The following is a 281,164-nucleotide window of genomic DNA, read 5'->3' on the forward strand; positions in this document are numbered from 1 at the left end:
TCATAGAATCATGAAATCAGGGAGTATCCTGAGTTGGAAGGGGCTCAAAAGGATCATTGAGTCCAGAACCTGGCCCTGCAAGGAACAGCACCAAAAATCACACCATGTGCATGAAAGCATTGTCCAAACACTCCTTGAGCTCAAGGACTTTGTTGCTGTAGTATTTTTTTAATTACTTTTAAACTCACAAGGTATTTTTAGCTCTGCTAAATGAAAAATAAGGGCAAATGTCTGAATAAAAAATATGGAGAACAGCAATGACTTTCAGGAACACAGCCTGTTGTTCCTTGACCTATAATTTTGTTTTGAAGAGCAAAAGAAGGATTTTGTGAGGCTGATGCTTTCCAGGGACCCTCCTGAGGCTCTGAATGCGTTGGTCCCTTTTCTTCTGGAGCTTCTTTAGTGGAGAGGAGGGGTCCAGCTTTTGCTGACAGTGATTTACCAGACAGCACCTGAGATGTCTGAGCAAACCATCCACCTGCCAGTGATCCAGTGCATATGTCACATTCCAGGCCATTTGTTTTTCCTCCTTTGCTGCTGTGTCCAAGCTCTGTTATGTCCATGGGTCCAAGCTCTGTTATGTCCATGGGTACCTGTCAATGCTGCTTCTAATCCATTCAATGCCGCTGTTTCTAAGTGAACCTGCCCCTGCAGAAACTGTTTATCCAGCAAGAAGCTTTATCACAAACAGCTGGACAGCACATCTGTCCCTTGCAGTGCTGGTGAGTGCTTGGAGAGGAGCAGACCACAGACCCACACCTCCACATCTTCTCTTCCTCCTCCCAGACTGGCAAGTTTTGTCTTTTTACTGAAATTTCTTGACCAAAGGACCTACCTTTAATTTTCTATGTGTGTGTCTTGAACTTTCTCATGTCAAATCAATACCTTTCCTTGCAACTTGGTATGACAAAATGCCTTGTCCCTGAGAGGATTCCTGTATATTTTACACAACAGCTCCCTGCTGTACACCTTCCCTCAATAAAAAGGCATTCTTGGTGTGTTTCACCTGCCTATATATTCATTTGCATGACATTTGTAGGAATTTTGTCATCTTCACAGCTCTGTCATAGATGGGCACACCTGGCAAGTTCTTGTCTTAAGTTGGGGCAGTCTAACACACAGGCACATTAAAGTGTGGAAAATGGGACAAAATAACCTCAAAACATCCTGCTGCCTTTTTTTTGTGTGTGTGTGCGGGGGGGGGGGGGGGGTGTGTTTTGTGGGGTTTTTTTTTTGTTGGTTTTTGGGGTTTTTTTAGAGTTTAGACAACATTAGTTCTTTTAGAACTGATGTTAAAGACCTGAGCTAGTTTTCTGTAATTGAGGTTTTTTTCCTTAAGAACAGGCTGAGGACATAGAAAGCTCTGAAGGAAAATGAGCGTGGTCTCTTTAGCTCCTTTTCCTAATCCTCAAATAAATTTCCCTTCTTTTTTCCTCCTTTTAGTGGAACTGCAGATTTCATGGAAAGATATTTTGCAGAGAATGTGCATGGATATGGATCAGTTACCTTCTATGTTTGACTTGGTGACCTTGGAAGTCGTAGTGATTCTATGATTCTATCTGACTTGCAAATTATTATTGCACCTCACAGAACACACTGAACTGAACAGATACTGAGTATTCCACTATATTTAAAATGGAGAGAGAGGAAATTGAGGAAGATGAAGGCTAGAAAGAAAGACAAAACTTGCTTATCTGCTCTCATCTACAACTGACTCTATAGAATTGGAAGTAAGGCACAGATGGCTACTATTTCATTTACATCCCCTTGCAGACTGGAATGTGTTTTATGGTTTGTTTAGTTGTTCCTTTATAAACAGTGTATCTGCTCCTTTTTTTTTTCCTTTTTTTATCTGACTTGTAGCCTCCAATAACATGTGAACACCCCATTTCAAACATGTGTGTACACGTGGTTCTGTGGAAAGCAGCTACTGTAGTGCCTTTGTGTCTGTCTGCAATTACAACCACTCCTCGTGCCATTGTGATGTTATGAGTGGTCTCCAAGGGTCTTGTTTTCTAACTGTGAGCAGAGGACAGAAAACTAGGCCAAAATTGTTGAGTGCTTACTGAGAACAATGCATGATGGTTTTCAACTCTTCGTAAGTATGCAGCTGATATTCTCAGCAGTTTCACTGATGACAAACAGAAGGGTGGATTTTTTGCTCTTTTGTAGTTGCCACTTTCTGAAATTCTTGATTCCTATTCACAGAACCAAGGAATGCTTTGGGTTGGAAAGGATCTTAAAGCTCATCCAGTTCCACCCCCGGCCTTGGCCAGGAACACCTTCCATTAGACGAAGTCACTCCAAGCCTTGTCCAGCCTGGCCTTGGACGCTTCCAGAGTTCTGACTTTCGAGCTCAGTTCATGCAATGTGTTAGTATTCCTTCACCCCTCTGAGGCTCAGGGCTGTAATGCTGCTCTTTGCCTTGCTGACCTCTCTCACCCCCTGAAGTGCCCCAGTCCCTTCAGACAGGGCTACCTCCAGCCCTGTCAATTTTAGCTGGTTCTTCCCCGTGTCTGTGTAGTGGGTCCAAAAGATCGTCTCTCCTGGTTGGTTCATTCATCAGGAAACTGCCTTCAAACCATTCCAGAAACCTCTTGTGGTGCTTATGCCCATCCTGCAGCTCTAAGGATTTCTCCAAAAGCCTGAAGTACACTTCATCCACCTCCTCTTCTTCATCAGGTAGTCTCCAGCAGAATCCTACTACAACATCCCTGCTGGACCGTCTTTCCAAAACAGACTTGGCTGACTCCAAGGCATCTTGGGCAGATCTTGCCCAGGAGAAGACATCTATTAAAGGAATATATATATATCTATATATATGTATATATAAATAAAAGGAAAGAAACTTATTTTTCTGGATTAATCCAGTTCATGTATTTGAGCAACAGCCCCCACTGAGCCTGACATTCTCAAGCTGTGGTAAAACAAGGCACAAAGGAGAATATTTCTGAAGAAAAAAGCCGATATTCATTTTATACCATATTTTAGCCGCATTTCCTGGGATTTAGGCCATTAAAGCCAACTGCCCCAGGATGTTTAGAGAGTGCTCATGAACACACCAGTACAATCTGAGGCTTTGCATAATTTTTCCTATTTTAATATCCCAATGTAAACTTTTCAGTCCCCTGTGCTCTTGCAGCTCTTATTTACTTTGCACCCAGTTTTTATATACAGCTTTGTGTGCTTGCAAATTGTTGCTTGGCGTAAGGAAGGACTGTTTAGAGTTTATAGAATTTTATTTAAACAACCCCAAGGTTTTCCCAACCTACAGCACATTTGAAGCTCTGCCAGGCACAGGTTGATATCTGTAGTCTTGTGTTTTTTTCTAGACTAGACTAAGCTAGAGCTCAAGATCCTTAGGGGGATGAAGATCTCCCAGGGTGTCTGCACTGTGTAGATATAGTGGTGAGAAAGCCTGATTTTCTATGAGTTCTAATAATCTTCCTGAAATGGTTGTTTACATGCCACTAGTGTGGAGGCCCTTGCTCCAGTATTTATCTCCTGTCTGCTTAAGATTTCCCTTCTCAGAATGCATTGGAGGACACCAGCTTGAAGAAGCAGCAGGGGTGCTCCTTTGCCAAGGCGCACAATTTCTTTCGCTCTTTGGAGTAATTAAGGCCATAATTATGAACTTATAAAATATTGTACCTACAATTTCTCAGTCCAAGCTTATTGTCTAGAGCCAGCTTTTTCATGGTGGCTCAGCATCTTCTGGAGCTGATCCCTTCTGGAAGGAAGGAAGGAAGGAAGGAAGGAAGGAAGGAAGGAAGGAAGGAAGGAAGGAAGGAAGGAAGGAAGGAAGGAAGGAAGGAAGGAAGGAAGGAAGGAAGGAAGGAAGGAAGGAAGGAAGGAAGGAAGGAAGGAAGGAAGGAAGGAAGGAAGGAAGGAAGGAAGGAAGGAAGGAAGGAAGGAAGGAAGGAAGGAAGGAAGGAAGGAAGGAAGGAAGGAAGGAAGGAAGGAAGGAAGGAAGGAAGGAAGGAAGGAAGGAAGGAAGGAGAAGGAAGGAAGGAAGGAAGGAAGGAAGGAAGGAAGGAAGGAAGGAAGGAAGGAAGGAAGGAAGGAAGGAAGGAAGGAAGGAAGGAAGGAAGGAAGGAAGGAAGGAAGGAAGGAAGGAAGGAAGGAAGGAAGGAAGGAAGGAAGGAAGGAAGGAAGGAAGGAAGGAAGGAAGGAAGGAAGGAAGGAAGGAAGGAAGGAAGGAAGGAAGGAAGGAAGGAAGGAAGGAAGGAAGGAAGGAAGGAAGGAAGGAAGGAAGGAAGGAAGGAAGGAAGGAAGGAAGGAAGGAAGGAAGGAAGGAAGGAAGGAAGGAAGGAAGGAAGGAAGGAAGGAAGGAAGGAAGGAAGGAAGGAAGGAAGGAAGGAAGGAAGGAAGGAAGGAAGGAAGGAAGGAAGGAAGGAAGGAAGGAAGGAAGGAAGGAAGGAAGGAAGGAAGGAAGGAAGGAAGGAAGGAAGGAAGGAAGGAAGGAAGGAAGGAAGGAAGGAAGGAAGGAAGGAAGGAAGGAAGGAAGGAAGGAAGGAAGGAAGGAAGGAAGGAAGGAAGGAAGGAAGGAAGGAAGGAAGGAAGGAAGGAAGGAAGGAAGGAAGGAAGGAAGGAAGGAAGGAAGGAAGGAAGGAAGGAAGGAAGGAAGGAAGGAAGGAAGGAAGGAAGGAAGGAAGGAAGGAAGGAAGGAAGGAAGGAAGGAAGGAAGGAAGGAAGGAAGGAAGGAAGGAAGGAAGGAAGGAAGGAAGGAAGGAAGTCCCAGAGCATTTCTGGCTCTGGTCACTATCATGGAGGGGGTGGCAGTGCCATTTCAGGCATTTCAATGCCAGGGAAAGAGAGGGTGCCCATGGTTCTCCCAGAAGTGCTAGGCAGCAGCAACAAAAGATCATTATGTGAACACAACAAGAAAATTATTTAGGTTTAGGTTGGATATCAGGAAAAGGTTCTGCCCTCAGAGGGTGATGGGGCACTGTCCAGGCTCCCCATGGAAGTGGTGCCAAGGCTGCCAGAGCTCCAGGAGTGTTTAGACGACGCTCTCAGGGATGCACAGGATGGGACTGTTGGAGTGTCCTGGGCAGGGCTGGGAGCTGAACTGAGAGGGGCCCTTCCTGCTCAGGGGATTCTTCACCTCTATGAAAAATGGGTGGACAGAGAGCAGAGAGAGTGGTGAAAGGACGAACTGAAACCCTTTCTCCCAGAATATTTCCCCTTTTACCAGTTTCCCAATCTGTGCTTTTTGATGCTTTCCCCTCTTGCAGCACATTTTTTCCAGGCAGCCAGTCTGGATGGTTGTGTCCCAAAACTTGTTGACTCACTGAGAACAACCTTTGCATAGTGAAGCAACTGCATTCCTGCTCCTTGGCAGGGCAGGACCTTGGAGTGATGGCTGATGCCTCCGTGGCCTGGAGCACATGCTGGATAATCCCAAGATATCTCTGTGGAGATTTCAGGCCATCTGTAGTTTTGCAGCCCTGGGTGGGGAGGGAAAAGAGTTAAAACACACAGTGTGTGTCTTTGGGGCTTCATGGTGCAATACAGCAAGAGCAGAAGTATCCAGCTGCATTTGTTTTGTTTTCTTGTCACCAGAGAAACGAGAAGGGAAAATTGCAGTGGTGTTTCCATGAAATTAAGGGAAAAAATCCCACATCGTTTATAGAGGAAACCTCATCCCCCTCCCTAGCTTTCTACTGGTGATGTTTCAAAAAAAATTACATTTTTAAAACTTAGTCACATCCCATCCCACCCCACTCCACCCACAGTCCTTAACGCCATGTACAGACTAGGAAAGAAATTTAATTTTTCTTCCCATCTAAACATTTGCTGGAACCTGGAGGTGCAGACTACAGCCCCCTGCCCCCCCCCCCCCCCCACCCCCCCCGCTCCCCCTCCACCACTTTTGCCATGAAATGACTACTCTGGCTAAGGTTACAACTAAAACAGAGATTTTCTCTTTTAGGTTTCAGCTAACTGCATGAATAATATTCCCTCAAGACTTACTCATTATATTGAACCATAAATCTATGTGGGACACTTTTGCAATGACTAATGGGTATAAATAGAAAGGAAAGGAATTAATTATTGCCTTATCCTGGGAAAAGAGGGGGCTGAAATGGAGCAGATAGGGCTAAAAAGGCTTTTTTGCCTGAATCTGGAGGTTGTATCAGTGTGGGCTGCTGCGCTGGAAGGGGGCTGGCCCTGGTTTCAGTGATTTCCCTCAGGAGGCTGGGTGGCCTGGCAAGGCCTCTTGGGGTCTGTAATTGAGCTGATTTATTTGAAATACTAATTGTGTCTTCAATCCCTGCTTTGTCTCTGCGACCACCATATTCTGGATATTCTGCCCTCAGGTCTTAAACAAAAAAGTGTTTCCAACATTAGCCTTTGTATGAGCTGAATCCTTGAGGCAGATTATGTCTAATTCCCATTTCAATGGGACTTGTAAAGAGGAATTAGAAAGGAAATGTGAAAAAAAAATCTATCACTTAAACCAATGAGAGAGGTTTTGTTTGCTTTAGGGACCTGCTATTTAGGTCCTAAAAGAAAATCTGTGACTTCAAGCTTGAAACTTGCTACTAAAGATGTTCATCAAGAGAAAGCATTAAACTGGTTTTGAAAACCCAGAATCCTCTGGGAGGCTGAAGAATGAGCTCCTGCAGTGGTAGGGAGCTGTGACTGGCTACTCACTTCCATTCCTCCAAACTCTCTGGAAGACCAGTGCAACCCTGGAACAGCGGATTCCATTGTTACCCCTTTCATGACCTCAGTATGGGACCTAAGTTTTCAAGGTTAAATTTGCAATCATAATAATTTGCAAAATAACTTGAAATCCCAAAATTTTGCAGCTAATTTAAGTCTTGCTAACAGTATATGTCACAGGCATACATACAGAGGTGTACACATACAGAACTGTAGTGAAACCCCTGAAATCTGTGTCCACCTCAACCATCCACTCAGGAAGCAAAATGCCAACTTGTCTCCAGCTCTCCTTGGCCTGGCTTTATGTGCTGAGCCCTTCAGGACTTGCTTCTCTCCCCCGAGGTGGAGGCTGTGGGAGCTGCCCCACTCTGCAGACATCCCTGTTTGGGGAGGGTGGTGGGCAGCCTCCCAGCTGCTGTTCCTGGGCTTGCTGAGCTTTTCCACTGCTCCGTGGCTGCTGCTCCTCACGTATTTGATGTTGATCCAGGGAACCCTGTGCAGCTCTTCTGCTCAGCTCCCGGGTCACGTACAGCAGGGTGTTGCTTGTGCTTTTGGCACAATGTTTAACGCCTCCCCTTCCCTTACACACATGCTGGAATTCTTGCTCTAACACAAAACAAGGCTCTCTTCCCATTTGTGGCTTTCTTTATGCTAAAGAAATTTAGAATTCTGTAATGAATTGTCCTCCTGGCCAAATACAATATGGCAATAAAAAATTCCCCTCTATACCATCATGTGAACTGGGAAGGAAAACAGTATTTGCACCAAGTGTCTTGAAAGTTTGAACAGGAGTTTCAGGCATGTAAGAAATGTAATATAATTAGATACATAATCAGTGTTAAGACAAAGATTCCTATCTGAGCTGGTTTCAAAGGTGTTATTACAAAGTAACAGCAAAAAACCAACAAACAAACAAACAAAACCACCAACAAAAACCCCAAAGCAAAACAAAACAAAAAAGGTTCATTATTAAATAGGTATTCCCCTAAGACAAAGCAAGTACTCTGCAGAATGAGTTAGGAGAGCTATATTCCATCCTTCCTTGGATTCCTTTCTGATGGTACCTTAAATCAAGCCAAGAGATCAGGGTCACAAGGAAGTTAAAATATTTTTGTTGGAAATGCAACATCACCTTTTACCAGGATAACTGAAATTCTGTGCACTTAATTGGAGCATTAATGTGAGCTCAATCTCCAACATCAAATGAAATAATTTTGATCACACACACCATAAATAACATCTTATGTTTATACTTGTTTTACTTAAGGCTGCCAGTGGAACTGGAATGCTTATCTGCAGTCCAAAGAGGCTTGAGATTTTCCAGCTTCAGTGTGTGATAAACAGAATGAAGAGTGAAGAGGGGAAAGTGCAGGCATGTGCTCACTGGCTTCTACATACACTTCCTTTGCACACAATTTTTTTACAAACAGTCCTTCTTTTACCTACTGTTCTTTTATTTGCAGCTCTTCTTTTTATCTAGAGTTCTTCTACCTACACTTCTTCACCCTCCCTTCTGTCCCTTCTCCATCCAGGCTCTGGCAGCCTCTATCTACAAATATGAAAATGCAAAGAGACACACAGAAATGAGGAAGAAATAATTCATTACTCATTTTAAAAATAATTGCCTTCTTGGGCATAGAAGCCAGAGTTTCATTTTACATTGAGATTTCCCTTGCATCACTGTAAGGAATCCCAAAAGGGTTGGCATTACCCACCTGAGTGCCTCTTCAGACAGCAGCAAAACTACTGTCAATGAATTAAAAATGTGCTCTGCCATGAAGTCATGAAGTAAATAGTTTGCGCCTCTCCTAGACCTGTGGTAGTGGTTGTGGCAGGTTCACCTGCTCACGGGAGAAGCTTCAAGGTTTAACAGCTGAACTTGTGTGAGGTCAGGCCAATGTGAGTATCCCCTAGAGCAGCCCAGATCTGCCTTTGCACACCTCACTGTGACATGTCTGCTCAGCACATCTCCGTCAGACACTGAGAGAGAAAAGGTGAGTCTGTGACTGAGATACTGTCCAGTAGACCCCACCCTTGGGGAGGCACGAGGACAAGCACAGTGAGGCAGGATGCTGAAGCAGGGATGTGGGAAGGATGGACTTGCAGGAGCCATTGGAAGCCCTGTGGGGAAATCAGTCTCTCACATCCCTTCTGGGGAATCCAGATAATTGAAGGCTGTAGGAGTGCTTGATAGAAAACTCCAGACCAGGATGATTAAGCTCTCCAGGCCTCTCATCAAGAACACATGGATCCCATTGAGAGACCACAGTGGACAGACACCTCCTTGGAGGAGGACCGAGGGCTGGCAGCAAGACACAGCAGCTGGGTTTGGCAAAGCCTCTGTCCTGATTTGCCTCTGGGAGCAAACAGCAAGCTTGCCTTCAGTCCAGGGTTTTGCTCTTGAAACCTTTGGGAAGAGGTGTGGGAGCACAGGACATGCTAAGTGATCTTTGTCCCTCAGCAGCTTTGGGAGTAGATGCTGCAGCCACCAAGAAAATCCATGGCTGGAGCACACCAGAAGTTCCAGCAAAGATTATAGCCTGGGTTTGCTGCCTTGGAGCTGCTGACACCCATGAGCAGCAAACCCAGCCACAGTTTCATCAGCATTGTGTGACTTAAGGGTCCTTTGCTAAAACTGGAAGCTGTTTTCGTGCAGCTAAAAGTCCGCCTTTCAGGAGAACATGTATTTAAGAGCTGCCATCTGGGTATGTGTTTGTTTCATTCCTACATGACAAAGTCATTTATCATCATCACATCCTTAACAGATACAGGCCACAGGTGCTACCTTTCCTCAGGGACAGTTTGAGTGGGACTCAAACTCCCTCACCCTACATGATAACACCCTCACCCTTAAAAGCACCAAAAATTAAGAAGGCGTTACAAGTTTAAATACACATAGGAGACAATCTGCACTCTGTGTGCCTCTGGAGGCCCTATAATAACCTCCATGCTTTCCCTGTGCAGAACAGACATCCCAAAACATGTCCACCACCTGAATATTCACCTACTGCAGTCTCCATGCCCTGTCACTCCATGGGCCTGCCCCTTAGAACAGCAGAATTGACCCACTGCTCCACATATCCCTCCACTTGTCCCTAAAAAAGATTTTTTGCCCTGAACAGGACACTCTGTGTCCTAGCAGCTTGTTTTCACAAGCCGTCGGCTGTATCCCATCCACTCCTTTGTGCCAGCCCCATTGTAGCTCCCCATTTCCCATTTGCTAAGTGCTGGGGTTCCCCTCTGGATGGTGGTGTGGTCACTATTCTGTCTCTGGGGGCAGTTTCAGTGCTGCCTTCCAACCTCACTATTACTCCATCAGCAGCTCCTTGAACTCCCTAAATCTCCAGTTGGACTTTCCGTCCCTGTCAGATGAAGGTCCTAGATCCAAGCCATCAGGAAAGCACTTGGCACAGGACCCATGTCAGAGCAGCTTCTGATATGTGGGGAGTGCTCTGGGATTTCACTCCTTTCTGAGATTCTCTCCTGTTCTTCTCCCTGTTTGGATGGAGAAAGGACTGGGTCGGACTCAAGATCTTGGGAAAGGGATAACTTGGTGACTAGGGATGAGAGTGAGGGATTCTACACTGTGACAGGATGGTTTTAAATAGCTCTGATTTTCTTTTATTGATTCCTTGTCATAATAAGAGCTGTAGACAGGACTTCCCTCAGCAGGTTCCAGCAATAACACTGCGTTTGTTCTTCCCACGGTGACTCCTGTGTTGGGGAGGTATTTTCATGGACAGGACTGCTGGGGTACATTTCTTGAGCTCTTATTGTAGCATCAGCCTCATTACATGGTTGAGACAATAGATAGATGGCAAAACATCGCATACAGCCAGCAGCAGCCAAAGATTTCTTAATAACAGGACATTTCAAAAACTTTCTAGCCAATAGCATATTGCTAAAGCTTACAGACAGTTGTTCTAGCCAATTACTAAAAGTATACATATACCTGTTTCACAAAATGCTTGCTTGTATGCTTTCTATTAATGATACACAATACACCATTATGAAGCTTAAAACCTTGTACTATTTTGCTAAGCATATTTTCCTGCAGTCTTAAGGTCTGTCTTGGCCAAGCCTAAAACTGAAGCTGCTGTTTCATGTCCTTGCTTCCTATACTATTGTGATTTTTTCTACCTTCAGACTTTGCAACCGCAGCTATTTCTAATTTTCTCTGCTCTTTCTGTTTCTGAGGCCTGCATTTCCAGCTTTCTGAAAATAATCCTACCTTTACAATTTCCCACATTTCCCCCTCTCGGTACAACCGAAAAGAAACTCTCTTATCTTTGTCGCTTATTAACTACCTTGCATTACGTAGCTCTACTATAATTTCTTTTTGCTTGTTTGAATCACGTCTCTTGCTTGCTTTAAGCATTGCTTTTTTTTCACCACAGCAATTTTAATGCTGTAAAATATCTGGTCTGTTCAAAGGATATAAGTGAAATCCATAGTAGTTACTATTTACTGTTCTAATAAGTCTCGTCCGTTCCAAGGTCTTAATTCAAAGCCTTCATCTATGTCTATATTTGCATCCGCTATCTCTGTAAGATCTTGAGAACTTTCTGTGATTCCATTTCCAGCATCTCTCTCTTGTATGATAGTTTTGTCCATCATTTGTCACACGCACCGAAGTATACAAGGTGGTATTACTAGAATCACTACTAAAACAACCAACACACATAAACCTGTTTTGCAAAGTCCTCTCAACCAAGGTTGTAAAGCTCCATCCTTTGAACAAATCATCTAGCCATGATCCACCGTCTTCTTTGATTTGAGCTGTTAAATCTTTCAGCTTTTGTATACTTCTGTGGATGGATTCACAATGGTCAGACAAATTCATGCAACACAATCCTTCAAATTTATCACAACTATGTCCATGTCCCAGTAAAAGAAAATCAATTGCTGCTCTATTTTGAAGGGTAGCATGTCTAACACTGCTGACCTCTGTCAGCATATCACTGATCACAATGGACATGGCATTGGTTTGTTTACTTAGCCAACATCTAACTTGATCTAACTGTTTCAATGTCATCATGGTAGAAGCAAGTTGGGGTAGAAGTAAACCTGCTGAAACTCTTTTTGCAGCTTTCCAGGGCTTAAAATCACTGTTACAATTTCCTTCATATTGATGGGCAAATCTTTTTCCTTTATGTTTTTTCTTAATGACTGTCTTAGCACTAGGTGCTAGCACTGTAAGTTGTCCAATACTGCATGGACCACCTTCAAGGCTTGATGGAATGCCTTGTCAAGCTCTATCTCCACATATGAACCAATATCCTTTTGGTAATCATCGTGGATATTGATCAACCTCGGAAAGTCCGCTCCAGCTATTTGAGTAATTACACCAAACACTTGAGTTTCTATAAGCAGGGTAATTGGGAGTGACATTGTATTTTGGAGGATCATTCTCTCACCAATTGCTATCTGAAAACATAAGACAGAAATTCATTGTTAAGAAGCCAAGAATCTCCAATTCTTGGGGCTCAGAAGGTGCTTTAGGAAGTTCTTTGGTCCAAATGTCCCAGTCAGCCACAGGATTGCTCCTGTTGCAACCTCACCTGATTTACTATTAAGTTGCTTTTTGGTCAAGTGATCATAATATATAGGTATTGGCCAATCTTTTACTGGCACACTGATGAGACAGGTTGAAAAAGGCTTTTCTGGCTTTGAATTGGACAGACATATGGTGTCTGAGCCTGCTGCCTTGGCTAAGGTCACACAAACATTTGGTTTTGGCTGTTCCACAGGCAAATCTGCACTGCAAGAAGCAAGCAAAGCTAGCCACCACTCATTTTCGCTCCATATATTTCATCAGCTATTTTTTGACAAAAGACTTCCCCATATATTTCAACTCACAAATTCTACTTTTGTTCCTTCCCAAAGTTGCCTAGGGAGTAAATGACTGTTTTAAAAATGGGGTAATTTCACCTTTAAAAATCCGATGAGGGGATTCACTTTCTGATTCTATAACATAACACAATGGAAACCACACTTTTGCCAAAAGTGCTTTATGAAACCAACAATTCACACTTTTATCATTGACATAAAATCAAGGTTTGCAGGTTCCACAGGTACATCAGGCATGACCCGTAGTCCCTCTGTTCAGCTCATGTCTCTGTATTGTTTCTCTGCTTTCGGACTCATCGGCGTGTTCTTGTGTCTGATATGGTTTGATGTTCTTCACTGGAAGCCACTTAGGTCCTGCACCTGTGAGAGACACATGCATACCCTTTGCCCCATGTCAGTAGCTGGAAAGGACCTTCAATTTGTCCTCTCTCAATGTTTCTAATTGAAACAGGGGGATTTTCTTTCAATTTCGCCTATGTTATTTGAAAAATGCCTAAAAATTGGTGGATTGGATTCTGTAAAAGAGCTGTTCAAAAAGCTAAAAACATGTAAAGCTTTGCTCAATCTCATCTGTGGTGTCACCTCTACTCCCCTCTTCTGTTGATTTAGAATGTGTTTTATCATGTGATGTGTCTTTTCAATAATTGTTTGACTTGTGGGGGAGTGAGGAATACCAAAGGTGTGATGAACACTCCAATCTATTAAAAATGTGGCTACTTTTTGGGGTATATATATGTGGGGCTATTGTCTGTTTTTACTTCTTGGGGCATATCCAGTGAAGCAAATGTTTGTAAAAAATGTTGATAGGTATGATTACTCATTTCTCTTGTGTGGACAGAAGCAAAGACTGTATCTGAGAATGTGTCCACTGACATACGGATGTTTTTAATTCCTGAAGGAAGGGTACTTAGTGATTTCAGTTTGTTATAATTGTAGGTTTTGTAAACCTTGTGGGTTGACCACTCCTGTAGAAACAGGGGTATGTACAAGTTGACAATTAGGGTAAGTACTAATGATAGTTTTAGTTTGACTTTTGGAAATGTGAAACATCTGTACAAGTGCTTGTGCATTTTGGTGAAAAAAGATATAACTCAGTTTTGTTTGTTTAAAAATGTATGGTAACGTGTTTGAAACAGCTATTGTCAGTTTATCTGTTCTTGTATTTCCTTCTGCTATAATCCTGGAAGTGAGGAATGAGCCTTAATGTGAGAAACAATATATTGGTGAGTTTGGTGTTGTAAAATTGTATAAAGACATGAAAGTCAATGATATAGGGTATTATTACTATCATCTTTAAAACTGATCCTTCTATTCTTTTAACTATATTAGTAACATGAGCAGAATCTGTAATCAAATTAAAAGGTTGTGGAAAGAGTTGAAAAGCCCTAACCACAGTAGCTAACTTGCCAATCTGAGAAGAGCCTTCTATTGTTTGAATGTCTGATTCCCATGCTTTAGTTGTTTGATTTAACCATTTTATTACTGATTTATGTGTCTTCCCTGACCCATTAGTGAAGAGAGTTATAGCATGCAAAGGTTCTTCACTTAGCATGGGTTTTTCTTTAAAACTCAATTTTACTTGTAGAAATTTGTGGGCTGGATAATGAATAGAACAAACACCTGAAAAATGTAACAATGTATTTTGTAAATCATCTGAATTTTGTAATGCCCAACCAAGATAGTCTTTTTTCAGGGGTGAATAGATAACTGTAAAGTCTTGACCTGTTAAAGTTAGCAGTCTTGTTCTGGGTTTAATTACAATTTGTGTTGTCATCTCCATAGTTGTGAAAATTGTCTTTGGGGACTTGTAAGAAAGAAAAACCTATTCCATTATTAACAAAGGATCTCTTTTAGAAGGGTCTCATTGAAAAATGAAACCATAAAGTTGTAATTTTTTTTTTCCTAAAACTGCAAGGAAGAAAAGTTTTTCTGGAGCAGCAACAAGGAGCTTCTCTCCTTTGGAAAGCTTACCCTTCCCCTCCCTCGCTATTGTTTCATGTCCTTGCTTACTATAATACTGTTACTTTTTCTACCTTCAGACTTTGCAGCTGCAGCTAGTTCTAATTTTTTCTGCTCTTTCTGTTTCTAAGGCCTACATTTCCAGCTTTCTGAAAATCATCTTACTGTTACTATTTCTCACAACTTCCTGTTCAGAAGAGCTGAATGCTTTGATTGTGGAGGAATCAGCTCTGGCAGAGATTAGGCCTTTTTGGCTGCAAAAATTAATGCTCTATTTGCAGAAGATTTCTCCAGAATTCCTGTGTTTCTGCAGAATATCCCAAACCCAGCCAAAGGTTTGAAAGGAAACAATTCAGACATGGTGATGTTAACTGTAACCCGAGGAGGCTGTCAGGTCAGTTCTCTCATCTTAGCACTCTTTCTGTTAAGAAGGAAGGGCTGGGAGGGGAGTCCCCCCCACCTGCAGCCATCTCTTTCACACACTAAATTTCCACAAAAATAGATGGAGCAGGAGCAAAAAGTACAGGATTTTCAGTGTCTAGGTGGAATCTGTCCTTAAATGAAAAATAAGTTATTTTTCCAATCTGGTGCCGTGGGTGAGGAAAATTATTTGGGGTTTTTTTTCTGAGTTGTTATGAGGCATCCATCTTGTCCATGTGGGCAGGATGTGGGGAGCTGGCACCAAGACAATTCAGAAGATGAGGTGCAGCATCCCAGTGCTGTTCCCCCAGAGGCTTCAGCTCTAGACATGGCAATAAGCTCACAGCAGGCACATCCCTTTTCCAGCTCAGGTCATGACTCTGCTTCATCTGTCCTAAAGCTCTTCATAAGCCAGGAATGCTTTTTTCCATGGGCTTGCCAGAGCAGAGTGCAGCGTAAACCTGCACATCTGTAATGCCTGGGGGGAACCTGGATCCCACATGTTGAGTCCCTGTGACCACATCCTCCCTTCCCAGAAGCCAGCAAGGAGCACTCAGGAGCTATTCAGGATGGGCACAGCCCTGAGGGTCTCCAGCATCTGCTCTCACGGCCACCCCTTCTCCTGGGCCCCTGCCAGGACCAGACATGACGCCCAGATGCACACAAGGACAACCAGGTCACATGGTTGCAGCTTTCTCCTTCCCAGCTTATCTGAGCCCTGGGCAAGGAAAATATTGACAACCACAATGACATCTCTTCTCTTGCCACCAGACAGGTACAGCACCCGCTTCTGGCCAAAATGATCCCTTAAGGAATCCCTGGAGCATCCTAGGTGGCGTGTTTCTGTGAGAGAGGCTTCAAATTTAAGGTATGAATATACACAGCTGCTTTCTCCTGATGTAAATGCATGGCTTCTCCCTTTGGAGGCCTTCCAGTTGTGTTGCCATTAGAGGCAAAGGGGAATAAAAAATCCCAGCCATAAATGGAAACGTTTGTAAGGGACAGGGTCAGACCAGCTGCCAGTTACTGCAGGATGACTAAGCAGCAAAGTCGGCACAAGATCCTGTGCTTTCTGTAACTGCTGCTCTTTCACACAGACAAAAACCATGCAGATGCTCCTTGCCACTCCTCCACTATTCCCAGATAGAGCTTGATGACCAGAAACACAAAGACACTGAGCAAGGGGGCCATTAGCTCCTGAAGCCTGCCTCTGAGCGCTCTGAAGCAGAGGTGGTCCAAAATCCAACAGGATTACCTTGAGATAAGAAGTCAGGAACCATTTCTAAGTTTACAAAGATTAACCCACACTTTCCAAGTCCTTTCTGAGTCAAGGTGATGCACTCAAGAGGGGAGAAGATCCCTCTATAATTTTCCTTTGCCTTGTGTAATGCTTTGGGACTGCAGAGTGAAACAATCTGAAACCCTTACTAAGCCAGGACTCTGCAGGGAGAACTTTGTGTTGCCTCTGGTGACAAGGGGGACAAGCAGAGTCACAGCTAAATGGTTGAGGCTGGCAGGCACCATTCAATCCAAAGCCCTGGCTTGAGCAGGGTCAGCCAGAGCAGGATGTCCAGAACAGTGTCCAGGGTTTCGAGTGTCTCTACAGATGGAGAGCATGCAGCATCTCTGGGCAACCAGATCCAGTGTCTGACCACCCTTACTGTAAAAAAAAAACAGTGTTTACTTGTGTTCAGGTTGAATTTCCTGTGTTTCAGTTTGTGCCTGTTACCTCTGGTGCTGTTAAAATCGCTTGATTATTAAATTTCTCTTAAGGTATCAGTAAAAGGTATTAGCCTCTGATTCATTGAATAATTAACATTTAAGACTACATTTCAAACATTATAATATAACTCAAGGGTCTTTTTGGAGGGTTTTGATGTAAATTTCCTGGGAAAAAATGCGCACTGCCGTAAATCTATTTTTACTCATGCAGCACAGGTGTCCTATCTAGTGTTGAACAAGCAGTCATTAACTTTAATGCAACAAAAACAGTGTTTGGGGGTCAACTGAGCACTTCAGTTTCAATTTCACAACTGCACAGTGAACACATGTTTCTAATCTGGCTGTCAAAGTCATGGGACTGAAAACAAGCTGGAGACAAAATGGTCACAGGCTTGATTCAATTATGCAAGCTTATGAAAAATAGCATAAAAATCTTAGAATCAGAGAATCTCAGAATGCTTTGTGTTGGGAGGGACTTTAAAGCTCATCTCATTCCCACCTCCTGCCACAGGGAGGGGCAACTTCCACTATCCCAGGTTGCTCCAAGGCCCATCCAGCCTGGCCCTGAACACTTCCAGGGATCCAGAGGCAGCCACAGATTCCTGGGACAGCCTGTGCCCGGGCCTCTCCACCTTCTGAGTAAAGAACTTCTTCCTAATATTTTTTCCTAATACATAACACTCTGCAAGAGTTGAAGGGGGGTGTGAACTTTTGGGATCCTAAGGAACCATTCACTTCAGAAACAGCCACCAGGGCCTCCTTTACAACTGGTGACTTGTATGGACCAGTTTGTCACCCTCTGACCTGTCTGATACAGCTCTGGACAGTTTTACTCTCAACATGTTTATTTCTTGGCCCTGCTTTCACAGAATCTGTTGCATACAGGAATCAAAGGAGATAGGTTCTGTTCCCATGTCTCCCACAGTCTCAGTCTTGGGCAAGCTGCTAATTTCTTTGGTTTGCAGCACCCCACTAACAAAATATCTCCCAAAATATTTTTCCAGCTCTTGTCTTTACTTATTAATCCACCAGACATCACAAAAAGTATTACTCAAATGTCTTTGTCAACTACCTTGTTTAAAGTATGTGAGACAGGTCCTGGGATGTGGCAATGGCTGGATTATGCCATGGCTGACTCACCATTGAGTCATGGAGCATCTCCATCAGAGTGATTTTTGGCCACATCTTGCCACATCAATAAGGGCCTTCCCAGGCCCTGCAAAAAAGCCATACAGTGTAAAACCAAGGAACCCTGAATTCACAGGAAACCCCAAATCTCCTTGTGACTATGAGGAGTGGAACTACTCAATTTGTGTTTAATAGAATCACAGAGTCACAGAACCACAGAATATCCTGAATGGAAGGGACCCACAAGGATCATTGAGTTCAACCTCTGGCCCTGCACAGACACCCCAACAATCCCACCATGTGCCTGGGAGCATTGTCCAAACACTCCTTGGGGTCTGTGATCATCAGCCTTGGGGCTGTGATCATTTCCCAGGGAGCCTGGTCAGTGCCCCAGCACCCTCTGGGAGAAGAACCTTTTCCTGATATCCAACCTAAAACTTTGCAGACACAGCTTTAGCTGTTCCCTCAGTCCTGTCACTGACCACAGAGATGGGTGCTGCCCCTCCACTGCCCCTGATGAGGATGCTGCAGATCCCAGCAAGGTGACCCCTCGGTCTCCTCTTCTCCAGCTGAACAAACCAAGTGACCTCAGGTTCTCCTCAGTCAGCTTCCCCTTTCCCAAGTTGGAGTGCCTTTGAACATTCCCCAGCAGCTGTGAGGCCCCGGGCTGCTGCAGAGGGAGCCCTGTGCAAGGCCAGCCTGTTCCTGGTACTTCCAGCAGCACCCTGCGGCGCCTCAAGGCACATCCCAGGCTGCTGTGAGGACGGCTGGTTTCAGGCACAGTAATCTGCCACATGTTCTCATTTCCCCTGCATGCCAGACCCCTTTTGACACACTTTTCAAAAGAGCTGAGGAGCTCCAGATGGGGCTCATCCAGCTGCCCTCAGCTGTGTCCTGTTCAGTACGTGCCCAATGCTTCTGGCTCTTGCAGCCAGGAAAAACTGCAGTGTGCAGCTCATGGCCCAGGATTTAACTGGGATAGGCTTGCTTCAGTAAAGCAGCATGCTGGGTTTACAAGCTGCCTTGAAAAGTCTCAGGGATTTCAAGCCCCATGGAAAACACCATGTACAACTGTGTTCAGCTCCCATGTTAACCAAAACATGAGACTGTGTGCAGGGATAACTTTACTACTGGTGGTGCTATCAGAAATACAGAGAAGTATTCCTATTTATGCATAAGTAAGCAAGAGTCAGGTGAAAGAGCAGACATGTTGTGGCTCCTGAGGGTTTGGATTCTTTGGGAGCAAGAGAGGGATTTGCAGGGATTTCAGAAGTTATAGACAAGCACTTCCATGTTTATGAAGGTTCTAACTGCTTTCTAAAGCCAAGCCAGGAATTAAACAACAACCAGGCTCTGACACATACGCCTTCCCCCCTGCTTTGGGGACTGAAAACTGTGGGGGCATAGGCTATTCCAGCTGATTCCTGCCCTGCTTGCTTTCTCTTAAGCCATGAAAAACGCTAGTTGAGGGGAATGGGATTTGGTTGTGAGGACAGACGAAAAGAAAGACAGAGAAAAGCAGAAGAGGGCAACCTTAGAATTCCCCTTCTGGTAAGCAGCAGCACCTGAGGTTTAATGTGCCAGTAGGAGTTAATCCCCCCACTCCTAAGTCAAGAAAAGCTGGTTTCTGGAAAGCAGGAAGGATGACAACGAGCATCACCCCTCATGCAAAGGGCAAGGAGAGATTAGCAATTAAACTACCCATTTCTAGTGATTTTTGGCATGGCAGACAGCAGGGAGCATCCTCAATGAAAGGAAAAAATGAAACATATGCAGGGATGATCCTGAGAAAGGTCCAGCTCCAAGGTTTGGATTGGAAGGGACCTTAAAGCTTATCTTGTTCCAACCCCTTGTGACATAAGCGGGGATACCTTCCACCAGACCAGGTTTCTCCAAGCCCCATCCAACCTCTTCCAGGAAGGGCACATGTGAGGGATGTGGGCACCATGAGGTCTGGCAGGCTGTCTCTCCTCCTCAGCTTGATTCTGCAGAAGGATGCCATTTATTTCCTCTTGTCAAGCCTCTCCCAGGGTCGCCTCTGTGACTGGGAGCTCTCTCTGAGTCTCATATTTTCTAGGATAAAGGATCAAATTTCAGCTTCAAAAATTATTTGTTGCCAGCTGGCAGAAGCTTAAGGATAATTCCAGCTGAGTTCTACCAATCCACATATAAAACAGAGGTTGCCTTCCTCAAAGGTGCCTGTGCACAGACAATTTGTGACTTAATCCCTTCCCAGTCTCCAGGACAACTGTGCAAAACAAATTGTCTTGAGGTTTTTCTTGCCAGAAGTCTAGTTTGGGTTTTTAATCTGCTCCATGGAATGGCTTTGCCATGTGCCAGCACCAACTTTATGATGGGTAGAGGTCTCAATATCAAGGTACAAGCCTTTGGACTTTCTGCCATAGCCTGACCTTGTTGTGCTTCTGCAGGCTTCTGACACCTAAAACAAGAACAGAGTGTCTGGTCATGAGAGAAAAAAAAAAAGCACAAGTAAGGGACCTCAGGTGATAAATACCTTCAGAAGGGAAGGAGGAACCGTGACCTCTGTGTGGGGTAAAACATACCATAAAGGTAGAAAATGGGCTTAATGACCTCCTTATGCCTTATTCTTGCTGACTAAAGAAACCTGAGTTTGATGAGGCAGCACCTTTTATGTGGCCACTGGATTATGGAAAAAATCAAGTTCTTAGAGGATGAAGTTTGTGGCTGTATTAAGATTGCAATAGCTTTGTGCAGTCAAGTCAGAATATGTTGTAACAATAGATGGCCCTCAAAGTTTCTTGCATGGTTTTTCCCTCTAGGAAATTCATGTCCAGAAACAGTTTATCTCCCAAGATCTTTAGAGGCATCCAGAACAAAGAAGAAGAGTTATTTACACCCCATCCCTGGAAGTGTTGGACAGGGCTCGGAGCAACCTGGTCTAGTAGGAGGTGTCCTTGCCCACAGCAGGGCTTTGGAACAAAATAATTTCCAGAGTCCCATCCAACCAAAACTGTCTTATGATTCTATGATTCTATAAAGTGCCATAACCAAAAGTGAAGAAAAAAGAAAAAAATTTCTCTAGATGTACGTGGTAAAGGGTAGGAAGGGTCTGCTTTGCCTCTAGCTTCTGCTACTTCTTTCAGTTTTTCCTTTTAAAAATATTGCCATCAAGAAGAGGCACCCCAGCTGCATTCTTGTTTAGTTCAGAGCTTGGATGTTAAATGCCAACATTTTCACAGGGATGATAAAGCTGAGAAGTGTTTCCTGCTGGTGTCTGCGGAGATGGATGGGACCAGGAGCACTGCTCTGCAGAGGCCATGAGCAGGTGGAAGGGCTGAGCAATACTTTGGGGGGAATAAATTATTCCATGCATTCCCAGCTCTCAGTGGGAGGGCTGTGCCACTGCCACAGCGTGCTCCTGGGAGCACCTCTGTAGTTTCCATGCACGATAGGGATGCCCACACCTGTAAGAAACCAAAAGAAACAAGAAAAATAAGGAAACAGAAATTAAACAGGGCCCCTTACTGAGTTCAGAAGTACATCTCACCTTTCTCGTGAGGCCCACCTGGCTGCAGTCCCCCTCCTACCAGATATCCTCCAGAATCTCTGCTAATGCAATATACATTTTCTGTGTAAAAGCATAGGAAACAGACACTATGGATCCAGCCTGAATTCCCTAGAAAAAATGAGGAGAAATTTTGAGAGGCAAGACCCTGGTAGACCATCTATGTTTGCCTGTGGGTATACCTAGGGACAACCAGGGAAGGCACTGTTAAGCGTAGTTATAAAAAATAATTTTTTGTCAATTTAAAGTCTTCTCAGACTAGCCAGATCATAACAACTTATTTAGTCCCATTATTACATTGGTCTCTAAAATCGAAGTGACCTAATTATGGATGGGAATTAGCAAAAACTGAAATTGTTACATGCCAGTCTCTCAAAGCTGCACCATGCTTTGGTGATACTGTTTCATCCTGTGCAACATTATGGGAGGCCATCAGCTTCCCTAAATCCTTTACCTGGAGAGGGAGGGTGATGATGACAGTAGTGTGTGCTGGGGGCAGGGAGAGAATGGTCTTCCTCTATGGCCTTGAACTTGGTGAGAATGAATTCTGTGTGTCAACATCAGATTTCAGTATTTCTTAATAGGTTACAGTCTTTACTGTTTGTCCACGATTCTTTCTTATAAAATGCTACTTATTTTAAGGGGAAAACCCATGCAATTGGACTAAATAATGCATATCTTAAACTAATGCTTTGGAATATGAGCTAAAGCAAGCCCCAAACCACAGAGGAGCAGGAGGCATTTGAACACTCAGTTATTTGGCTGTCACAGCTAGGAGAGGCAAGGCAACAGACCTCTGCTCCTTGGGAAAGTCGTAGGCACAGGAAAGGCTCTTAAATATACAGTTCAAAATCATCCCAGAGCAGCTGAGTGTGTGTTTTAGGAGTCCTACCACACTGGTAAAGTGGTCTCAGCAATCCAGTCCTTCCCCAGCCATCACCTTCCCATGAAGTGCCATGAGTCAGCATTGCCTCAAATGAGGAGCATTTAGTCAGAGGAAAACAGAGAAATGTGGCCTAAATTCTGTTGTTGTTACATAAACCCCCTCACAGAACATCTGGAGAACATCTGAAGCTTAATAAAGCAGGCCTGCAGACAGAGGCATTTTGACCTTCCCTGTAATGGAAGCACAAAAATTGAGACTGAAAAGAGGGGAGTGAATATCACCAGAAATGGAAGACAAATTAAGTCCAGCATTTCGGGGCCAGTTTTGTCCCAGACACCTGACAGGGCTTCCACAGTCCTACCTGAGCAGTGCACAACAGTGGGGAGAGACAAGGCAACACTGCTACACACAAGGTGCTGGGCCCTTATGAAAAATTCCTGCTGGTCCCTGTCTCCTGGGAAAGCCAACTTGCCACCCGGTTCTGGTTAAAATTGTGATTCTTCTGGGCAAATTAGGATTTAAAGGGAACATTTAGATTTTTCTCTGGATGACATGGAGAAATGATGGGGAAAACTGACAAACACTCAAGAACTGAGGCTCAGAACCTGGCATTTTTCGCTGGTTTGGGATCTTCTTTTCCTTTCTGCAGAGGTAAAATGCTAGGGCAGGGTTAGGAGTGGAGGGGGAAATGAACAGAAAAAGGAAATATCCCTCCTGCCACCAACCATTTTTAGCAAAAAGCTGTAAATCAGCCCAAAGACGGGGAGATCTTTCCCCAGGTTCCTTGTTCATCCCTGCATTGCATATGGCCCAGGTGGGATGTGAGTGGGAACATACAGCAGGGGGTGGGCAGAAGTCTCGTTTTCCCACCCCTTCCTGCTTTCAGCAGCCCATCCTGTGGGCTGGGCATCCCTAGCCACAAATGTGTAGCCTACGGGCTTGTCCCTATCATGTTCCTCCATGCCTGACTCATGCCAAGGACTGTGGCAAGCCATTAATAGGTACTTCTTGAGCTGTAACAAAACCTGCCTTTCTTAGGGCAAATGTGAAGGCATTTTTTCCTGACTTTCCATGGAGAGGAGAGCAGGACATCTGACAAAAACAGCTGCCACCCACAGAGCCACCCCAGAGCTGCTCCTCAGACTTTCCAGCTGTGAGTGAGGTGTCACTAGCGCTCCAGGAGGCAGCATGACTAAGAGGAGGACATGAGACAATGTCCTATTGAATGTCCCCACTGCCTGGGGAACAAATCACTTTGCAGGAATCCACAGTGAAAAGCTGTGACAAGCCCCAGGGCACAGAGGTGTGGGGTCCCAAGGAGCTTTTAGAGGTCTCTTAGGATGTAAAATCAAGATCTGGGAGGGAGGAAGTCAAGTCAGAAAAACACCCAAAGAGATTGTGGAAAACAATTTATTTGACAAATTTCCAAAGTGGACAATTTTAGTAAAACACAGGCATAAAATAAAACTAACTGGTACAATGGGGTTTTGGATACAAAGTAAAGAGTTTGGGGTCCCGATACCTGGCAGTCACTGTTGGTTTCTCTGAAGTGCATGAATTCATAGCAAGAGCACCAGTGGAAGCGCTGAAACAATATCTCACCCAGCCAAACCACATTTTCAGTGTGGTCCCGGAAACAACTGTGTAAACACCAAGGGTCCACATCACCCACATAAGTGATAGCACCTTTGTCAATATATCTTAGAGTGTGAGTCAAAGACCCTGGGAGATGATGGCAGCCTTTCACTTGACTTCTCTGGGCTGAGGATGAGGCCTTAATTCAATACATAGTGCAGTTAGTGGGTTGTCCTAGGGCCCAGGTGCCTAACTCCTAGGTGGTCTTATAGAAACAGTACTCCAAGAGAGCTTCCTGGGAATAAGTCAGCTTTACTCTTTTAAAATAAAAAAAAAAAAAAAAAAAAAATTAAAAAATTAAAAAAAATAATCCCACTAACTGGGCTCAGAGAGATTTTCCAGAATGGAGCTTGACCAATAAACAAGTTATCAGGTTATTCATGAGGTTCCTGATTTCACTGTAGGACCATGAGATCATTAAGTGAAGGAGTGCAGTTATGTTGCTTCTTTTAAGGGTTTCCCCCCTCCTCAAAGGCTGCTGCCCATCTTTCTTTTTGTTGGTGTGTAGCCTCCCTGCCCTGAATGGGAGCATCAGTTCTGAGGGATGCTCCACCACCCACCTCTATCCCAGCCCTGGGAAGTGAGTGTCCTATGCCCTGGCTCTGGAGGCCAGACATGCTTGAACACAGCTTGGGTAGTGCAGTCCAGCCCTCCCTCCTCCCCAGGCATGGGAGATATGAACCAAACTTGCCAGCTGTGACAACGATCCCCTCTCAAAGCTTGCTGAAGTGTGAATATTTCACTCAAAGCACAGCATTAGGTTAGGATCATGATGAGCTGGGCAAGTGCTCAACTGATATGTGAAAGAGAGAAGGAAATGGAAAGGAAAAAAAAAAAGGTAGCTAAAAAGAGAATAATCAGCCTTAAGAGACCAGGCTAGATCTTAGTGGTACAAAAGCTCTCATCCTGATTCTTGGCAAAAACACAGTGGGATGAGGTTGGTATTTGTGTTCTGATGGCTTATTGCTAGGTGTGCTTGTGTTTTCCTGCTGTGGGGAGGGAAGGCAGTCATGAGCAGCAAGGGAATTTGAGGCTAACAGAGTACAGACACAGATAATGAAGCAGAGAGAGAAGGGAAGGGACTATGTACAGCCAGGCTGTGGCACTATGGTTATCTGCATAGATGTAATTTCCTCAGGTTGGTCAAGAATAAGGTTAAATTTTTTTTTTGCTTTGTTGGTTTTCCTTTTTAGGTGAGACAGAAGCAGCTATGGCCTTGGCAGAAACCCCCCCAGATGCTCAGTCAACAGCTATCTTCCTGGACACAGTTTGGTAGAAGACACCACGCAGCAGAGAGGTGTAATCAGGCACACGGAAAAGGTGCTGCTCCCCATAAACCACATCGTAATCTGCGCTCTTCCCTGTGACCAGGACACGAATGTTGGGCTCATTGGCTTGGCTTCCCACTGCCAGCACATAGATCTCAATGTCAGCCTTCTGTGCATCCTGCACAGCCCTCTCAATGGCCCTGGCGGTGATCCCTTGGGAGTGTCCGTCAGAAAACACCAGCACCCTCTTCTTGGCCACAGCGCGGGCAGAGCGCCGGTACATCTCTGTGATGAACTGCAGAGCAGAATTCACATCCGTGGCATCATTCATGAACTCCATGTTGTCAATGGCCTTGGCAATAACTGTGTAGTTGTACTGGAACTGAGTTTCAACTTTCTGCTGGTTCCGGCCACTGTACTGCACCACTGAAATGCGCACAGAGTCGTCGGTGGGCTTGCTGGCCTCCAGAAACCGCCCTGCCAGCTGCTTCACAAACTTCTTGGTGATCTCGAAGTTCTTGCTCCCCACGCTGGTGGAGCTGTCCACCAGCAGCGTGATGTCGGCTGGCCCAGTGAAGGTGACTGCAAGGGGAAAGGTCCAGGGCTTGTTACACTTTGGCTGTTCCATGGAAAGCCAATGAAGTCACTGGCTTGTCTCACAGGCTTCCTGTCTTGTCAGACTTGGGAAATCTCCATTCGTGCTAGCTTGCTTTCCTCTGCCCCAGTGCTATCCTATGCTTGTCCTTTCACCCATTCATTCCTTCTTTTATTTGGCTTAGGATAGGCTGTAGATGTTTATTTGCCTGAGATAATCTAGTGACTCTTGTTTAAACACAGTGGCTCTCCTTGTGTGTCTGGGGAACCACTTCATCCTCCTCACTTCCCTTCTTTCCATGGAAATTCTGAGGACTGATTACGCTCCTTTAAATGGAGGTGGACTCCATTAAAACCCTCTCTGTTCTCGCTTTTCAAGCACCTTTCTCCAATATCCCTGCCACAGAACTAATTTTGCTCATGCTTCCACTACTAGACAGTAGGAGCAGATAGTGAAGTCAGTTGCTAAAACCTGGAAGGTTGCGATCTTTCACAGCCTCCTCTCTAGGTTTGAGATGCCAGAGAAACAACCATCTATGCTTTTCCCCAGTTGCTTTGGGCTGGTATGTGTGTGTGAGAGACCCTGAGAGTGTCTGACAGATCTTGCTCAGATCTTGCTCTCCAGACCAGGAGCATCCCCATTGCAAGAGGTGGCCGAGCTGTGCATCCCCACAAACAAAAGCTCCCACTTCCCCCATCACACCACCCACAGCCCCTCAGCGTGGCATGAGGAGTCAATACTCACTTGGGCAGGTGTAGTCAGGACATTTTTTCTCTGTTAAGAATATAAGAGAGATTAATGTCACCAGCTGGCCCAGAAAAACCACTTGTCCCCAGGTCCACAGAAGGGACAGAAGTTCCCTTCAAGAAGGTGAACACCCACCTTTGCCACTTGTGCAAAGGCTATAAACATGCATGAAAAGTGGTGTGGACAGACGTGTCCTGCAGCAGGTGAGGATGGGGACCTGACCACAAAGTATTCTGAGATACAAGATACCCTTGTCCCGGCTTAAGAGCATGACTGAGGGGACACAAGGGAGGGCATCCTGCATCCCTCACCACCTTTCCCATTGACTCCAGCCCCTGCCTTTCATCCACCTTGGCAGATGTATGAGGTGATGTTCTGCAAGAAGGTGTCATCCAGGAGTTCAGCATAGTTGTCCCTTTGAATGGACAGTCCTGGCCTGGTTGGTCTGCTTAAACAAGCAATGTCATTCAGGTGATCTGGATTTGGAGGGTTCCGGAAAATGTCACCAATCCCAAGGGAAACCACCTGTGGGGAAGTTCGAGTCCATCACTGGATGCATTCATCATCTAATGCATTCATAACTGTGTATGCCTGCCACTTTGTGAAAGTGCTTCTAGTGACACCTGTGCCCCTGCCCCAGACTTGCGTAGCAAGGACGTGGAGATGTGCAGAGAGCCTGCACGGTGCCGCACAGCTGCCGCACGGCAGGTGCCCCGTGCCCTTACCGGGGTGACGTCGCACAGGGAGTTGAGTGGGGTGGGGTCCCGCAGCGTGTCGGAGCGCCCGTCTGTGATGACGATGGCCACGCGCTTGTCGGACGTGAACCTCCGCAGCAGGTTGTCCTTGGTGAACTGCAGGGCCTCCCCAGTGTAGGTGCCCCCAGCAATCCACTGCAGGTTCTTGACTGCCCTGCAAGCACAGGCACCAGTGAGCCTGCCGGCCCTGCCCATGGGTACTGGAGGAGTAAGAACATGGCTTGTGGCCAGGCAGACATCCCTGCATGAGGATTTGGGTGGAAAACTGGCAAGCTCCTTATTTTAGCCTTAGCACCACTTATGATGCCACCAGCCACCTTACCTTCCACTAAAGGATATCTAGATCATTTGAGCTGCAGGAGCTGCAATGGGGTGAGTGGGGGGAGTGAGTAGGTTCCCCTGGGCCAGACCCCACAGACTCACTGCTTGAGCGCTCCGATGTTGTCTATGTTGGCATCCCCCATGGCCACCAGCTCCTGCGTGTTGTCATGGCTGTACTGCACAACGCCCACACGGGACTCCCCAGCTTCAAACTGTGGGACAGAACAGAAACCAATTAGGGGGACACACCTCAGGGGAACGCAGAATCTCAGAATCCTGCTGATGGTTTCTCCTGCCTTCATGGCAGGCTCTGATGTTTCTCTTCTGCCTTATTCTGGGCAGGCAGAGCCCCACCAGGAGTGGATGCACATTGGGACCAATATGGTGAGAGTAAATGAAAAGGAGACCCAAACCTAGATCTCACAGCTCACTGGTCTCAACAGCAGCCACTGGACTCTCAGGCCCATGGTAGAATTCTTGGGATTGTCCTGTGTGAAGAGTCAGGAGCTGGATTTGATCCTTGGGTCCCTTCTAACTCAGGGGATTCTATGGTTCCATGAGAAGATATGTTTTCAAGACTCCTGTTTTTTTTCCAACACAGTGGTTTTGCTACCCAGCTCTATCTTTTCTGCTTATTACTGGCTCTTTGCCATCCAAAAAGCCCCATGTATGCCCACCACACTAGTATTCAACAGCAGATTATGTGCTTTAGATGTGGCTGGTTATACCTTCAGGAAAGTCTGGATTCCCAACAGCCCTTCAAACCACAGAGTTAAATAAAACATACAGCAGGTTACCAGAGAGGAGGCAGGAAGAAGAGCAAGAATTTGTGTCCCTTCTCAGACTGAGAGACTCACTATGGGGACAGTATTGCTGGGTTTGGGCTTCAAGGTCCATTTTTAGTAGACTGCTTAACTGGGTGACCTAAATCCAAGCTTGGGAGCTGGACATCAGAAACTTCCAACACACTCCAGACACCTGAAATGCTCGTCAGAACAAGGGAGAGACTGAGACACTGATTGTTCAGGCTGATTGAATGCTCAATGCACCATCTGCTCTGGGACATGGAGGAAACAGAGTCTGTTTGCCCAAATAGAGTGAAATGTCTATTTTGGGACAACGATCTGCTGTCTAATCTCCATCAATTTATGAATTTGGGAAGACCCACCCCCAGATTGAAGCCAAGCCTGGTGGAGGCTTTTTGGAGTGGCGGCACTTCCCCATTTTCCTGCTTGCAGTAAAAAATAAGTGAGTGCACACAAGGATTTCACAGCACTCAGTGGAAATGTCACCTTGACCCGCTCATCCTTGCTCAGGCGGTCGATGACTTTGATGATAAAGTCCTTGGCAATCTGGAAGTTCTGCAGGCCAATGCTCTCTGAGCTGTCCAACACAAACAGGAGGTCGACGGGACCACAGGTGCACTCTGGAGCAAGGCACAGGAGCGGAAGGACATGTTTTTCAGGGAAACATTTCTAAAGGAAGTAGCTGATGCCTGCTGCAGGCCTGCCCAGCTGGGTGCCTATGCCCCAAAGCACGGCGTAAAACAATGCAGGAAAATAGCTGCATAGGAGACTTGAGAGCCAGTTTACAATTTTTTCCATGTGCATTTGCTCCCTAATAAGACATGCAGCATTTTCAGGCTGTGAGTACCCTCAAACCACCCAGTAATTTTTCCATAACCCATTCCCTCATAAGCCTTCTCATTTCTTCCATTCACCCAGCCCAGCAGGACAGAGGTGGCACTGGTGAGCTGGAGGAGGCTGACTCAGTTTGGTCCCCTCTTTCTCATTATTGAAGAATATAATGTGCCCTTGGATTCCCCTTCAAGCTTTTGGACTGCAAACCCAACCCATCAGGGCAGCATCACGGAATAAAGCCCAGCACATTCCTCTGCTGACCAGCACAAGATTTGGAAGGAAGAGGACAGAACTAGATTCACAGTGTGCCCAGAAGAGACATCCCAACTGTAAAACGGGCAGAGAAAATCCACCCTGCTGGTACACAGGGCACCTTGACAGCTGTTTTCCAGTTGCAGAACCCAGCCACCTCAGCCTCTAATCTGTGTGGCACTCAGAGATTGCTTCCTGCCCTCCCTTGCCCAGCTCATACCTGGTTCTTCCTCAAAGGCTCTCACTACATCTCCATGTAGTGAGAGCAGGGAGGGGAGGGGTGCAAGGAAGGAGAAGGACTAGGAAATGCTTGCAGAGCAACTTTGCCAAGTAACACTCACCACAGCAAGCTAGAGGAAAAGGGAGAGAAAGAGACAACATTAAAATTCTTGACAAAAGGATTTTTCACGCCCTAATGCAGACTGCAGGTTTGCGTCTCTGCAAACACACAGACACCTGGCCTGGACAATCCAAGCTCATGGAGGTTTCTCTCCCACTTGAAATACCCAGATTCTTTCCCATTTCAGATCATGATGCCCTGACCTGGAGCACCACACACACACACAGCTCTGTGTCTGCACATGCTGATGCATTCTTATTTAAACAAAAATAAAAGCTAAGTAAATCACCAGAATATAGAGCTTAAAGTCAGTTTTCCATGTACCCTGTGTCCTTCCAGTGCTTCATTACTGGCCATGGGCCAGAAGTCCTCTGCAGGAAATTTGTGCTGCTTCTCTCCATGGCAGGACACCCCAAACCAGACTCCCCCTTCCCAGGGGGGAATATTAGACCATGATATTCAGAACAAAAAAGCACTGCAAAATGGGCCACTCAAGGACTTGTACACAACTTTGCTCATGTTTTCACTGTACAGATCCACAGACAAACCAGTCTATGCCACATACAAGTGAGACACAGTTGTATGAGCTACTCTAGAGATGGAGTTGGAGGTCTGTGGATCAAGGACACTTAATTGTGGCACATGAAAGCAGAGAGATGCCCATGGATGGCATTCCACTGCCTGAGGACAGGGAAAAGCAGCAAAGCAGCTGCCTCTTGCTTATCAAGGCACTGAGCAGCGTGGGAGGAGAGGTACAGGGATACTCACAGCACATCTTCATGATGATGTCCAAGATTTCACATTCCTGAAAACAGAGGAAAAGAAATATTTGATTAACAGCTAAAACAGTGCATAGAGCAGGCCAGCAGGCAGCACCCCAATCCTGTCCCACTCACATCTGGTCCTGGAGGCCCCACGGGTCCTGGTGGTCCCTGTCAGACAGAAGCACAGAGGAGTTACAGGAGCAGTCAGTCCTATCTGTGGTGTACTCTAATGGCACCTTGACAAGCAATGCAGAGTTGTGAAAAGCCTCTTGACTTCCCAGTTGCTGGCCCCTGCACTGCGCTTGGAGAAGGAATATCTGCTTGTTTGCATGATTCCCTGCTGCTGCACGGAGGTGGAAGGAGGAGATCCACTTCCACATGTGCCACGTACACCCAGGTGGGAAGGCAACGAGCACACACAGTGTGTGCATGGCTTGGTGTTGCCCCCAGAGCACCCAGAGCATGAAGGGATGGAGGGATGGATGGAGGGATGATGGGATGCATGCCACTGGGACCAACCCTGACAGGATCCCTACTTACCGGGGGACCTTCACGTCCCCTGTGGCCCTTTGCTCCTTTGATGCCACTGGGCCCAGGGGTCAGGTTCTGGAATGAAAACAAAACCAAAACTCATAAATCTGTGTGTGTCAGGGGGCAGCACTAGTGCTGGCCGGGGGTCTCTGCACAAATCACCAGCAGGACGGGACTGCTGGGGAACGCGTCTCGAGCTGTTTATCTTCCAGCATCAGTCTCACTACATGGTTATGGCAATGGGAAGATGCCAGCAGCTCATGTCCCCGACAAAGAACTGCATGTTACAACTTCCTTTAAAAGTTTTTTGACCAATCACACAAAGCAAAAGCGTATTGACAGTACTTCTATCCAACCACTGTAAGCACACATACCTTTAGTTAAAACAATGCTCGCATATTTAGAATACAACACCTACTTGTAAACCTTAAAATACAATGCACAGAGCTCCATTATTAAGCTTAGAACTTCCTAATATCTCACTAGATAGACTTTTTTGTAGCTTAATGAGTTATTCTATCCAAGCGTTAATACAGAGATCGTTGTTCTATTCATCCTTACTTTCTACTTCTTATATAACTTTTCTACTGATGAATCTTATGGCTACTGCTTAGCTCTAATCACAGTTCTGCTGTCTCTGACGCCTTCCTTTCGCAGCTTTACCAAAACCCTCTGATTTTAAGGATTCCCACACAGCACCTTTCCCTCCAGATGTCTGATGGGCCCTGCTTCACCATTGAAGTGTTATCTGAGGTTGCTGTACCCAATTAAATGAAGACTTGGAAGGGACACTGGGGAAATCTCCCTCCATGGGCCAGTGATAAAGCTCAGATCACCAGTGCCATCATCATCAGTGCCACCTGGAAGCATACAAAGCCTTGCAGAGGTGATGCCCACCTCACCTTAACAAATGTGGAAGTTCGCCAGCTGTCAGACACAAAACGAATACCTGGAGGGAGCTCCCATTGCTATCCATCAGTCATTGCTCAGAGGCAAAGGCTGAAGATTTACAAAATCTGATGAGCTGTGGCCCATCATTGCCCAAGGCTCCTGCACTGTGCTCATAGGAAGAGAGGATTCACATGATTACTCACATCGTTGCCAGGGTCGCCAGCTTCCCCTTCGTCACCTTTAGGTCCGACATAGCCTTTTGTTCCCTGAAAAACAGGATGGATGAGATGCTGTGTGACCAGCTGTTGCTATCATGGTAAAGTTGGTGCTGGCATGTGGTGACCTCATGAAAGCTGGCTTGGGACAGGGGTGGAGAGCAGCACAATGGCTCCCAGCACCAGATTTCAGTGCTCTTGATGACGAGAACTTCTTTGGTGGCTTTCACTGCCACTGTTTAGGTTGGAAAAAACCTCTAAGATCAAATCCAAACATTAACCCAATACTAAATCAATCCCTCAGCACAGCATTATCCAGTTCCCCTGGGTGACATTCCCAACCCCAAACTCTGGCTCTTGGACTGCTTCAGAGAGCACCCAGCACAAGCTGCTGCCCCTGGGTGTTACAGCCAGCGCAGGACACCTCCACTGGAAGCATCCACTGCAGGGAGAGGTGGGCAGAGAAAAAAGGGGGTTCTGGAGATGCAGGTTGCTTCAGGGAGCCCATTCCAACATGCAGCTGATGGAGAAGTTCCAAGTGCCAAACCACCACCAAGGGTAAATCCTATGTGGCCGAGGAAGCAGCACACTTACGTTAGTGCCAGGGTTGCCTCTGTCTCCTGGCTGCCCCTGGGGATGGAGAAAAGGGAGTGTGTTAGGTTGGACAAGTAGACATAGTGGTATTACGGTTTCAAGGTTGCACAAAAAACTTACTGGGGCACCTGTGAATCCAATTGTGCCATTCCCAGGAGGACCATCCTCCCCCTGGAAAGGAAGGCAGACACAGATGAGATAAAGAAATGCAGACCCCCTCAGATAGCATGGCAGCAGGATGCTGGTCTCCTTGGACAGTGTATCTCCCCAGCAGTACCACTCACCCTTTCTCCCATCAGCCCAGGGTCCCCAGGCAGCCCAGGTGCTCCAGGAAATCCCTTTGGACCCTGAAAGAGGCAGAAGAAGGAGTCAAGAATTGCACATCATCTGAGCTGGGAAAACAATGACTTCTGAGGCAACCAGCTACGAACACAAGCCCACCGTGGAAGTGTTCTGCTTATGCAAGAGCAATGTGAGGGTTGATGCCAGAAAGAAGTTCTTTATTCAGAGGATAGGGAGGCCCTGGAGGTGTTCCAGGCCAGGTTAGATGGGGCTTGGAGTAACCTGAGATAGTGGAAGGTGTCCCTGCCCATGGCAGGGAGGGGGGAACAGGATGAGCTTTAAGATCAGTCCCAACCCAAACTAGGATTCAAACTAGGATCAAATGTTCTAGGATTTCTATGTAAGCCAACAGTTGTGCTTGGCTTCCATTTGCTCCCCACCCTGGGGATCAAACCTGCTGCTGGCAGATTCAGGTGGCTGCCCCCAGACAGCATCTTCCCCAGCTCTCGTGATGGGAAGCTCTGAGGTTGGTGGTGTAGCAATAACCTCTCCAAGAAATGACTTGAGGGAGGAGGGGCAAAAGGCAGCTGTGGCCTGAAGGATCCATGGAAATGCCTGGATGGGTCTGCCAGGAAGCCAGTACTGGAGCCTGTGCCAATAGGTTCAACAGCATTCCAGTATCCATGGGATTTGGGGAAAGCCCTGATGGGCAGCACCTGCTGCACATCCCTGCATTCCCTCCCTGCAGAAAAAGTGATGATGAAGCAGCACTGACCTCACTGCCGGGGGGGCCATCATCTCCCCTGTAGCCTTTGGGTCCTGAAGGTCCAGGCTCACCCTAGGGAAACAGAGAAAGTTCTCTCAAAGGGGCTTTCTCTTGCTGCTACTGCTGCCCTGAAGGGCTGGTTCCTTTGTTTTGTGATTTGATGGGTAGAGGTGCCCATTGGCAAGTTAGGTCCACCTTGGAAAGCCTCAGAATGGACCTAGAGATGAGGGTGAGTACTGATGGAGAGGTGCTTCAGGAGCCATGCCTGGCTTCTCCTTTTCCTCCTTCCTCCTTTAACACCATTTTCTCTGTGAAACCCTGTGGGAGGTAGATGCCTGCTGAGCATGAACCAAACCCAAAAATTTTCTGGGCTGAGGTGTGACAGGTATGAGCCACACATCACGTGCTTTTAGTGGCAGCCGAGGCCCCCAAAGCCATCCCTCTCCTTCAGAGCTCACCCCAGTAAGAGAGGACCTGGTGGGAAGAGGACCAGGGAGGATGGGTGGATGCTTCCCAGCATCCAAGCACAGCTGTGTGGTGCAGTAGCACCTCATCAGCCGTGACACAGTTGCCCCTGGAGGACAGTCCTTGGTGCAAGCATGTCACCCTGAAGGTGACACAAACCTCCATGTGCCTTCTGGCCTGGACAAATCTGGGTCCCAGCCAGGATGGCTCTGGGGAGTTTCTGTTCTCGGGAGGCTGCAGAACCCTGGCAGCGAGTGCTGGAACAGACCAAAGCTGTCACGCTGCCACATCCCATCTGGGCAGCGGCTGCTTGCTTCACCAGCTGCAGGGCTGGCCAGAGACACCACGAGACAGGAGAGGAGGCAGGAGGAGGGCTCTTTTCTCTGAGAGCTCTGCAGATGCCCAAGGGAGCCCCTCCATCTTCTACTCAGTACTCACAGCCCTTTGCAGGGTTTGCTTTCCAGGAGGTGAGATATGATGGTGGACAATGAGTGGATAGTGATGCTCTGCCATCACATCAAATATTCAAGTAGCATTTTGTGTGGAGCTGAGGGTGCAGCCAGTCCCCAGGCAATGGAGAGGACAGAGGGATGCAGAGACCTGGTGCTGAATATCTATACATGTCATACACACCCTTCTTCCAAGGAAAGGTGTCCTTGTGGGTGCAGAAAACTTAAAATAGCACAGTGCAGAGCGCTGAACTGCTTCAAGGCATGTGACCTTATTTCTGCACAAAAATCCAGAAGAGAGAAACCTTGGAAGGAATGACAGGAAGTCGTGATCCTTCACACCAGCCAAGGCTGGAGCCGCGGCACCCTTGGCTCACACTGGCCACTCTCATCCTCACTGCAGCCACATAGCGCAAATCCCTCATGGCCTTGAAGGAGTTTATGATGGATGATGCAGGATTTTGGGTGAGTATATCTTGTCCACTACTTCTCTGGGTGCAACAAGCACGCGACAGAAGGGATGGGCACCATGGCCAGGAATAAAGAAGGGCCACCAGACCTGTCCCATGAGGCTCAGGGAAAGAGCGTGCTGGCCTTTAGCTTCTCTCAGATAGAAACAGGATGAAAGGGAGTCATAGGTTAGCGGGAGCATTTTCCCCTTGCCAAGAGAAACACACTCCAAGGTCCAGAGCTCGCAGATAACATAAAAATACTTGTGTTTGCCAAGGTCCCACTCTTACCCAAACCTAATTACACATTTATTTTTAATTTGGCCAAACACAAGCATTTTTCCTCAGCTCATGGAAAAATCATCCTCACTTTGCAACTGCTGTTCAAATCTCCCTGGAGCGGTGGGAGCAGTGGGGCAGCCTCTGGCCTGGGGAGGCACTGGAGTTGCTTTTGTAATGCTTCCCTCTCTGACAGGGGCTTGACTCGAGTTCAGTGGTGGGGGGGGGGAAACTGGTGGCCCACAGGAGAAGCCATTCTTTCTCATCTTCCTCCCCAACAAGAAAGGCTGGCTGGAAGTAGGATCTGTCCCAGCCTGGCTCCCCACCACACTTGCATCAAATTTTTGTCTTCTACATGGTCTTTCTCCTGCCTTGAACCTGGAACGTGCCTCTACCACACAGAGTTAGAGGCAGCTGGGGCTCCAGCCCCAGCCTCTTTTGCTGGCACCAGCCTGCAGCACCGATCAGTGGATCGTTGCATGCGTACATCTGAAGAGTTGCTTTCCCACCAGGGCCACCTCCCTAAAAGACACCTGAGCAAGCTGGATTCTGCCAAACTCTCTCCGCACAGTGCAGGTCTGACATGGTGGTCACCCATACTGGGGACAATATGAATGCAACAGCCCCCCTTTCATGTTCTGCACTCCAGATCTTCTCCAAGGGCTCTGCAACATCTGGCCAAGGGGAAAGGAGTTTAAAAGCTGTCTCACATCTGTCTGCATGCTGGCCTCCATGCTTCACCTCTTGTGGGAGTCCTTCTCTGCCAGTGTGGGAGTGTTTATCTTGACACATTCCTCTACCTTGGGATCCATTAAAACTCCGATGGTGTGGGTAGAAGGGGAGTTGTCCTACAGAGCCCAGTTCAAGGGTGATGTTAAAGTGTGCTTGCTCAGGTGCAAAGATGCTGTTGGCCATTGCCATCAGTGCCATGGCCATGAAGGAATGACCCAGCAACACCTCCACACCTCAAGTTATCAGTTGGGAAGAAGGAGCCTTCAACCATGCAGGGGACAGATGCCTTCCTCAGGCTGGAGGTGGTCAACCCTGCTCTCCAGGAAGCCTGTGGAGTCTGAGATCTGTTCTTTGAGGCACACAAGGCACAGGCAGACCCCAGAGCAGGGGGGGTCACACCTTCCAGTCAGCAGACTTGAGGAGCACTGGCTCTGGGAGAGGCTGTCTCTGCAGGATGCCAAGGGTGTCAGGGATACCGCTGGGGCCACGCCAGGATATCCTCACTGACACAAGATGTGTCACTGACACCCCTGAGTGAAGTGAGCAGTTTCTGGCCCTGGGCCTGAACATTCTGTGTATGGCTGCATCTTGCACTTGCCAGTTTCCAGTTCTGTCAGATGTGTTGACATCTGTTTCCATGGGATTGGGAAATAGTGTGCAGGTTGCTCTGCCCACAGCCCAGCAGCTAAGTCTCCATTTTTCTGGTCCTGTTCATATCCCAAATTCTCATAGAAATCCTTGCCCTTCTTCACCAGCTTTGCTTCCTGGTCTGGAAGATGCTGAGAAGTTGCCCCAAGATGCTGTGGCATCAGTTAAACTTCCCATCCCACTCTCCCTGATGTCCCAAACATTCCATCTAAGATCCAGAAGGTTAAAGCAAGCTCTTACCTGGTCGCCAGGTGGACCGAGGGGTCCTTCCCGCCCTTGGTCACCAGGTGGTCCTGGCTCTCCCTGAAAACACACACAGAGGAGCAGGTGTGGGTGCAAAGGGACCTGTGTGCAGTGGGGAGCAGGGGTGCAGCACCCACAGTGGGATGGAAATGCAGCCATCCAAACAGGCAAGGATTTGAGGCAGATTCAGGAATTGAGTAGGGAGCTGTCAGAGATGGAGGAAGATAAAGACAGGCTAGTGTGGCCACATTGAATGCAAGAAGATAGCCCTAAGAGGAAGGCCATGTGAAGCTTGCACCTAGGGGACATTTTCCTGCCCATTTTGTGCCACAAAAGCAAAAGGGTGGAGGGATTCATCTTTTGCAGATACACGGAGCTGGCCCTGGACCCAAACTAGCCACACTCTGCACTCATGGCTGCTCTTCTAGAGCAGCTCCTGCCCTGGGCAGTCTGCGTGGGGAGGAGCACAGCTTCCAGGATCTTGCATCCTTCCTCCAGCCTGCCATCCCTATGGAGCTAAGGGGATTTCCATGGGAATGAGGCACAGATAAAGAGAGACACCCTCACCTCTCACTCCCCTCTCCTTTGCTAGCACTCAGAGGCCTGAGCCAAGGCTCTTTGCAGAGAACTGACAGGACAGTAGGGCACAGAAAACCTGAGTCTCAGTGGTTTTGCAGCCCATTAGTTCCAGTAGAAGGAAATATCCCATGGACATGTCTCAGTTCTCTTTCACTGAACAGCCTTCCACAAATCCAGCAGAGCTGCATCCCAACAGGGCAGTGTGACTGCCAAGGCCAGGCTGGCTCTGCAGCACCTTCCTCATCCAGACACATAGCCAGGAACGAACAGGTCAGGGAGGCAGAGGAGAGGGGAATTTGGGAGAAGCGGTTGAGAGGTTGGTGACCTAAAGCTGTTGTTTGCAGCTTAGAAGTGTCCAGATGCATAAGCCAAACAGCAAATATAAAACCCAACTTCCAAATGGCCCTGAGACATTTCTGGCAAGGTTGCACAGCCTCGTGCTTGGACTCAAAGTTGGAAGGAAGCAGCCCATCGTCTGCTGAACAATTTAACTGCAGGACACTGGCGTGCCTTCGTCTCCCGCACATCTGCCCTGCACACCCTGTGCAGTGACACTGACGCTCCCTGAGCAGCACACAGGGAGGGGGAGGCTGCCAGAGGCCCCTCTGAGCCAGAGCTGCCCCCTCCCAAGGCAGACCTTTGCCCCCTCCCAAGGCAGACCTTTGCCCCCATCCAAGCTGGTCCTGGCTGTCCTGGCTGCAGGGACAGGAAATGAGTGGTGCCACGGTGGACAGGATTATGGGATGCTGCTGTGGAATGCCCTGGCTCCCACCACCCCCACCCCGCACAGAGCGCCCCTTGCCCCTCCCTGTGAAGTGTGGCACGGCTGCTGCTGGCCACATGTTTGTCCTGGCCTGCTGAGGGTTCCTGCCTGTCCCTCCCACGCTCACGCTTGATGACTCACCCCAGCAGGCTGGAAACATACTTTCCTAGTGATTCCCACTCAAAAGGGGAGGGAAGAGTGTTTTTCCTTCCATCCATACCCACTCATGCTGCCCTGCTGCTGATTGTACCTATGCCCTCCTGCCTGAGCCACTGGTAGCTCATGCAGCCCCTGAGCACGCAGAGGAGGACACCTTGACCCTTTCCTCTTCATTAACTAGTTTTCCAGTTGTGAGGAAGGAATTGACAGCTGTTCACTTGCTCTTGGCTTGCTGGGCATGCTCTCCTCTGGATTTTTTGGCTGTTTGGTGATCACCTGCCAGCATAAAGGGGCGACAACAGATCCCTCCCAAACTTGCATGTCAAGGCACTGAGCTTGCCTACTGGCCCAGATGCTGGTGGAGTTAGCTACTGGACACCTATTCCCAGCCCCTGGCTTCCAAGCATCCCCTGTCTTGCAAGCAAATGTGGAAGGCTGCCCTGCGGGTGCAGTTACCGGCTGTCCTCTTGGCCCACGGTCACCCGGTGAGCCTGGGGGTCCTCTCTCCCCATTGCTGCCCTGTAAAGAGAGGGTGGCATCACAAAATCAGGGCCTGTTCCTGGCAGGCCAAACCCCTCCTTCACTGCCCACCTCTGAGCAGGCTCAGCCCCAGGCCCCCTCCTCCTCTTCCGGAGGGTCCCAGCCCCTGCCCGGGGGTGGATGAGAGGCGCTCCCACTTACCCGCTCTCCAGGAGGACCATCCTCACCTAGAGCGCCCTGTGGAGAAACAAGAGGGGTGCTCAGGGCGTGGGGATGGCCAGCAAGCACACACATGGGCATCACAGGTAGAGAACTCACCTCATCACCAGTCTCTCCAGCTGGTCCAGGCTCACCTGGGTTCCCAGGAGCTCCCTGCAAGGCACAGGGATACACACAAAAGGTCAGACAGCTCTGGATCAAAGCCCTGCACACTTGAAGAGCTTTGGACAAGCTCTGCTTCAAAGCCCAGGCTGTAGCAGGGGTCCTCTCACAGAGAGCAAGAGGATGTTCACACAGAGGTGCTTCTTCACCCACCTTCTCTCCAGGGTTGCCAGGAATCCCCTGTCGGCCAGGCTTTCCATCATTCCCAGGCTCCCCCTTCACAAGAACACAAGACACCATCAAGACTGCATCCAGCAGTGGATTTCAGCTCCCACTGCACGGAGGCTGTCAGGAACCACAGTGCACCCCAAGCCTCTTTCAGGGTTTTGGTGTCTCCCCATCCCAACAGATCCCTCCCTACTCCACTCCCAGTGAAAGCCACCTTTTCACAGCACTCCCCTGATATCTCAGGGATGCTTTGTGCCAGGCTTGTGGGCACCCTCGAACTGTGGGCACACTGTGGGTGATGGCAGCCTCCTCTAGTGAAGAGGCCAGGTTGGACAGGGCTTGGAGCAACCTGGTCTAGTGGAAGGTTCCACCTGCCACCTGCCATGGCAGGGGGTGGAATGAGGTGGACTTGAAGGTCCCTTCCCATCCAAACCATTCTGATTCTGTGATAGCCTTGCCCAATCAGTGCAAGCAATTTCCACCTCTTCCTCCTGCATCCCTCCTCTGCGTGAGGCTGGGCAGAGCAACTCACCTTTGCTCCCTTGGGTCCAAAAGCACCAGCATCTCCCTTCGGTCCAGGTGGGCCTTGAGCTCCCTGTTGAAATTAAAGGCAGTGTCACTGAAACCTGAACTGGTGACACCATCTGCATGAAACTGGGCATGGACTGAGTATCCCAGCAGCCTGGCAGGCAGCTGCCGGTTGGGATGGACAGGAGGGATATGGCCAGAAGGGACTCCTGCACCATGGAGCTGTGCCAGCAATGCTGCACCCACATTGCTGAAACACTTCTGAAGCTCAGAGGAAAATTACAGAAAAGGTGGTTTTGGGCTGCTGTAGCTGGACTACAGTGACACTGGTGCCACCACAGATGTGTCATCCCGGGAGCATGGAAAAGGCAGGGAAACTGGGAAAATGCAATGTCAGGCGGCCCCAGGGCAACTGAGGACAGCTTCCAGGCAAGGATGAGGCAGAGTGCCACAGGGTCAGCCCCGAGGTGCCATGCCTGGGATGGAAGCATCACACATTTCCAAGCAATTCCCTATTTCCACACACCATCATGGCAGAGCTGTTCACTTGCATGCAAGGGGCACCCACAGGGTACCTACGTCGAATCCGGGAGAGCCTTTGCAGCCAGGTAATCCAGGGTATCCTGCTTCACCCTGTCAGGCAGCCAAAACGGGGGTCCCCAATAAGTGACACTCGCAGGAAGACCCCATCCATCATCCCAGACCCCTGGAAGGGACATCCCAGCCCCATTCCTGCCTGGGAGATGGATGGCCCTGCAGGGAGGGAACTCCACTGCTCCACAGGCTTCATCCCCAGACCCCACAATGGTTTTGGAGGGGCAAAAGCCAGGGTGTTCAGGCCAAGCAAAGTCCCCTGGAGCAGAGATTTACCTTCTTGCCATCAATGCCATCGATTCCACGCCTGCCTTTCTCACCCTGAAACAAAGTACCAGGACTGTGAAGTGATTCCCAAATTCCCAGTGCTTCCCAAACGTCAAACAGAGGAAAATGGTGCAAAAGCAGAGTCTGACCTTGGCTCCTTTGGCTCCTCTTGAGCCCTGCAGAGGGAAGGACAGAGGTGTCAGACGTCCATGCAGAGCAGATCCATCCCCCCACCACAGTGCAGTCCCCACACCAGCTCAGTCTGAGGACTCAGGCATTTACCACTCCTCTGCACGCCGCTGGATCCCACTGGATCCCACTGGATCCCTGCTCTTGGCTCAGGCAGTGCCAGCAGGAGGGGTGGATGTGGGGGCACATAGCAGACCCCAACACCACACAGATGCAGGGCCAGCCCAGGATAACCCCTCATGGGGACACGGGGATCTCTCCCAAACATCCCTGCTGTCCTCACCTTTTCTCCTCGGCTTCCTTTGTCACCCTAGAGAGGAAGGGAGAAAGGGAAATGGGAGAATGAGAACGCTGGCAGTACAAAGCCCATGGTCCATCTCTGAACCACCTCTGTGAGCCTGCAGCCCCACATACCTTCATTCCTTGGTAGCCAACAGGTCCCATGTCTCCTGGTCTGCCCTAGGGTACAGAAACACCGTGTTATAGATGCAGATACAGTCACCACCATTGGACAACATCCCCCCAGACTCTTGATATGGGACTCAGCTGCCCTTCTCTCACACAGGAGCCTCTCCCATAACTCTGCTCCTTGTTTTCCTAGTCTGAGAGCACGGGATCATTGTGGAGGGCCAAGAGGACTTGTCTTCATCTCCACCATCTCCAGCTCTTCAAGGAGGTGAGGGAAACTGGGTGCTTGGGGACATGTCATTTGGGAGGAAAGGGAAGGGCAGAAAACCCTTGAAAAGAAAAAATGCATGGCATGGGGTTTTCAGTTTTGGAGCACACAAGATGGGTAACTGCATGCTTAGGCGTGTGGGAGAAATGTGCCTCCCAAAAATAAGTGTGCCTAGTAAAATAAAAGAGGGAGGAGGAGGGAAATAGTTTCCTCATGCTCTCAGGTTATTTACCAAAGATTTCCCTGTAACACTGCTGTGCTTGTTGTGTCAGAGGACACAGGAGGGAGCCCAGAGTCCGCCCCTGGGCTGGCACACATGAGTCAGAGACATGTCCTGCAGGAGGGACGGCTATTTTGGGTGAGGAACAAGGAAGCCTTGTAGCAAAAGGAGGAGCCTCCCCACTGCACGGCAGGCATGACTGCACACCCCATAGAAACGGGATGATGCCGGTGAGGATGCATCCGAGAGGTCTGGCCAGAAGCAGCCAAAAAATCAGCCCCTGTGCAGAGTCACCAGGGCTGATCCTTCACTTACTGGGTCTCCAGCCTCTCCTTTCTGGCCAGGAAGACCTGGCTTGCCTCGTTCTCCCTGCAATACAGGAGAGAAACACAGTTAGTTCATCATCCCCAGGAACAGAAGGATGACCTGTTGAGAGAAGAGCAGGGAGGATGGGAGCAGAAATGCTCCACAGATAGAGGGAGCAGATGGTGCTGGCCATATGGGAGCATGGTGTGGGTCCATGCCCCACAGGTGATGTTGGGAGCCTTTTCCAACCTTCTTGGTTCTATGATAATGATTCCAGGTCTCTGAGCATCCCTAGTGAGCCTATCCCACTGTCCCAGTCCCACAGTGCAACCACAACCAGTCCCTCACCTCATGGCCAGGGTCACCAGGAGGTCCAGGGGGCCCTCGGGGAGGCTGCAGGAGAGATATGTGGGTTAGACCAGCCTGAGGCACAGCCTGGGGCCACAGGGATAAGAGGGAAGGGGACAGGGCTCTCAAAAGCCTGACTCACCTGGCACTCGAAGGAGCAGCACTGCACAGAGGGAAGGAGGAAACAGCATTAGAGGAGGCGGCAGTAGCAGGGCCAGCCTGCACCCTGCTTGGGGGGAGGCTTCCCGGGCTTACAGGGGTTGCCTGCAGGGCAGGGCTGTGCCACCAAGCCCCCCTAGCCATGGGTCACCCACAGGGGACAGGCTCAGTCACAGGGCGACACTCACCGATTGCTCTGTGTTAAGTTTCTGCAAGACAAGAAAGCAAAGAGAAGGGATTTAAGAGGGACAGGAGGGCCTGGGGAGGGGGCGGGCTGGGGAGGGGGTGGGCAGTGCTCACAATCATGTCAATGATGGTGTTGATGGTGTCCTCCACATCGATCTCCCGGGTGGGCTTCAGGCTGGTGGCAGTGAAATTGCGGCGGTAGGCATGGTCTGTGGCAATGATGTTCAGCCGCTGGTCCTGGGGGTGGGGAGGGCACAGTGAGACCTGTGGGCATCTGTGCCAACTCTGATTGCCCCTCCTTTGTACCCTGGGGGTCTCATGGTTCCACTGGGGACACCCTGCCAGGAGCATCCCTGCTGTGTGGTCCCTACCAAGTGGTTGGGGGAGATGGCAACCGAGAAAACTTTGATCCCCAGGAGTTTTGCTTCATTGGCAGCATCATCCAGGCCTCCACAGGGCTCCTTGTAGCCTTCCAAGGGATGTCCATCAGTCACCACAATCAGGTATTTATTCTCCTTGTGATGGGAACCACTGGAAGGGTTTAAACACAGGATTTAATGCTGAAAGAATTTAGCTGGAGAGGAGTGGTTGGACACCTGGGGACACTCACTCCAGACAGTGCCCCAACCTGTGGTCAGGGCGTGGCTCATCCCAGCAAAGCTGGAGCAATTTGCCACCCCTTTCCCCACGCTGTGATCTCTTTTCCCAGCCTGGGGACAGCTCTGCACAATGCACAGGGATGTCCCAACCCAGAAGCTCCCACACCACCCCCACGCCCCGCTGTGGCCGCTGCAGCCTCGCCGCCTGACCCGATGAGCAGCTCCTCAATGCCGCGCTTGATGGCGCAGTCGGTGTAGGTGCCCTTCCCGATGTAGTTAACAGATGACACGCGGTTCTTCAGCTCACTCTGCCCACTGGGCATCGGCGTGAGGCTCTTGATGAGCACCACCTCATCGCTGTAGTGCAGCGCTCCCGCGTTCCACACCAGGTTGCGGTCGCAGCGGTAGTACCTGCACGGACACACCAGGCCACAGGGCTCACTTCACTCACACCAGCATAGAAAATGCAAATCCTCTGCACAACAGGGATTTGCCAGGGTTCCCTGCTCTCCTGCAAAGCTGGGATATGCTTCTCATGCAAAGCACACCATGGGACCCCAGGATAGCTTGTCCTGTGGGTGGAAGGGCAAATCGATGCCGTGGGTGGGCATCTGCAGGGATCAAACAGCTTGGCAAGAGAGGCTTCTGGAAGAGGTGCCAGGGGCTGGAGCTGGGCAGGAGGGGCTGAGCCAGATAGCCAGGTGTGTGTGTGTGCGAGGCAGGTAACCTCTGAAACATCCCGCAAAGAGGTTTTCCACTGCCAGATGTGTTAAAATCAGAGAGGGATGCCTCCCTTGGAAGGATGCTCTGACTTGGGGAAGGATAAGTGTGTGTGTCTGTGTGTGTGTGTGTGTGTGTGTGTGTGTGTGTGTGTGTGTGTGTGTGTGTGTGTTGCAGCCCTGTTCTGTGCACTGACATATCCAGCACCTGTGACTCCCTGGGAAAGAAGCACCACCTGTGCTTTGGCCACTGCCCCAAAAAAGATCTTTTCAGGTTATGGAGACCAATCCCAAAGGGATGTGGTTTCTTTTCCAGTAAGTGGGGGCCAGTCCCAAAGGAGTGGTGTTGCATATCTTCTCTCTGCCCATCAGCAGCTTTCCCAAAGCCACCTGAGCCTTGTCCTGTTCCCTCTATCCCACTGCAGAACTGAGCCAGCAGGCCAGAGCACAGGTGAGAGTGATGCTGCACTCATGGAGGCCTGGCAGGTTGCTCCCAAGCACAAGGCTCCTGATCACTCAAAGCCTTGTAGACAACTCTTCTGCCTGGGCAATGGACAGGTGAGCTCCCCCACCCCTAACCCTCCTGAGGTAGAGCATTGCCCTTCCAGCTGGTGCAGCACTGGGACATCCTCCCCACAGTGCCCCTCTGGGCACCAGCACACATCTGCTGCCCTGAGGAGCTCAGCAAGACCCACGTGCCTCCAGTGCCTCTGGTGCCCCTGTGCATCCATGGATCTCCTGCCTGCAGTCAAGCCCAGCACCACCCCTTCTGGGATCTGGGAGCTTTGGTGCTCCTGGGCATCCCTGGGCATTCCCTTGGGAAAGACAGGGTCCAACCTTGGTTGGTGGCTGCAGAGGTGGGTGAGGAGAAGACAGATAAAGAGCTGGGGAACAGGGTGGGTAAGGGGCACCCAAAGTGGGGACGTGCCAGTGGCAAGGGAAGGTTTGCCCTGCAGCTCACCCTGTGAGTGCTGATTTTAACCCCAGAGGTGCCCCACTGCCACCCCTGCACCCAGGACGTTCTGGGCCTGAGTACAGCGACCAGCATCGCTTTGGCACTGCACAATAACCACACAGCCACCCAGAGGTGGTGGGGTTGGGCTGCCATGCCTGCCACTCCAGCAATTCCTGCCTTTCCTGAGGGTGGGTGCTAGCAGCCCTGTTAAAGCCATGCTGCTGCTGTCAGCACAGATAGAGAAAAAACCAAGCAGCTGAGCACTGGGAGAGGGGGGAGAGGCTCCCATCCCCCTCCTCAGCATTCCTGCTTTTCTTCTTTTCTTCTGTGGACAGACACACAGGGCGATCTCAGCATCCCACCCAGCAGCAGGCTCCATCCCCAAAGCAGTCTGGATAAACCCCTGGGGGATGTACCTCTGGGTGAGTTTATCAATGAACCGGTTGGTGAAATCTTTCACTTGGGTAACCAGGTCCCCAAAGGGCTTCACCCTCAGGGCAACACTTTCTGAGGTGTCCAGGATGAAGAACAGGTCCACAGGGCAGTCTGGGAAGAAGTGGAGAGGCAGGAATTGGCCGGCAGTTCTGCTGCATTGCCTCCCCCTCCCAGGCTTCTCACACTGCCCACCCCATTTCTCTCTTAGCAGGCTCCTGGGATCTCGGCTAAGGGGAATGCTTTCACATCCTTACCCCCTTAGCATCAACAGTAAGCAAGATCACTTTTTCAGAAAACATAATTTTGTGTAATTTAACACTTTCCTATACTTTCTTGCCTGTTTCCATTCAAAGATATCTTTGCAAGACGTATACTACTTATTATACCAAATAACATGCAGCTGCAGGAACCACTCAAAGAAATGAAACCTGTTTAGCAATCAATGCAATAAGAAAGTTAAAATTTTCTGACACATCCTGCCAAAAATACAATTTTAAGAAAGAGCAATAACATAAACTTCCCTTAAGAGCCAGCATCCAGCCCAGAATAGTTTAGAAAGCTGGATTGGTATCAGCTGTTATCCCCCTCTCCTGCATCCCACTGCTACGGGTAACTCCAGACCAGACAGAACCAAGGAAAAAGAGCCAAAAAACATGAAAGGGGGTACTTCTTGCAGATCCTCTCTAATCCTACACTGCTCTTCTCAGCAAGCCCAAACGTCCCGACAAATCTGTGGTGTGTCTGCAGCAGAGGCATCCATCCGGAGGGAAACAGCAGTCAGGCTTCTCTGCTGATCCCGGGAAGGAAAACCACCCTGGAAAGCATTCCAGGCTTACCTTCTGTGCTGGAGACTTGGGTGATGATTTCTGGGCGCTGAGCACATGAGCCCCCCCACAGGAGGCCGGCCGGGAGCAGCAGAGTGAGCAGAAAATCTCGCAGCCTCATGTTTCTCGGTTCAGATTACCATCGAGCTGGATCCAAGGAAATAAGCAGGGCAGGAAAACCCAGCAGCTGAGCGAGGCCACAGTCTGGAGGCAGGAGTCGCTGAAGATATTTTTTTTTTTACCGCTTTCCTCTTGGTTTCTGTGGGAGGAAGAGAAGGCAGGAGGGTAAGGGTGAGGAGGAGACTTCTCCACCCTAAGGACGGAGGGAGGGATCAGGCGGTGTCAGCTGTGAGTCAAACTAAGGAAGCATTTCTCCTTACCCTTTTTATGGATGTCACTATACCTGTGAGGGCAGCCCAGCCACTGGTGCCTGGGACTCCCACAAGCCTTGCAGGGAGCCCTGGAGCAGGCAGTGCCCACCAGCATGGGGCTCAGCATGCTTGCTGGAGCAGGGGGCTTGGGACACCTGCCAGCAGTTTCCTCTCAGCTCCTGGGACAAGAAAGCTGCGCCAGGCATTCCCGTCACATCCCAACCTGCAGGACATCTGCTCTGGGTTTGGCCAGGGCAGTCCCCAGCATGCGGCACAGCTGAAGCTGGGGGCATATAGGCACCATGGAGGCAAAACATTTTTTGAGAAGCATTTTCTTCAAAGGCTTTTGGAGAGACTCTCTTCTCAGTTTCGGAGAAGCACCTTCTTTACTTTCTTGACTTTCAGGGCTTTCTGCTCAAGCCAGTCAGGAACAAGAGAGGCTTGTTACTGAGGAGAAATCCACAGGGTCACCCAAGTTTGCAAAAAACCCTTCTCCTCAGGGCCATGCTCAAGGCAGGGAGTTGGGAACAGGGTCAGAGCTGTCAAGGCTAGGTGGTAGAAACAGGAGCACAAGTCCTTAGAGATATATGGAGATGAGCATCTTGACACTTGGTAAGATGGCAGGAGAGCCTGAGGACCTCTACACCAAGGCACCCCAAGGTGGGATTGACCATCTGCTCTTTATGGCCAGAGCTGGAGATAGTCCTGGAGAAGTCCCAGGTCCTGCCAAACCCCACATTAATTGCTATGGAGGGATAGGGGGGAGAGGTGAAATATTTGAGGGCTGACCCTGGTACAGCCGCAGTTGTAACTTGCTCCCAAAAGCACAGGAGGGCACCAAAATCTTTAAATTAAACATTTTAAAGCATTAAATAAAATAAAAATAAAGCATTAAATAAAACGTTGTTGGCTCCAAAGAGCAAAGAGTCAACAGCAGAAACCCAGCTGGCACAAAGTTTGCACCCAGGCTGGGTGCATGGAGGCAGCAGGAGACCTGCAGGGCACACGGGGGGACCACGCAGGGCTGCTGCCACCTCTGTCACCTCTGACAGCATCTCTGTGGGCATGGTCAGGCAGAAACATTGCAGGTTTGGCTGTTGGAGGTGCCCCAAGTTGAGACAACTCAGAAGAACCCAGAAGCTCCACTGATTACGAGTCAAAGCAGTGGAGGACCCTGTCCACTCTACACAGGCAGATACATCAAATAATGACACTTTGGATAAACAGCATCCAAAAGCAGCAGAAAATAATCTGCAGAATGTGCTGAACTGAAACCTCACGAACCCAGAAAACTTCAGGCACACTTTTTTCACTCCAACATGAATTTACAGAATCACAGAATAAGCTGAGTTGGAAGGCACTGTCAAGGATCATCGAGTCCAGCCAACCACCCAGGCACTGAGGTGTGTGGGCTTTGCTGGGCTGCACACCAGGAGATGAGGGCACTGCAAGGCAAATTTTCACAACATCTCAAACCTACTGAAGATGCTTTCCCAGAGAGCAAGCATGCCCAGGGACAAGTCCTGCTGCCTGACACTTCATGGGGATCAGACCTGATCTGGCTTTCCAACATACCTCCTCAGGCTTCCACAAGGGAACTTTCCTGGGATTTTGAAAACCAGCCAGCAACTCCCAGAAAAGGGTTCTGGGAAGGGATCTGTCTTCATGCATCAGCTCAGCCAGAGCCATTTCCTCTTAGTGTTCTCCCTTCCTCTCTCCCCTTCCCTCACAGGGGATTATCCCAAGAAGAAGAGCTGATCTCCCCCTCCCTGCAGGCAGGGAAAAGCAGCCCCTGTTGGGAGCAGCTCTGCAGAGCTGGAGAAAGCTGGAGGCCAGCTGGCTGTGTCAGCAAAGACTTAATGATCATGGTATGGCCTGTGCGAGGCGCCTGCTGGTCGCGCGAGGCCCCAAGCAGCTGCAGCCTGTCAGAGCCCCTGTGCCCTGGGGAGCTCTTCCCACCCCACTGGGGACCCCAGTGCCTGCCTGGAACCCAGGCCTGGCCCCCCAGGGCTGTCATCAGGCATGATGTCCCAGGAGCATCTCACCACATCGCTGCACTGGAGCAGTGTCCAGCTCCCAAAGCATTTTAAATCATTGTCTTTTCCAGGTCTGTGGTGCTGAACCATGGACAACAGCCAGCAGTGTCCTCAGGACATTGAATAGCTATTTCTTTGGAAGAGTGTGAGCTAGTTTTGCAGGATCCGCTCCCAAGTCAGTGGAACTAGCGGCGTGCCACCGTGTCTCAAAATCCAACAAAACAGGCCTGTGAAGGATGTCCCCTCCCCTTCCTCTTCAGATGAGGACAGAGCAATTGAGCTCTATTGCTCTGTCCCCCCTGACAAGAGCAGGGAACTTCCTCCATCTATCATCCTCCCTTTGGAGTGCCATGAAGATGGGCAAGTGAAGCCCCTCCAGGGTGTCTAAGTGCCCCAAGGAATGGGTGTCCTCCTTCCCCTGTCTCAGACCACAGCACTGCACTAAATTTTCAGTCCAATTCCAGATCAGACTGGGTGCTGGGAAAAAAAGTACACTTGAGACAGAATTTTTGCTTTTTCTACTCCCAGAGATTGAGAAAAGAGTGAATTTGCCCTGTTTTTGTGATATTAACTCTTCCATATAACCTTTTCTTCCCTTTAATCAAATCCACTTGGAAATGGAAAATAGTGCTTCCACAGGAAACATGGAAAAGAGCTGAAATTAATTCCCATGGGAGAAGCCAGGATTGAACCCATCAGTACATACAGAACCAAAGGGTGCTTTGGAAAGTAGAGAAGGACCAAGTGTCAGGTTGCACCTGAGGCTACTTTGTCCCCTGAGATGGTTCTGGGAGATGCCCCAGATAGGGAACACCAAAATTTCCCTGGCTGTAACCACACAAAACACACCAGTGCCCTGCCAACTGCCTGAGACGTCTTTTTCACCTTCCCCCCACTCCTGGGGACGTGGGCACTCAGTGATGGAAATGTCTGGGATGATGGATATTTCCATGTGTCTGGTTACCAGGGTTCCCCAGACTGGCTGTAGGACCCCAAGCTGTCTGTCCCAGCCTCCATCCCAGTGTCCTCCCCATCTCTGTGCCCAGTCCTGCACCACAGAAGCAACCGTGCTGTGAGCCCTGTGCTGCACCAACCACAAACCCCACCGGAAAGAGCGTGGCTTGTGGTGCTTCTGCTCATGATAATTCAGCTTTCCACAGTGGATCTCTGCAGGAGGAGGCAACGGAGAAACCCCTCTGAGCAGGAAAATATCACCTCTTCCAGAGGTGCCTTGGGAGAATCTCACCATGGCAGAGAAGGCCTAGGCAGCACCAGAGCGGGGTCTGGCATCCACCCACCTGCAAAAACACCCCGTGGAAGAGACAACCCATCTTCCAAAACCCTTGACAGTCCTACGAAGCGGCCCTTGGCACCCTTTCCTTGCTAAGGGCTGGAAGCCACCCCAGGAGACACAGTCTAGCTGGGACATTGGTGCCTTTGCGAAGCGCTGACCCAGCACGAACTTGCCTGCTGTGCTGCTTGCCAGCTGCGTCCGAGCTGCCGGGGGGAGCCCTCCCTCCCTTCCCGTGCTGCTTGGGGACACACTCTTCCCTTCCCAAGCCACCTCAGGGGGTCACCACCACTCCAGCAGGGAATTCCAGCTCCCGTCCATCCAGCACACAGAGGGTGTGAGTGTCCCCCTCCAGCCCACTCTACAGACCCCTTCCGCGCTGGCACAGACGGGACACAGCGCGGCTCCAGCAGCAAATCCACGTCCCCACACCCAGGATGGTGTGTGCTGGGTTAATGTTTTCCCCATTACTTCATTCTGGCCTCTGTTCTTATGGAAAAAACCAAACCATCTGGTAATAATATTTCCCTAATAGCTGTCTGGGTCTGTAGGAATGCTTGGCTCAGCTTCTTAGGGAAGATGAGAGGGTCGAATGAGAGGGATGCTGTGGATACAGCGTGGGAGCTGGAGGAGAGGAGATAATGCTTTCAGGATCCTTTTCCTGGGCCACCCCAGTGCTTGCAGGGATTCTCGACTCACAGGGGAGCCACAAGATGCCAGGATGACACACATTTTGGGTACCCCACAGTTTAAGAGCCACACTCTCTTCCTCTGTCCCACAGAGGAGGCGTGAAGGTGGGCAGTAAGATTCACTTCCAGGACTTTCCCCCCACCTCTATTTTACGCTCAGAAAATAGAAACAGCATGGGGTTTGGGGAGTTGGGAGCATCATTGTTTGGGTACAACACTGGCTCAAACCAGAAAGATCAGCAGCACCTGCATTGTCTTCCTGTTCTTGGAGAAAAGGCAGCACCCTGGGACATGCCACCTTCAGCCCTGGGGACATCACTGGAGGGGCAGGGGACAGAGGAACCCCCTCTTGTGGAGTACATCCAGGAAAAAGGGATGGAAAACCACACACTAACCCCATCAGCAGCTGAGCCGGGAATATTTTCCACTCTTGTGCGATGAAAGGCGTGGCTTGGGTGATTCCCAGGAAGCAGAGCACGCCTGCCAGGCTGGGCACACGTTCCCCGGGGAAGGCAGGCCCCAGGCGCTCACGGAAAAGCGGAGCAGCCGCCAGACACAGCCCTGCCTGGGCTGGGGGCACTGCAAGCACTGGTTCCGGCCAGCCCCATGCTCCCAGAGCCCGGCCTGCATCTCTGGACTGCAGAGGGACGAGCTACACAGGCTGAAAACCTGCTTCTCCTCTGCCTCGGGTTGCAGCCCCCCTCTGCATCCGTGTGGATGCAGGCATCAAACCAAAGCATCAATCCCAAAGCCTTGGGAAGGACAGAAAAAGCATCTTCCTTGTTGGCTGCCTTCTGCATATCTCAGCTGGCTTCCTGGCACAGCGCAGCACAGAGCCAGCCTGATTCTTTCCATAGTTTTCCACAAGGATTGTCCACCCCAGCCCAGGAGCTTGCACATATCTAGCAAGCTCCCAGAAGTTCCCAGCAGCCCCTTCCCAGGCTGTTTCTGCTCCCATTTTTATCAAGCATGCGTGTTCATACTCGTTATTTTTACCACCCCAGCAGCTGTCCAGGCTCTGGGTGTGTCTGTGCCCTTCTAGAGCAGCGCTGTGATGCAGCAAGGCGTGCAGCCCGGCTCCCTCCACACCAGAGTCAGATCCAGCTGCAGCCTTTTCCTAGAAGGATGAAACAAGTCAACCATCCTTCCTGGCAAGAATGCCTTCCCAGCCCACTCTAAGCAGTGTCGAGCATCTTCCTTGGATCTTTCACAGACAATGAGGAGCAAATGCAAACCATCCAGCCATGGAGAAGGGGGAATGACTTTACACTGAAAGTAGGTTTTTGTTGGATATATGGAAAGAAATGCTTCCCTTTGAGGGTGGTGAGGCCCTGGCACATGGTGCCCAGAGCAGCTGTGGCTGCCCCTGGATCCCTGGCAGTGCCCAAGGCCAGGCAGGACGGGGCTTGGAGCAACCTGGGATGGTGGAAGGTGTCCCTGCCCATGGCAGAGGGTGGAATGAGATAGTCTGTAAGGTCCCTTCTAACCCAAACCACCCCATGGTTCTAGGGTTGCTCCCCTCAAGCCTATTTCCTCTGCTCCATGCAGCAGATTCCAGCACAAGCTGCAGCCAGCGGAATCCCAGCAGGGTGTAAAGATAAGCATCTCCCCCCCACAAGTTTATTGTTTTTTAAAGGCACAGCCAAAGGTAAACAGGCTGTTTTAATCTCCAAACACTCACCCTCTCAGCAGGAAGCCACGGAGCTGCAGCCAGCACAAAGGGCTGGATGCAATGGACAGGGCTGTGGGGCCTCTGCACCCTTAAATGCCTTCAGTGGGGCACAGCAGCTTTCTCTTGCAGCTGATGAGTCCAGCAGAGGTTAAGCCAGTGCATTCAGGTGGTTCCCATCCCTCTGCATCCCACCTCTCCAGCCTGGGCAGGGATTCAAGCCACGTGCTGGGGTGGATGGATGCAATAACCTTTGGGGTTGTTTGCGCATGCAGCCCCACCAACTCCTTCCCCAGGGCTGCTCCCACCTGGGGCTGGCTCTGACTCTGGGAAAGTCTCCCAGCTCAGCAAAGGCCACGGAAGGCACTTAATGGATGGCCCAGGGCTTGCAGGGAGGGGGGAAAGGAGCCCTGAACCACATTTCCCAGAGCACTGCTCTGTCGGTGACGCCCCGCTGCGGGGTGGTCTGCATGGCCCTGCTGCTCTGGGAAGGGGATGGGAACAGAAACAGGGGCTTTCCTCCAAGTGAAAGCATACAATCAATTCCTGGGCAGGAGAAACCCAGAAAATCTGGTTTTTAGTCAAAAGTGGGTGCCAGGCCTGGAGCTGCATGTTGTGGTTGGCTTGTCAGGGAGCAGGGCTGGGCACCCCAGCCAAGGGCATGTCAGAGGTGGCACAAACAAGGGGAGGATGACTTCCAGATTCCACAGAGATTTGGAGCTGCTGCTCCCTGGGTTTTAGCAAGGATGCAGAGAAGGGTGAACTGCCCTGCCTGCCTGCCACAACCCCTTTGCAGGGCCAAATGGGAGAAGGGGTGATATGCACTTGGAAAATATAATTCCAGGTGGAGAAAAAAGATTAATATAGCTTTTTTGCCTTTGTTTCCACATAAGACAGAGGTCTGGGCAGGCAGTGCTGGCCTCTCCTGGATGTGTGTCAAGCCCAGGGCTGGATGGGTTGGAGATGGAGACCCTCACTGCACCAGGGCAACATGCAGAGCTGGGGCAGCACTCTGGCTTCCCTTCTCGAGTAGAAAGGAAGCATCCCAGAGGAAAACCATGCCCCAATGTGTCCAAAAATAGCACCAGGGCTACTCCAAGGTCCAGCAGGGCTGGCACATGGTGGGTTGGTGGGGTGTGTTTGAGAGCTGCCATTGTGTGGGGCTGGATGGGGAGCCTGTACACCATCTGGATCGCTAGCAGCCCCTGGATTGCCGGGCTGCTCCCAGGGCCCGGCAGTGACTCACGCCTGCCATAAACACATCCCCTGATGGATAATGAATCCCAGTCGTCACTGCCTTTCAGGAACACTCTGGATTCTCTGTGCAGTGCTCCCCCATTCCCCCTCCCTCCTGGCAGCCCTGCTCCCATGTGGGATCATTTCCTGATGCTGAGTGGAGCCAGGGCTCTGAGGCCCATTTCCCAAACCACGTTTTGCTTCAGGGGCTGAGTTTCCCCATTAACCATTCTGGGGGCACCGAGGCTTTTGTGCTGCGGGGACACCCCAGCACCCCACATCCCTCCTTGTGGGTGCCCCACTGCCCAAACCCCGGCTTGCTCCCCAGCCTCATTCCACTCACCACGGAGGGCATTTCAAGCAACAAAAGCTTTATTGCAATGACAGGGATAAGCCACGAAATACATCGCAAAGCATCGGGGCGTGAGGGGCGATGAGGAAGCGCAGATGAGGGCGGTGGGGAGCAGTGGCTCGCACTGGGAACCGCTGCACGCTGGCTGCACGCTGCTGTCCTCCTGAGACCTGCTGCCCCAGCCCGCGAGCCCGCTGCTGCCCCATGCCCCGGCCGAGGGAGCAGGGTCTGGACAGCCACGGGTGGGGGCTCGGGCAGTGGCCCCAAGGGTGCCACGAAGGAGCGGGAGAAGCTCACAGGACGCTGGCAGCATCTTCAGAGGGGGCTCAAGCATCAGCCATTGGCACCAGGTCAGGCGGTGAAGGTGTTCCTCCCGTGGGGGTCAGGGTCTGCAGAGCTGGGGGCAAGCAAGGGAGATGGTCAGGGCTCGGCCAAGGCTCCCACACCGGCACCTCCTGGCCTCTCAGGCTGCTTCAACACCCTGAGCAACCATGACAAATTAAGAAGAATGATAGTGAATTTATCTTGTGGTGGAAAAGTAGATTTTGGGGTTTCTAGAATGGGGATTCAGGGGGCAAGATGGAGGGATCTGGGCGTGTCCAGCCTTTCTCCTTATTCTTCTTGGCCTCCATCTTCTGCTGTGATGTTGGTACTTTCAGATTGGTTTAGAGTAGAAGCTCACTGTCTAACACAGGTGATAGGTATTGGAAAGTAATTGTAAATGTTGTATATGTAGTTTTTAGTATAAAGACATAACTCCACCCTGGGGGCAGGCAGAGTGCCTGGACTGTCTTGCTGAACTGACCTCAGCTGGACAGGAGAAAAAAATTTATAGATAAGGAGCAATAAACAACCTTGAGACCGAGAACTGAAGAGCTCTGACTCCTTCTTCAAGCACCAGGCTGGGAAAAGAGACTTTCTGACATTTCTCGGGGTCACTCTGACCAATGAGAGGCCCCCACAACCTCAAGCAGAGGTTTTGCTGCATTAGCACAGCTGAGGGCCTCTGGCAGATCAGTGTGATGCTGAAATCACCCACACCCCAAAAAGCCAAGCTGGAGGAGCCATGCCCACACAGAGCTCTGCTACACCACAACAAATCTCCCTTTTCTTCCATGGGAGCTCACATCCAGCATGAGCTGGGCTGCCAGGTAAGCCCAGGTGGTTGCACGGCATGCTGCATTTGCCTCATGGGTTCTCACTGAGGGCTGAGAGTGGCCTTTTGGGAGCTTCAGAGAAGGCATCTGAACACACTGAGGCTGTTGCTTGGGCTGAGGATCTGCCCTTTCTCTGCCCTACAAACCCATGCCTGCAGGGATGGTGACTGTGGAGAGCTGGTTCTGTTGGACCCCATCAGCAAGGCTTGGGGGTGATGAGCAAGGGCACAGCTGTGCTGGGGATGATGGGCAGCTGAGAGAGGAGCACTGGGGAGGGGCACACATTCCCTACAACCTCTGCCTGGTGCTGCACTGCACCGCCCTGCCTCTGAAAATCACACTTCAGCCCAAAATATGTTGAGGGGAGATCTACTTGCAACAAGAATAAATTTTACTCTGCAACTGAAAAATTGTTATAAGCATAGAAATGGCAGTTTCTCTGGGTTTGCATTTTTAACTGGCTTTTTACTGACAGCTCCTTTGCAGTGCTCCTGTAAGTGATTTGGGAGCATGGCTGCGTGCTGCACGGGGCAGCATCCCTTGAGAAAACCACATCACCAGCTGCAGCAACAGTGTCAGGTTATATCACTGCAATGTCCTCCCACCAAAAAACCCTCCACACCACTAGCTGACTGGTTTTGGGTGAGCACATTATGGCCTGCTCCTCTTTGCACTGGGAAATCCTGTTGGATATCGGTTGTGGTTTGATCCCAAGCTGTGCACGCAGCCCTCAGTTCCGGGGCAATGCTGCCCCATCCCTTGGGGCTCTGTGGGCCTGGCCATGCTGCCAGCTGGCTGCTGGCCCATCACCACTGTGCCCACAGAGCATCTCACACCCTACACGTGCCCACGCTCCCATGGGGCATCCTGTGCTACCCAGTTCCATTGGACACAAGAAAACCCAGAGAAGCTCCAGAGACAAATGCCACTCATCCCATTTGATCCAGACACAAATCCTCTCAGACACAGGCTTTCTCCAGGGACAAACAGTGACACTGCCTGCAGACAACCAGGACACGGCACTCCTAGTGTGCCTCAAATATTCCAGTCCTCATGCACATCCCAGCCTATCCTTTTGGGATCAAAGCAATTCTTTGATCCCAAACAGCACGTGTGTCCTAAATCAGCCACAGTTCTGCTGCTCAGCACAGGGCTCACACACAAAGCCTCCTCCCACTGCTCCGTCCTCATCCCCATCTCCTGGCTGATCTTCTTCCTGTTGTGCAGAGTGGACTTGATCATCATTTCTGGGAAGAGACATCACTGTGGTTAAACTGCCTAAACACAAGTGTGGGAATCCAGAGCCAGCCTGGCTTTGAACCTGGCAGTATTTGATCTCTGGGATGCTTTTGGAGCAATCTGGAGTGTCATCTTCCTCTTTGCAGGACAAGGGCGCTGGGGCAGTCGGAGGACGGCTGCACATCTGGGTGGAGGGAGTTGCACATCTGGTACATTCAGTACTTCCTAAAAGTCACTGCCACGTTACCCTTTGGACAGGGGCCTGGGGCTCGCTGCATAGCACAGCAGATCAGGATCTGCAGCTGCATTCCTTCTGAAGGGAAAGCAAAAATATCCCTCTCAGCAGAGTCCCAGCTCCCTGTAACATCCAGCATGGGAGCAGGGGGACAGCATGGAGACCACGACCTTTCTGCAAGCCATTCCGGCAGCTGCAGGGGCTCCTGCTGCCAGCCAAGGCACAGAGCAGCCGGCTTGGGAATGCCTCCCTGGGGCCCTCAGACCCGTGTGGCGTCCCCGGCAAGACCTTGTCCTTGTGTCAGCCAGAGGGGCTCGGGCCACCCATGGCCAGGGAGGCGCTCGACACACGTCCCTGCCCGTGCGGGCTGGCTCCAGGCAGGGCCCAGCACTGGCGGGGCCGTTCCTGCCGAGGGGCACGGCGCGGGATGTCGCTGCCGTCACCAGTGTCACGGAACACACACACACCAAACCCGCTCCCTGCCCGCAGCGCTGGGTGTCTGTCTGTCCCCGGCACGCAGCGGAGCGGCGGCTGGAAGCACGGACACCGCAGCGCCGCCCGCACCCCGGCGCGGCTGCGGATGATGCGTGAAGAGCTGGGCAATGGGGACATCTAGTGACCAGCCGGAGGCGGGGGCTGCAGCCAGGCAGGGCTGGGGGAGATGCCTTCCATCCCTGTGGCCAGGGAGCAAATGGGATTAAGCATTCATTCATCCCTGCCGCACCACACAGAGATCCCCAGAAACTCTACCTCTGCCCGTACAGGAGGCTGGAAATTACCCTTGGTAATGGTAATTAATATAATTAATATAATTAAAAGTGACTAGCATGGATACAGTAACAAATGCTGGAATAACAGTTCAAAGAGAGTATGAAATTTAAAGAGTCTCCCCAGTGAAAGTCACTTTCCCTTAGGGGAAACAGTCTATTTTTTTTCAGCCTTATTCTGTACTAGAGGGAAAAAATGCACAGAACAATACTCCAAACAATTTTGGGAGCACAATAAGGATATGCAGGGGTAGTGGGGACCTTCAGCTGAGGCTAAAGGGCTGAGCACAGACCTCAACAGCCCCCTCTCTGATGGAGACCCCCACACTCCAGAGACAGGAGGAGGCACTGGACCAATACTTTCCAGTCAAAGTCAAAATATCACCCTAAATAACTTATTTCTAAAGAGTTTGACTGAGTTGGTTGCTTCCAGAAATGTTAAATCATTCTGGCTGGATAACACTGCATTGTTTTGGGAGAGAAAAGCAATGTACTAAAGCTATTCAGTTGATTAACTGGGACATTCACCTTGTACTGAATATTCACTGCAATATTCGAGTTTTTTTCCCAGTGGACGCATCATCACAGTATTTTAAGTTAATATAAAATGGAAACCCAAGACCTGTCACAAATCAAAGCAAAACACTGAGGCTCTTTCCAAAGAAAACAGCAAATCTCCTTTTGAGTTATCCCAAGGAAATCAAAGCTGAGTTTGATAGATTCTTTGTAATTTTGTTGTTATCCTTGTTGATATCAACATGCTCCCAGGAGATGCTGCAATGGTTTCAACACCTCTTTCTCCAAAGTTAGCACAAGCCCAGATGATGAAGGTTAAGCTGATTCCCACATAACACTGCAGTTTCATCTTTTTTTTTTCCTTTTTAAATTTGCAAAATAAGCTTGGCAATGTGACCCCCAAAGAAAAGTTGTGAAGTCAAGGAGAGTGCCAGGAGGAGGGATGCTTCAGGTTGTCTTGTGCAGTATCAGGAGCTGGACTCGATGATCTTTGTGGATCCCTTCCAGCTGAGGATATTCCTGGATTCTGTGACTGTGCAGTGCTCCTGTGAGGTGACCCAGTGACTGCTGCTGCTCAGACTGTCTCTTATCCCCCTGTGGCCACATCCAGCATTCCCTGGAGCACTCCCATGAGCACAGATCCTCGTGGCAGCACAAGCCTTGACACAGTGCCTCGGACACCTGCCTGGCGCCAGAGCAACACTCACATCCAGCCTCTTCTGCCTCAGCCCCGATTCCTGGGGTGGCCTTCCTGCAGCCTGGCTGGGTGATGGATGCCTGGCAGTGGGCTGGGATGGGGACGGTACCCAGAAGGGGTGTTGTCCATGGGTTCGCTGGTGTGGGGATGGGTGCAGAGGTATTGCTGCAGTCTGCTCCCCCTCTCCAGCAGCCTCTGAGCTCAGCTGCATCTGGCAGACCCAACCTGGCATTTGCTATTTTTGGCAGCAATCTCTCTGTGGAGGTGGGGAACGGCACAGGAAGCACACACACAGAGAGCAGGGGAATTCAGGGCAGCCATGATCTGCAGGCACTGTGCAAAGCCATTTCTGTGTCCAGGATGCTGTCACACTCCCCGGCCTTCCCCAGGTGTCTGAACCCACAGCCTTGTTGGCCTGGGATGGATTTCTCAGTCTTGGTCAACGTGATTCTGCTGCTGCTGTGCCTCTGTCTTCTCCTCATGAAGAAGCTCTCCTTGTGCTCCAGCTTGTCCTGCAGCTCCACAGAGGAGCTAAGAGTGGCAGGATGGGCTGGCTTCCTCCATACACCATCCCCCTCTGAGGAGACAGCACCCCACGGGCAGGCTGCCATGGAGTGTGGTGGAAGTGGGATGGATGGGAAGCTTTTGCCCTGGCTCATCCCCCAGGCCACCGGGGTGGTTGTTTTCACTGGGTCTCACACACAGATATTTCATTCTTCCAACAGATAAAACACTTGTTCTAAAGCAGAATGAGGAGAAAATGGGGAGTGCCCCTAGTCAACAGCTGACTCACCACCTTGGCAGGTGGGTCTGTGCTTTGCTGGTCAGTTGGTGACTTGGAGGAGGCCCTGTTTGGTGCCTGCCTCCCTCCCTCCATCCTCAGCATCAGCACAAACACATGGGGGAGGCGACAGCAAAGGGTGCCAGCTCCACCTGAGCTCCTCAGCACTCCCCACAGCACCTGTGCTCCTCTGGACGGGGAACCAGGGGATGCTCTTGAGCTTGTGTGGCTGCTGGGCCACCCAAAATACACAGCTGAACCCAAAGTGCCAGGGAGAGCAGCGCAAGCAGTTGGAGACAGGCAGCAAAGCACCTCATGGAGGATCTGGGAGCACCTGGGAGCACCTTTCAGCCACAGAAGCTTGGAATGCTGCAGACAGCTGAGCATGAACAGGTTTCAGGATACCTGGGCAGAGCAAACCCTGATGCTCAGCGGCACCACCTTCACCTTTCTAGGCTCCTGGGCTGGCTCTCATCCTCACCAGCTCCCTGCTGGAGCCCACAACCCCCTGCCCATCCTTGGCCCCACGGATGCAGTGGATCACCCGGGATCCCTGACACAGCCTGAGTGCTGAGCAGGCAGTGCTGGAGACAGGAGGAGAAGTGGCCCAGCATCCTGGCAGGAGAAGGGTGGGAAACTGCCAGTGGTGCCTGCTCAGTGGTACTGAGGGCTGAAGACAGGGAAAGGCCCAGGAAGTCTTGGGGCTCACCTCAAAAACAATGCATTTTCCATGTGGTACAGTGCAAAAATGTACTGTGTGGCTGCCTCAGCTGTCTTGGGACACAGTGTATCATGGTCCCCTCATGTGCAATCTGGGAAAAGGGACAGTCAGGAATTAAGAAATGAAAAATGTACCTTTCCCTGCTGGAGAGGCAGGAGACCGAAGAAAAGCTGGGAAGCAGAAGGCAGGGCTGGGCAGAGAGGGTCTTGGGGAAGGGTGTGGGAGACACACATGGCAGATCCGTCCAGACAAGGGGGCAGTGAAAGATGATGGCTGTCACACCATAACTTATGAATTAATCTCAGGGAAAACCAAAGGATTATGCAAGCCAAATACTCTCCCTTTGGAAAAAAAAAAGAAAAAACAGAAAGCATGGAATCACTCAGGAAGTGCCTTGGTCATTTCTCTAAAAAAATGAAAACAAAAAAAAATTATGATGCTGATGAGAAATAATAATAGTAATAATAGTAATAATAATGATAATAATAAAAAAATTGAGAACTCTTGCATACAACCCCCACCTTCCCTCCAAGTAGCTAAAAAGGTGTGGAAGGATGCAGAGGGAAGGATGGGGCTGGCATTGTTGGGGCGACCCAGGAGAAGAACAATCGGAGCCCATCAGTACCAGAGCTGCACAGACATTTATTGAACACAAACAACGACAAACACAGCTGGCTCACAGAGCTTCCTGAGGTTTTGTTTGTGGGGGATTGCCAAAAGAGTGCTTTCAAAGGCCCCTGGGGGTGTGAGTCCCATACAGCTGAGTTCTTCCCACTTCCAGGTGCTTGTTAGTTAAAAAAGAAAAGAGCATTTGTGTGTATCTGTGTGTGTGTGATTCTCTTAGCCTAGCAGGAAAATGGGCTTGTCTGGACCATGCCATGTTCCAAGAGAGAAGCCTGCAGGCTGAACCCGTACTTGGCTTCTGCTTCCCAAATAACACAGGGTGAAAAGTATGCCCTTACCCTAAGGGCAGGGGCGTGAGGCGGCAAAGGTGAGCCAGGACAAGCAAGGGGGAGCACCAAAGGAAGGAGGGTGAGAAAAATTAATTCGCCTGAAACATGCACAGCTCTGGGTGGCATCATTATGTCCATACGCTACAGAAAGTACCGCCAACATCAACTCAATGTACAGGTAGCTATGCTAGACTGACACTAGAGACCCCGCCAGCTCCTGAAGTGTCGCCAAGTGAGAGAAAATAAACAACGGCCCCCCCCCCCCCCCCGCCCCGCTGTCCCCAAGAAGCAGATGAAGTAGATGAAGAATTAACACCCTAACGCTGAAAACAAGGACCATAACCAAAGAGTTTGGGAGCAGCTTCGGGAGCACAGATTAAAGAGCTTGTAAAGAAACGTTCCAGTGTGTGCATACGCGCCCGTGTGTTTATATATATATATATATACGTTAGTAAAGAAAAGAGTATCTGTGGAGGCAAAGGGAAGACGGTAAATGTACAGGCAGTACAGGCTGGGTGGAGTGCCGGTGGCTGGAGAGGGTCGGGTGGTGCGGAGTGGAGGATGGTGGGTGGAAATTAGAGTGCGCCCATTCCAGTGACCTCAGACGTCAGCCTAGAATAGACAGGGGCAGAGAGAGGGGTGGGGGGGAGACAAAAAACAAGCGCTTAATCACCAGAGCAGAAAAGAAAACGAAGACCCTGCGGGGCAGCGCTCCTCCTCTTGCCCAGATCCCGCGTAGATGGAGTGGGCAGAGCATCACTGGGTGGCCTGGCGGTCCCCCGAGGAGGGCATGGGGGGCTGGAGCACAGAGCCAGCACGATGGCTGGCTAGCTTTCCCTCTCCTCACTGCAGCCAGGCCGTGGCAGGGGTGTCACCCACCAGAGGTACTGGCAGGAGTCATCCCAGAGCACAGCTTCTTTTCCAGCAGCATCCCTTCACGGGGGACAGGCAGCTGTGCCAGCTCCCCAGGCTGCTTTGTTTTGCTCTGGTTGAGAGAGGCTGAGCCCTGTTGTGCTGCCCCACCAGGTCACCTCTGCATAGGGGCAGCTCAGCCAGCCCTTCCCAGCAACTAAGAGCCACTTCTTTTTCTTTTCTTTCTCTTTCCTGTCTCAGGGAGGGTGGGGGGAGACTGGCAAGGATCTGCAGGGAAGCCACTCAGCCATGCCCACGGGTGGGGGGCTGGCCCTGTCCCTCACCCAAGCAGGGCGAGGGGTGCCACGGGCATGGGCAGCGGGGTAGCAGGGCAGGATGGGATCGCGGGGGTCTGCTACGGGTCGGGGCTCAAGTGGGTTGGGTGCAAGGAGGAGAAAGCACATACAGACCTCACCGGTGCTCCCAGCCCACACCCCAACAAGTGTCCATCACCGCCAGCAGCCCCCCGTCCTCGGGGCCCTGCCAGCAGCCTCCGTCCTGCGCGCATCCAGGGCTGGCAGTGGGCTGGCACGGCATCAATCCTGCCCAGGCGGATGGGCCCATTTGAGTGGCTCTGCCAGGTGGGTGCAAAGATACCAGAAAGGTCCTCTATCCCCTTAAACTCACTTCCCACAAGTCCACAGACACAGGCAAACAGGTCTGAGTGAGCACCCTGGACACAGCTCCCTGCCTGCATGGAACAGGTCCCCAGCTCATCTCTGCAGCTACGCCTCACCATGGCACAGGCTGCATCTCTCCCCAGACAGCAGCAGTGCTGGGAACCCTTGGCCCTGTGAAGTCCTGCAGTACCAAGCTTTTCATGATGAAAAGGAAGCAGTCAGGCCATTCCCATGTCTTGCGTTTACTGGACTGATTGTTGTCACTGAATGGAGGAAAGCCTTTTGGAGGCCTGGAAGCACGTGGAAGAGGCAGTAAGCGATGCTGGGATCCCAGCAAGCAGGTCCCAAGTGATGCCTCCCTGCCAGTGGCTCAGCTCCATTCCTGTCCCCGTCCCCTGCCTCATTCACAGGAAAGACAGCGGCAACTTTGCCCACCCACGAGCAAAATCCTTGAGCGAGGGTGGATGGAAGGCAGGTGCCCGGCACGACCTGTGGCCGCTCCGCCAGCAGCATGGTGGCTCCTGGTCCCCAGCCAAAGTGCCAGCTGAGGCCAGATGTCCTGCTGGCAATGTCTGGTCCCTGCTCAGAGGTCTTAGCAAGACACCATCCATCCCAGCCGGCCTCAGAAAGCCCCTGCTGGCCCATGGCACCGGGATGGAGCGTGGGTGCTCCCAGCGAGCCGGCAGGACGGGATGGGCCATGGTGGGAGGCGGTGGAGGTCGGCAGGGGGTCTCACCTGGCGTTGATGAGGTACTGCGCAAGGCTGATGTTTGCAGGGGTTCCTGTGATGGTAATTTGGCGCTCCGATGACCCTTCCGTGGCGTTGGCAATTTTGATCTGCGCTCCCGACATCTGCCGAATTTCATTGATTTTGGTCCCTTGGCGTCCGATTATGCAGCCTATTAGCTAGGAAAGAAAGCACGGAGGGAATGTCTGAGAAGCAGCAGTTCTGGCAGTCACCAGCAGGACATGAGCACGCCTGGGACAAGAGTGACCTTAATGCTCATGAAAACAGGAGAGGGACAGCCCAGGGTGATTCCTACCAGCATGTGAGCACAGTCCTCCAAGGACACATCCAGAGTCCTGCCCTGCTCTGCTCCTTGTGGGGAAGAATCTCCATTATCTGCACATGATGCCCAGCACCTCAGAGGGCTTCAAGGAGGGCTCATTTCAGTAATAATAATTTTCATGGTTTAATGAATGGTCAATGTTTTGCAAGTACTTATCCCCTTCCCAGTCAAAGCAAACCCAAAGGTGGTTTGGACACATTACTAGAAGGAAACAAGCCTGCTGCATTCACCGGGGACAGGCCAACCCCAGGAGTCCCCTCATCAGCTGGTGCAGTGACCCCATCCCACATTTCTTCTATCCCACTGAGACACCCTCAGTGTCTCTGCTACCCCCTCCAGCTCTTTTGGTGCAATCCAGTGGCTCATCAGCAGGCACAAGTGACACCCACAGAAAAGGTGGACTCTGCGTAAAAACACGTCTTTCATACTCTTCTGAAAAAATGAGAGCCAGATGGAGACTTGAATTTCCTTAACTGTTCATCCCTTGAATTTCCTCCGTGATCCTCAGTGTTTTGAATTTCTTCAATGGTCTTTGCTCATTTGTGCATCTTCCTCAAATCATCTCCAAAGCTTGGTAACACATATGGGGATATCCAGCTTGACCAATACAGGCATGAAGTGCTCTGCATGCCCTTTCAGGCCGTTTAAGCTCTTTTCCAAGGGCATTTTATACACGGGATGTTCATCTTGGCAGCTGCTGGATTTCTGTACAGTATAAGTAAAGATGATTACTCCTCCAAATACTCCCTGATCCTGTGATCAGACCATGGGGCTGCCATGGTAGTTTATCCCATATGGACCTGAATATACACTGGAAAGGTGTATATTGTCCCATTGTCAATATACATTGTCCCAGGGTCTGTGGGAGGATGTTCAGCCCATCCTGGTCTTCACATCACAGAAATAACTCCGAGCTGGTTCAGCAAATGAAAATCTGCTGGAGAGACTTGAGGAGCAGGTTTTATTTAGGCAGATGCTCAGCTACACCCAAGCTGAACAACGTTCAAGTTTCTGACAGTCAGAGGAGCAGCAAGATGGGTATCATCCGATTTCATTCCGCTGTAGCACAACTCCAAGCTACACCACTAAAACACACCTGGTGACTCTTAAAGGAACACAAACCTGTCCTCTGCTTCCTGAGAGGGTGTCAGTGGGTGTTTAAAAGCCTTTGAAACAACAATGGGGAGAGCTAAGGAGCAGTTTTTCAAGGTCCAGGTGATAACATCTAATATCTCCCAGGTCTGGTGAGAGCTCGGCCTCTGGTGAGTGAACGACCCAAGTGCTCCTGAGTTCTCAGAGGTCTCCTGGCATCCTTTCCTCCCATGTGAGTTCTTTTGCAAGGGGTCTCTTCATATTTCTGAAGATACCTTCACTACAGTCCTGCTACAGTCCTGCATGCTCAGCAGACATGACTGCTGGAACCTCAGGAGCGCTTGCAGAGCTCTCTGCAGCTTCCTGGACAGGGATCCTTGCTGGGTGGAGCAGATCTGGGATCAGCCCCCACTGTCTGCTCTGCAGATCCCTCCCGTGGTGATCTGACCGAGGGTGAAGCATCTCCAAGGGTTTCAGTCAGCAGGTACTCACAGGCTCTTGCACTGCATGTCTCTTGGGTGGACACAAGTCTTGGCAGAGGTGCCTGGCAGCTGCAGCCAGGATTGCTGACCTTCCAGGGCACTGCCAGCTGCTGCTGAACAGCAGGAAGAAAGAGCAACTGCTGCCAGGCCCTATCCAGAGACTCCTGATGAGGATGGGCTAAAGGTGCTTGTTAGTGATGGACATGGGAACGGAGACTGGATGTCATGCCTCCACTTGCCCTCATCCTGATCTGAGCACAGACTGGGTCTTAATCCATAGAAACCAGTCCAGAAGCAAGTGAGCTCATGGATCCAGGTGGTGGCTGTGTCATGCTCTCCATCCCACCGCCTCCTGGCCCAACATGGCTCCAGCCTCCTCCCAGCAAATATCCCAGTCCAGCACCCATGTTACCACAAAGCTTCCACCTATCAGACCCCACAGCTGCCTGCCAACAGTACTGAAACACACTGCCCTTCAGACACTCATGTGGCACTTTGTGGCATCAGAAATGTCACTTACTTACTTACCTCCTCTCCCCCCCCACCCCACCCCATCACTACCCTTGAGCTGGAACATCATCTCAGACCCGCCACGGCCTGATTAAGCAATTAAGAGTTTAATCAGAGCTGGCATGGGAGCTCTCTCCCTTTCCCAATGCTGTCAACTGGGCATGTTTCATGAGCACTGAGTTCACTTGGAAAGGAAAATGGAGCATTAAGGATTGTACCTGGGCAAGCTACCGACGGAGTAAAGTCCAACCGGTGCTTTGTGCTACAGATTGATCCCCAACCGACTGCACAAGGATGAGGGAACATGGGGAAAGGATATCTCTAAATATATTTAACAAAGCCAAATGGCTGCACATTATACGTAGATACATGTACGTATATATTTGTATGTATATATACACACACACACACACGGACATGCCAAGGAAGCACTTGGATTTACTTACATCATTGGGAATGGTGAGTTCATGAGTACTGGCCGGGGGACTGGCATCCAAACCTGGGCAGATGCAAGAGAACATGGTTAGAGCTGGCAGAGGCAACGCGATGAAGCTCCGCTGCTTTCCCGCAACACTGCCAAGGCTGCGTCCTGCTCCGGGCTGGGAGGGGAAGGGGATCACACATTCCGGGACAAGGAGGAGGAAGACAGTTGCTACCTGACTCTGCTGGAGCTGGGTGTCACCTTCCCTGCATCCCACGAGTGCCTCGCTTCCCACCCCTCATCCTATCCACTGGGAATGGCTTCAGAGGAGGGTGCAAGGTTCCAGCATCAGCGAAGAGAGGTGGGTTAAGCACATCCCACAAAGCAACAGAGAGCATGCTGGCTGGGCCACCCAGCTGCTCCACAAGAATGATGTCCATGCACCCTCCAGCCCCTCTGGATGGAGCAGCATTGAGCTGCTGGCATGTGACAGCAGCTTGGTGCCCCAAAACCAGTGTCCCTGCGGGATCCGGCAGCACAAGTCCTCTGCAAGTTAAGTCCCACAGACTCTCATGCTGAATTTGAGCCAGACTGTTAAGACATGCAACCTAACTGGACCAGGACCACCTGTCCCTCTTATTCCTAAGAGAAAGCAAGATGAACAGTATGGAGATTTAGATCCTGCTTCCCTCCAAAATCACACAGTGAGGAGCAAAGGCAGGGGCATGCTTTCTCCCACCCTCCCCTGGGTCAGGGAGAGCTCTCTCCTCCATGGTGGGAATGGCTGGAGCCAGCAGGATACCCTGTGCATGCAGCTCCAGAAGTAAGGGGACACCATGCCATAGTGCTCCTAGGTTTCCCATATTAAATCACCTCAGTGCTGAAGCAGGGACGTCCTGTGTGAAATCTGCAAGAAAGAAGCTGTATGGTGCCTGACAGGAATTTGTAGTAACTGGAAAAAAACCCCTTATCCTTATGATATAAACCACTGATGAAAGGTTGTAAGAGCAGAAGAGACTGCCAGATCTGCAGCCATGGAAAGAGGGTGGTTAAGGAGGTGCAGAATGAAGAAGCACAAAGAGACTGGAACTGCAGGGCTCCTGCAAAACAAGACAGCAGCAGCACCCAATTCCTCACATATTTCCATGGAGGGCCTCAGCACAGAGGAAGAGGAGCTCTGGTTATCTCTGATGTGCTCATGCATGATCTTAGGATGTTAGGAAGTGAGGGTGAGGAGGCCCTGGCACCAGTTGTCCAGAGAAGCTGTGGCTGCTCCATCCCTGGAAGTGTTCACGGTCAGGGGTGATGGGATTTCGAACAACCTGCTCTAATGGAAGGTGTCACTGCCCATGGCACGGGGGTAGAACAAGATGGGCTGTAAGGGCCCTTCCAATCCAAACCATTCCATGATTGTGTGACAATGTACTTCCTGTGCTTTCCTGAATGCATCTTCCCAGATACACATTGCTGACATTTGCCTGCAGGAGGCTTCCTCACCAGACTTTTCACTTGGGACCACAGAGAGGAGAGGAATTGCAGAGAATGAGGATGCAAATCCTCCAGCTGTCAGCCCTTTGCTGTCATTCACCCTTGCCAGGGGTACTAATGCCAAAGCCTGCACAAAACATCTCCTGCCCGGGTATTATACCACAGTCAATGCTCAATGCTGACTTTACAGCACACACTTCACCTGGACCGGCCGGTACACTGAGCCTCCTCACAGTGTGGGGCAAGGTGGACTGCACCCATCACAGACATATCCCTCTGGTGAGGGTGTCCCTCTCCTTTGGCCATGCATTACAAGGCTCAGTTCAGCAGCAGCCTGGGTGTGGCAGAAAATGTCTTCTAAAGGGAGCAGAGCACCAGTGAGGGCTCTGAGCAGCACTGAGGCATCCAGGGATCTTAGGGAACAGAAACTAAGCTCCTCAGACTCCTAGGCAGCATCCTCCATCCCGCACTCAGATGACATGGATGATGCTGAAAGCCCTTGCGACACCTGGTGCCATGGCACTGCACCATCCCTCCATCCTTTGAGGAATGGCTACATTCTTCTCCATGATCTGGAGACTGTTAATTTCATCACTCCAGATCCTCCTTTTCTGATATCTACAAGCAGTCCTTGAGGCTGTAACAAGGGTGTCAGGGCAGGATTAATGCCTTGGGTGACTGCAAAGGGCAAAGGGGGCATGCAGAAAACATGGCTGCACAGGTTGGTGTCATGAAATCTGTATTTCTGCAATCTTGTGGGGTCTATTTGCTCAGGCTACACTTGCTTTCATAATTAGGTGCTGTCACCAAACCTTTCAGGCATGCATGGGATGGCTGTGTGCCCTAGGTCTGGCTCATCCTGCCTGTGAGCCTCCAGGTCTCAAGATAGCTCCTCTATGCAATGGTAGGAAACAAAAGACAAATCTTTTTCTCGCATATGGATGAATGTGGCACATCTGACAGCAAAATTTCTCCAAGGCTGCAGCCATGCTTCGGGTGGGTCCTCAGGGTCCTGTCCCACTAAAATTGCAACTCACCCTGAATGGCTCAGAGCCGCCTGTCACGGCTGCTCCCATCAGCACTGTTCTGTTGTTTCTGAGCAAAGTTTATGTAAAATTAAATGCAGGAATAAGGGTGATGACTCCGGTATCTTCCTGGTACACAGACAGCATTGAGGGAGACCTCACCACACCTGAGGGGCAGCACAGATCTCTGCTCTCTGTGGCCAGGGACAGAACCCGAGGGAACAGCATGAAGCTGTGCCAGGGGAGGGTCAGGCTGGACATCAGGAAAAGGTTCTTCCCCCAGAGGTGCAGGGGCACTAACCAGGCTCCCCAGGGAATGGGCACGGCATCAAGGCTGCCAGAGCCCAAGGAGCATTTGAACAATACTCCCAGGCACATGGTGGGATTGTTGAGGTGTCTGTGCAAGGCCAGGGGCTGGACTGGATGATCCCTGTGGGTCCCTTCCAACTCAAGATATTCTGTGGTTCTATGGCAATTGCACAAAAACATCACAGAGCCAGGTAATAAAGCCCAGGCACTTTTGCTTTGACATGCTGAACAAGGAGAAGGGTGCTGCCTGATCTCTTCCTGCACACCAAGACAATCTGCTGTCTTCTCCATGAATACCATGATTCCTCTCGGAGCACAACAACGGCACAGTCCTATTTACGGAATACATTTCAACCAAAGCCTGCTTACTTCCTTCTAGCTTTGTGTTTTACCTGATGACTGGCCCATCAGATTTTGAGCTTCTTCGGAGGAATGTAAGGGCAGCTTTTCTCCTGAAGAGCAAAGAAGAAACAGGTTTAATGCTTTTCCCTTCGAGGAGATAAGCAATGTCACTTCATCTAGGAAGCTCAAAATATGATGAACATACTGTCAGAACAGTAATTTCCAAGCAGTACTTTATGTACCTCCATCCCCTGTGCTCCATCTGCTTCCCAGGTCACCGGGAACGTGCCGGCCTTGAGGACAAGGCTCGGGCCATGCTGGGGCTGGCTGTCCTCCCATCAGCGCAGCCCCCTCCGGCCATGCCTCCTTCCCACCGCGGCAGCTCCATCCTGCCTGGCTCAGCACCGCTCCCCGCGGCAGCACGCCCGGCCGGCCCGAGCCGCTCCTGCTAGGAGGGTGGGGTGTCCCGCTGGGAGACCTCGGGCGTTGTGCCGGGAAAGCACGCATGTCCTGCCAGAATCCGGAGCGGCGTGGGGCAGAGGATGTCGCTCCTCCGTGGAGGGAGGGAGGGAGGGAGGGATGGTGCTCACGGCCTCTGCTGGGAAAGCCCAGGCTGAGAGCTCGCCTTGAGCACCACAGCCCCCACAACATCCGTCAAGCCTCTCCTTAACCTCTCCCCATGGATATTGCCGCTTTTTACTTGCCCTGCTCATTTCCATTAAACAACAAGAGTTTAGAAAGAGAGAGAAAGTCTACAGGTAAGAGAAGGATATCTTGAAAGGGCGTGTGGGTACGTACCAGGGAAAGCGGGGGTGGTCTGTCCAAGGGGAGTAAAGGGGGTTTGCTGCATAGCCAACTGGTGGAGCTTGGTCAACTGCTGAGGGGTAGGAGGGACATTAGAGCTAAGAAGGTTATTGTCATAGAGTACAACAAGTCACACCAAAAAGCAAGAACAAAATTATAACGGGGCGGGTGGGGGAAAAGGAAAACAAACTGAAAAATAAAAATTAAAAAAAAAAAAAAAAAAAAACAAAACAAAAAAACCAAAACCAAACCAGGAAGCCATGGTGAGACATGGCAAAAACATTAGCAGAAAGGACTTGGCCTGGGTATAGTGCAATAAAGCCCAAATCTTTGGCAGAAGTGCTTGGTCAGGGTCTGAAGTACGATACCAGCAAGAAGCCCATTCTTAGTGTCAGTTCAACTCCTCTGCCTCTGTGCAGGGCCAGCTGGTGGGCGTCACAGCCAACACCCAGGAACCCTCTGTGCCACCAGAGCCACATTGTCACCGCTTGACCCTGCAGCACACATTCCTGTGCTGTGCCTCCAATTGGAATGGCCTCTGGGAGATGGATAAACCGCATTTCTAAACGCCAGCTCATTAGAAATATGGGGAATTATGGGCTTCAGTCATGACCAGTAGGTATTTCAGATCCTTGTATCCCATGTTGTGCTGAGGAGGTTTGGCTGCCTGGTCAGAGAGTTTCATAGAGAGAGAGGTGTTTGTTTGGAATACATTTTGTGCTCAGTTTTACTGCTCCAAATTTAAAAAAACAAACAAACAAACAAACAAAAAACCACCAAATAAAACAAAAAACCAAAAAGACAGGAAAAGAAAACAAACCAAACTGGGCTGAAGACTGGCAGTGAGCAGGGGGGGAGACTCTTTACAGCCTCCCACTTTCACAGGTGCTCTGGGAGTTTTCAGCACCATATCACTCTCTAAATTTAAACTGCTTCTTTTGCCCATCATCCCTGGCAATGGGGAGGCAGGAGTTATAGTTTCAATGTTTTGGGGGGCAACAAGACTTAAATGTCTCCTTGCTGCTGCAGCAGGGCTAGGGAGGGAGAGTGAGGAGGTCCGGCTGGCAGCAGTGAGGGGGAAATGCTGGGAAGAGCTGACCTGGGGGCCTGAGCACATTGGGGGAGGCTGGAGGGAAGCAGCAGGAAGGAGTGAAACACCTGAAAATTCCTGGACAGGTTACCTGTGGGATACCTGTCCTGTCTGGAGAGGCATGAGGACACCCAGCCTCTGCTGCCTCAGGGGAGAGGTCTCACCACTCCACAAAATGAAGTGTCTGCACATCTCTGTGCCTATTTTGGCTGTCTTTGGCTTACTTTAGCCAAAGGTGTGATATGACGGGCTCCTGCCACAACACAGCTGTCTCCAGATAACACCGGGCATGCTACTGCTCCTGCAGGGAGCAAGGACATCAGCATCTAATGCTTTTTAACTTCAGAACTATCCTGAAGTTGCACCCTGTTTCTGGAATTCCTTGTGACACCGTGTCCCACTGGCAGGACTCCAGATGAAATCTCTTTGCCCAGTGGGCTCCAGCCATGCCCTGGGACAGGGGTCCTGCTTTGCCACGTGGGGGAGACCAAAATCTTTTCTAACACTGACCTAGTAGATCTTCCAGACATAGTTCAGATAGTGGTATTTATGCAGCCCCTGCAATTAGAGCAATAAACAAGTCTAGGAGAGGAGAAGATGGCTGCATCCAGGTGTCATGGAAAAAGCTGCTACATCCATCTCTTCCAGCTCATCCGCTCTGCTCTGGTGAGACTGTACCTGAGGTACTGCATCCAGCTCTGGGGTCTCCAGCACAGGAAGGATATGGATCTGTTGGAGCGAGTCCAGAGGAGGTCATGGAGATGCTCCAAGGGGCTAAGGGGGGTCCAAGAGCTGGAGAGGGACTTTGGACAAGGGCCCAGAGTTACAGGACAAGGTGGCTTCACATTGACAGAGGGCAGGGTTAGATGGGATTCTGGGAAGAAATTGTTCCCTGTGAGGGTGCTGAGGCCCTGGCACAGAGTTCCCAGAGAAGCTGTGATTGCCCCTGGATCCCTGGCAGTGCCCAAGGCCAGGTTGGACGGGGCTTGGAGCAGCCTGGGACAGTGGAAGGTGTCCCTGCCCATGGCAGGGGTTTGGAGTGAGATGAGTTTTAAGGGTCCTTCCAAACCAAGCCAGTCTCTGACTCTATGATCCCGCAGCTTTTGGGACAGCAGGCAGCTACCCATCACATCCCAAACAGCCAAAAACACCCAGGCAATGCTAAAGCCCCTTATGAGCCAAAGCTTTCCCTGTCCTGGAGTGCTTCTCCAGGGACAAAATCATGGCAGGAGAACACACCGGGCATTCAAAATTCTGCCCGTTTTGCAAAGGGCAGCCACTAAAAACAGACACCTAAAATGTGTTTAAAATGCCCTAAAAGCACATTCAAGACTGGGTTCTGCACTGAACATTGTTTGAAATGACCAGTCATTGAAAGAACAACCTGAGAGTAAGGATGTGAGTAGCCCCTGTACCAACAGCTTTATTCAGGAAATTTGCTGGGAGTGGGGCACAGTGCAGTCAGCAAATGTATTTTAATCCTGACAATCAGAGGAATACAGGAACAAGGAAAACACTGAGCTGTTGGCACCACTTGCAAAGAAAAACTGGGATAAAGACTGCATTGATCTATCCTAACTATACAGGTTATTTAGTTATATTCTGCTTTTGGAGGAAAAGCAAAGAGTACATAATTAGGAATATTTCTTATCAACCATCACAGCAGCCTCTTCAGAGTACACACATACTGGTGTCACAAGCCAAAGCCTGGATTCCTTTAATTCCAGCAAAAACATTTCTCCTAGGATGAAAATCCAGCCTGTAGCTCCCTTATGTTCCCATGTGGGGCAGGCATTCATGGTATCAAACAGCCTTGCCACCTTCTCAACCACGGGAAAAGTAATTCCATTATTCAGTACCCAACTCACTCACTGGAAAAGGGAACTCTAAGCTGCATCAACCCCATGCCACGGGTGGATGACTGGAGAAGGCTTTCCACCTACTGCCACATCCTCAGCCCCACTGCAGAACCCTGCCTCACAGCAGGAAAGACCATCTGCAATGAGACCTGATGGGTATTTTATCCCCTTGGAAACACACTTAGAAAGTCCCTGCCTTTTCTAAAAGCCATGACCACCTCAGAAGCTGAGCTTCACTGCTTTCCTCAAAGAAATCCTCCAAACGGACTGATTTTCTATTTCCCTTGGTAATTTCAGGTGCACACATTCCAGCTGTCAATCCCTCCATGTCCCCCCACAGGCATGGGAGCCCAGGGGATGAGCTCAAGCCTCAGTGAGAGCAGCTCAGAGCAGCTCCTGTCTCTGCCTCAAGGAGCCCGAGGTGAAGTGGGGGCTGTCCCCATGCTGCCCTGCCACCCACAGCAGTGAAGACAGCCACCAAACCCGGGGTGACCACGTTGGGCTGGGGGCCCTCAGCAAGGTGAGATCCAGCATCAACACCTGCCCCATCCCTCTGGGAGACACGGTGGGGGGTTTGTCCAATTTCCATGTCACCCAAAGAAGCGCCCCTTCAGAAAGGCACATACCTGCCCAGGCTTGGAAGAAGCCAGAGCTCTGGCTTCTTCCCACCCCACTAAGGCACTCAGCAGCTAAATATGACTTTGGCTTACCAAAATTTTAAAGACAAGGGGAAAATAGAAGGGAAATTTTTGGGGTTTTTTTCCCCCTGTTTTGATCATTTTGAGGCACAAAATGCACAGGTTTCTCTCAGAACAAAGGGATAGCACTGAATAATGCAAACATTTTAGCATCAGGCCAAGTCCTCAGAAGTAATAAAGTTTAGTGCTTACAGGTTAAAAGGCTACTCAAGGTATTACAGATACTACACATGGCCAGTTACTTTGAAAATACACTATTAATATTATTGGCTAATATTAATATTATGTGAATTGACAGTAGCATGCAGGTGACAGAAAAGGGTATAAGAAAAATTAGGGTAAAACTCACATCTGGGTGTGGAATAGCGTATTGTCCCTGAATTGCATAGGCCTGTAAAGGAAAAGCAAAGATGTTACTAGGGCTGGCAGGACATGAGGAGAGAACTCCATCCCTCTGTTGGGACCCCCTGTATCACATTAAATTCCCTAGGGCACCAAATCCTTGGGGCAGGAGAGAGATGTTCCACCTTCCATTCAACCTAGAGCATGCTGAGCTATCTGACTTCAAGGGCTCAGGCTCAGTTTGGCTTTTTCAGAGGGAAAGAAACAGCTCTTTATAGGTGCCAGCATTGCATAGAGCAGGAATATCAGGCTGTGGCTGGTCTTTGCTGTACAAAAAATAAGGATCAGTTGCACGGGGGTTGAAAGTGGACGATCTTTAGTGCCCCTCTAACAACCAGAATCTGTGTAGCAGGTGCACAGTGACATCGCTGCCCAAGCGTGATCCCAAAGAGCAAGCCAGCTCCGTGAGCCTCTCCATATTTCCAGGTGCACAAGTCCCAGTGGATGCTTTACATCCACCCAGTATATTCCAGTGCTCTGCTGGGGCATGGAGGCGAGGGCAGCCTGCACTGCAATGCCTTTCACCAGCTGTAATTGATAAATCCATGCAAGTATCTGCCAGGCAAATGGGTTTGTGTGTTTTTCCCATCCTTTATAGCAATCCTTTCTCTTTTTGTTTGTAAATAACCTCAAAATAAGTACCAATGTGGGTGAAGAGCCAGACACTAGAGAGCCCAATATTTAGGACTTAACCAGCAAGCAAAACATATCTCACTTGTTGACACATTATTCAGATGATTCTGAAAGAAATGGCAAAAGAGATGGAGAACACTTTGAAAAGGGAGAGTAAAGATTGCCAAGACAAATGAAAGGAAAAAACTCTGGAACCACCTGCAAATTTGCTGCATTGTTTGCAAAGAGCAAAGTGCTTTGTGTAAAGGAAATCCCCAAAATCATGCAGGAGGAAAAGGGAAAATGGCTGTCTCAGTGCCCACCAGCAACCCAGCACAACGGGGACGTGACAGAGGCTGAAAAGTTGCCTGTCCTGGTGGTTTAATTTGGCCATTGGTTTTTGATTAGAAAAACTGAGTCAAAAAAGGTAATCAAGGGCAGGAAGGTGTCTTGGACAGATGCAACTCAACTCTGACCTTTGAGGGCTGGTCCCTTTGGCAGCAGCCGTTGGCTGCTACATCACTCAGCCTGCTGAGCTCCTGGAGGCTCATCCCACCCCAAACACCTGTCACCAGCTGTCACCAGCTGTCCTTGACCCACCCGCCCCATGCCACCCCTCAGGCAGAGCCAAAGGGCTCCCAACATTGGGAAGAACTCTCACTTCAGAGACAGTTGCTTCCTCCCATGATGTTACTTCTGTCCAAGAAACCAGCCATTCACAGCAGAAGAACTGCTGCCTCCATCTCACTCTCCCTTTTGAACAGACCAGGCAGCTGGACTCGAAGTTCTTTTCCAGGACGGCTGCTCAGATGGAGTGACATACTCCTGATCCCAATGATTGGCTAATGCAGCCTAAAATAGCCTGTGCTCTGGACTCTGCTCCTGTTCTTAGTTTGTCCTTCTATTTATTATGATTGGAGAGAAATTAAGTGACTTGTGTGGAGCTGCTCTGGGTGGCATAAGCTGTGGTTTTGTGGTGCTGGCCCTGCCTGGATGCTGGAGCTCTTGGGAAGGTACATCCCCTGCTGGATGTCATGCACCTCAGCAGAGTGGCATCTACAGGCAGGCCCTCAGTCACCAGGTGAGGTGATGGGATGAGGTGGAGAAAGCAACAGTGCAAGTTCCCTCTTTAGAAACAGCCATGTGCTCAGTTGCTCTTGTTTCTGCTGATTTTTGTTTTCAGAATAACCTCCAGCTCACCCGTGTGATGGTCATCCCACAAAGGAAAAACCACCCCAAAGCTCATGGCTGGAAATAGCACGAGATGTCTGCAAGGCTGCAGTGTCACTGGGGTGACACAGTGCAGGCTCTGGCACAGGGGGAAGCAATACCCCAAACCAGCTGAGCGCCAAGGAGGGGGACACGGCTCTCCCATGGTGGCTGGCCTGAACAGAGAAGGAGCTGTGACAAGCCCTTCCTACGATGGATCAATTACAGCTACACAAAGGTATTTCTAATTGAGCTGGAGGTGCCAGAGAGCAGCGACATCCTCTTGTTCAACAATGCTTTTCTAATCCTCTCCTTCTCAACCACTGACAAATACTGAACTTGGGTCTGGTGAAGTAAATTCTAGCCTTTCCTTTGTGTCTCCCCAGGCTGGCTGTTCCCTTCTGCTCATTGTCCAGCATCCATCACAGGAGCTAAGCCAAGAGCTTTCAGTCCAGCTGCCATGGCACACAATGGATGGGATGACACCATGCAAGTCAGAAGGCAAGAAACCTGAGTGCACTAACGGGCAGCGGCTGGTGCTGCAGTAAAAGGCTGAGGTTGGCAGTGGAGGCTGCAAGCGGGTCGGCTCTTACCTGACCACCTGCAAAAATGACAGGGGTGGAGGCGGGCTTTGGGCGGTAGGGAATGGTGGCACCTTTTGGTGGGGACTAGGAAAAGGGATAAGGAGAGGGAGAGAGAACATTAGAACAGCTTTCCTGAAACAGCGGCAAAAAGAGTGTTAGAAAGCACCTAACAGAGCACGGCCCCCAGGGCCGCCACGGCAACACCCGCACCAGGCAACACCGCGTTTCTGGACAGGAGCACACAGGGGAAAGAGGGGTTCCATGGGCAACAAGGACAACCTGGGGCATGGGAGATCCCCTGCCAAGGAACAGGCCCCTAAATGGCCTCCTGGACCTCCGCTGCCTGCCTCAGCTTTGCTCTGCTCTGCGCAAACCGCATCGCCTGCTCCAGGCTCTGGGAATCCTCCTCAGAATGCCCTGAGGAGAGCCTCAAACAGCAAGATGGGGAGGTACAGCCCATCTGAGCAACCCAGCACCATGCTCAAGCTCTTTGGCTGCCCTCATCTTCCTCACTGCCTGAAAAGGGTCACCTTCAGGCCTTGGTGTGGTCATCGCCATCTGAGCTGTGACATGGATGCTGCAAGGCACCTGTGGTCAGCTTAGAGGTGTCCCTGCACATGGCAGCGGGCTGGAATTAGATGGCCTTTAAGGTCCTTTCCAACCCACACATTCTGTGATTCCATGATTCTGTGGTCTTGCTGCTCTGTTTCCTCCCTGGGTAGGTCTGAGCAGAGCTGCAGTGAACGAGCTGCAGGTGTGATGCGCAGGAGCTGCTCACCCAAGTTCTTCCTCTGGTTTTCTCCTGAACAACTTACGGGCTATAGGAAACATGGAAATTTCTAGGGATCAGGAGAGATTTCAGCTCTCTTCTTCCTTTCTACCCAAAGTTAAAACAACTCAGTGACTGCTATATAAGGACAGGCAATAGAAATTACACAATCTCATGGAAAAAAAAAATCCTGTACATTCTTTGGATATCCACTTGTAGGAAAGCAACATTACCTAAATCCTGCTGCTAAGCACCTCTCTGTGGGAAAGCTGATCAAAGTACATCTCCAGCATCCCAAACCCACTTGTTCTTTTATTGCATTACAAATCTTGGAGGCAACGAGATGGGATTATCTGTTTAAGACTGAAAGGTGATATGGAACATCTCTATGAGCCATTAAAGCCAGGGCATTTTCCAGATTTCAGACTGCAAGAAGACTTGTGGGTTTTTCTCTTTCCTCTCTGTACAGAGGAGCAGCTCATCTTGCTTTGTGAGAAAAACTTTTTAATACACCTGGCAAGCATCATCTCAGGCTCATCTCTACTGCAGTCTGATGATGACCCAGATGTCATTGGGTGCTGCAGTCTACGACCTGGTCATCCAAAATTCCTACGGCAGCAGTGCAGCTGCCTGAGCATCACAGCCAGCAGGCATGGGAAATGTGGCTCCCGGCTATCCCTGCTGAGATGTGCTGCTGCCAAGCTGAAGATGCTTCCATCTGGCTTTGCATCACCTTCACCAAGCCTTGCTATCCACATCTGATGCTTTTCCAGTGGGAAACAATGCAAGAGCGCCTCACATTGGTCCTTGTTTTGTCTGTCTCTGAGATGCACCAGAAGTGGAATGTGTCACCATCCTGTGTCCCAGGAGCTTTCCTCCTGGAGCTTCTCCCATCTGAGGTGGCAGGTGTGGACATGAGGCATGTGGCTGAGGTCATCTCCAGCAACTGGTACAGCAGCATTTCTCCATGGCAGAGATCTTCCAGCTCTGTTTGTCACCATTTATCCCAGAAAAGGGCACCTTGGACATATATCCATGTGCCCTACAGTCCCTGCTCTCCACCAGCCTTCCTCACTACCATTCCCACTGTGCCTCACTGGAACACAGCCTTGTGCTCCCAGTTGCAGCTCCCCCAGTGCATGGGATGCTCTGGCCTCCTCCTCCTGGTTGTGGTCCTTGTGAGGCAGAGACCAGGTTCTTGGAGCAGTGGCTGTCTGTAGCCCCCATATCCTTCTCACAGCACCCTGAGTGCTGCTGGGATGCCAGGCCAGGCTGTCCCAGCTTGCTGGCACCCCTCTGCCCTAAAGCCACCCCCTGCTCTGACACAAACCACCTCCTCTGGGGCACCCAACCAGACAGGCTTCCAGTGTGGGACTCTAGAAACTACGGACAATGGTGGGGAAAAGACACGGGGTGTATTTCCAGCAGAGGTACCAGGAAATGAGAGTGGTCTGACAACGCGTGGTGAAGGGGACACGAGAGACACGCTCTACAGCTCCCAGCACTCTGGTGGGGCCAGCTGGGATTTTTTTTTCCATATGTACTTTACCCTCTTTGTTACAGACTGTACCTCCAGCATCACCACACAGATCTGTTTGACACACTGGATAATTGCGTCGGGTGTCCCCGAGATTGTCACCGCCCGCTCCGTGGAGTTGGGCAGCATGTCCCCCGCCACTTGGACCTGAGCACCTGTGGACTGGAGACAGAAAGAGAGAGGAAGGAGAAATCCCACAGCTGAACGCCTTCACTCAGAGCCAGCTCCAGCCCCAACACCATGCGCCTCCTGAGGGCCCGGCACCGGGGCATCCCGTGGGATGCTGCTCCTACATCAGCCACACCATTCCGGGAAGCAACGTGATCCGTGATGCAGCACAGGGATCCCCTTTTCCAAGGCAGCTCCCCTTTGGATGCAGATCAGCTCCGAGGAGCTGCACTGAAGGGCAATAATGAAACAGAATCTGCCTTACCTCTCGGATTTCCTTGATCTTGGAGCCCCCCTTGCCGATGAGGGACCCGCACTGACTCGCTGGCACCACAAGCCGCAGTGTCACTGGAGGCTTGCTGGTAGCGGTGCTGTTGCTCATGGAGTTGGTTATGTCCTTGGGAAGGAAAAGTGCAGCACATCAGCCCTTGGTACCTGACCAGAGCCACCTCCAGTGCCCAGGTGGCACATCTATACACATCGTGGTCAGGTGACTAAAGTGTTCCCTCTTAAACACTTCCAGGGATGGTGACCACTACTGCCCTGGGCAGCCTGTTCCCAGGCCTGACAGACCTTCCAGTGAAGAAATCTTCCCTAATATCCAACCCAAACCTGAGGTTATTTCCTCTGGTCCTGTCACTGGTTACCTGGGAGAAAAGACCAACCCCTAAATGGCTACACTCTCCTTCCAAGTAGTTGTAGAGAGTGAGAAGGTCCCCCCGGAGCCTCCTTTTCTCCGGGCTGAGTCTCCCAGCCCCCTGAGCTACTCCCCATCAGACTCGTGCTCCAGACCCACCCTACTCAGAGATGTGTGAAAGGTTCTGTGCTGAGGCCATGTCCCAGTTAGTAAAACCCAAGCAGGCACTGCTGTCCCCAGCCATGGGCTGCCTCACATTTCTCACCTCCTCAAATTTGTAGGCGATCATGGCAAAAGCCTTGAAGATGGCATCAGTGGGGCCAGTGATGGTCACAATCCGCTCAGGGCAGTTCCCCTCCGAGATGTTGATCCTTGCCCCACTCTGGAAAGAGAAGAGGAGTCCTGAAATAGCCACGGCCAAGCAGGTTGGGTCCTCTCTCAGCCTGATACCTGTGCCAGCCTCACAGCATTCCAGCTACCCTTCCCAACTCGCACCCTCCTCTGCAGTGATTTCAGCCCTGCCTTATCCCAGCCCTTAGAAAGGGTTTCCAATGTTTTATCACAAAGCAAACCCATGGGATCGAGGTAAGACCAGCTCACAGGGTCATTGCCTGTGAAGAGTTTTGCTCACTGTCCTGACAATTCCCCAGGAGCTGCAGGCACAAAGACCCTGGAAAAACTCAAAGCATCTTACAAGTGACTTAATTTCAATGTTTCATTAAATACTTGACTCTGGAAAATGTGACAGGAGTTTGAGTGTGAAGGAAAAAACTGGTTCAAAGAGCTCTGGGGACAGCTGGCTTGCTTGTCCTGACCCTGGGAATTACTGCACATATCACACAGGGCAATATGCAGCTCTGGCCACTCTGCACTCCCTTTCTCCTACAAATCATCCACAGAGCAGGCTGCTCACCTCCTCACGCATCTTCTTCACGGTCTCTCCTTTCTGAAACAAGAGGGAAAACCAAGCCATTACTGAAAATTCACCACTTCTACCTTTAAAACAACCCTACCAAAATGCATCTCCCTGATACATGCCAATGTGTAGCCAAACACGTGGGGGCTGTGATGCCTGGCCCTGCATTCACACGTGACGGTCAGCTGAAGAGCTGAGCATGTAAATGATCAAATATGTATATACAAATTCACAACTGTGAATCTTCCCAGAGTTGGACAAAATGGAAAAATAAGGCACAAGCATACAGGGAAACGGGTTCATGCTGAAAATGTTTGCCACCCTAAACCTTTCTTTTAAAACCACCCAAAAAAACCCCTAATCCTGTATAGCCAGGACTTTCCAAAACACTGTGGAAACACCAGAGCAACTCAGGAAGCTTTTTTGGACAAGGTAAATGGAGTCCTCTGGCCTCAGAGACAGGGGCTATAGAATTACTTAAAATATAATTTAAATGTATCTGTGTGACATTTTTAGTATCTCTTAATGAAGTTATTTGATGAAAACACCAGAGCAACATGACTGTAAACTCCCAGCCATCACCCAGTGAAGCAGCTGGAAACAGGTGAGTTTGGTGAGGTTTGGTGGGAATGGTCTTTTGGTGGTTGGTGAGGTTTTTAGGGGAATGGTCTTTTGACCCCTTTGTGGGTTTCTCCTAATTTCTGGCTCACAAATGCAGCACCTAGCTCAGGCACCCAACACTTTTCAGGACATCACAGGGAAGAGGTGACTGTGGCATATGTCACACCACAGGTGCAGGAACAGCATCAAAGGTACATTAAAAGGCATCCTTACCTTCCCAATGATGCTTCCAACTTCCTACACAGAGAAAAAGCCAAAACCAGAGGAAATGACATTAGAAAACGTGATGAGAATCCAACCCAACCCCATAACCAAGTGAAGACCTGGTGGACATAGTTCCCAGCAGAGGGACAGGGCTGAGGGGCAGGAACGAGAGGGAGTGGGAGCACCATGCCGCTCTCCCCACCGGCATGACAGCTATTCCTGGGGCTGGGACAGCTGGACAGAGCTGTGTGTGGGGCTGGGCAGGTGGGACAGGGGCCTGTGAAGACACCCCCACTGTGGGAGCCCCTTACCTTGCCGTGCATCAGCAGCCGGATGGTGAGGGTGACGTTGAGGCCGCCCTCGGAGACCTTGGACTCCATTTCCTACCGGGAACAGGAGACGTGCACTAGCTGGGAGAGCAGCCCGGCACAGGCAGCACCTTGGCAGGATCACCTGGGACACAGCGGGGAAGGCTGGCTCTCAGAATGGGTTCCTGGAGGTGGGACAGACTCCACAGAGTAGCTAAAACCAACTCTGGAGCCAGGCATCAGATGAGCAGCCTGGCCAAGGGCCAGCGGCTGCAGTGGGGCTTTAAAGCGATCACAGCACCTGTCTAGCAAATCAAAGTTCACCATTTCCAGCATAAAGAAAACACAAGGCACCTTTCCTGTGGTCAGGATTGTCTATCTGACTCGAGGAGCACTGAATGGGAAGGACAGAACTGGCATCCTGGTTGCCATGCATCCTGACCTGAGAGCTCCCAGCTAGGCAGACTGTGGACCACACCCCTTCCAGCCACTCGTGTCACAAATATCTAAGGAAACCATGCTGTTTTCCCTTTCCATTTTCTCTCTTTCCTCCTCCGCCCTCTAGAGGGTCACTGATGTTTTGAAGTCAAGAGGATGAAATAAATAAAAACCACAGAATGGCAACAAATCCTTCATTTTTCACGCATGATGCCTCTTTAGGAGCATCTCTGCATGAGGACGTGGCATATGAAATGTCCCTGCAGCCCACTGCATGGGGAGAGCAGTCCCATCCCAGAGGGAGGTGCCAGCATTCTTCTACATGCAGTGCTGAGGGATACAGAGCAATCCTCCCTCACGTTATTTAATCCCTCAGTCTGTATGAGATGGGAGATTTTTCATCCTGCTCACAAGCATCTGGCATTTCCCTTTGCTCAGACAGGGACTTATTGAGCAAAAACAGCAGAAGATAAACACGTTCTCAAGTACTGCTTTAATGCAAGTCAGGATGAATAAACAGCAGCAATGCACAGACCTGGGATATGGGTTTGATGCAAAACCTCTTCCCAGAGGTTATTATGAAACCCAAAATGGATAAACCCACGTGGGTTGCAGGGGGATAGAATTCCCTGAAGCTAAAGGACACTGGCTCACTGGGAATGAGGCTGCTTATGACCTACATGCAAACATGGGGCTTGAGGCTGCTGCATCTTACAAATGGAAAAAAAAGATGGAATCTTCACAAGAAGGATAAGAAATGAAACGTGCTGAACACCAAAACAGATTCACTGGCACAGGCTGCCCAGAGAGGCTGTGGGGTCCCAATCCCTGACAGTGCCCAAGGCCAGGTTGGACAGGGCTTGGAGCAACCTGGGAGAGTGGAAGGTGTCCCTGCCTATGGCGGGGGTGAAATGAGATGAGCTTTAAGGTCCCTTCCAACCCAAACCATCTGGTTCTATGTCAAGACAAAAGGTGCTTTTAAGGGTGGGGAGAAGGAGAATATTTCCAAGGAAAAAGGCGATGACATTGGAGACCAAAATAACAGGAATGGGCTGAGAGACTGTAACAGAACAGGCAAGATCAGGAATTTTCAGGACTGAGCCTACTGTAAGGTGTACAATGAAGGAAAATAGTAACTGGCTGTGTTGGTTAACCCCAGGCCGACTCCTGTGCATAGGAGGCAGTGCCAGAAAGGGTCAATAAGCAGACAGGTGGAGGTCAGCATTTCCAGTGCTCACAATGTGCCAGGAGATATACTGCTCACCAGAGACATCACAGAATCACAAAATGGTTTGGGTTGGAAGGGAGCTTAAGATATCCCATTCCACTCCCCTGCCATGGGCAGTGACACCTTCCACTATCCCAGGCTGCTCCAAGCCCTGGAGTCCAACCTCGCCTTGGACACTTCCAGGGATCCAGCTTCTCCAGGCACCCTGTTCCAGGGCCTCTCCACCCTCACAAGGAAGAATTTCTTCCTAAAATCTCATCTAATCCTCCCTTCTTTCAGTCCAAAGCCATTCGCCCTGGTCCTGTGGCAGGGAGAGTGTTTGCCATCTCCAGCTCCACACCCCTTGCAGGAGGAACCCTGCATCAGGCTGTTACGTAAATGCTTCCAATTGATTGAAAAAGTGGGTCATGTGTTAGCCAAATGCTCCTGGCTTTAAGATTTATCAGCATTATTAAATTAAACACGCTTCATGCTCCAGTGAGCAGGAAAGCTATATTGGCCTTTTCTTAATCATACTAGTGAAAGGTAAGTGTTTTATAGGGGGCTCATGGGCTCAATGGAAGGCATGGCAACAATAGATCCGAAGCATTTACTCGGGGCACAGGCCTCCCCCAACAGCCCTCATTCTACATGGACAAAGGGCTGGGAAAACTATCCCCCAGAATGTCATTTTGGGCATTTCAGAGCATTCCCTGCCTGGAGAGAATAATCTCAGCCCCTTCCTCTCCACCATCGTGTTCTGCCTTGTTCACCACAGCTCTGAAATAGGTCCTTTGTCCCCCACTTGAAAGCCCCGAGGACACCATTACATGCGGCCCAATGGACAGAGGAGACACAAAGCCCTGCTCCAGCCCAGTGCCAAGCAGGTGCAGCCCCACAGAGGTCAAAGACATGGAGAATTGGGAGACAGAAGTGTCAGGCTAGGCCCCAGAAGGGAAGCTGCACAGTGAGTCAAGCGAGGCTCTGCCAAGCATCACACCTGGGCAACCACAGGTGGAGGACTGGAGCATCCTTCTTCCATGTATGAGGAGCAGCCAAAAGGTTTTGCACCACAGCAAGGGGAGATCTGCCCCAAAGCAGGACAATGTACTTCCAAAGGATGATCCCATGCCACAATAAATAGGCCTGTTAATTGCAGCTGCCTTTGCACAAGTGCCTAGAGAAGACATCATCAGTTCTCAGAGCAATCTGGTTCTTCCTTGTTTCAAATATATTAAATTCTGGGAAATTTCCTTATTCTATCAGGAAACCCTTTTGTCTGAAAAAGCAACTCAGGAATCCAAGAACAAGGCATAGGAGGGAAAATGAGAGCCCAGACCAGCAGGAAGACTCCTCTTCCCCACGTGCAAACGTACACATTCCAATTTTTCTCTTTTCTCATTTTTTAGAGAATTTGGAACAATTGCCTCAACTGGGGCTCTTGTGTTTATGCTTGCTGATACTTCACTAATACCAAGACATCCCCAAAATAGGAGCAATTCCCTTCCAATTAGGGGAAATCTGAACACTGTGTTTTGAATTAATTTTATAACACAATCATCACAATCATCATACAGGAGGAGGCACATGAAGCAGAACAGGAGAAGGGAAATGGAGCTCTGGGCTGGATGTTGCTCTCCAGCCTAGCTTCCATACAGGAGCTGGAAAAAGCAGAAGCTGGGAGCCAGGGAATCATGCCTCTGATATCCTATCAGGGATGCTATCCCTGATGGCAGGAGGCTCAGCTGAGCTTGAGCAGAGGCCAAATCCCTGCAGGGGGGCTGGGGAACATTGCTGGCTTTGCCCTTGTCCTCCACTTGCTCTTCCTCCTGCCATGCATTCCTAGGGCTCGCTGGGTGCACAAGTCCCATGCAAGCAACCTTTGCTTCCTAGAGTTGTTTTTGGGGGGCACAGGAATATTTTGTTCAAGCTGTCCGAAAACAAACAGAGAGGACAACTCTGTGCAAAGATGCCCCACTGGCATAACTCACCCCCTCCCTAAAACGTTTGAGTGGAAAGTTCACAGGCAACACCAAGCCAATGCAAAGGAAAAAGTCTCCATCACCCCCCCACACCCATCACAGGGCCTCTAGAAAATCCCACTTTCTTGTAGGCATATCACAGAATCACAAAATGGTTTGGGTTGGAAGGGACCTTAATGCTCATCTTGTTCCCCCCCTGCTGTGGGCAAGGACACCTTCCACTATCCCAGGCTCCTCCAAGCCCTGTCCAACCTGGCATTGGACACTTCCAGGGATGGGGCAGCCACAGCCTGGTCAGTGCAGGCTGATAAAATCCAACACCTCAGAGCCCTGCTGACCAAGAGCCCTTGATGACCCGTGCAGGTAAAGAGCAGGGTGGGCAGGGCTTGGTCTGTGCAATCCCTGCTGTGCTACCTTCCCGAAGGACTACACCCAAAACCCTGCCCTGGAGCATCTTGGGTGCTCAGTGGTAATGCCATCCTGGAAAACATCCACCACACTTCCCAGACTCTCTGGTGCTCCACAAACCCCACCAGCACAGATGTTAAAGACAGCCACAAACCCTTGGCATCCTCCAGCACACTGCAATGTCCCACAGCCAGGATTTCTAACAGAGGTGGCAGAATTTAGTGTTGGGAATTAACATCTGGGACAGAACATCCAACACTCAAGACAGCATTTTCCTCTGTGAGGGCGTCTTCACAAAACTCAGACCAGGGTTTTCTGACTCTTGGAAAACTATGGATGTGTTGAAAGTAGAGAAAAGCCAGAGAGGCCAGGAAAGAGGATGTTTTTCTGACATTTCAGGCTCTCTAGCCTGTTTTTTCAAGAAGGGCTGCCTGCCCATCTGCGTAAGCAGAGGAGCTTTCTCCCCACTCATCTCCCGCTGACTTGATCTTGCCATTAAGACCTAATCCGGAGATTTCCAGCGCAGTGTTTTAGAGGCTGGGAAGCTTGGCAATGCAGCCAGCTCAGGATTATGACGACGGCACAGTCTGGCCAGGTCAAGACAGGGTTGGAAGGAGGAAAAACCTTAAACCACACAGAAATGCATCAGCCACCAAAGAGCTTCAGCTGCTGGGAGATGAAGCTGTGGGAGGGAAGTAGCACCATCTACATGAGTGACACCAAAAGCCACTTGGGAACAAAGATGCAATTCCAGCTGCTGCCATTTTCCATAGCTGTAGTCATTTCGGTTGACTTTTCCTCCTCTCCACTCTCCAGCTTCGGTGGAAACATTTTACCAAAAAAGATGCCCTGTGCCATCCTAGTACGTCAGCCAGCAGGATATTCCTGCCTCTCCCCTGCCCATAACCATTAAAAGCAGCACAGGAGATGAACGTCCTGCTCTGGCCCCCACACCAGGCATCTCTGGAGGCTTCTTTCTCAGTCACCTGCTCTCATTTCCCTGCTTCCCTCCAGCTGAGATCACAGCCTAACAGAATCATTTAGGTTGGAAAAGACTTCTATGAACGCCGAGCCCAACTGCTTCCCCAGCACTGTCAAAGCAAACCCTGTCCCCAAGTGCCACGTCAATGCGCCTTTTTAGCAGTTCCTGGGATGGGGACACCACCACTGTCCTGGACTGCCTGTGCCAGTGGCTGACCACCCTTTCCATGAAGAAATTTTTCCCAATGTCCTATCTAAACCTCCTGGAGCACATCCTGGGGCCATTTCCTCTTGTTCTGAATGTCTGCGCTGATACAATGGTGCAGAGCTCCAGCACAGTCACACTGCAGTGGGCACAGCCACATCCCAGCCAAACACCTGCCCTCCCCTCCAGGAGATTCCCAGCCGATTTCCTGGTTTTCTCCTTTATCTGGTGAACCTCACTTATAGGCTCAGGCATTAGCCTCCAACAAAGCAAGTTCAGTCCAGGGAGAATGTCTTGTTTTGTTGCGATGGTTCTACTGCAATCTTTTGTATCAAGACCACTGGATGAAACTGTAGCCTTTCCCTGCCAACCTCCCCAGGATGATGGTTTGGAACACAATTTTCCCCACTGCAACAGGACTGCAGGATGACAGTACCTATCTCTGTGCCCTGATACATTTGTGGGAGATAAAACCTTGAGGTTTGTGTTAATTGCAGGCTTAGAGGAAATTCAGGTACCTTAGACATGCCTCTACAGAGATCTAGGATGCAGAATTCCCATTCACTCACATGAGCTGCTGCAGTGTTGCAAGCAGGGGTCAGACACAGAGTGAGGGAAATGCAATGTAGTAGCAGCAGGATGTTAGATGTCCTTAGGAAAGCCAGAAAACCTTGTTTGGGCTGTTTTCAGGGCTTTTTGATTGTGAGACCTTGAACCCCTTTAACCACTACCTCAACAACGTTATTAGAATTATTAAGAGTTATTCAAAGAATAACTTAATTTGTTTAATTAAAGCTAATTTTGGAAGGTTGGGGTGAGCAGGGAGGGGATGGGAACACTGTGCTCTAATTCAGCCACTTCCAAATCACTCTTTTAATTACTTCTGGAACAACTCGCCAATGAGAACAGTATTTTCAGTGAATGTCATACTGCATAAGTGCATCAGAAACTTCCCCATATGAGGTGATGAAAGCCAGTGCTCATTGCAGCTGGGTCCTCCATGACTCAGTGACCAGAAGCACCGGCATGTGTCTAAGCTTTTGGCAAGACCCCGAGTGCCAAGGAAATAACATTTCCCAGGATAAGGAACATCAACTCTTTCTCCTTTTGTCTGCCAGCAGATTAAAGGATATATAAAAGGAATTACAGTTTTTTCCTGAAATATCAGCTGTCCCCCCAAGATCAAGCCATTATTTTGGAGCATCCATGGGAGCTGCTGATGGTGCAGCGAGGATCAAGCACTGGCTGGGTCGTGGCTGATGCCAGGCGCCCCGGTGGGCCGAGGGAGGCAGAGCCTGCAGCAGCGCACTGCCCGCCTGGCCCGGGCGCTGCCACGGGGCTCGGCACTGCAGAGCGGGGCGGGCTCTGCTGCAGGAGCCCAGCTGGGGGAAAGCATCCCCAGCGTCACCGCCCGGCACTGCAGAGAGCGGGGAAGGGACTGCTTCGGCGCCACGCTCTGCGTCCGCGTCCCTGACCGCCAGTGGGACCTGGGGAGCACCACGAGCAGCGCTGCAGCCGGACCGAGCCCACCGGAGAGCAGAGTAACTGTGGCGTGTGCAGGGAGCTGGGGTGGGTGAAACCACTGGAAAATGGCTGGGAAATGCTCTAAAACCCCCCAAAACACTGCTCAGGGACACTCCTGTTAAAATGCCAGGTGACAACCCAGGTGGGAGAAGCTCTTGGCGAGCAGAGCAAGAAGCCAAAATGAGTGCAGCAATGTGAAGAAAATAAGATAGAATTTTGCAACTTAACTGTGTGCAATTAAGTGCGCAGGAACAGAGGAAATGCTCCCCATCCACCTGAAAGTGGCTGGGAGTGACACGCTGAATTGCAAGACCAGGAGAAGGAAACCAGGAATGGTGAACTGGCTCTTCCAAGGAGATCCAGGCAGCAGAGAGCAACCCCACAGCCCTGGGGCCAGCAAACACGGACCCACAGGCAAGGGCTGGAGGAACCAGGGCTCTGCAGCACAGGAGGGCAGAGGGACACAGGGCCTTGAGCGAGGGGCTTAAAGCTACACTGAAGAAGAACCAGGAAAAGAGCTTCTCCACAGCCATGCCATGCTGCCAGTTATCCTTCTTTAAATCTTCCAAACATTCATGTGTTGGCAAATAAAGCTCATCTCTGTTCAACAACCACATTTACAACCTTGGCACCAAGCCAGATGCACCCAATTCAGGGTTATTTCCTCCCAGCCAAAGGCCAAGGAATGGAAGTCAGGAGGTGCCACCTTGCAGCAGGAGATGCCTCCACAGATGCCCCAGGGATGCCCTGTCAGGGTTGAGCATCAGCCCCAAAGGACCCATATCTTGTCCCAAAGGAGCCAGGGCAGTTGGAAACATGCCCCAAGGGATGAGACAGTCAAATATGAGCTCCCTAAATGCCAGATTTTATATGTCATTTTTCAGGGGAACCCAAAGGACTTCCCAAAAAGGATGCTCACGGCCACAGACCCGTGCTGGATGCCAGCAAAGGAGAGAGCAGAGGGAGATGTGTGGACCTCCAGAGACAAGCAGCTTGTTCCCCAGCATTATGGAAATGAGAGGCACAGCACTGCAAAAAGCTCCAGGCACATTCCCAACATCCTTGCAGCTGGGGGACAGCTGACAGGAGAATCCCTCCATGGACCTGGGAAAGCAGAAAGTGCCCACCTTCCAGGGCACCCTGCAAAACAGATAGGATGCAACCAGGAGCATCTCTCCACAGCGCCCAGCAGCAGCCATCCCACAACCCCCCTCATTCACCTCCTCCAGACCCTGCTGGCTGCCCTGGCTTTAATCCCACAGGCAGCATCATCCCAATAATTTCCTCCATTTTCAATCTACTTCCCTCCATTTTCAATCCACTGATCTGGGGGCAGTCCACAAATCCCTTCATCCTGAGAGTGAAGCAATCTACTGTTTCATCTCATCCCATCTCCATTTCTCTAATCCCTGGAAACAGGAATGAGGTTCGGAGCACGTGGGCTGCCCCGGAGCAGTCTGTCCAGGCACTGCTGGACAGAAACATGGGGGGCTGGGGCTACTCTCATAAATGTCACCCAACTTCCCAAAGCACCTGGGGCAGTTCCGAGCCCCTCCTGATCCAGGGATAGGGGAATAGGTCTTCCCACTCTCCCCAGCTGCCATGCTGGGGACGTAAGGGACAGATTAGGTGCAGCACAGAAACATGTGGGGATCAATCAAGGGTGATGGGGGGAGTTAAAAATATCCTGGTCCCATCAATCCCGGTCGAATCCAGTGCTTCTTGTCCGCAATCCCAAACCCATGATCTTCCTCCTGGCCATGGATGCTCTTTGGGAATGGTAGACTGATCAGTGGGAAATGGGACTCTTGTTTCTGCCTTCCCTGGAGTAGCGTCCCAGCACCCTGAGGGGCTCAGTTGGGATGCCGACTGACCCCGTCCCTCCTTTGCCAAGCCCCCACTGGCGCAGGGCTGGAGGAGGCAGGAGCAGGGGATCCCACACCCACGGCCACCACAGGGCCGTGTCCCACCAGACACTGTCCCCAGCCCAAAGGAAGGGGCTGCAGGGCCATGTGTGACAGGGCTGCGTGGTGGCCATGCTGGGCTGCGCTGTCCCCATCCTGCGCAACGCTGCCTCTCCCCGCTCCAGCTGGCAAGGAGGAGGATGGGGGCCCTCGGCATCCGGGGGTGGATCGCCAGCGTGCTGCGCTCAGACCCTGACAGCAGGCTCCAAAACTGTCACTCCCGATCTGTTTTCACTTCAGCTAAACCTCAGCCCCGATTACAATCAAGGAGAGCCGCCTCTCCTCTCCCCTTCTCCCTGTGGTAGGTCCTCTGTAACCTCGGGTCTCAATGCTGAGCCAAACCCCAGCCAGGGAATGGGTGAACTGGCTCTGCTGGGAAATGGGGCTGCTGGAGGTGGGGTCACAACTGCCCCTGTCCCCAAGCCTGGCCCTGGAAGTGAGGACACAGCCACTGCAGTGGTTGTATCCCTGAAGGGCCATGGGTCTGTCAAAATCCATGGGGGATGCACCTCCGATATCACCAAAGCCACAACCTGCCTCTGCCATGGATGTTATCCAGCTCCAAGGTTGCATCCATGGGATGGAGGGGGTTTGGTGGCAGTAGGGTGCCCCCACTGCCTGCTGCCAGCTCACTTAGCAACCCCCAAATTAAATAAATTAAACCAGATCTGTGTGTATGCATGCGATCACAGCACCAGGATGGATGTGTTCAGCAGAAAGCTGGGAAACGCTCAGCAGATGGAGACAGCCCTCATCGACTGGGGAAGCTTTCAGATTCCCTTTCCAACTGAGCTGGCCACAAAGCAGCTGCGGAGAACCATCGGACTCCCGCCATGGGGGCTGTCACCCATCCTCACGCTGCAGGACTGGGGGGCTCAAGGGCAGAGGTGCCACCCTGCGGGTTTGGGGACCATCCCCTGCTCTCCAAAGGCACACAAAGTCTGCAGTCAGGGCTCCCAGGGCTCCACTACCACCGGGACCAAGCTCATCCCAGTGTGCCAGGCATGTTCCGCCCCCAGCACGGAGAGCCATGCCGCCAGCAAGGTGCCCTCTCCACCTGCTCCGCAACAAACACCCATTTTCCAAGAGGGAGTCTAGAAAAAGCAACTGATCCCCTGGGAAAAGCAATCCTGGGACCACAAAAGCAGCATGGCTGGCTGGCACCCAGGGGAGTACCCCTCAAGGTGGGCGGTGAGCAGCTCCCCATGCCCCCTGGTCCACCACTGAGGGATTTGCTCCCTCTGCCAGTGATCCCAACGGCATTCCTCTTCCCGCATCCCATGCCACATTCCCGCAGCTTCACCAATGCTATTTTGAAAGTATTGAAATAATGTTGGAGGCACTTATAAAGAGATTTGTCCCAGCAGCCTTTTGTCCCCACCTCAAAATGACCATTTTTCTTTGAAGGAATAAGCGTCCTCTTGATGCAGCAAGATTAAAAGAACATTTCCTGCAGTTGTTTCCCAAGAAGAAAAATTTGCTTTTGTGTCTGAGAACGCTGAAAATATTTATATAAACAAATCCCTAAAAGGGGGAAGTCTGAGATTAAGTGCTTTGGAAATATTACCAAGTTATTCTAGAATTCTGTATTAAGAGCAAAATGCCAGCTATTAGGAAAGAATGCCTGTTTTTTTTTTTTTAATTCAGGGTTGGGTTTCTGTATCAAAATGCAGCCTAGCATCTGTCCTTGCATCTGTCAAAACAAAGGTCAATCATTTTATGGAAACTTAAACACAATGTCCTTGAGCTACTGTTTTTTTTCTTGTTTATTTTTAAGCTGGACGTGACTTCCAGTTAATAAAATCAGACTTTTTAAGATGGTTCACATTCAAATCACATTATCCCAGAAATCTCAGATTATGAGAAAAACATACCTGAGAATATTTTTCCTTTATAGTATAGAGATGATAATTTGGGGTTGATTTCAACAGCTTTTAAGTACTCTACAACATTTGCCACTAGTATTTCACTTTTCTACTTACAAAGAGATCATGAAACCAAGAAAAATACAACAGAAACATGACAGTTTCAGGAAGAATTTTGACACCCTTTTTGAGGAAAATGGGTATCTGAGGGCAAACAGAAAACAAAGCGAGCATCATAATAAAAGGGATTCCTCTCTCTGAATCAAATTTCCCCAGCAAAAGGAAAGAAAATGAATGAAAATAGGATGGAATTAAATAATAAGAATATTTACAGCATTAAAAATTAATGGATGTGGAATGGAAATAGAAATATTTTTTAAAAATACTGGAACTAGAATGGAATTCAAAATAAAAATATTTTAAGTTTGGAAATATACTGGAACTAAAAAGTAGAAATACCTAAAACCAAACAAAACAAAATAACAGAAGGTAAAAATCAAATTAATTGGGGTTGGAGGTTTTATTATGTAGCCACACTAAGACATGATTAACATCCCTGTTATTTTAGTGTCCATTCCTTGAAGGCAATTCCATTTGTGCCATTCCCACCCTAGAGCACACACAAGTGACACTCTCCAAAGCCTGACTTGCAAATCACGGAATTTAGGAAGAGCTGGATATTCTGGTTAAGGAAGAGATGGATGCCTCCCTACCCACGGCGGCACTGGCTGCTGGGCATGGGTAAAATGGAATTTAACTAAAATAACTAATTTAACTATTTAATAAATAATTTAACTAAAGCGCACGCTTCGAGAATGATGTGATTTTGCAAAACAAAGTTGCAGCAAGATTTGCCAAATTGAACTCACAAAAAATATTTGGATTTTTTTTTTGCACAAACAAAACCAAAAAGATATTTGGCAAAATAATTTCCCACAAATATTTTGGGAATTTCTCCTAGGAGAGACTTGGGGAGCAGCCGCTAACTTAAGGGAATCCCATTGCCTGCGTGCCGATGTCTCCCACAATCCCACCTCGCACTGCCACACATGTAAATTTCCTCCAGGAGAGATCCCCTTCAAACTGCTCCTAAGCATTCAAAGCTCTTCCAACCCAACCAGAGCCCAGGACCCAGCTCATTCCAGGACTCTTCCCTGACTTACACTGGTGGGAAAAGTTGCCCGCGGCGGGTGGTCCTCCACCAAGACAATCTGTTAAATCTCCTTACCTTTCCCAAAGAACCGCTCTCGTGCCGCTTTGGCAGGAGGGGGATCCAGACAGATGGCCAGTCTTTTCACGTTTGGAAAGGATGAAAAATGCTACAGGGGGGAAGAAAAAATCCCAGTGATTTTTTTCTTATTCCGCTGTTCAGCGCAGAAGGGCTCCCAACCTCATTGGCCCTGGGAGATCCACCACGTGGCATGGGATGAAGGGCACGTGACCTATTTTCTCCCAAATCCCTGGGTTTGCTGGAAAGGGGGATGCACCCACTGCTGATGCTCTTGTCATTTCATGGACTCTGATTTATTTATTTATTTTTATTATTTTTTTTTAAGGCCACTGAGCAAATCTGGATGCCCTGAGGTGATGAAGGCGAACCAGCCAACACTTCCAACACGAAGGAGAAAGGATCTCAGCATCAGATGAGCTCTGGTGCACTGCCTGTGTGCAGGGGGAATTTTAGGCATGTTTTAGAGGGTGCCTGCCCTCCCAGTGCAGGGCCAGAGCCTCCAGGAGGGACAGGAGGGCTGTGCCAGACCCTCCATCTCAGAGGCAGCAGCACGGTGGGAAGGAGCAGGCTGAAGCCCTGCCTGCACATCCCAGAGTTCAGCTGGCTCCCTGCAGGAAGCGGGTATGTTACAACTGCTCCATCACCCAAACCAGACGATCTCGTGCCCCGATGCTGCTCCTGACCCCTCCTCAGCTGTGCCCATCCTCTGCTGCCCTCCCGGCTGATGCACCCAACAACTGCTCCAAAAGATGACAATCTCCTTCGGAGGCTGCTGGAACAGCTTTTTGGGAAGCTGGACCACAAGCAGGGAGGGAGCGTGGCACACTGCCCGCTCCCACCAGCCCTTGGCCACACCAGACCCAAAAGGTGTTTCAGTGTCCCGCCCCACAGACACTCACCCAGCCCAAAATGCAGCACAATTCTGGGCATCCCAAAAAGATCCCCAAGACTCTGTGGAGCAAAGAAAGCCAAGCCACTGCTCTCAGTGTCTGATTTTGATGGGTGCTGGGGGTGTCCCCTTGTCCCAGCTCTGAGCCACCATATCCCAGCTGGCCATGGTCCACAGGCCAAGCATCTCCTGTCCTTCCCTAAGTAGCCAGGGCAGGTACCAGCACTTTGGTGTCCAGACATTCCATTTGGGGAAGGGAAAAGGAATTTTTGGAGTCCCCAGATAGCCTCATGTTTTGTCCATCAGAGCTCAAGCCAGTTGGACCAGCCAGAAGAGGCATTTTTCTGGCAACCCAAGTCTCCACTGGTCTGTGCCAACTCTTGACTGTGCCGTCTTTCCATGCCACACCTGTTCACCTGAAAGCAATGGCCAAATCCACCTTGGGCATCTACCCTTGGCAGAGCCCTTCTGCAGAGCAGCTGTCCCCAGCCACCCCATCACCCAAGGGCTCAAGACCTTTTATCCGGGGGGGCACCTAAGGCTCCAGAGAGGACCAGCTGAGCTTGGTGAAGCAGCCGTGGCCACCTCCAGCCCTTCTTGGCATCACCACCATGCTCCAAATGCTGGTTCTTCCTTGCAGATGTTCCCTTTCCACGGCTCTGCACAGAGACTGGAAGCATCAGAAGCACAGCCCCTAATTCCAGATTCTTCCTGAGGCCAGACTGTCTCACCATGCTGTTCCCAAAACCACAAGTACAGCCATAAAAGACCTCAAACAGTGTAGAAAAGTGCAGAGTTTCACCCAAATCCTCTCTGGTTCGGAGGGTCACGCTCCAGCCAGATCATGGACGCTCAATTCCAATAAATACACACTGAGGGAGAAACTTCCCACACTAGAATTTTCAAATGCAAACTATGGCCACAGCCCAAAGCACCCAGCTCATTGCTTGCCCCTCCCATGTTTTCTGATGGCCACAGAGAAGAAACCTGAGCACCCTGGGATAGTGGAAGGTGTCCTGGCCCATGATAGGGGTTTGGAACGAGATGACCTTCAAGGTCCCTTCCAACCCAAAGCATTCCATGATTCTGTGGTTCCATGAACCTCCACCCCATCTTTCAGCCCCCTCCTCCTTCCCCAGCAAAGCTAAAGCTGGGTCCCCAGTAATCTTCCCAATAATTATATAATAGAGAGGCAGTGGATAAATCATTTCAGGCCACTGTGCCGACAGAAAGCAAGCTGGATTAAAAGATCAGAACAAGCAAATACTTAGATTAAAATGGTTTGTTATTTTCAGCTGCAGGAAAAAATCTGTGGCCAAAGCACAGAAGATGCGAAGCAAAGGCGCATCATCTTCTTTCCCCCCAAAACCTGACCTTTTTATGGATTTGCCAAGACAAGTTCTAAGTTTCCAACCTCAAATCAGGTTTTGCTTCCCAACAGGTAAAATATGCACTTTGCCAGTTCATATGACTTTTTAGCTAAAGATTAAGAGATGCTTCAAGTTGTATTTTGCCCATGTGAAGCCATCAGAGCCCTTAACTCAGGAGAACCAGTGCATGGCTAGGCAGATAACGTCACTGCCTACGAAAAATGTGGCTCCTGGCAAGATGGGCACCAACCCCTTTCCCTTGCCCCATGCCTCCCCACAACCCCGAGCTGATGGCAGGCGCTTGCCAGGCTTACCAGCACTGCAGAGGCGGCAGTGGCAACTGGGAGAAGCCCATCAGACAGTGGGTTGGCTCTCCACAGGGACCTATATGTTGTCCCCCTAGCCCCCAGCAAGGTCAGCGGCCTGGGGTGCTATGCTCTGACTGATGGCTTTGGAAAGGCGTGAAGGGGAGGCAGGAACAAAAGGGGGGGAGAGGGAGGTGGTGCTGGGGGCTGAGCTCTCCGCAGGGCATGGCGCTCATCAGCCCAGTTTGGATCGATGGGTGATTCACCTTCAAGTTCAGATTGAGCAGAAGGGTCAAACTGGGAAATGGTTTGGCACTGGCAGGCACATCCCCATCACCACCCTGCAGCCTCATGTCACAGCTGTTTGCCTTGCTGGAATGGACAACTCCCACCCGACAGTATCTCCAGAATCAGCATTCCCACCTGAACACATTGCTAACCCCGTAGAGTCTCCATCTTCCAGCATCAGCAGTGACCACTCATCCCATCACCTGGATGGGAGATGGAGCAGCAGTTTTTTCAGAGTGAAGTACCAGAATATCCTGAGTTGGAAAGGATCCACAAGGATCATCGAGGCCAGGTCCCGGCCCTGAACAGGACAATGCCCACAATCCAACCTTGTGTTCTTCCAGGTGTCTCTCCCAGCTGTAGCTTTGCTATAAAAACATCACGGTACCACACACACAGGATCCGCCTAGAGTTCCGACGATGGAATCCCATGGGGCAAGACGTCCAAGACACAGCCTTGGGGAGGGCTTGGACAGAGGCAAGCACCAGGCTCCTCTCCCTCCTGTGGATGTGGGAGAGGGGCTGGGACACAGACCTGGGAGAAGGGATAGGATGGTGGGCAGGGAGCATGAGAAGGCAGAAAAGTTATGTCAGAGGCCTTAGCAGAGGGAGATGGGAGCTATGAGATGTTTTGATGTTCACCAAAACTCCACCTTATATTGTAGGAAAGTGTATTCACTAAAGCCAGAGAACAAAACACACTTGCTGGACAGGTGATGGTGGAAACTCAGACCAAACACAACCAGTACCCACCACATCAACAGAGGCCATGGGTAAACCTCCTCACAGTTTTCTTTGGCAAGTTCTATCCTTGCTGCACCTCACTGGGTCACCTGCAGCTCCACTGGGAAGCCTCCATCCCCCTATCCAAAACCCACCCTTGTGCTGCAGGTGCAGGCTGTTTGCTCTGGCCAGTCTCTCCCAATGTTTTCCGGGCGGAAAACAGGGATAAGTGACACTCATAAAAGGAATGGGAGAAAAGAGAAATGGGTTTGTCTGTCGGTACATTTCTGCTTTATGGAGCTGTCTTCTCCCTCGGAGACACGCATCCTCCCCTCCACTAATGGAGACGCTGCCCTGCCATCCATTCGTGCCAGTCAATGCCTGGGACAACACGATGGCCTAGGGCCACTCCGGATCTATTTTAGTCACAAAAGCAGAGTGGCTGATGAAAATCACTCCATTTCTGCACTTCCCAGCTAAGTTCTTTTACTGATTTTAATGGAATGGCCAGCGTGGTGGAAAGCAGGCGGCGAGGGCAGAGATGGCGGATTGAGAGACCTGCACAGATGCAGGAGAGAGGCCCCAGCACCCTCCTTGCAGGTGCTTTACAGCCTGAGGGACCTGCAAAGATCACTCCTCCCAAGATTTGCCCAGAGAAGCTGTTGCTGCCTTGTCCCTGAAGTGTTCTGGGCCAGGTTGGACGGGGCCTGTGGAAGTGTCCCCTGGAACAAGATGAGCTTTAAGGCCCCTTCCAATCTGAGCCATTCTGGGGTTGTATGACTTGGAAAGGACCTTACCTTACCCTAGAGAATGGCCTCAAGCTCCAGAGTGATTCCTGGGAAGGTCTGGCTGCACCAGAAAAGGGCATGCTGAGTGTGGGGGGGAGCCCAGCAGTCCACGGCACAAGCCTGCAGATAAGGACACAGCAGAGGTTAAGGCACAGCACAGAGAAAAGACCAAAGCTGCTTAATGTGAACTTGACAGAGAAGTAAAACACAGACTGGGTTGGGGGTCAGGGGAGAATAATCAAGAGCATCACCTCCAGGTTGTGTTTAGGTAGGCAAGCAGATTTTTTTTTTCCTACATTGCAAAGAGGTTTGGGCAGACCCTCAGCATCCACCAACCACACGAAATCATCCTGTGGAGGAGGAGATCCCTGGAATGCCAGAGAGACCCCGTGGTGCTCACAGCCCAGCAGACCTCCTCTGTGGTCACCTCCCTGTGGCTGTGCCCAGCTGTGGAGCCAGGAGCCTGCTTCCTGCAGAAATCCAGCAGTGGTGGAAAGGATCCAGCACGTTTCAGCACCACGAGTTCCAGGTGCCAGCTGGATTTTTGCTGCTGCTCCCAGTAAGTTAACTGGGGCATGCACTACCCGTCAATACAATCGATGGAGCAGCCTCAGCCACTAATAAACTGAGTGCCAGAGGGCTGGAAAACCTCTCCACTGCCCAGCATATTCCCCAGGCAGCAGGGTGAGTGAACTGCAGATCCCTTGGTTGAACTTGGTGCTGCTCTTAACGTGCTGGGGCACCTTATGTGTTAACAAGGAAAAACCTGCCTCTCCCGGTGACTCAGCAACCTCCGTGCTCATCCTCAGTGACCCCGGCACTTCCCTGCCATGGGAAGGAGCTTGTCAGTGGAAGGGGAGCCCATGGGACCTCCTGAGGTCAGTCTTCAGCCCTGTTGATGCTCACAACAGCATCAGCACTAAGGTCAGACCAGGTTGCCCAGGGCTTTATCCCTTTGGGGCTGAAAACCTCCAAGGATGGAGCATACACAGCCTCTCTCAGGAACCAGCTGTCCTCAGAATTCATGTTTTTTCTCTCAACAGCTCTCTCCATGTCCTCCAAGGTACTGGCTATGTCCTCAGCTAGTGTCACCTACAAGCAGCACAGGTGCCAGGATGGACTCTGAGGGATTTCCCGGCTCTCCACTGAGCCTACACCAGCCAGATAAATTTTAAATCCCAGTAACTTCTGCAATCGCAACATCCAGTGCCATGGGCTCTGGCCAAAAGGAAAAGCCTGGAAAGGATGGAAATCTCAAAGTGTGACTCACCGTTGGAGGACCCGCAGGGCCAGGTCAGGGACCCCGTGGAGTTGGTGGTCAGCAGTGCAGGAGGCAGGGAAGGATCTGGAAGACAGCACATGCTGAGGAGCCCACCTGGAATCCACAGAGCATCCTCCCAGCCCTGCTGCTGTGGCCAAGGGCAAGACAGGGAACAGGGAAGCCCAGGGCCATATCAGAGGAGTCCTTGGTAATTGTTTTATTCCAATCAGTACCAATTGCTGGTCACTGATTCTAGGACTGATAACAAGAAGGGAAAATCCTCATCACAGCACCAGTCTCATCTACATACCCATGAAAAGGGAGCTCAGGCAAGCATTTAGCAATGCTGGAAGGACAAGGGGTTGCAAGGAAACACCAATCCTTCTTCCCAGAGCCAGTGTGGGCACAATTCAACCTGCATCCCATAAATTCATGGGGGGAAGAGACTTGTACTTATCTCCTGGGTCCTAGGTTTGAGTTTTTCCCAAGGCAAGGCTTACCATCCTGCGAACTCAGCATTAAGGAATTTTTTCGCAGTTTTCTTAAACAAAAATGGGTCCATCTTTCAGCAGCTCTGCTCCTTGTTATGCCCCATCCAGCACCTGCCACATAACACCACAGTAGCTCCTTCCTCATCACTGACCAGTCCAAGGCACTCAGGAATTGTCCTAAAAGGTATCCTGAGATGGATAAACAACATTTGGGCTGCTGGGGGACTATCACCCTTGCCATCTCCCAAATCCTCTCTCCAGCATGGCTGAAGGCCCTGCACCTTGTGGCTGCCCTGACAGTAAAAGCAAAGGAGCCAACTGAATTTTTTTTCCTGGTTGCTCTCTCCAGTGAAGCATGCATTTCCAGGAGAGGCAGCAGTAGGCTTCTCCCACCAAAACCTTTCCATCTGCTGATCCATGGCAGTGGAGAGCACAGCTCCATCCCTACACAGCCAGCTTGCCTGCTAGCTCTCATGGACTATGTCAGGAAATTTGGTCAGGAATGTTCAAAAGCATCACTCAGGATGCTGAAGGAGTCATTTCTCAACAGCAGAGTGCCCAAATCTCAGCAAAATCCCGCCTCCTGCTCCCAGATAAAAGCACCTGAGGATGCAAGGAATTCCAATGCATCGAGATGTGACCAATCCCAAAAATCAGCCTCTGGAGACTACAGGATTTCACTGCCCTTAGCTCATCCCAGTGAGGCCACAGGGACCCAGGGGCTGGGCAGCACCTGCAGCTTGATGACGCCCCCTGCACTGGAGCCCTCGGCCACTCCATTCCAGGGGGCTCGAAATTTGGTCTGGGATGGGAACAGAGGAAACACAAACACGTGGACAAATCTGGGGCCATCAGCAGAATGCCAAGGAGAAGGACTGAGGGTGGCTCCTTGCTCATGCCCATCTTCCAAGGTGAGCTGGTAGCACTTCCATGTGGGGGCAGCTCCCATGCCTGGTCCCACAGGGTTGTGAAAACTCCCTGCTCTCCTACCACCCCAAATACCACATCCCCTACTCCACACCACTCCCCTTCCCCAAAAACACCAAAGCCTGCTGTGACACCCACCCTGCCTCCCCTGCAAACTCAGGACTTCAGCTTCCCCTCGCTGGTGAGTCCCTGGATTTTTGTGACCATCAGGAACCTTCCTTGGGATGTTTGGGACCATGGGGCACATGTGCAAGGTCCAAGCTCTGCAGAGAGCGTAGAGAGCTTGGAGAGGTCCTATAGCTTTGCTGTGACCCTCCAGGGAAAATTCAAGGTCTTTTGGAAGGCATGCCGTGCAATGGTGAGGGAGGGATGGGATGGGAATGGGAATGGCTGCGATGGGATGGATGGTATAGGGATGAGACAGGATATGACGGGATGAGATGGATGGAATGGGGCAGGATAGGATGGGATGGGATGGGATGGGATGGGATGGGATAGGAATGGAGATGGGATGGGATGGGATGGGATGGGATGGGATGGGATGGGATGGGATGGGAATGGAGATGGGATGGGAATGGAGATGGGACAGGATGGGATGGGGATGTTCTCCCACCACACCACCAAACCCTGATCCACAGTACACCCCAAGGCAGGAATACCAGTGAGATGGCTCCATCTGCATTGACCCCCAAGCTGCCAGCCCCTTCTGTGCTGGAGGGAACTCCCCTTCTCTCTCCTGGGGATGCAGCAGCCCCCACACTGCCGGGATCTGCGCGGCTCTGGGGTTCTGGGCTCCCTGCACAGGGAGAGAGGGATCCTGCCCTGACCCATGTTCCCATCACCCGCCCGCCCGGGTGCTCCACGCAGACAGAGGCAACGATTGTGATGTCCCAGTGAACAAGCTGTCGGGATGCATCAGCCTCAAAGAGCAGCCTTCAGAGCTGCCTTCTCGTCCCCTGCGCTGCCTGGGCAAGGAAAACAAAATCCAGCTCCGAGCACGCAAACACACGCGCACACACACACACCGCATCACCAGTGCCTGAGGTTTTCCAGCCTTTTAGCTAAAAATCCTTGCAAACCTTGCCCACGAGGAGGGGGAGGCAGCGAGCCCGGGGCGGGGGTTGGAGGGGAGGTGCTGCCCAGCTGGCAGAGGGGCAGCCCCACGGGCAGAGCCCCGTGACATGATGGAACCTGAGCACTGCAGAGCCGTCAGGAGCATGGGCAGAGATGAGCTGAGAAAAGCCATGAGCAGAGCTGACATCTGCCCCCTGGGTGGGTACCTAATGAGCGGAGACACTGTCCATTTGTGGAGATGAGGAAAAGTTAAAAGATTTCCAAGCTGACACCTGGCAGCCTCCATCGGTGTTCCTGACCACACAGCAGGGCAAGGAGAACAGCGGCTGCCCCCCGGCGCTGCAGGTCTGGGTGAGCTCCATTGCCGTGGGGTTGACATCTCAGCAGCTCATCCACGCTGCCCAAATCTCCCCTGCTTGTGTTTTTCTGTCACCTTAAAAGAGAAACTGGTGCTTTATGGGAACTGGGGTGGTGTGGTCTGGCAGGGTCCCATGCCACCCCATACTCCAGGAAAAGGCAGCAGCATGGCAGGGAGCACATTCCTGGGTCTAGCAGCATGCCAGACCTGCTCTAGGCTGGGATCTGGGCACGGGCAAAGGCTCCCTGTATCCTGTGGTCTCCACATCCCAGGAGCAGGATGGCACTCAGCAATGCCCAGCAGCCCCCCACGCTTCCACAAACCCAGTTCTGTCAGTGCCTATAAATCCAGCCTCCCTAAGCCCACTTGTCACAAGCTCTTCTGTAACTCACCTCCAGCCTCTTCCCTACCCACCACCTTCCACTGGTGACAAGACAGGAGCGATAGAGCAGGAGAAGGGAGAGCCCTGTATCACTCCAACCACCTCCCAGCTTTCTCCTCAGGAAAACCTGGGTCTAAAAGTACTTGTCAGCCAGCAAACAGCCCCATTCCCCCCAAAACCCACAGTGAAATGCTCTTCTCCCCACCTGCCTGCCTGCTTTCCTAAAGGCCAAGTGGATTTACAGAGAAAACACCTTTCTGCAAGTATCCTGGCTGAAAGGGGAGACCCTGGAGCATCCTCAAGGCTTTTCACCAGCCTAAAAAGCAGCTTAAAAAACCACTGACATTACTTCACATGGTTTTCACCACCTCCATCAGCGAACAGTCTAAGGTCTAAACCCCATTACAAGCATGACTTTCACCTTCCTGGCTCCAGAGATTTTTGCTCCTTTCCAACAAATATAGCCAGAAATGACCAAAAGAAGGGTGCAACCCTTTCCCTGGGATGCCTGGGAGTACAAACAGCAGCTGGGTTCAGGCTGCTCTTCCCTGGCACCCACTCACCTGCTGGGCTCGAGCAGATGGAGCAGCCACAAATCCCCCTGTAAGCCAGGGAAGGGACTAATCTTCTAGAGGACAAATCGGTTGGTGAGGGGGGGGAACCTCAACATTCCACCTTTTCCTCCCTCCTCTGGCAAATCCAGCAGCACCCAGCACACCCAGAGGGATCACAGCACTCCCCAGGGCAGAGGAGGCACCAGGAGTTTGGGTACCTGGTGGAGACCCAGTCTGGGGACAGGCAGACATTCAGGTCACAGTGAGCTAAGCCGTACATGCCCTGTGCAGACAGGGGCAGCAGCCGGCGTGTCTCTGCAGAAAACCACATCTGGTGAGCTCTTAAAACTTCCAAAATGCTCTCCAGCCATGATGGGCTGAGGCTTCTTCAAGACTGAGAGGTCCTTGGTGCGTGTGGAAAGCCAGAGGAGCAGCCACTGGGATGAGGTGGATTACCCACAGTGGAATCCCTGGTCCTTCCTCACTGTTGGAGGAGGATTACGTCCACTGGAGAGGGTTAGTCCAGGTTCACAGGATGAGATCCAGAGAGCCAAACACGCTCTCTCCAAAACACAGATATGCCCAGAAGGACTGGGAATGACAACGTGCCGATGCCAAAGCCCCACAGCAGATCCCCCCACAGACATCACCCACAGCCACGCCCACCCCATGTCCTTCAGAAAGGTGTTTCTGCCCCAAAGACCCCAAACCACAGGTCAGCCCAAGGACGCACAGCCTGGTCCCGCTACTGGGGCCATCCACAAGCGCCAACCCTCTCCAACTCATTCTCCTTCTGCTCCAGAGGCCACAGAAAGTAAGAAGGTCAGCAAATTTCGTGCCACCCTTCATTCTTCTGGGTTGTGTTCTTTTCTTTCTTGTGCTCCCTCTTCCCTTGCCTAAGGGCTGGAAAATTCCTCCTGTGTGCTTGCAAGGGACAAATGTCTCGCCAGATATTGTCGGCCCTGCTCAGAAAACTCCAAGACAGGAGCGCTGATGAGGACAGGCACGAGAGCTCTCAGAAACGCTTGGGAGGAGGAGGCTGCAGCCCAGGGAGAGGATGGACAAGGTACAGGCTGGGCTGTGCGCCATCTGGGTTTGGATTGCACCCTGCCCCTCAGATGGAGGATCAGGAATGGCCAGCAGAGCCTGGGGAAGCCCTGATGAGGTGTGATACCCATGAGTGCAGCACAGCACCAGTGCCACTGCACATCCAAAGGAATGGCCTGGAACAGAGGGTAAGCCATTGCTGTGTCCCTGGGGATCATGGCCACTCAAGCTATGCAGTCAAAATAGGCAATTTCAAGTCCCCCACAAATCCATCCCGTTGTTCTGGAGGGGAGATTTGGGGAAAATCACAAAATTTCCCTGAGGGAACCCCAGAAAAACCTGTTTTCCAGTTGGGGAAACTGAGTCACAGAGGAAACCACCATGGACAGGCTTGCCTGTCCCATGGAGCCACACAGTGCCAGGGAAGGGCTTCATTTCCCAGATACCCTGGGCTCATGTTGTCATGCCCTGCCTTCATGTTATCAGTCCAATAAAAGCCTTTAAATAGGAAATTGTTTCTACATTTTAAGGAAAGTTTAGAGGCACAGAGTGAGTGAGCATCTCTGGAGGTCTCTGGCCCAGCTCCCACACCGAGCAGGGTCACTCCAGAGATGGATTAGGCTGCCTGGTATGAAATTACTCCACCCTGAAACCTCAAAACTTTTTCCAAGCCCTCCATTTTCTGCCTGCACAAAAGGAGATGTTCCCTGGATGCCCTCAGCCACTGCCATTGCCCAAAGGTCTCATTTTTATCCTTTTCTGATCACACTGGACAGCAGGGACATCATCACCTGGATAAAAGGGGACCAATCCATGGTGGTGCCCACAGTGGTGACATCCCCATACCCACAGTTGTGACCCCATGCCCACAGCAGTGTCCAGCCTGGAATGGCCACCAGCCTGCGTGACCTGTGCCGGGGGGAACGTGCCACCATCACCCCAAGGGTCCCCTGGACAGCCCCAGGCCCGGGGTGGGGCTGTTCCTGCCCCCTCACCTCTGGAGCAGGCTGCAGGTGCAGCACAACCTGGAGGCACATCTGGAAGGGTGGTGCTGCAGCTGGATGGGCGGCTCCTTCCCTGCGGAATAAAGGAAGGAGAGTCAGTTATGGAGCAAAAGCATCCTCCAACCATGTGCCCCCCACAGGTCCCCATCGTGGGGATACCCACACAAGCGTCTGAACCCGTGCCAGAGATGTCACCACCACAGCTCTCTCAGGACAAGCAAGTCCTAGATGCAGCTTTCCCCAGCCCAGCTGAGCAGAGTCCTATAAGGCATGATCAGAGGACTCTGGGGCACTTGGATTTTCAGGAAATCATCACCTTGTACTGAGAAAGTAGGGACAAGAGGGTTTGCTCCTGGGTGGCAGGGATGCATGAGTCATCCTCCAGCCTGATGCCCTTGAAACAGAGCCAAAAAAGCTTTTATCCAAAGTAGCCAGCAATAGGATACCAGAGCTGGAGTTCCAGCATTAACCCTTTCCTGGCAGAAGCTGGCTGGCTGCCCTGCCATGCAGACCCTTTCTCCTCCTCTGCTCAGTGCTGGGTTTTCCCACTGTGTGCACCCACCAGGTGCCAACACTGCCCTGGCAAGGGCAGGGGGGGACATGCCGTGAGACCCCAGACCTGGGCTGCTACCAGACCAAATGGGGTTGGAAACACAGGCCCCTCAAGTGGGGAACATCATTTCTCTTCCACATGTCTCACCACAAAGCCTGCCCAGCAAACAGGACAATGTTTGGGGTCCACCAAAGTGAAAACACAACTCAAAAAAATAAAGTGGAAAATTTAAAGCTCTCTATTTCCATTGCTTTGAGGGGAAGGCTCTTGATCCCTGCAGTCCTGAGTCCTTGCTTCATTTAGGAACCCACCAACCATCCGTAGTTCTGATGGGATCCTCACTGTTTGGTGTGCCAAGACTTTATGAGCTTTCCCCAAATAGGGGGAACTAGCCTGCTGGAGAATCCCATATTTCCTCCCTGATGGAAAAGTGCCCCTTAGGGACAAGTGGGAATTTCTGTGTTAAAAGGAGGTTTTCCTCCCTGCAGGCAGGCAGAGAGGTGGCAGCACTCAGCTTTCCTACCAACCTGATGACAATGGACCTATTCCTGCAGTGTGGAAAGGTGGGAGCTTCAAACCATGACCGTGGCAGTGGGCACGAGCATCGCTGAGCTGGGACAGGGCAGGAAGATGGAGGGTGATGCTCCCAGCTCCCAGGGCTGGGAGTGAAGGCTCCACCCAGGAGTGGCTGCTGCACTGCAGCCTTGCTGTACCGGGCCCCAAAACAAGCCCAGCCTCTCCTGGGGCTGTCAAAAAGAGAATGGAAAGGTGCTGGGGGTTACACTGGTACTAAGCTGGGCTGGGGCCTCCTGCCATGGCCCCATGGACCCAAGCACCACTCGACCCACTTCAGCAGTCTGGCAGTGCTTTGGTACCTGCAAGGACTAGCCCAGGGCATTTAAAGCAAGACAGAGATTTCCCTCTCGCATTCTCCCACAGGCCGCTACGCAAATGCTCCTTGAAAGCACGGATCAGGTCATAGAGATTTTGATGAGCTTGAGATTGCCCAGAGTTCTCCATCCCCAGTTTGCTTCCTTACAGTCTGCAGCGGGGGCTGCTGAGCATCCCCTCAATGCTGGGGGATCCCTGTGCCCCTGCCACCCCACCCAGAGCCACCAGGACCACCCGCTCCCTGGTACCGCATCCCTTGTGACGCACCGACGCTCTCGGCTCTCCCGAGGATGGGCAGCATGAACCGCCCAGGCCTGGAAAGCCTGGAACACCCAACCTGTGCCACAGCAGCAGTGGGCATTCCCCAACATCCCCAGCACCCAGATGGGGCCCCAAGCTGCCCCACCTGCCCTGCGTGCCTGCAGTGATTCCCGGGGAGCCACGCAGCACCCGCATGGCGTAGGGATCTCTGCAGCGCCTGCTGGAGCATGCTGCACTGGCTGGGCTGCTGCACAGAGCCCTCCCCAGAACGGGGGTCACCCAGGCCCCAGGAGCACCTGCTGAAAGGAGGTCAGCAAAAGACACAGCCCTGGGAGCCAGAGCTGAATAAACTGGCCCCTCCTGAGCCTGCTCCGTGGGATGAGAGGTGGTGGCTCCAGTGGGGAGCACAGGGCACCCACTGCTCCCTTGCTGTCCCTCAAGGCACATGCTGAAGAACCAGCTCAGTGACACAGTGGGTGACAGCCCTGTCTGTGGCAGGGAGTTAAAATTAGATGGTCTCTAAGGTCCTTTCCAACCCAAATCATTCTGCGATTCTATGATGATTCTGACTTCGGAGGAAGGACAGAAAGTTCTGCCTGGGGAAATGGGTTCCCAAGAGATATCTACCCAAATACAGCAGAAGTTTTGAGGCCTGGGACCCTTTTTCTCCCCCCAGTGCTGATGCTAAGGCTGCATTTGCACCACTTGGTAATCTCCACACCTGGAGCACGGCTCATAAATGACCACCAGCCTGACACTCTTGAGACGCCACGGGTGCTGGCACCCAAAAACAGCAGCCACGGCTCAGAAAAGCACCGTGGGACCCCTTGGGATATTCCCAGCCAAAGTCATGAAGTATCCCCGCCGTCACCCATCCCTATGCACACTTCTCCCTGTGCTAGCGAGTGGGGGTGGGATTGGAAAGCCGTTCCCTTTGGGGATCCCCACTTATCCCCACGCGAGGATAGCACTTTCGGATTGTTTCAGCAGAGCCCGGGAGCCTCCCAGGGATGGGAGCCAGGGACCGCAAACTCCCAGCAGCCGGGAAGGCGGCAGCACACGCGGGCACCTCTTGGGGACGGGGGGGACACGGGGACAGGGTCGGTGGGCGGACGCCCTCAGCTCCCCGGAGCGATGGGGAGCGCCGGGAGCCGCCCAGCCCAGGTGCTGCCGCCCCCACACGCATCGGCGGCCCCGCACCGGGAGCCTCCTTCCCCGCTCCGGGTCCCGGCCCCCCAGGCCCAGAACGCGCCCCTCAGAGAAGGCAAAGTCCTACCTGTGTCCGGACGGACGGACGGACGGACGAAGCGAGGGACGGCTGGGGCAGGGCGGGGAGCGGCGGGGCTGACCCAGGGGCGGCGGCAGCCGGAGCCGAGCGGGAGCGCCCAGCCCTGCCCGGCCCCCCGACTTCCTGCCCCTGCCCCGGCCCTTCCCGTCCCAGAGCTAGTCCCTGCCCCTGTTGCCGTCTCTAAACCTGCTCCTCCCCTGCCCCAACTCCTCCTCTAGCCCCTGCTCCTGCCCTAGCCCCTCCACTGCCCTCTCCCTAATTCAGCCCCTGCCGCAGCCCCTGTACCTGCTCCTCCCCTGCCCCTACTACTGCTCTTCCCCCTACTCAGTCTCTGCTCCTGCCCCCGCCCCGTCATTGCCCTCTCGCTAATACAGCCCCTGCCCCTGTTCCTGCCCCTAAACCGGCTCCTCCTGTCCTAGCTCCTGCTTTCCACCCTACTCAGTCCCTACTCCTTCCCCCGCCCTTCACTGTCCTCGCCCTACTGCAGCCCCTGTTCCTGTCGCTAAAGCAGCTCTGCCCCTACCCAGTCCCTGCCGCTGCCCTGTGGCGCTGGGGGCAGTCCCCGGTGACACCGCTCACGGTGACTCTGCCCCAGGGTGGCTCTGCCCCAGGATGCTGGCATTTCCCTGGTGCCCAACACCGCCCCGGACCCACACCCTGCGGAGCTCCTGCACCCGGAGCCGGCTGCGTGTACGGGAGGAAGCCAACCCTGCCTCCATCCTGGCCACCAGCGAGCGACAGACAGGTCCCACCTGCCCGCGGGAGGGACAGCGTGCACACAGGGAGCTGACAGACACGTCTGCTGTGGTCTGGCCACCCTCCCCAGGACCAGCTGGGGGGCTCAATTGGGCTGGGAGCCTCTGGGTTGGAATATCCAGGGCTGCCTGGACCTTACAGGCTGACTTGAGTGTGTGTGTGTGTGTGTGTGTGAGAGAGAGAGAGAGACAGTCCCCCAGTCCCCGGACGTCTGGGATCCTGCTGCCGCACTTCCAGGCGGGAAGACATAAATATTTCAGCGGAATAGCCGAGCCCTGTCAGCTTGCATTTGCTTCTGGCAGGGTGAGCGCTGGGAAAGGGGGAGGAAAGGCGGGGAGAGAAGATGCCCTCGGAAGATGCACTCTGAAGATGCATCATCTCCCGGGAGATGGGGCACTAGCTCCGAGGCGCGATTCCCCGCGGGCTCCACCTCCTCTAGGGATGCTCTTCCCTCCAGAAGAAGTGCACGGCTATGCTTCAGTCCCTCCAGGTCCTGAAGGTCGGACTCACCCCATAAGCAACTCTCGGGGGTCGCTGCCAGGCTGGGTGAGGGGACGTGAAGTTTCGGAAGCTCTGCTTGGAGCACAGCGGGGAACTGTTCGGGACCCTCTGGGATACGGTACAACTGCGTAGACTGGAACAAATCCACCCCCAGGAAACAAACGGGCTGCAGAAATAAATCCAAGCAGCCATGGGTGTCATAAATCAGCGGAGGCAGCCAAGGCGGGGGCAGCGTCCCCCAGGGCCCGCAGCCCAGCGGCCACGGCAGATGGGCAAGGAGCGGAGCCCGGCTGAGGGCAGTGGAAAAGGGGGTCCTTCACGCCCTGCCGACGCCTTCGGAGGGGGATTTGTCCCTATACGGGACTCAGGGGCCGGCACAGCTCTGTTCCGGCGTGGCCGGGCTTTTCCTGTTCCTCCTCCTCCCCTTCCTCCCGCCCGCTGCACTGTGGGCTTTGGAGTCCCCACGCCGCCCCGCACCTGGACAGCGACTACATTTCCCGAGGTACTCCTACATTCTCCTCCTCCTCCTCTTCCTCCTCCTCCTCCTCCTGCTGCTGTCGCTGTCCCGGGCTCGCCGCCGACCGGACTCGGGTGGCAGCGGGGAGCCGCAGATTCCACCTGGCCGCGGCCCGCAGTGCCCATGCCCGCAGGTACGGGGTGCGGGCTGCGGGGTGCGGGTGCCGTGCCCGGGGGCGGTCCCTGGGATGCCGGCAGTGTTGTTTCCCCCGGGTGCTGGGCATGTGTGCCGGGTGCTGTGTTGTTTCCCCCCGCTCTGTTGGTTCCCCCGCCGTTGTTTCGGGGTGAGCAGGTGCCGCGTACCCTCAACACCCTCCTCTGCCAAGCGCACCCTGCACCACCCCGCAGCGCCCATCCCTTGGTGCTGGGCGGTGGGAGGCAGAGAGGTGCCCGTAGGGTGGGCGAGGGTGCATTCTCAGGAGCTTCCCAGCCCTTGTTTTAGGGAGGGTACCCCAGGGATTCGCGCGCCCCATTCGGCGCGGCAGCTCCGCACACAGCACTTGGCGCCTTGGCAGTGTCCCTTGTGTGCCCCAGGGCTGTCCCCTCCGGACCGCGGTGGCTCTGCCGCCCGTGTCGCCTCTGACCCCGGGATGGCAGCGGTGTGTGACGTGACAGTGATCCGTGTCAAGGTCACACCCAGGTAACTCGGTGATAAATCAGTTCACACGGTGATAACGGACCGGCTCTGCTCCCTCTCCCTCCCTCTCTCTTCTCCTTTTTCCTCTTTCCTCAACTCCCTGGCTTGCGCCAGGTACTCATGCCCGCTCACTTCGAGCTAAGTAGCTCCCTGGATGTTCTGGATAAGGGAGATTGGGTGCAGCTAGGTGGGTTCTGGTCTGGAGTCCCTTAGTGTGTGGGGACACACATGCTGGAAGGTAGGAGCCAGTGCTCCTGGGAATGGAGCAGCTTTGTCCTGGATTTGGTGTGGATGGTGTTCTGTGGGCCAGGGATCCATGTATATATCCCTCCTGGATGGACAGGGCAGGAATGGGGAGCAGAGGGTGGCAAACATCCCACAGGGGTTGTGGTGCACGTGGCGGCAAGCAGCTGCTGCAGGTGACATCTACAGCCCAGCCTGGGGACAAGAAAGTGATGGAGCAGAGTCCAGGCTCTTGCAGCTGGCAGTGGCCCCGGCACGGTGCTGGGCTGGGTGTTTGCCAGGGCTTAGCCCTTGCTCCTTGCTCCTTGCCCTTCCTGCCACCGCAGGGGCCAGTGCTCCAGCCGGTGCCGGACAGGCAGCGAGGGAGCAAGCAAGCGCCTCTTTGATCCCCAGGGATCTGTTTAGGGGCTGCCCCAGCCGTGAGCTCTGGCACACACATGTTTTGGTGATACTCAGGCACCAGTGCTGAAATCCCATGGGAATGCTGCTGGAGTGGTGGGTCCTCACTGGGGCAGATGGACACTTGGCATCCTGTAGGTTTAGGTCACCACCAGCTTCCTCTGCCACCACTGGTGCTGGCTCATGTCCCTGTTTATCCTGTGTTATCTGGCAGCAGGGGGGGGGATTATCCCCCAGTTTCACCATGCAGGATGCAGTGGGACACAGACTAGGACCATGAACTTACTTTTTAATGACTGTGATTAGTTGTTCTGTGGTTATCTGGGTAATCAGGTTTCTAAACCTTGCTCCTGTGGCGTGTGTTGGAATACGAGGAATCATGTGGCATGAAAAGTCACCTAGGTGACTTCTTGTGGGAGTGGGGAGTGCTGGGAGGACATCAGTCCAGGCCTTCTCCTGTCCCTGCCCTCATCCCATGACTGCTAATCAGGTCTCCTGGCACTGCCAGCTTTCCTGCAGCCAAACCTCAGGATTTGAGCTTTTAATCCCTCTCTGGACCATGAATCTCGTGGCATTTTGCATTTCCCCCGGCTGGGCATTGTGTCCCCCTGGGAAGAGCCAAGGGGCAGCCACTTGCCTGCGGCTCAGCTGAAGTCCTGCCAACCATCCCGCTACTGAGTAACACGGGTGGCCCCATGCCCGGTGTGCACATTAACTCATTTCCACAGCCAGCACATTCTTGTGCCATCCCCTCCAGAGCATTCCCAGTGCAGGGCGTCTGCATCCCTCTGCCTCTGCAGCCCAGAGGAAGTGTTGCTCCAAGAAGCAGCAAAACCCCACTGAGTCTTAAAGGGGAGGAAAAAGTGGTGTTGGGAGCTGAGGATGCCCCACTGTGGATCCAGATGCTCCGTGCATCCAGGCTCCGGATGCACGTGATGTACGAATGCCGCCCGAAATTACCCTCCCCCTGCTTCTGCACAGCAAGATGCACAGCTGCTTTTCTTCTTCCCAGAACATCTCCTGGGGAGAAGGTAGTGGTATTTATTTGCCTTGCGATTCTTGAGGAATTTTGAGCCTGTGCCAAATGCTGCTTTTTCCACAGAAACTGCAGCGCCCTGGTTTTCCATGCGTCCGAGAGCGCCTGTGGACAGAGAGGGGCTGCGTGGTCCAGCAGAGCCTGTGTAGCTGATGGCTCCCAGGATAATGCTGCTGTCCTGCTGCAGAGCCATGCCCAAGAATGATGGCGCCAAAAAGCCGGTGCCGGAGAAGGTGCCGGACCAGCGCTGGAAGCTACAAGTCTGCTACCTCTGCTTCTATGGCTTCATGACACAGATCCGGCCCGGGGAGAGCTTCATCACCCCCTATCTGCTGGGGACCGACAAGAACTTCACAAAGGCAGAGGTGAGCTGTGGGCATCTGGTCCCCCACCCTGGTGTCCCCCTTTATGGCCATGGTCACCATCCTGGGGCTGTACAGAGCATCCCTCGGTGCTTCTGGGGTGCACAGGGGTGTCGTGTCCTGGGCATGGCAGCATGTGGTGACTCATGGTGGTGCTTTGTAGGCAGGGAAGGTGGGGTGTTGTGGGGCCTTGTCTCACTTGGCTGTGAGGTCACCCTATCCCCTGAGTCCCAGGCTCAACTTGCCCTGGCATAAAACCTCGTGCCCAGGCTGGCAACTGATTTTGGGGGCAGTGTGTGACTGCTGCCCACCTTAGCAGCCTGTTGGAGAGTGCTGGGCTGGGAGAAGTTATGCTCCATCCCACTGGGGAGACATTTCCATGATGGCATAGTGCACTGCTAGGCCGCTGGCAACGATGGGGTTAGACAAGGAGGGGCCACAATGTTTTCATCTCCCAACCAAGGGATGCTGGCCTCAATCCCAGCTGGCCGCTGCGCTGTGGGAACGCTGCATTCCTGGCATGGGAAGGGGCCAAGGCTCAGCCAGATCCCCAGCTGAGCATGCTGCTGGTCACAGCCCTCCCCGAGGAGGCGCTGCCATGGGGGTCAGCAGCCAGTGCCCATACCACCTGCAGGTTGGGGGGCATTGCCAGGGATGTGCCCAGCGCTCAGCCCCTCCTTGCCCTCATGGCAGGTGACCAATGCGATCACACCGGTGCTGTCCTACTCCTACATGGCCGTGCTGGTGCCCATCTTCCTGCTGACAGACTACCTGCGCTACAAGCCCGTGCTGGTGCTGCAGAGCCTGAGCCACATCTCCATCTGGCTGCTGCTGGTGCTGGGCACTTCTGTCCTGGCCATGCAGCTGATGGAGTTCTTCTACGGCATCACCATGGCTGCCCGCATTGCCTACTCTTCCTACATCTTCTCCCTGGTCGCCCCGTCCCGCTACCAGCGAATGGCCAGTTATTCCCGCTCCGCTGTGCTCCTAGGGGTTTTCACCAGCTCCGTGTTGGGCCAGCTCTGCGTCACCTTGGGTGGTGTCCGCTTCCTCACCCTTAACTACGTCTCCTTGGGCTTCGTCAGCTTCGGCCTCATCCTCACCCTCTTCCTCGAGCGGCCCCGGCGCAGCCTCTTCTTCAATCGTCCCGGGGGGGCTGGTGACGCTGCTGTGCCCACTGAGCTGGACAGGATGGCCGGGGGAGACGGCGGGAGGGGGACACGGGGCTGGCGGGACATGGTGCTCTGCCGGATGCTGCAGGAGTTGGGAGCACTGGCCAGGCAGCCCCAGCTCCGCCTCTGGTCCCTGTGGTGGGTCTTCAACTCGGCTGGGTACTACCTGATGCTGTACTATGCTCACATCCTCTGGAACGAGATCTCTCCCCCCACGGACAACCGCCGGGTGTACAATGGAGGCGTGGATGCTGCCTCCACTCTGCTGGGTAACTCACCTGGGATTGGGACACTGGGGGTGTGGGGGGACACTCACATCCTGCTGCCTCCTGTGGGAATGGCTGGGGACACCAGAGAGGCAGGGGGTCACTGCTGTCCTGCTCCACCCCTTGGGAATGGTGGTCCTTACGGTATTTTTGGTGGTTTGGCATTGGGGATGACATTATGGTTACTGGGCTGGGTCCCAGCCTAGGTATGGCGGGGGATCCTTGAGCTGTTCACAGCATCCTTCATCCCTCCTCAGGAGCTGTCGCCTCCTTCGCTGCTGGCTACGTGAAGATCCGCTGGAAGCTGTGGTCAGAGCTGGTGATTGGAGTGGTTACGGCATTCCAGGCGGGATTGCTCCTGCTTATGAACTCCACCACCAATATCTGGCTGTGCTATGCTGCCTACATCCTCTTCCGTGGCTCCCACCAGTTCCTGGTGCCCATTGCCATGTGCGTGGTGCTCCTGGGGACCCACTCCCACCCCGGCAGCCAGGTTGATGCCAGGGGTTCACCAGTGCTCCCATTTTTCCCAGTTTCCAGATTGCTACCTCCCTCTCCAAAGAGCTCTGTGCTCTGGTCTTCGGGGTCAACACCTTCTTTGCCACAGTGCTGAAGACCATCATCACCATCATCGTGGCTGACAAGAGGGGCTTGGGCTTATCCGTGCATCCCCAGGTAGGGGTAGGGTCACACCTAGGATGGAGGTGGTCCCTGAATGATGCGGGATGAAGGGAGGGCTCCAAGTGCTCTTCTCCCCTCTCTCCTCTTTTGCAGTTTTATGTGTATTTTGGCTACTTCACCCTGCTGGCCGTGGTCTACCTGCTGGCGGCCATCAGAGTGGGTGTCCAGCACAGCCACCGCAGGCAGCCAGTGGAGCTGGCCCTGGCCAAGGAGCTGTGCCAGCTCCCAGTGAAAATTCCAGCACAGGAGAAAAGCCCGGAGGCGGGCACTGTACGAGCCTGAGCGCCGGTGCCACGACACTGTGGCCGGCTCTTGGCTCCCCACGTGAGCATTGTCATCGCCACCGTGTGCTCGGCATCCTGTCCCACTGCTGGTCCTGGCTGCTGTTCTGTCAAGGATGTAACCGCTGGGACATGTTTTCTGCTCTGTGAGGACAGGGCTGTGCCCCTTCCCTGTCCCCACACACAGTGGGGGCAAGATTCCCATGGTGCCACCGCTATGTGTCACACACACACGGGGTATGGATGGGGACCCCATCCCGCTGCATCCCCATCATGGCACGGAGCCAGGCTACAAGAGAATGTTTCTTTATTCAGTGCCTTTAGAAAATGGTTTATAGGACACAACTGATGACAAAAAAAATATAAAGATCCACATGCTTTAAATTGCATTAATTACACAAAATACAGTAGACTGTAAGAAATAGAAACCGTGTGACTCGCACAGCTTTTATGGTAATAATTTCCATAGAATAACAAAAAAGCTAGTTACAAATTCCTCTTTTTTCTTTTCTTTTTTTTTTGTTTTTTATTTTTTAGCACCTTGGATTTGCCCCCACCAATTCCAACCAGCTTTGCTGTGCCTTTGCCATTCGAGCCCAGCAAAGATGGCACGGGGAGGGGGAATTGGCAGTGCCTGCCCTCGGTACCACACGTGCTCAACACGCACACACAGAGAAACACGTGCCAGGGGCACAGCTGGCCACACCTTGGGGCCACACTGTCACCCCAGTACCAGGGCTGGCTGGGGCTGTACCTGGGCTGTGGGGGCACAGCCGGGGGTCCCCAGGGTGCATGGATGGGATGGGGGAGACCAGACCCCCACCAGAGCTCTGCTGGCTGGGAGGTGGAGGTGAGAATGATGATGGGATGGTCCTTACCTGGGGAGGATGGAGACCATCTGGGAGAGCCCCAATGTCACCACAGGACAATCCCTTGGGTGGGATGCTGGTGTCTTGGCTGGAGAAGACCCTATGGCCTCAGCAGCAGGGATTTGGTTCCAACCCCAAGCTCCTGGTGAGGACAGCGCGGGGCTGGGGGCTGGGGTGAGAGAGGCCCTACAGGCTTTTGCGGGGAACAGCCCACATGGCAGCATTGAAATCTCCCTGCCGAGCATCCTCCCACCCAGCCATCCCAGAAACAGCAACCGAGCAGGGAGGGGAACAAGCTGAAGTGGTTAAATATTAGGAGTTAGAAGAGGAGGAGGAGGAGGAAGGCCACCAGCCCATGGCTGCCCTGCCCCGGGTGGGACCTGAGCCCCTGCCAACCCAGGGCAGGGGCCATGGCAATACTCTTTGGCTTCAGGTCTGCAGGAGAACGAAACCCTGCGGGGCAAGAGTGGGCGCGTGGAGGGGGCTGAGGGGCCCAGGGGTGCTGGGGTGCAGGCTTGCCCAACCCTCCCCAGGGACATGGGGGTACTCAGGGGTGCCAGGGTGGGTATCACTTTTTGGTGGCGGTCATGAAGCTGTTCTCGATGCAGAGGACAATGAAGGCTTGCTGGCAGCTGTTGGCTGCCTGCTCCAGCAGTTTTCCAGAGGCCAAGGAGGAAGCCTGGCCGGTGACTGCGCGCTCCTCTGTCCGCCATGTCTCGCAGTAGCTCTCGGGCAGGCGCCGACCCTTGGCATCTGAGCCGTGCCACACACTCTTCTGCGGCCTGGAAGGGTGAAAGGTGGGGGGCTGCTGCTGCCCTGCCAAGGTCCAAACCCCAACTCCCCATCACTCAGTCCTGCACTCACCATCCCGCATCCCGCAGGACATCCCGGCCATCAAAGGAGAGGATGCGGGCGCCGGTTCTCAGTGGGGCCCCGCTGCCCGTGAAAAGGGCTTCCCAGTTATTGAAGAGCACTTCATCCTGGTGGGAAGGGTGGGAAAATGGAGGAGGAGGGGGTTTAGCACTGCCTGCACCCCAGGAGCAGCCCAGAAGCTCCAAGCCCCAGCAGCCTCTGGGAAGGAGATGCTTCATAATGGATGGCAACTTTGCTATGCTCTGCATCCCAGACCTTGGTGGTGCTGGGTTAATAGCTGGACTTGCTGATCTTAAAGAGATCTTTCCCAACCATAACGACTCTGTGATCCTATTCTGTGACCCAATGAGAGCTCAGAGAGTGTTGAGAAGGGGATGGGACAAGCATACCCGGAGGTTGACGATGGGGATGGCGGCGCGGTCGGCCCTGCGCACGATGCTGTAGAGATCCTGCAGGCGCGAGGACAGGAAGGCGCGGAAGGTGCCGGCCAGCCCAACCTGTCGGGCTTGCTGGAAGCACTGGAAATCGGCGCCCCGGATGCCACGCATGCCGCCGCTCAGTGGGGTGTTCAGGGCCACCAGGTGAAGCTGCCAAGAGGGGACAACAGGGCTTGAGGGACACAGCTTTGGCCACCAGAATCAGCTCCCCTCAGCGGGCATGTGGCACTCACGGCAGGCTGGAAGTCCTGGTGCACGTGGGCGGCCACAGGAGCGGGCTCCGGCCGTCGGTGGATGTAGTACCCGTTGATGAGCTCGTGCTGGTGGTGGAGCAGGGGCTGCTCAGGCAGGCGGTGCTGGTTGGCCACCACCTCGTCCCCACGCCAGGGACGGGCAGTGGCCGAGGGGACATGGTTGCGGAGTGGGTGCAGGGGCCCGCGGGGCTGGGGGCCGGCGTAGTGGAGGGTGGGTGGCTTGTCGTACACCTCGTTGTCCTGGGGAGGGGGACACAGTATGAGGGGGGGGGTGTGGTGCCCCAGATGGGGATGGAGATGGAGAATGTTGGGGATGGATGGAGATGGTTGTGGTTGGATGAAGATGGGCATGGAGATGGTCGGGTTGGATGGATATGGCGCTGGGGATGGAGATGGTTGGGAATGGGGATTGATATGGTTGGGGATGAATGGAGAAGGAGATGAAGTTGATTGATGATGGATAGAGCTGGTTGTGGATGGGATGAGGATAGATGAGGATGGAGGATAGGGATGGGATTGGGAAGGAGGATAGGAATGAGGATGTGCATGGGAAATAGAGGACTCACCAGAGCCGAACTGGGGATCAGGTTGTGCTCCTCCAGCTGCAAGGGCATGGCACATCAGATCCCAGCTGCCCCCCTCTCCTCTTCCTCACGCATGGGTGGGGGGCCCCCAGCATCACCAAGTCCCCACCGAGCCCCCGGGGTGGTGCTGTGCGTGGCCCCCTCCAGCCGGGCAGTGCAGCCCTCTGCCCCCACTCACCAGCACCCTGCGGAAGCCCCCGCGGAGGCGCACGTACAGCTCCTGCCGGTCCGTCAGGAAGACAAGGCCGCCCTCGGGCAGCTCGTGCGCTCCACTCAGCATTGCCTGGTATGTGGGCATGGCCTGGAGCTGTGGGCACAGCCCGGGGCAGGGCTCAGGGACCGGCTGCCTGCACCATGGGCAACCCCTGCCCAGAGCCCTGACTCACCCCCAGGGATATCCCGCTAGTGCCTGGTGGTCCAGGGGGTCCTGGTGGTCCCGGGGGTCCAGGGATGCTGACAGCTGTGGGCGAAGGAGGGTGAGATGGAGAGAGGTGCAGCATGGGGAGGAATGCAGAGCTGCAAGGAGGGATGCTTGGGATACAATCGGGAATGCTGGGGGGGCATGGAGGGATGTGGGGGTGCAGGGTGGAATGCAGCAGAGCAGGTACTCACCTTGTCTGTGGGGACCTGGGAAGGAGGGTGGCCCGGGTGGACCAGGAGGGCCAGGGGGGCCCTGCCGCCCCTCGTATCCGATACCAGGGGGACCCTGAGGTCCTGGAGGCCCCGGTGGCCCAACAATACTGTCCCCCTTGGGACCCTAGGCAGTGTGAAAGAGAATCTGTTGGAGCAAAGCCCCCAGGGATGCCACCTCCCACTGTGCCCCCCTTCACTCTCCACCCTATGAGGTACTCACTGGCAGCCCAGGGTATCCCTGGGGCCCTGGAGGCCCTGGAAGTCCAGAGACTCCAGAACTGTAGAGTGGGATGCTGCCTGGCTCTCCCTTCTCACCCTTGGGACCTGCATCCCCCTTGTCACCCTGTGGGACGGCACAGTCTTAGGGTGAGCAGCTGGGATGTGCTGGGCACCCCAAGTGGTGCTGGGTTCCAGCTGCCAGTGTGCAAAGGGCTTACCCGCAGGCTGGTACCAAAGTGACTCACGTCGTAGGGGAACTGGCCTGTGGAGAGAGGGAGAGGAGGGGACAGGAGCCAGGATGGGTATGAGCCACCCCCTGCCTGCCTCTGCCAGCAGGGACCAGTTACCTACCTGGCGGTCCTGGGGGTCCAGTGTCACCTTTCTCTCCCTTTTGTCCTGAGAACTGGTGGAAACCTGTGGGGAGCAGCAGAGATGCCATCTCAGAGTTGCAGCTATAAGGGATGGGAGGGGGTTCCTCCCCAGCCCTGCTTTGCCAAGGTTCCCCAAAATGCCCAGAGGGGGTGGGGAGAGGGACACCCACTTACCAGGGAACGCTGGGTGGCTGGGGTCACTGAAAGTCTGTGGAGATGCAAAGGAAGTGGCTGCAGAGACAGCAGCATCCTTGAGGACCCCCCCCTAATGCTGGTGACAGTCCCACATGCCAGCTCCAGTCAGGAGATGTCACTAGTGCATTCTCAGTCTCCTCCAGGCAGGCAGGGGACACTGGGGGCCCAGTCACCAGCATGTCCATCACGGTGACCGTGGTGATACTCACATTGCCATTGTTGTAGACTATGCTGCCAGGTGGCCCAGGGGGCCCAGGGGGTCCTGGGGGGCCTGGGGGACCCTGTGGGGGTCAAGAGGATTTGTCAAAGTCTGGCAAAGCGGACAGTCCCCACCATGGAGGGGGACAAGCAGCCCCTGAGAAAAGGAGACATGCCCTTTGCCTGAGGGATTGGGGTCCTTGGGGAGACCCTCGGGGTGTGTGCCCCGGCCTGCAGGGCCAGCAGCTGGGGGGTCACAGCAGTGCTCACCCGCAAGCCCCGCACGTCTGTGGGGTCGCCCTTCTCGCCCTTCAGCCCGTTCATGCCAGGACGTCCCTGCGGATGAGCAGCGCAATGAGCCTTGTCCCCGCTCCCCTGCCAGCCCCTGGTGTCACGTCTGGGGCTCCAGAGTCACCTCTGCCCCCCCAGCACCGCCCCATCCCTCAGGGACATGGCGAGTCGTGGGGCTCAGTGCGTGCAGCGCGTGCAGACGCAGAGCCTGACGCGGTGGACACAAACAAACCGGGAGCAGGTCTTACGGGTCTGCCCGGAAAGCCAATCTCTCCCTTGGTCCCTGCTCGTCCTGGGGGACCCTGGAAGGGAAAGAAGATGAGGGTGAGGGATGCTCAGTATGGAGGCATCTCCTCTGCCTAGGATCATCTCCATCCCTCCCCATGGGACACAAGGAAGGGGATGGTGAGGGTGACTTACCAATGGTCCCATTGGGCCCTGCAGCCCTGGCTCCCCCTGCAAATAATGGAGAGGGACAGGGCATCACAACTGGAACCAGCCGGCACTATCCCAGGGGGATGTGCCCCCCATTCCTGCCAGGAACCCACCTTTTCTCCTTTCACCTTGGCAGTGACCACGGTCCCGTCAGGGCTGATGATGACGCCGGGCTCCCCCTTCTCCCCCTGCAAGAGAAGAGGAGGTGGGAGGGGACACGCAGGGACCAGGCTCCCTCCCATGACAGAGCTGGTGTCACCTGATGGCCCAGGTAGGATGGGGGACCAGGAATGTGACCACTCAATGGGATGCAGGTGACCTGGAGCAATTACCTTCAACCCTGGGGCACCCTGGGGACCAGGTGACCCCTGGTCTCCTTTCGGTCCCACCGGGCCCTGCAGAAAGGACACCAGAGTCCATATCATTCCCAGCTCAACAAAGGCAGGCTCCAAACTCCCCCTCCATCACCACCACTCTGCAGCAAAGCACAGCAGGACTGGCGACCACAGCTGTCACCAGGGCCACCCCGTGGTCCCCAGATGTGTCACCAACTCACCGGGAAGCCAGCGCGGCCTGGTCTGCCCTGCAGAGAGAAGCAGAGATGCTCCTAAGAGCAAACCCCATCTTTCCAAAAACAGGCTGCCCTCCCGGCACTGCTGAGGGGTGGGCACAGGTGGCAGGAGGGCACCTACCTCTGGACCAGGAAAAGCCACCAAGGACTTCTGCAAAAAGAGACAAAATGAGGTTTTTTTCCCCCTGATCTTGGCTCTGAGGGTCAGAGCTGCTGGCAAGGTCTCCCTCACGATGGCTGCTGGAATACCCCTTCCCCTGCCCTGTGCTGAAGCCAGGTGCCATCACTTACATCTTCACCGGAGACACCGATGACCTGTCCGGGGGGACCAGGTGGGCCAGGGGGGCCAGGCAGCCCCACTCCATCTTGGCCTCGCTCTCCCTGGAAAACACAAGCCATCAGCCCAGGGACACCAGTGGCTGGTCCCCGTCCCCAGCCTGGTGGCACCTACCTTCTCACCGGTACTGCCTTTGTCACCTTTGGGTCCCTGCAAAGAGGAGCAGGAGGGAGTGAGCGCCAAATGGAGAGGGACTCTGCCTCACCAGTGCAGACCCCAGTGCAGAAGGCTCAAAAAATCCTTCAGGCAGCCTCACCTCTGCCTCCAGCTCCAGGCAATGGGCCGAGCTGCAATGATTTTGGGTGGGGGTGGTGGCCAGTGCGGTGACAAGGTGGGGGGGACAGGATCCTAGGGGGTGTGGGCATCCCTGACATGTGGTGAGCCAGGTCCCACAGCAGGGAGGGGGAATTTGGGCTGCTGTGGATGGAGCAGCTGCCATCAAAGGTGCCCTGCCTGGAGTGGAGGAGGTCTCCTGGAGCTGGGGGGCTGAAGCTCCTACCTGTGGTCCAGGGAAGCCCTCCAGGCCAGGGCGGCCATCCAAGCCAGGCATGCCAGCATCTCCCTGCAATGGGAGCAGGAAAGGGCAGGATGCAGTCGCAGCTTGCAGAGCACAGGGGTCCTGCCCACTGCCCTGCACACCCGGGTGCTGGTACAAAGCCATCCCAGTCTCCCAGTGCAGCTACCTTTGGTCCCGGCAAGCCAGGCTGTCCGGGGCTGCCGACCTCTCCCTGCAAAGAAAGAGGTGTCAGAGGCATCCCTACAGGCTGCCTGCAGGGATCCCACATGGATGGAGCCAGGAGCATGTTGTAAGGGTTCCTCACCTTCAGCCCCGGCAGTCCTGGCACGCCCTGCAAGCAACAAGGGGACCATGAGCACTGGGTGATGGCAGGGGACATGATGGCCAGGAATTCCCCAGGGAGCCCAGGATGGAGAGGAGGGAAAGGGCAGGACCGACCCTACCTGAGGTCCTTCAGGCCCAGGTGGTCCAGGGGTGAATGACAGCCCCGAGCCCTCCATGTCACCCTAAATGCAGGGAGAAGGGGCTGAGCCGTGTCTGTCTCCGGTGCCATCCCATCCCATCCCATCCCATCCCATCCCATCCCAGCCCAGTCCAGCCCATCCCATCCCATCCCAGCCCATCCCATCCCATCCCATCCCAACCCAGTCCAGCCCATCCCATCCCATCCCAGCCCATCCCTGCAGTGACCACTCACAAATCCAGCCTCGTAGCCCAGCCCCGGTGGTCCCGGGGGGCCGGGGGGCCCTGGCTGCCCTCGGGGTCCCACGGGCCCGGGAAGGCCGGCTAAGCCCATTTCTCCTGGGGGCCCTGCTGGTCCCGTTTCTCCTTTGTTGCCCTGCAAAGGAGACAAAAAGGGATGGAAAGTGGCAGTGGTCACTGCCTGGAGCCCACAGTCAGGAGGCAGAGCATCCCCTCACAAATCTCCTCTGGGACAGGACATGGAGGATCTCCCCGATGTTCCCCTGTCTAGGGGCTTTGTGGGAGGGGGCATTGCCCAGCTTGGGCACCCTTCATCCCACCAGGTCCCCTTGCAATGTCCTCAGTGGCCACCAGAGGCTCGTCTAAAATCATAAAATGGGAATGTCTTTGCACGTGGGGCTGGCTCCACTGCTGCAGCAGAGCTCAGTGCCATGAAGGAATGCTCACAGGCATTCCAGGGATGGCAATGGCTCTGGAAGCAACGGGCTTGGACCTTACACGTGCTGCCACCCCATCTGCCCTCTGGGTGCTGCAGAAGTGCAGAAAGTTAGAATTAAGGTTAAGAAACCTTAATTTTTGAGGTTTTTGCCCACAGTTCAGGTTGTAGTGGATGGTCATCACAAGGGACAGCATCCCAACTCTAAGGGGCTCCCATCCCAGCACGCCTTTGGGGATGCAGGGTGGAAAGAAGCTGGAGCAAGCAGGCAGGAGAGAGTGATGCACAGAAGATGGGGTGTTTTCCAGTGAGGTGTGGGCATCCCCCAAGCAAAGTCTCCTCTGTGTCTTGAAACACCCCTCCTTGGTTTTCCTGCCCGCTTCCTGATGTGGCAGTGCCTGGAGCAAAGCCAAGACAGGGTGGCAGGAGCCCAGTGATTATCCTTTGTGGGCTCAGCAGCTCCATGCACCTTTGGGATACGGCCCTGATCTGGGAGGAACACAAGTAGCAGCACCCCCCTCCCCATTCCTGTGCAAGACGGCTCCCCCAGGCAACATCCCTGCCTCCAGTCTGCAACGGAGAATCCAAAAAACCCCACCCCAGGCACAGTACCTTGGGTCCTGGTAGGCCAGGGAGGCCAAGGTCACCCACATCGCCCTGGGAAGGAGAAGAGGGTGTGGAGAAGCTGCCCAGCGCCAGGCAGGAGCAGAATGGTGCTCCCCAGCCCAGGAACTGGCGCCTCCCAGAGATGTGGGACGGCTGTGACACGCTCCTGGGGCACACGGGACAGGGCCAACCTGCCACTCACCCGCTCTCCTTTGGGCCCCGGCTGCCCATCCTCCCCATCTCTTCCTGGAGGACCCTGAGGACCCTGTAAGATCCCAGGAGTTGGTTCCAGCACAGGAAAATCCCGTGGGGCTGGTGGGCACCGAGCGCCCCACCACCACAGAGTGGCCCTGGCTGGGTGTCCCTGGCCACCCCCAGACCTACCGCTGGCCCCGGAGGCCCGGGGGTCCCGTCCCTGCCCGGCAGCCCCGGCGGTCCCAGCAGCTCCGTGCGGTTCGTCCCAAACCGTCCTGGCTCCCCGGGCAAACCAGGCACGCCAGGCGGCCCTGGGGGACCAGGTGGCCCTCGTGGACCCTAGAAGAGACATGGAGGGCCATGGCTGAGGGTGTCCCCTGCTCCCAGCTGGCAAGACAGGCACTCAGCCCCACTCACCCGCAGGCTCTCCAGGTCACCAGCGAAGCCAGAGCCCTCCATGTCGATGAAGGTCTGGGAGAGAAGCACACGGGGGATGTCAGGGCACCCGGTGGCACTGGGGCTCGCCCGGGGCCTGGTGGGATCACTCCGCACCTCTGTGGCTTGGTGGACCCCCCATCCCTCAAATCCCTGTGTCCCAGGGGGCACCCACCAGCTTGTCATTCTTGGAGGAGGGTCCCGGTGGTCCTGGAGGGCCAGGTGGTCCAGGGGGTCCCCTCGGCCCCACGACTGGGTCACCCTAGCACAGAGGAGAGAGTGCAGTTTGGGGGTGCAGCTGAGCTGGGACGAGAGGAAGGGAGGCAACACTGGCACTCACCTTGTCCCCCTTCAGGCCCGGCTCCCCCGGCATGCCAGGGAACCCCGGGGGCCCCATTTCACCCTGCAAAGGGGAGCAGTGGGGGTCAGCAGGTGGCAAGGCAACGGGGTGGCTGTGCCCCATCACCCTGCTGCACCCCCTCCACCCCACTTACGGGTTTGCCGTCCTCGCCAGGATCTCCCTAGGGATGGCAGAGAGGGGACAGGTCAGTGTGCAGGTGGGTAGAGTAGGGGCACAGGCACACCCTGTGTGGGGGGAATTGACTCACAGGCTCGCCATCCCTGCCAGGGGCTCCGTCCTTCCCCGGTGCCCCCGGAGGGCCAGTGACCTGCTCCAGCACTGAGCCATCGGCATGCCGAGAGACGGTCCCGGGGAGTCCAGGGTCACCTGGTTCTCCTTTTTGGCCTTTAGAGCCAGGGTAGCCAAATCCAGCACTGCCCTAGGGAGGGGAGGGAGATGGGAAAGGGTGGCAGGTCTCTGAACTGGCAGCCTGGGTAGGGCATGGCTCTGTGCCAGCTCCCCCAGTGATGCTCACCTTGACACCCAGGTCTCCTTTCTCCCCCTGAAGATCAGAAATAGAGAGAAGTGTGTGTCAAACACAGACATGTCACTGGCACCCTCGAGCCCCTAGGGACTAGCTCTCACCCACCTTTTGACCCTTGACACTGCCTGGCCCTACAATGCCACTGGTCCCTGAGTCCCCTTTCAAGCCACGTTCCCCCTTCTCTCCCTTTTCGCCTTTCCAACCGGCACCTGTGGAAAAGGGAAAGGACCCAGTCGGGGCTGAGGATGGCCACACCACCACCCTGTCCCCACCTGTGCACCCTGGGCAAGGGGAAAGCCACTGGAATTACCTCCCGTGGAGACCCGCAGTGTCTCCTCTGCTCTGGTTGTCTCGGCTTGCTGCGGGGCCCCCCCGGCACTCCTGGGGCCACTGCCCCCCGCCACAGGCGGGGAGGTCACGGGGACAGCATCCAGCAGCCCTGGGACAGCCTGCACCAACAGCGAGGGGACACCATGACACCCTTCACCTCCCAGTGCCTTCCCATAAGGGACAGGAGCTGGGACAGCATCAAATGTGCCATGACCTCAGCCATGCAAGGCATTCAGCTCTCCGCATGGTGAGAATTTTGGGGTCCTGCCCTGAGTGCCACACCTGCGGGCAGCAACTCACCTCGATCTTGCCTGAGGGCTGCTGTCCGCCTTCCATCCCGCTGCCAAAATCCCCAGACACCTGCATTTGCCCGTGGAGAAGGGGTGAGAGCTGAGCTGGGAGCATGGTGGGGGCACCCCCGAGCCCTCCCCAGCCATGCTGCCAGTGCTCACTTCTGTGTCATCCTCCTCTTCCTCGCACTGGCGCTCGGCCGCCCGAGGGTCCCCCCGGAGCTTCAGATCTGCAATGACCCCCTGCAAGGAGACCGTGCGTGGGTGGGGGACACGGACGAGCCACCCGGCTGTGACGTGACCTGCTGTGCCACTCGGCCACCACATCCTCAGGCAGGAGACAAAGGATGGATGAGATCTGCTGTCCGCACTGCGAGCAGCTGGAAAAGGTCACCACCCAGCTGGGGGCATTTGCTTGTGAGAGGAAATGTTATAATTTTTTAGTTATATATAAACTATGTATTTATAATATATTTATTATATAACTAAATCTAGTTGTAATTAATTAGTATTACGTCACAGTCAGCCTAGTCGCTGACTGCGACTGCCCTGATCCCTGTTTTCCTAAGTCCATCACATTTCCTTGCCCGGATGTGGTGCCCTGTGCTTTCAGGCCAGCTCAAATATTATTTTATTTGTCTTGCCCAAAGAAGAGACACCAAGGGGGAGGTATCTCCTCTCTTAGAGTTCACTTCCCAGCATGGTCCCCTGCTCCTCCCCACTGAGATCAGAGCGATGGGCAGCATCCCAGCTTGGCAGACTCCCATCCCGAGAGCATCCCTGCATGCCACCCTGCAGCGAGGACCCAGGCTGGGCTCTGGGATGTGCTGGGGGACCCCACTTGCAGTGGGAGCTGTGGGGTCCAGGCTGGTACCCGCACCACCTCTCCTGCTGAGTCCCGGATGCTACAGAGGTTTGGCTGGAGGCAGCATCCTTAGGAAGGGATTTGTGGTGGTTTCTTTTATAAACAAGCGGCCTGGATGCACACGGTGCTTGCAAAACACAAATAAATAGTAAGGAAGTGCAGATTATCCCAGGAAATACAACACGTGGGCTGCAGAACCTGCCAGCTGTCCTTGCGTGGGGCAGGGCAGTCAGCTGTGGCCAGGGAGCCCTCAGCAGAGGAAAAACAAAGAGCACGGCCAAAAGATCCCTGTAAAAGCTCTGCTGGGTGTCTGGCCGGGTCCTGGCTGCTACCTCTGCTCAGCCCATGTGATGCCAGCTCTGGCACGTGGCTTGTCCAGCCATGCTGGTGGTGCTGGGCAGTGGCTGCAAGGTTGAAATCTGGGGCTTTCCAAAGGCATGGCAAAAAAGCCACTGCCAAGCCCTGAAGCGAGGCAGTCCCACAAGAGATGGCGATAGGGGACCTTTGCAGCCTCTTTGCTCTGATAAAGGGAGCAGCAGCACCAAAGACCTTATAGTAGATCCATAGAATCATGAAATCGTTTAGGCTGGAAAAGCCCTCAAGGACCATTGAGTTCAACCATTAACCAGTGCTCCTGGGTCCCCCAGGCAACCATGCCCCCAAGTGCCACTTCCAGCTGCAAACAAATCCTCCTGCCAGGCCCTGACTGAGACCCCGTTTGCCCCTGTGAGAGCTGCTGTCCCAGGGGTTTCTGCGTCACCTGCAGGCTTTGCCCCTCCAGGTTTCCTGCCACGGCCACAAAGGCAACTCGGGAAGGAGCAGAGGTGCCAGGACACTCCTCCAGCTGCCTCCCAGCAAGTTCATCCTGAGGCCTGACCAGGGCCAGGCTTTAATCCACTTGATGCCCCATTAGTTCCAGATAACGGGAGGCAGGGCTGGACAGTGATGGAAACACCACGAGGCAGTCAGATGCCGCTCCCCTCTCGTCCAGCCAAGGCCTCCTTCCCTCCTCGGCCAGCTATTCCCCACGGGAAAACCGGGGGCGGGCAGTGGGATCAGGGGTTGGCAGGCCTCGGAGCATCACCTGCTAGAGGGTCTGCTCTGCTCCAGGCTGCTGCCGTGCCTTCCATGTGGTGCCAAACCCCTCAGGCTGGGGAGAGGAGCTCCTCCGCAGCCATGACCTGGCCCTCCCAGCACGTTCAAGAGCAAAGAAATTGCTCTTCAAGAGCAAAGAGTTGCTCTTTAAGGGAGCAATCGGAATCCCAGTGCAAACCAGTTTGTAGCCCATCAATGATTAACCCCTTCCTGGGGGAGCTTTCCCTGCCCAAAGCCATTCCAGGGGGAATGTGGCAGTACAGTCAGGATGATGTTTAAGCTCAGAAACGTGCTTTGCAGAACTCCACAGGAAAAACATTGCTCCCCTCAGCAGAGCCTCTGTTGCTGGGCAAATCCAATGAGCCCAGGATAAACCTAAACATTCCTCTCCTCAAGTCCAGCAGGGAATTTCCATGTCAGCTGGGCATTTTCCCCACACTTTCCACAACCCTTATCTGGAACACGAGTCCTGCTCAAAGCACTGGCTGAGCTATCACATCCTTCCTCACCCTCCAAAGTCTTCCTGGAGATACCGCCCAACATCAGCCAGCAAAGATATGCTCCAGCCCAAGCATTTTTTCCATGTAAGGGAGACATTTTCTCAGACAAACCAGCTTCTCCACCAAAGGAGCTGGGTATTTTTAGGAATGGGAAGATCTGAAGAGGCTCTATGTGTTTGCTGGGAAAAGGCAATGGTGGGAGCTGCATGGCAACCCCATGTCCTCCTGCCAGCCCAGCTCGAGAGCTTTGTCTTGGTGAGCCCCAAGACAGTAAATCAGTGGCATCTCAAGCCACCTCCATGTGACGTGTTCCCCTTCCCAGGGACACACATGGAGCTGGCTGTCTTCTGGGCATGGGCAGTGTCACATCTCTCCAGGCTTTTGGGAGATACTCCCTGGGGTGACCCAAGCTCTTACCTGGTATTTATCTGGGTCAGCACCTCCAGCCTGAGCAACAAAGAGCCCGGAGCCCTCTTCCAACTCCATCTCATCTGGGGAGCGCTCAAAGTGGACACGCTCATGCTCCTCACAGTCCAGGTAGAGGACAACCTCCTCCTCCTCCACGCTGATGGCGAAGCGCGTCCACTGGTTGAGCAGGGTGGGCACGGTGAAGGTGGCGGCCGGGTAGGAGCTGGGCGAGCCTGGCTCCGTGTAGTAGAAGATGATCTGCTGCTGGCCCGCGCGCAGCTCCGAGAGCTTGACACCCACATAGATGATGCTCTGCGAGGAGTCCGTGACGGCGAAGAGCACGCCGGCCCGGGGCGTGGTGGGCTGGATGTGGAACAGCAGCGAGAAGTCTCGGTAGAAAGGGCTCGGCAGGTGGTACCGAGCCACCTGGCCCGTGTTGGCATTGGGACCAAAGACGTAGCCAGGGTTGTTGTCAGGGCCATAAATTCTGTGGATCTCCTCCGTCGGCGGGTCCCCAATCAGCTCCAGCAGGCTGATCTCAGCACTCAGGCTCTCTGCAAGGAGGAAGGACAGGGGATGGTCTCAGGTGCAGCCAAGGATGGTCACTCAGCAAGGACACCCCTGCCCGTGCCTCCCAAATACACTGTCCTTCAGTGGCTCCCTCCACTCACTGGCCCCAAGATTTGTGTGTTGGCCGAGACAGTGACCTTCAGCTGCTCCCACTACATCATTCAGATACATCTCCCAAAATGCTCCCCATTCCCAGCTGCTGGCCCTCCAACCACAGCTGGGACATCACAGAATCATAGTATGACTTGGGTGGGAAGGGACCTTAAAGACCATCTCATTCCAATCCCCCTGCCATGAGCAAGGACACAATCCACTAGACCAGGTTGCTCAGATTCTCTGAGATGGGATAAAACCAAAAGGGTCTTGCCCATGGTCAGGAGATGCTGCTGGAGCACCAGGATGCTGAACCACCATGGAGCCCTGGGGCAGTGTGTTGCATCCATACTCATCCCAGGACCACAGTGACCCCTCGCATCATCCCAGGACAAGATCCAGCGGTCACCCCAGCTGGGAATAAATCAGAGCCATCCCCTCGCAACACCCTGGGAACGCAGCTCAGGCCAGCTCAGCTTCCCAGATGCTCTCAATTTGGAGGTCACCTCCTTTCCCAACTCCTACTGAGAATTAGGGAATTGGGGAAGTTCTGCTGAAGAGAGTCTCTCCTGCCCAGCACAGCTGAACATCTGGTGAGGGTGAGCCAGCGCTGTGTCCGCCAGCTCCCGTTGTTCTGGCAGCCAGCACATCCTCATCGCCCACACAGCGGGCGCTGGATTCCTCCTCTCCTATGTCAACTGCTTGGGGCCAGTGCCAGCTCCAAAGGAGAGGCTTTTTAACCTCTCCTTTCCTGGGAGGGAGGAAACCCAACTACCCTGGCTACGAAACAGCTGAAGGATCTGCACTGGGAATGGATGCTCAGCACTGAGTTTTGGCCCCATCCCGAGCCAGGAGCAAGAGCTGACACAATTCAGTGTCCCCAGTTCCATCGCTGATTTTCATGTGAGCAATGGGGAGTGGGGGAAATCAGAGGTGTATCCAGAGGTAACCTGGGCTGAACCCAGGAGGATCAGCCAGGAACCTCCACCCAACTCTGGAGCCAGGCATTTTCCTCCAAAGCACTTTAAAAAAAAGAAAAAAAAGAAAGAAAAAGAAAAAGAAAAAGAAAAAGAAAAAGAAAAAGAAAAAGAAAAAGAAAAAGAAAAAGAAAAAGAAAAAGAAAAAGAAAAAGAAAAAGAAAAAGAAAAAGAAAAAGAAAAAGAAAAAGAAAAAGAAAAAGAAAAAGAAAAAGAAAAAGAAAAAGAAAAAGAAAAATAATCAGCCCAGCCTTGCCCAGCCCAAAAGGAAAACACATCTCTTGGGATGGTGACGAATACCTGGGTGCCTCTTCCAAAGCCTGAGACATGGAACATTCCCAGGCTCCCCTACTGCCAAGCCCCAATGCCAGCAACAGACCCGTGACAGGGACCCAGCAGTGGGCACATAAGAACTGCCACCAACTAAAGGTGGGGGCAAACTTTTGCTCTGTCAGAGCCAGACACACTGATGCTCTGAAACTCTGTCTCTGAAACTGCTCCGTGTCCACCCTGCTCCCCAAGCCCCCAGTCCCTCCCAACCTTGGCACCCCAAAACTGAACACCTGACTGGGAGAAAATCTCCTTCTCAGTCTTTCCACCAGTTCTAGCCCCTCCATGTGCCCTGCACTGGGATCAGGCTTCCCCATGGGGCATCCCCAGCCTGTTGAGAGGAGAACCTCTGGATCCTGGGGTCCAGCACCTTTCACTCCCAGATGTGCACAGCCCCACACCAAACCCGATGGGGTCAGTGAGTGGGGCTGCCCCAGACTCTCAGCCTGCCACCCACCCTTGAGCCACGCCATGCTCAGCACCTCACAAGCTCATTCCAACTGCAAATGCCAGGATGCAGGGACTGTGTTTATCTGGGGTTGGAGGAAGTCAAATTCATGGCAGCTTTAAGGAAAAAGGAAACCAGAGCTTCCTCCCAGGGGTCTACACGGGTGTAAGAGCCAGTGCTGCAATTCCTGCAGCCAGACAAGTCACTGTGTCCCCCCCAGGGCTCAGGATGACGGGACACGCTGAAAGAGGCTTTTGTTAGCAGGGCAATTTGCAACCATTCTCCCCTTGGAGCTGCAGCCGGCTCTGGGAGTCTCCCTCCTCCTCAAACATGCCACTCACTCCCGAGTCCGGGGTGGGAGGTGGATGCTAGCACTTCCCAAAGCAAATGAACTTTCTTTGTGTGTGACAGAAGCTGGATGGGGACTGGGGAGCAGAGGGGTAAGGGGAGACCCCTTCAAATGTCTGCTCTCCTACAAAAGCCAAGGGGCCCTTCTCATTCCCAGAGCTTTCAGGCCACACCTGCTTTTTCCAGAGGGCATCCAGAACCCAAACATCACAGCCCATCATCCCTGTGGCAAACTGGAGAAGCACCAGGGAACATGAAGAGTTGGTGGGGACTGCAGTGAGTTCGGCGCTGGCACGGGATGGCTGTGGGGATGTCTCTGGGCACAGTGAATCTGCCATTGGGAATGTCCCCAGGATGCTCCAAGCCACCTTTCCCCTCTGCCATGACCTTCCTGAGCCCAGGCTGCCAGAGTGGGATTCAGGGGGACCCCCAGCACACGGCAGCACATCAAGTCACGCCATGGGGTGCACCACAGCCCCCACATTCCTCACTCATTCCTGACACTGCCCATCCAAGCAACCACAGTGCAGTCCCAGATAGGAATGCACCTCCTCTGCAAGCATCTCCTTGATCCCAGTGCATCCCCCCACAAACAGAGCCTCTTTGACACCGAGGGGACCCTGTCCTCGACCGTGGTTTGCCAGCCCCCAGTCTCGGCATTCCTCCTTGGCATCTCCCGGCCATCCCCCGAGGGCGCAGGGGTCGGCACGGGAACACAGCCTCATTCAGAGGCTTTGGCAGGCGGGGGGAGCTCCAGCTTTCATCCCAACTGCATTTCTCCAAGCACCAGTCAACCCCCGTCCCCACTCCCTTCTCTCACCCCCTGCCCTGTCTGGGTCCCTAGAAGGTCACAGCCACCGATTGATGAAGCTGGGGATGAAGTAACCTCTCCCTCTTTTCCAAGCAGCAGGGATCAAACATTAGCCGCCATCGAGTGAATCATTAACCCCGAAGGGCTGCTCGGGGAGAGGGGAGCGTGTGGGCATGGCTGAGGTTCACCTTGAAACCTCCTCGGCACCACGGTGCTGTGGCTGGATGGACACAGGGTCTGCGTCCTTGCCCTGCTCCTGCAGGGAGATGCCAGCTCTCCACATGCTCCGATCCCAGCCAGGACAGCCCAAAGCCCTGTGGCACCTGGGAACTGGCCCTGAAGGCCAGCACGATGCGCTTGGGGAGCATCCCCTGCGCTGGCCACTGTGATTCACCGGGAGTGATGCCCAGTCTTGTGAAGGGAGCCAAAACTCACTGGTTCTGCTTGGAAAAGCCAAGGCTGGATAGAAAGTGATTTTGGATTCGGCAGCATCCCATGGGCACAAGGCAGAAGCATCCCCCAGCGCCTGGGGGAGTCTGGGCAGGGGAGACACAACGCAGGGACATTGCCCAGCCATATTACCTGCAGAAGCATTAATAAAGACGCAAGAAACCCCTTCATCCTCCTCAGGGAGAGCATCGCAAGGCAGAGGCAGGCGCCTGCCGGCCAAGGGAGTCCAACACAGGTCTCTGACGGCCTCGCAGAAGCCCTGGCACGGCGGGGGGGTTATGGGGACCGAGGGGCTACAGCCGGGGAGCAGCAGCAAGCAGAGGAACCACTCCAGGTAGCGATGGCACCGCGACTCAAGCAGCCCCTCCCACTCATGCAAAGCCGCCCGAATTTCCTCCTCGCTGCCATGCTGAAGGTAATTTGGCACTCGGACATGGCTGGTGCCCAGCACGCTGCAGAAGGGCAGGTGGGTCGGGACGGGCTGGCAACGGCCGGCCACTGGCATCAGTCCTGGAAAGAAGGATGTGAGCCCCGCGCCGTCACTCCTGTAGAGCTGCATGGTAGCGCTCAGTAAATCAAACTCCAGAGGGACAGAGCTATCGGCAGCAGGAGAATCCACACCCTTATCCACCCTCTGGTCAGGCCAAGGGGGGCTCTGGCTCCCGCTCCTGCTGGCCAGAGCCAGCCCTGGGTGGCCAGGGCCATGCCATGGGTTCCGTGATGCTGCGGGGAAGTAACGGGGAGGTTGTGCCAAGGGGTCCTGGACAGGCACCGCCTGCTCACGGGTACTGTCACCTGGTGAGAAAGGAAAAGGGGCACTACCTGGCTGGAGACCCGCCGGTCTCTGCAAGGACACCTGTGACTCCATTGTAGGAGTTCCCATCCCCAGGAACTCTGGGTCTTCAGGGGTCACTGTCCTCAGGAGCTGTGGGTTCTCAGTGTTCCCCAGGAACTCTGGGTTCTCGGTGGTCACTGTCCTCAGGAGCTCAGTGTTCCTCATCACCAGGAGCTGCAGATTCTCAGTGGTCCTCGTGACGGGGAGCTCTGGGTCTTTGGTGGTCCCTGTCCCCAAGGGCTGTGGGTCCTCAGTGGGCCCTGTCCCCAAGGGCTGTGGGTCCTCGGTGTGCCCCGCCACCAGAAGCTGCAGGTCTGTGGCACTCATCATCCCCAGGAGCTGTGGGTCCTCAGTGGTGCCCAACCCCAGCAGCTGCAGGTCCTCAGTAGTCCCTGACCCCAGGAGCTGGGAGTCCTCGGTGGTTGCCATCCTCGGGAGCTGCGGGTTCTCAGTGGTCCCTGAGCCCAGCAGCTTCAGGTCCTCAGTAGTCCCTGTCCCCAAGAGCTGTGGATCCTTCGGGGTCACTGACCCCAGGAACTGGGGGTCTTTGGTGGTCCCCATTCTCAGGCGTAGCAGGTGCTCGGTGGTTCCTGTCTCCAGCAGCTGCAGGTCCTCGGTGGTTCCCGACCACAAGAGCTGGGGGTCCTCGGTGTTCCCTGATCCCGAGAACTGCAGGTCCTCAGTGGTCCCTGACCCCAGGAGCTGGGTGTCCTTGTGGGTCCCTGTCCCCAGGAGCTGGGGGTCGTCAGTGGGGCTGCTGGCCGCCTGCTGTCCTGGGGCAGGTGACACGCTGTGAAGAGAAGCGATGCTCGGCCATGCCGTGCTCTCCACTGACCCTGTGGCATTCCTGTCCCACTGCTCCGTGGTTTTGGCTGCGGCTCCCTCACTCACAGGTGCTGCTGTAGCAGGATCTGGCTCCTGCTGCTGTGGGGTGGTGACATTTCCTGCCACCTCGCTGCCCCACATCCCTGGGGACGGGCTGGGAGCCGGAGCCACCGCTGAGGTTGGCGGTTCCGACTCTGGGATTCCCTCACTGGGTAATGCTGGGCTTCCTGTGATCTTCGTGCTGTCCCAAACCCAGTCCAGGAGCTGTGTTTCGGAGCAGGAGAAGCAGCAAGCCAGGAGGAGCAGAACCCCCAAGCGAGGTGGGGCCATCGGAAAGGGAAAACGAGCTCTGTTGCTCCCGAGAGCGGAGCAGAGAGGCTGGAGGAAGGAAAGGAGGGAAGAGGCAGGAGCTCTATCCCGGCCAGACTCTCAGAGCACTCACATCACTCTCTCCTCCCAAGCTCCGGCGCTCGACCCTTCAAACCGGAGCAGAGCAGGGGGAGGAGTGGCCGGCCCTGCCAAGCCTTCCTCTCGCCAGCGCCAGCCTCCCGCTGCTGGCACAGCCCCTCGGGGACCCCTGAGCCTGCCTGGGGCTCACCTGGGAGCCCCCCAAAACCTCCGGCAGCCCAGCCAGCTTTCAGACCCACCCCACTGCCTGTCCCAGCTGCTGCCGCCAGATGTTTAACTCCTTCCTGCCCGGAACATCCCAAACCGTCTCTCCCTGCTCCATGGCTCTGGTTAAATCACCAGCATGCAGAGCTGTACAAGGTGGGGTCGTGCACAGACATGGTCCTCATGGGGTGCCCAGCTTTGGTGGGACACCCCGCTTCAGGCCTCGGGAAAAGGTTATCATCTCAGAGCAAAACTGAACGAGGAGGGAAACAAATCCCAGAAAACATTTCCAACATTTCCACCGGCCGGAAACAAAACAAGTCCCCAAAGCCAAGTGCTTAAAGCCGCTTCCCCGGCTCGCTTACAGGGCCAGGACCCCCCAGGTGCTGTCGCAGGAAGGCCAGGGGAGCACTGCAGCTTTCCTGCCCCCCCCAGGCATCACGCGCCAGCAACGCCTCAAAGCCAGGTCTGAGCAATCACAAGTTTCCCAATCACAAGTTTTCCTGGAGCTTGGGATGAAAATCTTCCATGGGCGGTACTGGCACTCTCCCACGCCCCAAAAATTTTGATTGTTCTTTGCCTCTGCTTAAAAAAGTTACCTTCAAAGCCACTTATCCAGCTCAGGTGACGGTGCCTCTCATTCCTAGGGATGGCCAAGCAGAGATGGAGCATTCCCCGGGCCTACACTACCATGGTGACACCAGGCAAGTCACCTGCATGGCTCAACAAGTGTCCCTGAGACAGGGTTTTGATGGGAAGGTGACAATTTTGGCTCCCCTTGGCTGCGTGTGACCAGGAAGGTCAGAGCGTGCTGTACCATGGTCCTACAGAGCAGAGATCTCCACATGCCGGAGCTGATGCTCCAGTTTAAAAATATTCAGGAAAATCACCGAGACAAACGCTCAGATGTTCATTCTGCTTTATGCAACATTTCCCACAGTACTTTTGAAGCAAAACAGGCGAGTTTTCCCCTGAAAATGGGAGCTGGCTGCTGCTGCCAGCAGCTCTCCCCGTGACTGATGCTGTTAGGGGTGCCCGCTGCGGAACAGCCCCCACCAATCCGCACGGGACACGGGTTTGTCCCGATGGCAGAGCTTCCACAGGGCCCCTCCCGGAGCTCCGGCGCTTCCATCAGCCTGGGGAAGGAGGCAGGTGCCTGCCAGCCTTCTCTGGCATGTCCTGACGGGCTTGGCTGCCCTGGGGCCAGGGTGCGGTGCAGAACTCCTTGGCACATGGAGAGGGATTGGAGCGACTGCTGCTTCCATTCCCAGCGGTGGGATGGAAAACCTCGGCGCTCCCGGAGCCTCTCCCCGCCCCAGAGCTGTGCAGCTCCAGCGTGGGGAGCATCACATGCCCCCATGAGCTGCCTGGCCTCTGCCAGGAGGATTTGGAGGGCAGCACCCTGCTGGGGTAGCCCAAGCATGTGCAGACAGGATGCCCAGCCAGAGAAATTCCCGCTTCTCCCTTCTGCTGGAATTAGGCAGCTCAGGACAGCAGAGTGGAGCTGAGCCCCGTGAGACACCCTCGTTAAGTCAATGATCTTCATTTCATTGCACACCTCCTCACTGGAAGCTCCCCAGGAAGGAGCCAGGGCTGGGGCATCCCCAAAAAAGGGATTTCCAAATTAGGTGCCCTGAGGGTGGGCTGGTGGCACGGGTGGCACTAGAGCATCTTAGTCCAGTGCAACCAGCTCTGCCACTGACCAAGCAGCCAGGCAGGGACTGGGAAGGCAGCAGCTGGTGAAATATTTTGGAGAAGCATTCCCCCAGGGAGAAGCCATGGCAGCTGGCTTGCTGGCAGAGCAGGGAAAACCCCTTGCTTTTGCCTCCTCCAGGCTAAAAGCTCACAAACAGCGTTTTGCACACTCCATGAGATGCTGCTGCCATCTTGCCATAGCCTTGGACTTCTTGAACAGCAAAACTGGACCCTCACCCTGGTCCCAGTTCGCTCCCAAAGACGCTGACTGCATCTTCCCAAAACTGTCTGGCATCTGGTGCTGCAACATAGTTCCTCAGGAAAAGGGGGATTGGGCTGCCCTAAGAAGGCACTGAGGGCTCAGTCCTGGGCCAGAAGAATAGAGGGGGGACAGGGGAGAAAGGGGGAAAAGGGAAAAGAGAGAAAAAAATCACAGTTGGGGGAAAAGAGTGGAGATGGGAAGAAAGGAGATTGGGGGAAGAGGGTGGGGGGAAAGAAGGGGAAAATGAGAGGGGAGGAAGAGGGAAAGAAGAAAAGAGAAAAAAAGAGATTGGGGAAGTCAAGGAAAGAGTGGGAAGGGGAGGGAAGTGCTTGGAGGAAGTGGAAGAAGTGGAAAATGACAGTAGGAAAGGAGAGAGAAGGAAAGAGAAAAGAGGGGAGAAAGGACAAAAGAGAGGGAAAAAGAAGAGGCGGAAAATAACAGAAAGAAGAGAAGAAGGGAATGAGAAAGAGGAAAAGAGAGGAAGACAAGGCAAGAGGAGGGAAGGGGAGGGGAAGAGAAAGAAAAGAAGATATGGAAGAAAAAAGAGAAAAAGAGAGTGAAAAAGTAGAAAAAAAGGTGGGGGGGGAAGGGGAAAATAGATAAAAATAGGAAAAAAGAGCCTGTCATCCAGACCTGCAGCCTTTTACCCGTGGTGAAAGCACACCGATGTTTCTCTCCAGGGAGGATTGCTCTCCCTGCAGGATTTTGGGAGAGGACAGGGAGCCTGCTGCTGCCCAGCTCAGCAATTCGTCCTGCACACGGCAAGGATCCCCCAGCAAGAGCCGGGCAGACGGACGGACAGGCAGAGAGACGGACGGAGGGATGGACAGCAGAGGGAGCCTCAGGCTGAGCAGAGCGCAGACGCTTCCTCGGGAGAGCCCGCTTGGCTGGACACAGCCCTGAGGTCACAGAGCTCCGGGCAGGGGAAGGGGAAGGGGCAGGGGAAGGGGCAGGGGAAGGGGAAGGGGAAGGGGAAGGGGAAGGGGAAGGGGAAGGGGAAGGGGAAGGGGAAGGGGAAGGGGAAGGGGAAGGGGAAGGGGAAGGGGAAGGGGAAGGGGAAGGGAGGAAACCCTGATAGGAGCACAGGCAGAAAGCCAGAGGTGGGAGCGCTCTTGGACTTAGCAGGAAAATTCAAGGACTGTCAGCAGGTATCCATAAATCCTACTGACGTTTGGGATTCTACTCCATTCTCCATCTGGAAGCCCCACACACGCAGCAGTTGGAAGGCCCTCCTGGAGATGGAGGCACCCAGGCCGTGGTTGGGCGCCCATCCAGGGACAGGGGGAGGCACAGGAGTGCCCAGGAGCCAAGCTGGCGCAGTGACAGCAGCCAGCCCAGTGCCAGCAATGACACAGGTGCCGCTCTGTCAGGCTCTGCTGTGCCTCCGGGACAGTGTCCCCCTGCCTCTGGCTGTGCAACACCACGGAGCCCCCGGGAGCACAGCGTTCCTAAACATTTACTCATGGAGAGCCAGAAACATCCTCCTGGCAAATTCCTCGATAAGATAAACTGTGAAAATGTCACGACAGCCTGCGGGAGCCATCAAATAGCCCCAGGAGGGGAAGAAGGGTGGTCGTGCCCAGACCCCTGTCATTACCTGCATCCCCCTCCTGCTCCTGAACTGAGTAGGGCTGGAAAAGGCACAGCCAAGAGGTGCTGGTGTCCTACTCTGCCCCATCCACATGGACAAGTGGACAGGGCAGCGGAGAATTGGTGCTGGAGTGACTTTGGCCACTCCGTGAGGTTTCCTGGGGAGAATGGATGGTGGAGAGGGACCATCAATATTTGGGCACAGCCAAACCCAAAGGAGGTGTATAAAACTCAAGGTGAGTTTGGGGTGAGCTGTAGCTCCCTGTCCCCCCCATCCTGCCTCCACTGGGGCCATGTCTCTGCTTCCAATCACTCACCTCCCCCCGAGCCCACTGACAGCCTGGAGATAAGGCAGGGAAGGCAAGGGAAGGAATGCGACCCCCTGGATCATCCTCCTCCACATTCATAAATCATCTTGCTGACTAATTGCTCCCTGGACAGGAGAAAACTCTGCTCCTCACGCCCTACCAAGGTTCTGGCTCACTCAGGACAGGCAGCTGGCGGAGGGTGTTGGCTGCAGTCTCCCTGAGGGACAAGGAGGAAGTGCGTTCCCATTCCCAGGCATTTCTTTCCCAGAGGATACAGGGAGATCAATACACCTGGCACCCCAGTTAGCATTGTAGACAGATTCTGCAGTAGCAGGACGAGGGGAGATGAGGGATGGGATGGAGGGTTTGTGATCCAACCTGATGTCATCCCAACCAGAGAATCAGAGGAGGACAAGGCACCCAGGTGGGTACATGTCCCCAGAGTTCAAACAAACCTTTCCAAGCCAATGATGTCCCCTAACCACGCCAGGATTTTAACCCTCCAACGTGACGAAGAAACAAAGCACTGTCAGCAGATAACCCAGCACCAGCTTTGAAGCCTACACAACAAAAACTGGGAGCTGCCTATCCCCAGCTGTTTTCCAGGACTTCAGAAGCAAAGAAAACACCAGCACAGCTTAGAAACCTCAATTCACCAAACAAAATACAGAAGAGCTACCAAGCAATGTACCTGAAGCTACAACAGAGCATCACAGCCTCCATCCCACAGAACAGCATCCAGCGATGCTGGGTGCCAGCTGGTCCGTGCTGCTGCAGGGGGCAATGCCACAGCTCGTGGGTGCTTCATAGAGCCTCACCATGGATTTTCAGGGAGGAAAACCACCTGGCAGGTCATTAACCTCATCCTCAACACAGTGTGCAGCAAACAGAATCCAAGCTCACACGCTTGCTGTGGGGCCAGGTGGCAAGGAACGCTATTTTCTTAGGGAATGGACAGGAAAAGGGAGATCGGGGAGGGGGGTTTGTTTTGGGATTTCATCTGCAATCTCCAGCTCATCCAACCAGCCTGGCTCTTGTCAGCGCTGCCCTCCTGCAGCGCAGGCGACTTTGTTTGGCTTGGAAGCCCCCAGCTGTGCCCGTAATAAGACTCCGTGTCCGCTCTGCGGTCCTTCCACCTCTCTGCACTCCTCAGACAATAGTTCGCCTGTGATGCTGACTTTGGCAGCATTTCCAAAGTTTTGGCCCCTTCCAAAGTTTCCCCTGCACCAGGCAGCCAACCTTGGCCATCGTGCTTTGTCGTCACATCCCGTTGCATCCCATCCTGGGCTCTCTGCTCCCTGCAGGGCACTGTGCTCCGTGCTGGAGCTTTTGGGCCCCCAAACTGGGGACATGACATGGAGAGATGGCTGGAAGGCCCTTTGAGGATGGATGCTGGGGTCATGAACAGTCTGGATAGGGGGCAACTGGAAAAGGGAAAGCATCACCCAGGCCTTGAACCCACCCAGCTGCGCACTTCCCAACGCTGTAGTGAGAAATCAATCAATTGAACGCCTTGAAATCAAGTTGAGCGATGACAACAACCGGATATCAGCCAAGGCTGAAATCCCTCTTTCCCTGCCGTGTCTGCACAGGTATTTAAGCAGAAAAACTTAGAGCTTTTGAGGAAGTCCAAACAGCCTTGGAGATGGATAGTAAAGGAGTCAAACAGGTGGGTGATCCTTTGCTGCGCCACGCAAGAGCTGGGGAAAGCCAGCAGGAGCTGGATGAGGCCAGAACTCACATCATCCCTTTCCAACCAACAACCAGAGCCAGTATTTGATTATTCCTTTCAACTATTCCTTCTTTCTACAAGTCACTTGGTTTTAAAGCAAAATACAACACAATAAACAGCTTTAATGCACTGAAGTTCACCACCTGTAACAGGACAGTTGCCAAGAACAAGGAGAGGTGTATTTTGTGTCCCTGCTTGCATGAAGACAGAGATTCCAGATCAGGTTTGCCCCCTCCTGAGCGCAGGGATGATGCCACAGCCAGGCACGATCCCAGGCTTCAGCATCCCCCACAGGCACAATGCCATGAGCCAAGGGCATCCCTGCTGCACAGCACCACGGAGATGGGTACCCATAAGCTATTTCCTGGGATGATAAGGGGTTAAAAAAAAACCCCAAACCACACAAAAAAGCTCAGCAGGCATGCCTGAAGGGGAGGATTAGAGAGAATAGGGCCATTTCTCAGCAAAGACTATGGCAACCTAAATAGAAAAGTAACATTACTCTCAAGACAGGGGCCCTTTCCCTTTACTCCTGCCCTACAATGTCACTATTGTTTTGCTGACAACTGGTAATTATCCCAAGCTGCACACACTGGTATTCCCACCCTTTAACCGGGAGGGATTTTGCAGCCGCCGACCCTCTGACACCAGCAAAAATTCGCATACCAGAGAGTTCAAAGGGGGGGCGGGCTGGGAAGGCCGGGCAGCCTTGCGGGGATCGTCATTCCCAGGGTCCCAGAGGGCTGGGGCTGGGAAGGCACCTCTGGAGATGGGCAAATCCAAGCCCTGCTGGAGCAGGCTCACCTGCCGGGAGCACAGCACCGTGTCCAGGTGCTGCTGGAGCACCATCAGAGAAGGAGAGCTCAGAGCCTGAAGGGGCTCCAGGAGCACTGCAGAGGGACTGGGCACAAGGATGGAGGGACAGGAGCCAGGGAATGGCTCCCAGCGCCAGAGGGCAGGGATGGATGGGATATTGGGAATTAGGAATTGTTCCCTGTGAGGGCAGTGAGGCCCTGGCACAGCTGTGGCTGCCCCTGGATCCCTGGCAGTGCCCAAGGACAGGCTGGATGGGGCTGGGAGCAGCCTGGGACAGTGGAAGGTGTCCCTGCCATGGCAGGGCTGGCACTGGATGAACTTTAGGGTCCCTTCCAACCCAAACCTGGCATTCTGGGATTTGGGACGGTTTTGTTACTGATGGCCACGCTTTGGGTTCAAGGTGTCCCTAAAGTCAGGGGGTCTTTTCTCATATCACCATCCCAGATGAAAAAATGTTCACATCCCAAGCATCCAAGTCTAAGCAGTGAATCTTTTCTGGAAACAAAAAACAAAAAAAAAAAAAACAAACCAAAACAAAACAAAAAACCCCCACCACTAAACAAACAAACAAACAAACAAACAAAAAAACCCGCAAAAAAACCCCCAAAAAAACCAAAAACCCAAAAAAAAAAAGGCCCAAACCCAAAACCAAATGAACCAACCAAACAAAAAACCCAACAAAACCCACACAAAAACAAACCCCCAAAAATAATGCTATGAAAGCAGTTTCCCTTCCCTGCTTAAAAGTTCTGGGGAGCTGGGACCCCCAGGATGAGACCTGCAGGCTGCGGCTGTCCAACTGCAAGAGGATGGGGGTGAGTCAAATCCATAATTTTTCATTTACAGAATGGAGGAGTCATAGTCCCAACATTCCCTGACTAACAGGAGTTCATCTTGGTGCCAGCCCCAGCTCAGATAAGGCGATAAAAAAACTCTGGAAACTGCCTCAAGATGGATTAAAACATTCCCATGGTCAAAATGTAGATTTTTTTTTTCCTGCTTTTGCAGGCTGGTACAGGAGCCAGAAAGCCCAGAAAAAGTGCAAAAAGAGCCTCTTTTTTTTTTCTGCCACAGGCTGCAAGCAGCATAGCCAAGGTCAGAACAAGGCAGAGGACACACACGGCCTCCAAAAGACCCAGCTATGAGCACCAGCTCCTCTGGCATCTACTTAAATATTGCTATTTTATTTTTTTCTGCATTTGAATTACACGATCACAGAAGTTTCTTCCTAATGGGAATGCGGGAAACCAGTTTTTCCTGCAGCAAAGCCAATTCCACAAATACTAGCAGTGACCTGTAAAGTTAAAAAAAAAATCCCCATAAATCTTCCCTTCCTCGCAGCAGCAACAGCAGTGTCACTCGCAGGGCTGGGACTTTATTTATTGTTGTTTTAAGCACCCAGGAGAAAAGAAAATGCTTCTAAAACCCCACTTAACCCGCTCCAGCTGCAGGGGAAAAAAAAATCCCACGTAGGCAGGAGCTGCGCTCTGGGACTCTGGGCAAGCTGCAGCCTGTCTGGAGCACCCAGCTGGGATTTGGGGGAACGAACCCCCCCTTCTCCCAGGCCCACAGCCTCAGCAGCTCCTCATTAGCGCGGGGCCGTTTGCAGGGCGCAGAGCCCCGCACAGGCTTGCCCTGGGAGCAGCACTGCGCTGGAGAGGATGCTGCAGCCTGCAGGAGCTCCTGCGGCTGCGCTGGGAGCCAGGTCCTGGCTCCTCTCCGCGTAACAGCAAGGATTAAACCAAGATTGTGCTCCCCAAACCCCTTCTGGCTCCTCTGCACCCCGCACTCGGGGACATCAGAGCTCAGCGTCATGGGGAGAACAGCAAAGCTTGCACGGCTCTGGGGAGAAACCCTGGCAGGCCACTCCACAAGGAAAGAAGGCAGAAGAAAGCCCGGAAAGGGGCTGCTGGGAAAGCAGAGTAAAGGCTGAAAAAGAATGAAATGGAACAATGTTATCAGGCAGCTGTGCCACGGGTGTGGGGGCTCCGGAGGCACAGCACTCACTGGGAGCCACCCATCGCATGTTTGGGCACTGAGCTCTGGCACCAGCTGCACACGGATGGGCAGGGAGGCCCCACCAGCAACACCTGGAGGCAAACTGGGCTCTCAGGTGATTGAACAGCAGCAGGGAGATAAAATGATTAAACAGCTGAATGAAGGAAATGGGAAGTGGTTTTCCTCCCGACCCCAACAGACACATTTTTACTGGTGTTGCTGCCACCGAGGCTGACCCCGAGGCCAGAGGGATGCCAGGGGTTAACAGCCACCCCTGCACAGCTGGAACAGAGGGAGGGACGTACTGGGAGACCCAGGTGCTGGGATACAGGGGATATAGTGGGAGACCAGGGCGCTGAGAGGCAAGGAATGTCCTGGGAGGGAGATCAGAGCATTGGGATCAGGGGATGCACTGGGAGACCCATTTCCACTGTGAGAGTCACATTTACAGTGACACAGGCTGTCCCACTCCAGTGCGGTCCCCAAACCAGGCCTGGTGTCCTTCTTGGGGCAGAGGTGCTTCACCAGCTGCCTGGGGTGGGTCAAGCATCCACAAGCCTGCTCTACCACCGGTGTTCTCAATTGCCCTGCCGCTGGGCTGATGTTTGGCACCAGGAGCCGTTGGCAGAGCCTGGGGCAGGCGCAGGGAGCGGGGCCAGAGCCCAGCCCACCCCTGGGGCTGCCCGGCCATGCGAAGCGACACATCCAGAGCCGGGATGGAGCGGGATCCCGCCAGTGTCCGCCCGCACCGCGGGTTAATCCCGTTGCTAGGACACCCGCGGGGGAAGAAATACAACACTTGTCGGATTAGAGTCTAGACGGGCTGACCTTTCCCTCCGAAACCGACCGAAAATCAGGCCCCGTTGGCTAAAAGGAGGGATTTTTGTCGCCGTTTAGGTGTTTGGTTTTGTTTCAGATGGGAGCCAAAGAGGGAGGGACATCGCTGTCGCTGAAAGAGTCATTTCAGTACCTGCCGCCGGAGAGGGATGTGCAGGAGACGGCCCGGGGCTCGAAACCTGCTGCCAAGCCCGGGCTTTGCCCAGCAACTCGGCTGACAAAAGAGCCTTTCATGAGAGGGGACGATGTCAACTCTGCAATTAGCGGGGGAAAAGAGAAAAGAGCCGAAGGAAGATTATTACCTCCAGCAGTTGCCTCTGGAGGCCCCTCTCCGGTGGCTTCCTTAACTCTTTCAGCTGAGCCCAAGGAGAAGGTGGGAAAGGAGCCATCGGCCAAGGGCTGGCTGGAGCCAGGCTGGCGGCCCAGCCTTGAAGGGTGTCATGAGGATTCCCATCTCCCTGGCACCCAGAGAGAGCCGGGCCCACAGCCCCATTGCATCCTAGCTGGGAGGGAACTGTCTGATATCTCCATCCAGCCCAGCACCAGGAGAATCCTGGTGGGATAAGACTCTGATCAAGAGCCCAGCCCCCTGGGTACCACGCACAGGCATGGGGATGCCAGGACACCCACACACCCTCCATCTTCATGGCCTGACATCACGTCTCCCCACCAAAGAGACGTGCCCAGAGCAGCTGCAGAAGTAACAACTGGTTACTCAAACCCTGAAGTCTGAGCTACCTGGGATAGTGGAAGGTGCTCCTGCCCATGGCAGGGGGTGGAACAAGATGGGCTTTGAGGTCCCTTCCAAGCCAAACCATTCAAAGGGTCTACAGTAAAAGCCAAAAATCAGAGGCTGCTGTCACACACCTCTCTCTGCCCACAGTGCCACGGGCTGGGACTTTCTCTTGCACCCTGACATCCAGGGGGATTTAGTGCCACCTGGAATCATTGCAGGTTTCTACTCCACCCACTCCCACCCGTCAGCACCCCCTGAGCCCCAGCTCCCAGCACGACAGGGCACTTCTCCAGCTTTGGAACCCAGCTGGGGAGATGTTGGCATCACTGATAGGGTCACACGATGTGTCCAGGGGTTCCCTGTCATCCACACGTCCTGGGTCCCCAGGATAAGGCTCCTGGCCCCTCTGGGAAGCATTTTGGTGTCCCAGGGGAAGGAATAAGCTGTACAGATGCCTTCCCATCATGCCACAAGTGAGCACCACCAGCTTATCTGGGGATTATCAAAAAGTTGCTGTTTATCCAAATGTCAACAATCTCCAACTCAAGTTACAGACTAACAAGGAGGGTGGAAAAGAAAAAATTGGTTTGATTACTGAGTCTTCCAGAGGGAAGGCAAGTGGCTAATTTAGGAATGATGAACTCAGAGGTAGCTTCAAGGACCATTGGGCTCTCAGAGATTTATGACAGTGGTGACAGTGGGAAGAGCATGGGGATGGTAATGCTGGGTTCCAGGTGCCCCAGCTCCTATTCCCACCCTGGGCTGTTGGAGCAGACTCCCACAACCTGAGGAGAGGGTCAGAGGAACAGCCAGACCTTACAGTTCCCAGGGGAGCAGGAAACCAGCAGACTGAGCTTGGGGATAAAATAAAACCACAATAAAATCCACTAATGACCAATTTCCATCTTAGAAGAGGTCTGGGAGACCATGCCAAAAAAAAAAGCAATAAAAATTCCGCAAAAGCAACCCTTTTAAGACACGGGATGTTCCGGAGCAGATGTTGCTTGCTGAGAAAGCGCCAGCGCTGTCGCTGCCGCTCGGAGCCAGAAGCACAGCAAGGCTCTGAAGCCCCGACCCTGGGGCAGCCCCAGCCCACAGCCCAGGGGGTGTCAGTGCCCTGCTCCATTCCAACACTCCCTGGGAGGCCAAAGCCGTCCACCTCTGCACGGTGGGAACCACCCCTTCACCCCCACAGGGCTGATTAACCATGCTCACATCTACAGAGTGCGGAGGGTTTTTGCCCTCAAGCCTCTCCCTCTGTCTCTCCCAGTGGTTCCAAATCCATATTAAGGCAATGCCAGAGCCCCGGGTAGCTGCACAAATTTCCAAACCATTTTCTAACCCCATCTAGCTCCTTGGACTTCAATGATATCTTTGGCAACAAGCTCCCAGGCTAACCAAGCCTGACACTAAAATCACATACACTGCTGTACCACGTGCCTTCCTCCCCCCACAAAGTCAGGGACTTGTTCCCAATCCCCAGGATTTAAGGGGACTTAGCACCAGCTGAAATCATAGCAGGTTTCCCCTGCACCACCTCCACCTATCAGCAGGAAATGGCACATCCTCCCGCGGGCAGCAGGACCGCTGCTCCATGCACATGGCCACCCAAAGGATGAGCAATGTGGCTGGAGGACACCAGAGCCAGGGAGAGCGCTCCCACAGCTGGCAGAGAGGAAACTGGGACATGGGATGACGTGGAGCTCGTCTTTCATGGAGCCTCACAGAGTGGTTTGGGTGGGAAGGAACCCAAAAGTCCCACCCCCTGCCATGGGCAGGGACACCTGCCACCATCCCAGGCTGCTCCAAGCCCTGTCCAACATGGCCATGGACACTTCCAGGAATCCAGGGGCAGCCACAGTTTCTCTTGTCAACTTGCACCAGTGCCACGACATCTTCACAGGGAAGAATTTCTTCATAACATCCAAGACACTGCCTCCAGGCTTGCACACAGAGCGATTGCAGCATGCTCTTGGAAAGGATTTCTCTCCAATGCTTTCCCAAATGTCATCAGATACAACAGAAGAATCACTAGAGTGTTTTATTAATCCCATACCTCTGGACTGCTGATACATATCAATACTTAATCCCAGATGTCTCCTTCAGCACTTAGAACTCTCTACCGAAATGCCAGAATTAATTATTTTCTTGGTAAACTATCGAGAGTTAGGGAAAAAAGACAGCGCACTTGCTGGGATTGTTATTCCAGGGTTTAGAGTATCATCCCTGACACTTATGACAGGCCAGAGTGGTGTAGAAGAGACTCGGTGTCCCTGTCACAGAATATGGGGTGGGTTGGAAGGGACACCCAATCTCACCTTGTTCCACCCCCTGCCATGGACAGGGACATCTTTCACTCTCCCAGGCTGCTCCAAGCCCATCCAACCCAGCCTAGAACACTTCCAAGGGATCCAGAGGCAGCCGCAGCTGCTCTGAGCACCCTGTGCCAGGGCCTCACTGGGAAGAATTCCTCCCCAATATCCCATCCAACCCTACCCTCTATCAGTGTGAAGACATTTACCCTTGTCCTGTCACTCCAGGCTCATGTAAAAAGTCTCTCTCCCTCTTTTTTATCAGAGGGCTCAGCCTTGGATGAGTCCTTGCCGCTGGCCCCGCATGCTCCTGCCTCCTCATAAAGAAGTGGTGACATCCTCCCAAGAGCAAAGCCAGTTTCCCAGCAGCACATTTTTTTCTGCTCAGGGAGTTTTTAAGCCAGGCGGTGACGCTTGAAGCAGGATTGCAAAATGTTTTCTCCAAGGACTTGGATTTGCTGCTTAACAGCACCCAAGTTTTGTCACCATAAACACTGGAAGGAGAGGTTTGTCCAGCTGCAAGCCAAAATAAATAGGGAGCAGTGTTACTGAGAGGCTGCTCTTCAGAGAAAAAAAATAAAACCCTGCTTCTCCAGAATATGGAAGTGTATGGGCAGGGTTTTCTAGTGGCCACGGGGAAGAGCAGCTCTCCATCCCTCCAGGGACATGCAGCAGTGGGGAGGGAGCTCCCGAGCATTCACGCTGCTGGGCCAGCAGACACCATATGGAAACCTAAAACCAAGGCAAGAGCTCTGGGAGAATGGTTGCTGTGGATGGACCAAGTTCAGGTCCAGAGCTGGGGAAGTAATGGGAGAATTAGGATTAGGGCTTGAAAAGGTTGTGTGCTTCAATGGAAGCAAACTCCTGCCAGAGAGCACAGCCACTCTGCAGAAATACTCAGTCTCTTTTTAAACCTAATTTCCAGCCCCAAAGCACCATCCAAGCACGGCCACTTCATCCCTGCCGCCACCTTCTTGGGACAGGCAGGAGGGATGGGACCCGCCTGCCAGGGGGATGGACCAGGAGCTCAGAGGTGCTGCAGGGAGATGCCCGCAGCCTTGTCTCCTTCCAGCTGCTGGCAGCCTGGGCAGCTCCCCCTCCCCAGCAGCTCCCACGGCACAGATAAGGTTTTGCAAACAGCAGTCCTGCCAGCTGATAAGGAGCTGAAGACCCTGAGGAGCTTCTGGAGCACAGCATCCTCCCCAGTTCCTCCAGCCCCTGCTGGGAACCTCAGCGGTCAAACGACGCTGCCAGAGCTAAGACGCGCCAGCCCTGCATGAGCCAAACCCACGATGCTGGGTGCTGCCCACAGCCAATTCCCCATCTTTTGGACATAGGGAAGCTCTGATGCCCCTGTCAAACCCCCCCAGGTGCTGACAGCAGAGCAGTTGTGTCACAGGCTGTAAATCACTTTGCATAGCAATTCCATGTGAGGAATCCCAGACAGAAGGACCCACAGCCCCCTGGGGATGGAAATTATCAGGAATGAGCCTCTCAACCAGCAGTTCCAGCACCTGTTGTCCATAACAGCAGGAGAAGGCAGCTTGAATTCCCAGGTGCTGCCTGCACCCTCAGCAGCAGCACGGCAGAGAGCTGGGGCTGCTTTTGGGGTTCTTCCCAGCCCCAAACTAAAGCACAGAAATTCAGTGTGAGAAAAGATAACAGAATCATGGAAGCACTACAGTTGGAAAAGACTTCCAAGGTCATCAGATCCAACTACTAACCCAGCACAGCCAGTTCCACCATTAAACCATGTCCCAAAGAGCCACATCTACACATTTTTCAAACCCTTCCAGGGATGGTGATTCCATCACTTCCCTGGGCAGTCTGTTCCAATGCATGGTTGTTTCTACCACCAGATGGGTGTGGTCTGGCCAGCAGATCGCCCCCATCCAGGGACCTGGGACAGGATTGCCCCCTGGGAATGGGGATTTTCCCAGTGTCTGACCCAGCCCATGCTTGAGGTCACTCACAGCCCTATCTGTGATTCCCCCCACACTCGCCAGACCAGACGTGTGGCAGCATCCCCACGCTATTCCTCATGGCTACGTGCCCTTTCTGAGGAATCCCAGAGATCCAGTGATAAGAGGCCAGTCCAGCTTGGGGCAGCTAAGCCCCCAAATTTGCAAGGCAGGCAGATAAACAGAAAGGTTATCTCCATGCCAGGACAGCCTTTGGAGCAAACATTCCCCAGAAGCCATCACAAAGGCGGGCTGGCAGAACAGGCCCTGCAGTCCTTGGACATTGAACCAAGGGAAGGGGGGGAAGAAAAAAAGAAAAGAAGGAAAAAAAGCCACACCAACCCGCTGAATTCCTTTAAAACCCGATCTGCAGGCTGCCTTTGGGAGACGGCCAAGTCAGCTGGGTGAGACGGGCGCCTCCTGCCAGTGGTGACCAGCGCTGGCTGCACTCCCCCAGCACTCATCCCCCCTGCACGCCCTGGGGAACCTCCTGGGGGCCCCAGCTCGGCTGCCCAAAGCTGAAGGATGCACCTGCAGCTCAGCAGAGGCTCCTGGCTGGCCCTGAGTGCCCAAGGATGCTGATGCAGAGGATGATAAGGGCATGGATAACTCTGAGTACCCACTATTAGAGCAGTGCCCAGCCCTCCAGCTCAGCTTGGCTGCACTGGACAATCTCCAGGGACCTAAAATAGCCAATTCAGGATTTCACATGGGAACGATGTTCCCAACTCTGCAGATCTCCAAGGGGAGCTTTGTTCCCATGGCCCCTGGGGAGGCACTCACGCCACTGAAAGCAGCATCATAAATACAGCCCGGGGCACTTGGAGAGCTTCTCCCAGTGTTCCCAGACGTGCTCTGGGAGTGCTGGGCATCCCCACTGCCCCAGCCAGCCTCCTTCCCTCCACAGCTGACCCCGCTGCCCACAGAGCAGTGCCAGAGCTGTTCCTAGATGACACAAAGCCTTGCCCCAGTAAATAATCCACCAATTTCATGGCTGACTTCCAATTCGCCTGCACCTGAGGATGCCACTAACAGAAACGTTGTGCCTAGCCTGGGACAGCAGAAAGGGACACGAGTGATGCTTCACACCATGCTGGCACAAGCCAAAGACCAGACCACTAGCCCAGAGAAAATCCACTGTATCCTTGTTTTTGGATCGTCACTTGCAGCTCAGCTGCTTTGGCAGTTGGGGTTCCCGGGATCCAGGCGGGGGCTCCCCGTGTCAGCCGTGGCTGTTCCCGCCTCCGGGCACTGGGCACACATCCAGAGACGGGCTGCGAGGGGAGGAGGGCTTTCATCCCGCCTGGCAGCCAGCAGGAAGCTGCCCTGTCGGGGAGGTAAAGTTCACCAGAAACACAGGCAGCAGGAGAACAGGCTCGTGGGGAAAAAAGGGCTGGCGAGCTGAGTCAGCACTGAATTCCCCTCTCCCAGCGCGCCAGTAGCTTGAGAATTGGGATGTTACAGGGAGCCCCGAGGGCAGGGAAAAGCCCAGAAGCGTGTGGGAGGTGTTGCATCCCCAGGGCATAGGCTCGAGGCTCCCGACCACTCACAACACTTCCAAGGACATGCAGCTACAGGGAGGATTTGTGGAGAAAAGCTAACACATGGAGCACGGCCACTTTGGGGCAACGCCATCCTGCCTGTGCCACAGCCAGCGCGGACCTCTCCTCCCAGGGAACTGCAGTCAAGGATTTCCCCAGCATCCCTGGCCGCTGATGGGATGGAGCACACGGGACCCCCCGGTCTCGGGAGCCACAAGGGACGTGGCCATTGAAGGAATCAGCCCCAGCTTCGGGAAGCGCGACTGGGCGCAGCATTTGCTCGAGGGGAGACTCCAGCCCCCATTCCTGCTGGGGAGAGCCTCCCAAGCGATGGGGGGCGTCAGGACAGGGAGGAGGTATGGGAACCCGAGCAGGGCGGCAGGCGCTCCCCTCCCCAGCATCCCGCAGCATCCCGTGCACGTTACCCGGCTCCGGGGAAGCAGCGGGGACCAGCAGGACAAAGAGCCCGAGCAGCAGCCGCGGCGGGGGGCACCTGCGGGGAGGGAAGGGGACAGAGAGGTCACTCACCCTCCTGCCGGGTGCGAGGCGCCCCCCAGCCCCCAGTCCCAGCCCGCGGTCACAGCCGGGACCCCCAGCCCCGACGGCCTCAGGGCTCCCGTACCCCCCGGCCGCCCGTGTGTCGGGACACCGGCTTCCCGCGCTACCCCTGCCCCCGGCGGCTTCCCGGGCCTGGTGCCGGCCTTCCCCGGGGTCCCCGCGGTACCGCTGCCCCTGGGCTCCCGCCACGCTCACACCGAGGTGCCCCCGCCCTCCAGGGTCCCGGTGTCTCCCTCCCCGGCGGCTCCCGATTCCCGGCGCCGCCTCTGCACGGCGGCTCCGTGCTTCCCGCACTACCTGTGCCCTCCCCATCCCCGGTGGTTCCACCGGCCCGCTGCCCCCCGCAGCCCCGGCGCTCACCCCGTGCGCATGGTGCCCGCTCGGCGCCGGCAGCGCAGCGCGGCTCGCCTCGGCTCGGAGCGGCGGGATCAGCACGGCCCGGGGGGCGGGGAGGGGAGGGGCGGCTGGGCCGGCCCGCCCCGGGCGGGTGAGCCGAGGCCGGGGCTCTGCCCGCCCCCAGCCCCCGGGGCCGGGACTCTCACAGCCGGCGTCTCCGGCAGGGGCCGGGGACACTCTCCGGGGATGGATGAGTGGGAGAGGCACAGCTCTTCTCGCCGAGGAGCATCCCTGCCGAGGAACATCCTTCCCCGAGGAGCATCCCAGCTCTGCCCGGGGCGCGGAGAGCACCCTCGCCCCCAAAGGGCACCCACTGCCCGCAGGACCTGCCCGGGCACCTCCTACTCCACCAAGCTCTGGGCTTCGGCCTGCAGGCCAGGTCTGGTCTTGAAGGAGGGAGTGAATCAGCGAGCTGAGATCATTGCCTCTCCCAGCACTTATCCGAGCTCCGGGGCACGGAGCAGGGCTGGGCGCTCTCGGCATGGCACCGCCGTTCTCCCTTCCTGGCCGTTTGCTCGCCCTCACTGCGTGCATGGGGCTCGGCAGCTCCACGGTCCTGCCTCCCTCATGGTGCCGTGAGCCCGGTCCGGCCCGGTCCGGCCCGGCAGGGTGTGGAGCCGGGGGGTTCCCGGACACCCTCCCGGGGCAGTTCTGGCTGCGGGCTGCGATGCCAGAGCCACGGCGGCAGCGCCCCGCACCTCACCCTGCCCGCGGTGGGAAAGGAGTTAAAGCTGAGGCTGCTGCCGCTTTCACTCCTCCCCGTACCCCCGCTTTCATCTTCCTCCAGCCCCAGGATTATCCCAGCGGGATAATCCCTACAAAACCTGCTGCCACACCTTGCTTTGTCTTCCGTAGTATTTTAGTGCCCCGCGGCAGCAAAAAACTTCTGAAATCCAAGTCCTGGAAGGTTCGAGGGGATGTAGAAGTGATTCACTAATGATGGCAGAGGCGTGTTTAGTCTAAGGCAGGGTTTGGATCTAGCAGGATAAACCATGACATCCAGCTGCTCGGCTCTGCGCTCGCACAGGGGCACGCTAGTGCTCTCCGAATTTTGGCCATAAATCTTTCAACGGCATCAAAGGCAGGCAGCCCCTCAGCACAACCCCGGTCTGGGGGCCATGAACACACACCGAAGCTGCCTCTTGTTTGGCTGCAGAATGTTTTCACGCGCTCAGGACTCTTGAATTTATGCTTTACCAGCTGGATGCTGAGTGATTTACCAGCCCTTTCTTCTCCCTCAGCTGGATTCCTTCCTTCCAGGTAGAGGTTGGAATACCTGAGCTGCACAAAAGGCAACATGTTGGCAGCCCTGAGTCACAGGGCTGCATTTCCGCGAAGGGATTTTGGAGGGGTGGATGGGCTGCAGGGCCTGGAGCAAGGGGGAGGAGAGTCCTGGGACAAGGATGATGCTTGGAAAATAAATCTCCTTGAAAATGGAGAAGAATCCTGCCTGATAGCAGAGACCTGTTTGGAGTGACCTGGCTTTGTGTGGGCTAGATCAAAACAAGTGGATAAGTGCTCCCGTGGGGTGGGAGAGCCTGTTGGGAGCTCTGGGAAGGCTGCTTTGGCTCCACGGGGGAATTCTGGCCCTTCCAATGTTATCTTTGCTGCCAGGGCCGGGAGGTGCAAACACTCGGGGCTCCCCTGACCGCCTGCCCGGACCTTCCCACACGCGGAGTACAGCGATGTTATCGCTGCTGCAGGTGAATGTGGAGCTGGATTACATCCCACACTTCCTCCTTGCTGCACCTCCGGACTCCACCTGACCCAGCTGCATTTGTTCGAGCGCATCACCTTCTGCCACTCTCCTCTCTCGCCTGTGTCTCAGCCCCGGTGCTGTCCCCATTGCCCCGGTGCTGTCCCCACTGCCCCGGTGCTGTCCCCACTGCCCCAGCGGGGCCGTGGTCCCCCGCAGCAGAGCTCCATGCAAAGCCCCCCTGACACCAGGGCAGTTTCCCATCGCAAAATCTCCTCCTGCTGAGCTTTAAAGTGCAAGAGCCACGGAGGACAGATAATGAGGCTCATCTTTTCCCAAGCAAACAAACACTGCCCGCCGCGGGAGGAGGGACACTCACGCTGCCAGTGGAGGCAGCTCTTTCGAAAGCCGACCAAATGGAAAACAGCGATGCTCCGATGGTGGCTCTTGCAGACCAGACTTCCCAAGCACCAGCCAAAAAGGCTCTCCTACCCCGCAGGCTGCCAGCTCCAGCAAAGCTTTGGCATTTTTTCATCTCTGTGTGGATCCCACAGTGTCCCGCTGTCGCCCCACCCCTGTGACTGGCTCACACCTGCATCCCGCGGCCGGTGGTCCCGCATCCCGTGCTGGGTGGCCCCGGGCACGGTCACCCCGGTGCGAGGACAGAGGGGCTGCCCCAGCTCCCAGAGCACAGCCCCTGCCAGCTCCGCGGCCGCGACAGCGCGGCCGCCAGGAAATGTCACCCCGGCAACCTCGCGGGACACTGGCCTGTTTTCCCTCCTTCGGGCAAAGAGGAGGGGTTGGAAACCCGTCTGCTGCGGCCCAGGCGCGTCCCCGGCAGTGGCTCCGGGGCTGGCATGCGTTCCCAGGGCCCGTGTCCCCCTCCCGGCTTCTCCGGCGCTGGGGGGGTGGCGTGTCCCGGGAGCCGCGGGGGCGGCGGGGCTGCCAGCGGGCACCGAGAGCGACACCGGGGCCCAGAAACGCGGCTCGTACACGGCTGTCTTCGGAGGCTCCTTCGACCGGCTCAGTCCCGCTTGCCAGCACGCCGAGTGAGGAGGCTGGGGAGCAGTGGGGGGACATAGGAATTGGGTCAGGGGCGCAATAAAGGACAAGAAGGCGGAGGACAATATTTGGCGAGTGTCCCTGCAGAAAAACAAAGGCTGAAGCAGACAGAGGAAGCAGAAAACCACCGCCAGGCAGGGCTGTCCCATCTGGGCCAACCCCCATGGGGAGGCTGTGGCTGGTGCTGCCACTTTGATGTGCTATTTGTCCTTGTTAAAGCCGCTTCCTCCCGGGGCAGCCTCCGGGTGTGAGTGCTCGGCACCACTGGGAGCTGCTGGTTTTGAGTCTTGCTGCCACATCTGTTGCTCTGGCTCGGAGCTCTGTGTCTGCTGATGGCCCAGGACCTGCCAGGATGTCCTCAGGAAAGGGCAGCATCATGCCCTGACTTCAGCTGACGCCTCTGGAGAGGATGTGGCGAGTGAAAACCATTCCTCCTTTCCAGAGGTGAAGCACGCACAGCCACAAAGGTGGGCGTTTGGGAAGGACCCAGGCAGTGCAGGCAGGGCGTGGAAACAACTGGAAATCCAGATAATCCCTCAGTGAGGAAAGTTGGCGGGCACAAGGGCTTGGCTGAGCCGGGAGCACAGCTACCTGCCCATGTAGGCGGGGGATGAGCTCAGCCGGGCCGGGTTGCTGGGGCTGGGAGTGCGGCAGCGCCACGCCTGGCCCCGGCAGCCGGAGCTGGTGAGTGTTTTAGAGGGGGGCTGCAGAGAGCGCGAGGTGTTCCAGGGGCAGCTGCAGACCTGCTGGCAGCAGAAATGCTGCGGGATCTGGAGCCCACCCATGGATGGGAAGAGAATGGGATGGGACAGCACGGATTGCTGAGGCTCTGCAGGGAGGTGAGCGGGGCCAGGGAACCAGCACACCATCAGCTCCTGGCGCAGCAGGGGCTGCACAGGTTCCAGGCGGCACAGCCCTGAGCCCTACACATAGAGCTGCTGGGCAGGGCACCCCAGGCCGGGCCACGTCCTGCAGCCGCTGCGGAGAGCTCCCATCTGGCAGAATCCTGACGTGACAGAGCTAGCCTGGCGCGTTCCCAAGCTGGACATTGTCAATGAAATTGCTGCGAGAGAAGGGCAAGCGAGAGCTCTGAGAAGCCAGCAGACACAGCCACTCCCTCAGCAGAGGGACAGCTGGGAGCTCACCCCTACGAACAGTGACCTCCTCCCCGGAGAAGGGTGAGAGGGACCAAAGGAGGGATCGCCCTTCCTTTCCCAGAACCGGGGAGCCCTGTGTGGTGTCCGCAGAGACAGAGCCAGCCCCAGCTTCTCGGTTCACACGCATGTTTCGTGCCCTCTGCCCACACCCCTGGGCAGCGCCTACTGCATCCCACACAGCCGGACAGGGCACCTGGGATGTCCGGGCAGCCCCCGTTCCCTCCCGACTTTCTCCGTGACTCATCCGCTCCAGAGGAAAACCAATCCTTCAGCACACATCACAGCAAGGACCGGGAGAAGCATTCCATGGGAAAGGGGACGCGGCGGATGCTTCTCGCATGCCTCATCCCAGCGGCTCGCCCTCGGGTCCCTGCCTCTCGGCTGGCTGTGGGAAATGGCACTTGTTTCCCTTCCCGCTCTGCAGGCGCGGGCCAGCACCGCAACAGGAGGAGGGCAGAGCTCTGCAGCCACATCAGACCTCGGGGCATCCACGCCCCAGGTGCGGGGGCTGGGTTTAGTCCCCCCAAAGCTTCCGAGGGATCCATTGGAGAGAATGGAGAGACCGCCCCTTTCCCCCATCCCTCTGCACATCCTGCCCGAACCTCCCATCCCTCTGCAGGGCTGGGGCTCGCTGGTAACAAGAGCTGTTCCGCACCTCTGCCAAATTCAGGAAGGTTGGGAGAGGTCCCAAAACCTTCTGTGATGCCTGAATTGCTCATCCAAGGGAGGAGTCCTCCTCCCACACTAGAACATCCCGGCTGCCATCTCCAGCCCCTCCACATCCCTCCTACGGCCAGTGGGAGCTATTCACAGCCTCCAAGTCCTGGCTGGGATGGGTTTCCCAGGATCTCCCTCCTTTCCACGGACTGTGCCCCTTCCTGTTTTCTCCACGAAGTGCAGTTCAATTCAATTCAATTCAATTCAGTTCAATTCAATTCAATTCAATTCAATTCAATTCAATTCAATTCAACTCAATTCAAATCATCGCTGACTGCCTTCCCTGCTGGGTGTGAACTGAGGCCAGCAGCCACAAAGCAAGGAAACTCATCTGGATTCCTGCTTCCCCTCACCAGCCCTTCCAGAGGGACCACTTGAAAAGCAGTTCATTTTTAGCTGGAGCAAAAGAACATGTTCCCCTTCCTTCCTACATTGCCAGACAGGTGTTTGCTCAAGAGAGAGCTCTGAAACCCAGCCAGGCAAGACAAGGACCTCCAGGAGAGAGTAATGGGCCTGAGCCCAGGCTGTCACTTGGGGGACATCCCTGAAAGCATCCCTGTCCCCTCGGCAGGCACAGCACTGACATGGCTGTCTCTGGCCTCACAGGGAGCTGGATGTGGACAGGATACAGGCTGCAGTGCAGGGTGGTGGCTGCAAACGAGGGAGCAGCAGCACCCTAGGGATGCTTTCCCAGTGTGCAGGTAACACAGAGGAAACAGCCCCAAAATGAAAGATCCTGGCATGTTCTCGCTGCTTCCTTGGGGATTGTCCCAGCAGCCTCAAAGCTGTCACCTCTTCTCTCCCAGGCTGCACTCGGCATCTCCTCTGCAGAAGAATGGTCAATTTTGACTCATTTGGGAAAAAAAAAAGAGAAAAAAGAAAGAGAAAAAAAAAATTAAAAGAGAAAAAAAGAAATCAATGCCTTTTGCTCTAGCAAGACTCAAAATAGGAGCTGTTTCCTTCCTGGGAAAAGGAAACTTGCAGCTCCCCACTGAGAACTGGGCTGCTCCAGGCTCCTCAGCAGCTGGATACGCCGAGGTTCTGCCCCAGTTCGGCGTGCTGGGATGCACAGGCTCCCTCCTGGGGAGGGGGAGTGGCCCCAAGGAAGGACTGCTCCTGTGAGAATCCTCGTGGTCCCCTAGGTCAGGAGGAGCTGACCGTGCTCCTGCTGACCCATCTGTGTCCCCATCCTGGTGCTGGCCACTTCCAAACTGTCCAGGACATTTAGCTTGTCTCTCCAGGATAACCCCACCAGAATTTTTATTCCAATTTAAGAGACTTTCCCACCCTGAGGGAAAAAAATGGGTGGGAGTGTGAATGCTCCCAGGGGAAAGCCCTGTCACTGTGTCCATCTTATCCTTGTGCACCCTTCCCACCTCCCAGTCCCTGCAGAAGACTGGCTGAGCTGGTCACCACTGGTTTGAGCACACTTAGCAGGACAAGCCTCTGGCTTGCTCCTAGTCATCTTTCTTCCCTATTTATATCTGACTTGATGTGTTTTTTCAGATTTCCTGTTCTTCTGGGAGTCCTTCTACTCCCCAGCATCAGTTTTCCTTGTACTCTTATTTTTTTTTTCTTTTTGTCTGGGATTGGCCGGGTTTGTTGTTTTTAGGGGTATTTTTTGGGACACATTTCCTCATTTTCAGAGCAGATCCAGAGTAGCACCTTTTCCTGGTGGTTCTCAGACTGTTTCTGGGGGAAGGGTGCCATGTACTGCATTCAAAAGTTATATCCCTATGTCTTATCTCCAACATTTCAATCCGCTCTGCAAGTTGAAGTGTCCCCTTATTACAGCCTCCCCTAAAATCTGTGAGTAGCTGGTTTAGGTGTCTGATGTTGATGTGGAAGCACATTTAGGTTTTCCCTTGCTCTGTTGTCCAGGCAAAGGAGCATGGAGTAATGGAATCATAGAATTCCAGAATGGTTTGTGTTAGCAGGGACATTTAAACAGCATCTCATGGGCAGGGGCACCTTTCCCTGGACCAGGTTGCTCAGAGCCCTGTCCATCCCAACCTTCAATGTCCCCAGGGATAGAGCATCCACCACCTCCCTGGGCAAGTTGTGCCAGTGTTCCACCACCCTCATCCTAAAAAGATGCTGCCTTACTTCTTAACTAAATTGACGCTCTTTTAGTTATGCACTTTAGCGCTCTCCTGGTACTGCAAGAGGTTGGATTTGCTTCCCATATTTATAGCAGTTACACTGTTTTCCTGCTGGCATTTTCAGAAGTGAACGTGAGGTGCATTTCCCACCCCAGTCTGTCCATGCCCTCTCCCCCCGCCATCTGCTGCTAGTTTAAATCCCCTTTGACACCGCAGTGGTCAGTGTCCTGTACGAGTCCCTTGCATCCCCAGATGTACTCTGAGCCAAACCGCAGCCAAATGCCCCCTCCCTGACCCATTGTCTCATCCCCACCCTGAGATTCCAGCTCTCCAGGTGTCCCCTGGGTCTCACCCCTGGGAATGGTGGGGTTTTCCTGGGCCCCAGTGTCTGGATGTAGCTGCCATGTCACCTCTGATGCTCACATGGCGTGGCACCGCAGGCGCTGTGCTGCAGTCGGGTCATCTCTCTGGAGGTGTGTGAAGCCAGGGGGCATTGGGACACCCTCCTGGGCTCCCTTAGGCACACAAAGCTGCTGTCCCCAGGCACCGCTCCCCCCAGAGAGCCTGACCTGCTGCCTCACCCCGGGGATGAGCAAACTGGGCCATTTTCTTCCAACACTTACAAGCTGCCTTTGGCTCGTCTTCACTTGCTCAGCAAACGCCCCCAAACAGGTCAGCACTTTCTTCACAGCAAAGCTATGCAAGGAATTTCTCTCCTAAGGCAGCTGGACGCTTTCCAAAGAAGGAAAGCTGCCAAATTCCCACCCCCCCCAAGCCCCCAGCAGCGAAACAAGGTGCAAATTTGGCCCCTGGAGGCTTTCTGTTCTCTTCCACTTCTGCCCTTGCTGTCTGCTGGAGGTGGGGAGGAAGGGGCCCTCTCCACTCCCCTCCTATGCTGCGATTGAGTGTAGAAGGGAAAGGGCTGGTTCTGTGCCAAAGAGAACTCAAGGTGTCAGAGTTCTGTCCAAATGCAGCAGGTAGGAAACACGGGTGTGGGTTTGCAACTCCCTGTGCTCCCCTCACAGTGCTTGCTGGGCAGTGGGCACCTCTCTGCTCCCGATGTGCTCCACAGGGCTGGGGACTCTTGGCCAGTGGCCTCCTGTGATTTATTTATTTTTTCATTGCTTCTCCATACTTCCTGCTCTGTACGAGCATGGCTGTTGCTGCAGGAAGGAGGCTGCTGATCTGGGCTGTGGGTTCACAATGCTTTTGCCTTCCACTCCCCTTCCCCAAGGCTGCTGCAGAAGGTGCAGCTCCTCCACCCCTGTCTGGCCCCCAGCCCCTGGCAGAAATTAGCTTTCAGGCGCATCACCGCAGCAGCACAGCTGGATGCTCATGTGCTTCATTTCTCTGCCTACAATTCTTGGACAGGAAAGTTGAGGCTTTTCTCTGCTGCCCATCTGCTGGGAAGGGCAAAGAGCATCTCCAGGGGATGAGGCCACTCCGCACACATTCACATTCCAAGTGCCAAGGAGGACTCCTGAAAGCCAAGTGCCCAGGAGAACACGAGCAAGTCAGCCTTGGGCAGCCAGTGACCCTTTCCAAAGCTCAATGACCCAGGTGCTCCTGCGATTTCACAGAAGCAAAGGTACCAACTGTTGGGGATACTCTGGGCTCTGGCAGAACCTCTTTACAAACACAGTGCCCAGCTCTTTCCGCTTTTCTGAACCAGCAGGTCACCCCCAAAAGAATCTGTAAACTCCCGTCTACACAGGAAAAGATTACAGGGAGCTCATCACAACCAACCATGGGGATGGGCACCACTATGCAGCTCCCCTCAGCCCCCATTCTGAGGAGCAGCCCCCAGCAGAGCTGTGCCCTCAAAGCACTCATTGCTCCCCTCTCAAACCCTGGGCTGCCCCAAGTGCTGGACCCCTGAGAGCACTAAGGGGTCTCGCTGGCCTCACCTGGGGTCCCCACCCACACATCCTCCAGTCACAGCAGCCCCAGGCTGAGTCCCGGCTGAGCTCTGGGAGGGTGTGTTTATTGATGGCTGTGTCTCAGGTGGACCTTGCACCTGGGCAACAGGTAGCTTATCTCAGCTGCTGCTTCCTGGGTGGGCCTCACACTGCTGCGGTAGACAGCTTGCTCCCCGTCTCCCAAAGGATGCCGAGAGCAGAACTCTGGCACCTCCGAGAGCACTTTCACTGGTACCCTGGCTATCTTCTGCCAGGGACCCTGCCCAGCTCTCTGCACCCTCCCTGGGGAGGAGGTCGACTAGACGCCCAGGCCTCCTCTTCATCGTATGTGCCGCCCACGGCATTGCAGTAGAATACCGCCTCCTGGGAATTGTCCTCATCCATCTTTCGGTGGGATTGCCCTGCCCTCTGCCGATCTTTCAACACATAGGCAGGACAGAGACGGCGGTCCCTGGCTGGGAGAATGTGGCCATCTCCAAGGACGAGTTGCCCAGGGATCCTCACACAGACAACCTCGTTGGCATAGTCTGGAGTCAGGACTGGATCCAGAGCACGCCCCGCTCGTTTGAAAGCCAGTCTAAGCTGTAAAATAGGAGTTTTTCCCAGCAGAATGCACAGCGGGGTCATCACCCTGCTGCCCGTGCTCTAATGAGCTGCATCTGTAGTGTTGTCAGTGCTCACCTGGAGCCAGCACTGAGGCACACTGTGGGGAGTGTCCGTTTGTGATTTAAAAGGAGGGGGAAAATATCCATAGCAAAACTTTATGTGAATTTTAATAAGACTGAAAAGTCAGTCTGGTCCTGGAGAGGCAGTGGCCATGAACATGAGTTTACTGATGGAGAGATCATGTTTATCCAAAGGAATGTGGATTGTGGGGATGCATTGTTTTGAGGATGGCCCTGCACAGACACCCCAACCATCTCATCCTGTGTCTGAGAGCACTGTCCAAATACTCCCAGAGCTCTGGCACCCTTGGGGCTGTGCCCATTCCCTGGGGAGCCTGTTCAGTGCCCTACCACCCTCTGGGGGAACAACCTTTTCCTGACATCCATCCTAAACCTCCCCTGGCACACGTCCAGGCATTCACTTGGGTGCTGTCACTGGTCAGAGAGCAGAGCTTGGAGCTGTCCTTTCACTGCTCTTTATGAGGAGAGAATGCAGACCCCGATGAGGTCTCCCCTCAGTCTACTCTTCTTCAGGGTTTTATTTTTGTCCCCAAGGGTCAGACTGCAACCTCTCTCCAGCAGAAAGAGACAAAGAGATGTACCAATCAACAACAAGGGCAAACAAGCAGGCAGTAATAACCAACACTAGATCTGCCTAGGTCACAGGCACAACACCAAGATGGGTTGGCCTGTGGGCAACCTCAGTGACAGTGGATCCTTTTAATTACTTGGTACAGAATCATTCCCCTTTGGAATCTGTTAAGGCAGAACACTCTGATTTTGGGGCTCCCATATGTCCCCCAAGGTAATGGAGGGTAAGAAGACCATCTGCGCCAGTCGTGCATCCCAGTGGGCTCAGGAGACATCAGCGTGTCTTTTATTCATGTAGAGCTCCTTTGGAGCTGCCCCACAGCAAGGCGAGTTGGCTAGGCTGGGGGAGGCCCCAGGGCGCATGGCACTGTGTGCAAGGGCCCTTTATGACGGTGGTCACTGTGGAAGGAATGTGGCTGCGTGTCACAGGGCCCTTGGACACGTGGCTGCTGGTGGCCAGTGTTCAGAGGAGGCAACGGTACAGAGTGGTGCTGCAGGGAGGCCTTGTGCAGCCAGCTTGTTCCTTGTTGTCCCCAGGTTTTAACAACTTTTTTTCCATGTGCCCTTAGGGACAGATCTCGCTGGGACAAGGAAGAGACCTTCCAGCATGGCCAGGAGAAGAAGGAAGTTGCAAACCCTGACATTACACTGACCACACGGCCAACACTGATATCACACCGACTCAGAGCATGGCAAACATGAAGGCTTCTGCTCCCGACCTGGACATTTTTGGGGAGAGAATTGTTTCCCACCCAAATGAAGTAAGCAGCCTGTGGCCAGGGCTGGATGCCCCCAGGAACTGGGGGCTCCTCAAGCCGGGTCTGCTGGGACCCCTCAGCTTTTGAAGCCATCAGAGTGTGGTGGAAAAGGGAACCACTTCTCAGAGGAAGCTGGGGAAGTTGCTGTTCTGGCAGCTCTCCCTGTGCCTCCTCCAGGTGCCAGATTTTGTGAGGAACATGCACCAGAGATTTGTGTCCAGTGCACCTCCAGATGACAAGCCGTTCATGGACATCCTGAGACTGACTGAGGCCCACCCCACTGATGTTGCAGTCACTCTCCTGCGCTGTGCCCCATCATGTGACAGGTACGGGAGCCACCTTCCTTGTGGTCTCAGGGCTCACTGGCCCTTAGGGCCCATCACCCTGTACAGACAGTCCAGTGGTTCTGACAGACAAGCAGAGAGTTCCAGGACCCACCAGGTTCTCTGTTTCCCAGTCATGCCATGTCAGCCACCCAGTCTGCTGCTATGCTCCCTCTAGGGCTCTGTCACCTGGGCGCCCACAGCTGCTCAGTCCATGATGCTGTGGCTAAGATCCTCCTGACACACAGCTCTGATCCCACAGGGCTGCTAAAATCATGTGGAGGACCATAGCTTCATCAGGAATGGCAGTGGACAAGGTGCTGCCAACACTGCTCAGTGTGCTGGAGGACTGGCCGCTGCATAGAGTGTCCACCTCTGATGGGGACGAAACCAGTGTCTTTGCCCTGGCTGTGAGTTTCTGCAACTGGCCTTTGCTGGCCCCAAGGCTGCCCCTCCAGCAGCTCTCCATCTTCCTTCCCCCACTGCATCTGCCTGCCTCAGGCGCTGCCCTGAAACCGTGCCCAGGGGCAGCTTCAGGCCCACCAGGCCCCGTGCTCCCCCTGCCTCTCTGCCGGCCTCTCCCTGCCACGCTCGGGCCCTGCCACACAGACACCTCAGCACTGAGCGCTGTCTCGGGGGGCTTTGTCCTTTGCAGGCAACGAGGGTGGTTTGGGAGATTCTCCGCCTGCCCTGGTGCCCAGCACCATTTATGGAATATTCTCCCCGCCTCCTTGTGGCTCTGTTCCTCCAAGTGTTCTTCAGCACAAAAGGGATGCCAGAGGAGGTCAACACCTTCTGGAAGGAATGTGAGGAGCAACTCAGCATTCCCACCAGCCCCAACAGGTGCTCCATCCCACTTCTTCATGTCCTCAGGGCAGGCACCATCATTCCCAGTGTGACCTGGGCTTTGCTGTGCACACAGGTTTGCAGTGCAGACTATGAAGGCACTGTTCCGCCATCTGCGGTATCTGGATTTACTGGTGTCAATGGAACGCAAGCGTGGCTGGGACGAACTGCTGTGTGCTGACACCCACCACTATGCTGTGGCTCTGCTGGCCAGGTGAGACCCCCTTCTCCCCACTGCCTCTGACATTTGTGCTCTGTGCCCAGGGTGTCCCACAAAGTCCCTGTGGCCAGGGGCCTGAGGAGGCTGTCACTGAGGGACGGCCAAACACACTGGAAAAGGCTGGGAGAGGAGGGCGCTGCCAAGAGTAGCTGCCAAGGGTAGCTGCCTCCCAAAGGGCGCGTGTCTCCTTGCAGGGTGGTAGGGAAAGACAAGAACTGTGTGAGTCAGTGCTGGGAGAGGCTTCCTCCTGCTGGCTCAGGGTTTTGGTGGCTTTTCCGCCTTCCAGGGAGTTGCACCGTACCTCGAACCCCTTGTGTTCCTGCATTGCACTCCGCTTGCTGGGGCTGCTCAGCACACAGGAGCCACCCTGGGAGCTGCCCGCCCTGGCGTTCCTTGTGGAGGTGAGCCTCAAGGCCAGCACTGCCTGGCTGAGCTGCCTCCCAGCTCTCTGCCCTCTCACAGCCACAGCTGCCAGGACGGTGCCCGTGCCCTGTGCTGCTGCCTGGGCCCGGCCCTGTGCGGCTCTGGGCTCCTGCCAGCCGGCTCCCTGTCACTGCCCTGTGCCTTGCAGGTCCTCGAGTGCCCTGACATGAGGGAATGGAGTGACAGTGCCCTGGAGATCATTTCAAGGCGCCTGCAGAGCAAATCCAGGGAAAAGCGTCGCTTGGCACTCAGAGGCCTTGTGATTCTCAGCAAAGATCCCTCAGTGGTGAGAAGGGGGCAGTGGCTGAAGCCGTGCAGTCAGCGTGGGGCTTCGGGTGCTGGGGCAGCTGCTCCCAGCTCTCCTGCCTCCCGCTTCAGCTGCCCCAGTACTTCGGGACAGGTCTTTGGCCTCTGGGCCCTGTGGCAGCAGGGTGGGGTTGCAGCGCCAGAGTGGCATTGGTGGTGCAGCCATTCATAAATGACTTGGACACAGCACTGGAAGAAATACTGAATAAGTTTGCTGACAATACTACATTGGGAGGACCTGTTGACTTCCTTGAGGGTAGAGGGCCTGTAGAGACAGATTTGCAGGCTGGACCATCACCAACCATATGAAGCTGAACAAGGGCAGGTGCCAGATGCTGCATCTGGCATGGGCTGCATGGCTGTGTGGCTAGAGCAGGGAATGAGAGACTGGAGAACTGTGGAAAGAGACATGTGGGGATCCTGTGATGGCGAGTAGGAGTCATCAGTGCCCTGGTAGCCAGGAAGGATATCTGGAATGCATCAGGCACAGGATCTTCAGCTGGGCAACAGATAGGAATGTCCTGATCTGCTCTGGGCTGGCATGCCCTCTCCTCAAGTGCTGAGTGCAATTTTGGGCACCATCATATAAAAAACCTATGAAACTATTAGAATTTGTCCAAAGGAGGATATTAAAAATAGTGAAGGGTCTACAGGGGAAGCCATAGGTGGTGTGACTGAGTGCACTTGACCAGTTCTGCCTGGAGGAGCTGAGGGGAGACCTCACTGCAGTCTGCAGCTTCCCTGCAAGGGAAGTGGAAGGGCACCACCAATCTCTGCTCTCTGGTGACCAGTGACAGCACTCAAGGGAACAGCTGGAGCTCTGTCAGAAGAGGTTGAAGCTGGATATTAGACAAAGGTTCTTCCCCCAGAGGATGGTGGAGCACTGAACAGGGTCCCCAGGGAATGGGCACAGCCCCAAGGCTGCCAGAGTTCCCAGGAGTGTTTGGACAGTGCTCTCAGGCACAGACTGAGATTGTGTGTGCAGGGCCAAGGGTTGGACTGGATGATCCTTGTGGGTCCCTTCCAACTCAGGATATGCTATGATTCCACAGTTCATGGTTGTCACAGTGCAGCATTGTGTCCTGCACAGGCTGAAGGCATCCGGAGTCTGACACAGAGCCTCATGGACCTACTGCAGGATGCAGATGGAGAGGTGGTTACATTGATCTTCTCTGTATTCCTGAATGAGCTCCAGGACAGAGCCACCCTAATATCCAGTCCCACCGCCCTGCAGCTGGCCGAGGTGCTACAGCCACTCATTGACAATGTAAGGCTCTGTGCCCCCAGCCATGGGCAGTGGCTGCTGCCCAGACACTTTGCACCCATAGGATTTTCAGGCCTGTGCCCAGGTGGGCCCAGAGAAACCATTGCTTGTTCTTTTCCTCTTCCTTTCCAACAGGACAACAGCCATGTGCAGCTGCTCTCCACTCGCCTCTTCCAAGAGGTGATTGAGCTAGTAATGGACAATGGAAAAAAGCCCCTGAAGAAACATGTGAGCAACAGCCTTCTCCCACTCTTCTTCCACTGTCATGATGAGAATCAGCGTGTGGCAGAGGTGAGGACTTGTGGGCTGCTGCTGTCCCGCTGGCAGGGGGCTTGGCTGCCTCCTGCCCTGTGCCTGCTGGACTGCAGCCTCCTCCAGGCCTTGGCACAGGGACACGGGTCCTGTGCCCTGGGCTGCGGGGCCATCTCCATGTCTCTGCTGCTCTGCAGGCTTCTCAGGAAACGCTGCTTTGTGCGGTGAAGTTCCTGAAGAGAAGGCGTCTGAAGCAGCTGCTGAAGAAGGAGCAGCCATGGAGGTTTGGCGAGTGCCTGGTAAGGACGGCCTGCAAGCCCCAGCAAGAGCCTGGAGAAGGCCTGTGAGGGTGGTGCTCAGTGTGCCCACACCAACCCTTCCCTCCTGCCACTCTCTGCAGCTGGCAGAGGACAGGAGCAGAGCAGCCGAGCACCTGCGCCGGGCCCTGCGCTACGTGGAGAGCCCACAGGAGCGCCTGCGAGAGGCGGCTGTCAGGTTCATGGGTGAGCCACGAGCCCAGGCTCACTTCCCTGTCCTGTCATAGCAGGATCTGGGGCAGGGTCCATAACAGGCTCTGTGTTCATAGGGGTTGCAGGCCGGTACTTGAGGAGGCAGCAGGAAGAGACTGAGCTCATCTGCAAGGGTGAGGGCTGACAGCGGGGGCTGCCAGGGGGAGCTGCAAGCCCTGCCCCGGCTGTGGAGGGCTCTGCTCCCGTGGGCAGAGCACACTGACATTTCAGGGCCACGTGGGCCATTGGTGGCCAGCAACTTCGGGCTGATCCCCTTGCTCCCTGCTCCCTCCTGGCCATGGCAAGAGCCAGATGGGATGGCCCTTGCAGGAGAGGCCTCCTCAGGGCCCTGCAGACCTAGGCTCTGACAACCAGTGGCAGATGGCTCTGTTTCTCTGTTTCAGCCCTTAAGGACATGACTGATGACATCAGCCCTGCCATCTCAAGCTTGGCAGCTCAAACCCTGCAATTCTTAAGAGCTGCACAGAGAGCTCCATATTCTCCAGGTTTCAGAAGGTGCAAGACCACTTCCAGAAGGGTGGGCGGTAGGAAGCCACCTCTGTGGGGCAGCATCTGGAAGCCTATGAGCAACTAATCTCAGGAGCACCATCTGTTCAGGACACCTGAGATGCAGAGAAGACCTCACCTTAGCATGGAAATAAGAAATGTTTATGGTCATGCACAGAAGTCCAGGATCATTCTTTTGCTGCCCAGTGGCCACTGGGCATCAGGGAAGGCCGGGGGGAGGGTGCATGTGCTCAGCCAACTGCCCAGGCATGCAGTGCTGCAGGGGAAATGGCCAGAAGCCCCTTGGCCTTTGGTGGTTCTGCTGAAGCCTTTGTGCTGCCCACAGAGCGGCTGGGCAGGGGCCAGAGCTGCAGGGATCCCTGTCAGAGCGGAGCCTGGAGATGGCCACAAGCCCTGTGCCAGGCAGGAAGCGCCATCCGTGTCCTCCTGCCCGTGTGCTGCTGGCTGGTTTGCTGAGGGCTCCCAGGTGCCTCTGGATGGGGCTGCTCTGGAGCTGCTGTGGGGCTGTGGCGCTGCTGCCGGGCAGCTTGGCCGGGCTGGGGCAGCCCCTGAGGGGATGGGGCCACAAAGGGATGCGGTGCTGCGGAAGCCCTGACAGGATGAGGCAGTGGGAAGGAACAAGGGGCATGTGTGAGAGACTGGGTGGCAGGAAGCTCCAAGGGGGCAGGAGGCCCCTGAGGAGCCAGGGTGCTGGGAACCCCTGAGGAATTGTGTGTCAGAGGGCACAAGCAGCCCCCAGGCAGCCGCCTTGTCCCTGGCACCCGGCTGCTCTGGCGCTTCCCCAGAGCGTCTCCCAGGCCTGCGGCAGAAGCCCTCGAGGCCGGGCCTCAGCAGGAGGGTGGGGGCACCCCTGAGGTGCCCAGGCTGGGCTGGCTGGGCACAGGGACGGCACGGGGCTGCTGCCAGGGCACGGCCACTGGGTGCTGCCAATAAGGGGCCGGGGGCAGAGGCAGGGCTGGCGGCCATCCCGGGCCCTGGCGGCTGCCCAGGCCACGGTGCCGTGACCGAGGCCCCCCTGACCCAGAGCTCTGGGCCCGCAGAGCTGCTGCCACCATGGGAAGGGCGGCCGCGTCTCCTCCAGCAGGGCTGCGGAGTGGCTGCTGCCCCGGCGGCTCTGGGCCCCACAGAAACAGCAACAGAGCGGGCTCAGCAACAGCAGCACCCCGAACGGCGGCACCTGCTTGGCCAGGCGTCCGCACCCACCGGGATGCCAGACGGGGAGAGCCCAGGGGCACAATGACCCCTGCTTTGGCAAAAGGCTCAGCAGAGTTGGCCACAATGGCTCTCTCTTGACTTGCCATCCTCACTGCAACGCTTGGCTGCTTCAGCTGCTGCCTGTGCCCCTGAATGACTTCCATGGCAGAGCCTGAGGGCAGACTCGCCTCCCACAGGCGGCGTCCCAAGGCAGCGGCATTGGTGCCAGGGGCAGAGAGACACTCTGATGGGGCACCAGCCCTGCCATGCACCTGCCCTCCCTCTCCTCTGTGCAGGCACCTTAAAGACACATGCATCAGCTCTGAAACGAAATCCTGGACTTGCCCGGAACAAAAGAGGTGCTGGGGAAAGCCTGGCACTTCCATGGGTCACTTTTCCTCTCCACTTCGGGAGTCACAGAATGCAAGAACACTTTGCGTTGCAAAGTATCACAAAGATACTTTGCGGTTCCCACCACCACCCTGCCGTGGGCACAGGTGCTGTGCAGGCACAGCTGTCACTAGAACTGGAAGAACACTTTTCCATGTTTACCTTTTCCTCCCCTGGATTTCAAGCTAACATGAAAAATTCAGCTGAATTATGCAGCTCACAGGATCTGGATTCTCCACTGGGCCATGGTATGTCCATTCAGCCTTTGTTAGACCATCCAGATGGAGCTCAGCCCTGTGCAGCCCAGGCACAGGCAGCAGGCTGGTCCATTTCAGCATGCCAAAGTCTTTGGGGCTTCCTGTGCACCCTGAGACTCCTGAATCCTGTGGAGACTGAAAGCCTGGTCAGAGAAAACGCCAGATAAACTTTCCCAGAAATGGTTCTAGCAAGTTTTGAGAAGGCGGAGAGAAAGAATGAAAACAATCTTGCAGCTGGAGTTTGAAACAGTTGTTTTCTCATCAGATGGTTTACCAAAGGGTGGTCCCTAATAAATCAACAGGTGACAGGTTAAGAGCCAATCAGCTTCTGGGTGAACAATGTTGGTTATAAGTATCGGGAGATTGTAATAAAGGAAGCATTTATGCCATCTTAAAATGCATGCAGTGTGTCACTTGTTTATCTGTGCCATACTCAACAGTGTCACAAATCCATTCTTGAATTCCCTGTTAGCTCTGTGCAGCACATTAGAACACAGGAATCGCCTCTTTGGCTTATTCTTGCGTTTGTTGCTCTTGCCTAAAGTAGTCATAAGGAGTATATTCCAATGTAAAAATTATAGCTGAACACCAGGGAATTTTTCTGTATTGTTTAAAACTAAACCCTTGTGTGACTGTTCAGAGACTCCGAAATCCAATGTAAAAACGACAGCTTTGATATTGAAGAATCCCAGAAATGGCAGGGCTGGCAGCCTCAAAAAAGTTGACATGTGATTCATCTGGCCAAGGATCTGAATGCTAATGCAGAAATTACAAAACTGTTACAAGTAGTTTTCATTGGCACCCCCACTTAAATGGCAGCAGCACACTTCCAAGGGACAGGGTATGACACTGGGGACAGTGTTTGGCACTTAATGGCTTCAGATCTGGGAGAAAAATGTTTTGCCCGGCTTTACCCAGGAGTTCGGGTATTCCCAGGGCTTTGATGGACTGGTCACTGCAGGTAGCTTTCACTAAATGCAAAAGGATGGAACAGCAGAACTTCTGGAGAAGGTGCCCTAGGGATAGGGAGAAATCCTCTAAAACGGCCAGCAGGCTCTGGAAAGCATTAAATAAAAAATCAAAAAGAGATGTAGCCCTGTGACTTTTCAGGCACAACTCTTTGGGTCTGGAGGAAGTAACTGCCTTGCATCAGCTACCACACAGCTAGAAGGGCAGCAACTGGAGCGTTGAACATCGCAGACTGGGCTAGTGTTTTTCCCAGAAGAACTGACAGAAGATCACATGAAACATGACAGTGCCTCTGTGCAATCAAATCGTCCAGGGAAACTCAGCAGCTGATGGTGTTGTGGTGCTACTGCCAATCCCTTCCATGAAAAAATCCTTTCAGGACTGACTAACAGCTTCTGCCCTCTGACAGAGACCAAGTGCTGCCAGCAGTTGCTCCAGGTGCTCCGGCCATCAGCCCCTGCAGGAAGGAGCACAGCTCCCAATGCACGTGGGCTTTGGCTCCCTGTGGCACAGAAGCCCCCCGGGGGCACAGGTCTCTGGGGCAGGAGACGGGCACCAGCGCTGCCAGGGCTCGGGGGGTGGCAGCTCTGCTTGGGCAGGGACCCTGCCCCTGCTGCCCCAGGGCTCACAGCAGCATTGGTGCCCGGGCCCACACGTTCCTTGTGCGAGTCACACCCGCGGGTTTAGGATGGCCACGGGCCGGGACGTGTCCCAAGGAGGCCGTGCCAGCGTCCCTGGAAGGGCCCGTGCCCTTCCCAGCGCGGCTGCGTCGGCAGCCCTGGGGGCTCCTTCTGCTGCCCTGAGCCCGCAGAGCAGGGCAGCGTTTGCTGATGCTCTGAGCCCTTCCTAACGATCCTGTGGGGCTGCCTTAGGCACCTGGGGCCAGGCATTCCTTCCAGCCTGGGCCACTTTGGCTGGGCTGGGGGCGGCCCCAGGGAGGGCGGCAGTGTGTGCAAGGGCCCTTGGTGACACGCTGCCGCACGGTCACTGTGACATGGAACGGCTGTCCAAGGGCCCTTTGTGACACGTGGTGACAAAGGAGCTGGCGGTGACAGGAGCAGGCCACAGTGCTCGTAGCACGCGACGGGACAGGACAGGACAGAGCAGTGCTGTGAGGAGCCCCCCCACAGCCAACTCGTTCCTTGCTGACCCGGAGCTTTTCCGAGGCGTTCCCTGTTCAGTTGACCTCAAGGCCAGGCTGCGGGACTCGGTGACGTGGAGCATTTCCGAAGCATCTGCCATCCCTGCGGCCGGTGCCCTCGAGGACGGACTGCGGGACTTGCAGTCCTATTTCCTTCTTGAGACTTCTCTCTTGCTGTTGCCCTCGAGGACGGACTGCGGGACTTCCTGGCCTGTAGCCTTCCCGAGGCTCCTCTGTTGCAGGTGCCTTCAAGGCACAACTGCAGCACTTGCTCATCTTCAGCCCTTCCGAGGCCTCTCTGCTTCAGCAAGCGCTCCTAACTGCAGAGAGTGACATGGAGCAGAGAGCCCGCAACGTGCCCAAGCTGGCCTGCCTGGAGGAGGAAGGGGCTGGAGCTACCTCAGCACAGCAGCCTGAAGAACTGGAGCAGTACCAGCTGCTGCAGGAGCGTGAGTGTCTGAGCTGGGCCACAGGGCTGGTGCCTGTAGCCAGCTTGGCCTAATCCCATCCCATCCCATCCCATCCCATCCCATCCCATCCCATCCCATCCCATCCCATCCCATCCCTGTGGACATATCCATGGATAGGACAGAAGCTGGGCTGGAGACCCTGGCAGCCACGCTCCATCCCCCGGGGCATCCTGAGGCTCTCCCTGCCTGGGCAGCGCAGGGCTGGCCTGTGTTCTCTGGCCTCTCCCGCAGCCCCTCATCTCTGGCTGCACTCGCTCTTTGCTAGATGCAGCCAAGGACCGGACAGAGGAACAAGAGGCCCCCCGTGGCCGCTTTGGCAGTACGGCGCAGGTACCTGTAGCCATCCCCACCTGGGCTGGGCCTGCTGGCACTGCTCAGCCAAGCACCAGGCTTGGAGCGCCCCATGGATTCTCCCTCCCTTGCTGCCCTTCTCCTGCACACCCTCTGTGAATTCATCACGTGTCTTTGGCAGGAAGAGACCGCCGGTGCCGGCACGGGCGTCTTGGAGAACCTTCCGTTCCTCGATGCCGAGACCGGTGCTGCCATGCTGGATTTGCTTGTGGAGAAGGGTGTCTCCAATGCAACGCAAGTGAGCAGCCTGGGGCAAGGGCTCGATGGCCCCAGCAGTGGTGTGGTGCCTCGAGCCGGGTCTGCCGGGCTCCCTCGGCCTTTGAGGCCCGGTCCAATGCTGCGCTTGGAAGGGAAGCACTTCTCAGGGGAAGGTGCTGCTCTGGCAGCTCTGCGAGTCTGCCCGTGCCTTCTGCAGGTGCCCGCCATGGTGAGGTACATCCACCAGTGGCTCACGGCCAATGAGGCTGCTGGGCACAGGCTGGACAAGGCCCTTCTGGAGCTGACCCAGGAATACCCCTGTGACGTGCTGATCACCCTCTTGCGCTGGGCCCCATCGTGTGACAGGTAGGGCAGCCCCATGTGCCTGGAGGGCTTGGAGTTCAGCGGCCCGGCACCCTGTAGAGCCTGTCCCTGCGAGTGCCAGACAGGCAGGGAGTTCCAGGATCCTCTGGCTCCTCTGTTTTCCAGTGCTGCCATGTCAGCTCCTGAGCCTGGTGCCATGCTCCCTCCCTGCCCCTCGGGGCCCCTGTACCCACGTGGGCTGGCTGGCCGCTGCCGGCCAGGGGCAGAGGCAGGGCTGAGGGCCAGCATGGGCCCCTGCAGCTGCCCAGGCCACGGCGCTGTGGCCGAGACAGCCCTGACACAGAGCTCTGGCCCCACAGAGCTGCCGCCACCATGTGGGCATCCATCGTGTCCTCGAGCAGGACTGCGGAGCCGGCGCTGCAGCTCCTCCTCGATGTGCTGAGCGCCTGGCCAGTGCACAGCGTGTACACCTGCGATGGGGACGACGCAGGAGTCTTTGCCCTGGCTGTGAGTTTCTGGAGCTGGCCTTTGCCAGCCCCTAGGCCACCTCTCCAGCAGCCAGCTCTCTGTGCTCCCCCCAGCTGCATCCTTCTGCCTCAGACACTGTGCTGAATCCTGCCTTAGGGGCAGGCTTCAGGGGCACCAGGCCGGCTGCCCCGCCCGTGTCTCCCCCGGCCTCCCCCTCGCACGCTCGGGCCCTGCCACGTGCATGTCTTGGCCACTGAGTTTTGTCTCTGGCTGTTTTATTTCTTGCAGGCAACCATGGCGCTGTGGAGAGTCTTCAATCTGGCCTGGCGCTCGCGTGTCGTCCTGGAGTATTTCCCCAGGCTCTTTCTGCGTCTGCTCTACCAAACTTACATCAGCACGCAGGAGATGCCTGAAGAGGTTGAGATCTTCTGGAAGGGATGCCAGGAGCAACACGGCCTCTCCACCAACCCCAACAGGTGCTCCACGCCAGTCCTCCCAGTCTCCCCATCCCTCCCATGCCCCCAGGGCAGGAGCCGGGGCTCCCAGGGTGACCTGGCCTTTGCTGTGCCCACAGCTTTGCGCTGCAGACCCTGAAGGCCCTGCTCTGCCAAATGCGCTATGAGCACGTGGTGCTGTCCATGGAACGCAAGCGTGCCTGGGACACGCTGCTCCGTGCCGACACCCACCACTGCGCCGTGGGTCTGCTGGCCAGGTGAGACCTCGTTCTCCCCACCGCCCCTCTCCTTCGTGCCCGCAACACCCCACACAGTCCCCGTGGTCATGGGCGGCGGGGCCTTGTCACCAAGGGAGGGATGAGCAGACTGGAAAAGGCCGGCAGAGGAGGGTGCCCGGGAACAGCCGCCTCCCAAAGCGCCCCCGGGCTGCTTGGGAGCAGACCAGAGCTCTGCCAGTCGGCCCTGGGAGAGGTTTGCCCGCCCGGCCCAGGAGCAATGGTGCCTTTTCCTCCCTGCCAGGGAGATGCACCGTCTCTCCATCGTCTGGTGTTGCGACATGGCATCCTGCCTCTTGGACCTGCTCAGCCAAGGCATTTCAGACTGGGAACTGCCCGCCCTGGCCTTCCTGGTGGAGGTGAGCCCCATGGCCAGCGCTGCCTGGCTGAGCTGCCTGCCAGCCCTCTGCCCTCTCGTAGCCGCAGCTGCCTGGCACGCTGCCTGTGCCCTGTGCTGCTGCCTTGGCTCGGCCCTGTGCACTTCTGAGCTCCTGCCAGCTGGGCACCTCTGTGCCTGCTTTGTACCTTTCAGGTCCTGGATTGCCTGGACTTGAGCGAATGCGGTGAAAAAGTCCTGGAGATCTTGACGAGGCACCTGCAGAGCCAGTCCAGGCAGATGCGTCGCGTGGCGCTCCGAGGCCTCGTGGTGCTCACCTCCATGGTGAGAAGGAGGCAGCAGCTGAAGCTGTGCTGGCAGCGTGGGGCTGGGGCAAGCAGCCCCTTGGGCTTAGCTGGGCTTTGGCAGCTGCCGCAGCTGCTCCCAGCTCTCCAGGGTCACTCTTCAGCTGCCTGAGTGCTTTGGGACAGGCCTTTGGCCTCTGAGCCCTGCAGCTGCAGCAGCAGCGTGGGGTTGCCCAGCCTTGTTTTGCACACAGGATCCAAGCATGTACAGCCTGACTGAAAGCCTTGGGAAGCTACTGTGGGATAGGGATGGAGACATCGTTGAGATGACCCTCGTTGTGCTACGCCTCCTGCTGCTGCAGAAAGACCTGGCAATAGCCAGCCCCATCGCCCTGCAGCTGGCGGAGGCGCTCTGGCACCTCTTTGACAATGTGAGGCTCTGTGCCCCCAGCCACGGGCACTTGGGTGGTGCCTTGGGCCTGGCCACAGCGGGGCCTGCAGCAGCTGATGTGGAGGCCTTTTGCTTCCTTTCCAACAGGACAACAGCCTTGTGCAGCTGCTCTCCATTCGCCTCTTCCAAGACGTGATCACGCGGGTAGTGGCAAAGGAAGAAAAGGCCCTGAAGAAGCATGTGAGCCAGAGCCTGCTCCCACTCTTCTTCCACTGCCACCATGAGGACCGGCCTGTGGCACAGGTGAGGCCTCCTGGGCGTCCCCATGGCACGGGGCTCAGCTGTCTCCCCACGCCCTGGCACCTGACGGGCTCCAGCCTCCTCCTGGCCTTGGCACAGAGATGCGGCTCCTGTGCCCTGGGCTGCGCTGCCATCTCTGCTGCTCTGCAGGCCTCTCGGGAAACGCTGCTTTCTGCACTAAGGGTCCTGAAGAGGAAGGATCTCAAGCAGCTGCTGAAGACCGATCAGATGTGGAGATTTGCCGAGCGCTTGGTAAGGACAGGCTGGAATCCCCAACCCCATGCCTGCAGAAGCCGCCTGCCCACGGCGCCCAGTCTGTGGGGCTGGCGGCTGTGGCCCCTGCCCAGTGCCGCTGGCAGGGGCACCAGCCTGCGCCCCACACGCCGCTCCCTTCCCTGGGCCGTGCGGGCTCTTCTCCAGGCTCCTCCGGCCCCAAGCGCAGTGCCGACGGAGCCCCGAGCCAGCCGGGCTCTGCTGCGGGGCGGCACCGCGGCTCGCCGGGCCCTCCGCCCCGTCCCGAGCCCGGCGCCTGCGGCTGCTGGCTGCGCCTCAGGGCTCTGTGGGCAGGGCGAGCGGCGCCGGCTGTAGGCAGCGCACGGCCCAGGGGCAGAGCCCGCATCAACCCTTTCCCTCCGTGCCCTGCTGCTCTCTGCAGCTGGCAGAGGACAGGAGCCGCGTGGCCGAGCACCTGCGCCTGACCCTGCCGTACCTGCGGAGCCCACAGGAGCCCCTGCGAGAGGCGGCCGTCAGGTTCATGGGTGAGCCCAAAGCCCGGCTCCCTCCCCGCCCCGCCCCATTGTCACAGCTTGGCCCCAGCCCCGCCTGCTGTGCCGGCAGCAGGATCCGGGCGCGGGCATGTGCAGGCCCCGCTGGCCTGGGCATTGCTGCTGCCGCCCTCAGGCAGCCGTGCCCTGGGGTGGCAGCGTGCGCCAGGGGGCCCCGGCTGAGCCCTGCCGGGCCAGCAGGGCGTGAGGCCTCAGGGCTGGCAGCGGCCGTGTGCGGCAGCTGTGGCTCTGAAGGCAGGACACGCTCCGTGTTCCCCAGGGATGGCCGGGCGCTACCTGACAGGGCAGCAGCCGGAGTTCCGCATCATCTGCAGCGGTGAGTGAGGCCCGCGGGCTCTCGGCGGGGGCTGCCGCTGGCAGCTGCCTTCCCTGGCCCGCCCGCCGACGGCTCCGCTCCCTGCGCGCCCCAAGGGCAGCGTGGCCACAGCACAGACACCTTGCAGGGGCCTGCGGCACATTCCTGGCCAGCAACTGCCAGCTCGTCCTTCTTGGCTCCTGCTTCCTCCAGGCTGTGCCAGGAGCTGCGTGCCATGGATGAGGCTGGAGGCTCTGCCCAGCTGCCCGCAGATCCAGCCTCTGACTGTGCCTCTGTTTCTCTCTCTGCAGCCCTTCAGGCCATGACGGATGACAGCAGCCCAGCCATTTCATGCCTGGCTCTTCAAGCTCTGTACATCCTTTTAGCTGTACGGAGCGTTCCCTCCTCCCGAGTGCAGAGGATGCGAGACCAACTGCGCCGCCTCTGGAAGTCGCGGCCTTTCCTGTGTGGCCGTGGCTGAGTGTCCTGCCGCGGCGCTGCGGAGAACGGATCCGGGAGGCTGCGTCTGCTGGGGCCACCTCAGCCTGCGGGAAACAGCTCTCCTCTGCCAGCACTTCCTTTCCCTTCACCCACTAGAGGAACATTAAATTGCTGTTGTTGCATAGCCAGGTGTCCAGGAGCTTTCTCTTGGTGCACAGTGTCTTCAGACAATGGGGAAGAGGGGAAAAAGGCTGCTTGCTCTCAGCCAGTTGCCCATGTGTGCGTTGTGGAAGGGAAAGTGGCCAAACAGCCCTTGGCCTTTGGTGGTAAGGGTGAATGACTTCGGGTCCTTTCAGAACAGGCACTCCAACTCTAGCTCCTATTTACCCTGTGAGTTTCCAGGTGCACGTTCAGACGTGCAGCCACAGGCCGTCCACAAACACAAGCTGTCCGCAGCCTCTTCACCTGCCTCAACTCCTGCCTGTGCTCACAGCACCTAAACCCGGCTGTTCTCAGCCTGAGACCAGAGCCCTGTTCTTGCAGGATGCTCTTGCCAGCACCTTCCAGGTCTCTCTGCTGTGCACGCAGCGCTTTTCATGCCCGCTCCCAACAGGCTTTGGAACGCCGAGCACAGCCTAGCTGGCTCTGCCACCAGCACAGCCCAAACACAGGCGGAGGAAGAAGCAGCACGGGCTGTTTTGCGGCCATGTCCAAGAGAGACTGGCAGGGTGCCCTCCCTCTGCTCTCCCTTGGCTGGCTTTCTGACTGGCTCTGAGCCTGGGGCTGCCATTCCTCACTTGTGGGGAGCAGAAGCACAGCCGGGATCCCGGCACTGCTTGACAGCGCTCCGGGCACCGGCACGGCCTTGTGTCCGAGTCTCGGGCACCATGGTCCTGCTTCATTTGCCCTTAGGCACACCCAGAGCTCCCTGCTACACCCTGATGCTCTCTGCTTGTGCCTTCTTCCTCATCCTGTGCAGGGATGGAGCACTGCTGTGCTTTCAGGAAGCTATTCTTGAAATCTTCCAGCATTCCAAGCTCCTTTGCCCTCCATGTATGCTTGCCATGGAATCACTCACAGCTGGGTTCAAAGCATCCTCAGGTTGGCTCTTCCAAAATCCAGGGGCTCCAGGGTGCTCAGCAAGATCTGGAACTTCACAGTGCTGTGGAACTGCACCTTCAGCACAGGGACCTTTCCAGCCTGACCTGCCCTCATTCCTCTGTGTCTGTGCACAAAACATGGCATGGGAGAGAACGGCAGCAGGCGCCTGTGTGTCCCAGGGCCCTGGGTTTGCTTCAGCTCCACAGGGATGCAGGCAAAGTGAAGAAGCTAAACTGTTTATTAATGGAAGGCAAAGGAAAGGGATGAGCCTGGAGGGAAAAAATGGGATGGGCAGGGTCTGAGGGCTGGAGGGAGGGAGCTGTCACCAGGGAGCGAGAGTGGAGGGAGAAAATGGTGATGGACAGGCTGAGGGCAGAGCTATCAAAAGGGAGGGAGAGTGGAGAGAAAAAAAGGTGATGGGCAGTGTATGAGGGCTGGAGGGAGGGAGCTGTCTGCAGGACAGGCAGGGAGAGGGCTGAAGCCACAAGAACTGTGACCAGCATCAGCTGTGCCAGGACTTCCAGCAGCTCTGAGCGGTGATGTCATCTTTAGTGTATCCTGGTGCTGTTCTTGGGATACTGGTTCACTGGATCCAGATGATGTCCCTAATTCTTGAGCTCTTTGGGGAAGCTCGGCTTGATTTTCCAAGTCAGAGCAGGATGGGCTGGCACATTGCCTCTGGGCTTGAAGGACTGAAAGAGACAAGTACAGAGCCATGGCAACAGCCCGGATCTGTGGGCTGTTGCCATGAACAAGACCTGAACAGGGCCATCCAAGCCAGAAGGGAGTAGGAGACATTGGAATCGGCTGGGAGGTCTTGCTGAAATAAATGAAAAGGGCAGGAGATTTTTCTCCTTTTTAATGCCTTTATGAAGGTCAGCTTGGGCAGGGGCTCAAGGGGTCGTGCACACGGCGCCGTCACTGCTGCCAGGAGTGGCAGGGAGGAGGAGGAGGTGTGCAGCTCTGTCCGCTGGTGCGCAGGCAGAGCCGGCGCTTCCGTCCTCGCCAGAGCACCAGGAGATTCCAATTTTCAATTTAACATTTGAGGTCTTCTTTCTAGCTGACATCTCCAGGTTAGGGTGAGAGGTTCAACGGTCTTAGCAGACCCTGGATTCAGTTGCTTACCCTTAGACGTCACTTAGATTGTTTAATTCTGTGGTGGCTCGTTGTTTTAGAGCTTTTCTTTGCTGGACTTGGCCAAGTGTTTCTACATTCGCATCCAAGCTGTGTCGTCACTCCCTCCTCAAAGTCCCGGGTGCCATTTTCCAGGAAGCAGCAGGGGTGGGACCCGACAAAGGGGGATTTCTAACAATTAAACTATTAAAAACAGGTAATTACAACATGAAACTCTTAACAATAAGTAATTAAAGCTCTAACTTAGCAGCAATTGGTTGAACTTGTTGACTCTCTAACTTTTAAAAATGGACAACTTTTTACTCCTTACACTCAGGACAAAGAAATGGCTGGGGTGGGCAGAAACCTATCCCTAAACTCTGGACCACTCAGTGTGCCTATTGTAAGAAAGAAAGGCATTGGAAGAGAGACTGCCTGCAACTCAAAGCTAAGGTGGCTGCAGAACTGAATCAATGCAAGGGTTGGCTGGAGGGCATCCCCCCAGAAAACACTCTGCTCCAAAGAGACCTGGGGGAAAAGGTGAGGAAAATGAAATGTCTGGTGAATGCACGTACAACACATTCTCTATTAGATATAAATTTGGAAGAAATTGATCCTGGTAAAGTTGTGAATGTTATTGGAGCCACAAGTCAGCAGCAGAAGGTATCCTTTTTAAAACCACGATCTTATGAACTGGGAAACGCTGTAGGAATATATCAGATCCTATATACGCCTACGCCCCCCAAAACGCCTCATTGGAAGGATTTGTTGGAGACATGAGGATGTTGTAACAGGTTCCAACAGGCTGAAATGTAGTTTACCCCTGGAGCAGTTCAGATCAAAGTCAATGACAAACAAATAATCATGTTCTAAGTCTAACTCTCCTTACAGATTTGTCCAAATCAGAAGAGACACAGAAGAAGTTCTTAGTCAGGTTTTTCTTAAAGTCTGCGTGGATGGGACCCCTGGTAAGGCCCAAGCAGCGCAACCTGTAATCATTAAACTTAAACCTGGAACACGACCAATAAGAATTAAACAATATCCACTTAAGGTGGAAAACATAAAAACTGTTAAGCCTATCATAGGCAATTTTCTAAAATTTGGGTTGTTACTGGAATGTGAATCTGAAGAGAATACACCCATTTTACCCATACAAAAGCCGGATGGCTTGAACTACAGTCTGGTTCAATACCTACAGGCTCTATTAACAAAATAGCTGGAGATCTCCACCCAGTGGTTGCAAATCCATATGCTTTGCTAAGCAAACTAAAAGGTGAATATGGGTGGTTTACCATTTCAGATCTCAAGGATGCTTTCTTCTGTATACCCTTGGACCCTGGCAGCCAAAACCGGTTTGCCTTTGAATGGGGAAACACAGAGACTGGAAGGACAAGTCAATTTACCTGGACTGGAGGACCACAAGGATTCAACAACAGTCCAACCATGTTTGGAAAACAGTTTCCTGAGGACCTTGAAAGTTGGGTAAGCCCGTCCACAAATGGAATTGTGTTACAATAGGTAGATGATCTACTTTTAGCCACTGAAACTTACAAAGACTGGAATGGACAGTAAGCCTATGAAATGACCTGGAACTCAGTGGACACAAGGCATCCAGAAATCAAGCTCAAATAATCAAACAGGAAGTCATTTACTGAGGATACAAAATATCCCAAGCGCAGCAGGGACTAAGAAAGGATGGCAAAGGGACCATAACCGAACCCCACTCCCTACTAATGCCAAAGAACTGAGAACCTTTCTAGGAATGACTGGATGCTGTATTAACCATGGTACTGACTGTGGGCTGCTGGTTAAGCCACTGTAACAGCTGCTAGAAGACAATCCCAGAGACCTGAAATGGACACCCAGAAGTAAGAAAGCCTTTCAAAAGCTGAAGGAGGACTTGAAAAGAGCACCTGCTCTGGGCTTGCCAGATGTCTTGGAACCCTTTCAGCTTTTCTCTTATAAGAGGCAAGGGATGGCATTAGGTGCACTAGCTCAAACAGTTGGCCCATAGAAAAGGGCAATAGCATCATTTTCAAAACAACTGGATGAAGTAAGTAGGGGACTGTGGGATCTCAGCACCTCAGGATGGAGGTGCAAAGAGGCCGAGACCACCCTTGGGGGGCTCGGGAGTCCTGGAATGCTGCCAGAAGTGTCTGGTGGCAGGGCTTTGATCCTACACAGGAGACGAGACCTGTATGAGGACTGGGAAGAATTCACTGGGTGAATGGTGAAGGGATAAGTTAGTTAAAGTGTAAAACACAGGGTTTAGGATTTTGGTACAGGGGGGTCTAAAGAAGTAAGATGGAGGAATTGGGGCGTGTCCTGTTCTTCTTCTTCTTCTTCTTGGCCTCCATCTTCTGTGGTGGTGGTGGCACTTTGGGATTGGTTATTACTAAAAGTGCACCGGTTAATAAGGGTAGAAGGTATTGGGGAGAAATGATAAATATTGTACACGTAACTTCGGGTATAAAGATAAGTGACCGCCCCGGGGGCTCGCAGTGTGCCCATGGCTGACTTGCTGTGCAGACCTCTGTCGGGCTGAAAGAAAATCTTTTAGATAAACAATTAATAAACACCAAGACCGAGACAAGATCAGAAGTCTCTCCTCGTCCTTTGAAGCGCCGGGCTCTTCAAGGCCATCCCTGGGCCTTTCCAGGCCACCTAAACAGCAACAGAAAACCTTACAAGTGGCGTCCCTGAGATATCTCCGGTCGTAAATCAGCCGGGAGAAAAATGAAATTTACAGGGGACAGCTTGACTGTAAGCAGTTGCTGCTCTTGTTTCAGACATCCAAGGAGCCTGGAAATTCACTCTAGGTCAACAAATAATTTTGTTTATCTCACATCCAGTAGCAGCAATTCTTGACCAAAAGGGTGGGCATTGGCTTTCACCCTCCAGATTCCTTAAATATCCGGCAATTTTGGTGGAACAATGCAGCATTACAAAACAAATCTCTTCTCTAGTTAACCCAGCAGCTACTCACTAGACAGACAAGGAGCCTTTGTAGCATGACTGGATCAAAACCATTCAGCCCACTTTATTCCAGCTGCCCAGATCTTAAAGAAACCCCAGTTCCGAGAGCAGAGTCTCAGTACACAGATGGGAGTGGCTTTGTAAGAGCAGATCAGTGAAAATCAGGATATACAATTAGCACGGAGCAATAGGGGATAGAAGCCCCACACAAGTCAGCTCAGAAGACAGAGATAATCACTTTAACCCATACCCTCTGACCAGCCTGAGGAAAAAGGATCAATATATGAACAGATTGCAAGAATGCCTTCAGCGTAATAGACGCCCATGAAGCAGTTTAGAAAGATAGAGGACTATTGGCAGCTCAAGGCAAGCAGTTGAAGCATTCAGAAGAAATCTTAAATTGCTGCAGTCAGTACTACTACCTCAAGAGGTTGCAATTCTGCACTGAAAAGGACATCAGAAAGGAGAAACCAACCCCAAAAGAGGGAACAGGTTGCAAAAAGAGTAGCAGAACAAAGCCATGCTGAGATTCAGGCACTAATTCCCAAAGGTAAGGAATAATATGACAATGATGTATGCCGTATAATCAGAAAGATCTAGAATTAACAAAGAATTTGCAAGCAGAATGAAAACATTATGTTTTTTTCAACTCTTCAGGGATAGACAGTTATGCCAGAAAGAGCATCATGAAAACTAATTAAAGATGAACATAATTGTGTACACTGGGAAGGGGATGCCTTACATGGTTATTTGATAAGGACAAAAGTCAGATGCAACCTGTACTCTAGTGTAAAGCAGGTAACCCAAGGGTGTGAAATAACGTCTTAGAGCCAATCCACAAACCAGGACTAGAGTTGAGCTTGGCACAGTAGACAAGGGACAACATCCTGGACAGCACTGGCAAGTTGACTTTTCTGAATTGCCAAGAAAAGGGGAGTATAAATACCTTCTGCCTTTAACTGATACCTTCTCAGCATGACCTGAGGCATTCCCAGCCCAAACAAATACAGCCAAGGTTTTCAACATTTTGTTAAACCATATCATGCCCTGGTTCAGAATGCCTTTAGACATCTCCTCTGACTGAGGACCACGTTTCACAGCAAATATTGCACAGCAACTTTGCAATAATCTCCAAATCAACTGGCACCTACACACACTGTATTGGCCCCAGGCCAGTGGCCAGGTAGAAAAGATGAATTATCCAGTCAAACAACAGATAGTCAAAACTGTACCAGAGGCCAACATATACCTTGGCCCCAGGCCCAGCTTTATAAAGGCTTTATAAAGGATTTGATAGGACCAAGAACAAAAGACAATCTGAATCCCTTTGAAATACTGTACAGAAGACCGTATAAGCAAAACTAGCAAGGGGAAGATACTGTACAAGTTGGAGAGGGGTATCTCCAGAAGCATGTTGTCCAACTAACACAACAGCTGCAGAAAATAAACCAACACATTTTGAGCACATGGGCAAGAGGATGCTCCTCTCCACAAATCCAGCCTGGGGACCAGGTAGAAAGCCTCTTTTCCCAAAATGGAGTCTATTTAGTACTTTTAATCACTTACACAGCCTTTAAAGCTTAAAGCATTCATCACTTGGATACATTATTCCAGAATTAAAAGACTTCTGCAAAAAGCAAGTGAAGTCCAAAAGTGGACCTCAGAAAGAACAGGAGAAACCAAGATGCATTTCACACAATGATCATCTTCCCGATACTTCTAATCAGAATCCAAGCCACAGCAGACGACAGTCACTACCATAACGATCTCCTTGGCCTGCAAGATCCTGGTAGATGGAACACTCAAAAATATTCAAGACCTAACTGGCTAAAAGGGATTAAAAAGGTAAAAACACTTTATGCCATTTTAAGGATTAATGACCGAGCAGTTAAAGATTGAGGAAACCCTGACTCCATGCCTGCCTTTCTTGTCCCACTTGAAAGCAGGATCTCTATGGCGTGTAAATTTCAAACTCACAAACCTCTTTCAGAGAAGATTGCTCGAGTGATCATGCACATCTGCGACCTTTCATACAAGCAGTGTGTGAATTAATTTTCCTGTGATTCCTATCAGGATTTTTGCACTATACAAATTAAAAAGGGAGACTATAACCTAGCCAAGATAGTTCCCTTCTTCTGCGGTGCACAGGTGGGGTGGGAGGACCATCATCACACAGAGATACAGGAACTGAGCCTGCCAGAAATCTGACCCAACAAATATTGTTTCCAACAGGCAGCTCGCGTGCGACTAGAGTAATAAATTGTCCTGCTTGGACCCTTAGTACATGGAACAGGTCTCATACAGGATCTGCTTTTGAGAATTGAGTTTCATTCTTGGCATATTCCAGGCCATCAGAAATAGTAACCAATCAAGCTGGAGGGGTAGCCAGGAGCACAATCAGCCGACTAGGGTATATCATGTCCGATTTCATGGCCACATGATTGCAACCCAGATATGCATGGAATCCAATAGCACAACTGCATCCTCTGATGGGCTGAGGTACTCAGAATACTCAACTATTTGTACTGGGAACTTGGTAAAGTATCCTTTGTAATACTACCGGGGCCAGGGTAAGATTTCTGAAGGTTTCTGAAATGCTTGCCTAAAGGCAGGCAATGTAACTGGAGAAACCAGTTACCATGCCTTGGGTACTCGACAAGGAGCGAAACGGAATGGGTCACACCACAGACATTTAAAATTAAAATCAAAACAAACAACTTTACATCAGTAAACAACTCCGTAGAACGGGACCCATATGTGAAATAATAGAGTTTTTCACTCTGGGGTGAGACAAACAAATGAACAATTGTTGCCTCTAAATCCACAGTACTCTCTGAAAAAGCTGGAGATAAAGATACAAGCTAATATTTCCAAAATTAAACAGCAATTCTGCCCACTCATACAGCAAAGCCTAAAAGAATGGGAGCTGTGGATACATTCCCAGACACCAAATCATAGGTATAAGAAAGACTTAAGGGGATGGTTTGGGTCTGAACTGGGAGTATTAAATTCTATTGACCAGGAAGTCATACGCAAGAAAGTAAGCACTGTGAGTTCTTATATTGGACAAATACAAACTCCTCTCACATCAACCCTGCTGTCTCTTGCCCATACACAAAGCCTGGCAGCTAACCTATTAACCACCCTGGCCAACAATACACAGCAGGATTTTCAAGCAGTTGTTGGCTTTAGGGGAAAACTAGTAACATTTCTTTAGCATTTCAATGTATACAAGCTCAGCTGTGTGTGGCTACGGTCTGTAATCTCAGGAAAACTTCAAAAAAGGAGAGCTGGGGAAATTGCCACAAGAATTAACTAAATCATGGCTAAAAATGAAACCAAAAAGCAATTTGAAAAAGACTTACACACATGGTTGCAATTGGTCCATTTCACATAGAATGAACAGAACCCTGCAGTCTTTTGCATTAACCATTGAGAATGCAACAAAATATCGTGTCATTCCAATTTTGGCCCTTGGAGTTATAAGAACTCACATAATGTCAGACACATTCAGCATAATGTCTGGGCCACTTTCAACAAGAAAACTAGAAGCTGACAAACTCTTAGTATCAAAGCATGTGTACCAAGGGACGCACTGAATTTTGTGTGCAAAAATGCGGTGCTTGAAAGAGAGGATCGGTGTCTGCATGCTGAGGGCAGCACTTGTAATTTTGAAATGAGCCCAGTTACCCGTGCACAATCACAGGTGTGTTATGTGGGAAGGGGCTGTGCCTGTGTGAGATCGGCTTGCACAACTGTTACAATGGAGTCTTTTAATGAAACTACTAATGGTACTAACTTCTCTATTTGCAATTTCACAACAACCAAAAGTGGATGCGACTTCAGCTGCACCACACAAGAACTTCTCTTGAGACTCTGCAGAATGCACAAGATGGGCATCACCAAGCACCCAAATTCCAAACTGCACGGGACGCTAACGTTCTAGAGCAAATGCCCTACCAGCCTAATATAGAATGGCTAGTGACAGAAGTCAAAAATGCATCTCACAGAGCCTGATGGACACTCAAATCCGGTATCAAAGTTTTTGCCAAAATCATCACCAAAAGAGAGAAAGAAAGACAACATCATGAGTCAGATGTCTTGTTGTGATGGACAAATCTGGAACCACCAATAGCTCCTCAGATTTTTAGCTTCCTCAGCAAACCAGTTCTAATTTAAAAAAAAAATTAACCCTCCTCTTAACCATCATAAACCTACGGATATGGTAGAAAATTAAAACAGCAGCAGAACAGTTCATATGTACTGTGGACTGTCCAGAGGATCTTGCAAAAGAATTTGCACCAGGATAAAGAGAAGGGGAGAATGAAACAAGGCCTTTGTTTGACATAAGCACAAGCAATTAACATAAGTAAACAAGTACTTGGCACAGACCTACACAAACCCTTAGCACCAGTTAGCATAAGAAAAACCTGGCTGGCCTAACTTGACAGGAGAGGGACTTGACAAAAAGCTTTAGACACAGTCTACCAGAACTAAGGGCAAGTGTAAAATGAGCCCTGTGCAGGGAAGCCATGAGGAAGAAGAGCTGCTTTAGGGCATGGAGGCTGCTCCTGGCCAGCGCCTGGACATTACCTTCAAGTACAGGAACCCGACAGAATGTATTTCTAACGCCCTGCCTATCCAATCACTTCAGCAGAGTCAAGATGGATGGGATTTTGGAGATCCATTTCTGACATCATCCCACTGAAATGTACATGGGGCAGAGAAGCATTTTAGTGGGGTGCAGACCCCTGCCCTCCTGCCAGCTCAATAGAAGGGCTTTTGGCGGACAATGCGTTTGTATGCCGATTTCTTTGAATTAGGGAGACCCCTCAGGACTGCTGTTGGCCATCCCCTGTGTGTGGCCATCCCCTGTGGGGAACTGCAAAAGCTTCAAATCAGCTGCCTCAGCTTCCAGGGCCTCTCTTGGCCAGCATTGTGGCGTGGGTGCAGGGCTGCTGCGAGGCACTGCTGGGACCCAGCGGGACAGGACCGGCTGTCTCATGACCACGGAGCAGCCCTGACACAGCCAGGGCCATCCTGAAAGCAGAGAAACGCTCACGTGCCAGCAGAGAGGAGCGAGGAGCACTGGGCTGCTCTCAGGCTATCTCAGCATGGTGCTCCAGTGGGAAGGGCAGGCAGGCCTCCCACATCCAGGGCATCCCCTGCATCAAAAGGACGGGCATTTTGTCCTTTTCATCCCTCCAGCCCAGAACCAGGCCTGACATCTCCTCCTCTGCAGTGGCGTTTTTCCAGTTACAAGGTCATCTCACGCTTGGCCAGTGCGTGAAATGAGGCTGCAGTGACCTGTGATACCCCCTCCATGCCAACCACAGCTCCATTTTGCATTGTTTCTCTTTCACAGGTTCACTTCCCATCGATTGACCAGTCCATTGTTTCCCTTAAGGGTCAAATTCCCACCAGTTAAACCATAAGGTTTCCTTCATTCTCTGCTCTTCATTCTCTTGTTGACGTGCACAGCAGGGGACCAAATATGGCAGGGCCTCAGACACAGCTTTGGTCCCTGACACACACAGGCTCCTTGTCCCACTGCTGGCCCTTAGTGTGCTCAGCAAGATCTGGAACTGCACGGTGCTGTGGAACTGCACCTTCAGCAAAGGGCCCTTTCCAGCCTGACCTGCCCTCATTCCTCTGGGTCTGGGCACAAAACAGGGCCTGGAAGAGAACGGCAGCATGGCCTGGGTGTCCTAGGGCCCCGGGTTTGCTTCAGCTCCACAGGGATGCAGGCAAAGTGAAGAAGCCAAACTGTTTATTAATGAAAGGCAAAAAAAGGGGAATATGGGAGGAAAAAAGGGAATGGGCAGGCAGGGTCTGAGGGCCTGAGAAATGGAGCTATCAAAAGGAAGAGTGGAAGGAAAACTTAAGAACAGGCATGGTCTGAGGGCTGGTGAGATGAAGCTGTCAAAAGGGAGGGAGGGTGGTGGGGCAAAAGTGGATGGACAGTGTCTGAGGGCTGGAGGGAGGGAGATATCTACAGGCCGGGAGAGGGCTGAAGCCACGCGAGCTTGCCACAGGCTCAGCTGTACCAGTCATCAACTATGTCTAGAGCTCCAGTGGCAATGGGAGATGGTGTCCTCTTCAGTGTCTCCTGGTGCTGTTCTTGGGACACTGCTTCACTGGATCCCGAAAAGGACCCTATTTCTTCAGGTCTTAGGGCTAATTTAGCATGACTTTCAATGTTAGAGCAGGATGGGCTGGCATTGTACTTTGGGGATTCTAGGCCTGGAAGAGAGAGAAAGAGAGCCATGGTCGGAGCCTGGATCTGCAGTGACCTGAGGAGACCGTCCTGCCAGGGCCACCTCACCCAACTCTTGCCATGGCCAAGAGAGAGGTGTTGCCAACAGGATCAGCAGCAAGCTGCGGGCCAGGAATTCCTCCCATGTCCCTGAAATCTCTGTGTGCTCTGCCCACACCACCTCTTGCCAACACACGGAACAAAGCCCACCACAGCCGGGACAGGGATTGCAGCTCCCTGCTAAGGCACTGCAGCTCGTCTGGCCAGGCCGCTGCCCTTGGTCACCCTGACTGAGATCCTGGAGCTCTTGCTGCTGCTCCTTCATCATGGGAAACCCGGGCATCTCTGAGAACAAAGAATTCATCTTGGCCCCAGCGGCACAGCTCCCTGCCAGCGGTGCTGCCGGCGCTGTGGCCGCACGGGCTGCTGGCCCGGCAGGGCTCAGCCCGGCCCTTGCCGCACGCTGCCGCCCCAGGGCACGGCTGCCAGAGGGCGGCAGCAGCAATGCCCAGGCCAGGCGGGGCTCCACGGCGCCGGGCCTGGCTGGCGCTGCCGGGGCAGCAGGCGGAGCTGGGGCCTGTGGGAATCCTTAAAATCAGAGCCTTTTAGGAATGGTACAAAAGGCAGGCCTCAGAGACAGCCAAAGTGCTATTAGAGTTAAGCAGTAGCCATAAGATTCATCAGCAGAAAGTTTTTATAAGTAGTAGACAAGTAAGGAGAAATAGAAGAAGGGTCTGGGTATTAATGCTTGGCTAGAATACCTCCCTAAGCTACAGGAAAGTTTATCTATCAAGATATTAGGAAGTTTTAGCTTAATTATTTAGCCCTGTGGATTGTATTTTAATGCTTACAAGCAGGTACTATATTCATAATAAGTGAGCATTGTTTCACTGAAGGTATGTGTGCTTACAGTGGTTGGATAGAACTACTGTCAATATGCTTTTGCTTTGTGTGATTGGTCAAAAACTTTTAAAGGAAGTTCTTTGTCTGCTGCCGGGGATGTGAGCTGCTGGCATCTTCCCATTGCCATAACCATGTAATGAGACTGATGCTGGAAGATGAAGAGCTCGAGACGCATTCCCCAGCAGTCCCATCCCGTTGGTGATTTGTGCAGAGACCCCCAGGCAGCGATAGGGCCGAGCTGCAGCAAGGCAGGGCAGGGTGGGGCAGGGTTGGGTTGGGTAGGGTGGGCCTGGGTTGGGTGGAGCAGTGTAGGGTTGGACATGGCAAGGCAGGGCCAGGTACAGCAGTGCAGGGTGCGGTGGGGCAGGGTGAGGCAGGGTGGGGCTGGGTGGTGCTAAGAAGGGCGGGGCAGGCAAGGAGCCCGGGCTCGTGAGTCACCCATGAACCTGACGGCCGCCTCTCACAGGGGCTTCTGTGGGCTGTCCTGGCACGGCAGGGCCCGGCGCAGGTTCTCGGCCACTCTGCTCCTGCCAGAGTGCAGGAGGGTGCAGTTGGTGCAGGCTCAGCCCCTTGACCGGGCTCTCCCTGTGGCTAGCACTGGCCTCCCCTGCCCACACAGCCCTGTGAGGCAGCCAGCAGCCACTGGTGCTGGGCTCTGGAGGGGGCAGAGGGCTGGATGCTGCCAAAGAAAAAATGAAGGAAAAATTCTGACCTCCAACACTAAAACAAGTGGCAGTACTGGAGATAACATTTGCAGGGGATGGACAACCACATTGAGCCTGACAAGGTCAGGTGCCCAGTGCAAATGTGGTGGAGCCGTTCACAGCAGGGGCCATCTGAATACTCCAGCTTCATGGGAACAATGCATTTTGTGGATAACTAAGAGATAATGAGTTCTGTAGCAAGCAAACTCAGGAATTATGAGGCCATTGTCCATGGCCTGATGCACACTCATGTCTCTGCTGTGGTTGAGTCTCAAGGATGAACAATTCAGAGAGCAGATGAGGAAGGACAGTTCCCGTGTGGCACCAGTGCAAATCAGAGGCCCCAGTGTCAGAGCCCAACATCCCCCAGCTAGGGAGAGGGAGTACACCCCATGAGTGGACCTGTGGTTCTTCCTCTATGAACATGGGCAAGACATGAGAGGGTGGAATAGAAAACTCATCTCTGTCCTAGCAGCATGGGTATGTGAGCTAAAGGAGGAAACTACTAAGAGAGGGATTTACACCCAAATGCCGCCCTGTGACCAAGCTGCCAGGTAGAGCAGAATGGAGCATGATATGTCAGATCCCCTTGAAGGAACATCCAGAATATACGCCCAGGGAGGGAATGGTAGCCAGGACTAGAGAGGCCCTGCCTCTACCCAGGTAGAGGCCAGAGAAAATTGTGTCTCTTGCGCTGTGTGGATCCAGAGCCATAGATATACAAGGCTTTTGTCAACACTGGTGCACAGTGTACTCTAATCCCTTCAGGACATGTGGGTGCAGAACCCGTTTCCATTGCCGGGGTGACTGGGGGATTGCAGCAGGTGATCCTGTTGGAAGGCAAGGTGACCCTGACTGGGAAGGAGTGGCAGAAATTCCTATTGTGACTGGCTCAGTGGCCCCATGTATTCTGGGCATAGACTTCCTCTGGAAGGGCTATTAGAAAAACCCAAAGGGACTCAGGTGGGCTTTTGGAATGGCTGCTGTAGAGACAGAGAACATTAAGCAGTTGAACACCTTGCCTGGACTATCAGAAAACCCATCTACAGTAGGACTCCTGAAGGTGGCAGAGCAACGAGTGCCGATTGCCACCTCGACGGTGCACCGCTGGCAGTATCGAACAAATTGGGATGCCGTGATCCCCATGCACAAAAAGGATCCGTGAGCTGGGGACCCAAGGGGTGGTCAACAAAACCCACTCACCCTTCAACAGTCCCATCTGGCCTGTGCGCAGTTCTGACAGACTGTCACAGACATCTTTTGTGACAAATCCTTCCTTGGGATTTTTCTCCCTTCTGAGAAGCTGTGGCCTCAGCAAGAAAGTGTAAAGAATGGTTATCTGCTGCTGTGGAATGCAACAGGTGGATCCGTGATTGGTCTCCTGGGGATGTTTGGATTTACTGACCACTCACAGCAGAGCTGGGTCTCGCTCTCTGCTGAGACACAGAACTTTGTTATTCATTCTTTGCTATTCTTAGCTTAGCTAGCCTTCTGAGAACTTTCCTTCTATTTCTTTTTAGTATAGTCATAATGTAATATATATCATAAAATAATAAATCAAGCCTTCTGAACATGAGGTCAACATTCTCACCTCTCTCTCACCCTGAAGATCCTGTGACCATTGTCACAATTGGTGAACCCCAAGTGACTGAGGAGGACAAACCATCAATTGGTGACCTCTTGTCTGAAGAGCAAATCATCACTTGATGAGACCCCAGAAGAGCATTTGCTGCACTGGGTTGCTGCACTGTCATGTCTTTGTTCTTTCCCCTGCATGTGCATGTGCACAGCAGAGAAAATTACAAACATTTTTCTTTTTAATTAAACTAAATTTAAAAGGGTGACACGTTACACACATCTTTTCATTAAAATCCCTTTGTTAGGTGTCCTGGGGTGACGTTATGATGCTTGTATCCCCATTCATATGTTCTGTGCCTTTAAGACCAGCTCTGAGGAGTGGAAGTTTTGTTTGGGTTTCTCTTATCAGGGACACAGAGATGGGCAGTACATAGGGCTGTTTTCGCTTCTTGCTTTCGGCTTGCTGATACGATTGCTCTCTTTTCTGCTCTCGCTTCTGCTCTGCTTTGGCCTCTGCTTATTAGCTAGCTCTAGCTAAACAGTCCAAATTCCTTCCTGGACTGTTTCTTCTCTCCTGTTTCTGTGACCATCTCGAACCTGCTCTGGACTGGGACCTGGGAACACCGAGGGTTTGCACCATTTGGCTGCAGCAGCTGCCCCAGCGCCGGAGGGACTGAGAACAGAGCAACCACCCCCGAAAGAGACTTCCTGATTTTGCCATCTTTCTCAGAGCGGTGTCATCTGGTATTGTTCATTTTGTGTGCTGGGGGTGCTGTGCCAGTTAAATAAACAGGTTCTTTCCACTTCTCACCGAGGAATTCTTCCCGAACCAGTTGGGTGGGAGGGGCCGTGTGGGCTTGCTTTCTGGAGGGGCCCTGATTTGCAGATTCTTTAACAAATTTGCCCTAAACCAGGACAAAATATTGGTGCCCATCCTGGGGGCTCGAGAGAGTGGAAAAACCCTGTTTTGACTGCATTTTGGTTGCTATTACTCTGTGTTTGTTTAAATCAGCTAATAGCCATGTTTTTTGAATTCATCATGTCTATTGGGATGAAGGTTTGCATGCATTTCTGGTCCCTAGGGTTTTTTGAGATTTTAATACCTCTGTGGTCCCTAGGTTTATTTTCTTACCCAGAAATAGTTTTAGTATTGTCCCTAATACGTAGTTTTTACATCAGAGGGGCAGTGACCAAAATAGCTATCCTCCTGGGCTTGGTGGCAATGATGTGCAAGAAGTTTATAAACATGCTAGGTTCTGCTCCAGGTATGAATGGTTCATGGCTATGGTTATGCATCCAGTTTGTTGCAGGAGGAGCAGGAGGGAATGAGGTTTTTCAGCCTCTGCTTTCCTTCTTCTCCTATGAATCAGTTGCATCACTAGTGAAGGATGTTCAGTTTCCCCTCAATGTTAAAGAAACCATCTTCCTGGTATTCAATCTGGTAACCTTCCTCTATACAGCCCGCTGCTTCTCTAGAATGAGGGCTGAGATTCCTAGACGGGCTGGTGAGACCCCTGACTCAGGAGTAGGCCCCGGTGTGGAAAATCCTAAGTGGTGTGGGAAATGGGAGGATATGGGCCAAATCCTGAAGGAATTCTCTGACCATAGATTCTGGGATTTTCCCCATGAACAAATTCAGAACCCAGCTGAGGTGGGGAAATATCTGAAAGAGAAGTACCAGGATGAGCCTAAGGAGAGGAAGGTCATTGCAGTGAGCTGGGCCCTGGCATATGCTTATCGCACACTGCTAGATACTGTCGGGCAGCAGACAGAGGCAGGGGGCAGGGAGATAAATCAGCAACTATCCCGGTGATTCAGGCTGCAGCCAAAAGCCCAGGCTCGAAGCCAGCAGACAAACCAGATAGTGAGGCCAAGGCAGCATCTAAACCCATGGCTGTTGCTACCAGCACTAGAAGTGGGAAATGCACGGACAAGACCAATCGACCAGTGGATGATGATGATGATGATGATGAAGAAGGAACCTCAATGCCTCCTGACATAAAATCAGGAGTCAAAGCAGCAGGTGCAAGATCAGATGCAAGTATTGAGTCTTATTCCCTGAAGGACGCCTACGGAAGGATTACACTTGAAGGTCTGATGAATCCATAATTAGTTGTCTGGTCCGTCTCTGGGATGCTGCAGGCGAGGCTACAATTCTGGATGGCACCGAAGCCAGGCATTTGGGATCCCTGTCACAGGATCCTGTCATCGACCAAGAAATGATGAGGGCGGCTAATCCACACAGCCTCTGGGCACGGGTCTTGGACAGTGTTGCACGAAGATACCTGTGTGCAGATGATCTCTATATGCAATAAACCCAGTGGAAGACCATAGAGCAAGAGATCCAACGCCTGAGAGAAATGGCAGTGGCAGAGATTATCTTCTCAGATGATGTAACAACTAGGAACCCAGACTTAGCACTATGCACGTCTGTGATGTGGCAAAAACTTGTATGACTTGGGCCACATGAATATGCTTCTGCCTTAGCCATCATGAAGAGGGATGAGAGGGATGAGACTGTGCTTGACATGGCAAGGAAGCTCAGAGCATATGCAGATGCTGTACGTGGCCCGACACATGCCAGAATCGCAGCGGTAGAAACACGTCTGCAGAACTTAGAGGATAAGATAGAGGAGAATCATAAGAAGCTTAGAGAGGAGATTAAAGAAGACCTTCTCCAAATTTCAGCAGTACAGATCCGAGGTTCTGGTATCCAAGGCAGACGTTTCCCAGATGGTGAGAGAAGGTACACCTCACAAGCTGAGCTGTGGTTTTACCTGCGTGATTGTGGGGAAAACATGAGAAGGTGGGATAGGAAACCTACTGCTGTTCTGGCACGATGGGTGCGTGAACTGAAGGAAGCCACCAGAAGGAAAGCAGCTCCAGCTGCCCGTAGCCGAACGGCCAGGTATGATGATGATGACATGTCTGATCCCCTCGAAGGAACATCCAAAACATACGCCCAGGGAAAGAAGGATAACCAGGCTTAGAGGGGCCCTGCCTCTAGCCAGGTAGAGGCCAGGGAAAATCGTGTTTTCTGGTCTGCGTGGATTCGTTGGCCTGGCACATCGGAACCACAAGAGCACAAAGCTTTGGTCGATACTGGTGCGCAATGCACATTAATGCCATCAAGACATGTGGGGACAGAGTCCGTTTCTATTGCTGGTGTGACATGGGGAATCCCAGGATTTCACTTTGGTGGAAGCTGAGGTGAGCCTGACTGGAAATGAGTGGAAGAAGCATCCCATTGTTACTGGCCCAAAGACCCCATGTATTTTGGGCATAGACTACCTTCAAAGTGGGTACTTCAAAGACCCAAAGGGACTCAGATGGGCATTTGGAATAGCTGCTGTAGAAACAGAGGGCATCCAGCAATTGAACACCTTGCCTGGGTTGTGTGAGAATCCATCTGCAGTAGGATGCCTGACGGGAGAAGAGCAACGAGTGCCAATTGCCATTTCCATAGTGCATCGACGACAGTATAGGACCACTCGAGATGCTGTGATCCCCATCCATAAGAGGATCCGAGAGCTGGAGAGCCAAGGGGTGGTCAGCAAGACCCACTCACCCTTCAACAGCCCCATTTGGCCTTTGCGAAAATCTGAAGGAGAATGGAGATTGACTGTGGACTACCGTGCATTGAATGAAGTGACTCCACCACTGAGTGCTGCCATGCCAGACATATTAGAGCTCCAGTATAAGCTTGAGTCCAAGGCAGCAAAGTGGCATGCCACTATAGACATTGCCAATGCATTTTTCTCCATTCCTCTGGCAGCAGAATGCAGGCCTCAGTTTGCTTTCACATGGAGGGGAGTGCAGTACACCTGGAACCGACTGCCCCAGGGGTGGAAGCACAGCCCCACCATCTGCCATGGACTGGTCCAGGCTGCACTAGAAAGGGGTGAGGCTCCAGAACATCTGCAGTATATTGATGACATCATTGTGTGGGGGAACACAGCTGCGGAAGTGTTCAAGAAAGGGAAGGAAATCATCCAGATCCTCCTGGGAGCTGGTTTCGCCATTAAAAAGAGCAAAGTAAAGGGACCAGCTCGTGAGATTCAATTCCTGGGAGTGAAGTGGCAAGATGGACAGATTCCTACAGATGTCATCAACAAGATCACAGCAATGTCTCCACCCACCAATAAGAAAGAGACACAAGCTTTCCTGGGTGCAATAGGTTTTTGCAGGATGCATTTTCCTGAGTACAGTCAGATCGTGAGCCCTCTTTACCTGGTCACCCGCAAGAAGAACAATTTCCAGTGGGGCCCTGAGCAGCAACAGGCCTTTGTCCAGATCAAGCAGGAGATTGCTCATGCAGTAGCCCTTGGCCCGGTCAGGATGGACCAGAGGTAAAGAACATGCTCTACTCTGCAGCCGGGAACCATGGCTTGTCCTGGAGTCTTTGGCAGAAGGTGCCTGAGGAGACTCGGGGCCAACCACTGGGATTTTGGAGTTGAAGCTACAGAGGGTCTGAAGCCAACTACACTCCAACAGAGAAGGAAATCTTGGCTGCCTATGAAGGAGTCCAGGCTGCCTCGGAGGTAATAGGCACTGAAGCACAACTCCTCCTGGCACCCCGACTACTGGTGCTGGGGTGGATGTTCAAAGGCAAGGTTCCTTCCACTCACCATGCCACCAGTGCTACATGGAGCAAGTGGATTGCTCTTATCACTCAGCGCGCCCGTATAGGTAAACTGAATCGCCCTGGGATTTTGGAGGTAATTACAAATTGGCCCGAAGGTGAGAATTTTGGTGTCACAGATGAAGAGGAACAAGAACCAATGACACATGATGAAGAGGCTCCTCCCTATAACCAACTGCCACCAGAGGAAACACGCTACGCTCTTTTCACTGACGGTTCCTGTCACATCGTAGGGATGAACCGGAAGTGGAAAGCAGCCGTATGGAGCCCCACACGACAGGTTGCACAAGCTACCGAAGGAGAAGGTGGATCAAGTCAACTTGCTGAACTCAAAGCTGTTCAGCTGGCCCTGGACATTGCTGAGAGAGAGGTGGCCAAAGCTCTACCTCTACACTGATTCATGGATGGTAGCCAATGCTCTGTGGGGATGGCTGGAGAGGTGGAAAAAGGCTAACTGGCAACATAGAGGGAAACCAATTTGGGCTGCTGATGAGTGGAAAGACATTGCTACCAGGGTAGGGAGGCTACCTGTGAAAGTCCTCCATGTAGATGCCCATGTACCCAAGAGTAGGGCCAATGAGGAGCACCAAAACAATGAGCAGGTAGACCAGGCTGCAAAGATAGGGGTGTCCAAAATAGACCTAGATTGGGAACATAAGGGAGAGTTATTCCTAGCTCAATGGGCCCATGATGCCTCAGGCCACCAGGGCAGAGATGCCACCTATAAGTGGGCATGAGACCGAGGGGTGGATTTAACCATGGACAGTATTTCTCAGGTTATCCATGACTGTGAGACGTGTGCTGCCATCAAGCAGGCCAAGCGAGTGAAGCCCCTCTGGTACGGTGGGCAGTGGTCCAAGTACAAGTATGGGGAGGCCTGGCAGATTGACTACATCACACTGCCCCAGACACGCCAGGGCAAGCGCTACGTGCTGACCATGGTGGAAGCCACCACTGGATGGTTGGAAACCTACCCTGTGTCTCATGCTACGGCCTGGAACACCATCCTGGGCCTTGAAAAGCAAGTTCTGTGGAGACATGGCACCCCTGAGAGGATCGAGTCAGACAACGGGACTCATTTCAAGAACAACCTTATCAACACCTGGGCTAGGGAGCATGGCATTGAGTGGGTGTACCATATCCCCTACCATGCACCAGCTGCAGGAAAAGTGGAGAGGTACAATGGAGTACTAAAAAAAACCCAGTTGAGAGCTTTGGGTGGGGGATCTTTCAAAAATTGGGAGCAGCATTTAGCAAAGGCCACCTGGTTAGTTAACATCTGAGGTTCCACCAACCGAGCAGGTCTTGCCCAGTCTGAGTCCCTGAATATAATAGAAGGAGACAAAGTCCCAGTGGTACATATCAGAGGTTTGTTACGGAAGACTGTGTGGATCAATTCTGCCTCGAGTACAGACAAACCCATTTGTTGTGTTGTCTTTGCTCAGGGACCAGGTTGCACGTGGTGGATAATGCAAAGAGATGGAACAACACGATGTGTACCTCAGGGAGATCTGATTGTGAGGTAAGAATGATGTGCAATATCACTGTTCATTGGATGTTACTGCCATTGTCTGTACATTAAACCATACAGACATGAGATAGAAGGAAATGCGTAAGTGTTGAAGGTCTGGGCAAGTGGAAGATGGAGAAGGAAATGTGTAAGTGTCGAAGGTCTGAGCAAGTGATAGATGGAGCTTTAAGTGAGTAAAGTGAAAGGGGGGAATCCTGCTACTCTGTAATACAGGGCCTGGATTCAGTGGTCCAGTGTGGGGATGTGATGAAGGCATGATGGGTATTGCTTGTAAATTTTGGGGGAACAGATGGAAATTTTGTATGAATAATGCATGATGTGTTGTAGTATGTTGATGATATGGGGAAAAGGGGTGGAATGTCCTGGGGTGACGTTATGATGCTTGTATCCCCATTCATCTGTTCTGTGCCTTTAAGACTGCCTCAGAAGAGTGGAAGTTTTGTTTGGGTTTCTCTTATCAGGGACACAGAGATGGGCAGTACATAGGGCTGTTTTCGCTTCTTGCTTTCGGCTTGCTGATATGATTGCTCTCTTTTCTGCTCTCGCTTCTGCTCTGCTTTGGCCTCTGCTTATTAGCTAGCTCTAGCTAAACAGTCCAAATTCCTTCCTGGACTGTTTCTCCTCTCCTGTTTCTGTGACCATCTCGAACCTATTCCAGACTGGGACCTGGGAACACCGAGGGTTTGCACCGTTTGGCTGCAGCAGCTGCCCAAGCACCGGAGGGACTGAGAACACAGCAACCACACCCGAAAGAGACTTCCTGATTTTGCCATCATTCTCAGAGTGGTGTCATCTGGTATTGTTCATTTTGTGTGCTGGGGGGTGCTGTGCCAGTTAAATAAACAGGTTCTTTCCACTTCTCTCCAAGGAATTGTTGCCGAAGCAGCTGGGGGGGGAGGGGCCATGTGGGCTTGCTTTGTGGAGGGGCCCTGATTTGCAGATTCCATAACAAATTTGTCCTAAAACAGGACACAAGGGATTTGGTCAACTGATTACTGCAGGTAGCTTTCACTAAATGCAAAAGGATGGAACAGCAGAACTTCTGGAGAAGGTGCCCTAGGGATAGGGAGAAATCCTCTAAAACGGCCAGCAGGCTCTGGAAAGCATTAAATAAAAAATCAAAAAGAGATGTAGCCCTGTGACTTTTCAGGCACAACTCTTTGGGTCTGGAGGAAGTAACTGCCTTGCATCAGCTACCACACAGCTAGAAGGGCAGCAACTGGAGCGTTGAACATCGCAGACTGGGCTAGTGTTTTTCCCAGAAGAACTGACAGAAGATCACATGAAACATGACAGTGCCTCTGTGCAATCAAATCGTCCAGGGAAACTCAGCAGCTGATGGTGTTGTGGTGCTACTGCCAATCCCTTCCATGAAAAAATCCTTTCAGGACTGACTAACAGCTTCTGCCCTCTGACAGAGACCAAGTGCTGCCAGCAGTTGCTCCAGGTGCTCCGGCCATCAGCCCCTGCAGGAAGGAGCACAGCCCCCAATGCACGTGGGCTTTGGCTCCCTGTGGCACAGAAGCCCCCGGGGGCACAGGTCTCTGGGGCAGGAGACGGGCACCAGCGCTGCCAGGGCTCGGGGGGTGGCAGCTCTGCTTGGGCAGGAACTCTGCCTCAGCTGCTGATGTCAGCGCTGCCCGGGCCCCAGGGCTCACAGCAGCATTGCTGCCCGGGCCCACACGTTCCTTGTGCAAGTCACACCCGCGGGTTTAGGAAGGCCACGGGCCGGGACGTGTCCCAAGGAGGCCGTGCCAGCGTCCCTGGAAGGGCCCGTGCCCTTCCCAGCGCGGCTGCGTCGGCAGCCCTGGGGGCTCCTTCTGCTTGCCCTGAGCCCGCAGAGCAGGGCAGCGTTTGCTGATGCTCTGAGCCCTTCCTAACGATCCTGTGGGGCTGCCTTAGGCACCTGGGGCCAGGCATTCCTTCCAGCCTGGGCCACTTTGGCTGGGCTGGGGGCGGCCCCAGGGAGGGTGGCAGTGTGTGCAAGGGCCCTTGGTGACACGCTGCCGCACAGTCATTGTGACATGGAACGGTTGTCCAAGGGCCCTTTGTGACACGTGGTGACAAAGGAGCTGGCGGTGACAGGAGCAGGCCACAGTGCTCGGTGCATGCGACGGGACAGGACGGGACAGAGCGGTGCCATGAGGAGCCCCCGCACAGCGCGCTCGTTCGTGTCCTACCTGGAGCTTTTCCGAGGCATTGTTCCTGCAGCTGAGCTCGAGGCCAGACCACAGGACTTGCTGACCTGTGGTCTCCCCAAGGTTTTTCTTCTGCAGGTGCCCTTGAGTCCAGATCACAGTCCTTGACAGGAGTCTCCTGCCCTTGTGGCAGGAGCCCTTGAGAGCGAGTGCAGGACTTGCTGTCCTGCAGCCTTCCTGAGGCTTCCCACTTGAAGGGGACTTCCAGGCACAATTGAAGGACTTGGTGACTTGGAGCTTTTCCAAGGCATCTCTCCTTCAAATAGCCACAAATTCAAAGATATGGAGCAGAGACCCCCAACAGTGCCCAAGCTGGCCTGGGTGGAGGAGGAGGAAGAAGGCCCTGGAGCTGCCCCATCACAGGAGACCGAGGAGGTGGTGCCATTCCAGCCACCGCAGGAGGGTGAGTGGCAGAGCCTGACTGTGGGACTGGTGCCCGCAGCCAGCTTGGCCCATTGCCATGCCATGCCATGCCATGCCATTCCCTGGGGACATGCCGAAGGACAGGACGGAAGAGGGGCTGGGCAGACACCCTGCAGGGGCCGTGCTCCATCCCCTGGGTCATCCCGGGGCTCTCCCTGCCTGGGCAGCGCAGGGCTGGGCTGTGTTCTCCGGCCTCTCCCACAGCCCCTCAGCTCTGGCTGCGCTCGCTCTTTGCCAGATGGAGCCCTGGAGCGCACACAAGAGCAGGAATCCAGCCGTGGCCGCTTCCGCAGCACAGCGCAGGTACCTGCAGCCACCCCCACCGGGGCTGGGCCTGCTGTCCCTGCTCAGCCCAGCACCGTGTGTGCAGCACTCCATGCAACACCCCCGGCTACCTGCCCTTCTCCTACAGTTTGTCTGCAAATTCATCAAGAGAATGCAGGAGGAAGAGACCCTGGCCATGGGCACTGGGCTCAGACCCTACTCTCCCATCTTCCAAACCAAGACCAGCGCTGCCCTCCTGTCTATGCTTGTAGAGGAAGATTTTTACTATCCAAACCAAGTAAGCAGCCTGTGGCCAGGGTTTGGTCCTCCCAGGAATTGCTTGGCCTCTCAAGCCACGCATGCTGGTTGCTGTGAGCCTTTGGGGCCACATGGCAGTGAGTGGGCCGGGAAGGGAAGCACTCCTCTGGGGAAGCTGGGAACATTGCTCCCTCTGGCAGCTTCCCAAGTCTCCCTGTGCCTTCTCCAGGTGCCTGCCATGGTGAGGTTCATCCACCAGTGGATCATGGCCAATGATTGTGATGAGCACAGGCTGGACGAGGCCCTGCTGGATCTCGCTGAAGCACAGCCACATGACGCAGTGATGACGCTCCTGCGTGTGGCCCCGTCCTGTGACAGGTATGGGGCCCACCTGCCCACAGGGCTCAGGCCTTCCCAGCCCATCACCCTGTACAGCCTGGCCCACGTGTCTGACCAACAGACACTTCCAGGCCCCTCTGGCTGCTGCCTTTCCCAGCCCTGGCACGTCAGCCCCTGAGCCTGCTGCCATGCTCCCTCCCTGCCCCTCAGGCCTCTGTCCCCACAGGACTGGGCTGCCTGGCTGCTGCTGGCCAGGGCCAGTGGCCAGAGGCAGAACTGGCAGCCAGCTCAGCTCCCCCCGGGGCTGTGTCTGAGATGCCCCTGAGACAGAGCTCTGACCCCACAGAGCTGCCATGGCCATGTGGAAGACCATCATGGGCTCAGCCAGGACTGCAAAGCTGGCACAGCTGATCCTCCTGGATGTGCTGGGGAGCTGGCCAGAGCACAGCACGTGCACCTCTGATGGGGATGAAACCGGTGTCTTTGCCCTGGCTGTGAGTTTCTGCAACTGGCCTTTGCTGGCCCCTCCAGCAGCTCTCCATCCTCCTTCCCCCACTGCATCTGCCTGCCTCAGGCGCTGCCCTGAAACCGTGCCCAGGGGCAGCTTCAGGCCCACCAGGCCCCGTGCTCCCCCTGCCTCTCTGCCGGCCTCTCCCTGCCACGCTCGGGCCCTGCCACACAGACACCTCGGCACTGAGCGCTGTCTCGGGGGGCTTTGTCCCTTGCAGGCAACCGTGGTGATGTGGAAGATCCTCCAGGTGCCCTGTCTGCCACGGATATTAAAGGTGTATTTCCCCTGCCTCTTTGTGCATCTGCTATTCCAAGTGTTCTTCAGCACTCTGGATATGCCAGAGGAGGTCGATACATTCTGGAAGGCATGCCAGGAAGAGCACGGCCTTGCCACCAGCCCCAACAGGTGCTCCACCCCACTCCTCCTGTCCCTGCCACGTGGCTTGCCAAGGAGCCAGTGCTGCCAGTGTGACCTGGGCTTTGCTGTGCTCACAGGTTTGCAGTGCAGACCCTGAAGTCCCTGCTCTGCCGTCTCCGCTGTGAGGATGTGGTGGTGGCAATAGAACGCATGTGTGGCTGGGACACGCTGCTCTCTGTTGACACCCACCACTATGCTGTGGCTCTGCTGGCCAGGTGAGACCCCCTTCTCCCCACTGCCTCTGGCATTTGTGCTCTCTGCCCAGGTGTCTCATTCAGTCCCCGTGGTCATGGGCCAGAGGGCCTTGTCACTGAGGGATGGCCAAGCACACAGGAAAAAGCTCAGAGAGAAGGGTGCCCATGAGCAACCAAGTCCCAAATGGCCCAGGTCACCTTGCTGGAAAGGTGGTGGGGAAAGATGAGAACTCTGTGAGTCACTCCTGGGAGAGGTTTGCCCCACTGGCTCAGGGTCTTGTTTCCTTTTTCCTCTTGTCAGAATCATTTGCCATTCAGCCATGCACTTTTGTACCGGGATTGCATTGTACCTGCTTGCCATGCTCAGAGAAGAGATGCCATACTGGGATTTCCCTGCCCTGGCATTCCTTGTGGAGGTGAGCCTCAAGGCCAGCGCTGCCTGGCTGAGCTGCCTCCCAGCTCTCTGCCCTCTCGTAGGCACAGCTGCCAGGACGGTGCCCGTGCCCCTTGCTGCTCCGGGCTCCTGCCGGCCGGCTCCCTGTCACTGCCCTGTGCCTTGCAGGTCCTCGAGTGCCTGGACTTGAGGGAATGCAGTGACAGTGTTCTGGAGCTCATGGCACAGAACCTGCAGAGCGAGAACACGGAGAGGCGTCACTTGGCGCTCAGAGGCCTCGTAGTGCTGGGCAAGAATCCCTTGATGGTGAGAAGGGGGCAGTGGCTGAAGCCGTGCAGGCAGCGTGGGAGTGGGCAACGCAGTTGCTTGGCCTTGCCTGGGCTTCGGGTGCTGGGGCAGCTGCTCCCAGCTCTCCTGCCTCCTGGTTCAGCTGCCCCAGTGCTTCGGGACAGGCCTTTGGCCTCTGGGCCCTGCGGCAGCAGGGTGGCCTTTCACAACCTTGTGTTCCACACAGGCTGAAAAAATGCGGAGCCTGACTGAAAGTCTTGTGGAGCTCCTGCAGGAAAATGATAGCGACATGATCAGGATGACCATTCTTCTACTCAGATACTTGCTCCTGGATAATGGTGCCCCAATACCCACCCCCATCGCCCTGCAGCTGGCTGAGGCGCTCCTGCCACTCTTTGACCATGTAAGGCTCTGTGCCCACAGCCACGGCCACTGGCTGCTGCCCGGACACTTGGTGCCCTGTGGAGATGCAGGCCTGTGCCCTGGGGGGCCTGAAGCAGCTGATGCTGAGGTCTTTTGCCCTTCCTTTCATACAGGATGATAGCCAGGTGCAGCTGAGCTCCATGTCTGTCTTTCAAGAGATGCTGGACTCATTAACCAATGATGGAAGAAAGGCCCTGAAGTCTCACGTGCACCAGAGCTTGCTCCCTCTCTACTTCCACTGCCATGATGAGAATCAGACTGTTGCTCAGGTGAGGACTTGTGGCCGGCTGCTGTACCCCTGGGAAGGGGCTGGGCTGCCTCCTGCCCTGGCACCTTGCGGGCCGCAGCCTCCTCCAGGCTGTGGCACTGGGATGCTCCTGTGCCATGGACTGTGGGGCCATCTGTGCCTCTGTGCTCTGCTCTCCAGGCCTCCTGTGTAGTGCTGCATTCTGCAGCCAGATTCCTGAAGAGAAGGAATCTCGAACAAATGCCAGAGGTGGATCAGACATGGAGGTTCGGCGAGAGCCTGGTAAGAGGAGCCAAGAATCCTCAGCCTGGAGAAGGCCCCTGAGGGCGGTGCTCAGTGTGCGGGCCGGGCAGCTGTGCCCCTGCCCGCTGCTGCAGCCAGAGGCCCCGCGGGCTCTTCTCCAGGCTCCCGTGGGCCCGAGCCGGGTCCCCACGGAGCCCCGGCCCGGTGGGGCTGCGGGCCGGCACTGCGGCTCCCCGGGCAGCAGCCGGCCCTCTGCCCCCTGCCCTCGGGAGCCCTTGGCCAGCGGCTGCTGGCCGCGCCTCCGGGCTGTGCGGCATGGGGAGGCCGGGGCTGGGCGCAGGCAGCGCCCGGCCCAGGGGCTGAGCCCGCGCCAACCCTTCCCTCCTGCCGCTCTCTGCAGCTGGCAGAGGACAGGAGCAGAGCGGCCGAGCACCTGCGCCGGGCCCTGCACTACCTGCGGAGCCCACAGGAGCGCCTGCGAGAGGCGGCCGTCAGGTTCATGGGTGAGCCACGAGCCCGGGCTGCCCTTCCCCTCCCCGGCCCGGCCCGGCCCGCCGCAGCTCGGCCCCAGCCCCGCCTGCTGCCCCGGCAGCGCCAGCCGGGCCCGGCGCCGTGGAGCCCCGCCTGGCCTGGGCATTGCTGCTGCCGCCCTCTGGCAGCCGTGCCCTGGGGCGGCAGCGTGCGGCAAGGGCCGGGCTGAGCCCTGCCGGGCCAGCAGCCCGTGCGGCCACAGCGCCGGCAGCACCGCTGGCAGGGAGCTGTGCCGCTGGGGCCGTGACAGGCTCTGTGTTCACAGGCATGGCAGGGCGGCACCTGAGGGGGCGGCAGCAAGAGCTGCAGCTGATCTGCACTGGTGAGTGAGGGCAGCGGGCTGACAGCAGGGGCTGCCAGGGGGAGAGCTGGAAGCCCTGCCCCGGCTGTGGAGGGCTCTGCTCCCGTGGGCAGAGCACACTGACATTTCAGGGCCACGTGGGCCATTGGTGGCCAGCAGCTTCAGGCTGATCCCCTTGCTCCCTGCTCCCTCCTGGCCATGGCAAGAGCCGGCTGGGATGGCCCTTGCAGGGTGCTCTCCTTGGCTCCCCTCCGATGTGGCACCTGACCTTGGCTCTGTTCCTCTCTCTTGCAGCTCTCGAACCCCTGACGGAGGACATGAGCAGTGCCATGTCAGAGCTGGCATTTCAAACACTGCATGTCCTCCGAGCAACAGCGAGTGGGCGATACTCCATCTTCCAGAGGCTGCACGATCAGCTGCGCAGGGCATGGATCACTCGGCCTCGTCTGTGGCGACTCGGCTGGCTGCACTGCTGGAGTTCTGAGGAGAGCTGATCCGGGAGGCTCTCTTTGCTGGGGCAACCTGCGCCAGCGGAGATTTTCCTTTTCTTTAAGATTTTTTCTTTCCTTCCCTTGCATTTTTTATCCTTTGTATAGATAAATATAGAATGTGTTATAATAGAGATCAGTAAGAAAAATATAGAATGTGTTATAATATACAGACTCTAAGGAGATTTCTTTGCTGCCTAGGGTCCACAGGGCATAGGGGAGGAGGGGAAAAGGTGCTTGTGCTCAGCCAACTGCCCAGGCGTGCAGTGCTGCAGGGGAAATGGCCAGAAGCCCCTTGGCCTTTGGTGGTTCTGCTGAAGCCTTTGTGCTGCCCACAGAGCGGCTGGGCAGGGGCCAGAGCTGCAGGGATCCCTGTCAGAGCGGAGCCTGGAGATGGCCACAAGCCCTGTGCCAGGCAGGAAGCGCCATCCGTGTCCTCCTGCCCGTGTGCTGCTGGCTGGTTTGCTGAGGGCTCCCAGGTGCCTCTGGATGGGGCTGCTCTGGAGCTGCTGTGGGGCTGTGGCGCTGCTGCCGGGCAGCTTGGCCGGGCTGGGGCAGCCCCTGAGGGGATGGGGCCACAAAGGGATGCGGTGCTGCGGAAGCCCTGACAGGATGAGGCAGTGGGAAGGAACAAGGGGCATGTGTGAGAGAGTGGGTGGCAGGAAGCTCCAAGGGGGCAGGAGGCCCCTGAGGAGCCAGGGTGCTGGGAACCCCTGAGGAATTGTGTGTCAGAGGGCACAAGCAGCCCCCAGGCAGCCGCCTTGTCCCTGGCACCCGGCTGCTCTGGCGCTTCCCCAGAGCGTCTCCCAGGCCTGCGGCAGAAGCCCTCGAGGCCGGGCCTCAGCAGGAGGGTGGGGGCACCCCTGAGGTGCCCAGGCTGGGCTGGCTGGGCACAGGGACGGCACGGGGCTGCTGCCAGGGCACGGCCACTGGGTGCTGCCAATAAGGGGCCGGGGGCAGAGGCAGGGCTGGCGGCCATCCCGGGCCCTGGCGGCTGCCCAGGCCACGGTGCCGTGACCGAGGCCCCCCTGACCCAGAGCTCTGGGCCCGCAGAGCTGCTGCCACCATAGGGAAGGCGGCCGCGTCTCCTCCAGCAGGGCTGCGGAGTGGCTGCTGCCCCGGCGGCTCTGGGCCCCACAGAAACAGCAACAGAGCGGGCTCAGCAACAGCAGCACCCCGAACGGCGGCACCTGCTTGGCCAGGCGTCCGCACCCACCGGGATGCCAGACGGGGAGAGCCCAGGGGCACAATGACCCCTGCTTTGGCAAAAGGCTCAGCAGAGTTGGCCACAATGGCTCTCTCTTGACTTGCCATCCTCACTGCAACGCTTGGCTGCTTCAGCTGCTGCCTGTGCCCCTGAATGACTTCCATGGCAGAGCCTGAGGGCAGACTCGCCTCCCACAGGCGGCGTCCCAAGGCAGCGGCATTGGTGCCAGGGGCAGAGAGACACTCTGATGGGGCACCAGCCCTGCCATGCACCTGCCCTCCCTCTCCTCTGTGCAGGCACCTTAAAGACACATGCATCAGCTCTGAAACGAAATCCTGGACTTGCCTGGAACAAAAGAGGTGCTGGGGAAAGCCTGGCACTTCCATGGGTCACTTTTCCTCTCCACTTCGGGAGTCACAGAATGCAAGAACACTTTGCGTTGCAAAGTATCACAAAGATACTTTGCGGTTCCCACCACCACCCTGCCGTGGGCACAGGTGCTGTGCAGGCACAGCTGTCACTAGAACTGGAAGAACACTTTTCCATGTTTACCTTTTCCTCCCCTGGATTTCAAGCTAACATGAAAAATTCAGCTGGTTACAGCTGAATTATGCAGCTCACAGGATCTGGATTCTCCACTGGGCCATGGTATGTCCATTCAGCCTTTGTTAGACCATCCAGATGGAGCTCAGCCCTGTGCAGCCCAGGCACAGGCAGCAGGCTGGTCCATTTCAGCATGCCAAAGTCTTTGGGGCTTCCTGTGCACCCTGAGACTCCTGAATCCTGTGGAGACTGAAAGCCTGGTCAGAGAAAAAGCCAGATAAACTTTCCCAGAAATGGTTCTAGCAAGTTTTGAGAAGGCGGAGAGAAAGAATGAAAACAATCTTGCAGCTGGAGTTTGAAACAGTTGTTTTCTCATCAGATGGTTTACCAAAGGGTGGTCCCTAATAAATCAACAGGTGACAGGTTAAGAGCCAATCAGCTTCTGGGTGAACAATGTTGGTTATAAGTATCGGGAGATTGTAATAAAGGAAGCATTTATGCCATCTTAAAATGCATGCAGTGTGTCACTTGTTTATCTGTGCCATACTCAACAGTGTCACAAATCCATTCTTGAATTCCCTGTTAGCTCTGTGCAGCACGTTAGAACACAGGAATCGCCTCTTTGGCTTATTCTTGCGTTTGTTGCTCTTGCCTAAAGTAGTCATAAGGAGTATATTCCAATGTAAAAATTATAGCTGAACACCAGGGAATTTTTCTGTATTGTTTAAAACTAAACCCTTGTGTGACTGTTCAGAGACTCCGAAATCCAATGTAAAAACGACAGCTTTGATATTGAAGAATCCCAGAAATGGCAGGGCTGGCAGCCTCAAAAACGTTGACATGTGATTCATCTGGCCAAGGATCTGAATGCTAATGCAGAAATTACAAAACTGTTACAAGTAGTTTTCATTGGCACCCCCACTTAAATGGCAGCAGCACACTTCCAAGGGACAGGGTATGACACTGGGGACAGTGTTTGGCACTTAATGGCTTCAGATCTGGGAGAAAAATGTTTTGCCCGGCTTTACCCAGGAGTTCAGGTATTCCCAGGGCTTTGATGGACTGGTCACTGCAGGCAGCTTTCACTAAATGCAAAAGGATGGAACAGCAGAACTTCTGGAGAAGGTGCCCTAGGGGTAGGGAGAAATCCTCTAAAACGGCCAGCAGGCTCTGGAAAGCACTAAATAAAAAATCAAAACGAGATGTAGCCCTGTGACTTTTCAGGCACAACTCTTTGGGTCTGGAGGAAGTAACTGCCTTGCATCAGCTACCACACAGCTAGAAGGGCAGCAACTGGAGCGTGGAACATCGCAGACTGGGCTAGTGTTTTTCCCAGAAGAACTGACAGAAGATCACATGAAACATGACAGTGCCTCTGTGCAATCAAATCGTCCAGGGAAACTCAGCAGCTGATGGTGTTGTGGTGCTACTGCCAATCCCTTCCATGAAAAAATCCTTTCAGGACTGACTAACAGCTTCTGCCCTCTGACAGAGACCAAGTGCTGCCAGCAGTTGCTCCAGGTGCTCCGGCCATCAGCCCCTGCAGGAAGGAGCACAGCCCCCAATGCACGTGGGCTTTGGCTCCCTGTGGCACAGAAGCCCCCCGGAGGCACAGGTCTCTGGAGCAGGAGACGGGCACCAGCGCTGCCAGGGCTCGAGGGGTGGCAGCTCTGATTGGGCAGGGACTCTGCCCCAGCTGCTGATGTCAGCGCTGCCCGGGCCCCAGGGCTCACAGCAGCATTGGTGCCCGGGCCCACACGTTCCTTGTGCGAGTCACAACCGCGGGTTTAGGATGGCCACAGGCCGGGACGTGTCCCAAGGAGGCCGTGCCAGCGTCCCTGGAAGGGCCCGTGCCCTTCCCAGCGCGGCTGCGTCGGCAGCCCTGGGGGCTCCTTCTGCTGCCCTGAGCCCGCAGAGCAGGGCAGCGTTTGCTGATGCTCTGAGCCCTTCCTAACGATCCTGTGGGGCTGCCTTAGACACCTGGGGCCAGGCATTCCTTCCAGCCTGGGCCACTTTGGCTGGGCTGGGGGCGGCCCCAGGGAGGGCGGCAGTGTGTGCAAGGGCCCTTGGTGACACGCTGCCGCACAGTCATTGCGACATGGAACGGCTGTCCAAGGGCCCTTTGTGACACGTGGTGACAAAGGAGCTGGCGGTGACAGGAGCAGGCCACAGTGCTCGGAGCACGCGACGGGACAGGACGGGACAGAGCGGTGCCGTGAGGAGCCCCCGCACAGCGCGCTCGTTCGTGTCCTACCTGGAGCTTTTCCGAGGCATTGTTCCTGCAGCTGAGCTCGAGGCCAGACCACAGGACTTGCTGACCTGTGGTCTCCCCAAGGTTTTTCTTCTGCAGGTGCCCTCGAGTCCAGATCACAGTCCTTGACAGGAGTCTCCTGCCCTTGTGGCAGGAGCCCTTGAGAGCGAGTGCAGGACTTGCTGTCCTGCAGCCTTCCTGAGGCTTCCCACTTGAAGGGGACTTCCAGGCACAATTGAAGGACTTGGTGACTTGGAGCTTTTCCAAGGCATCTCTCCTTCAAATAGCCACAAATTCAGTCAAAGATATGGAGCAGAGACCCCCAACAGTGCCCAAGCTGGCCTGGGTGGAGGAGGAGGAAGAAGGCCCTGGAGCTGCCCCATCACAGGAGACCGAGGAGGTGGTGCCATTCCAGCCACCGCAGGAGGGTGAGTGGCAGAGCCTGACTGTGGGACTGGTGCCTGCAGCCAGCTTGGCCCCATGCCATGCCATGCCATGCCATGCCATGCCATGCCATGCCATGCCATGCCATGCCATGCCATGCCATTCCCTGGGGACATGCCGAAGGACAGGACGGAAGAGGGGCCGGGCAGACACCCTGCAGGGGCCGTGCTCCATCCCCTTTGCCATCCCGGGGCTCTCCCTGCCTGGGCAGCGCAGGGCTGGGCTGTGTTCTCCGGCCTCTGCCACAGCCCCTCAGCTCTGGCTGCGCTCGCTCTTTGCCAGATGGAGCCCTGGAGCACACACAAGAGCAGGAATCCAGCCGTGGCCGCTTCCGCAGCACAGCGCAGGTACCTGCAGCCACCCCCACCGGGGCTGGGCCTGCTGTCCCTGCTCAGCCCAGCACCGTGTGTGCAGCACTCCATGCAACACCCCCGGCTACCTGCCCTTCTCCTACAGTTTGTCTGCAAATTCATCAAGAGAATGCAGGAGGAAGAGACCCTGGCCATGGGCACTGGGCTCAGACCCTACTCTCCCATCTTCCAAACCAAGACCAGCGCTGCCCTCCTGTCTATGCTTGTAGAGGAAGATTTTTACTATCCAAACCAAGTAAGCAGCCTGTGGCCAGGGTTTGGTCCTCCCAGGAATTGCTTGGCCTCTCAAGCCACGCATGCTGGTTGCTGTGAGCCTTTGGGGCCACATGGCAGTGAGTGGGCCGGGAAGGGAAGCACTCCTCTGGGGAAGCTGGGAACATTGCTCCCTCTGGCAGCTTCCCAAGTCTCCCTGTGCCTTCTCCAGGTGCCTGCCATGGTGAGGTTCATCCACCAGTGGATCATGGCCAATGATTGTGATGAGCACAGGCTGGACGAGGCCCTGCTGGATCTCGCTGAAGCACAGCCACATGACGCAGTGATGACGCTCCTGCGTGTGGCCCCGTCCTGTGACAGGTATGGGGCCCACCTGCCCACAGAGCTCAGGCCTTCCCAGCCCATCACCCTGTACAGCCTGGCCCACGTGTCTGACCAACAGACACTTCCAGGCCCCTCTGGCTGCTGCCTTTCCCAGCCCTGGCACGTCAGCCCCTGAGCCTGCTGCCATGCTCCCTCCCTGCCCCTCAGGCCTCTGTCCCCACAGGACTGGGCTGCCTGGCTGCTGCTGGCCAGGGCCAGTGGCCAGAGGCAGAACTGGCAGCCAGCTCAGCTCCCCCCGGGGCTGTGTCTGAGATGCCCCTGAGACAGAGCTCTGACCCCACAGAGCTGCCATGGCCATGTGGAAGACCATCATGGGCTCAGCCAGGACTGCAAAGCTGGCACAGCTGATCCTCCTGGATGTGCTGGGGAGCTGGCCAGAGCACAGCACGTGCACCTCTGATGGGGATGAAACCGGTGTCTTTGCCCTGGCTGTGAGTTTCTGCAACTGGCCTTTGCTGGCCCCAAGGCCGCCCCTCCAGCAGCTCTCCATCCTCCTTCCCCCACTGCATCTGCCTGCCTCAGGCGCTGCCCTGAAACCGTGCCCAGGGGCAGCTTCAGGCCCACCAGGCCCCGTGCTCCCCCTGCCTCTCTGCCGGCCTCTCCCTGCCACGCTCGGGCCCTGCCACACAGACACCTCGGCACTGAGCGCTGTCTCGGGGGGCTTTGTCCCTTGCAGGCAACCGTGGTGATGTGGAAGATCCTCCAGGTGCCCTGTCTGCCACAGATATTAAAGGTGTATTTCCCCTGCCTCTTTGTGCATCTGCTATTCCAAGTGTTCTTCAGCACTCTGGATATGCCAGAGGAGGTCGATACATTCTGGAAGGCATGCCAGGAAGAGCACGGCCTTACCACCAGCCCCAACAGGTGCTCCACCCCACTCCTCCTGTCCCTGCCACGTGGCTTGCCAAGGAGCCAGTGCTGCCAGTGTGACCTGGGCTTTGCTGTGCTCACAGGTTTGCAGTGCAGACCCTGAAGTCCCTGCTCTGCCGTCTCCGCTGTGAGGATGTGGTGGTGGCAATAGAACGCATGTGTGGCTGGGACACGCTGCTCTCTGTTGACACCCACCACTATGCTGTGGCTCTGCTGGCCAGGTGAGACCCCCTTCTCCCCACTGCCTCTGGCATTTGTGCTCTCTGCCCAGGTGTCTCATTCAGTCCCCGTGGTCATGGGCCAGAGGGCCTTGTCACTGAGGGATGGCCAAGCACACAGGAAAAAGCTCAGAGAGAAGGGTGCCCATGAGCAACCAAGTCCCAAATGGCCCAGGTCACCTTGCTGGAAAGGTGGTGGGGAAAGATGAGAACTCTGTGAGTCACTCCTGGGAGAGGTTTGCCCCACTGGCTCAGGGTCTTGTTTCCTTTTTCCTCTTGTCAGAATCATTTGCCATTCAGCCATGCACTTTTGTACCGGGATTGCATTGTACCTGCTTGCCATGCTCAGAGAAGAGATGCCATACTGGGATTTCCCTGCCCTGGCATTCCTTGTGGAGGTGAGCCTCAAGGCCAGCGCTGCCTGGCTGAGCTGCCTCCCAGCTCTCTGCCCTCTCGTAGGCACAGCTGCCAGGACGGTGCCCGTGCCCCTTGCTGCTCCGGGCTCCTGCCGGCCGGCTCCCTGTCACTGCCCTGTGCCTTGCAGGTCCTCGAGTGCCTGGACTTGAGGGAATGCAGTGACAGTGTTCTGGAGCTCATGGCACAGAACCTGCAGAGCGAGAACATGGAGAGGCGTCACTTGGCGCTCAGAGGCCTCGTAGTGCTGGGCAAGAATCCCTTGATGGTGAGAAGGGGGCAGTGGCTGAAGCCGTGCAGGCAGCGTGGGAGTGGGCAACGCAGTTGCTTGGCCTTGCCTGGGCTTCGGGTGCTGGGGCAGCTGCTCCCAGCTCTCCTGCCTCCTGGTTCAGCTGCCCCAGTGCTTCGGGACAGGCCTTTGGCCTCTGGGCCCTGCGGCAGCAGGGTGGCCTTTCACAACCTTGTGTTCCACACAGGCTGAAAAAATGCGGAGCCTGACTGAAAGTCTTGTGGAGCTCCTGCAGGAAAATGATAGCGACATGATCAGGATGACCATTCTTCTACTCAGATACTTGCTCCTGGATAATGGTGCCCCAATACCCACCCCCATCGCCCTGCAGCTGGCTGAGGCGCTCCTGCCACTCTTTGACCATGTAAGGCTCTGTGCCCACAGCCACGGCCACTGGCTGCTGCCCGGACACTTGGTGCCCTGTGGAGATGCAGGCCTGTGCCCTGGGGGGCCTGAAGCAGCTGGTGCTGAGGTCTTTTGCCCTTCCTTTCATACAGGATGATAGCCAGGTGCAGCTGAGCTCCATGTCTGTCTTTCAAGAGATGCTGGACTCATTAACCAATGATGGAAGAAAGGCCCTGAAGTCTCACGTGCACCAGAGCTTGCTCCCTCTCTACTTCCACTGCCATGATGAGAATCAGACTGTTGCTCAGGTGAGGACTTGTGGCCGGCTGCTGTACCCCTGGGAAGGGGCTGGGCTGCCTCCTGCCCTGGCACCTTGCGGGCCGCAGCCTCCTCCAGGCTGTGGCACTGGGATGCTCCTGTGCCATGGACTGTGGGGCCATCTGTGCCTCTGTGCTCTGCTCTCCAGGCCTCCTGTGTAGTGCTGCATTCTGCAGCCAGATTCCTGAAGAGAAGGAATCTCGAACAAATGCCAGAGGTGGATCAGACATGGAGGTTCGGCGAGAGCCTGGTAAGAGGAGCCAAGAATCCTCAGCCTGGAGAAGGCCCCTGAGGGCGGTGCTCAGTGTGCGGGCCGGGCAGCTGTGCCCCTGCCCGCTGCTGCAGCCAGAGGCCCCGCGGGCTCTTCTCCAGGCTCCCGTGGGCCCGAGCCGGGTCCCCACGGAGCCCCGGCCCGGTGGGGCTGCGGGCCGGCACTGCGGCTCCCCGGGCAGCAGCCGGCCCTCTGCCCCCTGCCCTCGGGAGCCCTTGGCCAGCGGCTGCTGGCCGCGCCTCCGGGCTGTGCGGCATGGGGAGGCCGGGGCTGGGCGCAGGCAGCGCCCGGCCCAGGGGCTGAGCCCGCGCCAACCCTTCCCTCCTGCCGCTCTCTGCAGCTGGCAGAGGACAGGAGCAGAGCGGCCGAGCACCTGCGCCGGGCCCTGCACTACCTGCGGAGCCCACAGGAGCGCCTGCGAGAGGCGGCCGTCAGGTTCATGGGTGAGCCACGAGCCCGGGCTGCCCTTCCCCTCCCCGGCCCGGCCCGCCGCAGCTCGGCCCCAGCCCCGCCTGCTGCCCCGGCAGCGCCAGCCGGGCCCGGCGCCGTGGAGCCCCGCCTGGCCTGGGCATTGCTGCTGCCGCCCTCTGGCAGCCGTGCCCTGGGGCGGCAGCGTGCGGCAAGGGCCGGGCTGAGCCCTGCCGGGCCAGCAGCCCGTGCGGCCACAGCGCCGGCAGCACCGCTGGCAGGGAGCTGTGCCGCTGGGGCCGTGACGGGCTCTGTGTTCACAGGCATGGCAGGGCGGCACCTGAGGGGGCGGCAGCAAGAGCTGCAGCTGATCTGCACTGGTGAGTGAGGGCAGCGGGCTGACAGCAGGGGCTGCCAGGGGGAGAGCTGGAAGCCCTGCCCCGGCTGTGGAGGGCTCTGCTCCCGTGGGCAGAGCACACTGACATTTCAGGGCCACGTGGGCCATTGGTGGCCAGCAGCTTCAGGCTGATCCCCTTGCTCCCTGCTCCCTCCTGGCCATGGCAAGAGCCGGCTGGGATGGCCCTTGCAGGGTGCTCTCCTTGGCTCCCCTCCGATGTGGCACCTGACCTTGGCTCTGTTCCTCTCTCTTGCAGCTCTCGAACCCCTGACGGAGGACATGAGCAGTGCCATGTCAGAGCTGGCATTTCAAACACTGCATGTCCTCCGAGCAACAGCGAGTGGGCGATACTCCATCTTCCAGAGGCTGCACGATCAGCTGCGCAGGGCATGGATCACTCGGCCTCGTCTGTGGCGACTCGGCTGGCTGCACTGCTGGAGTTCTGAGGAGAGCTGATCCGGGAGGCTCTCTTTGCTGGGGCAACCTGCGCCAGCGGAGATTTTCCTTTTCTTTAAGATTTTTTCTTTCCTTCCCTTGCATTTTTTATCCTTTGTATAGATAAATATAGAATGTGTTATAATAGAGATCAGTAAGAAAAATATAGAATGTGTTATAATATACAGACTCTAAGGAGATTTCTTTGCTGCCTAGGGTCCACAGGGCATAGGGGAGGAGGGGAAAAGGTGCTTGTGCTCAGCCAACTGCCCAGGCGTGCAGTGCTGCAGGGGAAATGGCCAGAAGCCCCTTGGCCTTTGGTGGTTCTGCTGAAGCCTTTGTGCTGCCCACAGAGCGGCTGGGCAGGGGCCAGAGCTGCAGGGATCCCTGTCAGAGCGGAGCCTGGAGATGGCCACAAGCCCTGTGCCAGGCAGGAAGCGCCATCCGTGTCCTCCTGCCCGTGTGCTGCTGGCTGGTTTGCTGAGGGCTCCCAGGTGCCTCTGGATGGGGCTGCTCTGGAGCTGCTGTGGGGCTGTGGCGCTGCTGCCGGGCAGCTTGGCCGGGCTGGGGCAGCCCCTGAGGGGATGGGGCCACAAAGGGATGCGGTGCTGCGGAAGCCCTGACAGGATGAGGCAGTGGGAAGGAACAAGGGGCATGTGTGAGAGAGTGGGTGGCAGGAAGCTCCAAGGGGGCAGGAGGCCCCTGAGGAGCCAGGGTGCTGGGAACCCCTGAGGAATTGTGTGTCAGAGGGCACAAGCAGCCCCCAGGCAGCCGCCTTGTCCCTGGCACCCGGCTGCTCTGGCGCTTCCCCAGAGCGTCTCCCAGGCCTGCGGCAGAAGCCCTCGAGGCCGGGCCTCAGCAGGAGGGTGGGGGCACCCCTGAGGTGCCCAGGCTGGGCTGGCTGGGCACAGGGACGGCACGGGGCTGCTGCCAGGGCACGGCCACTGGGTGCTGCCAATAAGGGGCCGGGGGCAGAGGCAGGGCTGGCGGCCATCCCGGGCCCTGGCGGCTGCCCAGGCCACGGTGCCGTGACCAAGGCCCCCCTGACCCAGAGCTCTGGGCCCGCAGAGCTGCTGCCACCATAGGGAAGGCGGCCGCGTCTCCTCCAGCAGGGCTGCGGAGTGGCTGCTGCCCCGGCGGCTCTGGGCCCCACAGAAACAGCAACAGAGCGGGCTCAGCAACAGCAGCACCCCGAACGGCGGCACCTGCTTGGCCAGGCGTCCGCACCCACCGGGATGCCAGACGGGGAGAGCCCAGGGGCACAATGACCCCTGCTTTGGCAAAAGGCTCAGCAGAGTTGGCCACAATGGCTCTCTCTTGACTTGCCATCCTCACTGCAACGCTTGGCTGCTTCAGCTGCTGCCTGTGCCCCTGAATGACTTCCATGGCAGAGCCTGAGGGCAGACTCGCCTCCCACAGGCGGCGTCCCAAGGCAGCGGCATTGGTGCCAGGGGCAGAGAGACACTCTGATGGGGCACCAGCCCTGCCATGCACCTGCCCTCCCTCTCCTCTGTGCAGGCACCTTAAAGACACATGCATCAGCTCTGAAACGAAATCCTGGACTTGCCTGGAACAAAAGAGGTGCTGGGGAAAGCCTGGCACTTCCATGGGTCACTTTTCCTCTCCACTTCGGGAGTCACAGAATGCAAGAACACTTTGCGTTGCAAAGTATCACAAAGATACTTTGCGGTTCCCACCACCACCCTGCCGTGGGCACAGGTGCTGTGCAGGCACAGCTGTCACTAGAACTGGAAGAACACTTTTCCATGTTTACCTTTTCCTCCCCTGGATTTCAAGCTAACATGAAAAATTCAGCTGGTTACAGCTGAATTATGCAGCTCACAGGATCTGGATTCTCCACTGGGCCATGGTATGTCCATTCAGCCTTTGTTAGACCATCCAGATGGAGCTCAGCCCTGTGCAGCCCAGGCACAGGCAGCAGGCTGCTCCATTTCAGCATGCCAAAGTCTTTGGGGCTTCCTGTGCACCCTGAGACTCCTGAATCCTGTGGAGACTGAAAGCCTGGTCAGAGAAAAAGCCAGATAAACTTTCCCAGAAATGGTTCTAGCAAGTTTTGAGAAGGCGGAGAGAAAGAATGAAAACAATCTTGCAGCTGGAGTTTGAAACAGTTGTTTTCTCATCAGATGGTTTACCAAAGGGTGGTCCCTAATAAATCAACAGGTGACAGGTTAAGAGCCAATCAGCTTCTGGGTGAACAATGTTGGTTATAAGTATCGGGAGATTGTAATAAAGGAAGCATTTATGCCATCTTAAAATGCATGCAGTGTGTCACTTGTTTATCTGTGCCATACTCAACAGTGTCACAAATCCATTCTTGAATTCCCTGTTAGCTCTGTGCAGCACATTAGAACACAGGAATCGCCTCTTTGGCTTATTCTTGCGTTTGTTGCTCTTGCCTAAAGTAGTCATAAGGAGTATATTCCAATGTAAAAATTATAGCTGAACACCAGGGAATTTTTCTGTATTGTTTAAAACTAAACCCTTGTGTGACTGTTCAGAGACTCCGAAATCCAATGTAAAAACGACAGCTTTGATATTGAAGAATCCCAGAAATGGCAGGGCTGGCAGCCTCAAAAACGTTGACATGTGATTCATCTGGCCAAGGATCTGAATGCTAATGCAGAAATTACAAAACTGTTACAAGTAGTTTTCATTGGCACCCCCACTTAAATGGCAGCAGCACACTTCCAAGGGACAGGGTATGACACTGGGGACAGTGTTTGGCACTTAATGGCTTCAGATCTGGGAGAAAAATGTTTTGCCCGGCTTTACCCAGGAGTTCAGGTATTCCCAGGGCTTTGATGGACTGGTCACTGCAGGTAGCTTTCACTAAATGCAAAAGGATGGAACAGCAGAACTTCTGGAGAAGGTGCCCTAGGGATAGGGAGAAATCCTCTAAAACGGCCAGCAGGCTCTGGAAAGCACTAAATAAAAAATCAAAACGAGATGTAGCCCTGTGACTTTTCAGGCACAACTCTTTGGGTCTGGAGGAAGTAACTGCCTTGCATCAGCTACCACACAGCTAGAAGGGCAGCAACTGGAGCGTTGAACATCGCAGACTGGGCTAGTGTTTTTCCCAGAAGAACTGACAGAAGATCACATGAAACATGACAGTGCCTCTGTGCAATCAAATCGTCCAGGGAAACTCAGCAGCTGATGGTGTTGTGGTGCTACTGCCAATCCCTTCCATGAAAAAATCCTTTCAGGACTGACTAACAGCTTCTGCCCTCTGACAGAGACCAAGTGCTGCCAGCAGTTGCTCCAGGTGCTCCGGCCATCAGCCCCTGCAGGAAGGAGCACAGCCCCCAAAGCACGTGGGCTTTGGCTCCCTGTGGCACAGAAGCCCCCGGGGGCACAGGTCTCTGGGGCAGGAGACGGGCACCAGCGCTGCCAGGGCTCGGGGGGTGGCAGCTCTGCTTGGGCAGGGACTCTGCCCCAGCTGCTGATGTCAGCGCTGCCCGGGCCCCAGGGCCCCAGCAGCATTGGTGCCCGCGCCCACACGTTCCTTGTGCGAGTCACACCCGCGGGTTTAGGATGGCCACGGGCCGGGACGTGTCCCGAGGAGGCCGTGCCAGCGTCCCTGGAAGGGCCCGTGCCCTTCCCAGCGCGGCTGCGTCGGCAGCCCTGGGGGCTCCTTCTGCTGCCCTGAGCCCGCAGAGCAGGGCAGCGTTTGCTGATGCTCTGAGCCCTTCCTAACGATCCTGTGGGGCTGCCTTAGACACCTGGGGCCAGGCATTCCTTCCAGCCTGGGCCACTTTGGCTGGGCTGGGGGCGGCCCCAGGGAGGGCGGCAGTGTGTGCAAGGGCCCTTGGTGACACGCTGCCGCACAGTCATTGCGACATGGAATGGCTGTCCAAGGGGCCTTTGTGACACGTGGTGACAAAGGAGCTGGCGGTGACAGGAGCAGGCCACAGTGCTCGGAGCACGCGACGGGACAGGACGGGACAGAGCGGTGCCGTGAGGAGCCCCCGCACAGTGCGCTCGTTCGTGTCCTACCTGGAGCTTTTCCGAGGCTTTGTTCCTGCAGCTGAGCTTGAGGCCAGACCACAGGACTTGCTGACCTGTGGTCTCCCCAAGGTTTTTCTTCTGCAGGTGCCCTCGAGTCCAGATCACAGTCCTTGACAGGAGTCTCCTGCCCTTGTGGCAGGAGCCCTTGAGAGCGAGTGCAGGACTTGCTGTCCTGCAGCCTTCCTGAGGCTTCCCACTTGAAGGGGACTTCCAGGCACAATTGAAGGACTTGGTGACTTGGAGCTTTTCCAAGGCATCTCTCCTTCAAATAGCCACAAATTCAGTCAAAGATATGGAGCAGAGACCCCCAACAGTGCCCAAGCTGGCCTGGGTGGAGGAGGAGGAAGAAGGCCCTGGAGCTGCCCCATCACAGGAGACCGAGGAGGTGGTGCCATTCCAGCCACCGCAGGAGGGTGAGTGGCAGAGCCTGACTGTGGGACTGGTGCCTGCAGCCAGCTTGGCCCCATGCCATGCCATGCCATGCCATGCCATGCCATGCCATGCCATGCCATGCCATGCCATGCCATTCCCTGGGGACATGCCGAAGGACAGGACGGAAGAGGGGCCGGGCAGACACCCTGCAGGGGCCGTGCTCCATCCCCTTTGCCATCCCGGGGCTCTCCCTGCCTGGGCAGCGCAGGGCTGGGCTGTGTTCTCCGGCCTCTGCCACAGCCCCTCAGCTCTGGCTGCGCTCGCTCTTTGCCAGATGGAGCCCTGGAGCACACACAAGAGCAGGAATCCAGCCGTGGCCGCTTCCGCAGCACAGCGCAGGTACCTGCAGCCACCCCCACCGGGGCTGGGCCTGCTGTCCCTGCTCAGCCCAGCACCGTGTGTGCAGCACTCCATGCAACACCCCCGGCTACCTGCCCTTCTCCTACAGTTTGTCTGCAAATTCATCAAGAGAATGCAGGAGGAAGAGACCCTGGCCATGGGCACTGGGCTCAGACCCTACTCTCCCATCTTCCAAACCAAGACCAGCGCTGCCCTCCTGTCTATGCTTGTAGAGGAAGATTTTTACTATCCAAACCAAGTAAGCAGCCTGTGGCCAGGGTTTGGTCCTCCCAGGAATTGCTTGGCCTCTCAAGCCACGCATGCTGGTTGCTGTGAGCCTTTGGGGCCACATGGCAGTGAGTGGGCCGGGAAGGGAAGCACTCCTCTGGGGAAGCTGGGAACATTGCTCCCTCTGGCAGCTTCCCAAGTCTCCCTGTGCCTTCTCCAGGTGCCTGCCATGGTGAGGTTCATCCACCAGTGGATCATGGCCAATGATTGTGATGAGCACAGGCTGGACGAGGCCCTGCTGGATCTCGCTGAAGCACAGCCACATGACGCAGTGATGACGCTCCTGCGTGTGGCCCCGTCCTGTGACAGGTATGGGGCCCACCTGCCCACAGAGCTCAGGCCTTCCCAGCCCATCACCCTGTACAGCCTGGCCCACGTGTCTGACCAACAGACACTTCCAGGCCCCTCTGGCTGCTGCCTTTCCCAGCCCTGGCACGTCAGCCCCTGAGCCTGCTGCCATGCTCCCTCCCTGCCCCTCAGGCCTCTGTCCCCACAGGACTGGGCTGCCTGGCTGCTGCTGGCCAGGGCCAGTGGCCAGAGGCAGAACTGGCAGCCAGCTCAGCTCCCCCCGGGGCTGTGTCTGAGATGCCCCTGAGACAGAGCTCTGACCCCACAGAGCTGCCATGGCCATGTGGAAGACCATCATGGGCTCAGCCAGGACTGCAAAGCTGGCACAGCTGATCCTCCTGGATGTGCTGGGGAGCTGGCCAGAGCACAGCACGTGCACCTCTGATGGGGATGAAACCGGTGTCTTTGCCCTGGCTGTGAGTTTCTGCAACTGGCCTTTGCTGGCCCCAAGGCCGCCCCTCCAGCAGCTCTCCATCCTCCTTCCCCCACTGCATCTGCCTGCCTCAGGCGCTGCCCTGAAACCGTGCCCAGGGGCAGCTTCAGGCCCACCAGGCCCCGTGCTCCCCCTGCCTCTCTGCCGGCCTCTCCCTGCCACGCTCGGGCCCTGCCACACAGACACCTCGGCACTGAGCGCTGTCTCGGGGGGCTTTGTCCCTTGCAGGCAACCGTGGTGATGTGGAAGATCCTCCAGGTGCCCTGTCTGCCACAGATATTAAAGGTGTATTTCCCCTGCCTCTTTGTGCATCTGCTATTCCAAGTGTTCTTCAGCACTCTGGATATGCCAGAGGAGGTCGATACATTCTGGAAGGCATGCCAGGAAGAGCACGGCCTTACCACCAGCCCCAACAGGTGCTCCACCCCACTCCTCCTGTCCCTGCCACGTGGCTTGCCAAGGAGCCAGTGCTGCCAGTGTGACCTGGGCTTTGCTGTGCTCACAGGTTTGCAGTGCAGACCCTGAAGTCCCTGCTCTGCCGTCTCCGCTGTGAGGATGTGGTGGTGGCAATAGAACGCATGTGTGGCTGGGACACGCTGCTCTCTGTTGACACCCACCACTATGCTGTGGCTCTGCTGGCCAGGTGAGACCCCCTTCTCCCCACTGCCTCTGGCATTTGTGCTCTCTGCCCAGGTGTCTCATTCAGTCCCCGTGGTCATGGGCCAGAGGGCCTTGTCACTGAGGGATGGCCAAGCACACAGGAAAAAGCTCAGAGAGAAGGGTGCCCATGAGCAACCAAGTCCCAAATGGCCCAGGTCACCTTGCTGGAAAGGTGGTGGGGAAAGATGAGAACTCTGTGAGTCACTCCTGGGAGAGGTTTGCCCCATTGGCTCAGGGTCTTGTTTCCTTTTTCCTCTTGTCAGAATCATTTGCCATTCAGCCATGCACTTTTGTACCGGGATTGCATTGTACCTGCTTGCCATGCTCAGAGAAGAGATGCCATACTGGGATTTCCCTGCCCTGGCATTCCTTGTGGAGGTGAGCCTCAAGGCCAGCGCTGCCTGGCTGAGCTGCCTCCCAGCTCTCTGCCCTCTCGTAGGCACAGCTGCCAGGACGGTGCCCGTGCCCCTTGCTGCTCCGGGCTCCTGCCGGCCGGCTCCCTGTCACTGCCCTGTGCCTTGCAGGTCCTCGAGTGCCTGGACTTGAGGGAATGCAGTGACAGTGTTCTGGAGCTCATGGCACAGAACCTGCAGAGCGAGAACATGGAGAGGCGTCACTTGGCGCTCAGAGGCCTCGTAGTGCTGGGCAAGAATCCCTTGATGGTGAGAAGGGGGCAGTGGCTGAAGCCGTGCAGGCAGCGTGGGAGTGGGCAACGCAGTTGCTTGGCCTTGCCTGGGCTTCGGGTGCTGGGGCAGCTGCTCCCAGCTCTCCTGCCTCCTGGTTCAGCTGCCCCAGTGCTTCGGGACAGGCCTTTGGCCTCTGGGCCCTGCGGCAGCAGGGTGGCCTTTCACAACCTTGTGTTCCACACAGGCTGAAAAAATGCGGAGCCTGACTGAAAGTCTTGTGGAGCTCCTGCAGGAAAATGATAGCGACATGATCAGGATGACCATTCTTCTACTCAGATACTTGCTCCTGGATAATGGTGCCCCAATACCCACCCCCATCGCCCTGCAGCTGGCTGAGGCGCTCCTGCCACTCTTTGACCATGTAAGGCTCTGTGCCCACAGCCACGGCCACTGGCTGCTGCCCGGACACTTGGTGCCCTGTGGAGATGCAGGCCTGTGCCCTGGGGGGCCTGAAGCAGCTGGTGCTGAGGTCTTTTGCCCTTCCTTTCATACAGGATGATAGCCAGGTGCAGCTGAGCTCCATGTCTGTCTTTCAAGAGATGCTGGACTCATTAACCAATGATGGAAGAAAGGCCCTGAAGTCTCACGTGCACCAGAGCTTGCTCCCTCTCTACTTCCACTGCCATGATGAGAATCAGACTGTTGCTCAGGTGAGGACTTGTGGCCGGCTGCTGTACCCCTGGGAAGGGGCTGGGCTGCCTCCTGCCCTGGCACCTTGCGGGCCGCAGCCTCCTCCAGGCTGTGGCACTGGGATGCTCCTGTGCCATGGACTGTGGGGCCATCTGTGCCTCTGTGCTCTGCTCTCCAGGCCTCCTGTGTAGTGCTGCATTCTGCAGCCAGATTCCTGAAGAGAAGGAATCTCGAACAAATGCCAGAGGTGGATCAGACATGGAGGTTCGGCGAGAGCCTGGTAAGAGGAGCCAAGAATCCTCAGCCTGGAGAAGGCCCCTGAGGGCGGTGCTCAGTGTGCGGGCCGGGCAGCTGTGCCCCTGCCCGCTGCTGCAGCCAGAGGCCCCGCGGGCTCTTCTCCAGGCTCCCGTGGGCCCGAGCCGGGTCCCCACGGAGCCCCGGCCCGGTGGGGCTGCGGGCCGGCACTGCGGCTCCCCGGGCAGCAGCCGGCCCTCTGCCCCCTGCCCTCGGGAGCCCTTGGCCAGCGGCTGCTGGCCGCGCCTCCGGGCTGTGCGGCATGGGGAGGCCGGGGCTGGGCGCAGGCAGCGCCCGGCCCAGGGGCTGAGCCCGCGCCAACCCTTCCCTCCTGCCGCTCTCTGCAGCTGGCAGAGGACAGGAGCAGAGCGGCCGAGCACCTGCGCCGGGCCCTGCACTACCTGCGGAGCCCACAGGAGCGCCTGCGAGAGGCGGCCGTCAGGTTCATGGGTGAGCCACGAGCCCGGGCTGCCCTTCCCCTCCCCGGCCCGGCCCGGCCCGCCGCAGCTCGGCCCCAGCCCCGCCTGCTGCCCCGGCAGCGCCAGCCGGGCCCGGCGCCGTGGAGCCCCGCCTGGCCTGGGCATTGCTGCTGCCGCCCTCTGGCAGCCGTGCCCTGGGGCGGCAGCGTGCGGCAAGGGCCGGGCTGAGCCCTGCCGGGCCAGCAGCCCGTGCGGCCACGGCGCCGGCAGCACCGCTGGCAGGGAGCTGTGCCGCTGGGGCCGTGACAGGCTCTGTGTTCACAGGCATGGCAGGGCGGCACCTGAGGGGGCGGCAGCAAGAGCTGCAGCTGATCTGCACTGGTGAGTGAGGGCAGCGGGCTGACAGCAGGGGCTGCCAGGGGGAGAGCTGGAAGCCCTGCCCCGGCTGTGGAGGGCTCTGCTCCCGTGGGCAGAGCACACTGACATTTCAGGGCCACGTGGGCCATTGGTGGCCAGCAGCTTCAGGCTGATCCCCTTGCTCCCTGCTCCCTCCTGGCCATGGCAAGAGCCGGCTGGGATGGCCCTTGCAGGGTGCTCTCCTTGGCTCCCCTCCGATGTGGCACCTGACCTTGGCTCTGTTCCTCTCTCTTGCAGCTCTCGAACCCCTGACGGAGGACATGAGCAGTGCCATGTCAGAGCTGGCATTTCAAACACTGCATGTCCTCCAAGCAACAGCGAGTGGGCGATACTCCATCTTCCAGAGGCTGCACGATCAGCTGCGCAGGGCATGGATCACTCGGCCTCGTCTGTGGCGACTCGGCTGGCTGCACTGCTGGAGTTCTGAGGAGAGCTGATCCGGGAGGCTCTCTTTGCTGGGGCAACCTGCGCCAGCGGAGATTTTCCTTTTCTTTAAGATTTTTTCTTTCCTTCCCTTGCATTTTTTATCCTTTGTATAGATAAATATAGAATGTGTTATAATAGAGATCAGTAAGAAAAATATAGAATGTGTTATAATATACAGACTCTAAGGAGATTTCTTTGCTGCCTAGGGTCCACAGGGCATAGGGGAGGAGGGGAAAAGGTGCTTGTGCTCAGCCAACTGCCCAGGCGTGCAGTGCTGCAGGGGAAATGGCCAGAAGCCCCTTGGCCTTTGGTGGTTCTGCTGAAGCCTTTGTGCTGCCCACAGAGCGGCTGGGCAGGGGCCAGAGCTGCAGGGATCCCTGTCAGAGCGGAGCCTGGAGATGGCCACAAGCCCTGTGCCAGGCAGGAAGCGCCATCCGTGTCCTCCTGCCCGTGTGCTGCTGGCTGGTTTGCTGAGGGCTCCCAGGTGCCTCTGGATGGGGCTGCTCTGGAGCTGCTGTGGGGCTGTGGCGCTGCTGCCGGGCAGCTTGGCCGGGCTGGGGCAGCCCCTGAGGGGATGGGGCCACAAAGGGATGCGGTGCTGCGGAAGCCCTGACAGGATGAGGCAGTGGGAAGGAACAAGGGGCATGTGTGAGAGACTGGGTGGCAGGAAGCTCCAAGGGGGCAGGAGGCCCCTGAGGAGCCAGGGTGCTGGGAACCCCTGAGGAATTGTGTGTCAGAGGGCACAAGCAGCCCCCAGGCAGCCGCCTTGTCCCTGGCACCCGGCTGCTCTGGCGCTTCCCCAGAGCGTCTCCCAGGCCTGCGGCAGAAGCCCTCGAGGCCGGGCCTCAGCAGGAGGGTGGGGGCACCCCTGAGGTGCCCAGGCTGGGCTGGCTGGGCACAGGGACGGCACGGGGCTGCTGCCAGGGCACGGCCACTGGGTGCTGCCAATAAGGGGCCGGGGGCAGAGGCAGGGCTGGCGGCCATCCCGGGCCCTGGCGGCTGCCCAGGCCACGGTGCCGTGACCGAGGCCCCCCTGACCCAGAGCTCTGGGCCCGCAGAGCTGCTGCCACCATAGGGAAGGCGGCCGCGTCTCCTCCAGCAGGGCTGCGGAGTGGCTGCTGCCCCGGCGGCTCTGGGCCCCACAGAAACAGCAACAGAGCGGGCTCAGCAACAGCAGCACCCCGAACGGCGGCACCTGCTTGGCCAGGCGTCCGCACCCACCGGGATGCCAGACGGGGAGAGCCCAGGGGCACAATGACCCCTGCTTTGGCAAAAGGCTCAGCAGAGTTGGCCACAATGGCTCTCTCTTGACTTGCCATCCTCACTGCAACGCTTGGCTGCTTCAGCTGCTGCCTGTGCCCCTGAATGACTTCCATGGCAGAGCCTGAGGGCAGACTCGCCTCCCACAGGCGGCGTCCCAAGGCAGCGGCATTGGTGCCAGGGGCAGAGAGACACTCTGATGGGGCACCAGCCCTGCCATGCACCTGCCCTCCCTCTCCTCTGTGCAGGCACCTTAAAGACACATGCATCAGCTCTGAAACGAAATCCTGGACTTGCCTGGAACAAAAGAGGTGCTGGGGAAAGCCTGGCACTTCCATGGGTCACTTTTCCTCTCCACTTCGGGAGTCACAGAATGCAAGAACACTTTGCGTTGCAAAGTATCACAAAGATACTTTGCGGTTCCCACCACCACCCTGCCGTGGGCACAGGTGCTGTGCAGGCACAGCTGTCACTAGAACTGGAAGAACACTTTTCCATGTTTACCTTTTCCTCCCCTGGATTTCAAGCTAACATGAAAAATTCAGCTGGTTACAGCTGAATTATGCAGCTCACAGGATCTGGATTCTCCACTGGGCCATGGTATGTCCATTCAGCCTTTGTTAGACCATCCAGATGGAGCTCAGCCCTGTGCAGCCCAGGCACAGGCAGCAGGCTGGTCCATTTCAGCATGCCAAAGTCTTTGGGGCTTCCTGTGCACCCTGAGACTCCTGAATCCTGTGGAGACTGAAAGCCTGGTCAGAGAAAAAGCCAGATAAACTTTCCCAGAAATGGTTCTAGCAAGTTTTGAGAAGGCGGAGAGAAAGAATGAAAACAATCTTGCAGCTGGAGTTTGAAACAGTTGTTTTCTCATCAGATGGTTTACCAAAGGGTGGTCCCTAATAAATCAACAGGTGACAGGTTAAGAGCCAATCAGCTTCTGGGTGAACAATGTTGGTTATAAGTATCGGGAGATTGTAATAAAGGAAGCATTTATGCCATCTTAAAATGCATGCAGTGTGTCACTTGTTTATCTGTGCCATACTCAACAGTGTCACAAATCCATTCTTGAATTCCCTGTTAGCTCTGTGCAGCACATTAGAACACAGGAATCGCCTCTTTGGCTTATTCTTGCGTTTGTTGCTCTTGCCTAAAGTAGTCATAAGGAGTATATTCCAATGTAAAAATTATAGCTGAACACCAGGGAATTTTTCTGTATTGTTTAAAACTAAACCCTTGTGTGACTGTTCAGAGACTCCGAAATCCAATGTAAAAACGACAGCTTTGATATTGAAGAATCCCAGAAATGGCAGGGCTGGCAGCCTCAAAAACGTTGACATGTGATTCATCTGGCCAAGGATCTGAATGCTAATGCAGAAATTACAAAACTGTTACAAGTAGTTTTCATTGGCACCCCCACTTAAATGGCAGCAGCACACTTCCAAGGGATGGGGTATGACACTGGGGACAGTGTTTGGCACTTAATGGCTTCAGATCTGGGAGAAAAATGTTTTGCCCGGCTTTACCCAGGAGTTCAGGTATTCCCAGGGCTTTGATGGACTGGTCACTGCAGGTAGCTTTCACTAAATGCAAAAGGATGGAACAGCAGAACTTCTGGAGAAGGTGCCCTAGGGATAGGGAGAAATCCTCTAAAATGGCCAGCAGGCTCTGGAAAGCACTAAATAAAAAATCAAAACGAGATGTAGCCCTGTGACTTTTCAGGCACAACTCTTTGGGTCTGGAGGAAGTAACTGCCTTGCATCAGCTACCACACAGCTAGAAGGGCAGCAACTGGAGCGTTGAACATCGCAGACTGGGCTAGTGTTTTTCCCAGAAGAACTGACAGAAGATCATATGAAACATGACAGTGCCTCTGTGCAATCAAATCGTCCAGGGAAACTCAGCAGCTGATGGTGTTGTGGTGCTACTGCCAATCCCTTCCATGAAAAATCCTTTCAGGACTGACTAACAGCTTCTGCCCTCTGACAGAGACCAAGTGCTGCCAGCAGTTGCTCCAGGTGCTCCGGCCATCAGCCCCTGCAGGAAGGAGCACAGCCCCCAATGCACGTGGGCTTTGGCTCCCTGTGGCACAGAAGCCCCCGGGGGCACAGGTCTCTGGGGCAGGAGACGGGCACCAGCGCTGCCAGGGCTCGGGGGGTGGCAGCTCTGCTTGGGCAGGGACTCTGCCCCAGCTGCTGATGTCAGCGCTGCCCGGGCCCCAGGGCTCAGAGCAGCATTGGTGCCCGGGCCCACACGTTCCTTGTGCGAGTCACACCCGCGGGTTTAGGATGGCCACGGGCCGGGACGTGTCCCGAGGAGGCCGTGCCACTGTCCCTGGAAGGGCCCGTGCCCTTCCCAGCGCGGCTGCGTCGGCAGCCCTGGGGGCTCCTTCTGCTGCCCTGAGCCCGCAGAGCAGGGCAGCGTTTGCTGATGCTCTGAGCCCTTCCTAACGATCCTGTGGGGCTGCCTTAGACACCTGGGGCCAGGCATTCCTTCCAGCCTGGGCCACTTTGGCTGGGCTGGGGGCGGCCCCAGGGAGGGCGGCAGTGTGTGCAAGGGCCCTTGGTAACACGCTGCCGCACAGTCATTGTGACATGGAACGGCTGTCCAAGGGCCCTTTGTGACACGTGGTGACAAAGGAGCTGGCGGTGACAGGAGCAGGCCACAGTGCTCGGAGCACGCGACGGGACAGGACGGGACAGAGCGGTGCCGTGAGGAGCCCCCGCACAGCGCGCTCGTTCGTGTCCTACCTGGAGCTTTTCCGAGGCATTGTTCCTGCAGCTGAGCTCGAGGCCAGACCACAGGACTTGCTGACCTGTGGTCTCCCCAAGGTTTTTCTTCTGCAGGTGCCCTCGAGTCCAGATCACAGTCCTTGACAGGAGTCTCCTGCCCTTGTGGCAGGAGCCCTTGAGAGCGAGTGCAGGACTTGCTGTCCTGCAGCCTTCCTGAGGCTTCCCACTTGAAGGGGACTTCCAGGCACAATTGAAGGACTTGGTGACTTGGAGCTTTTCCAAGGCATCTCTCCTTCAAATAGCCACAAATTCAGTCAAAGATATGGAGCAGAGACCCCCAACAGTGCCCAAGCTGGCCTGGGTGGAGGAGGAGGAAGAAGGCCCTGGAGCTGCCCCATCACAGGAGACCGAGGAGGTGGTGCCATTCCAGCCACCGCAGGAGGGTGAGTGGCAGAGCCTGACTGTGGGACTGGTGCCCGCAGCCAGCTTGGCCCCATGCCATGCCATGCCATGCCATGCCATGCCATGCCATGCCATGCCATGCCATTCCCTGGGGACATGCCGAAGGACAGGACGGAAGAGGGGCCGGGCAGACACCCTGCAGGGGCCGTGCTCCATTCCCTGGGCCATCCCGGGGCTCTCCCTGCCTGGGCAGCGCAGGGCTGGGCTGTGTTCTCCGGCCTCTCCCACAGCCCCTCAGCTCTGGCTGCGCTCGCTCTTTGCCAGATGGAGCCCTGGAGCGCACACAAGAGCAGGAATCCAGCCGTGGCCGCTTCCGCAGCACAGCGCAGGTACCTGCAGCCACCCCCACCGGGGCTGGGCCTGCTGTCCTGTCCCTGCTCAGCCCAGCACCGTGTGTGCAGCACTCCATGCAACACCCCCGGCTACCTGCCCTTCTCCTACAGTTTGTCTGCAAATTCATCAAGAGAATGCAGGAGGAAGAGACCCTGGCCATGGGCACTGGGCTCAGACCCTACTCTCCCATCTTCCAAACCAAGACCAGCGCTGCCCTCCTGTCTATGCTTGTAGAGGAAGATTTTTACTATCCAAACCAAGTAAGCAGCCTGTGGCCAGGGTTTGGTCCTCCCAGGAATTGCTTGGCCTCTCAAGCCACGCATGCTGGTTGCTGTGAGCCTTTGGGGCCACATGGCAGTGAGTGGGCCGGGAAGGGAAGCACTCCTCTGGGGAAGCTGGGAACATTGCTCCCTCTGGCAGCTTCCCAAGTCTCCCTGTGCCTTCTCCAGGTGCCTGCCATGGTGAGGTTCATCCACCAGTGGATCATGGCCAATGATTGTGATGAGCACAGGCTGGACGAGGCCCTGCTGGATCTCGCTGAAGCACAGCCACATGACGCAGTGATGACGCTCCTGCGTGTGGCCCCGTCCTGTGACAGGTATGGGGCCCACCTGCCCACAGAGCTCAGGCCTTCCCAGCCCATCACCCTGTACAGCCTGGCCCACGTGTCTGACCAACAGACACTTCCAGGCCCCTCTGGCTGCTGCCTTTCCCAGCCCTGGCACGTCAGCCCCTGAGCCTGCTGCCATGCTCCCTCCCTGCCCCTCAGGCCTCTGTCCCCACAGGACTGGGCTGCCTGGCTGCTGCTGGCCAGGGCCAGTGGCCAGAGGCAGAACTGGCAGCCAGCTCAGCTCCCCCCGGGGCTGTGTCTGAGATGCCCCTGAGACAGAGCTCTGACCCCACAGAGCTGCCATGGCCATGTGGAAGACCATCATGGGCTCAGCCAGGACTGCAAAGCTGGCACAGCTGATCCTCCTGGATGTGCTGGGGAGCTGGCCAGAGCACAGCACGTGCACCTCTGATGGGGATGAAACCGGTGTCTTTGCCCTGGCTGTGAGTTTCTGCAACTGGCCTTTGCTGGCCCCTCCAGCAGCTCTCCATCCTCCTTCCCCCACTGCATCTGCCTGCCTCAGGCGCTGCCCTGAAACCGTGCCCAGGGGCAGCTTCAGGCCCACCAGGCCCCGTGCTCCCCCTGCCTCTCTGCCGGCCTCTCCCTGCCACGCTCGGGCCCTGCCACACAGACACCTCGGCACTGAGCGCTGTCTCGGGGGGCTTTGTCCCTTGCAGGCAACCGTGGTGATGTGGAAGATCCTCCAGGTGCCCTGTCTGCCACGGATATTAAAGGTGTATTTCCCCTGCCTCTTTGTGCATCTGCTATTCCAAGTGTTCTTCAGCACTCTGGATATGCCAGAGGAGGTCGATACATTCTGGAAGGCATGCCAGGAAGAGCACGGCCTTGCCACCAGCCCCAACAGGTGCTCCACCCCACTCCTCCTGTCCCTGCCACGTGGCTTGCCAAGGAGCCAGTGCTGCCAGTGTGACCTGGGCTTTGCTGTGCTCACAGGTTTGCAGTGCAGACCCTGAAGTCCCTGCTCTGCCGTCTCCGCTGTGAGGATGTGGTGGTGGCAATAGAACGCATGTGTGGCTGGGACACGCTGCTCTCTGTTGACACCCACCACTATGCTGTGGCTCTGCTGGCCAGGTGAGACCCCCTTCTCCCCACTGCCTCTGGCATTTGTGCTCTCTGCCCAGGTGTCTCATTCAGTCCCCGTGGTCATGGGCCAGAGGGCCTTGTCACTGAGGGATGGCCAAGCACACAGGAAAAAGCTCAGAGAGAAGGGTGCCCATGAGCAACCAAGTCCCAAATGGCCCAGGTCACCTTGCTGGAAAGGTGGTGGGGAAAGATGAGAACTCTGTGAGTCACTCCTGGGAGAGGTTTGCCCCACTGGCTCAGGGTCTTGTTTCCTTTTTCCTCTTGTCAGAATCATTTGCCATTCAGCCATGCACTTTTGTACCGGGATTGCATTGTACCTGCTTGCCATGCTCAGAGAAGAGATGCCATACTGGGATTTCCCTGCCCTGGCATTCCTTGTGGAGGTGAGCCTCAAGGCCAGCGCTGCCTGGCTGAGCTGCCTCCCAGCTCTCTGCCCTCTCGTAGGCACAGCTGCCAGGACGGTGCCCGTGCCCCTTGCTGCTCCGGGCTCCTGCCGGCCGGCTCCCTGTCACTGCCCTGTGCCTTGCAGGTCCTCGAGTGCCTGGACTTGAGGGAATGCAGTGACAGTGTTCTGGAGCTCATGGCACAGAACCTGCAGAGCGAGAACACGGAGAGGCGTCACTTGGCGCTCAGAGGCCTCGTAGTGCTGGGCAAGAATCCCTTGATGGTGAGAAGGGGGCAGTGGCTGAAGCCGTGCAGGCAGCGTGGGAGTGGGCAACGCAGTTGCTTGGCCTTGCCTGGGCTTCGGGTGCTGGGGCAGCTGCTCCCAGCTCTCCTGCCTCCTGGTTCAGCTGCCCCAGTGCTTCGGGACAGGCCTTTGGCCTCTGGGCCCTGCGGCAGCAGGGTGGCCTTTCACAACCTTGTGTTCCACACAGGCTGAAAAAATGCGGAGCCTGACTGAAAGTCTTGTGGAGCTCCTGCAGGAAAATGATAGCGACATGATCAGGATGACCATTCTTCTACTCAGATACTTGCTCCTGGATAATGGTGCCCCAATACCCACCCCCATCGCCCTGCAGCTGGCTGAGGCGCTCCTGCCACTCTTTGACCATGTAAGGCTCTGTGCCCACAGCCACGGCCACTGGCTGCTGCCCGGACACTTGGTGCCCTGTGGAGATGCAGGCCTGTGCCCTGGGGGGCCTGAAGCAGCTGGTGCTGAGGTCTTTTGCCCTTCCTTTCATACAGGATGATAGCCAGGTGCAGCTGAGCTCCATGTCTGTCTTTCAAGAGATGCTGGACTCATTAACCAATGATGGAAGAAAGGCCCTGAAGTCTCACGTGCACCAGAGCTTGCTCCCTCTCTACTTCCACTGCCATGATGAGAATCAGACTGTTGCTCAGGTGAGGACTTGTGGCCGGCTGCTGTACCCCTGGGAAGGGGCTGGGCTGCCTCCTGCCCTGGCACCTTGCGGGCCGCAGCCTCCTCCAGGCTGTGGCACTGGGATGCTCCTGTGCCATGGACTGTGGGGCCATCTGTGCCTCTGTGCTCTGCTCTCCAGGCCTCCTGTGTAGTGCTGCATTCTGCAGCCAGATTCCTGAAGAGAAGGAATCTCGAACAAATGCCAGAGGTGGATCAGACATGGAGGTTCGGCGAGAGCCTGGTAAGAGGAGCCAAGAATCCTCAGCCTGGAGAAGGCCCCTGAGGGCGGTGCTCAGTGTGCGGGCCGGGCAGCTGTGCCCCTGCCCGCTGCTGCAGCCAGAGGCCCCGCGGGCTCTTCTCCAGGCTCCCGTGGGCCCGAGCCGGGTCCCCACGGAGCCCCGGCCCGGTGGGGCTGCGGGCCGGCACTGCGGCTCCCCGGGCAGCAGCCGGCCCTCTGCCCCCTGCCCTCGGGAGCCCTTGGCCAGCGGCTGCTGGCCGCGCCTCCGGGCTGTGCGGCATGGGGAGGCCGGGGCTGGGCGCAGGCAGCGCCCGGCCCAGGGGCTGAGCCCGCGCCAACCCTTCCCTCCTGCCGCTCTCTGCAGCTGGCAGAGGACAGGAGCAGAGCGGCCGAGCACCTGCGCCGGGCCCTGCACTACCTGCGGAGCCCACAGGAGCGCCTGCGAGAGGCGGCCGTCAGGTTCATGGGTGAGCCACGAGCCCGGGCTGCCCTTCCCCTCCCCGGCCCGGCCCGCCGCAGCTCGGCCCCAGCCCCGCCTGCTGCCCCGGCAGCGCCGGCCGGGCCCGGCGCCGTGGAGCCCCGCCTGGCCTGGGCATTGCTGCTGCCGCCCTCTGGCAGCCGTGCCCTGGGGCGGCAGCGTGCGGCAAGGGCCGGGCTGAGCCCTGCCGGGCCAGCAGCCCGTGCGGCCACAGCGCCGGCAGCACCGCTGGCAGGGAGCTGTGCCGCTGGGGCCGTGACGGGCTCTGTGTTCACAGGCATGGCAGGGCGGCACCTGAGGGGGCGGCAGCAAGAGCTGCAGCTGATCTGCACTGGTGAGTGAGGGCAGCGGGCTGACAGCAGGGGCTGCCAGGGGGAGAGCTGGAAGCCCTGCCCCGGCTGTGGAGGGCTCTGCTCCCGTGGGCAGAGCACACTGACATTTCAGGGCCACGTGGGCCATTGGTGGCCAGCAGCTTCAGGCTGATCCCCTTGCTCCCTGCTCCCTCCTGGCCATGGCAAGAGCCGGCTGGGATGGCCCTTGCAGGGTGCTCTCCTTGGCTCCCCTCCGATGTGGCACCTGACCTTGGCTCTGTTCCTCTCTCTTGCAGCTCTCGAACCCCTGACGGAGGACATGAGCAGTGCCATGTCAGAGCTGGCATTTCAAACACTGCATGTCCTCCGAGCAACAGCGAGTGGGCGATACTCCATCTTCCAGAGGCTGCACGATCAGCTGCGCAGGGCATGGATCACTCGGCCTCGTCTGTGGCGACTCGGCTGGCTGCACTGCTGGAGTTCTGAGGAGAGCTGATCCGGGAGGCTCTCTTTGCTGGGGCAACCTGCGCCAGCGGAGATTTTCCTTTTCTTTAAGATTTTTTCTTTCCTTCCCTTGCATTTTTTATCCTTTGTATAGATAAATATAGAATGTGTTATAATAGAGATCAGTAAGAAAAATATAGAATGTGTTATAATATACAGACTCTAAGGAGATTTCTTTGCTGCCTAGGGTCCACAGGGCATAGGGGAGGAGGGGAAAAGGTGCTTGTGCTCAGCCAACTGCCCAGGCGTGCAGTGCTGCAGGGGAAATGGCCAGAAGCCCCTTGGCCTTTGGTGGTTCTGCTGAAGCCTTTGTGCTGCCCACAGAGCGGCTGGGCAGGGGCCAGAGCTGCAGGGATCCCTGTCAGAGCGGAGCCTGGAGATGGCCACAAGCCCTGTGCCAGGCAGGAAGCGCCATCCGTGTCCTCCTGCCCGTGTGCTGCTGGCTGGTTTGCTGAGGGCTCCCAGGTGCCTCTGGATGGGGCTGCTCTGGAGCTGCTGTGGGGCTGTGGCGCTGCTGCCGGGCAGCTTGGCCGGGCTGGGGCAGCCCCTGAGGGGATGGGGCCACAAAGGGATGCGGTGCTGCGGAAGCCCTGACAGGATGAGGCAGTGGGAAGGAACAAGGGGCATGTGTGAGAGACTGGGTGGCAGGAAGCTCCAAGGGGGCAGGAGGCCCCTGAGGAGCCAGGGTGCTGGGAACCCCTGAAGAATTGTGTGTCAGAGGGCACAAGCAGCCCCCAGGCAGCCGCCTTGTCCCTGGCACCCGGCTGCTCTGGCGCTTCCCCAGAGCGTCTCCCAGGCCTGCGGCAGAAGCCCTCGAGGCCGGGCCTCAGCAGGAGGGTGGGGGCACCCCTGAGGTGCCCAGGCTGAGCTGGCTGGGCACAGGGACGGCACGGGGCTGCTGCCAGGGCACGGCCACTGGGTGCTGCCAATAAGGGGCCGGGGGCAGAGGCAGGGCTGGCGGCCATCCCGGGCCCTGGCGGCTGCCCAGGCCACGGTGCCGTGACCGAGGCCCCCCTGACCCAGAGCTCTGGGCCCGCAGAGCTGCTGCCACCATAGGGAAGGCGGCCGCGTCTCCTCCAGCAGGGCTGCGGAGTGGCTGCTGCCCCGGCGGCTCTGGGCCCCACAGAAACAGCAACAGAGCGGGCTCAGCAACAGCAGCACCCCGAACGGCGGCACCTGCTTGGCCAGGCGTCCGCACCCACCGGGATGCCAGACGGGGAGAGCCCAGGGGCACAATGACCCCTGCTTTGGCAAAAGGCTCAGCAGAGTTGGCCACAATGGCTCTCTCTTGACTTGCCATCCTCACTACAACGCTTGGCTGCTTCAGCTGCTGCCTGTGCCCCTGAATGACTTCCATGGCAGAGCCTGAGGGCAGACTCGCCTCCCACAGGCGGCGTCCCAAGGCAGCGGCATTGGTGCCAGGGGCAGAGAGACACTCTGATGGGGCACCAGCCCTGCCATGCACCTGCCCTCCCTCTCCTCTGTGCAGGCACCTTAAAGACACATGCATCAGCTCTGAAACGAAATCCTGGACTTGCCTGGAACAAAAGAGGTGCTGGGGAAAGCCTGGCACTTCCATGGGTCACTTTTCCTCTCCATTTCGGGAGTCACAGAATGCAAGAACACTTTGCGTTGCAAAGTATCACAAAGATACTTTGCGGTTCCCACCACCACCCTGCCGTGGGCACAGGTGCTGTGCAGGCACAGCTGTCACTAGAACTGGAAGAACACTTTTCCATGTTTACCTTTTCCTCCCCTGGATTTCAAGCTAACATGAAAAATTCAGCTGGTTACAGCTGAATTATGCAGCTCACAGGATCTGGATTCTCCACTGGGCCATGGTATGTCCATTCAGCCTTTGTTAGACCATCCAGATGGAGCTCAGCCCTGTGCAGCCCAGGCACAGGCAGCAGGCTGGTCCATTTCAGCATGCCAAAGTCTTTGGGGCTTCCTGTGCACCCTGAGACTCCTGAATCCTGTGGAGACTGAAAGCCTGGTCAGAGAAAAAGCCAGATAAACTTTCCCAGAAATGGTTCTAGCAAGTTTTGAGAAGGCGGAGAGAAAGAATGAAAACAATCTTGCAGCTGGAGTTTGAAACAGTTGTTTTCTCATCAGATGGTTTACCAAAGGGTGGTCCCTAATAAATCAACAGGTGACAGGTTAAGAGCCAATCAGCTTCTGGGTGAACAATGTTGGTTATAAGTATCGGGAGATTGTAATAAAGGAAGCATTTATGCCATCTTAAAATGCATGCAGTGTGTCACTTGTTTATCTGTGCCATACTCAACAGTGTCACAAATCCATTCTTGAATTCCCTGTTAGCTCTGTGCAGCACATTAGAACACAGGAATCGCCTCTTTGGCTTATTCTTGCGTTTGTTGCTCTTGCCTAAAGTAGTCATAAGGAGTATATTCCAATGTAAAAATTATAGCTGAACACCAGGGAATTTTTCTGTATTGTTTAAAACTAAACCCTTGTGTGACTGTTCAGAGACTCCGAAATCCAATGTAAAAACGACAGCTTTGATATTGAAGAATCCCAGAAATGGCAGGGCTGGCAGCCTCAAAAACGTTGACATGTGATTCATCTGGCCAAGGATCTGAATGCTAATGCAGAAATTACAAAACTGTTACAAGTAGTTTTCATTGGCACCCCCACTTAAATGGCAGCAGCACACTTCCAAGGGACAGGGTATGACACTGGGGACAGTGTTTGGCACTTAATGGCTTCAGATCTGGGAGAAAAATGTTTTGCCCGGCTTTACCCAGGAGTTCAGGTATTCCCAGGGCTTTGATGGACTGGTCACTGCAGGTAGCTTTCACTAAATGCAAAAGGATGGAACAGCAGAACTTCTGGAGAAGGTGCCCTAGGGATAGGGAGAAATCCTCTAAAATGGCCAGCAGGCTCTGGAAAGCACTAAATAAAAAATCAAAACGAGATGTAGCCCTGTGACTTTTCAGGCACAACTCTTTGGGTCTGGAGGAAGTAACTGCCTTGCATCAGCTACCACACAGCTAGAAGGGCAGCAACTGGAGCGTTGAACATCGCAGACTGGGCTAGTGTTTTTCCCAGAAGAACTGACAGAAGATCATATGAAACATGACAGTGCCTCTGTGCAATCAAATCGTCCAGGGAAACTCAGCAGCTGATGGTGTTGTGGTGCTACTGCCAATCCCTTCCATGAAAAATCCTTTCAGGACTGACTAACAGCTTCTGCCCTCTGACAGAGACCAAGTGCTGCCAGCAGTTGCTCCAGGTGCTCCGGCCATCAGCCCCTGCAGGAAGGAGCACAGCCCCCAAAGCACGTGGGCTTTGGCTCCCTGTGGCACAGAAGCCCCCGGGGGCACAGGTCTCTGGGGCAGGAGACGGGCACCAGCGCTGCCAGGGCTCGGGGGGTGGCAGCTCTGCTTGGGCAGGGACTCTGCCCCAGCTGCTGATGTCAGCGCTGCCCGGGCCCCAGGGCTCACAGCAGCATTGGTGCCCGGGCCCACACGTTCCTTGTGCGAGTCACACCCGCGGGTTTAGGATGGCCACGGGCCGGGACGTGTCCCAAGGAGGCCGTGCCAGCATCCCTGGAAGGGCCCGTGCCCTTCCCAGCGCGGCTGCGTCGGCAGCCCTGGGGGCTCCTTCTGCTGCCCTGAGCCCGCAGAGCAGGGCAGCGTTTGCTGATGCTCTGAGCCCTTCCTAACGATCCTGTGGGGCTGCCTTAGACACCTGGGGCCAGGCATTCCTTCCAGCCTGGGCCACTTTGGCTGGGCTGGGGGCGGCCCCAGGGAGGGCGGCAGTGTGTGCAAGGGCCCTTGGTAACACGCTGCCGCACAGTCATTGTGACATGGAACGGCTGTCCAAGGGCCCTTTGTGACACGTGGTGACAAAGGAGCTGGCGGTGACAGGAGCAGGCCACAGTGCTCGGAGCACGCGACGGGACAGGACGGGACAGAGCGGTGCCGTGAGGAGCCCCCGCACAGCGCGCTCGTTCGTGTCCTACCTGGAGCTTTTCCGAGGCATTGTTCCTGCAGCTGAGCTCGAGGCCAGACCACAGGACTTGCTGACCTGTGGTCTCCCCAAGGTTTTTCTTCTGCAGGTGCCCTCGAGTCCAGATCACAGTCCTTGACAGGAGTCTCCTGCCCTTGTGGCAGGAGCCCTTGAGAGCGAGTGCAGGACTTGCTGTCCTGCAGCCTTCCTGAGGCTTCCCACTTGAAGGGGACTTCCAGGCACAATTGAAGGACTTGGTGACTTGGAGCTTTTCCAAGGCATCTCTCCTTCAAATAGCCACAAATTCAGTCAAAGATATGGAGCAGAGACCCCCAACAGTGCCCAAGCTGGCCTGGGTGGAGGAGGAGGAAGAAGGCCCTGGAGCTGCCCCATCACAGGAGACCGAGGAGGTGGTGCCATTCCAGCCACCGCAGGAGGGTGAGTGGCAGAGCCTGACTGTGGGACTGGTGCCCGCAGCCAGCTTGGCCCCATGCCATGCCATGCCATGCCATTCCCTGGGGACATGCCGAAGGACAGGACGGAAGAGGGGCCGGGCAGACACCCTGCAGGGGCCGTGCTCCATTCCCTGGGCCATCCCGGGGCTCTCCCTGCCTGGGCAGCGCAGGGCTGGGCTGTGTTCTCCGGCCTCTCCCACAGCCCCTCAGCTCTGGCTGCGCTCGCTCTTTGCCAGATGGAGCCCTGGAGCACACACAAGAGCAGGAATCCAGCCGTGGCCGCTTCCGCAGCACAGCGCAGGTACCTGCAGCCACCCCCACCGGGGCTGGGCCTGCTGTCCCTGCTCAGCCCAGCACCGTGTGTGCAGCACTCCATGCAACACCCCCGGCTACCTGCCCTTCTCCTACAGTTTGTCTGCAAATTCATCAAGAGAATGCAGGAGGAAGAGACCCTGGCCATGGGCACTGGGCTCAGACCCTACTCTCCCATCTTCCAAACCAAGACCAGCGCTGCCCTCCTGTCTATGCTTGTAGAGGAAGATTTTTACTATCCAAACCAAGTAAGCAGCCTGTGGCCAGGGTTTGGTCCTCCCAGGAATTGCTTGGCCTCTCAAGCCATGCATGCTGGTTGCTGTGAGCCTTTGGGGCCACATGGCAGTGAGTGGGCCGGGAAGGGAAGCACTCCTCTGGGGAAGCTGGGAACATTGCTCCCTGTGGCAGCTTCCCAAGTCTCCCTGTGCCTTCTCCAGGTGCCTGCCATGGTGAGGTTCATCCACCAGTGGATCATGGCCAATGATTGTGATGAGCACAGGCTGGACGAGGCCCTGCTGGATCTCGCTGAAGCACAGCCACATGACGCAGTGATGACGCTCCTGCGTGTGGCCCCGTCCTGTGACGGGTATGGGGCCCACCTGCCCACAGGGCTCAGGCCCCCCCAGCCCATCACCCTGTACAGCCTGGCCCACGTGTCTGACCAACAGACACTTCCAGGCCCCTCTGGCTGCTGCCTTTCCCAGCCCTGGCACGTCAGCCCCTGAGCCTGCTGCCATGCTCCCTCCCTGCCCCTCAGGCCTCTGTCCCCACAGGACTGGGCTGCCTGGCTGCTGCTGGCCAGGGCCAGTGGCCAGAGGCAGAACTGGCAGCCAGCTCAGCTCCCCCCGGGGCTGTGTCTGAGATGCCCCTGAGACAGAGCTCTGACCCCACAGAGCTGCCATGGCCATGTGGAAGACCATCATGGGCTCAGCCAGGACTGCAAAGCTGGCACAGCTGATCCTCCTGGATGTGCTGGGGAGCTGGCCAGAGCACAGCACGTGCACCTCTGATGGGGATGAAACCGGTGTCTTTGCCCTGGCTGTGAGTTTCTGCAACTGGCCTTTGCTGGCCCCTCCAGCAGCTCTCCATCCTCCTTCCCCCACTGCATCTGCCTGCCTCAGGCGCTGCCCTGAAACCGTGCCCAGGGGCAGCTTCAGGTCCACCAGGCCCCGTGCTCCCCCTGCCTCTCTGCCGGCCTCTCCCTGCCACGCTCGGGCCCTGCCACACAGACACCTCGGCACTGAGCGCTGTCTCGGGGGGCTTTGTCCCTTGCAGGCAACCGTGGTGATGTGGAAGATCCTCCAGGTGTCCTGTCTGCCACGGATATTAAAGGTGTATTTCCCCTGCCTCTTTGTGCATCTGCTATTCCAAGTGTTCTTCAGCACTCTGGATATGCCAGAGGAGGTCGATACATTCTGGAAGGCATGCCAGGAAGAGCACGGCCTTGCCACCAGCCCCAACAGGTGCTCCACCCCACTCCTCCTGTCCCTGCCACGTGGCTTGCCAAGGAGCCAGTGCTGCCAGTGTGACCTGGGCTTTGCTGTGCTCACAGGTTTGCAGTGCAGACCCTGAAGTCCCTGCTCTGCCGTCTCCGCTGTGAGGATGTGGTGGTGGCAATAGAACGCATGTGTGGCTGGGACACGCTGCTCTCTGTTGACACCCACCACTATGCTGTGGCTCTGCTGGCCAGGTGAGACCCCCTTCTCCCCACTGCCTCTGGCATTTGTGCTCTCTGCCCAGGTGTCTCATTCAGTCCCCGTGGTCATGGGCCAGAGGGCCTTGTCACTGAGGGATGGCCAAGCACACAGGAAAAAGCTCAGAGAGAAGGGTGCCCATGAGCAACCAAGTCCCAAATGGCCCAGGTCACCTTGCTGGAAAGGTGGTGGGGAAAGATGAGAACTCTGTGAGTCACTCCTGGGAGAGGTTTGCCCCACTGGCTCAGGGTCTTGTTTCCTTTTTCCTCTTGTCAGAATCATTTGCCATTCAGCCATGCACTTTTGTACCGGGATTGCATTGTACCTGCTTGCCATGCTCAGAGAAGAGATGCCATACTGGGATTTCCCTGCCCTGGCATTCCTTGTGGAGGTGAGCCTCAAGGCCAGCGCTGCCTGGCTGAGCTGCCTCCCAGCTCTCTGCCCTCTCGTAGGCACAGCTGCCAGGACGGTGCCCGTGCCCCTTGCTGCTCCGGGCTCCTGCCGGCCGGCTCCCTGTCACTGCCCTGTGCCTTGCAGGTCCTCGAGTGCCTGGACTTGAGGGAATGCAGTGACAGTGTTCTGGAGCTCATGGCACAGAACCTGCAGAGCGAGAACATGGAGAGGCGTCACTTGGCGCTCAGAGGCCTCGTAGTGCTGGGCAAGAATCCCTTGATGGTGAGAAGGGGGCAGTGGCTGAAGCCGTGCAGGCAGCGTGGGAGTGGGCAACGCAGTTGCTTGGCCTTGCCTGGGCTTCGGGTGCTGGGGCAGCTGCTCCCAGCTCTCCTGCCTCCTGGTTCAGCTGCCCCAGTGCTTCGGGACAGGCCTTTGGCCTCTGGGCCCTGCGGCAGCAGGGTGGCCTTTCACAACCTTGTGTTCCACACAGGCTGAAAAAATGCGGAGCCTGACTGAAAGTCTTGTGGAGCTCCTGCAGGAAAATGATAGCGACATGATCAGGATGACCATTCTTCTACTCAGATACTTGCTCCTGGATAATGGTGCCCCAATACCCACCCCCATCGCCCTGCAGCTGGCTGAGGCGCTCCTGCCACTCTTTGACCATGTAAGGCTCTGTGCCCACAGCCACGGCCACTGGCTGCTGCCCGGACACTTGGTGCCCTGTGGAGATGCAGGCCTGTGCCCTGGGGGGCCTGAAGCAGCTGGTGCTGAGGTCTTTTGCCCTTCCTTTCATACAGGATGATAGCCAGGTGCAGCTGAGCTCCATGTCTGTCTTTCAAGAGATGCTGGACTCATTAACCAATGATGGAAGAAAGGCCCTGAAGTCTCACGTGCACCAGAGCTTGCTCCCTCTCTACTTCCACTGCCATGATGAGAATCAGACTGTTGCTCAGGTGAGGACTTGTGGCCAGCTGCTGTACCCCTGGGAAGGGGCTGGGCTGCCTCCTGCCCTGGCACCTTGCGGGCCGCAGCCTCCTCCAGGCTGTGGCACTGGGATGCTCCTGTGCCATGGACTGTGGGGCCATCTGTGCTCTGCTCTCCAGGCCTCCTGTGTAGTGCTGCATTCTGCAGCCAGATTCCTGAAGAGAAGGAATCTCGAACAAATGCCAGAGGTGGATCAGACATGGAGGTTCGGCGAGAGCCTGGTAAGAGGAGCCAAGAATCGTCAGCCTGGAGAAGGCCCCTGAGGGCGGTGCTCAGTGTGCGGGCCGGGCAGCTGTGCCCCTGCCCGCTGCTGCAGCCAGAGGCCCCGCGGGCTCTTCTCCAGGCTCCCGTGGGCCCGAGCCGGGTCCCCACGGAGCCCCGGCCCGATGGGGCTGCGGGCCGGCACTGCGGCTCCCCGGGCAGCAGCCGGCCCTCTGCCCCCTGCCCTCGGGAGCCCTTGGCCAGCGGCTGCTGGCCGCGCCTCCGGGCTGTGCGGCATGGGGAGGCCGGGGCTGGGCGCAGGCAGCGCCCGGCCCAGGGGCTGAGCCCGCGCCAACCCTTCCCTCCTGCCGCTCTCTGCAGCTGGCAGAGGACAGGAGCAGAGCGGCCGAGCACCTGCGCCGGGCCCTGCACTACCTGCGGAGCCCACAGGAGCGCCTGCGAGAGGCGGCCGTCAGGTTCATGGGTGAGCCACGAGCCCGGGCTGCCCTTCCCCTCCCCGGCCCGGCCCGCCGCAGCTCGGCCCCAGCCCCGCCTGCTGCCCCGGCAGCGCCAGCCGGGCCCGGCGCCGTGGAGCCCCGCCTTGCCTGGGCATTGCTGCTGCCGCCCTCTGGCAGCCGTGCCCTGGGGCGGCAGCGTGCGGCAAGGGCCGGGCTGAGCCCTGCCGGGCCAGCAGCCCGTGCGGCCACAGCGCCGGCAGCACCGCTGGCAGGGAGCTGTGCCGCTGGGGCCGTGACGGGCTCTGTGTTCACAGGCATGGCAGGGCGGCACCTGAGGGGGCGGCAGCAAGAGCTGCAGCTGATCTGCACTGGTGAGTGAGGGCAGCGGGCTGACAGCAGGGGCTGCCAGGGGGAGAGCTGGAAGCCCTGCCCCGGCTGTGGAGGGCTCTGCTCCCGTGGGCAGAGCACACTGACATTTCAGGGCCACGTGGGCCATTGGTGGCCAGCAGCTTCAGGCTGATCCCCTTGCTCCCTGCTCCCTCCTGGCCATGGCAAGAGCCGGCTGGGATGGCCCTTGCAGGGTGCTCTCCTTGGCTCCCCTCCGATGTGGCACCTGACCTTGGCTCTGTTCCTCTCTCTTGCAGCTCTCGAACCCCTGACGGAGGACATGAGCAGTGCCATGTCAGAGCTGGCATTTCAAACACTGCATGTCCTCCGAGCAACAGCGAGTGGGCGATACTCCATCTTCCAGAGGCTGCACGATCAGCTGCGCAGGGCATGGATCACTCGGCCTCGTCTGTGGCGACTCGGCTGGCTGCACTGCTGGAGTTCTGAGGAGAGCTGATCCGGGAGGCTCTCTTTGCTGGGGCAACCTGCGCCAGCGGAGATTTTCCTTTTCTTTAAGATTTTTTCTTTCCTTCCCTTGCATTTTTTATCCTTTGTATAGATAAATATAGAATGTGTTATAATAGAGATCAGTAAGAAAAATATAGAATGTGTTATAATATACAGACTCTAAGGAGATTTCTTTGCTGCCTAGGGTCCACAGGGCATAGGGGAGGAGGGGAAAAGGTGCTTGTGCTCAGCCAACTGCCCAGGCGTGCAGTGCTGCAGGGGAAATGGCCAGAAGCCCCTTGGCCTTTGGTGGTTCTGCTGAAGCCTTTGTGCTGCCCACAGAGCGGCTGGGCAGGGGCCAGAGCTGCAGGGATCCCTGTCAGAGCGGAGCCTGGAGATGGCCACAAGCCCTGTGCCAGGCAGGAAGCGCCATCCGTGTCCTCCTGCCCGTGTGCTGCTGGCTGGTTTGCTGAGGGCTCCCAGGTGCCTCTGGATGGGGCTGCTCTGGAGCTGCTGTGGGGCTGTGGCGCTGCTGCCGGGCAGCTTGGCCGGGCTGGGGCAGCCCCTGAGGGGATGGGGCCACAAAGGGATGCGGTGCTGCGGAAGCCCTGACAGGATGAGGCAGTGGGAAGGAACAAGGGGCATGTGTGAGAGAGTGGGTGGCAGGAAGCTCCAAGGGGGCAGGAGGCCCCTGAGGAGCCAGGGTGCTGGGAACCCCTGAGGAATTGTGTGTCAGAGGGCACAAGCAGCCCCCAGGCAGCCGCCTTGTCCCTGGCACCCGGCTGCTCTGGCGCTTCCCCAGAGCGTCTCCCAGGCCTGCGGCAGAAGCCCTCGAGGCCGGGCCTCAGCAGGAGGGTGGGGGCACCCCTGAGGTGCCCAGGCTGGGCTGGCTGGGCACAGGGACGGCACGGGGCTGCTGCCAGGGCACGGCCACTGGGTGCTGCCAATAAGGGGCCGGGGGCAGAGGCAGGGCTGGCGGCCATCCCGGGCCCTGGCGGCTGCCCAGGCCACGGTGCCGTGACCGAGGCCCCCCTGACCCAGAGCTCTGGGCCCGCAGAGCTGCTGCCACCATAGGGAAGGCGGCCGCGTCTCCTCCAGCAGGGCTGCGGAGTGGCTGCTGCCCCGGCGGCTCTGGGCCCCACAGAAACAGCAACAGAGCGGGCTCAGCAACAGCAGCACCCCGAACGGCGGCACCTGCTTGGCCAGGCGTCCGCACCCACCGGGATGCCAGACGGGGAGAGCCCAGGGGCACAATGACCCCTGCTTTGGCAAAAGGCTCAGCAGAGTTGGCCACAATGGCTCTCTCTTGACTTGCCATCCTCACTGCAACGCTTGGCTGCTTCAGCTGCTGCCTGTGCCCCTGAATGACTTCCATGGCAGAGCCTGAGGGCAGACTCGCCTCCCACAGGCGGCGTCCCAAGGCAGCGGCATTGGTGCCAGGGGCAGAGAGACACTCTGATGGGGCACCAGCCCTGCCATGCACCTGCCCTCCCTCTCCTCTGTGCAGGCACCTTAAAGACACATGCATCAGCTCTGAAACGAAATCCTGGACTTGCCTGGAACAAAAGAGGTGCTGGGGAAAGCCTGGCACTTCCATGGGTCACTTTTCCTCTCCACTTCGGGAGTCACAGAATGCAAGAACACTTTGCGTTGCAAAGTATCACAAAGATACTTTGCGGTTCCCACCACCACCCTGCCGTGGGCACAGGTGCTGTGCAGGCACAGCTGTCACTAGAACTGGAAGAACACTTTTCCATGTTTACCTTTTCCTCCCCTGGATTTCAAGCTAACATGAAAAATTCAGCTGGTTACAGCTGAATTATGCAGCTCACAGGATCTGGATTCTCCACTGGGCCATGGTATGTCCATTCAGCCTTTGTTAGACCATCCAGATGGAGCTCAGCCCTGTGCAGCCCAGGCACAGGCAGCAGGCTGGTCCATTTCAGCATGCCAAAGTCTTTGGGGCTTCCTGTGCACCCTGAGACTCCTGAATCCTGTGGAGACTGAAAGCCTGGTCAGAGAAAACGCCAGATAAACTTTCCCAGAAATGGTTCTAGCAAGTTTTGAGAAGGCGGAGAGAAAGAATGAAAACAATCTTGCAGCTGGAGTTTGAAACAGTTGTTTTCTCATCAGATGGTTTACCAAAGGGTGGTCCCTAATAAATCAACAGGTGACAGGTTAAGAGCCAATCAGCTTCTGGGTGAACAATGTTGGTTATAAGTATCGAGAGATTGTAATAAAGGAAGCATTTATGCCATCTTAAAATGCATGCAGTGTGTCACTTGTTTATCAGTGCCATACTCAACAGTGTCACAAATCCATTCTTGAATTCCCTGTTAGCTCTGTGCAGCACATTAGAACACAGGAATCGCCTCTTTGGCTTATTCTTGCGTTTGTTGCTCTTGCCTAAAGTAGTCATAAGGAGTATATTCCAATGTAAAAATTATAGCTGAACACCAGGGAATTTTTCTGTATTGTTTAAAACTAAACCCTTGTGTGACTGTTCAGAGACTCCGAAATCCAGTGTAAAAACGACAGCTTTGATATTGAAGAATCCCAGAAATGGCAGGGCTGGCAGCCTCAAAAACGTTGACATGTGATTCATCTGGCCAAGGATCTGAATGCTAATGCAGAAATTACAAAACTGTTACAAGTAGTTTTCATTGCCACCCCCACTTAAATGGCAGCAGCACACTTCCAAGGGACGGCGTATGACACTGGGGACAGTGTTTGGCACTTAATGGCTTCAGATCTGGGAGAAAAATGTTTTGCCCGGCTTTACCCAGGAGTTCAGGTATTCCCAGGGCTTTGATGGACTGGTCACTGCAGGTAGCTTTCACTAAATGCAAAAGGATGGAACAGCAGAACTTCTGGAGAAGGTGCCCTAGGGATAGGGAGAAATCCTCTAAAACGGCCAGCAGGCTCTGGAAAGCACTAAATAAAAAATCAAAACGAGATGTAGCCCTGTGACTTTTCAGGCACAACTCTTTGGGTCTGGAGGAAGTAACTGCCTTGCATCAGCTACCACACAGCTAGAAGGGCAGCAACTGGAGCGTTGAACATCGCAGACTGGGCTAGTGTTTTTCCCAGAAGAACTGACAGAAGATCACATGAAACATGACAGTGCCTCTGTGCAATCAAATCGTCCAGGGAAACTCAGCAGCTGATGGTGTTGTGGTGCTACTGCCAATCCCTTCCATGAAAAAATCCTTTCAGGACTGACTAACAGCTTCTGCCCTCTGACAGAGACCAAGTGCTGCCAGCAGTTGCTCCAGGTGCTCCGGCCATCAGCCCCTGCAGGAAGGAGCACAGCCCCCAATGCACGTGGGCTTTGGCTCCCTGTGGCACAGAAGCCCCCGGGGGCACAGGTCTCTGGGGCAGGAGACGGGCACCAGCGCTGCCAGGGCTCGGGGGGTGGCAGCTCTGCTTGGGCAGGGACTCTGCCCCAGCTGCTGATGTCAGCGCTGCCCGGGCCCCAGGGCTCACAGCAGCATTGGTGCCCGGGCCCACACGTTCCTTGTGCGAGTCACACCCGCGGGTTTAGGATGGCCACGGGCCGGGACGTGTCCCGAGGAGGCCGTGCCAGCGTCCCTGGAAGGGCCCGTGCCCTTCCCAGCGCGGCTGCGTCGGCAGCCCTGGGGGCTCCTTCTGCTGCCCTGAGCCCGCAGAGCAGGGCAGCGTTTGCTGATGCTCTGAGCCCTTCCTAACGATCCTGTGGGGCTGCCTTAGACACCTGGGGCCAGGCATTCCTTCCAGCCTGGGCCACTTTGGCTGGGCTGGGGGCGGCCCCAGGGAGGGCGGCAGTGTGTGCAAGGGCCCTTGGTAACACGCTGCCGCACAGTCATTGTGACATGGAACGGCTGTCCAAGGGCCCTTTGTGACACGTGGTGACAAAGGAGCTGGCGGTGACAGGAGCAGGCCACAGTGCTCGGTGCATGCGACGGGACAGGACGGGACAGAGCGGTGCCGTGAGGAGCCCCCGCACAGCGCGCTCGTTCGTGTCCTACCTGGAGCTTTTCCGAGGCATTGTTCCTGCAGCTGAGCTCGAGGCCAGACCACAGGACTTGCTGACCTGTGGTCTCCCCAAGGTTTTTCTTCTGCAGGTGCCCTCGAGTCCAGATCACAGTCCTTGACAGGAGTCTCCTGCCCTTGTGGCAGGAGCCCTTGAGAGCGAGTGCAGGACTTGCTGTCCTGCAGCCTTCCTGAGGCTTCCCACTTGAAGGGGACTTCCAGGCACAATTGAAGGACTTGGTGACTTGGAGCTTTTCCAAGGCATCTCTCCTTCAAATAGCCACAAATTCAGTCAAAGATATGGAGCAGAGACCCCCAACAGTGCCCAAGCTGGCCTGGGTGGAGGAGGAGGAAGAAGGCCCTGGAGCTGCCCCATCACAGGAGACCGAGGAGGTGGTGCCATTCCAGCCACCGCAGGAGGGTGAGTGGCAGAGCCTGACTGTGGGACTGGTGCCCGCAGCCAGCTTGGCCCCATGCCATGCCATGCCATGCCATGCCATGCCATGCCATGCCATGCCATGCCATGCCATTCCCTGGGGACATGCCGAAGGACAGGACGGAAGAGGGGCCGGGCAGACACCCTGCAGGGGCCGTGCTCCATTCCCTGGGCCATCCCGGGGCTCTCCCTGCCTGGGCAGCGCAGGGCTGGGCTGTGTTCTCCGGCCTCTCCCACAGCCCCTCAGCTCTGGCTGCGCTCGCTCTTTGCCAGATGGAGCCCTGGAGCGCACACAAGAGCAGGAATCCAGCCGTGGCCGCTTCCGCAGCACAGCGCAGGTACCTGCAGCCACCCCCACCGAGGCTGGGCCTGCTGTCCCTGCTCAGCCCAGCACCGTGTGTGCAGCACTCCATGCAACACCCCCGGCTACCTGCCCTTCTCCTACAGTTTGTCTGCAAATTCATCAAGAGAATGCAGGAGGAAGAGACCCTGGCCATGGGCACTGGGCTCAGACCCTACTCTCCCATCTTCCAAACCAAGACCAGCGCTGCCCTCCTGTCTATGCTTGTAGAGGAAGATTTTTACTATCCAAACCAAGTAAGCAGCCTGTGGCCAGGGTTTGGTCCTCCCAGGAATTGCTTGGCCTCTCAAGCCACGCATGCTGGTTGCTGTGAGCCTTTGGGGCCACATGGCAGTGAGTGGGCCGGGAAAGGAAGCACTCCTCTGGGGAAGCTGGGAACATTGCTCCCTCTGGCAGCTTCCCAAGTCTCCCTGTGCCTTCTCCAGGTGCCTGCCATGGTGAGGTTCATCCACCAGTGGATCATGGCCAATGATTGTGATGAGCACAGGCTGGACGAGGCCCTGCTGGATCTCGCTGAAGCACAGCCACATGATGCAGTGATGACGCTCCTGCGTGTGGCCCCGTCCTGTGACAGGTATGGGGCCCACCTGCCCACAGGGCTCAGGCCTTCCCAGCCCATCACCCTGTACAGCCTGGCCCACGTGTCTGACCAACAGACACTTCCAGGCCCCTCTGGCTGCTGCCTTTCCCAGCCCTGGCACGTCAGCCCCTGAGCCTGCTGCCATGCTCCCTCCCTGCCCCTCAGGCCTCTGTCCCCACAGGACTGGGCTGCCTGGCTGCTGCTGGCCAGGGCCAGTGGCCAGAGGCAGAACTGGCAGCCAGCTCAGCTCCCCCCGGGGCTGTGTCTGAGATGCCCCTGAGACAGAGCTCTGACCCCACAGAGCTGCCATGGCCATGTGGAAGACCATCATGGGCTCAGCCAGGACTGCAAAGCTGGCACAGCTGATCCTCCTGGATGTGCTGGGGAGCTGGCCAGAGCACAGCACGTGCACCTCTGATGGGGATGAAACCGGTGTCTTTGCCCTGGCTGTGAGTTTCTGCAACTGGCCTTTGCTGGCCCCTCCAGCAGCTCTCCATCCTCCTTCCCCCACTGCATCTGCCTGCCTCAGGCGCTGCCCTGAAACCGTGCCCAGGGGCAGCTTCAGGCCCACCAGGCCCCGTGCTCCCCCTGCCTCTCTGCCGGCCTCTCCCTGCCACGCTCGGGCCCTGCCACACAGACACCTCGGCACTGAGCGCTGTCTCGGGGGGCTTTGTCCCTTGCAGGCAACCGTGGTGATGTGGAAGATCCTCCAGGTGCCCTGTCTGCCACGGATATTAAAGGTGTATTTCCCCTGCCTCTTTGTGCATCTGCTATTCCAAGTGTTCTTCAGCACTCTGGATATGCCAGAGGAGGTCGATACATTCTGGAAGGCATGCCAGGAAGAGCACGGCCTTGCCACCAGCCCCAACAGGTGCTCCACCCCACTCCTCCTGTCCCTGCCACGTGGCTTGCCAAGGAGCCAGTGCTGCCAGTGTGACCTGGGCTTTGCTGTGCTCACAGGTTTGCAGTGCAGACCCTGAAGTCCCTGCTCTGCCGTCTCCGCTGTGAGGATGTGGTGGTGGCAATAGAACGCATGTGTGGCTGGGACACGCTGCTCTCTGTTGACACCCACCACTATGCTGTGGCTCTGCTGGCCAGGTGAGACCCCCTTCTCCCCACTGCCTCTGGCATTTGTGCTCTCTGCCCAGGTGTCTCATTCAGTCCCCGTGGTCATGGGCCAGAGGGCCTTGTCACTGAGGGATGGCCAAGCACACAGGAAAAAGCTCAGAGAGAAGGGTGCCCATGAGCAACCAAGTCCCAAATGGCCCAGGTCACCTTGCTGGAAAGGTGGTGGGGAAAGATGAGAACTCTGTGAGTCACTCCTGGGAGAGGTTTGCCCCACTGGCTCAGGGTCTTGTTTCCTTTTTCCTCTTGTCAGAATCATTTGCCATTCAGCCATGCACTTTTGTACCGGGATTGCATTGTACCTGCTTGCCATGCTCAGAGAAGAGATGCCATACTGGGATTTCCCTGCCCTGGCATTCCTTGTGGAGGTGAGCCTCAAGGCCAGCGCTGCCTGGCTGAGCTGCCTCCCAGCTCTCTGCCCTCTCGTAGGCACAGCTGCCAGGACGGTGCCCGTGCCCCTTGCTGCTCCGGGCTCCTGCCGGCCGGCTCCCTGTCACTGCCCTGTGCCTTGCAGGTCCTCGAGTGCCTGGACTTGAGGGAATGCAGTGACAGTGTTCTGGAGCTCATGGCACAGAACCTGCAGAGCGAGAACACGGAGAGGCGTCACTTGGCGCTCAGAGGCCTCGTAGTGCTGGGCAAGAATCCCTTGATGGTGAGAAGGGGGCAGTGGCTGAAGCCGTGCAGGCAGCGTGGGAGTGGGCAACGCAGTTGCTTGGCCTTGCCTGGGCTTCGGGTGCTGGGGCAGCTGCTCCCAGCTCTCCTGCCTCCTGGTTCAGCTGCCCCAGTGCTTCGGGACAGGCCTTTGGCCTCTGGGCCCTGCGGCAGCAGGGTGGCCTTTCACAACCTTGTGTTCCACACAGGCTGAAAAAATGCGGAGCCTGACTGAAAGTCTTGTGGAGCTCCTGCAGGAAAATGATAGCGACATGATCAGGATGACCATTCTTCTACTCAGATACTTGCTCCTGGATAATGGTGCCCCAATACCCACCCCCATCGCCCTGCAGCTGGCTGAGGCGCTCCTGCCACTCTTTGACCATGTAAGGCTCTGTGCCCACAGCCACGGCCACTGGCTGCTGCCCGGACACTTGGTGCCCTGTGGAGATGCAGGCCTGTGCCCTGGGGGGCCTGAAGCAGCTGGTGCTGAGGTCTTTTGCCCTTCCTTTCATACAGGATGATAGCCAGGTGCAGCTGAGCTCCATGTCTGTCTTTCAAGAGATGCTGGACTCATTAACCAATGATGGAAGAAAGGCCCTGAAGTCTCACGTGCACCAGAGCTTGCTCCCTCTCTACTTCCACTGCCATGATGAGAATCAGACTGTTGCTCAGGTGAGGACTTGTGGCCGGCTGCTGTACCCCTGGGAAGGGGCTGGGCTGCCTCCTGCCCTGGCACCTTGCGGGCCGCAGCCTCCTCCAGGCTGTGGCACTGGGATGCTCCTGTGCCATGGACTGTGGGGCCATCTGTGCCTCTGTGCTCTGCTCTCCAGGCCTCCTGTGTAGTGCTGCATTCTGCAGCCAGATTCCTGAAGAGAAGGAATCTCGAACAAATGCCAGAGGTGGATCAGACATGGAGGTTCGGCGAGAGCCTGGTAAGAGGAGCCAAGAATCCTCAGCCTGGAGAAGGCCCCTGAGGGCGGTGCTCAGTGTGCGGGCCGGGCAGCTGTGCCCCTGCCCGCTGCTGCAGCCAGAGGCCCCGCGGGCTCTTCTCCAGGCTCCCGTGGGCCCGAGCCGGGTCCCCACGGAGCCCCGGCCCGGTGGGGCTGCGGGCCGGCACTGCGGCTCCCCGGGCAGCAGCCGGCCCTCTGCCCCCTGCCCTCGGGAGCCCTTGGCCAGCGGCTGCTGGCCGCGCCTCCGGGCTGTGCGGCATGGGGAGGCCGGGGCTGGGCGCAGGCAGCGCCCGGCCCAGGGGCTGAGCCCGCGCCAACCCTTCCCTCCTGCCGCTCTCTGCAGCTGGCAGAGGACAGGAGCAGAGCGGCCGAGCACCTGCGCCGGGCCCTGCACTACCTGCGGAGCCCACAGGAGCGCCTGCGAGAGGCGGCCGTCAGGTTCATGGGTGAGCCACGAGCCCGGGCTGCCCTTCCCCTCCCCGGCCCGGCCCGCCGCAGCTCGGCCCCAGCCCCGCCTGCTGCCCCGGCAGCGCCAGCCGGGCCCGGCGCCGTGGAGCCCCGCCTGGCCTGGGCATTGCTGCTGCCGCCCTCTGGCAGCCGTGCCCTGGGGCGGCAGCGTGCGGCAAGGGCCGGGCTGAGCCCTGCCGGGCCAGCAGCCCGTGCGGCCACAGCGCCGGCAGCACCGCTGGCAGGGAGCTGTGCCGCTGGGGCCGTGACGGGCTCTGTGTTCACAGGCATGGCAGGGCGGCACCTGAGGGGGCGGCAGCAAGAGCTGCAGCTGATCTGCACTGGTGAGTGAGGGCAGCGGGCTGACAGCAGGGGCTGCCAGGGGGAGAGCTGGAAGCCCTGCCCCGGCTGTGGAGGGCTCTGCTCCCGTGGGCAGAGCACACTGACATTTCAGGGCCACGTGGGCCATTGGTGGCCAGCAGCTTCAGGCTGATCCCCTTGCTCCCTGCTCCCTCCTGGCCATGGCAAGAGCCGGCTGGGATGGCCCTTGCAGGGTGCTCTCCTTGGCTCCCCTCCGATGTGGCACCTGACCTTGGCTCTGTTCCTCTCTCTTGCAGCTCTCGAACCCCTGACGGAGGACATGAGCAGTGCCATGTCAGAGCTGGCATTTCAAACACTGCATGTCCTCCGAGCAACAGCGAGTGGGCGATACTCCATCTTCCAGAGGCTGCACGATCAGCTGCGCAGGGCATGGATCACTCGGCCTCGTCTGTGGCGACTCGGCTGGCTGCACTGCTGGAGTTCTGAGGAGAGCTGATCCGGGAGGCTCTCTTTGCTGGGGCAACCTGCGCCAGCGGAGATTTTCCTTTTCTTTAAGATTTTTTCTTCCCTTCCCTTGCATTTTTTATCCTTTGTATAGATAAATATAGAATGTGTTATAATAGAGATCAGTAAGAAAAATATAGAATGTGTTATAATATACAGACTCTAAGGAGATTTCTTTGCTGCCTAGGGTCCACAGGGCATAGGGGAGGAGGGGAAAAGGTGCTTGTGCTCAGCCAACTGCCCAGGCGTGCAGTGCTGCAGGGGAAATGGCCAGAAGCCCCTTGGCCTTTGGTGGTTCTGCTGAAGCCTTTGTGCTGCCCACAGAGCGGCTGGGCAGGGGCCAGAGCTGCAGGGATCCCTGTCAGAGCGGAGCCTGGAGATGGCCACAAGCCCTGTGCCAGGCAGGAAGCGCCATCCGTGTCCTCCTGCCCGTGTGCTGCTGGCTGGTTTGCTGAGGGCTCCCAGGTGCCTCTGGATGGGGCTGCTCTGGAGCTGCTGTGGGGCTGTGGCGCTGCTGCCGGGCAGCTTGGCCGGGCTGGGGCAGCCCCTGAGGGGATGGGGCCACAAAGGGATGCGGTGCTGCGGAAGCCCTGACAGGATGAGGCAGTGGGAAGGAACAAGGGGCATGTGTGAGAGAGTGGGTGGCAGGAAGCTCCAAGGGGGCAGGAGGCCCCTGAGGAGCCAGGGTGCTGGGAACCCCTGAGGAATTGTGTGTCAGAGGGCACAAGCAGCCCCCAGGCAGCCGCCTTGTCCCTGGCACCCGGCTGCTCTGGCGCTTCCCCAGAGCGTCTCCCAGGCCTGCGGCAGAAGCCCTCGAGGCCGGGCCTCAGCAGGAGGGTGGGGGCACCCCTGAGGTGCCCAGGCTGGGCTGGCTGGGCACAGGGACGGCACGGGGCTGCTGCCAGGGCACGGCCACTGGGTGCTGCCAATAAGGGGCCGGGGGCAGAGGCAGGGCTGGCGGCCATCCCGGGCCCTGGCGGCTGCCCAGGCCACGGTGCCGTGACCGAGGCCCCCCTGACCCAGAGCTCTGGGCCCGCAGAGCTGCTGCCACCATAGGGAAGGCGGCCGCGTCTCCTCCAGCAGGGCTGCGGAGTGGCTGCTGCCCCGGCGGCTCTGGGCCCCACAGAAACAGCAACAGAGCGGGCTCAGCAACAGCAGCACCCCGAACGGCGGCACCTGCTTGGCCAGGCGTCCGCACCCACCGGGATGCCAGACGGGGAGAGCCCAGGGGCACAATGACCCCTGCTTTGGCAAAAGGCTCAGCAGAGTTGGCCACAATGGCTCTCTCTTGACTTGCCATCCTCACTGCAACGCTTGGCTGCTTCAGCTGCTGCCTGTGCCCCTGAATGACTTCCATGGCAGAGCCTGAGGGCAGACTCGCCTCCCACAGGCGGCGTCCCAAGGCAGCGGCATTGGTGCCAGGGGCAGAGAGACACTCTGATGGGGCACCAGCCCTGCCATGCACCTGCCCTCCCTCTCCTCTGTGCAGGCACCTTAAAGACACATGCATCAGCTCTGAAACGAAATCCTGGACTTGCCCGGAACAAAAGAGGTGCTGGGGAAAGCCTGGCACTTCCATGGGTCACTTTTCCTCTCCACTTCGGGAGTCACAGAATGCAAGAACACTTTGCGTTGCAAAGTATCACAAAGATACTTTGCGGTTCCCACCACCACCCTGCCGTGGGCACAGGTGCTGTGCAGGCACAGCTGTCACTAGAACTGGAAGAACACTTTTCCATGTTTACCTTTTCCTCCCCTGGATTTCAAGCTAACATGAAAAATTCAGCTGGTTACAGCTGAATTATGCAGCTCACAGGATCTGGATTCTCCACTGGGCCATGGTATGTCCATTCAGCCTTTGTTAGACCATCCAGATGGAGCTCAGCCCTGTGCAGCCCAGGCACAGGCAGCAGGCTGGTCCATTTCAGCATGCCAAAGTCTTTGGGGCTTCCTGTGCACCCTGAGACTCCTGAATCCTGTGGAGACTGAAAGCCTGGTCAGAGAAAAAGCCAGATAAACTTTCCCAGAAATGGTTCTAGCAAGTTTTGAGAAGGCGGAGAGAAAGAATGAAAACAATCTTGCAGCTGGAGTTTGAAACAGTTGTTTTCTCATCAGATGGTTTACCAAAGGGTGGTCCCTAATAAATCAACAGGTGACAGGTTAAGAGCCAATCAGCTTCTGGGTGAACAATGTTGGTTATAAGTATCGGGAGATTGTAATAAAGGAAGCATTTATGCCATCTTAAAATGCATGCAGTGTGTCACTTGTTTATCTGTGCCATACTCAACAGTGTCACAAATCCATTCTTGAATTCCCTGTTAGCTCTGTGCAGCACATTAGAACACAGGAATCGCCTCTTTGGCTTATTCTTGCGTTTGTTGCTCTTGCCTAAAGTAGTCATAAGGAGTATATTCCAATGTAAAAATTATAGCTGAACACCAGGGAATTTTTCTGTATTGTTTAAAACTAAACCCTTGTGTGACTGTTCAGAGACTCCGAAATCCAATGTAAAAACGACAGCTTTGATATTGAAGAATCCCAGAAATGGCAGGGCTGGCAGCCTCAAAAACGTTGACATGTGATTCATCTGGCCAAGGATCTGAATGCTAATGCAGAAATTACAAAACTGTTACAAGTAGTTTTCATTGGCACCCCCACTTAAATGGCAGCAGCACACTTCCAAGGGACAGGGTATGACACTGGGGACAGTGTTTGGCACTTAATGGCTTCAGATCTGGGAGAAAAATGTTTTGCCCGGCTTTACCCAGGAGTTCAGGTATTCCCAGGGCTTTGATGGACTGGTCACTGCAGGTAGCTTTCACTAAATGCAAAAGGATGGAACAGCAGAACTTCTGGAGAAGGTGCCCTAGGGATAGGGAGAAATCCTCTAAAACGGCCAGCAGGCTCTGGAAAGCATTAAATAAAAAATCAAAAAGAGATGTAGCCCTGTGACTTTTCAGGCACAACTCTTTGGGTCTGGAGGAAGTAACTGCCTTGCATCAGCTACCACACAGCTAGAAGGGCAGCAACTGGAGCGTTGAACATCGCAGACTGGGCTAGTGTTTTTCCCAGAAGAACTGACAGAAGATCACATGAAACATGACAGTGCCTCTGTGCAATCAAATCGTCCAGGGAAACTCAGCAGCTGATGGTGTTGTGGTGCTACTGCCAATCCCTTCCATGAAAAAATCCTTTCAGGACTGACTAACAGCTTCTGCCCTCTGACAGAGACCAAGTGCTGCCAGCAGTTGCTCCAGGTGCTCCGGCCATCAGCCCCTGCAGGAAGGATCACAGCCCCCAATGCACGTGGGCTTTGGCTCCCTGTGGCACAGAAGCCCCCGGGGGCACAGGTCTCTGGGGCAGGAGACGGGCACCAGCGCTGCCAGGGCTCGGGGGGTGGCAGCTCTGCTTGGGCAGGGACTCTGCCCCAGCTGCTGATGTCAGCGCTGCCCGGGCCCCAGGGCTCACAGCAGCATTGGTGCCCGGGCCCACACGTTCCTTGTGCGAGTCACACCCGCGGGTTTAGGATGGCCACGGGCCGGGACGTGTCCCAAGGAGGCCGTGCCAGCGTCCCTGGAAGGGCCCGTGCCCTTCCCAGCGCGGCTGCGTCGGCAGCCCTGGGGGCTCCTTCTGCTGCCCTGAGCCCGCAGAGCAGGGCAGCGTTTGCTGATGCTCTGAGCCCTTCCTAACGATCCTGTGGGACTGCCTTAGACACCTGGGGCCAGGCATTCCTTCCAGCCTGGGCCACTTTGGCTGGGCTGGGGGCGGCCCCAGGGAGGGCGGCAGTGTGTGCAAGGGCCCTTGGTGACACGCTGCCGCACAGTCATTGTGACATGGAACGGCTGTCCAAGGGCCCTTTGTGACACGTGGTGACAAAGGAGCTGGCGGTGACAGGAGCAGGCCACAGTGCTCGGAGCACGCGACGGGACAGGACGGGACAGAGCGGTGCCGTGAGGAGCCCCCGCACAGCGCGCTCGTTCGTGTCCTACCTGGAGCTTTTCCGAGGCATTGTTCCTGCAGCTGAGCTCGAGGCCAGACCACAGGACTTGCTGACCTGTGGTCTCCCCAAGGTTTTTCTTCTGCAGGTGCCCTCGAGTCCAGATCACAGTCCTTGACAGGAGTCTCCTGCCCTTGTGGCAGGAGCCCTTGAGAGCGAGTGCAGGATTTGCTGTCCTGCAGCCTTCCTGAGGCTTCCCACTTGAAGGGGACTTCCAGGCACAATTGAAGGACTTGGTGACTTGGAGCTTTTCCAAGGCATCTCTCCTTCAAATAGCCACAAATTCAGTCAAAGATATGGAGCAGAGACCCCCAACAGTGCCCAAGCTGGCCTGGGTGGAGGAGGAGGAAGAAGGCCCTGGAGCTCCCCCCAGCTGCATCCTTCTGCCTCAGACACTGTGCTGAATCCTGCCTTAGGGGCAGGCTTCAGGGGCACCAGGCCGGCTTCCCCGCTCGTGTCTCCCCCGGCCTCCCCCTCGCACGCTCGGGCCCTGCCACGTGCATGTCTTGGCCACTGAGTTTTGTCTCTGGCTGTTTTATTTCTTGCAGGCAACTGTGGCGCTGTGGAGAGTCTTCAATCTGGCCTGGCGCTCGCGTGTCGTCCTGGAGTATTTCCCCAGGCTCTTTCTGCGTCTGCTCTACCAAACTTACATCAGCACGCAGGAGATGCCTGAAGAGGTTGAGATCTTCTGGAAGGGATGCCAGGAGCAACACGGCCTCTCCACCAACCCCAACAGGTGCTCCACGCCAGTCCTCCCAGTCTCCCCATCCCTCCCATGCCCCCAGGGCAGGAGCCAGGGCTCCCAGGGTGACCTGGCCTTTGCTGTGCCCACAGCTTTGCGCTGCAGACCCTGAAGGCCCTGCTCTGCCAAATGCGCTATGAGCACGTGGTGCTGTCCATGGAACGCAAGCGTGCCTGGGACACGCTGCTCCGTGCCGACACCCACCACTGCGCCGTGGGTCTGCTGGCCAGGTGAGACATTGTTCTCTCCACCGCCCCTCTCCTTCGTGCCCGCAACGCCCCACACAGTCCCCGTGGTCATGGGCGGCGGGGCCTTGTCACCAAGGGAGGGATGAGCAGACTGGAAAAGGCCGGCAGAGGAGGGTGCCCGGGAACAGCCGCCTCCCAAAGCGCCCCCGGGCTGCTTGGGAGCAGACCAGAGCTCTGCCAGTCGGCCCTGGGAGAGGTTTGCCCGCCCGGCCCAGGAGCAATGGTGCCTTTTCCTCCCTGCCAGGGAGATGCACCGTCTCTCCATCGTCTGGTGTTGCGACATGGCATCCTGCCTCTTGGACCTGCTCAGCCAAGGCATTTCAGACTGGGAACTGCCCGCCCTGGCCTTCCTGGTGGAGGTGAGCCCCATGGCCAGCGCTGCCTGGCTGAGCTGCCTGCCAGCCCTCTGCCCTCTCGTAGCCGCAGCTGCCTGGCACGCTGCCTGTGCCCTGTGCTGCTGCCTTGGCTCGGCCCTGTGCACTTCTGAGCTCCTGCCAGCTGGGCACCTCTGTGCCTGCTTTGTACCTTTCAGGTCCTGGATTGCCTGGACTTGAGCGAATGCGGTGAAAAAGTCCTGGAGATCTTGACGAGGCACCTGCAGAGCCAGTCCAGGCAGATGCGTCGCGTGGCGCTCCGAGGCCTCGTGGTGCTCACCTCCATGGTGAGAAGGAGGCAGCAGCTGAAGCTGTGCTGGCAGCGTGGGGCTGGGGCAAGCAGCCCCTTGGGCTTAGCTGGGCTTTGGCAGCTGCCGCAGCTGCTCCCAGCTCTCCAGGGTCACTCTTCAGCTGCCTGAGTGCTTTGGGACAGGCCTTTGGCCTCTGAGCCCTGCAGCTGCAGCAGCAGCGTGGGGTTGCCCAGCCTTGTTTTGCACACAGGATCCAAGCATGTACAGCCTGACTGAAAGCCTTGGGAAGCTACTGTGGGATAGGGATGGAGACATCGTTGAGATGACCCTCGTTGTGCTACGCCTCCTGCTGCTGCAGAAAGACCTGGCAATAGCCAGCCCCATCGCCCTGCAGCTGGCGGAGGCGCTCTGGCACCTCTTTGACAATGTGAGGCTCTGTGCCCCCAGCCACGGGCACTTGGGTGGTGCCTTGGGCCTGGCCACAGGGGGGCCTGCAGCAGCTGATGTGGAGGCCTTTTGCTTCCTTTCCAACAGGACAACAGCCTTGTGCAGCTGCTCTCCATTCGCCTCTTCCAAGACGTGATCACGCGGGTAGTGGCAAAGGGAGAAAAGGCCCTGAAGAAGCATGTGAGCCAGAGCCTGCTCCCACTCTTCTTCCACTGCCACCATGAGGACCGGCCTGTGGCACAGGTGAGGCCTCCTGGGCGTCCCCATGGCACGGGGCTCAGCTGTCTCCCCACGCCCTGGCACCTGACGGGCTCCAGCCTCCTCCTGGCCTTGGCACAGAGATGCGGCTCCTGTGCCCTGGGCTGCGCTGCCATCTCTGCTGCTCTGCAGGCCTCTCGGGAAACGCTGCTTTCTGCACTAAAGGTCCTGAAGAGGAAGGATCTCAAGCAGCTGCTGAAGACCGATCAGATGTGGAGATTTGCCGAGTGCTTGGTAAGGAAAGGCTGGAATCCCCAACCCCATGCCTGCAGAAGCCGCCTGCCCACGGCGCCCAGTCTGTGGGGCTGGCGGCTGTGGCCCCTGCCCAGTGCCGCTGGCAGGGGCACCAGCCTGCGCCCCACACGCCGCTCCCTTCCCTGGGCCGTGCGGGCTCTTCTCCAGGCTCCTCCGGCCCCAAGCGCAGTGCCGACGGAGCCCCGAGCCAGCCGGGCTCTGCTGCGGGGCGGCACCGCGGCTCGCCGGGCCCTCCGCCCCGTCCCGAGCCCGGCGCCTGCGGCTGCTGGCCGCGCCTCAGGGCTCTGTGGGCAGGGCGAGCGGCGCCGGCTGTAGGCAGCGCACGGCCCAAGCATCAACCCTTTCCCTCCGTGCCCTGCCGCTCTCTGCAGCTGGCAGAGGACAGGAGCCGAGTGGCCGAGCACCTGCGCCTGACCCTGCCGTACCTGCGGAGCCCACAGGAGCCCCTGCGAGAGGCGGCCGTCAGGTTCATGGGTGAGCCCCAAGCCCGGCTCCCTCCCCGCCCCGCCCCATTGTCGCAGCTTGGCCCCAGCCCCGCCTGCTGTGCCGGCAGCAGGATCCGGGCGCGGGCATGTGCAGGCCCCGCTGGCCTGGGCATTGCTGCTGCCGCCCTCCGGCAGCCGTGCCCTGGGGCGGCAGCGTGCGCCAGGGGGCCCCGGCTGAGCCCTGCCGGGCCAGCAGGGCGTGAGGCCTCAGGGCTGGCAGCGGCCGTGTGTGGCAGCTGTGGCTCTGAAGGCAGGACACGCTCCGTGTTCCCCAGGGATGGCTGGGCGCTACCTGACAGGGCAGCAGCCGGAGTTCCGCATCATCTGCAGCGGTGAGTGAGGCCCGCGGGCTCTCGGCGGGGGCTGCCGCTGGCAGCTGCCTTCCCTGGCCCGCCCGCCGACGGCTCCGCTCCCTGCGCGCCCCAAGGGCAGCGTGGCCACAGCACAGACACCTTGCAGGGGCCTGCGGCACATTCCTGGCCAGCAACTGCCAGCTCGTCCTTCTTGGCTCCTGCTTCCTCCAGGCTGTGCCAGGAGCTGCGTGCCATGGATGAGGCTGGAGGCTCTGCCCAGCTGCCCGCAGATCCAGCCTCTGACTGTGCCTCTGTTTCTCTCTCTGCAGCCCTTCAGGCCATGACGGATGACAGCAGCCCAGCCATTTCATGCCTGGCTCTTCAAGCTCTGTACATCCTTTTAGCTGTACGGAGCGTTCCCTCCTCCCGAGTGCAGAGGATGCGAGACCAACTGCGCCGCCTCTGGAAGTCGCGGCCTTTCCTGTGTGGCCGTGGCTGAGTGTCCTGCCGCGGTGCTGCGGAGAACGGATCCGGGAGGCTGCGTCTGCTGGGGCCACCTCAGCCTGCGGGAAACAACTCTCCTCTACCAGCACTTCCTTTCCCTTCACCCACTAGAGGCACATTAAATTGCTGTTGTTGCATAGCCGGGTGTCCAGGAGCTTTCTCTTGGTGCACAGTGTCTTCAGACAATGGGGAAGAGGGGAAAAAGGCTGCTTGCTCTCAGCCAGTTGCCCAAGCGTGCGGTGTGGAAGGGAAAGTGGCCAAACAGCCCTTGGCCTTTGGTGGTAAGGGTGAATGACTTCGGGTCCTTTCAGAACAGGCACTCCAACTCTAGCTCCTATTTACCCTGTGAGTTTCCAGGTGCACGTTCAGACGTGCAGCCACAGGCCGTCCACAAACACAAGCTGTCCGCAGCCTCTTCACCTGCCTCAACTCCTGCCTGTGCTCACAGCACCTAAACCCGGCTGTTCTCAGCCTGAGACCAGAGCCCTGTTCTTGCAGGATGCTCTTGCCAGCACCTTCCAGGTCTCTCTGCTGTGCACGCAGCGCTTTTCATGCCCGCTCCCAACAGGCTTTGGAACGCCGAGCACAGCCTAGCTGGCTCTGCCACCAGCACAGCCCAAACACAGGCGGAGGAAGAAGCAGCACGGGCTGTTTTGCGGCCATGCCCAAGAGAGACTGGCAGGGTGCCCTCCCTCTGCTCTCCCTTGGCTGGCTTTCTGACTGGCTCTGAGCCTGGGGCTGCCATTCCTCACTTCCTCACAAGCAGAAGCACAGCCGGGATCCCGGCACTGCTTGACAGCGCTCCGGGCACCGGCACGGCCTTGTGTCCGAGTCTCGGGCACCATGGTCCTGCTTCATTTGCCCTTAGGCACACCCAGAGCTCCCTGCTACACCCTGATGCTCTCTGCTTGTGCCCTCTTCCTCATCCTGTGCAGGGATGGAGCACTGCTGTGCTTTCAGGAAGCTATTCTTGAAATCTTCCAGCATTCCAAGCTCCTTTGCCCTCCATGTATGCTTGCCATGGAATCACTCACAGCTGGGTTCAAAGCATCCTCAGGTTGGCTCTTCCAAAATCCAGGGGCTCCAGGGTGCTCAGCAAGATCTGGAACTTCACAGTGCTGTGGAACTGCACCTTCAGCACAGGGACCTTTCCAGCCTGACCTGCCCTCATTCCTCTGTGTCTGTGCACAAAACACGGCATGGGAGAGAACGGCAGCAGGTGCCTGTGTGTCCCAGGGCCCCGGGTTTGCTTCAGCTCCACAGGGATGCAGGCAAAGTGAAGAAGCTAAACTGTTTATTAATGGAAGGCAAAGGAAAGGGATGAGCCTGGAGGGAAAAAATGGGATGGGCAGGGTCTGAGGGCTGGAGGGAGGGAGCTGTCACCAGGGAGCGAGAGTGGAGGGAGAAAATGGTGATGGACAGGCTGAGGGCAGAGCTATCAAAAGGGAGGGAGAGTGGAGAGAAAAAAAGGTGATGGGCAGTGTATGAGGGCTGGAGGGAGCTGTCTGCAAGACAGGCAGGGAGAGGGCTGAAGCCACAAGAACTGTGACCAGCATCAGCTGTGCCAGGACTTCCAGCAGCTCTGAGCGGTGATGTCGTCTTTAGTGTCTCCTGGTGCTGTTCTTGGGATACTGGTTCACTGGATCCAGAAGATGTCCCTAATTCTTGAGCTCTTTGGGGAAACTCGGCTTGATTTTCCAAGTCAGAGCAGGATGGGCTGGCACATTGCCTCTGGGCTTGAAGGACTGAAAGAGACAAGAACAGAGCCATGGCAACAGCCCGGATCTGTGGGCTGCTGCCATGAACAAGACCTGAACAGGGCCATCCAAGCCAGAAGGGAGTAGGAGACATTGGAATCGGCTGGGAGGTCTTGCTGAAATAAATGAAAAGGGCAGGAGATTTTTCTCCTTTTTAATGCCTTTATGAAGGTCAGCTTGGGCAGGGGCTCAAGGGGTCGTGCACACGGCGCCGTCACTGCTGCCAGGAGTGGCAGGGAGGAAGAGGAGGTGTGCAGCTCTGTCCGCTGGTGCGCAGGCAGAGCCGGCGCTTCCGTCCTCGCCAGAGCACCAGGAGATTCCAATTTTCAATTTAACATTTGAGGTCTTCTTTCTAGCTGACATCTCCAGGTTAGGGTGAGAGGTTCAACGGTCTTAGCAGACCCTGGATTCAGTTGCTTACCCTTAGACGTCACTTAGATTGTTTAATTCTGTAGTGGCTCATTGTTTTAGAGCTTTTCTTTGCTGGACTTGGCCAAGTGTTTCTACATTCGCATCCAAGCTGTGTCGTCACTCCCTCCTCAAAGTCCCGGGTGCCATTTTCCAGGAAGCAGCAGGGGTGGGACCCGACAAAGGGGGATTTCTAACAATTAAACTATTAAAAACAGGTAATTACAACATGAAACTCTTAACAATAAGTAATTAAAGCTCTAACTTAGCAGCAATTGGTTGAACTTGTTGACTCTCTAACTTTTAAAAATGGACAACTTTTTACTCCTTACACTCAGGACAAAGAAATGGCTGGGGTGGGCAGAAACCTATCCCTAAACTCTGGACCACTCAGTGTGCCTATTGTAAGAAAGAAAGGCATTGGAAGAGAGACTGCCTGCAACTCAAAGCTAAGGTGGCTGCAGAACTGAATCAATGCAAGGGTTGGCTGGAGGGCATCCCCCCAGAAAACACTCTGCTCCAAAGAGACCTGGGGGAAAAGGTGAGGAAAATGAAATGTCTGGTGAATGCACGTGCAACACATTCTCTATTAGATATAAATTTGGAAGAAATTGATCCTGGTAAAGTTGTGAATGTTATTGGAGCCACAAGTCAGCAGCAGAAGGTATCCTTTTTAAAACCACGATCTTATGAACTGGGAAACACTGTAGGAATATATCAGATCCTATATATGCCTACGCCCCCCAAAACGCCTCATTGGAAGGATTTGTTGGAGACATGAGGATGTTGTAACAGGTTCCAACAGGCTGAAATGTAGTTTACCCCTGGAGCAGTTCAGATCAAAGTCAATGACAAACAAATAATCATGTTCTAAGTCTAACTCTCCTTACAGATTTGTCCAAATCAGAAGAGACACAGAAGAAGTTCTTAGTCAGGTTTTTCTTAAAGTCTGCGTGGATGGGACCCCTGGTAAGGCCCAAGCAGCGCAACCTGTAATCATTAAACTTAAACCTGGAACACGACCAATAAGAATTAAACAATATCCACTTAAGGTGGAAAACATAAAAACTGTTAAGCCTATCATAGGCAATTTTCTAAAATTTGGGTTGTTACTGGAATGTGAATCTGAAGAGAATACACCCATTTTACCCATACAAAAGCCGGATGGCTTGAACTACAGTCTGGTTCAATACCTACAGGCTCTATTAACAAAATAGCTGGAGATCTCCACCCAGTGGTTGCAAATCCATATGCTTTGCTAAGCAAACTAAAAGGTGAATATGGGTGGTTTACCATTTCAGATCTCAAGGATGCTTTCTTCTGTATACCCTTGGACCCTGGCAGCCAAAACCGGTTTGCCTTTGAATGGGGAAACACAGAGACTGGAAGGACAAGTCAATTTACCTGGACTGGAGGACCACAAGGATTCAACAACAGTCCAACCATGTTTGGAAAACAGTTTCCTGAGGACCTTGAAAGTTGGGTAAGCCCGTCCACAAATGGAATTGTGTTACAATAGGTAGATGATCTACTTTTAGCCACTGAAACTTACAAAGACTGGAATGGACAGTAAGCCTATGAAATGACCTGGAACTCAGTGGACACAAGGCATCCAGAAATCAAGCTCAAATAATCAAACAGGAAGTCATTTACTGAGGATACAAAATATCCCAAGCGCAGCAGGGACTAAGAAAGGATGGCAAAGGGACCATAACCGAACCCCACTCCCTACTAATGCCAAAGAACTGAGAACCTTTCTAGGAATGACTGGATGCTGTATTAACCATGGTACTGACTGTGGGCTGCTGGTTAAGCCACTGTAACAGCTGCTAGAAGACAATCCCAGAGACCTGAAATGGACACCCAGAAGTAAGAAAGCCTTTCAAAAGCTGAAGGAGGACTTGAAAAGAGCACCTGCTCTGGGCTTGCCAGATGTCTTGGAACCCTTTCAGCTTTTCTCTTATGAGAGGCAAGGGATGGCATTAGGTGCACTAGCTCAAACAGTTGGCCCAGAGAAAAGGGCAATAGCATCATTTTCAAAACAACTGGATGAAGTAAGTAGGGGACAGCTTGACTGTAAGCAGTTGCTGCTCTTGTTTCAGACATTCAAGGAGCCTGGAAATTCACTCTAGGTCAACAAATAATTGTGTTTATCTCACATCCAGTAGCAGCAATTCTTGACCAAAAGGGTGGGCATTGGCTTTCACCCTCCAGATTCCTTAAATATCCGGCAATTTTGGTGGAACAATGCAGCATTACAAAACAAATCTCTTCTCTAGTTAACCCAGCAGCTACTCACTAGACAGACAAGGAGCCTTTGTAGCATGACTGGATCAAAACCATTCAGCCCACTTTATTCCAGCTGCCCAGATCTTAAAGAAACCCCAGTTCCGAGAGCAGAGTCTCAGTACACAGATGGGAGTGGCTTTGTAAGAGCAGATCAGTGAAAATCAGGATATACAATTAGCACGGAGCAATAGGGGATAGAAGCCCCACACAAGTCAGCTCAGAAGACAGAGATAATCACTTTAACCCATACCCTCTGACCAGCCTGAGGAAAAAGGATCAATATATGAACAGATTGCAAGAATGCCTTCAGCGTAATAGACGCCCATGAAGCAGTTTAGAAAGATAGAGGACTATTGGCAGCTCAAGGCAAGCAGTTGAAGCATTCAGAAGAAATCTTAAATTGCTGCAGTCAGTACTACTACCTCAAGAGGTTGCAATTCTGCACTGAAAAGGACATCAGAAAGGAGAAACCAACCCCAAAAGAGGGAACAGGTTGCAAAAAGAGTAGCAGAACAAAGCCATGCTGAGATTCAGGCACTAATTCCCAAAGGTAAGGAATAATATGACAATGATGTATGCCGTATAATCAGAAAGATCTAGAATTAACAAAGAATTTGCAAGCAGAATGAAAACATTATGTTTTTTTCAACTCCTCAGGGATAGACAGTTATGCCAGAAAGAGCATCATGAAAACTAATTAAAGATGAACATAATTGTGTACACTGGGAAGGGGATGCCTTACATGGTTATTTGATAAGGACAAAAGTCAGATGCAACCTGTACTCTAGTGTAAAGCAGGTAACCCAAGGGTGTGAAATAACGTCTTAGAGCCAATCCACAAACCAGGACTAGAGTTGAGCTTGGCACAGTAGACAAGGGACAACATCCTGGACAGCACTGGCAAGTTGACTTTTCTGAATTGCCAAGAAAAGGGGAGTATAAATACCTTCTGCCTTTAACTGATACCTTCTCAGCATGACCTGAGGCATTCCCAGCCCAAACAAATACAGCCAAGGTTTTCAACATTTTGTTAAACAATATCATGCCCTGGTTCAGAATGCCTTTACACATCTCCTCTGACTGAGGACCACGTTTCACAGCAAATATTGCACAGCAACTTTGCAATAATCTCCAAATCAACTGGCACCTACACACACTGTATTGGCCCCAGGCCAGTGGCCAGGTGGAAAAGATTAATTATCCGGTCAAACAACAGATAGTCAAAACTGTACCAGAGGCCAACATATACCTTGGCCCCAGGCCCAGCTTTATAAAGGCTTTATAAAGGATTTGATAGGACCAAGAACAAAAGACAATCTGAATCCCTTTGAAATACTGTACAGAAGACCGTATAAGCAAAACTAGCAAGGGGAAGATACTGTACAAGTTGGAGAGGGGTATCTCCAGAAGCATGTTGTCCAACTAACACAACAGCTGCAGAAAATAAACCAACACATTTTGAGCACATGGGCAAGAGGATGCTCCTCTCCACAAATCCAGCCTGGGGACCAGGTAGAAAGCCTCTTTTCCCAAAATGGAGTCTATTTAGTGCTTTTAATCACTTACACAGCTTTTAAAGCTTAAAGCATTCATCTCTTGGATACATTATTCCAGAATTAAAAGACTTCTGCAAAAAGCAAGTGAAGTCCAAAAGTGGACCTCAGAAAGAACAGGAGAAACCAAGATGCATTTCACATGATGATCGTCCTCCCGATACTTCTAATCAGAATCCAAGCCACAGCAGACGACAGTCACTACCATAACGATCTCCTTGGCCTGCAAGATCCTGGTAGATGGAACACTCAAAAATATTCAGGACCTAAAAAGGGATTAAAAAGGTAAAAACACTTTATGCCATTTTAAGGATTAATGACCGAGCGGTTAAAGATTGAGGAAACCCTGACTCCATGCCTGCCTTTCTTGTCCCACCTGAAAGCAGGATCTCTATGGCGTGTAAATTTCAAACTCACAAACCTCTTTCAGAGAAGATTGCTCGAGTGATCATGCGCATCTGCGACCTTTCATACAAGCAGTGTGTGAATTAATTTTCCTGTGATTCCTATCAGGATTTTTGCACTATACAAATTAAAAAGGGAGACTATAACCTAGCCAAGATAGTTCCCTTCTTCTGCGGTGCACAGGTGGGGTGGGAGGACCATCATCACACAGAGATACAGGAACTGAGCCCGCCAGAAATCTGACCCAACAAATATTGTTTCCAACAGGCAGCTCGTGTGCGACTAGAGTAATAAATTGTCCTGCTTGGACCCTTAGTACATGGAACAGGTCTCATACAGGATCTGCTTTTGAGAATTGAGTTTCATTCTTGGCATATTCCAGGCCATCAGAAATAGTAACCAATCAAGCTGGAGGGGTAGCCAGGAGCACAATCAGCCGACTAGGGTATATCATGTCCGATTTCATGGCCACATGATTGCAACCCAGATATGCATGGAATCCAATAGCACAACCGCATCCTCTGATGGGCTGAGGTACTCAGAATACTCAACTATTTGTACTGGGAACTTGGTAAAGTATCCTTTGTAATACTACCGGGGCCAGGGTAAGATTTCTGAAGGTTTCTGAAATGCTTGCCTAAAGGCAGGCAATGTAACTGGAGAAACCAGTTACCATGCCTTGGGTACTCGACAAGGAGCGAAACGGAATGGGTCACACCACAGACATTTAAAATTAAAATCAAAACAAACAACTTTACATCAGTAAACAACTCCGTAGAACGGGACCCATATGTGAAATAATAGAGTTTTTCACTCTGGGGTGAGACAAACAAATGAACAATTGTTGCCTCTAAATCCACAGTACTCTCTGAAAAAGCTGGAGGTAAAGATACAAGCTAATATTTCCAAAATTAAACAGCAATTCTGCCCACTCATACAGCAAAGCCTAAAAGAATGGGAGCTGTGGATACATTCCCAGACACCAAATCATAGGTATAAGAAAGACTTAAGGGGATGGTTTGGGTCTGAACTGGGAGTATTAAATTCTATTGACCAGGAAGTCATACGCAAGAAAGTAAGCACTGTGAGTTCTTATATTGGACAGATACAAACTCCTCTCAGATCAACCCTGCTGTCTCTTGCCCATACACAAAGCCTGGCAGCTAACCTATTAACCACCCTGGCCAACAATACACAGCAGGATTTTCAAGCAGTAGTTGGCTTTAGGGGAAAACTACAGAGTAACATTTCTTTAGCATTTCAATGTATACAAGCTCAGCTGTGTGTGGCTACGGTCTGTAATCTCAGGAAAACTTCAAAAAAGGAGAGCTGGGGAAATTGCCACAAGAATTAACTAAATCATGGCTAAAAATGAAACCAAAAAGCAATTTGAAAAAGACTTACACACATGGTTGCAATTGGTCCATTTCACATAGAATGAACAGAACCCTGCAGTCTTTTGCATTAACCATTGAGAATGCAACAAAATATCGTGTCATTCCAATTTTGGCCCTTGGAGTTATAAGAACTCACATAATGTCAGACACATTCAGCATAATGTCTGGGCCATTTTCAACAAGAAAACTAGAAGCTGACAAACTCTTAGTATCAAAGCATGTGTACCAAGGGACGCACTGAATTTTGTGTGCAAAAATGCGGTGCTTGAAAGAGAGGATCGGTGTCTGCATGCTGAGGGCAGCACTTGTAATTTTGAAATGAGCCCAGTTACCCGTGCACAATCACAGGTGTGTTATGTGGGAAGGGGCTGTGCCTGTGTGAGATCTGCTTCCACAACTATTACAATGGAGTCTTTTAATGAAACTACTAATGGTACTAACTTCTCTATTTGCAATTTCACAACAACCAAAAGTGGATGCGACTTCAGCTGCACCACACAAGAACTTCTCTTGAGACTCTGCAGAACGCACAAGATGGGCATCACCAAGCACCCAAATTCCAAACTGCATGGGACGCTAACGTTCTAGAGCAAATGCCCTACCAGCCTAATATAGAATGGCTAGTGACAGAAGTCAAAAATGCATCTCACAGAGCCTGATGGACACTCAAATCCGGTATCAAAGTTTTTGCCAAAATCATCACCAAAAGAGAGAAAGAAAGACAACATCATGAGTCAGATGTCTTGTTGTGATGGACAAATCTGGAACCACCAATAGCTCCTCAGATTTTTAGCTTCCTCAGCAAACCAGTTCTAATTTAAAAAAAAAATTAACCCTCCTCTTAACCATCATAAACCTACGGATATGGTAGAAAATTAAAACAGCAGCAGAACAGTTCATATGTACTGTGGACTGTCCAGAGGATCTTGCAAAAGAATTTGCACCAGGATAAAGAGAAGGGGAGAATGAAACAAGGCCTTTGTTTGACATAAGCACAAGCAATTCACATAAGTAAACAAGTACTTGGCACAGACCTACACAAACCCTTAGCACCAGTTAGCATAAGAAAAACCTGGCTGGCCTAACTTGACAGGAGAGGGACTTGACAAAAAGCTTTAGACACAGTCTACCAGAACTAAGGGCAAGTGTAAAATGAGCCCTGTGCAGGGAAGCCATGAGGAAGAAGAGCTGCTTTAGGGCATGGAGGCTGCTCCTGGCCAGCGCCTGGACATTACCTTCAAGTACAGGAACCCGACAGAATGTATTTCTAACGCCCTGCCTATCCAATCACTTCAGCAGAGTCAAGATGGATGGGATTTTGGAGATCCATTTCTGACATCATCCCACTGAAATGTACATGGGGCAGAGAAGCATTTTAGTGGGGTGCAGACCCCTGCCCTCCTGCCAGCTCAATAGAAGGGCTTTTGGCGGACAATGCGTTTGTATGCCGATTTCTTTGAATTAGGGAGACCCCTCAGGACTGCTGTTGGCCATCCCCTGTGTGTGGCCATCCCCTGTGGGGAACTGCAAAAGCTTCAAATCAGCTGCCTCAGCTTCCAGGGCCTCTCTTGGCCAGCATTGTGGCGTGGGTGCAGGGCTGCTGCGAGGCACTGCTGGGACCCAGCGGGACAGGACCGGCTGTCTCATGACCACGGAGCAGCCCTGACACAGCCAGGGCCATCCTGAAAGCAGAGAAACGCTCACGTGCCAGCAGAGAGGAGCGAGGAGCACTGGGCTGCTCTCAGGCTATCTCAGCATGGTGCTCCAGTGGGAAGGGCAGGCAGGCCTCCCACATCCAGGGCATCCCCTGCATCAAAAGGACGGGCATTTTGTCCTTTTCATCCCTCCAGCCCAGAACCAGGCCTGACATCTCCTCCTCTGCAGTGGCGTTTTTCCAGTTACAAGGTCATCTCACGCTTGGCCAGTGCGTGAAATGAGGCTGCAGTGACCTGTGATACCCCCTCCATGCCAACCACAGCTCCATTTTGCATTGTTTCTCTTTCACAGGTTCACTTCCCATCGATTGACCAGTCCATTGTTTCCCTTAAGGGTCAAATTCCCACCAGTTAAACCATAAGGTTTCCTTCATTCTCTGCTCTTCATTCTCTTGTTGACGTGCACAGCAGGGGACCAAACATGGCAGGGCCTCAGACACAGCTTTGGTCCCTGACACACACAGGCTCCTTGTCCCACTGCTGGCCCTTAGTGTGCTCAGCAAGATCTGGAACTGCACGGTGCTGTGGAACTGCACCTTCAGCAAAGGGCCCTTTCCAGCCTGACCTGCCCTCATTCCTCTGGGTCTGGGCACAAAACAGGGCCTGGAAGAGAACGGCAGCATGGCCTGGGTGTCCTAGGGCCCCGGGTTTGCTTCAGCTCCACAGGGATGCAGGCAAAGTGAAGAAGCCAAACTGTTTATTAATGAAAGGCAAAAAAAGGGGAATATGGGAGGAAAAAAGGGAATGGGCAGGCAGGGTCTGAGGGCCTGAGAAATGGAGCTATCAAAAGGAAGAGTGGAAGGAAAACTTAAGAACAGGCATGGTCTGAGGGCTGGTGAGATGAAGCTGTCAAAAGGGAGGGAGGGTGGTGGGGCAAAAGTGGATGGACAGTGTCTGAGGGCTAGAGGGAGGGAGATATCTACAGGCCGGGAGAGGGCTGAAGCCACGCGAGCTTGCCACAGGCTCAGCTGTACCAGTCATCAACTATGTCTAGAGCTCCAGTGGCAATGGGAGATGGTGTCCTCTTCAGTGTCTCCTGGTGCTGTTCTTGGGACACTGCTTCACTGGATCCCGAAAAGGACCCTATTTCTTCAGGTCTTAGGGCTAATTTAGCATGACTTTCAATGTTAGAGCAGGATGGGCTGGCATTGTACTTTGGGGATTCTAGGCCTGGAAGAGAGAGAAAGAGAGCCATGGTCGGAGCCTGGATCTGCAGTGACCTGAGGAGACCGTCCTGCCAGGGCCACCTCACCCAACTCTTGCCATGGCCAAGAGAGAGGTGTTGCCAACAGGATCAGCAGCAAGCTGCGGGCCAGGAATTCCTCCCATGTCCCTGAAATCTCTGTGTGCTCTGCCCACACCACCTCTTGCCAACACACGGAACGAAGCCCACCACAGCCGGGACAGGGATTGCAGCTCCCTGCTAAGGCACTGCAGCTCGTCTGGCCAGGCCGCTGCCCTTGGTCACCCTGACTGAGATCCTGGAGCTCTTGCTGCTGCTCCTTCATCATGGGAAACCCGGGCATCTCTGAGAACAAAGAATTCATCTTGGCCCCAGCGGCACAGCTCCCTGCCAGCGGTGCTGCCGGCGCTGTGGCCGCACGGGCTGCTGGCCCGGCAGGGCTCAGCCCGGCCCTTGCCGCACGCTGCCGCCCCAGGGCACGGCTGCCAGAGGGCGGCAGCAGCAATGCCCAGGCCAGGCGGGGCTCCACGGCGCCGGGCCTGGCTGGCGCTGCCGGGGCAGCAGGCGGAGCTGGGGCCTGTGGGAATCCTTAAAATCAGAGCCTTTTAGGAATGGTACAAAAGGCAGGCCTCAGAGACAGCCAAAGTGCTATTAGAGTTAAGCAGTAGCCATAAGATTCATCAGCAGAAAGTTTTTATAAGTAGTAGACAAGTAAGGAGAAATAGAAGAAGGGTCTGGGTATTAATGCTTGGCTAGAATACCTCCCTAAGCTACAGGAAAGTTTATCTATCAAGATATTAGGAAGTTTTAGCTTAATTATTTAGCCCTGTGGATTGTATTTTAATGCTTACAAGCAGGTACTATATTCATAATAAGTGAGCATTGTTTCACTGAAGGTATGTGTGCTTACAGTGGTTGGATAGAACTACTGTCAATATGCTTTTGCTTTGTGTGATTGGTCAAAAACTTTTAAAGGAAGTTCTTTGTCTGCTGCCGGGGATGTGAGCTGCTGGCATCTTCCCATTGCCATAACCATGTAATGAGACTGATGCTGGAAGATGAAGAGCTCGAGACGCATTCCCCAGCAGTCCCATCCCGTTGGTGATTTGTGCAGAGACCCCCAGGCAGCGATAGGGCCGAGCTGCAGCAGGGCAGGGCAGGGTGGGGCAGGGTTGGGTTGGGTAGGGTGGGCCTGGGTTGGGTGGAGCAGTGTAGGGTTGGACATGGCAAGGCAGGGCCAGGTACAGCAGTGCAGGGTGCGGTGGGGCAGGGTGAGGCAGGGTGGGGCTGGGTGGTGCTAAGAAGGGCGGGGCAGGCAAGGAGCCCGGGCTCGTGAGTCACCCATGAACCTGACGGCCGCCTCTCACAGGGGCTTCTGTGGGCTGTCCTGGCACGGCAGGGCCCGGCGCAGGTTCTCGGCCACTCTGCTCCTGCCAGAGTGCAGGAGGGTGCAGTTGGTGCAGGCTCAGCCCCTTGACTGGGCTCTCCCTGTGGCTAGCACTGGCCTCCCCTGCCCACACAGCCCTGTGAGGCAGCCAGCAGCCACTGGTGCTGGGCTCTGGAGGGGGCAGAGGGCTGGATGCTGCCAAAGAAAAAATGAAGGAAAAATTCTGACCTCCAACACTAAAACAAGTGGCAGTACTGGAGATAACATTTGCAGGGGATGGACAACCACATTGAGCCTGACAAGGTCAGGTGCCCAGTGCAAATGTGGTGGAGCCGTTCACAGCAGGGGCCATCTGAATACTCCAGCTTCATGGGAACAATGCATTTTGTGGATAACTAAGAGATAATGAGTTCTGTAGCAAGCAAACTCAGGAATTATGAGGCCATTGTCCATGGCCTGATGCACACTCATGTCTCTGCTGTGGTTGAGTCTCAAGGATGAACAATTCAGAGAGCAGATGAGGAAGGACAGTTCCCGTGTGGCACCAGTGCAAATCAGAGGCCCCAGTGTCAGAGCCCAACATCCCCCAGCTAGGGAGAGGGAGTACACCCCATGAGTGGACCTGTGGTTCTTCCTCTATGAACATGGGCAAGACATGAGAGGGTGGAATAGAAAACTCATCTCTGTCCTAGCAGCATGGGTATGTGAGCTAAAGGAGGAAACTACTAAGAGAGGGATTTACACCCAAATGCCGCCCTGTGACCAAGCTGCCAGGTAGAGCAGAATGGAGCATGATATGTCAGATCCCCTTGAAGGAACATCCAGAATATACGCCCAGGGAGGGAATGGTAGCCAGGACTAGAGAGGCCCTGCCTCTACCCAGGTAGAGGCCAGAGAAAATTGTGTCTCTTGCGCTGTGTGGATCCAGAGCCATAGATATACAAGGCTTTTGTCAACACTGGTGCACAGTGTACTCTAATCCCTTCAGGACATTTGGGTGCAGAACCCGTTTCCATTGCCGGGGTGACTGGGGGATTGCAGCAGGTGATCCTGTTGGAAGGCAAGGTGACCCTGACTGGGAAGGAGTGGCAGAAATTCCTATTGTGACTGGCTCAGTGGCCCCATGTATTCTGGGCATAGACTTCCTCTGGAAGGGCTATTAGAAAAACCCAAAGGGACTCAGGTGGGCTTTTGGAATGGCTGCTGTAGAGACAGAGAACATTAAGCAGTTGAACACCTTGCCTGGACTATCAGAAAACCCATCTACAGTAGGACTCCTGAAGGTGGCAGAGCAACGAGTGCCGATTGCCACCTCGACGGTGCACCGCTGGCAGTATCGAACAAATTGGGATGCCGTGATCCCCATGCACAAAAAGGATCCGTGAGCTGGGGACCCAAGGGGTGGTCAACAAAACCCACTCACCCTTCAACAGTCCCATCTGGCCTGTGCGCAGTTCTGACAGACTGTCACAGACATCTTTTGTGACAAATCCTTCCTTGGGATTTTTCTCCCTTCTGAGAAGCTGTGGCCTCAGCAAGAAAGTGTAAAGAATGGTTATCTGCTGCTGTGGAATGCAACAGGTGGATCCGTGATTGGTCTCCTGGGGATGTTTGGATTTACTGACCACTCACAGCAGAGCTGGGTCTCGCTCTCTGCTGAGACACAGAACTTTGTTATTCATTCTTTGCTATTCTTAGCTTAGCTAGCCTTCTGAGAACTTTCCTTCTATTTCTTTTTAGTATAGTCATAATGTAATATATATCATAAAATAATAAATCAAGCCTTCTGAACATGAGGTCAACATTCTCACCTCTCTCTCACCCTGAAGATCCTGTGACCATTGTCACAATTGGTGAACCCCAAGTGACTGAGGAGGACAAACCATCAATTGGTGACCTCTTGTCTGAAGAGCAAATCATCACTTGATGAGACCCCAGAAGAGCATTTGCTGCACTGGGTTGCTGCACTGTCATGTCTTTGTTCTTTCCCCTGCATGTGCATGTGCACAGCAGAGAAAATTACAAACATTTTTCTTTTTAATTAAACTAAATTTAAAAGGGTGACACGTTACACACATCTTTTCATTAAAATCCCTTTGTTAGGTGTCCTGGGGTGACGTTATGATGCTTGTATCTGCATTCATATGTTCTGTGCCTTTAAGACCAGCTCTGAGGAGTGGAAGTTTTGTTTGGGTTTCTCTTATCAGGGACACAGAGATGGGCAGTACATAGGGCTGTTTTCGCTTCTTGCTTTCGGCTTGCTGATATGATTGCTCTCTTTTCTGCTCTCGCTTCTGCTCTGCTTTGGCCTCTGCTTATTAGCTAGCTCTAGCTAAACAGTCCAAATTCCTTCCTGGACTGTTTCTCCTCTCCTGTTTCTGTGACCATCTCGAACCTGCTCCGGACTGGGACCTGGGAACACCGAGGGTTTGCACCATTTGGCTGCAGCAGCTGCCCCAGCGCCGGAGGGACTGAGAACAGAGCAACCACCCCCGAAAGAGACTTCCTGATTTTGCCATCTTTCTCAGAGCGGTGTCATCTGGTATTGTTCATTTTGTGTGCTGGGGGTGCTGTGCCAGTTAAATAAACAGGTTCTTTCCACTTCTCACCGAGGAATTCTTCCCGAACCAGTTGGGCGGGAGGGGCCGTGTGGGCTTGCTTTCTGGAGGGGCCCTGATTTGCAGATTCTTTAACAAATTTGCCCTAAACCAGGACAAAATATTGGCGCCCATCCTGGGGGCTCGAGAGAGTGGAAAAACCCTGTTTTGACTGCATTTTGGTTGCTATTACTCTGTGTTTGTTTAAATCAGCTAATAGCCATGTTTTTTGAATTCATCATGTCTATTGGGATGAAGGTTTGCATGCATTTCTGGTCCCTAGGGTTTTTTGAGATTTTAATACCTCTGTGGTCCCTAGGTTTATTTTCTTACCCAGAAATAGTTTTAGTATTGTCCCTAATACGTAGTTTTTACATCAGAGGGGCAGTGACCAAAATAGCTATCCTCCTGGGCTTGGTGGCAATGATGTGCAAGAAGTTTATAAACATGCTAGGTTCTGCTCCAGGTATGAATGGTTCATGGCTATGGTTATGCATCCAGTTTGTTGCAGGAGGAGCAGGAGGGAATGAGGTTTTTCAGCCTCTGCTTTCCTTCTTCTCCTATGAATCAGTTGCATCACTAGTGAAGGATGTTCAGTTTCCCCTCAATGTTAAAGAAACCATCTTCCTGGTATTCAATCTGGTAACCTTCCTCTATACAGCCCGCTGCTTCTCTAGAATGAGGGCTGAGATTTCTAGACGGGCTGGTGAGACCCCTGACTCAGGAGTAGGCCCCGGTGTGGAAAATCCTAAGTGGTGTGGGAAATGGGAGGATATGGGCCAAATCCTGAAGGAATTCTCTGACCATAGATTCTGGGATTTTCCCCATGAACAAATTCAGAACCCAGCTGAGGTGGGGAAATATCTGAAAGAGAAGTACCAGGATGAGCCTAAGGAGAGGAAGGTCATTGCAGTGAGCTGGGCCCTGGCATATGCTTATCGCACACTGCTAGATACTGTCGGGCAGCAGACAGAGGCAGGGGGCAGGGAGATAAATCAGCAACTATCCCGGTGATTCAGGCTGCAGCCAAAAGCCCAGGCTCGAAGCCAGCAGACAAACCAGATAATGAGGCCAAGGCAGCATCTAAACCCATGGCTGTTGCTACCAGCACTAGAAGTGGGAAATGCACGGACAAGACCAATCGACCAGTGGATGATGATGATGATGATGATGAAGAAGGAACCTCAATGCCTCCTGACATAAAATCAGGAGTCAAAGCAGCAGGTGCAAGATCAGATGCAAGTATTGAGTCTTATTCCCTGAAGGACGCCTACGGAAGGATTACACTTGAAGGTCTGATGAATCCATAATTAGTTGGCTGGTCCGTCTCTGGGATGCTGCAGGCGAGGCTACAATTCTGGATGGCACCGAAGCCAGGCATTTGGGATCCCTGTCACAGGATCCTGTCATCGACCAAGAAATGATGAGGGCGGCTAATCCACACAGCCTCTGGGCACGGGTCTTGGACAGTGTTGCACGAAGATACCTGTGTGCAGATGATCTCTATATGCAACAAACTCAGTGGAAGACCATAGAGCAAGAGATCCAACGCCTGAGAGAAATGGCAGTGGCAGAGATTATCTTCTCAGATGATGTAACAACTAGGAACCCAGACTTAGCACTATGCACGTCTGTGATGTGGCAAAAACTTGTATGACTTGGGCCACATGAATATGCTTCTGCCTTAGCCATCATGAAGAGGGATGAGAGGGATGAGACTGTGCTTGACATGGCAAGGAAGCTCAGAGCATATGCAGATGCTGTACGTGGCCCGACACATGCCAGAATCGCAGCGGTAGAAACACGTCTGCAGAACTTAGAGGATAAGATAGAGGAGAATCATAAGAAGCTTAGAGAGGAGATTAAAGAAGACCTTCTCCAAATTTCAGCAGTACAGTTCCGAGGTTCTGGTATCCAAGGCAGACGTTTCCCAGATGGTGAGAGAAGGTACACCTCACAAGCTGAGCTGTGGTTTTACCTGCGTGATTGTGGGGAAAACATGAGAAGGTGGGATAGGAAACCTACTGCTGTTCTGGCACGATGGGTGCGTGAACTGAAGGAAGCCACCAGAAGGAAAGCAGCTCCAGTTGCCCGTAGCCGAACGGCCAGGTATGATGATGATGACATGTCTGATCCCCTCGAAGGAACATCCAAAACATACGCCCAGGGAAAGAAGGATAACCAGGCTTAGAGGGGCCCTGCCTCTAGCCAGGTAGAGGCCAGGGAAAATTGTGTTTTCTGGTCTGCGTGGATTCGTTGGCCTGGCACATCGGAACCACAAGAGCACAAAGCTTTGGTCGATACTGGTGCGCAATGCACATTAATGCCATCAAGACATGTGGGGACAGAGTCCGTTTCTATTGCTGGTGTGACATGGGGAATCCCAGGATTTCACTTTGGTGGAAGCTGAGGTGAGCCTGACTGGAAATGAGTGGAAGAAGCATCCCATTGTTACTGGCCCAAAGACCCCATGTATTTTGGGCATAGACTACCTTCAAAGTGGGTACTTCAAAGACCCAAAGGGACTCAGATGGGCATTTGGAATAGCTGCTGTAGAAACAGAGGGCATCCAGCAATTGAACACCTTGCCTGGGTTGTGTGAGAATCCATCTGCAGTAGGATGCCTGACGGGAGAAGAGCAACGAGTGCCAATTGCCATTTCCATAGTGCATCGACGACAGTATAGGACCACTCGAGATGCTGTGATCCCCATCCATAAGATGATCCGAGAGCTGGAGAGCCAAGGGGTGGTCAGCAAGACCCACTCACCCTTCAACAGCCCCATTTGGCCTTTGCGAAAATCTGAAGGAGAATGGAGATTGACTGTGGACTACCGTGCATTGAATGAAGTGACTCCACCACTGAGTGCTGCCATGCCAGACATATTAGAGCTCCAGTATAAGCTTGAGTCCAAGGCAGCAAAGTGGCATGCCACTATAGACATTGCCAATGCATTTTTCTCCATTCCTCTGGCAGCAGAATGCAGGCCTCAGTTTGCTTTCACATGGAGGGGAGTGCAGTACACCTGGAACCGACTGCCCCAGGGGTGGAAGCACAGCCCCACCATCTGCCATGGACTGGTCCAGGCTGCACTAGAAAGGGGTGAGGCTCCAGAACATCTGCAGTATATTGATGACATCATTGTGTGGGGGAACACAGCTGCGGAAGTGTTCAAGAAAGGGAAGGAAATCATCCAGATCCTCCTGGGAGCTGGTTTCGCCATTAAAAAGAGCAAAGTAAAGGGACCAGCTCGTGAGATTCAATTCCTGGGAGTGAAGTGGCAAGATGGACAGATTCCTACAGATGTCATCAACAAGATCACAGCAATGTCTCCACCCACCAATAAGAAAGAGACACAAGCTTTCCTGGGTGCAATAGGTTTTTGCAGGATGCATTTTCCTGAGTACAGTCAGATCGTGAGCCCTCTTTACCTGGTCACCCGCAAGAAGAACAATTTCCAGTGGGGCCCTGAGCAGCAACAGGCCTTTGTCCAGATCAAGCAGGAGATTGCTCATGCAGTAGCCCTTGGCCCGGTCAGGATGGACCAGAGGTAAAGAACATGCTCTACTCTGCAGCCGGGAACCATGGCTTGTCCTGGAGTCTTTGGCAGAAGGTGCCTGAGGAGACTCGGGGCCAACCACTGGGATTTTGGAGTTGAAGCTACAGAGGGTCTGAAGCCAACTACACTCCAACAGAGAAGGAAATCTTGGCTGCCTATGAAGGAGTCCAGGCTGCCTCGGAGGTAATAGGCACTGAAGCACAACTCCTCCTGGCACCCCGACTACTGGTGCTGGGGTGGATGTTCAAAGGCAAGGTTCCTTCCACTCACCATGCCACCAGTGCTACATGGAGCAAGTGGATTGCTCTTATCACTCAGCGCGCCCGTATAGGTAAACTGAATCGCCCTGGGATTTTGGAGGTAATTACAAATTGGCCCGAAGGTGAGAATTTTGGTGTCACAGATGAAGAGGAACAAGAACCAATGACACATGATGAAGAGGCTCCTCCCTATAACCAACTGCCACCAGAGGAAACACGCTACGCTCTTTTCACTGACGGTTCCTGTCACATCGTAGGGATGAACCGGAAGTGGAAAGCAGCCGTATGGAGCCCCACACGACAGGTTGCACAAGCTACCGAAGGAGAAGGTGGATCAAGTCAACTTGCTGAACTCAAAGCTGTTCAGCTGGCCCTGGACATTGCTGAGAGAGAGGTGGCCAAAGCTCTACCTCTACACTGATTCATGGATGGTAGCCAATGCTCTGTGGGGATGGCTGGAGAGGTGGAAAAAGGCTAACTGGCAACATAGAGGGAAACCAATTTGGGCTGCTGAGGAGTGGAAAGACATTGCTACCAGGGTAGGGAGGCTACCTGTGAAAGTCCTCCATGTAGATGCCCATGTACCCAAGAGTAGGGCCAATGAGGAGCACCAAAACAATGAGCAGGTAGACCAGGCTGCAAAGATAGGGGTGTCCAAAATAGACCTAGATTGGAAACATAAGGGAGAGTTATTCCTAGCTCGATGGGCCCATGATGCCTCAGGCCACCAGGGCAGAGATGCCACCTATAAGTGGGCATGAGACCGAGGGGTGGATTTAACCATGGACAGTATTTCTCAGTTTATCCATGACTGTGAGACGTGTGCTGCCATCAAGCAGGCCAAGCGAGTGAAGCCCCTCTGGTACGGTGGGCAGTGGTCCAAGTACAAGTATGGGGAGGCCTGGCAGATTGACTACATCACACTGCCCCAGACACGCCAGGGCAAGCGCTACGTGCTGACCATGGTGGAAGCCACCACTGGATGGTTGGAAACCTACCCTGTGTCTCATGCTACGGCCTGGAACACCATCCTGGGCCTTGAAAAGCAAGTTCTGTGGAGACATGGCACCCCTGAGAGGATCGAGTCAGACAACGGGACTCATTTCAAGAACAACCTTATCAACACCTGGGCTAGGGAGCATGGCATTGAGTGGGCGTACCATATCCCCTACCATGCACCAGCTGCAGGAAAAGTGGAGAGGTACAATGGAGTACTAAAAAAAACCCAGTTGAGAGCTTTGGGTGGGGGATCTTTCAAAAATTGGGAGCAGCATTTAGCAAAGGCCACCTGGTTAGTTAACATCTGAGGTTCCACCAACCGAGCAGGTCTTGCCCAGTCTGAGTCCCTGAATATAATAGAAGGAGACAAAGTCCCAGTGGTACATATCAGAGGTTTGTTACGGAAGACTGTGTGGATCAATTCTGCCTCGAGTACAGACAAACCCATTTGTTGTGTTGTCTTTGCTCAGGGACCAGGTTGCACGTGGTGGATAATGCAAAGAGATGGAACAACACGATGTGTACCTCAGGGAGATCTGATTGTGAGGTAAGAATGATGTGCAATATCACTGTTCATTGGATGTTACTGCCATTGTCTGTACATTAAACCATACAGACATGAGATAGAAGGAAATGCGTAAGTGTTGAAGGTCTGGGCAAGTGGAAGATGGAGAAGGAAATGTGTAAGTGTCGAAGGTCTGAGCAAGTGATAGATGGAGCTTTAAGTGAGTAAAGTGAAAGGGGGGAATCCTGCTACTCTGTAATACAGGGCCTGGATTCAGTGGTCCAGTGTGGGGATGTGATGAAGGCATGATGGGTATTGCTTGTAAATTTTGGGGGAACAGATGGAAATTTTGTATGAATAATGCATGATGTGTTGTAGTATGTTGATGATATGGGGAAAAGGGGTGGAATGTCCTGGGGTGACGTTATGATGCTTGTATCCCCATTCATCTGTTCTGTGCCTTTAAGACTGCCTCAGAAGAGTGGAAGTTTTGTTTGGGTTTCTCTTATCAGGGACACAGAGATGGGCAGTACATAGGGCTGTTTTCGCTTCTTGCTTTCGGCTTGCTGATATGATTGCTCTCTTTTCTGCTCTCGCTTCTGCTCTGCTTTGGCCTCTGCTTATTAGCTAGCTCTAGCTAAACAGTCCAAATTCCTTCCTGGACTGTTTCTCCTCTCCTGTTTCTGTGACCATCTCGAACCTATTCCAGACTGGGACCTGGGAACACCGAGGGTTTGCACCGTTTGGCTGCAGCAGCTGCCCAAGCACCGGAGGGACTGAGAACACAGCAACCACACCCGAAAGAGACTTCCTGATTTTGCCATCATTCTCAGAGTGGTGTCATCTGGTATTGTTCATTTTGTGTGCTGGGGGGTGCTGTGCCAGTTAAATAAACAGGTTCTTTCCACTTCTCTCCAAGGAATTGTTGCCGAAGCAGCTGGGGGGGGAGGGGCCATGTGGGCTTGCTTTGTGGAGGGGCCCTGATTTGCAGATTCTATAACAAATTTGTCCTAAAACAGGACACAAGGGATTTGGTCAACTGATTACTGCAGGTAGCTTTCACTAAATGCAAAAGGATGGAACAGCAGAACTTCTGGAGAAGGTGCCCTAGGGATAGGGAGAAATCCTCTAAAACGGCCAGCAGGCTCTGGAAAGCATTAAATAAAAAATCAAAAAGAGATGTAGCCCTGTGACTTTTCAGGCACAACTCTTTGGGTCTGGAGGAAGTAACTGCCTTGCATCAGCTACCACACAGCTAGAAGGGCAGCAACTGGAGCGTTGAACATCGCAGACTGGGCTAGTGTTTTTCCCAGAAGAACTGACAGAAGATCACATGAAACATGACAGTGCCTCTGTGCAATCAAACCGTCCAGGGAAACTCAGCAGCTGATGGTGTTGTGGTGCTACTGCCAATCCCTTCCATGAAAAAATCCTTTCAGGACTGACTAACAGCTTCTGCCCTCTGACAGAGACCAAGTGCTGCCAGCAGTTGCTCCAGGTGCTCCGGCCATCAGCCCCTGCAGGAAGGAGCACAGCCCCCAATGCACGTGGGCTTTGGCTCCCTGTGGCACAGAAGCCCCCCGGAGGCACAGGTCTCTGGGGCAGGAGATTGGCACCAACGCTGCCAGGGCTCGGGGGGTGGCAGCTCTGCTTGGGCAGGGACTCTGCCCCAGCTGCTGATGTCAGCGCTGCCCGGGCCCCAGGGCTCACAGCAGCATTGGTGCCCGGGCCCACACGTTCCTTGTGCGAGTCACACCTGCGGGTTTAGGATGGCCACGGGCCGG

At 54.6% G+C, this 281,164-nt stretch overlaps 4 protein-coding genes across 14 annotated transcripts; 1 reads left to right on the forward strand and 3 right to left on the reverse strand.

Annotated features, from left to right (window-relative positions):
• Window positions 1-23,580: 23,580 nt before the first annotated feature.
• Window positions 23,581-46,858, reverse strand: COL6A1 (collagen type VI alpha 1 chain). The gene is made up of 35 exons (XM_059475665.1): window positions 46,593-46,858; window positions 45,738-45,867; window positions 43,858-44,058; window positions 43,420-43,579; window positions 43,163-43,285; window positions 43,051-43,071; window positions 42,846-42,866; window positions 42,704-42,748; window positions 42,365-42,418; window positions 41,568-41,612; window positions 41,437-41,463; window positions 41,114-41,140; window positions 40,974-41,018; window positions 40,683-40,736; window positions 40,108-40,170; window positions 39,561-39,623; window positions 39,345-39,398; window positions 39,228-39,263; window positions 39,003-39,065; window positions 37,043-37,105; window positions 33,790-33,852; window positions 33,017-33,079; window positions 32,853-32,903; window positions 32,733-32,768; window positions 32,127-32,189; window positions 31,042-31,107; window positions 30,634-30,669; window positions 30,506-30,542; window positions 29,739-29,747; window positions 28,798-28,931; window positions 27,608-27,717; window positions 27,155-27,338; window positions 26,780-26,954; window positions 26,427-26,456; window positions 23,581-25,669 (listed from the first exon to the last, which is right to left on the reverse strand). The coding sequence occupies exons 1-35, from the start codon at window positions 46,699-46,701 to the stop codon at window positions 25,059-25,061; spliced, it is 3,072 nt and encodes a 1,023-aa protein (XP_059331648.1). The 5' UTR covers window positions 46,702-46,858; the 3' UTR covers window positions 23,581-25,058.
• Window positions 46,859-54,294: 7,436 nt separating this feature from the next.
• Window positions 54,295-99,495, reverse strand: PCBP3 (poly(rC) binding protein 3). Of its 11 annotated transcripts, XM_059475713.1 has the most exons (16): window positions 99,419-99,469; window positions 98,158-98,268; window positions 93,783-93,873; window positions 81,984-82,125; window positions 81,682-81,705; window positions 80,845-80,877; window positions 80,197-80,313; window positions 79,560-79,691; window positions 79,160-79,288; window positions 76,761-76,904; window positions 74,363-74,404; window positions 70,361-70,439; window positions 69,613-69,672; window positions 66,424-66,476; window positions 63,560-63,729; window positions 54,295-54,622 (listed from the first exon to the last, which is right to left on the reverse strand). In XM_059475713.1, the coding sequence occupies exons 4-16, from the start codon at window positions 82,050-82,052 to the stop codon at window positions 54,577-54,579; spliced, it is 1,098 nt and encodes a 365-aa protein (XP_059331696.1). In that variant the 5' UTR covers window positions 82,053-82,125; window positions 93,783-93,873; window positions 98,158-98,268; window positions 99,419-99,469; the 3' UTR covers window positions 54,295-54,576. The 11 variants fall into 11 exon arrangements, with proteins under 11 accessions (XP_059331696.1, XP_059331699.1, XP_059331698.1 ...); XM_059475716.1 differs by lacking the exon at window positions 93,783-93,873 and having other exon boundaries at window positions 70,361-70,436; window positions 76,830-76,904; window positions 99,419-99,495; XM_059475715.1 differs by lacking the exon at window positions 93,783-93,873 and having other exon boundaries at window positions 76,830-76,904; window positions 99,419-99,495.
• Window positions 99,496-110,040: 10,545 nt separating this feature from the next.
• SLC19A1 (solute carrier family 19 member 1) lies at window positions 110,041-115,582 on the forward strand. The gene is made up of 6 exons (XM_059475954.1): window positions 110,041-110,146; window positions 112,394-112,692; window positions 113,383-114,130; window positions 114,385-114,577; window positions 114,661-114,802; window positions 114,902-115,582. The coding sequence occupies exons 2-6, from the start codon at window positions 112,480-112,482 to the stop codon at window positions 115,088-115,090; spliced, it is 1,485 nt and encodes a 494-aa protein (XP_059331937.1). The 5' UTR covers window positions 110,041-110,146; window positions 112,394-112,479; the 3' UTR covers window positions 115,091-115,582.
• Window positions 115,380-151,667, reverse strand: COL18A1 (collagen type XVIII alpha 1 chain). The gene is made up of 43 exons (XM_059475953.1): window positions 151,625-151,667; window positions 151,132-151,199; window positions 128,629-129,173; window positions 125,914-125,994; window positions 125,762-125,821; window positions 125,442-125,580; window positions 125,237-125,340; window positions 125,123-125,149; window positions 124,856-125,026; window positions 124,742-124,768; window positions 124,588-124,650; window positions 124,423-124,509; window positions 124,230-124,283; window positions 124,002-124,151; window positions 123,820-123,882; window positions 123,624-123,668; window positions 122,571-122,711; window positions 122,317-122,379; window positions 122,178-122,204; window positions 122,040-122,084; window positions 121,856-121,918; window positions 121,471-121,506; window positions 121,311-121,400; window positions 121,141-121,170; window positions 121,005-121,031; window positions 120,781-120,843; window positions 120,562-120,636; window positions 120,434-120,469; window positions 120,262-120,315; window positions 119,993-120,058; window positions 119,734-119,805; window positions 119,504-119,537; window positions 119,310-119,372; window positions 119,177-119,220; window positions 118,960-119,082; window positions 118,719-118,863; window positions 118,493-118,566; window positions 118,285-118,413; window positions 118,089-118,124; window positions 117,502-117,762; window positions 117,221-117,418; window positions 116,823-116,938; window positions 115,380-116,740 (listed from the first exon to the last, which is right to left on the reverse strand). The coding sequence occupies exons 1-43, from the start codon at window positions 151,633-151,635 to the stop codon at window positions 116,527-116,529; spliced, it is 4,020 nt and encodes a 1,339-aa protein (XP_059331936.1). The 5' UTR covers window positions 151,636-151,667; the 3' UTR covers window positions 115,380-116,526.
• Between the last annotated feature and the right edge of the window lie 129,497 nt (window positions 151,668-281,164).

The sequence above is a fragment of the Ammospiza nelsoni genome, chromosome 7 (genome assembly GCF_027579445.1).
Source record: "Ammospiza nelsoni isolate bAmmNel1 chromosome 7, bAmmNel1.pri, whole genome shotgun sequence".
NCBI classification, from domain to species: Eukaryota; Metazoa; Chordata; class Aves; order Passeriformes; family Passerellidae; genus Ammospiza; species Ammospiza nelsoni.

Coding starts and splice junctions, on each gene's coding strand:
- COL6A1 (XM_059475665.1), bottom strand. CDS start 46,701: ATGAGGCTGCGAGATTTTCTGCTCACTCTGCTGCTCCCGGCCGGCCTC. Junction 43,580..43,857: donor ATTGAGGAGCTGCTCATCGG/GTCAGGCGGCGA, acceptor AAACCCTTCCAG/TGGTTCCCATCACAAGGAGA. Junction 39,066..39,227: donor ATGGTCCTCCTGGAGAGCGG/GTAAGTGGGAGC, acceptor CTCTCTTTACAG/GGCAGCAATGGGGAGAGAGG.
- PCBP3 (XM_059475713.1), bottom strand. CDS start 82,052: ATGGAGTCCAAGGTCTCCGAGGGCGGCCTCAACGTCACCCTCACCATC. Junction 80,314..80,844: donor TGAAGAAGATGCGTGAGGAG/GTGAGCAGCCTG, acceptor TTCTCTTTCCAG/AGTGGGGCAAGGATCAACAT. Junction 70,440..74,362: donor ACGCTATTCCACACCCAGAT/GTGAGTTTTACC, acceptor CCTACCCCTCAG/CAGTTGACCAAGCTCCACCA.
- SLC19A1 (XM_059475954.1), top strand. CDS start 112,480: ATGGCTCCCAGGATAATGCTGCTGTCCTGCTGCAGAGCCATGCCCAAG. Junction 112,693..113,382: donor AGAACTTCACAAAGGCAGAG/GTGAGCTGTGGG, acceptor CCCTCATGGCAG/GTGACCAATGCGATCACACC. Junction 114,803..114,901: donor GCTTATCCGTGCATCCCCAG/GTAGGGGTAGGG, acceptor CCTCTTTTGCAG/TTTTATGTGTATTTTGGCTA.
- COL18A1 (XM_059475953.1), bottom strand. Junction 125,581..125,761: donor AGCCCTCAGGCAAGATCGAG/GTGAGTTGCTGC, acceptor CTGTTGGTGCAG/GCTGTCCCAGGGCTGCTGGA. Junction 121,401..121,470: donor AAGGCAGTACCGGTGAGAAG/GTAGGTGCCACC, acceptor TGTGTTTTCCAG/GGAGAGCGAGGCCAAGATGG.